This window comes from Strigops habroptila, chromosome 1, assembly GCF_004027225.2.
Source record: "Strigops habroptila isolate Jane chromosome 1, bStrHab1.2.pri, whole genome shotgun sequence".
Classification (NCBI taxonomy): Eukaryota; Metazoa; Chordata; class Aves; order Psittaciformes; family Psittacidae; genus Strigops; species Strigops habroptila.
The window spans coordinates 136800329-137088686 of NC_044277.2; the positions used below are offsets into that span (position 1 = coordinate 136800329).

At 39.1% G+C, this 288358-nt stretch overlaps 1 protein-coding gene across 2 annotated transcripts; it reads left to right on the top strand.

Annotated features, from left to right (window-relative positions):
• The first annotated feature begins 16736 nt into the window (after window positions 1–16736).
• Window positions 16737–227944, top strand: LOC115613821 (ubiquitin-conjugating enzyme E2 E2). Of its 2 annotated transcripts, none has more exons than XM_030499809.1 (6): window positions 16737–17189; window positions 21620–21808; window positions 29832–29882; window positions 188934–189066; window positions 202986–203133; window positions 226584–227944. In XM_030499809.1, exons 2-6 carry the CDS (start codon window positions 21633–21635, stop codon window positions 226679–226681), a joined length of 606 nt encoding a protein of 201 aa, XP_030355669.1. In that variant the 5' UTR covers window positions 16737–17189; window positions 21620–21632; the 3' UTR covers window positions 226682–227944. The 2 variants fall into 2 exon arrangements, with proteins under 2 accessions (XP_030355669.1, XP_030355678.1); XM_030499818.1 differs by having other exon boundaries at window positions 16743–17189; window positions 21625–21808.
• The last annotated feature ends 60414 nt before the right edge of the window (window positions 227945–288358 follow it).

Sequence of the window (288358 nt, forward strand, 5' to 3'; positions counted from 1 at the left end):
GTCTGCCATCAGACATAAAGATTCTGAACACATAGTCACAGTTGCTTTGGTGCATGCTGCTGTCTTTTTGATAGCAAATACAGACTTCAAAATCTGCCCAGCTAAAATTATATAGTATAAGGCCGAAAAGGAAAACTGAGCTCTACAGTGGGGAATTGCAAATCTGTTATGGTTTAGCAGGTGCTCAAATAAATCTTTATCTCTTCTATATTAGACATCTTTATCCTGGGCTAAAAATTTCTATATCCCATACCAGTGGCAAAGAAAATCACAAGCCTCCAAACTACAGCCGAGGTAACCTGACTTGAGCACAGCAGGCCAGGGTGGAAGGGTTTCTTTAAGATGCTGATATGTCTGTGGGGGAGTTGAAAGCTCCTGCAGAAACAGAGAAGCAGCCCCAGATGATGAGTCCCTTCATCACCTCATTTGTTTTGCCTGTGAGTGAGCTCCTTTTCCACTACTTGGTTTTTAGACTCTGTATCCTCAAGTCAATTTGGGATGTGCATTCTTCCAACATTTCTTGCTTTCATGGTAATTTATCCTTTGAGATGAGGAGCTGTATATATAGGAAGACTTATGCTAGCCAAGACTGGAAATCAGTGGGGAGACTATAGAGAGCCTCACCTTAAAAATACACATGCCTAATCATCATAAAAAGCGTAACAACAAAAGCGTGGTGTGCCAGATTTTGTAACCCATGATGTTGTCATAGAGCTAGAGAAACATGGCTGAATTCTATAGGGTTTTTACTTTATTTTTAGAAAAAGAAAAGTGAAGAGATGGCGTTTCAATGGGGATGGGATTCTGGACTTACACAGTGACTGTCAAACTGGGCTGCTCTGCACTGCCTGCAGGAATTTAGCAGGAGCTGAAGCCACTGCCTTGTTGGGAGCAGCTGATCAGCTGCATCCTGCCTCCGGGCTGAGCTCCTGCAGGCACTCTTTCAGCAGCCAGACGCCTGCCTTTAAAAATGGCACTTCAGTATTATTCAAAATAAAGGAATGAAGGCAATGCATATCACTCTCTCCAAGCACTGGGTATCTGCATATACACAGTGCCCACACTCTTACCCTAGTCCCGTGAGTTTTATGCCAGAATTCAGCCACTGCTCCCCAGGTCCTGAGAGATATCTAGGTGCATAGACTGCCACATGCAAATGATTACTGCTTGAAAGAGCAGTAGCTTCCTGTACCTTCCCATGGAGAGCTGGGCAGCTTTTCAGGGGCATTATGCTGACATTGGGTCCTTGCATTTCAGTACTGACCATGGAGACCTCCTTCCCTGCCTGTGATCCCCATGTACAAGGAGCCGTTGTTATCACACGATATCGCATCACAGCCCTCTCTCCCGTCGCATGGCATCTGCGGGCACTCTTTATATGAAGCCACTTAGGGTTCGGCTCCGCAGTCCTCAGCACACAAGCCAAGGCAACCAGGGGCTCCCAGTTGTTCTTGTTTACTTCTGAAGATGAAGTGGAAAACACGTGTAAACACTAGTGTTTTGTTAACATTAAGTCTGTCTGCTAAAGCTAATGTGCTAGAGGAGGGGAGGAGGAAAAAGTAGAACAAAGGCTGGTTGCTGTGGCTGTGCTGGCTGTTTGTCCTCAGGAGACTGATTTCCTGACGTCACTGACACCAGCACGGGCAGAGCCGAGCACTCCTCCTTTGGTTCTTTTGCTGCCATTCAGATCCGTAGTGCACTGCTCAACATGCTGCTGTAACAAATGGGAGGCAGAGCACTTGGGTTTGTTTGGTTTTTTTACCTCTGTAAATTCAGAGTAAATTAGATTTGGTGCTCTGCCAAGAACAAAATACTGTCTACTATTGTAAGGATTGTTATGGGCCAGATCTTCAAATCTTTACTACTGTCAAAGTATGTTTGTCCAACTGTTGAGTTAGTAAAGATATCTGATTTGGCCCAGTATGTTTTACATCTATGCCTTTAACTCTCTTTCCTCCCAGAACACATAAGTGAATACAGTCTTTATAACAGAAAAAAAATGGATCTGCTTAAATGAGCAGTTCAGGATTCCCTGCTGTAACTATACCTGGCCTGGTTGGTTAGAAATCTTTGTTTTAAACAGTGCAATTAATTTCTATAGTACACAAATATGAGGTCTGATGATCCCAACATTATTTGTATGGGTGGAATAAAACAAATCCAATGTGAACATCCAAGATGAGAATGGAGGTGTAAATAACGTAATATCTAGCGGCCACAATAATAATTGCCTTGTGGAAAGCTGGAAATTACTTCTGTTTTCCTTGCTGCTTTTTCTAATGCTTGTAATTCTTTGGCTCCAAAGCATCTTAGACTATGAATAAAAGAATGGTTATGACATTTGTTAAAATTTCAAAGTGGATCTGTCCACAACTCTTTCATGTTGGCTCTCTGTAAACACTGCACACTTCTAGCCAAAATCTCCCCTTTCGCACTTCACAAAGGGGACAGAGAAGACAGCTTAATCTAATCCCAGAAGTACAAATTTCATACTAATTTATTTTCTTATGGGTCTCACAAATAATTTTAAATAATTCCAAAATAGCTTATACATGTGTGATATATGGCCAGACATTAAAATCCAACAAGAAGAATTCAGTAAACAAAAGTTTCATTATAATTGATTTGCCTATCTGTCTTACAAAAGTTTCCCAGCGCTGCCTGGATGCATTGATGGCTGCTCTCATGAATGCAAACTACATGGTTTAATATCTTCTCTTTGCTGTGAAAAAGTTATTAAAATAGAATTTTAAATGGAATCAGTTTATAAAAAGGTTACAAGTTAATAAAGAAAATGTATTTTTACTGTAGATTTTTTTAAATGACAGGATATGGGATGGAGAGGCTTTCCAGAAGGACCAGAGAGTGGTGGAGGTATTCCATTCTTTTCATGTGAAAAACCTGGTGCTTTAGTAATAGTCTTCTTTGATAATGGGATTTGCTTTAATTAATAGTCCGTTTAACATGTGCATTCCATTATCAGGAATTATTGTGCTTCAGAGACCTCTCAGTGGAAGTAAAGACACAGTGAAGGGTGGTGTAAAGATGTTTAAGGTAGAGGAAACCACACTGGTTCCACAGCTGGAAGGAACAGATTCTTATTATGGTGCTGTGAATGACAACTTCTGCCAAGAAGTGGTTTAGCTTGGAGATAGAGTCTCACAGCAGTGGGATCACCCACACCAGGAAAACATTACATGCTACAAGATATGGACAAACCCATTTTCCACCAGAGTAGAAAATAATTTGGAATCATTTTGCACTGTGATATAGCTGACCAAATCTACAACAGCCAGGTAGAACTGAGTAGCAGTGAAGAGTAAAAAGTTGAGACAAGAAAGGTGTAAAAAAGCTAAGGCTTAACCTACATGAAGGAATAAATATTGGTAACTGTTGCCCACTGGAAGCAAAGCTGAGTGCTTTACTTTAGCAGAGGAGATGACAAAATCACTGCTATTTTCTTTGCTGAGAATACTATCCTGGTATTAACTATGACGATGTGTATCTCTTGGAGTCAGCTAAATTAATCTGAATCTACACTGGAGTAATCGATCATTATATTCTGATAGCCTTACTGATGCTGCGATGTATATTAGTTTCCTATGTCCAGATCCCTCCAGCAAAGGTGTTTAAGAATGTGTCCTTGTACCCATTTTGTACGACCATTAATTACATAGATATGAACTGTCCCTGAGTGATCATGCTAATTTCCTTCAGTAAGTAGATGTAGAAGAATGCTCAGCCTACTGAAGGTAATGTCAATCCCATCTGAGTTTACTTAGTTTATGTGTTAAATCACTTTGTAACTGCAGAGTATTGACTATAAAAAGATTGAGACTCTTCTGGGTGATCACCATCTGCGGTTGCTGATCTGAGACAAGGGTGTGAAAGCGTGTAGTCTATGTGAATTGTCTGTATCCTCCCAGTTGCTGCTGCTCTGCGTCATTCTTTGAAGTATTCCCCAAGGAATGGCATACTATCCAGATGAATCAAGCATGGCTAAGGCTTGCCACAATACCACATTTCCAAAACTGGTCTATTTCAACTTGAAATGAGTTATTTGGCCTTTGTTTGTATATCTTGTTTCTAAACCTAAAAATATTTCTTTTACAGAACAGAATACCCTCCCTGAAAGTGTGTCGAAGGAGATGTGATAAACCAATTAGCAATAAGATACTTAGGGATAGCTTGTTCAAACAATTCTCTTCTTGACCTCTACTTGCTCTGTGAGTCTTGCTGAAATGTAATTAAAGAACATTCCAAAACATTGATTCTGTAAATATGGTTGGTGTTTTGTGTTTCATCAAACAGATTGGTTTTGTTCTGCATATAAACCAACTTTTAGAAATCACTGTATTATGGCTTAAAGAAAACTATTCCTCAGTATTTCATGACATCTCTCTCCTTAATAAGACTGATTAGTCAAAGAATTCCAGCTCAGTGCTTAAACAGTACTTTGCGCCAAAGCACTTGTCATAAACTGTGAAAATACAGCTTGTCATGGCAGAACATACAGGTATGGTTTAGAGACCAGTAGAGGAAAAGACCCAAAGAGACAAGCATCTCCATTATTTTCATTGCTTTAATACTGCTGACATGTTCAGTTTGCTGACCAAGGAGTGGTCTGTACATTGAAGGGAGCAGAGAATCTCCTAAGAGTTGAGGCTCTTCTTGCCTTGGGCAGTGCCAAAGAAAGTAATGAAAAGGTAAGGCAGTTGCCTTTTCTTTGGCTTTTCAGATCCACACAGCTCAGATCAAACGTACAGTTTATATCAGGACCATTACCCATATAACACCATAATATTATAATTAGTTACAAAAGTACTCTTCTGACAGTACTATTCCTATTTTAATGAAACTCTCGTCCTCCCCACCCCCCCTTTACAGTACAGTATAATATCTTTGGGAGTTGTTGCTAATCTACAAACGTTTTCCACTTCTCAAATCAGTCATGAATGAGACTGCGTCTACTGTACGTTAGAATCCCATCCAGAGGTTTCCAGATACGTTAAAAGTATGAACCAAGGCCACCATGAGGTCTTCAGACTAAAAAGGAAGGCCGCCTAGTCATAAATGCCATATTTTGAGGTTGGGGAACTATATCACTAGATTATTGTATGCCTCAATACAGAGGGGGCTGCAATTTCAACTACTGCCTCAGATTTTTAGCAACTCTGACTTTCAGTGCAGATGGTATCTTAGCAGAGTTCATGCAGGGTGCATAAATATCTGCTTTTACTCACAGCTGCATAGACCTGTACCCTCATGATGTTATAACAACACCTACAGTTATGCAGGAAGTAGTACTAGATAGGTATCTGATGTACGTTGTCTTTGAAGGTAGTTTAGATACTCAGTATCAGGAAGAGAACAGTTCTCTCTGATTAACAGCCTCCCAGCCAACGGTCCGTGAGTTACAGTTTATGAAGTGAGGGACTAAGGCATGCATTTTACATATCTGGGAGGAAAAAAATGCACAATGGATTGGATTGGAGGAAAAAAATGCACAACGGATTAGATTGAGGAAGATCATCCAGGGATAGTCAAGAAAAAGAACGTGTGCAAAGACACAATGGGGGAAAACAGAATGGCTGGAAAAGGAAAGGGAAGCAGGGAGGGAGGAAAATAACAGGCAGTTTGGCTACAACAGCCTTATTTTCAAAGAAAAACAGGGAAAAAGTGGAAGGTAAAAGTATGTGACAAAAAAGGTGAAACAAAACCAAAGACAAAGATACAGAAATGTGTGAAAATACAGTGGGAGGCTTACTCAAACAGAATTAAACTAGTACAAGCCCTTATTATTCAGCACAGCTTTTTTTCTCCCTAGTACAACTCCACTTGCTGTAGGGGTCTATTTTTTTGCTTTAGTTTTATGGGTTTTTAAAGCTTAAAATACTCAGCTCCATCAGTTTTCCCAAGGTAGTTAATGAAAGAGAACTTCATTCCAGATGCCAAAATCTGTTTGCCACTAAATAAATAAATGAATAAGGCCAAGAGCTGACAGAGAAGTCAAATTTATCATACATTATCATCTGTTCACTGGAGGGATAAAAGGGATAAAATAGTTTATCCGTGCAAAGACACATTTTGCCTTGGCTCACAACCTTTTAAAGTGACATCATGTGGAAAGCAAGCATTATACAGAGTTGCTGTAACAGTCACATTGGCTGCAGAAGACCAGCTACGAAAGCAATTCGCATCTTCAAGCAACGAAGTGTGAAGCATTGCAAGAAAACATGGGACTGAGATGGGGCTGTGGCTTTGCTACTGGGGTAACTCTGTGGAGAGTCCTCTGAAGCAGACAGCGGGCTCCCTGGTGCCTTGTGAACCTGAAAAATCTGAAAGACTGTGAGCAAAAGAAGAGCAAGGCTTTGCTGAGGCACATACCCTCCCAGGCTGCTCTTGGTACTATGAGGCTGTACAATAGTATGTGGCTTTAGAACATAAACTGTGGCAGAAGTGAAGTTTTGACACAGAGAGATATCAAAAACTATTGTATTGAACCTATTGGATTGATATGAAAGACTGGCAGTAAAAAGAAAACAGAAATAGGCTTCATCTGGAACACTGAGATCTCCATTATGGACAAAGGTCCCAGACCTGGGCATGGGACCTGCCAGGCATTCATGCAGAAGGGCAATATCTAGCAAGTGATTTGTTTGTTTGTGGACTGGTTATTGTTTTGAAATACATCTTTTCCATAACAATTTTTCCTATCGGTAAATATTAAAGTTGGTTGGTTGTGATTAACTGTATCTTTGTCCATGAGATTCAAGGCTAGATGCTGGTCTAAACTGAAACCCCCTGGGATAGCACATCAGGTCATGCAGCCATAAATCCTTGCTATGAGCAGCGGGAAACACAGGTCCTAATCTTGATCCCACCTAAAAGAATATGGTAGCTAAAGATCTACAGCTTGTGGTAAATGGTGGCAAACTAAAATGAAGGGGTTGAAGTGTCAGTTGCTCTTCGCTCAGGAATCCTTACGAAGGTTACCAGACTTCTCCCAGAGGTTGCCACCTCCTAAGAAGGGGGAGCTGAACCACTCATGAATCAGCTCTAAACCACCACAGTTTACAGCTTGGCCTATTAAGGTAAACCAACATTGATTTTGGTTTGTGCTAAACTGTAAGTTTCAGGAGCTGATTCACGAGCCATTCAGCCACGCTTGCCACAGGGCAGATGCCTCTGGAAGACAGCAGGATTGGTGGCATTAATTGCTTCAGCCACTGAATCTTAATCTGCCATTAGCTGTGTGCCAATATATTTAGGGGGATTTCCCTGTGGAGAAGACCACAAAAAAACCTCAACAACCAAACAGAAAGTTACAGCTTAGTCTGAAACTGTGATAATAATCATTTGCAGCTTAGTGAGGATCCCTGTCTTCCCATATAATTTTTAAAACCGTACATTATTGTTGCTACCAAGAATACAACTGCAATCTGAGATCTCGGATGTATGTTTCCTTCTATTCCTGGAGCGAAAAAATGGTAGTACAGTTCACCTTTACAGCTATGCTGCGGAAAATGAAAGCTCTTGTAGTATTCACTGAAGCTTTCAAGAGTTATATTTTGCATCTCGGCCTGAAGGACTCATAAACCTACAAAACTATCAGGGCGTCTGGGCTTTTGATGTCTGTGTGACTATTTTGTGTATTTTGTGAAAGGGAAACTGAGGTGAAGTTGCTTAGTTTGTGTAGTTACACAAGTCATCTTAGCTCTCTTTGCTTTATATTCTAAGTTTTACCAGAAAAGACCATTCTTGCTCCAAGACACTCATAACAAACTCTGAAATCACATGAAACTAGGCTGGTTTAGAGTTTCAATGCAAGTTTAAAGCTTAGTCCTGTTTTAGAAAAAGCCTTACTAAGACATTCTTGAACTTTTGAATTGATCTAGATATTATTTTGAGCAAACATGCCTATAGATCTGGTTTGTTGGCCAAACTATGTAAAGTACATGAAACCAGATCACCCCAGCTTTGATGCTTCTTAGTTTTGGTTTGCATTCTGAGTTTCAGACCGTAGTTGAGATAATGAACTGTTTTGAATTAGAATAAAGAAAATGCTTATGTGAGGTTCTCCCTAAAGAAACCCACAGACTTTTGCACAGTTTGCACAGTTTGCACAAAGCTCTCTATTTTCCCTCAAAATCGAATAGTGCTTTAAGCCTTCCTTCGGATATAAAGTAAAACCATTTTTTCTTGTCAGAGGACTTACCCTTGTTAGTGTTTCAAACAAGGTATCCATTTTAAGGAGCACATTCCCTATGGTACATTCAGGACCGCTTTATTAAAATACATACATAGCAAATAATGCATGGCATCAATAAAAAGGTTTTATAGTGGCAATTAGGATTTGATCCAAAGTCCATTAATGTCAATGGGACCGTTTCCATTGATTTCAAAGGAGTTTGAAGTAGGTCCACTTGAAAAAGAGATGACTAAGCCTACCCTAGTCCACCCAGGTGAGAGGAAACCTGTGTATGTTTCACATGCCTCCCTTACCTTCTGGGCTCTCGCCAATGGGTTTTTAATTACCAGTAATGGCCAGCCCATTATATTTAAATTGTCAGCCAATTTCTGGCCCATTGTTTCAGATCTGTGGGCCGTGGGAGCAGATGCCGAGGCAGCTGTGCCACTCACAGCTTCTGTGGCATTTCACCTCACAGGAGATGTAGCATAGCAAACCATTTAGCTGGCATATCCCGCAACCGGGAACTCAGGTCTGGTAACACAGTGCAATCCAAGCTGCTGGCGCACAGGAGTGAAAAGCTATTGTTGAAAATCTTCCAAAACCAAATTATATCTTCCATTGTCTCAAAGGAATAATAAACCCTGGCTGGCTGATTGTGGAATATAATAATCATCTAGCTGAGTTAGTGGGCATTCCTGAGAGTAACTGATTTCTGCTTTTCCCAGCTTTTTTTTTTTTTTCCAAGATAATAGTTCTTATCTGAAAAAAAGGACTTCTCTGTACATAACTACATGAAAACTAAAATTAAGAACTTTAGAAATGGTGATATTCAGAATTACGCTCCTTGTGTGTTCATAGTCAAAATAAAATGCTCTTTAGCAATGGTTGTTGAAAGCAGTTTCCACTGACACTGTGTCAGGGCCCTTAAGGCACTCACTAGTCAAACACTCCTTGTCTGGCCTTCCCTGGGGATTCCCCCGCCCTGCAAAGGGTCCAGGGCGCCATGTCAGCCCCTGCCCCAGCCATGCCACAGCAGGGCCAGACTCCAGCTCCGCATCCCCAGGGAGGTGCCTGATGCCCAGAGCAGCACAGTACAGAGTACTGCATTAATTTTTGAGCAAAGATGTCTTCATTGATACTGACCATTCACCTGCCAGGTCAGGTCTGTTTAGATCCACTCAGTCTGAAGTGGATGCTTGAGAATCTTGCTGCTGCATCAGCACAGTTGCACAGCATGTTTGAATCAGTAGCACGCATTTTGTGACTTTAATGGATTTTTCCAGGTAGTGGTGGATTGTGGTTTCTGTTTTTAAGTAAGTCATGTCTTTGATCTTGAAAGAGGAAACCCAAAGTCTTTATGTCACTGAGCAATTTAACACCTATTTGTGACCCTGAGAATTATGATGTGCAAGCGAAGGATCCTGCTGTCTTTCCTGCAGATGTTGGCCTAGCAGAGCAAGTGCTCCCACCTTCACCAAAGCACAGGCAGAAGTACTCCATCAGAATGAGAGGCAGTTAGACCTTTCACCAAGGATGTCAGAGGCTCGGGCACAAACCACCTGTTTTCCTGAAGGGACACATTATCTCAGGTTGCTGCCTTGAAAACAGGCAATGGCATGGGAAGGGGACAGGGGACTTCTTAATCTCTCTTGCTAATGCTGTTCCATTTTGAATGGGATCATTAAATATTAAAAGAGTGAAAGATCAAAAGATAGAGGATGACTTTTAGCCTGTTTGTTAGTCCTTTCACGTTTGCAGTTCCAATCCAGTATAGACATAGGTATTTTTTAGAGAGAAGAAGACATGCAATGAGAGAGAACAAATAAGCCAAGCACCAAAATGCTGTAGTGGTTAGGACACACTTCTGGGAGTTAGACACTGTGTGGTTTTATCCTTTCAGCCAGCAGACAGAATTAAATTTCCATTTCCCACATTATCAGCGATGCCTCCATCACCAGATTGAAGGGGCAAGAGTCTTCTGCTAGATCTAGGTGATGGATCTAGGAACCCTGTAGCTAGAAGCCCCAGCCAGAGATAGGTACTTATACTTGTAGAAGACACTGTGCTGTGTCATGTCTCTCCTTGACATTTCCTAATGACTAGGTTAAGTGGCTTATTAGTCAGACAAATATTTGTGGACCTCCGCTGTCTAAATATATAACTCTATTAATGTACTTCACTTGAAATACAAGGCCTTCCCCAAGAATTGTGAGCTTCACTAGCCAATACAGCATCAATAGCTAGAAACTGCAACAGAGATACCAAATTGCTTTTGCAGGCCAGTCCTCAGCTATGCCTATGCTGGGGGTTCCTCCAGTTCAAAGAATTCTGCTGAACACAGGAAATTGAGACAAAGAAACATTTCAAAGAGAAACTGTGTGCTGGATTCTCTAATTATTTTCCACTTTTCCGAATTAACTGTAAAATGCAAGAAGTATCCACTTTGCAGAGGTAGAAATGGCTATGTAAAATTCAAAACTGGTCAGAATAAGGGTCTCTCTGGATTAAAACACCGTAATAAATATAGCTAGGTAGGCTCTGAACTTAGTCATAAGGTTAAGCAAAATCCCTTAAAACACTCATTATGATAAGATTAAAAGCCAAGAGCCCACTTGTGCTGCTCAGGACTCTGAACTGTGGTTTGGATACTTGGAAAAAAGTCTGGTTACATAGGAAGCTTTGCCTTGCAGCTTTATTAAATGAAGTGTGTGCCTCACCTGTGCCCTCCCCATGACTTTGTAGCCTCAGGAACAGTTTCAGTGGGATTGAGTGTGACCCTTCCCTGAAGTTGCTGCTTCCACTGCTTGCCTGCTTCATTTCTGGTAGGTGAGGAAGATGAGCACTAGCTGTTCTGTTCCCTGTGCACTGAGGTTCTGCAGAAGGAGCCTAGAGAGAAGGAGCAGACAGGAATCTGTCAGGTTCTGCCTAGACCTATAAGCAAAAGATGCCATTTATTCCCTGCAACAGTTACCACCAAGGACAAGACAAAAGATGTTTGGGTTTTTTTCTTCCTCTGTTTGTCCTTGGATTTAGCCACTGGTAGCTGCTGTACTGGCACTAGTTGGGTAAAAGGTTGCAGAAAGCAGAAGGGATTTATCAAACTGCAGACATTCCCCTTTACCCGCTCCAAGAACAGCCCAGATCAGGCTCTTTGGCCAGGATCTTTAGGAAAGGAGTGCAAAACATGACTGCTCTTACTGCTGCAGGGGACTTCCATTTCACTGGGGTAATCCCCTGTGGAGAACATGTGGGTAATTCTTGCTCAGTAAAAGGCAGACAATCTGCTTCAGACTGACTGGTGGCCCCTTAGGTTCCTGAAATATATTTGGTCATTCACATTGAAAGGACCGAAGAAGCCTGATGTATGGGGTTTTGTTTGCTGTGGTGGGTACACTAGCCTACTCCTTAAGCATGCATTAATCATGCATTAACCATAGAGGACATGAGCCCACATTCTTCTGGAACTTTAACTTTATTAAAAGGGAACATGAGTGCCCATGGCTTCTCCTTCTGTGTAAAGATGTAACTTTCCCCACAGAACCACAAGAGATACTCAGAATTTTACCCATCTTTAATCAGAAAATTCTGATCCTGTGAATTAAGAAGTTATGAAACCAACAGAAAATAATAGGAACGCGGAGGTGCTGAAGAGCATGTGGAAATAACACCTAAAAACCCCCACTTTTCTTTTCTAACCTATCTTCCCTTTTCAACATTCTCTCCCATATATGGTGATGAAATAAGACAGGCAATGCAGGGAATTCTTCCAGTTACAGGTCATTGCATTACAATGGCTTTGGAAATAAAGATTTTTCCCTTCAGTAGATACAAGATGAGATTTTTAAAGCAGTGGCTTAGTCTAGGATTCAGTTGTCGATGATTTCTGTCTAGAAACTATCAGAGAATTATCCTGTGCAATTATCTTAAGTTGGGCTCTAAACCAGCACATAGAAACAAACCTCTATTCCGGACACTAAGCAGTGACTTATTCACCAAGTTAAATAAAAAGCCAAGCTTTCCTTAAGGATGCGGAAGCAAGTTATTACATCCCTCCTATCCATCCCTAATATGTTTTATCTTTATTCTTTACAAACCTGGATAGCAAAGAGGCTGAGAGTCATCGGGATCTCTGATGCCACATGCTTATTGTCCCAGTTGTTTCTCCTGGTTCCAGCTGAACCACAGTGGGAGCTGTTCTGCTTCTGAGCAAAGGGGAAGAGGGGGAGCTGCAAATTCTTAGGGTTTCAGGTTAGAGTAAAAGAGATCTTAAATGCTGTTTGCCTCAAAACTTCCAACTCTTTTCATATTTAATGGCTTGGAAAGACTATTAGCATAAATTCTAATGATTTGGGGGTTTACACTATTGTAGAGCAAATAAAGACATCAGGCTAGTAATAACTTGTCTCTGTGCCCACACAATCATTTTACTCCAGAATGCCATGAAAATACTTTAAACAGATTCCTGTCAAGGCACTGTCTGAGTAATAGGCTGACCTGGTGCTCAGGATTCAATCGTGTTTTCCTTGATCTAGGAAGTAATTTCTAAGGGATGAGGACATACGTGATTAGCCGAAAATTCTCATGGAATTTCTGCTGCAGATACCTTCCTTGGTACTCCACTTCTTTCTAAATGCTGATAGTGGGAACACAGAAATGAAGAATCCTGAACTATGAATCATTCAAATGGTGTATTTTCAGACACAGCTGGTGCTTCAGAAATCAGGATACCTGTGAATTTCAGTTTACATTTGCCAATGTACAAAGCGGGATTCATCCAAGTGGCAACAAAAGCAAAGCAATATTGTAGGAAAAAACAATAATAAATTGGAGGCTGTGTGAGAATGAACTATCTACAAATGGGAAAAAGAGAATTAACAGAGAGGGTAACAGAATAGAGAACAGGCCAGAGCCACTGAACTATCCTGGTGACTTTGTGCCATCACAGAAGTGTAAGGAAAGCCATCAATGGGAGAAGAATCCCATAACAGCATAAAGCTACAGCAGAGACTCGTGCCGTATTGTGTCCCCGCCTCGGGTCAGGATGGAAGACAAGATTGGGAAAACGAGGGCCTGCCGCTGAGAGCTGCCTGCCGTCTGCTCTCTGAACAGCCCCATGGGGCCCAACGCTCAGCAGGGAAGAAATGGGCGGAATGGCACAAGCTGGGGCAGCTCCTGCAGAGCTGAGAAGTGGAGTCAGGTAAAGAATGAATAAAGGAACCTTTGTCCCCATTCCTCCAGTCCTCTGTTGGTGATAGTTCAGGTGGATGAAACGATCTGGTTCATTAGGGTTTGTTTGAAAGAGATTGATAGAACAACAGGGCATGCCATGGTCAACTGAATAGTTCCATCTCACTTTTTAATATAAAATATTAAAGTTCTGAAAGTGAGATATGCTATCACAAGAGAGATACTGTTATGTTTTCAGCTGTATCACAGTTGAGGTAATTTTCCGCCTCAGAAAACCAATCCCTTTTTATCAGTTATAGCTTGATGACAATGCTCATTTAACAACTTAAATATCAATATTAAAATGACATGTCCTTTTAAATGGGAATGAAAAATAATTCATAAATAGAGAGGCAGAAGAAATCTCAAAGTTGTGTTTTCATATTTCTTATTTTGACGTGTAACAGTAACTTGTAATTTAATTTCCCTGTTTTTTAACCGAACAGAAATGGATGAAACTTGTCATAAATGAGATCTCAGTACAGCTAAATAAGTCTAAAAATCTAAATTGATCCAATACTTCTTTAAATTAAGCACTCCTAAATGGAAACTTGGCTCAGGCTCCTCCAACTTCATAGATTTTGATTGACATATCTGTCCTTGTAACAGACACTCTAAATCAAGAGTCTTTAACAGAAGTGTCCTTAACTGTAACAGCCTTAAAGCGTGACTGTCTTTGCCAGGTGAGCCGAACTCTGCTATGTCTCTCTGAGGAAGGTTCTGTAAGACTGAAGAACTCAGGGTTTTTTTGGATGTGTCCAGTGTTGTAAACAGCATCAGCTTTTAGAAACCATATAAAACTAAGCAAAAAAGGTGTAATATGTCTGCCTTAGCACTCCAGTATAGGCGAAATCTAACATTTTAGTATTGCAAATCTCTTCAAAAGGGCCAGGATTTCACCGTGTATGATCCCAACTTACAAAAGTCTTCCAAAGGATTTTGAATAACACACTATTATGCAACCTTTAACATGCGAGGGCCAAACATGTTATTTTGAAAGGTCAAAAGGATAAAAGTGGGAGCAGATCACTATCCTGCCCTACTCTCTTTACACTGCACAGGTAGGGCTCATTCAAAACCTCCACTTTTAAAATCACAGGGCACACCTCAGTGTGCATGTTCGATTCATAAGGCAGTACAAACCTTCTCCCTACTTTAGTTGTCCTTAATTTAAGCCCAACCATTTAGGGCTTTGGGCCAGAGGTTACACACCAGAAGAAAAATCAGGGCCTGACTCCTGATGACTCAAACCCTTCACTTGGTGCTGGAACACTTCAGCACTCCCTTGATTTTTTTTGGCAGCAGGAATTTATGACCTAGATTCTGGGACACTCTAAGGCCTAACTCCTGTCTGAATTAGGCTTTTCGCTGAGCTTCTTTCTATGTTTCCTGTGGATCCTAGCAGAAAAGAAGATCTGTAATGAAGCACACCTAACTGTTGCTGAAGTGACATCCTGACACGGGCTGAAGAGTTTCAATAGATGGGGTATTCGAAAAGGAAAATTTATGCCTCCGTTAAGGCACCTTTAAGTAATCAGAGCAACATTAAGGAAATATAGGAGAAGACTGATTTAGAAAGTGAATTTCCTTGCTTCCTAGATGGCATTCACGAGGTCTGCTTTGGAATGACTGAAAGGAGAAGGCACGATTTAAGTAATTTTAGAAAAGGGGACCATGATGTCAAGAGCACACAGTGAAGTCAGCAGCCTTTCACTGCAATGAGAAGCATTACTTGTAGGAGATTTGCATTCTTTGAAGGATTTTTATGCATCATATTCTGTTAATCACTTAGTCCTTGTGAGAAGTCAACGCATGGTAGCTGATAGAAACACACACCTAGCTGACATCAGGAGCTCTTCTCCATGGGTTAATCTGAAGCTGGAAAATACCTTGTAAATGCACACTTAATAGGACAAACTAGCTGACTGCCGTAGTTTTAAGTTTAGGTGAAAACCTCACTGGGATTATTTAACAAAGAAATAGGAAGAGACAATATGTAAATTATTTTAAAACAATTACTCAAAGATTAATTTTATGTACAGGAAAACTGCAAAAATCCCTTCTGTCGTCTGGGTATAACATGCGAGCAGGTGCCAGTAATGTCTCCAATCCTGAAGTATCTCAGCAGAGCTTCAAGTTCTCAATTTCTGCATGTTTGGTAGCACGGACTCCACCTACACTGTAACCATGAGTCAGAAAAAGTACAATACTTCACAGCTCAGGCAGGGAGAAACTTTTCCTCGTACATGAGGAATGGCAAGAACACATTTTATTGTTTAACTCTTTTTAGTTGTTAACAGGGGGAAAGCATTTTGACCTGCCATTACCCCTTTACCCTTACCTAGTATATTTCTGTGTCAAATGAAGAAACCTTTGAGGTGATAACAGTTTACATAATGAAGCTAAGCATATTACGTAAAGATTAAAGCAGCAGGGTCAGCACAGGGACAGAAGTATCTCAGTTAGGCCAGCGCAGCCAGCTCTATTACGGGTTTGTTTTGTGCCAGGTTAATGTTATTCATACTAAACACGTAACACTTAAGTGTGGCTCTGCCTTGGCCTCTCCCATTCCTTATTGCGATGCTTGCCACGGAGGTAATGCCTACCTGTGTGGGAGGCGAGATTCATTCACCGACTACAATCACGCTAGGGCACCCATCTCCAACCGGGATGGGGCACGTCACCCAGCCGTCGTTAGCTGCCAGGACCTGTTTGTGCCATCACGACGCAGCAGCCCTGCGGCCGAAACTACCGCGATGAGCACCAAAGTACGACCGCAAAGCACCGGCCTCCGTCCTGCAGGACCCGCGGCAGTTCCCCGGACCCCTCGCTGCCCCCGGGGCACCCGGGCCGTCCCCGGCAGCCCCGCCAGGCCGAGGGACGAGGTGGCTTCGCGGAGACAAAGACGGCGGAGAGGTGCGGGCAGGACCCGGCCGAGGGAACAAAGAACCAGAACAAGACCAGAAGAGCAAAGAAAGTTGATACCGGCCCCCGCTGCTCTCCCCATCCAAGCCCGGCCACCCCCTGCACTTCCAGGGGCGGCGCGGTGTGACGCGGCGGTGACAGGCCGCGGGGGTGGGGGGGGAAGCGAGTCAGACACCCTGACCTGCCGCCCCCCCGGCTGGGGGTGCCCCCATCCCCTCAAGCCTCCTTCCTCCTCGACTCCGCCCCCCACCCCCCGTGTGCTTCCCTTTAACGCGCGCTCCCGCCGCTCGCTCCTCCTCCGTCCCCCGCGGGCGCGCACCCGAGACCCATTTCCATCCCCCCCCCCACCCCCCGCTTCACTCCTCCTCCGCCCCCTCGCGAAGGAGCGCGCGCGCGCGCGCACCCGCCCCGCCCCTCCCCTGCCTCGGCGGACCGCGGGCGCCCGGGATAATTGGTTGGCGGGGGGGCGGGCGCGCGCGCAGCGCCGGGCGGGCGGGGGCGCGCGCGCGCGCGCGGAGGCGGCGGCGGCGGCGACGACGGCGGGGACGCGCGCGTCAGCGGCTTCACTTCTGTCCGGGCAGCGGGGGCTGGAGGCAGGCAGCGGCCGCCGCTGCTGCTGCTCCTGCGAGGGAGGCAGGCAGGGAGGGAGGCAGGCAGGCAGGGAGGGAGGAAGAAAAGGGCGAGGAGCGCGGGGGAGCGGGCTCATGACTCAGTGAGCGGCTGCAGCCCCTTTTCCAGCCCCGCGCCCGGCCAGAGTCGGGGCGACCCCCGTCGGATCGTCCCGCAGCCTGTGCCTGGTACCAGCGAGAGAGACGGAGAGACAGAGACCTGCGCTCCCCTGCAGGTAGCGGCGGACACCCCCTCATCCCCCCGCTTTCCCTTCCCAGTCCCTCCCGAGGCACACCTCTACCCGGTTGAGGTCCCCTCCCCCCGCCAGGATCCTTGGATCCTTCCCCCCCTCCGCCCCGTCCATCGCCATCCCTCCGGCACAGCAGCTCGCTCCTGTTTAACTGCGACCCTCGATCTCTACCTTCATCCTTCCTCTCCCCTCCCCCCTCCGCACCCCCCCGGCGCTTCCTGGTCCCCCTCTCCCCCTTGTCACCCCGGGCCGAGCCCCTTCTCAGCAACGGTCCCGCCCGCCCCCCGCCACCCCGGCATCTCTGCCACGCTCCCCCCGGCTCCATCCATCTATCCATCCATCCATCTATCCTCCGGTCATCGCTTCAGCCTCCATTGCTCCTCAGCACCCCCCCACTCCTTCAACAACTCTTCCGTGTCCATTTGTCCTGCTTGCCCCGCTGCGGGCGGGACCAGCTGCCACCTCCGCTCCCTCCGGCCCCTCTCCGCGGACACTCGCTGCGCCCCGGCGTCGCTCCGGTGCTGGGTACCCCCTGCACACCCCCCCCCCAATGACCGAGCATCTCGGCATACACCACATCCCACAACCCTCCCCTCCCCGAGCCGCCGCGGTGGGCGACCCGGGCTGCAGCCCCTCGGGAGGGACACTACCTCCCTCCTCACCCCCTAGCTCCCCGGGGAGCCCTGCAGCCCAACCTCCCCCCTTCCCTCATGTGCCCCCAACGTCTTCCTATCGCAGTCTCCTCCTCCGCTTCACGGCTGGCTCCTACTTCTTACCCCGGCGCGGCTGCCGCAAGCCCGGCATTTGGGGGTGCCCATGCCCTCGCACCCTACCCCGGGTACTGCCCGATGCCTCACGCTGGGTCTCCCCGACGGACGGGGGGACATGGTGGGGCCGTGGGTGCCTGGGGCTGCCGTTCCGTCCGTCCGGGTGCCCCTCTCATAAACCGAGTTCCTCCTGCGTCCCCTCCCGTGATGTTCTGGTCCTTTTGCCCTTTACGGTTTTTAATGAAGATGAAGTAAGGCGGCTGCTGCTGTTGCTGCTCTTCGTGGACCCTGCAGAAACATTCAATTTATCTTGGCTTATAGGAAATTCAGACTGCTTTAGAAAGACATCATCACTAGCTCTGCCGCCCTTGGGACCCATCTGCACATTACCAGGATCTCTCTGTCCCTGACTGCTGGATTTCTTTTTTTCAGGAGAGGGGAGTAGTTGTGGTTGGATTTTTTGCTTTGGTTTGGTTTGTTTTTTGTCTTGAGGAGGGAGGGAAATGTGACAGTAGATATGTAGGGCCAAAGAAGGATCTTTTGGACACTCTTCACTTAGAACTGATACTTGTAGTTAGGCTTGTAATCTGTGTCTCTGCTGAATCATCTCACATTAAGGGAGAGACTTTTAAGTCTCCTTTCACTTCTTCCTCTGTCCCCTCTGCTCATTTTTCTCGCCGCAACAGCAGGGAGGTTAGCAACCCCCGTCTGAATGTAGAATAGCCTGGCAGCCGGGGACCTGGACATTGTGTGTCTTTCCTTTCACTCCGTGTGACAGTTGCAAACACACTCATGGCTGTCCAGATTCAAGAAGTATCTTGTATTTCTCTCTATGTTCCTGGCAGCGAAATGTTTTCCTCACATTGTCATCCCCTCGGGTGATTCGTCTTTCCACTCCCCCCTCGCCATCCCTTTATTTGTTTGTGCGTTTGTCCTTTAAGTTTGACCACGTTTGAAAAGTGTCTAACTCCAGGCCCTTTTAAACACACTTTTACTGTGACATTGAGAACCCCTTGAACTATGCAAAATTCCTGAAATCGCAGATATTGTGAGGAGAGGGTGTGGGAAGAACTGCGTGGATGTCAGAAAGGGGAGCAGGGAGAGAGGGGGGGAAAAAACCCCAAGAAACTGGCCAGACATCAAATGACAGATTTAAGCATTTTCCTGTTGTAAATGCTGGCATTACATGTTACAGTAATTATATGCTCTGGGCTACTGTTACAGTGTTTGTCTGATGGATAGTAACCTGAACTTATGAAGTGAATACAGTTGGTTTTGGATAATAGTAATATTTATAGACAAGATTATTCACGGCAGATGTCCTGTGCATGTAAGCTTTATTAAATATGTTTTTAACTTTCTGGCCTGCAGTGTTAAAGCCTATGTACAATTGTGAAGAGAATTTTTCTCTTTAGAGATAGATGTATTAGGCAAAGATCAGAACGAAAATCTAGAGTAAATAAAGGCCATCAAAAGTGTTATTAAAAAAAAAAGAGATTGTATTTTAGCTGTATGTAGAAGCACAGAAAACGGGTGCTTGCTATCAAAATTGCATTATAGTTATTAAATGCATATTTTGACTTGTCAGAATGCGATACTTTTGTGTTTATTACCTCTAAATCTTCTGTGCTGTTATCTTAAAATCTGACAACCAGGATGTTAATATCTGGACATTAACCTTTGTAAACACAGGAATTATAATAATGTTGTAGAGTACCATAGGAAAAATCATTCTTTAAGAATGAACAATTTCTTACTTTAATATTAGGATGCAAGCTAGGCATTATTTCAGTTACTTCAATGAGCAGACTAGGTGTTGTGTTTATATATGTACACATATATAATTTAAATATGAAAATACGTTTATAAAGTATTATTTTTAATAATAGAATCCAAAATGTAGCTTAAGCTGATTAAGGGAAACCATCACTTGATATTGTTTGCTATTTCTCTTAGCATTTGTACATTTTGAAGGGGTGCCATACATCCAGATCTCCTTTTCAGTTCAGCCTCATAAATTCGACAAAAAAGATCTAATTCCTCCTGAATTTAGTTGGATTGTAATAATAATGCCTGAAAAGATTACTTCTTCCACTCCATGGTGTGTACTATTTGATAGAATTAGATCCTGGAAAGGCTTTTGCAGAGTAGGAGTAAATTTATTTTCTTACATGCAGCTTTAACTAGAACACTTATGGCCTTTTTATAAAGTGTCTTTTTCGACATAACCATGCTGGCATTGATGTTACTTTACTTTTCTTTTGCTGTCTCTTCCCATAAGTATGTGCAGGGAGATGAACTTTGTTTAATCCACTGAAAGAGCACGATTAAATCTGAGCCTGCAATCTCATTACTCTCCCTTGAGAGAGTATTAAAACGTGTAATAGTCAGGGAGAATAGTTTTGTTGTTAATTGTGATGGTATCTGTACATAGGTGAGAGGAAAAGCAAGTCAAAGTTCACAGCAATTTAAAACTCTTTGTGTACGAAAAAGCAAATTCTTGATTCAGACAGATTCGATCAGAAAACCACCCGGATATGTGGGGATTGTGTGGGAGTAAACAAGTAACATTTGGGCCTCTCTGCTTTGAAGGTGGTTCTTTTACTAAAATCTCTAGGGAGGATATATAAAATGCATATATAAACTATAGGTTTAGAGTTAAAGACCACCTGGTTTCATTTGGGTTTTTTGTTTGTTTGTTGGGATTTTTGTTTTTGTAGTTTTCTAACAGTCATTGCCACCACATATGCTAATTCAGTAAGAGTTTTTCGTGGGCATCTGCCCTTCATTAGAACAGTTTGAGAAGTCATGACAGCTGTAACAGTGGGCTTGTAATTTCTCATCTGTTGGCATATTATTATACTATTTAAAATAAAGGAACAAATGAAAGTAGCTAACTAGTATCAGAAGAATGCAAATAAAGCATTAACTTGACTTCTGAAATAGACTAAGATATCTTGTCAGTGATGTTCTCTGACAGCCGTGTTGCCTCATATTACCTGAACAGAATTTGTCAGGCAAAAACTTTGTTACATCCTCTCCAGTGTGCATACCGCTCTAGAAGCATACAATTTTAGTAAATACAGTCCTGTGTTAGTGCCTTTTGGTTCTGTGAATGTTTCCATCGAGCATGCCAAGATGTGGATTTTGTAATGTGGAAACCCACATTATAGGCTTGGAATGAGCCCACAGATTTATTTCATATGGGATAACAGAGTGTCTTAAGACAGTAATAGCTCTCAATTTTTAACAAACTATGCTAGATTTGAACCAGCAGCACAGTGATGAGGTAGCTCACTCATGATATTGCTGAGCAGTTGAAAAATAGCATTCACAGTGAATGGTATTATACTTGCAGAATTGTTTCCTGCTTAACTACAATAACTCATTATTTTGATATATATATATATATAAGGGTTTAATATTCATTTGGTATGGAGTTTAAAATGACCAACTCCTGAATTATTGTTAAGATGCTTATGGTAAAACTATTCAGTATTAAGATTACTGAAGTGCTGTAACAGAATAATAATGTTATGTATTAAGACAAAACCATAAATCTTGTGTTATTTCTCTAAGTCATGTGAGAAATACTATTGCACAGTTCCTTCTGAAAAAGCCAACTTTTGTTGTTTGTTTTTTGTTCAGTGCAGCATCTGCCATGTCTACAGAGGGGCAGAGAGTTGATGATAGTCCAAGCACTAGTGGAGGCAGCTCTGATGGAGATCAGCGTGAAGGTGTTCAGCAGGAACAAGAACGGGAGCAAGTTCAACCCAAGAAAAAAGAGGGAAAAATATCAAGCAAAACAGCTGCTAAACTGTCAACTAGTGCTAAAAGGTACAGTGTTCTTTCTGTGTCTTTATTTTCCTTTCTTTTTCTTCAGCTATCAGATGTATGTATTGATGCAGTATATTAATTTTCTTATTGTTTCATTATAACACTGTGTGTCAGTGTAATAGCCTTTTAAGACTGGTCACAATAATGAGACCTGTATACTTTTTTCCTTTCTTTGACAGATTGGCTCTTTCACATGGTTTTAATAGTAGCTTGCATGATAAAAGCTGACATTTTTTTATTGCTAGTAAAACTCAGACAGTTTTGTAGCCTTATAAAATATATCTCTGTATGTGTATGTATGACTGATGTTGAAACTTGTCAGTGTAACTTACAGTTAATTAACCATAAACATTTCAGACAGTTCAGTAACTCAGCATGTTAGGACTACCGTAATACCTATTGCTATAAAGTACTGTGTTTCCTTTTCCCAGATGGTCAGGTCAGAAATATTTGAGTGAACAACAAATTCATGTTGGTTTCATTACTTTAAACTGTGGTCTGTTTTAATAGCCATTTCTTTTCCTTCTCTTTTCTGCTTGAGAGGAAAGGTGGGTTAGTAGAATAGCTATTTAAATTACTCTATGCTATCATGTCAATCTTCAGATAATTGCTGTCTTGCTTGGACCAGACAGAAGGAATTTACAGCTTAGTATTGCTCCATTAGTACACGTAGGGGTGTTAGTCTAGGCAACAGGATTCAAATGGAATTATAGTGATTGAAGTTAAAAAACACTTTTAAAATAATCCGACAAGAGACCAATTCTGCAGGTGATCCTGATGCAGAATTCCCAGATCCTGCTTCTTTGCTAATTCAAGGTTGTGTAAACTACAAGAAAAAACACTGGTGTTGTGACACTATGGTGCTGTAGTAAAGGAGAAGCATCAAGGCCCTATTGCCATAATTTGTAACATATGTTGTAACATAGTAGGAGTTCATTAATATCAGTATATGAACATGTGTGTACATCTCTTCAGGATTCAAGTCTTTGTCTTCAAGTTTTTAATCTGCCCGTTACCATTTACATACTTTTCTGAATTGAAGTCTCTTCTGTCTTTCCAGTGACTTATTGTCATACTTCTGCCACAGACACCTTCCTTAGAGCTAGCCTTTCTTCTTTTTTTATTTCCCCATTGAAATGCTCTCTGAAGACCCATTCCTACTATGACACTATTAGGAGATTGCGTAGTCATATCACTTACAGGATGGCCTGCGAAGCTTGCCTGTGTTTTCTTTTATGACTAAAGAAAAAAAACAACCAACCCAAACCATAACAGCTTTCACTTATGATGTAGTTAATCCTCACAGCCATTAGTTTCTGGCCGCCTTCTCTTTTGTCTGTGTCCTCCTATTGTTGCTTTTTAAATATTAGGAATATTGGACTAGTCATGACTTTAAAGGTCATAAAATCTAGTTTTTAACATCTTTAGAAAAGAGTCTATGCATTCTGAATTTTGTACAATGCCTAATGTAATGATGCCACAATTCTGACAAGGGCCTATGGATGCTATCCTATTAAAAAATTAATAATGATATGTCAGAAATTGGTCTATTAATCTTAGCTTTGTATCTTCAAAGCTAAGAGCTTTTTTCAACATGCATTTCACAGCGATAAAATTACTTAAACCTTTTAAAGTTTAATCATATCTGCTTATGGGTCTGCTGAAACTAATTATGCCAGTTGCTGACATCAGTATGTTTGCCAGTTAGACTCTAAAGCCAGTTTCACATGTGTACTAGTACTGAAGGAAAGCCTTTGATTATGCATTTTAAAAACTGAGATGATTTATAGGAGTTCTGTAGATATGTGCACAATAAATAGTATTTTTTGGGGAAAAAAGGTATCTTTCTGGAAAGGACACAGCAACATAGTTTTTGTAGTAACAGGGTTTTTTAATAGTATCATAGGTTGTTTTTTGGGGGAGATGTTTTGGTTTTGGGGTGTGGGTTTTTTTTGGTTTTGGTGGGTTTTGGTTTTTTTTCTTAGCATTCAATAGTTTGTGACCTTGTTAGAATTTGGATTATATTTCTGTAAACATTCTTAACCTGGCCAGGTTTTCATACTGGAGGTTTTGTTTCTTTGCTTTTTAATTAAAACCAGTAATGTCTCAAGAAAGGAAAATCAGAAGTTAAAGTAGAAGATGAAAAGGAGAGTAACATAAAGGAAGGAAAAATGGCACAGAATGCTCAATTTGTGAGAAGTATTACAGAAATCATATATAAAATATCTTCATAGTAATACTATTATTTTTGTTCATTAGAAGTGAAAAATAGTGCAGGAATTAGGCTACACCTCTTCCATGGGAATGTTGTTCTTGACCAGGTTAAAAAAGCTATCTTTAAAAAATTTAAATAAATTGAAGTAATTCAGCTGCGCTGATGAAGAAAGACTGAATATATGCTTAGCAACTTTTTCTAGCTTTTGAATTCAGTGGGTTTGTATGGAATTACTGTAAAGTCACAATAATCTTCAATTTTCACTGTGCAATTGGCTTTAATAACTTCATTATAGTTGAAGGAGTCGACTCTGCTAAAATCAGTCAAAACACCACACATCAGAGTGTACTGTAGTTGTGGCTTTGGTCAAGATTCCTTAATTTCTGTTTAGAGCAGAGAACACCAGCAAGTTAACATAGCACAGTCACAGGCTACAGACTAACCTGAGTTTGGAAGTCATATTTGCTCACTTGGAAAGCTTTTTCATGCATATGGAATTGTAGTCACAGTATTTTTGTATTACATTATGATACCTCCTGTATATCTTGGATTAGAAGGAAGATTTGTGCATCTGTATTTGGAATACCTCTGTTCTGCGTTTTATTTGTACATTTATATAGTCAGATTTAAATAATTTTCAGTAGCATTAGATTTTATATAAAACAAGATTTAGCAGCATGATGGCTTTTGCTTGTGTAAAAATAAACTGTTACCATGTCTTATGTATGAATATACCTCTCCCACAGCTTATTGCTTTCTAAAATGAGCTGGTTATGGAGGCTACCTGAAACCACTTGAACTGATATTTGACTAAGATTTTTGTTTTGAAGATACAGAGTTTGTTCTGTTAGCATTGCTAACAGGTATCAAGCATTGCTAACAGATGGTATCAAGAAGGCAGAATGCCATCACACCCTGTCAGTCTCTGTTAATACTTTTAGGACTAGCTGCTATACAGGTGTAATATCTTACAGCATATGTCATACACTGTACTGGTCCTTCAATTTTCCTCACCCAGAGGGCATCACCTTAAATAGCAACCTTTCTTACCTAACATGTCAAGATTGAGAAACTCGCTGCATATCACAATTACAGTTCAGACATGGAATTGAATTGCTGTCCTTGAAAACAGCAGGCATCTTGTTACCTCTTAAGTAGCAAATCTTAGCATGACCTTTGGATTGAGAGAAGTGTAACCATTCTAGGCTGACATAGTAGCTCAACAAATAAATGTATTGTTTTCCTTGGCTTCTGAAGCTGATAGCTGAAAATCTCTAAACTTTTGTGTCCAGTTGGTGAATTTTTTTATAACAATCTGTGCCTACAATGAATTGTGAACTTTTAAACTTTGGTTGTAATCTTTTCTTCATTGAAAGAAGGAGTAACAAACAGGTAATGGATTAAATCTGTTCAAAATTCAACAAAATAAAAATGAGTGCTTTTTTCCCCCCTCTTTTTTTTTTTTTTTTTTCCTCAGAGAAGTTTATCACAGCACTATTTTCAAGGAATCTGGGAATGATATTTAGCATGTTGAATATGACAGCAAAATATGGAGTGCTTTTTCTTAAAAGAAATATCCTTGTCATTTACTGTGCATCTAGGATGGAGGCGAGAATAATTCTTTTCTTCCAGCATGAATCTAACCATCTTTAGCCAAATGTTCTGCTCAGTCACAGTTTATATAATATTGAAATACATACCAATAATTTCATTTCTTAGTATTTTCTCAATAGCATAGTCTTTGGCATGGCTTTAATGCATAGGGGCATGTATTTTAGAAAAGCAGACATGGTAAAAACAACTTATTGTCATGTAGTCCTTTATTTTGCTGCTTTTCGTATTAATCATATGGGGAAATCCTCTGTCATATTCAGTTTTTTCTTACCTTTTGAGAACTTTAACTGTTTCCTCCATGAAACAACGCATATTCCCCATAGGCTTGGAACAGTAGTAAATATGTGTCTGTGAGAATTAATAATGTTTGAAATCCACAATGTACTTTGATGCTTCTGAATTTAGGGGTAGATTAACCTTTGCACTATTACTGGAAGGCAACTATGTTTGTTCTTTTCTGCTAGTAAAATGGAGGGGGAAAGATATTTTCATACATGTATATCTATGAGAAAGATATGGGTCAAATGGCTTCTTTAAGACCAAGCAAAGAGAATCAGATCTGACATTGCAAATTAAATGTCGTATGTGTGCAGCCCGGGGCTTTGATTACTGGCAAAGGCTTCTACCCCACTCTCCAATATATAGTAAACCAGTATGTCACCAGTTTAAATATAAACTGGATATATAAAATGATTTTGGTTTAGAGCCCTTTATCCTCTCTGATATAGCTAAATGTAACTGTACTGAGGCAGAAAATCCAAAGAAAATGATGCCAGAAAGGATGCTACAAAAAATGTTTTGTTGCCAGAGGCCACATATTCTTGCGGTGAACCCTCTGTGGTCAGCGAAGGAAATGAGGCACATCCCCTCTTGTGCCAGATTTGGAGGGCAACTCAATGAAACAAGTGCCAGAGCAGTGGAGTAACTCGTGCAGATAAAGGCCAGCTTGCACGCTGGAGGTCTCTTATCAGTGCAAGCCTCTCTGGGATGCTGCCTGACGATTTAATTGTAACTTTGAATGCTGTGACATGTGAACAAGCTACTGCGTGTCAGCTGCTCTACAGGAACTGTTTATGAGTGTGCTCTCAGCATGAATGCAAGGTAAATTAAGGTTGCAACAAAAGAGGTGTAAGGTGTATGTATTAATTTTAGCTCAGGATGCCACAGAGTAACATGCTCAACTTGCTGAGGAGCAATTGATGGACAGTATCGTGTTAATATCTTGTTTGTACAAAAATAATCATGAATGAAACATCTCTACCTCCCAATTGCAAAAGCAATTGGGACTTTTGAACGTAAATAGAAAGTACCATTTTATCAATTTTTATGGCTTGAAGTAGAAAGGGTTTGGGTCTTTTAGATGGTCTTTAAGGTCCCTTCCAACCCAAACCATTCTATGATTGTTTGCTCAATCACAGGAAAAGCTTGATAAAGGGCCATTTTAGTGCTCTTAGCATTAGAAGTTAGAAATTTGGGTTGAACTGAACAGAAGAAGAAAAGGAAAGGCTCTGTCCCCTTTTGTCTTCAGAATAGAAGGGACATGGGCTAGGATTTAGGAGGAAGAATTTAAGATTTTTGATCTAGGACTTAAGTTGCACTGGTCAATCCATTCTTGATGTGTCTCAGACTCACTGTAATGCAATGAAATATTAACTGTTCTTACTACTGTATGTAAAGCAAAGGAGTAATCCCTGACTCCATAGGAGTTCAATGCCATCATTCTGTAACTTCCCAGAAGGCAGAAAAAGAAAAACAACCCATAAAACACAAAAATCAAAGATTCCATGCTACCTAGGCTTTCCATTATTTGAATTTGTGATAGTAAATTTCTAAATCACAGTAGAAATTTGTCATATAGAGAATAAATATTTTATGCATCTCCCACACTTGTAAAATCTCTTTTCTATTAGGTGTGAACTGTTAGGGTTATTTGAGTGGAGCAACTTTTTAAAAGCAACATGTTGGTGTGCTTAGAAGTCACTAATCAGATTTTCCCTTTTGAAAAAGGTGGTGGATTTTCAGTGTTACTACAATGACCCATTGCAAATATCGATTAAGCAGCCTGTGCCTGTATTTTTGCAAGAAAGGAATTATATTTATTGGGAAAATTATATTTGCACTGTAGGTGTAAATATTTAAATCAGTAGAAAAAGAAATAAACATCAAATTTTTCCCCCTTTACAGGGGTGACTAATGTGTGCATATATAAGGTTGGGTGTACAGAGGTTAGAAGAAAAGCTAAGCATCTGAAAGAGTGTTTTTATCTTTTCAATGGTATCAGCTGGTCTGTTAAATTATTATTACCTCTAGCTACAAATCTTGCCCACGTATGTCCTAATTATTTAAGAATGTGAATGATGAAGGATTGGAGTTTCTGGTTCAGGCCAGTTCTTCCACTGCCTTTGGTTCATTTATTCATTGTAGCCATAAAATCAACTCATAGTGGCACAGGGGGAATTTTGATAGCGGCTGTGAGACCCCTTAGCATATAAGATCGTGTTTGGATCTTAACATTATATAGAGAATTAAACTGCTCATTTTTATGTTATGTGCCAATATACCTTGGCTGTTTGTTTTGATAAAACATTTTCTTTGCCTGTATTTATACGTAAAATGGGTGTCAGTCATTTTTAACAGGCCTGGACTTTTTGTAATCTTTCTTAGTGTAGGGAATAACAGGAATAGCAATGTGCTCCTGTATGTGAAATCTTGTGCAGAAGGCAAGAAGAAAATCCTGAGGGTGCGTTGAATTGCTTTTCTTCCTCCTTCTAAATGTTCATAGTTTTCCACTGAAGTAGCCTATAAAAAAGCCTTGGGCATAGTGTATAGGGAAGGTGGCCATCGCAGTCCTGCTTATGGCATCATACTCTTGCAAGTCCTTGGGAACTGTGAGCTACAAGTTCTTTTGGGAACTCTGTAAACTTCTACTCTGCATGTTTAAATTTCCTTAGGCAGCGAGATACTGTCTCTCATGCAGATGCTGTTATAAGGGAAAAGAACCCATATTTCCAGATGTGGCAGAGATCAGGATTTCAAGGACTTGGCATGTCAGCATCAGCCTAGGAATATTCAGAAATCCTTAAGAAAGAAGTTGCTCTGCCTGAAGGAAGAGCTGCAGCAGGATGCCTCTAATGAGTGCAGTACCTCCAGGATCTGTACTGGACCTGCTCAGCTTCATGTCTTTATCAGTGATCTGGAGGGTATGGCTGAGCATATTTTACAGATGACAACAGGTTGGGGGGAGTAGTTGGTACATGCAGGCCTACTACTCAGAGAGACCTCATCAGGCTGCAAGAGAGGGTTGACAAGCAACTCATGAAAATCAACAAGGACAAATGTAACATCACGCAGGTGGGATGTGGGAAGGACTAACCCCTTGTAACAGGCTGGGGAGCACTTCTGCTGAGAAGGACGTGGGGTCCCTGGCAAGCCCAACGTGAGGCAGCAACAAAGGCTAACTGCCTCCTGGGATGTGTTAACAGGAGCATTGTCAGTAGAGAGAGGGAAGTGATTTATCTCCCTTTACTCAGCTCTCATTAGACTGCATCTGGAATAACATCTACTCAGTTTTGGGCACCCCAGTTCAAAGGCGGCACACATCGGAGCAAGTCCAGCAGCATGTCTGCAATCTGGCCAGGGAGCTGGAGCATTTCCCTTCAAGAATTGGCTTTGGAGAGACCTGATAGCAGCCCTCCTATACCTAGGAGGAAGTTATGGAGGAGGCCCAGATGGGCGCTTTTTGTGAGGGTGAGAGACAACTGTACTAAGAAGTTGGGCTTTTTTTGCCCTGCCAGTATGAGATGTGTTAAGAAGCTGAATATTCTGGAGAGCAAGAGCTAGGAGACACACAGGCAGAGGGGAAATAGAGAAGGAGAGTAACTAGAGATTAATTGTTGTGTAAGTGAGCAAAGGAGCTGAGAACCTTGACCCATAGAAAAAGTGGGATTTTGTAGGTAGCTACTCATGGCATAACTTGTCCCAGATTGGAGGATCGTTTTTCAGCAAATTTTTGATTTTTACTTCCACATTTACTTGAACAGTTTCATGAAAACTTATAGCATCAGCTTTCCGTCAGAAACTGCAAAAATTCTATTTTGTTATTATTGATTGCTGTAGAAATGTTCATAAAGATGAAAGAATTACATCACAAAAAGTCCTGATTTTTTTTCTTTTTTTCCACCCCCCCCCCTTCAGAATTCAGAAGGAACTTGCAGAAATTACATTAGACCCTCCTCCGAACTGTAGGTAAGTTCATGTGGATTTTATTAATTTGGAATATGGAAATTGAATGTATGGAATTATGAAAATTGCATAAGTTGCTGGAATAATTTTTAGCTATTTCTTTGTGCTGATTACTTAGTAATTGTGGAAGAAAAGCTGATAGATAACATGTTTGCCTACATACAAGGAATTGATATGACATACCTCCTGGTAACAGAAGTGATGGTAAAAACTGATGAATCCTATGATGCGTTAATAGATACAGGGTAAAAATCAAATCGCCCTCCATTTAAGGTATTAAATCAATAGCATTTTGTCTGATACTGTAAAATTTAATCTTGGTGGCAGTTGCTGGTATGTTTGATTCCTTTTTCTTGCAAATTGTTAACACACTGTGAATATAATGGAGAAGGAAAATAGTTACAGGCACAAACTATTATTAATCTTCTGATGATCAATTACGATATTCAGTGGAAACTTCCTAAAATAGAGTTCATAATCACATAGCCTTTCTAATAATGACTTTGTGCTTGTTTTGGTTTCGGTTTGTTTTGTGGTTTGGTGGGTTTTTTTTTTTGGTCAGGAGTGTTTACTTTTGGTGTGTTTAAAATTGGCTTTGAAATGAGTAATGAGGTAGGCCTAGAAACCCTCGCTGCCTGGTGGCCAGGGCAGTATACAGTTGTTTTCAGATGGCTGTCTCGTGCTTCTTATCTGTCAGCTTGACATATGGTCAGTGTTGGAGCTGGGCCAGGGCTGCACAGCGCTGCTTAAAGGAGCCCTTGCAACCACATCTCTTGTGGTGAGAGGTTGGGCTTGGTGCAGAAAAGCAGCTTCCATCCAGACCTGCCAACCTATTTCAACTGATGTGGTTAGTAGGATTCATTCTATTAGTGCAGTAAAAAGAAAGATTGATAGAAATGGCTGATTGCATGCAGCTTTTATAATTAATCCCAGTACATTTCAGTATCGAATTAACTAAGCAACTGGTAGTAAAAATGACAGTCAGCTTTATTGTTTTGGTCTTGGCAAAAGTATGTGTGAGAAGATATTCTAACAAGATTTGATGTGGTTGTGCTGGATCTCAAGGTATAAGTCAAGTGGCTACGTACTAAAGTGCTGCGTAGTGAAGTAGCCTTGCAGTAATAGTGTTCAAAGAGTATTTCAGTCAATTAGGATGAACAGTTCTTTTCTAGATAAAACATTTTAATAGTTAAGCTGTTCTGTCATACTTAGACTATGTGTGAGTCTTCAATCACATCAAAGCTGTTTCAAATGGCAGATTTTACTTCAGTGTTGATGACTGATGCCTATTAGTGGATTGATTTGCTGAGATGAATATAAAACTTCAGTCTACTGTAGAAGAATGCATAAGTCTTTGAACTGAGTCTAAAAGGCTTTTCAGAGCAGTGTCATTTGTTCTAGTTTTTTGAATCCTTCCCTTTGTAACAAAGCAGTTGTTTCAGTATACAAGATACATTAGTTTGATTTCCTTTTGCTAGCAAGTGTAAAGCGAGAGTTGGCTGTCTTAGTGGAAAGCCCTATGGTGACTTGCAATTTAGAAAATAAAAAGTGAGCTGGAGACTTCCTCTGCTGTTTTTATTTGTTTGTTTGGTTTTGGTTTTTTTTTTAATTCATTATGCTAATGATAAAACAACTATAAAGTGCACTGTGTGATGCTGTTCTGCAAAATCAAAAAATTACATCCAACTTTGTGTGTCTGCTGCTTTAACACAGTTCTTAAGATGCACAATTATTTAATGTTGTGATCTTGATAGATAACCATTAGTAACTTTACTATTAGCAAATGTTTTTATAGTAAATATGGAATCACTTCATTTAGCTTTACGCTCTGTTGACATAGTCTAAACAGTGTTTTCATTTGAACTTCATCTATTTTTCTATTATAGCTAAACATTACAAAATAAATACATCAGCCAGACATGATTCTTCAGCATAATAAAGAAAGCCAAGCTTTCATAGTACAGTATATCTTACCCTAAAGTATTGATACGTTCTTTCCTGGGTTTAGTGAAATTCAGATCATTTTTATGAGTTGTTAGATTTTCTATTAACAACACCTCCATCATATTTCAGAAAGATTTCCTTACAGATGTAGCTACTTGAAATGGTTGTGCTTCCAGCTTACCTTCACTATGTGTCATCTTTTACATATAAAATAAATCATGATCAGACAATAGGAATGTGATAAATCTCAAAATTCTCACAGAAGATGCGAAGGAAAGCTGTATTATTCAAGAATACCCTCTAAGCAGTTATTTAGAAAGTTCTGATAAGCAGGATATTGAGCTGAATTGGAACTTGGGTGGAATTTTGCAAGATGTGTTGCAAGATTTTTTGTTAACTACAGCAGGCCGGAGCTTTAAGTTTGTCTCATTCAGGAAAAAACCCAAAATGGAACAGTAACTGTAGTACAGTAGCATCCTATAATGGCATGATAGGCTACACAGTCCGTACAATCTCCAAGGGAGTTGCAGCTTCCACTTCTGCAGCAGCTGCAATCTTAACGCTTCCCCCGTCTCATCCCCACTAAGAGAATAGGCTGTATAATCTTCTTGGTTGTCTGGAAGACAAAAAAAGTCTTGCTCACACATGCCTTGTAATTGGCAGATTATCACTGCTGCGACTTGCAGCATCTTTCCAAAACTGTGGAAAGCTGTGGATTTCAGAGTTCCTAAAAAAAAAAACTGTCATGTTTGGCTTTAAAAGAAGATTTAATGTTATAAGATATTGGAGTTCCCTGCCTCCATAGATATTCATATTCTGTAGTTCGAGTTCTGGGCAATTGCAAGAGTTCTCTTGACTCCACAAACTTTGGATCATTCCTCAGGACTGAGAATGTATAATGTTATAAGTCACAAAAAGTCAAGCTGGGGGGTGTGTGGTAGTTGAGCAGTGTAATCATTGCTATTTTTGGAGGAAGGCATGTCATAAAAAAGCCTGCTATACTTCACGTTTAACAGGAAGAACTAGATGTTTTTTGATATGTGTTGTGTCCCATCCCTCTGTTTCCCTCCCCGTTACTTTTTGATAGAGCTGAATTTACAGTCAAGGAGAGTCCTGAATGCTAAGTGGGTACATTTTTATTGTCACATATCACTGCAGCATTGTGAAATTTTGTCAGGAGACAGTATACTTAAATTGTAGGCATTTACCACTCTTCTCTTTTTATCCTCATTGAAATACCAAAGCTTGATTGCTAGAAATGTTACACTACCTCTGAGTAGTGCACAGTATACCTTTTCTCACAGGTGATAAACCCCTCATATTTAAGAGTCATTTTCATATATTGACTTGCTGGAAGAGGAGAATAGTCAGGAGTTCTTGTAGCTAAAATAATGCCTTTTCAAACTTTCCCATTGGGACTGTATCTCGTCCAAGACTATAGATATCGTAGAATACTACTTCTGTTGTCAGCGCTGTTTACTATTTCCCTTCTCACTGGCAAGAGAGGAACATCTCTGTGGCAACTTATACCAATTGCTTACATGGGAAAATAATATTTGGAAAGTATTTAATGTATTTTTAGCTTTCAATGTGAACTTAGCAGCTGGAAACAAGGACAGCCAGCACAAAATGAATAGCAGCTCTCTGTGGACACCACTTGGAGTAGCTGCTCAAAATTTTCCGATTAAGTCACTATTGTTACCTATCTGTCTTCTTCATGTTTTCTTTTGATGTTCTCTGACATATTTGTCACCATTCTTCTCTTTTCTGTGTGTTTACTGCAATTCCTTTGTGTTGTACATTTTTTTCCCCTGTAGGAATATGGGTGATGCTTGAGGCTCAGAAATGTACTTAAAGGACTGTGCAGCTTAGTGGGCAAATTGACTGGTTCTTGTTCCAGAACAATCAATTGAAAACCCTGCATGTAGTCTTTTCTATTAGTTTGGAATCATTACATTAATTCCTTGCTTCTTATACTATCTGCAGAACTGATAAACAACCAACATATCTGATCTTAGTATTTTGTTTGTGAAAACTAATCAAACTGAAAAGACTTAAAATGCAGTTGTTATTGAAGTGATGTAGAGAAGAGCCAAGTGGAATGGCAAGTTATTCAACTTGGCTTAGGGAGAGAGGTCAGCATGCCTGATGGATGCTTCTTGTGCTACTGACTATATGGACTCCAACATTCCTGTTCAATATCACTCTGACTGTTTTTGCTGAAATGTTGAATCTGGGATCTTCACAACTCTAAGGGATTATGTGAATTCCATCAATTTAAGTTACTGTTCTTGGGACCGTTTCTTTAAACTCTTGCTTAGTACTACTTTAAAGCTAAGGAGATGGCGCAAGTGTCAGGAGCAGAAAACAAATGTTAGCACAATTTCATGGGAAGACCAGGAGGGAGAAGTTTGCCAGCCTTGCTCTACGATGTAGAGAGATAGAAGTGTGGGAACCTAGAGCAGCAAGTATCTAACATGCTGGCCTGGCCTACTCGAGTCTCCTTCCTTCCCTTTCACTTTAGGAACTTCTTAAGGAGGTCTTCCCTAGGCACATGGAAACTCACATAGCTTTCCAACATGAGCAAAGAGATGCCTTACAGTTTTTTAGATCATATGCTCACAACATCAGCTTGACTTGGGGGGCTGAATAATTTTGGCCATATATGTTTGCTTAAAATATTTAAATAAATGAAAATATTTGAAGAAAGCAGAGCAATGCCTTTTCCAAATGCAAAAACAATTCTTCTTGGGTGCTGGAAGGATTCTGTTTTTAAAGCAATTTGCTCAACCACAATTTGCTTCTCTTTTAGTTAGTCTCCTTGAGTTTGCACAGAGAGTTTAACATGATGATTTTAGTAACAATAAATCCTCAGTAACACTGCATCTGCTTAGGTAGTGTCCACCACCTATTTCACTGCCTTTAGGTGGCTGTTGAGTTCCGTTTATTCTTGTATGGAATGCACAAGCTCCTCTGGCTAAAGAAAGGCTTAGTCCTATTTCTTCTGATAGGAATTTCATCTTAGGAGGACATCGGCACAAAATTCAAGTGGAAAAAAACTCTCCAAGATCTAGCAGCTTATATTTTTATTTTAAAAGGAACTGTGGTTTTGATCAGTGGTTTTGATTGTTTCAGTTAGGGATGCATCAGTCTGTTGCCATAGGCACACGACTGTGATGCATGTGATGCTAATGTGTGAGCGGGATGAAAACCGGAATAAGGAATGGTTCTTTCAACGTTTTTCCTCACAAACATTTCCAGCCTTCTTGATATGAATCTGGGCTCTCTTCCCGTTACATTATGTTACCCATAGAGTTTACCTTCTGCCTGTATAGGCTTACTTTGATCTGCTACTTGTTTTCTGTAACTTTCTAAAGAAAATGTGGCACAGAAAAATGTATATAGCTTTGCCCAGCTAGGCCGTTTAAGAATTTACAGCAAATAGCAAAACTTAATCAAAAGACACACGTAGAAGTGGTTGACATCAATGTGCAGAATCCTGTTGTTTTAAAATCTATGATGTATCAACATTCGAGGATAAGAATGAATGTAAAATGTATGAGCGCTCATTGCAACTGCTTCATTTTCTAATTTTGATTCCCTTTCTGCTTCAAAGGCAAGAAACATGTCCCAAAAACATGCACCTTAGCAATCACACTGTGATTATATTCTATAATAGCAACTATACTATATTTTATCACTCGAGTTAGATTGCATGTTGTTTTTATAACTGGTGGGGTTTTTAGATTTACTACCTTGATACCTTGAAGTACTTGGACAAAAAGCTCTGAATACCTGCTTGATTCCATTTCTGCTTGCAGTGGTGGATGCTTTTAGGATTGATTACATGCAGCACTCCAAAGCTTCAGGATGTACTGCATGTGTTGGTGCCTAGAAACCTTAGCAACTTCCACGAAGACCAGGAGGGGAGAAAAAAAAGGCAGTAAAAGGAGCCTGCCACTGGCTGTTTGCCAGGACTGGCAACTTCACTCACTGATGGTGAAAGTAAGGAACTGGCTGACAACACCCATTAATACTTCCCAGCATTACAATACCTCCACATGATTTCTGCCAGTTATCCCAGTTTTCAAATGGTGACAACTTCTCTCCCAGGAGAAGAACAAAAGAGAAAATAGTATTAGAACTAGGAGTAGTTCAGCAAGCACTGTGTGAGCACAGATCTGGGAGGTCAGGGGCATGCCAGAGCACATCCCCTGGGACAGCTGAAGCAGGGAAATGAGTGGAGATTGGGGCATAAGGATGGGTAGTGACAATCACACATTCCCTGAAGCAGGAAAGGGCAGAAAAGTGCCTGAAAAGACATGGAAAGGATCCTTGATATTTGCGATGTATTTAGTGTAGGAGACGATTACTAAAGCTATAGTTCAAGTTGCAAGTATGGGGAAGGTGGAGTGGGGGACTGTAACAAGGGTGAAAAGAAACACTTTGATGCTTTTAGCATGGGGAATTATGAAATTTTCTTCCAGTGGTTTCATACTGAGTTGCAGCTGGTCTTTGTAAGTCAGTCTCCTAGGAAGCACAAGGGCAATCCTCGATGCTTTCAGCATCGGATTTTTTTAGACTACTTTCCATAGATGTTTCTTTTGCCCTCTCTTACATAGCTAAACAAAGTTGGGGTTTTTGTTTGGTTTTTTTTTATCCCCTGTGAGCCTGAATTTGGTTTATAACGTAAAACTGATAAAATATATGCTTGTTTTTGTAATCTCTTTAATACAGCCCTCACAAAATGCCAGAAAAAACCTCTCCCCCTAACAAACCCTAAAGCAAGTGTGTTAAATAAACAGTCATCCCTTGCCAGCAAGGGAGACAAAACCATGCTGGCGGAGACTTTGCGTCATTGTTGAGAGACTTCGCAAAGAAGTACCTAAATGTGTAGCTCTTGAATTTAGTTATCTATTTCTGTGGTTTTTTTTTTTTTTCCTATCCTTTTTCTAAATGTAGACTACCGCCTTGTATAAAAACTACATAAGGATCAATTTCTTTACAGAAATTTGATAGAGCACAGTTATTTGAAAGTATGACTATAGTAGGTACTATTGCACTGAACAAGCAGTCACTGCCATTTTATGGTAATCATCTAAGAAACATGCTTTTATTAGCAACTTATTGCCTATTAGTAAGTTACTAATTATTGAATAACTGGGGAAAATAGTAGATACTTTGTTGGTTGGGACTGACAGCATTACTGATAATGAAGTGGTTTGTTTCCTTAAATAAATGGCACAATCTCAGAAGCGTCTAATGCTGTTATCTTCAGTACACCCATATTTGATCAGAATGTGAACTCTGATCTTCTATGTAATACTTAAAAATTGTTTCCTTTTTAAGAAAACTTTAAAAAAGCATCTGACAAATTCATGATATTTCCTGAATGCCATTGTGTACCTCATGTTTCTTCCAAATTAAAAATAGTGGTTTTCTCTCTCTTTGGAAATTTATTAAAACCCCCCAATCTTTCTCAGTTCCACTACCACAATTCTGCAGCTTTTTAAGAGCTGTTAACTTTATTCTTTTGGATTTCTTTTTTTTTCCCCCTTGTTGTTGCTGCTTTTATTTTGTTTTTACATAGACACGACAGTCTAAGGCAACGCCGTAATTTATCTTTTATTCTTGGTATAGACAGAATGTGCACAGATTTACAGTTAATAGTCTGAATTTAATGAAATTGTTTTCCAAAATCTCCTGGCAGAAAAGCTGCAGTTTAAGACTAAGAAGTCATGAACTAGTTAGTAACAGAGCATGCCTTACAGTGTTTCAGAAGAAAAGTATGAAACTGATCTGGGTGCTGCTTTCTTGGTGTGCAATAAAACTTATTTATGCCGTAGTTACACATTTGCAGCTTTGTTATAAGCTTTTGGGGTTATCTAATTGGCTGCAGCTTTGAATCATATCATAAACATGGCAAATGTTGCTAATTACAATTAAGATATCTACTTGAAATAATCTTTGTTTTCATTTTTCTCTGACAATTTTTTTTTTTTCACTTATTTACATGCCTTTAATTTTTCATTTTAACAGTTCTTGCAGCACTTTAATTTATTTTTGTTTCAAAGCTGTGGAATTGGATTAAACAGGGTTTTTTAAATACTTCCATGTTGCTTGGAAAGAAGCCAGTCACTGTGTATCAGCTTAATAGAAACCATGCCTAGCAGTGCCTCACATATGGCAGCTCATGTTTGTGTGGTAAGACATTATGTATTTTAAATATTAACTTTTATATGATAGTCAAATTTATGCCAGAATCTGAAGTTTCCTCTGATTAATGTTAACAAAAATAGAGAGCCAACTGTTTCTGGGTTTTAGGAGAAATATGTAATTAAATACATAATTTACTGTCTGCTCCACACAAAGGCCATATTTCTGTGGCCTTTATTAACTTGAGATGCATACTGTGCCTAGAGAAGGCTATAGGTGAGTGATAATATTCTTTCTTGACACTTTTAGCCTTTTAATGTTGTAAATATTGTGGAGGCCAAGATGGTGACTCTGTAGCTAAGACTGAAATATAAGGGTTTGCGCTAAATTTAGGAGATTGAATTATATTTGAAAAGTAAACAGTACACAGTTACATCAATTATTCTTTGAGTAACACTTGACACAACTAACAACTTAAAGCTTAAATTTCTCAAGGTTTTTTCTGTTTTTTTCTGTTATACTAAGTTTTAAATACTAATTAAAATAATATTAAATTATTTTAATTAGTATTTAAAACTTAGTATAACTTTTATGAAATGTGGAGATTTTAAAAGCATTTTTTTCTGGAATGTCGGGCTATAGACAGTCTTGTATAAAATTCAGCAGTGACTTATAATGGAATTTCTTTCCCAGAAAATAATATTGCCGTTCAGTGGGGAAATTACAAATAATTTAATTCTTTCAGAAACTTTCAAAAAGATTGCCTCCGTTTAGGTTATTGGTGGAGGAAGGCTTTTTATTTCTGCAAGATTAGCTGATGTTTGATTTAACTTTTTTGTTTGGGAGGTGTTGACAGTAATGACCACTGAAAATATGCATCATAAATCTAATAGATATTATTATCCTTCTTATAACTTTAGAATTGCTGAAGAAAATTCTTTTCTCTCTATGACACTAGTGAAGTATCTTCTGCATCAATCATAATTATATGGGTAATGCATATAAACCCCTTGTAACAAATTGGATTTATTTTACATTTTAAGGTGTTCTAATACTCAAATGGCAAATAAATGCTTTATTACCCTAGTTTATGATTAGTCTGTTTATACATACGAAGGTAGTGTTTAAGACTTCATATGTCAGAGCTAAATAGGTTTATTTTATTTATATTTTTGTAGATAATTGCAGTACACTTAGTGTGATGTCAATTGTAAGGTCATTTTACCATAGATGTGATCCAGACAATTTAAAAATGCTATACGGTCTTACTATGTGGTGTTGTAGGTAGCCTAAAGAGGATAAATGTATGTATTGCCTATAAATTTAAGTATGTTATAACCCTTCATAAGAGGATGGATGGAATGTAATGCATTTCATTTCAGACAAGTTTATGATTGAAAAATTAGATGTCTGCCTCACATGCAATTTCAGATTTGTTGATATAAATAATTGATTGCTAAGCTCATAGCTGTAGCATTTAGCTTTGCAAACTAGGGATAAAAAGAAGTTTCAAATTTGGGGCTTGCAGCCAGGATGGGTTCAAAGGAAAACTAGTAGCAGAACCACCACGGTACTAGCTTTTGCAGTAATGTAAAGTAACCATGGACAGCATTTGTTAAATATTCTGGGTTAAACTGGTGGAGTTAACTGTGCTCGAAGGTTGCACATGCATTTTGGCTGAGTATTTAGCATGAGAATGGATGATTCCTGTTATTTCAGATTTTGTTGGATAGCTTGAAAAGAAGGACATTCTTGTCTGGACTTTGTGTGGAAGAGTGTCTCGCTTTTGATTCCTGAGTGTTAGCCTTGGTCTATGTTATATTGGAGTAAGTGGTTTTTTTCCTGCAGTGGGCATCATAGCAGACACTTGGGTTTGCTCGTTCAAAACACTTTGCGGGAGTGTACCTTTTGGCACTGCATCTCTTCCATCCTGGAAGACTGCTTTTGCTGGCTGGGTCAGAAACCCAAGCATGGCTTCTTCCATCTCCTGCATACAATCTGCCATGTTGCCTGCCAAAAACAATCCTCTGGAGTCACTTTGTGGCTAGGGTACAAAGAGCAGGTTCTTTGTCTTGACTCTCCTGAGGTACCTGTATAAGATCTGCCGTAGTTTGGCTCAGAGAAAACAGCTAGCTCTACTGAGGGGAAAAACACAACACCCAACGTGCCTCCTCATAATTAACTGTTTGCATATTTGTGTCCTGTTACGGATAAAATGAGACCTGTCAGTCTATTAAAATATTTATAAAAGAAGGCTTGCTTCACTGCCATGTCTTATTCACAGCTATGTCCTGTTGGTAACAGCAAGAACAGTAAAACACTTTGACACACAGTGTGCACATTACAAAAATGAAGTGTCATATCAAAAATGGCTGTAAACATTTTCAGTCACTTGTCATTGCACATTTGAAGGCTGGAAATTTGTAGAGAATATGACTCAAGTTTCTTCCTTCCCTCTGTGTCTGGGCTGCCTAGAAGGGAAGAAGCACTACTTAATATGGCATTTCAGTGGGCCATTGTGGGCACAGCTACTATAATCCTGGTTGTCTGAGTACATTCCTCAACAGTCTGTCAACACAGCGATTAGGCATCAATGCAAGAGGACTATTTGGTATTTAGGTCCAGCATTAACTGAATTATAGCTTGAGCTTTTTTTGTTGTTTGGGTTTTTGTTGGGTTTTGTTTGTTTGTTTTTAGTTTGTAAACTGTAGTTTTTGAAGAGTAAGATCAGGTGATCACAAGTATCATTGGGATGGGAAACTGTCTAGCTGATAGGCATCACATAACTCAAATCTCCTTTGAGTCTGGAATTACTGTAGCGTAAATCAGATTTAAATTCATGATTCAAGTATAATGACCTCCTGCACTGCAAACCTCCCTGAGAGATATTTAATTAATAATGTATATTAACTGTGAGTGTTTTGGCATATATGTGTGACATACATTTTCAGGTAGCCACAAATACAGCTTCAAAAGCCCACAACGTGATGGCTGTAGGATGACGCATTTTTAAGATGTTCTGCAACAACCTGCTTTGCTCCTTACTGAATACAAATAGCTGGGGGATGACAGCTATCTCAGTTTCAGTAGAATCTTTATGATTTATATGATAATGATAATTTTATTCTGCTGCCAGTGCAGAGCACTTTGCAGACTGATATCAAGGTTAATTGTCACTTTGAGAAGTGAAGCACAGTCTGCCAACCTGATGCTCTGCTCAGCCGAGAAAGATAATTGTTATTCAAGTAGTATTTAAATGAGCTCAAATGCTGATAAATACACAACCAAAATATTTTATTTTTTTTCTGTCATGTTTATTCATTGTGCTAGAGAATGAGGTCATCACTGTGTATAAATTTCACTAATGGACGCTGTAGTAAATACATGCTGAGTTATTTACAGAACTTACAAGGAGTGGGTTTCCCCCCGTGTGGGCTGTGGGGAAACACTTAAAGCTTGAGTTCCTCTTGTCAACACATCCTAATTCTTTTATGTCTATGGTTGCTTTTAGCAGTTGTACTGTTACCTTATATATGAATCCTTATGTACTATGACCTGACTTTACTGATGCATCTGAGAGGTTTAAAATTTCATAGAATCATAGAATCAAGTAGGTTGGAAAAGACCTTTAGGATCATGAAGTCCAACCTTTACCCCAAAATTTGTACTAATTTGTACTATGCCTTCTAAGTTCTTAGGTTTACTCCATGCATCTCACATTGATTCTAAAGATAGATAGCTTTCATTTTTTTCCCTCTAGATTTGGGGAATTGTAAGCAGCTCAGAGAAATAATGTAGAAACATGCAAATATTACTTCAAATTAGCTGGTTGGGGTTTTTTTGTATCCTTGATAGCTGCACAACTTTTTAAGGGAGCTGATCAGCTGTATGCAACAGTGTAGCCCTATATCACAGAGAGCTGCAAGGCTGTCCCAAAATCTGGGACTGGCTTTGTTCAATTTACATAACCCCTTTTACCTTAGGGGCTTCAAAATTAAGATTTTATGATGTAGTTTTCCCTCTTTATGAAATACTTTAATTGAGGAGAATGCATGCACTTTATTCCATCTGCTACCCCACCCCCCAAAGGATTTCTTTTGGTTTTCCTCACTGTGCTGTTTAAAAACTATTAGCTGCAGTGGTCTCTTAGCCTTGAGAATTTTTAATTTGTTTTTGAGCAGCAGTAGCTGTATGTTGATGCTCATACTGCTGTTCTTATCTGCACTGCCAAATGGATTTCTTCCTTATTCACGTGAAAACTTCTGGTTTATATTTAGTGATTTGTTTGTTGCTAATATTTCAGTGAAGTGGGTTCTATTTGTCTGGGGCTTTTTATTATTAGAATGTTAATTTGATGCAATTTGGGGGCTAAATTAATAACTGATGTAACTATACTAGACAGACTACATTGTAAATAGGTCAAAAATTTGCACAAAGCACAGTAAAATGATAGAATAGTTACTTTTAAGCCTTCAAGAAGTAGAGATAAAATAAACTTGCCTTAGTGGTTTATGGCAGGGGAATGATTTTTGCCCTTGACCATCCATAAATTCCTGGCTAAGGTGTTTGCATATTATTACTTTGTAGGAGGACAGTTCATTACTTACTGGTAAGAGACCACTTACTCGTTAATTCTGTTATTTAATACGCATTATAGTCCTGTGGCTGAGAAACAGAAATTCTTAAATGGACTGTTTTCACTCCTAAAAGCTTCCATACGTTTTTGTAACATTTTTAGATTCTGTATGGCTTAGTAGCTTTCCACGTGACTAATGAAGATTTTAACAAACAAAATGGAAAAGGGCCAACTTGTAATTGTTGGTGCAGAAGCGTAATCAGACATACATGGTTTGTTTGTAATAGCTCAACAATTGAAGAATGTTTCAAAGAGAAGACACACAGAGATGATTAGTAAGTACCACAGTGATGTGAGACTGTCCAGCTACAGAAGCAGTCTAGCTGGGTTATGCATATGAAGACTTTGGTATATACTTTCATTTTTCTTATCATAAGGGGCACTGATATTGTCTTATTTTAGTTGCCATTTATACTGAGTTACAAAGAAGAAATAAATGAAAGGGGTTTTTGCTTGGATAAATGGATGTGTTGTAGAAGTGTAGTGAATGCTACATGTTGTACAGACTACCAAACTGACTAGAGCTTACTTTATGCAAATATGAAAAGGTGAAAAATATCTGGCAGGAAGACAGTTACTTTTAAACAATAAGATGTTTGTTAGATGTATGTCAAAGATATAAGTAACTTTAAGATTTATATTGTAGCAATTACAAAGGCTACAAAATTAACATAATTTCTGACTGTGTATTGATTGAAATGAAGAAATGGAATCAGAAATAGCAATGCCTTGTGATAAGTAATGGAGAGAAGACTCGATTTCATAATAGTAGTTGTTACTGCTTTTACATTTATTTTCCTGAATTTGTTGGGACCGAGCTTTCAACCAACGAACTAACCAAATAAAAACACAAATGAAACAACAAAATAAAACCCACAACCAGAAAGGAAAAAAACCAACAAACCCACAACCCAAAACAAAACCCTATGATACTGAATATATTTGATTCATAAAACTGTGCTGTTGCTTGGTCAGTTGAATAAATATAAAACTTCTTTTATGTCACTTTCAGAATTTTCATGGTCCTTAGCTATTTCAGTATCATTCTGTGTCCTTCCGTGGCAAGTTTGAAGATAGCATGCCACTGTGAATTCTTCCGACTTTCGTCTCAGTCCTAGAAACCGGTCATTCTCTTGAGAATTCATTATCATATACAGAATAATAGGATAGTGAATAGAGGAAGGTAGACTTGCTGCCTATCTGTGGAGAGACAATATATTAGTGTCTGTTTTTTAAAAGTAAATGACATTCAGTCCTAAAATTTCCATTGAGTTTACAGATTAGTTTGCTCACCATTTCACTTGCCCTTTAGCAAAACAATTTGCTTGCAAGCCTTGTGCTGTTTTCTTCCAGCTTCTGCTATGTGTTCTTTCATCCCCTTGATAGAGTGACTTGAATCATCAGCTTTATCTAAATATGCAGGCCCTGAAAGCTGATGAATTGGTTGAATTAGTTTTAAACTGATTTTAATTAAAAAGTGTCCAGATAGATTTTTGAATTCTTTCATTTCTGTCTTATTTAGTGTTATATTAAGTCCATTGATTTTAAACCGAATCAATGTAAACCTTGTTTCTGAATGTTCCTTTAGCTTTTTGACTGGTGTAGCTAAAGTTTTAAATCATGTGTTTTTCTTGAACACTGCAAGTTTATGCATAGGCAAGCCTTCAGCTAGGGGTCCATTTTGGTTCTTTATTCCTTAGTTCTTCCTGAAGAAAAAACAGAAAGTCCAGGAACTAAGTAGTGTGTTGGAGAAATGTGAGCTAAGTGTAGTTAACCACTTCACCTTTACAAACTGTATTGGTTTCAATGATTTTATTTGACAGGAGCCTTATTTTAACACAAAAGATATTTTTTGGAGGTAAGGTCAGTGTATGTAGTACAATGTCATTTTGATGGCATCTGCTGTACAGTTTCTGTTAAAATGAAATTCTGTAAAGAGGAAAAGGTTCAGGGGGATCTCAGCAAAGTGTATAAATACCCAGAAGGTGTAAAGATGGAGCCAGTGGTGCTCACTGGGAGGACCAGAAACCATGGGCACAAACTGAAACACAGGAGGCTTCATATGTGAACAATAGGAAATGCTTTTTTGCTGTGACGGTGACCAAGCACTACACAGGTTTCCCAGAGAGGTTGTGGCGTCTCCATACTTGAGTTATTCAAAAGCCATCTGGACATGATCCTTGGCAACTGGCTGTAAGCAGCCCTGTTTGAACAGGGGGGTTGGACCAGATGACTTCCAGAGGTCCCTTCCAACCTCAGCCATTCTGGGATTCTGTGATAATTACAATGTAATTTGTTTGGTTTTTTCCTTGTTGAAAAGCATGAATATTGCAGCATTTTTGAGTTGACAGGTCATTAAAAACCTTAAGGGTCAGTTTATATACTTCGGTTTTGACACAGTATATAAACTGTATATCATTTGAAACAATAAGGGTGAGGTGCTGTTTAAAAATAGACTGTGTGTGGTGCTTGGCTCTCATTCTGGGAGTTTAGCTTTATTTCATATATAAGCATGTTCCTTGTAAATCTTTCTTTTGTTTTACCTTAAGCAATCATGTGCAGTGTTTCTTGTTAAGAGTTGAGTATAGCTTGTGTTTGCAGATAACTGATTGAAACTGAAGGATGAACTTAGAAAAGCCACGGGATGGATGTGCAAAATCTTTGCCCTTTTTGAATTAACTGTTAATTTTTGGTCTGACATTTAAATTCACTGATTAAATCTTTGACTGCAAATTTTGCAACTATTTTGTTTGAGCAACATGCAGCTACTTCACTCACATGGATTGTAAGATTTTATATTTAGACTTCTAACAAATGTAATTGTCCATCTTTTAATAGCGAAGTTTAATGTTAAGTGCTTTCTCATACTTGTTTCAGTGAAGTATACATATGGTATAATACTGTTCTTTATCTCGAACAGTTGGGTTTTTTCCCACACTTGAAAGGTACTGGACTCCATTGCATTTATTGCATTTCCTTTTGAATCAAAACCAAGAACCAGCCAGTTCCTTAAGGTTTTCTAAAGCCGAAACCCCTCTTAAAAATGTAACCCGTTTTGTATACTCAGACACATCTAAACTCAAATACAGGAAGATATAGATCAATTACTAACCTCAGAGACATCCTGCGGAATTGCCAACCCTGTTACCAGCAGTGGTGTGGCTCCTGGTCTGCATGACAGAGGATCCCTGCGCTCTCTCACTGCTATGCCAGAATGGCAGTAAATGGTTTAAACCCCCCACACATATTACTCAAAATGTTCTTTTATATCAGAACAGTAAACATTCTAGTTCTTTTATTTGCTTCTAAAAGCAGTAACTAAATAGCTCAGCAAAAAAGGAGTAAATGATATGCTTAAACATTAATTGCCTTACAACAGCATTCAATCAGCAAAAAAGGCCTTGCTGATGAGACATTGAGCATCTTGTAGGTTAGATGAAGAATTGGCATTGAATAAGTCTAGACCTGTACCAGCTCTGTAGAGAGTCATGTCATGTGCTGCTGTACTAAGTTTCTGAAGATGATTCCAAAAAGGCAGGACTGGCATTTCTCAGATGGAAAATGTAAGCATTTTTCACCAAAGATGAGGAAAAAGAAATGGTATGAGGGATGTGTGAAAGAATTCACTTTCTGAAAGGCTGGGAGACACTAATTTAGCATACATTAGACATTAAAAAAATACAGTCATGCAATAATTTTTTTTTTGTTTGACAAATAATGCACATTCATTTGAAAGGCTGTTTCAGATTAATACATATGTAATTTTTGATTGAAATTTATTTAAAAGTTTACAAAGTTTAAGACTAGACTTTTAAAACAATGTTCTTTCTGTTTCAGCACTTTTGGATTGCTTTTGAAATAGAAAAAAACAGCAAAACAAAACTCAAACCCCAAAACAAAACCCCAAATCTTTTAGAGTCCCTTTGAATGGCTGCACGTTGATCGAGGCTGTATATTGATCAATCCGGAATGCAGTTTTGGTTTGTTTTTCTTCCTTTTATAATTTAATTTAACCAAATAAGAACCAAAAGATCAGTTGTTCCTTGCAGTCCATTAACCACTTGGACTGGATTTGTGGACAGTTTAGTCTATTCTTGCTACTGCGAAGCTTTGGTTCTCAAGTTTTCAAGGCTTAATAGTAAATGCTTTGACTTCCACTTGATTGTCATGTTCCCAGTAATTTTATTATTAAAGTTGAGATTTTATTATTTAATTACAGTGTAATTGAGAACAGAGTAACTTCAACATTATTTTAGACACTGGGAGAGGGATATCCTGTTGCCAACAGTCCAAGTAATGCTAAACGAGAAATTTTCCTGAGTTAACCCTGTCTAAAAAGACTCATGATTCCTCATGTAAGAAGCAAAGGTTCCTGAAAAGGCTTTTTAAAATAGCTTTTAAATTGCTACTCAATCTGAAGTAATCGATCCAGAGAATAAATTTAACAAGAATACCTTTGCTGCCAATTTGTTCTTGTATAAACATTCATATTGTAAATAGTCACATGTTTAAGCAAGAACTCTGTTTAGACCTTGTGGTTAGTGAACCTGTTCATCATTAAAAATGCCAGTAATAGCACAGGTGACATAGCAGTGGCCTTTTCATACCACAGGAACTAAAAGAAACTGTATTAACCAAGTAATCCAGATAAATGTTGAAATTAGGGGGAAAACTGAGTGTATTCATTGGGACTTCGCTGGGTTCTATGAAAATAGCAAGAATTTATATCTAGATTGACCACTGAATTGTAGTTGCATTTAGAATGTAGAATGCAGCAGAATACTCCTTGTAATGGCAATTCCCTAAAATACCAGTGACATTAAGACAAATAAAAAAATCTCTTGGGTACTTGAAGCATATTTCTTACTCTGATAGCTTCCATTCTTTCTTCCTAAGTACTTGGAAAACCAGCTATTTAAAGTTTTTGGTAACAAGATGCCCATCCTTTTGCAGTGTTTCATGGGTTACCCTGGCCACTTCAGTTACCTTCCTTTGCTTATTTATTTATGTTCTGCTGCTTCTTGTTTCAGAGGAGAGGTGACCCCTCTGGACTTGTTACTTTGGGTCTATATGGGTAAAATGAGCAATACCAGAGTGTGTTCTTGGACTATAAAACTCAGTTGTCGATATTACTTAGTTATGAGAACAATCTGGCAAGACTTTGGACAGCATCAGCCAGTATTCTCCTAAACAAATTCTGAGCATGGCAAGGGAGAAAGAAGGCTGAAAGACATTCCTATCTGGCATTTGCATACTTTGAAGGGTAAGGGAGTACGGAGACAGGCTGTTCTGTGCCAGCTAGCCTTAGTGCCAACAGAGAGTCCTGGCCTATTTAATTACTGTTACAGGCACAGTCTTATACACCACCATGAACAGAAACTGCAAATCTGGGCACCTTTCCATGCTGAGGGCATATATATGAGGGGTTATATATCATTTGTCTATTAGATTGCTTTCAGGTTTCCCCCTTGCTGCTGGGTGCTGTTGAAAGAGCAACTTTCACAGCTGTGATTGGGCTGTATTTACTCAGAGTGAGAGACACCAGGTGATGGTGGGAAATACCTCGGTGTGCCATGGTTTTGCATAATTGTCTAGACAGGATGTTTTGGGAATGGAACCCACTCTTCTGAATGCAATGTTGTGTTAGTATTTTGGTATTGCTACGCAGCAATAATGTAGTTATTCTTGTCTCTTAAAACATGAACTTATAACACTGATGTTAAAAGGTGATAGAAATTTCATTAAAATCATGTGTGAATTAAAAAGGACCTCATGCTGAAAAGGAACAAGGCAGCTGCGTGCCTGGCTTGTACCAAGAGATCAGAAGTTTGGCATGTGAGTCCAGCTGGCTGCCAAGAAATATCACCCATACCCCATTTCATTACTGGGGGCTGTTGGCATTGATGATGGTCACTGTTGCTGGCCTTGCAATGTGAAAAGACTATTCCAAGGCTGCCACTTTAGGTATGTATGTCTCTGTGACTTTTCAGATTGTGTCAAAAGGTGATATGAGGGACAGAAAAAAAATTACACCTTCAGCTTTTGTTGGCCAGAAATACAGGACTTTGCAGTGGCAGAAAATGATACTTTTGCAAGTTTAACTTCTTGTATGTAAAATGTCCAAGAAGAGCTTCTATCCTTTGCCAAAGCAGTGCGGTTGTTAATGCGGTCAAAAGTTATCAAAATGTGCATTCTAGCTCTTTAAATGGCTGCTTGGTGACTTTTTACATAGGAGCATAATTGATGGTGTCAGTTTTAATAAATAATTCAGTAGTTCTTTTTTTTTGATTGTATAGCAGGATTTGTGGATAATAGAGGTCTGAGGACTAAGTGTGACTGATGAGAATGGATGGTGTATTGCCATCAATCTTGTCACTTTTTACCACATGTAAAAATTGAATTTGAGTTATTGACCATCCCACAGCATATTTGTCCTCTCAATGTGTGTGGATGAAAACCATGCTTAGAAAGTGATTATTAAACTTTGTGTGCCTGAAATAACCAATGCTACTTGTGTAGCTCCAGTGTTGGCTTTACTGATTCCTTTAAAATTTTATTTATTTATTTACTGCATGAAGAGTATGAAACTGGCTTGTTTAATTCTGAGTTTCACTGAGTTTAATTTTCTTGCAATTTAGCTTTAAAGGAAATTTACACTTGTATTTACCATTCCAAAGTCAAACTGTATTTAATCATTTCAGGTGGTGAAAAAAAAATTGCTTATTTGACTCTGACAATTATGATGAATGATTTGTAGTAAATGACATGGTCAATAAATTAAGATGTTATAATAGCATTATTCTTTTGTGTGCCTTTGCTTGACATAAGGATAACTGTGTGGCTAACTTTGGCTGATTCTGCCTAGCTACCTCTTTTTTTTTTTTTTTTTTTTTTCCTTCTTTCTTTCTCTCTTTTTTTGCCTCAGTTGTAGTTTATGATTCATCAGCTTGGAGTCTTTTCCCCTCTCTGTTCATCTTCAGTCTTAATAGAAATTCTGATTGACAGTGCTTGATTCTTAGACATACCTTGTGTACGGTGATGTCTAGCGATCAGGATATTGTTGGATGTTTCTTTATTTGGGTATGTGCAAGAGATTTTTTAATAGTATCACTTTCCTTTCAGGGTTCACTCAGCCCTGAATATTATTGGAGCACAGTAAATGTTATCTCTGCCCTACCAGCCTTTCCCCTGTCATGGTTTAACCTAAAATAGATCAGTCAATGATAATATCATGTAATCGCAAGTTGAACAAACCTTTTCTCCTTTGAGGGAGAATACATTATTACTACTTTTGGGAACCAATTTGATCAGGGAGTGTAACAGAAGCTTAACATCCTTTTAGGTATTTTCCCATTAAAGAAAACAGCAGCTCTGCCTGAAGGTGTGAAGTGGAAAGCTTGACTTCTGCCACATTCCAAAAGACTCCTCTTCCTATATCAGCTCTGTTCAATCCAAAAGTTCTCCCCCTCAAAATAAATCTGAACCCTTCCCTATACCAGATATTCCACTGTGATGTCTGCCTGTAGCCCAGGGGATAGTGCTAGGAAGATTGCAGAGCATACAGCTCTGCACTTTGAGCCCCAAGCTTCAGCCTAACTCAAATCTTGCTTCCAGATCTCTCCCAGCCCTTCCTCCATTGCCAGTACTCTCAAGAGCCGTGGGGACTAGTTCTCCCCAGTTTCTGGAATTCTACACAGGTGACAAGTGTGGTCTGCTGCTTTGGTGCTTAGGAGGTTGGTTTATCACATGGTCGTCCCTGACATCATTAAATTAGCTGTGTGTTTGATAATTAGACCTCTGTCCCCTTTCCTTCCCACTGCTGGACATTTTTCCTCTGAGCATCAGAAATAGGGAATAATATCCTGGATGTTGATTGCTCTATACTGTCCCTCCAACCCTCTTGTTGATACATCTCACTTCCTTGTGTGTTTGGTTTTGGGGTGGGTTTGATTTTTTTTTTTTTTTTTTTTTTAAATTTGTTTTGTTCATATTTGCTTTTTTTTTGTTCATTTAATTTTTCCATTTGGCCAAACTGTCTTCAAAGGAGAGTATTTTTATCCCTGGTATCTATAAGCTTCTGCAACTGTTGCATACTTGCTATTACATGTTACACATTATACATTAACTGAGAAATCTTCAGTTGCTAAGTTGGTCTTAAATGATTATCTAATGCCACAGCATGCTCCAGAAATTATTCCTGTTCGTAGCTTTAAACTTGTTATGAATATACATTCCAGTAGAGCCCAGAAGGTTAGTGCACAGGTAGTACATAATTTTTTGTAGTCTGAATGGTTTGATGGCTTGATTAGCTCCCTTCACCATGAGAGATGCAAAGTACTAGGGCATATTGCAAAACTTCTTTTAAAGCCAGAACAAGCTTGACTTTAGGGTTAAGTTTTGGATTTTTTTAATGAGAAATCTGTGGCGTTGAACTTCACGTTTTGATGAGGGACAGGATGGGAAGGCATTTTGGTGGACAATTGAAAGCCCGTTAAAATAAATTAGAATACTGGCACAGATGAATAGACAATATTGCTGATTGCTACATGATGAAAGTTTTTCAACTAAAATAAAATGCCAAGCATGTGCTGTTTTGATCAGTGGATAAGGAATTGTGTCCTGTTTAAAACAAACAACCTCCCCCTGCCTGTCTACACTTATTCAACTTTGTCTACAATCCCAATTTACAGTTTATATCCTCTCCAGACTGAGTATCACTAAAGCATAAATATCTTGAATAGATGTAGTCATAGTACATTTAAAATAAATTCATTTCTGACATGACTATCTGGAGGCTAGAAGCATTTCATCAGGTATAGACCTCAGTACTGTATTATTTTACTTGATGTATTGTTTCATTCACAAAACAGCATTTGTATTACCTGAAGACATCCTAGCATAATATTGCATTTCTAGAAATAGCTAAATAGCAAATGAGATTATGTTTTTGTATGTCAGTCATATATACTCTTTGCTATTCTCTGGAAGGATAATGGAATACTACTCTGTGGCTTAAACTGGCTTAGCTTCTGAACTCTATTTTAAACCTTCATAGCAGTAAGCTTGTATGCTCTAATATATGCTGATTTCTATAATGCTAAGCTTACATTTATTAAAGCTAGCTTCCATGAATATCCCTGTTTGTGAAAACATTTCCTATAACAACTTCTTGCCTTTCTGAAGAACAGGAATACAGTTTCTATGTTATTTTTGTTTACCTTTTAATCTGGTTTTCAATGGCAAAAAGATTATACAATCACGGTGTTGTTTCCAAAGTTTTTAGAGAGGAAGCTCGGTGGCTAATTTCAACCAATTTGACAAGAAAGTAGGAGTCTAAAAAATGCTAAATTCCTACAATAAGCCTACACACCATATGGTCCAGAGCCCACATGTAATCCTTGCAGCTATTGCTTTCATGTGCCAGTGGCCAGGGGGCAACATGCTCCCTCTCATTGTACATTCAACAGTTCATCCGGAAAACAAGAGAGCTGGTATCTTTCAGCAACTTCTCTAGCGGGATAAGTTCAGTAACAACACAAAGGGTCAAAACATTCGACTTTATTTGGATAGGCAGAAGTTCCTCTTTTGGGACATGCCTAATATTAAAAGGGAACTGGGTTTTGGAAGTACTTCCATCTGTGCACACCACCCATAATATTAAGAGGGATCTGCTGTTTTGGAGAAACCTGGAGTAGACAATTCATTTCAGAATATGCTTCGTAGTTAGTCTGTCTATTACAAGGGGAACAGTTTTACTGGTGTTAAACCAAGGAAGTCCTCAGTTCTGGTTTTATTTTCTTACCTTTGGACTGTGTAGAGGTGTGAATTTTTAATGTCTTGCTCAGATTGTGTGATTTTGGGTAAGTATTCTTGTGAAATACAATTTATGCATGAAGGTTGCCTACATATCCCTGACAATCCTGTCAGCTGCTCCTTTCTTCTCAGTACTGTCCCCACCCACAATCACTGGACAAATTTCAACCCAAACTGACAGAGGCAAAGAGGTTTCAGATATATCAAATTCATATAAGTTTCCTGAAAATAAGATGACTGATAAAGAAGAGACTTTTGTCCTGTGGGAATATTAATATGCAAATACAATCCATATTAGACATTAGAGAATCCACATCCCAGGGGGAATCAGCCCTAAGTCACCAACACATAATAAACTGTTGCTTACAGGCACTATTTTGCTTGTTTCCTATTTTTACCAGTTGATCTACAGGGGAGGAAAATGAGGAAAAGGGAATGCTCTGTAAAAATAAAGAACTTTTACATCTGTTTGTTTTAAAATTGTAGCAAGTTCTGAAAATGTTGCTGTTCTTTAAAGAACTAACATTAGGTAAATCTGCCTTTTCTTCTAAAAGGCTGTATGATAAGGATCAGATGTGCCTGATTAAACATAGGTTGCAGTCTTTTCTTTGAAGAACCTTATGCTTTAGCCTTTCTCTTGACAGTTATAACTGGAAATGCCTGTTGTATCTCAGTTCTTGAACTAGAGTTGATCCAGCAGTTAAGCAGCATTGTGATTTATTTCTCCTTAATTCTCAAATAGGGGGGAAAAAAAATAAAAAATAATGCAATTAAAGTGTAGCTGAATATTAGGAAACAAACATGGTGCAAAAAAAGCTTCTAAAAGCAAAAATGGTGGGGAAAAAAAATTATGCTGCTAAATTCTGTGTTTGGGATTTATGGAAAGTGCCAGTTTATACCCATATAAACATACGGATAATTTTCAGACTGGTCTGTAATGAGTATCTTGCCTTGCACCAAAGCCGAGAGCTTCTGCCTAGTCAAGGTATTGACTTTAACATGCAGGGATCTTGAATCTACCAAAGGCACATACCACTGTGTGTACACTATGTAACACTATTTAAATCATTTCTACTTCTGGAGGAGCATAGGAAGATGCTGTATAGGATTTTAACCGAACTATATATACTCAATCTTCCAGTTTCTGATGTAATAGTCTGTTCCATTCCCCACCAAAATAACAATTTAAGCAGTCTCTTTCTTGACTAGAAGATCTCGATCTGGCCTACATTTCTGATTTTGGGGTGTAGGTGCCCTGCAAGCTACTAATTATCTAATTCTGGACTGAACATTAATTTGATAGGGAATACTAATAAAATAGATAGCCATGTAGAGGGGATAATTGATACTTACAGTGCTGAACCAAGTCAGGAACAGTTGAGTAGATTTCATTACAGGTATTTATCTGAGGCTCTAACACTTCAGTTGGCTACCCATGAAACCCTCTGTAGGTAGAATAGGGATCAGCCTCCAATTTCACTTGGATTGTAAGCCCCTACAGGAAATGCCTTTCCACCAGGTCCAGGAGAGGAGTTTGTCTCAACCTCTCTTTTATGCTGGATTTAATTACTGAATCCTTAGAGTTGCAACTTGTGTTTCATTGGCCACCTTTCTTTTGCCCTTATTTCCACTCCCATCCCCCCTTGCATGCATGCTGTCTGTTGTTCTGAAATAACATGGTATGTTCTCCTCTCCCCTGCAATTTTTCACACATTTTGCAAAGTAACTGTACTGGATCAGGTGTTACAAAGTCTTCATCTGTTGAGGAGATGATTAGCATTAGAGCTAATGATAGATATTTTTGCTGATAGTGCTGAAATCCAAAGACTAAATGCAATTCAATGTAAATAGACATGAGTTTGCTTTTTAATATAAGTAAACAGAAAAGGAGCAGCTCCCTTTGAAACGCAAATGATTTCAGCATTAGGATGTATTAGTGAAATAGTAGCATACAAGCAATATCTGCTGACTTCTGAGTAGGTCTGGTAGTATATAAGTGTTTTGAAGATCTGTGGGGTTTTGTGCATTAGTATAGCTTAAACTGAGACATAGCTTCTCTAAACTGAATTTATTCTAAAACAAAAAGACCTTATTTAGAAACAAGTTTGCATGGATCAGAATGATGTAAAATACTCTTAAACTGCATCTTGTTGCTCTAAAATTTTAAATGTCTTTTGTTATTCCCCAAGCCCCTAAAATAAATGAAGGTATCTTGTATTAAATAGCTGTATTTTAGCAGGAATTAGCATACAAATGTTTGAGACTGAAAGTTTATAATGCCTTTTGTCCTTTTTATGCTTATCTATTTTAAGTAGCTTCAGTGCTCTGTGAAGACAAAGGCACTGGTGTACATGCCACTGATAATAGACAGTGTGACCGTATCATGTATGCTTCCTTAATAATGTCTGACATTATCAGATTGATTAACTCGGCAGGGGGCTTTAATCAGATTTAACTACTGTTGGCAGCTGTACACTGGCAGAATAGTAATACATCAGGGAGTAATATTGAACTTCTTTTATAAGCTGTATTAAACATGAAACTCAAAAATGTACCATAAAAATCATCATTATTTCTAGTAGTCATGCACTGAGGAAGGAAACCTGCACACTGCTCATATAATCTCAGATCTCGTTTGGATCATGTTTTCCCAAATTTTCTGTTTCATCAGTTCCAAATACTGATCTTCCTCAGATTTTCCTTTGGCGGTTAACGGGTGTGTATTTTAAATATAACTATTTCTTTTAAGATTCAAAGACACATAAATCTTTTAGGACTCAATGACTTAAGCAGAAAAATAGTAAAAATGCTCTGTAGCTACAGATTTAAGCACACGTGCATGTGACAAAGTAATGATAGGTGTGTTTTCTGCTTTGTCCTTTTCAAATCAAATGCCATATTATGGCATGTTACTTCAGTTTCATTTGATATAGAATGCTCACAGTATTAATAAATAAAAAGCAGGCTTCGAAGATGTTAATGTAACAGTCATTCATGGATCAATAGGTCAGGAGGGACAACTATGATCATCAAGTGTGACCTTCTGCGTATCACATGACTTTAAGACTTTTCTGAGTTCATTCCTGTTTGAACAAAAGCATGGCTTCTTGAAAAGATCGGCTTTTGGTTGAAACAAATTAATGAAGGGGACAACGACAGTCCTTGGCTGTTTGTCTCAGCAATTAGTTATCCTTCAGGAAAATTGCAGTTTGGACTTGTTTAACTTCCAGATACTACATTTCATTCTATCTTCCTACCATAGTTAAAATACAGTTGAAATATGCTACTATTATTTCTTAGTTAATTTAATTTTTTTAAGTGTAGTTAAATGCTGATTCTGCTGTTGGTACTTGTGTTTTCCATTAACTTCCCATGCTTTGTGTTTCACCATTAACTTTCTCTTTGAAAGCAAAATAATTAAGATCCTGGAATGTTCTTGTTCTAAAGTAAGCTTTTTAGGTTTTCATTATTATGTGGAGTGCTTATGTTCAGCTGGTTGCTGTGGCACATTTGAGTCTTCCTTCCTTCCTTCTCAAATCAGGTTTTCTTGTTATTCCTAAAGCACAGCCTGCATTTTTGTATCTTCCATGTAAGACTGTGTTTTTTCATATTCCAAGTCCTGCTATGTGCTTTTACTTATTGGGAAGTTCAGGTTGCTTTACCTAGGCAGTGCAAGGTTTTCCATTTCCTCCATCTCTGTTGAAACTGTAATTGTTATCAGTGATGATTTAGTTTACTTTAGGTCATGAATATAAATGTGAAACCGCAGAACACCAAGACCTGATCATACCGGTTGCTTCCAGACTGTTTCAGTTCCTGCTTTTCCAACTGTGCAAAAAGCCCTGCCATCTTATTTTCTGCATTTCTTATATGACAAGGGGATTGGAAGAGTACGGCCTTCTGTCTCTTACTCTCCTCAAAACATCTTTCAGATTGAGCATCTTAGATGACTGACATCCCTTAGCTGATACACTGGACTGAGCTGTGCTTAAAGAATCGTTCCTCATTAGAATCTTGTTTTTTTTCAATTTTGGTGGAAAATTATTTGCAAATAGCATTAAGAGTGCTAAATATATAATTGGAAGAGTGAGTCTCTAATTTGTGGAGTCTTGAAGTGTCCTGTCTTTTTTGGTTTCTGTCTGAGATGCTAGGTAATAGGTGCTACATGTGAGTGAGCTTTAAGGAATAGGGAATGAGGCAATTAAGTCTTGCTTGGACAAATTCTTATTTATGTTCTGATGATCTGGTGAATCCTCAAATTCAGAGAGGTTCATGTCTACCTGAGCTATCACTGCTGAAACAGAACAAAATCATTGGGTTTAAATTAGGTGAGGAAATTATTAAAAGTGCTTATAAATAATAAAATTGTAATGAAATATGCAAATTGCCTTATAGAAATATAACTTATCTTTTTTTCCAGAATACCAAACTGCTCACTCCAAATGGTAGTGCTGATTGCTAAAGTGATATTACAACTACTGCAGTGATGCTGCTGCTGCTTTGCTGAGCTTGTAATAAAAGCATCTCAGGCAATGACAACTGTGTGTTCTTCATTATATATCACAGAGAAATTCCATTTATATAGTGTAAGCAAGAAAAGAGAAATTGTTTTGAATATATTTGTAATTACACAGGAAAGTGCTGTCAGAGACCTGTAAAATAGATGAGCATTGATCACTATAGCAGAGGTGAAAGAGAATCAATATAAACATACATTCAGACAAATGAAACTAGCATTTGAGCTGTTAAAAAATATTATGATTTCAGTAAGATGCAATAAGAACCTTCAGAATTGCTGATAGTTCTCCAGTATTTCTGTGTACTTGAGGGGGAGGGAGGTGGGAAAGATAGTAATTTGATGAATATGTCAGGTACAAAGAGGAAATGCTTCTGAGAACAAGCAAATGTTTAGGCAGGGTGTTACTAACATTGCAGTTGATGTTGGCATCTGGCAGTCATGTAATTTATGACAATATATCTTTAAATAGCAATTGCCTAGGAAAGCAGCAGATTATAAAAATGTGAATAAAAATGGGGGGGTTTGGGGTTTTTTTGGTTTTGGTTTTTTTTGTTTTTTGGTGGTTTTTTTTTTTTTGGGTGTTTTTTTTTTTTTTTTTTTAAATTTCACATCCATCCTTGTTTGCCAATTTAGTACCTCTGGGACTGCCTCGCAGATCATGAGCATGTTTTGAAACTGCTTTTGGATGACATCGTTTTACAGATTACTTTCATTGCATGTGACAGAAAAATATAGTTCCATGGCACTCTGATGATAGATAAAATTGCTACCAATCTGATGCTCTAGGATTCCTATAGGGAGTGCTTATATGTATTTACTGAGAGAAAGTGAATTATTTACTTCAGTTATACACCTGAACTAGAGAAAGTGTATTATTTACAATTCTCATTTGCTGTTACATGTCTTAATTCCCCTTTTTACGTAAGGCTTAATTCAGTTACTTTGTGGATCAGATGGAGTCCCAAGATCAAAACAAAAATAATACAAATAACAGTGGCAATTCAAACAAGCCTTTTACAGACATATATTTCTCATAATGTTATGTGATTTCTACACCTAAATCAGTATTATCAGAGTTTCCAGATTTTGTAGTTACTATTTTGACTTGTTCAAGATAGACTTGAATAGCCCTGGCTGTTTAGGGTCTTCTCACTAGTATCTGTGTGGTATTTTTATCAGGTCAAACTGATTTAATTTAATACAGGAAGCTACATTGAAGGGGTTCAGATAATCCAGTGTGGTATAACGTGGATTCAGTTGTTGTCAGTAAGGCAGACAAAAAAACAGATTCTCTGAAAGGATGGAGAAGATTCACTCACTGCTTCATAACGTGTCATATGGGACGCAAAGATTGATTAGTCACTTTCTCTACTTGCTGGTAGATGTTTTGCATCATGTGCCCATGAATATCACCTGCTCTGGAGGGAATAAAACAAATTGCATTACCAGGACAAATTAAAAAAAGAAGTCAGTAATAAAACAGTGAATTCATTATTGCAAAAAGAACTTCATGTGTGCGTCAGACCAGCCAAATAACTAACCAGCTACTTGAAATTACTGAAAGGTACTATATAATCTGTACTATTAAGAGATTTTAGGGAAATGCCTGGTTAGAGACTTTCTTGCCACCACTTAGATTTTTGTAAAGGATTTTTGCCTTTCATATCAGTCTCTGAATCCAAAGTATCTTACGAATTTGAAGCTCCACTTGCCTCTGGAAGCTGGAAGGAATAGGCTATCCAAAGTATTTTGGAGCCTGTGAGGCTGAATGCTAGGGTTAGATAGCTCTCTTCTTTTGCAGCCTGCCTGACGTTGCTTTAAAAGGGGATTTTTAAAGTCTTTCCCACAGTTCCCCAGGGTTATCTGGGTTATCCTGAGTTATCTCTCTTTCCAATGAGCTGTTGCTACTACTCAAGATAAGTTTTTTCTTTTCACTGGTAGAGTGGGATTCACATACTTATTGCTAGTTTGGTTTTGGCATATGACCGAAGAAAAAAAAATCACTGGAAAAAGAAAAAAGCTAATTTTCATTCTGCTCCTATGTGTAGCCAGACAGAATTTTCTTTAGGCTTGGGAATACAGCCTTACTGGTTTACAGTTGGTTATTAAGTCCATAATTGGAAAATTACATTTTTACCCTAGAAAGAGAGGAAGCTATTTTTGCTGCAAAGTGTAATTATTTTTCATAAAAACAATTATTGAGTTAGATGACAAAGTGGTTATAAGCCATTTTCCACTTGTCACTACTATTCAGAAGAGTGGATTTTTTACAGCCTTATTGCCATGGACCATCAAATTTTGTTCTAGGCAGTTGAGCTGGAATTCAAAGACAGGGCAAATAAATCCTGGAAATGTAATCCAAAATAAAAGATCATACACTTTCTAGTAGGATAGTGGGCTCAATTTATTTAGTGTCTTAAAAATAGCAGAACTTTATATCTGATGACAAAGCTTGTAATTGTTGGAGAAAGCAACAGTAGTCTCTTGTGTAATATCCAGGGAAAAAAATAACTGAATAAGAAAGGACAAAGAATGAGAGCAAACAGCTCTCATCAATAGATGTGTTATAGTGAACTCAGCATGCTGGTAGATGTGTAGAATAGATCATTTCTCTAAAGAAAGTGGCATTTTCAGTCCCATATTGAAACAAATACAGTAAAAGATACATTGATAACCTACTTCTTATTGGCGTAGGTCTTCCATCAAAAGAAAAGGGTTTCCTTTTGCTATGAATAACTAGAAATAATTTCTAATAATTTGTGTCAAAGTTATTAATTTTAATATTCTTTTAGAAATACTTTAATCCACATTAAAGTAGTAAAACAATGAAGCAATCATTACTGTGTCAAACATTGTTCCTGAAGTTTGAGCATTGAACAAAGGTGAAAAAGTTTCTGCTGTTTGGAGAGGAAGGAGATTACTTCTATTTTAATAGTGTAGCAGTCCTGAAGCTAAAATGCTAATTTTTATTTGGAATAAAACAGCTGTTAGTTGTTTTGTAGAATACTATTGAAAATCCATTAATGAACGGGAGAGCAAAATCAATTATGCATCTGTTCACGTGTTTACCGATCCTTGGGAAGAATGTCACTACAGATTAGAAGAGTTCTGTCATGGGATCTAAAAAAATCTGTCATCTTTAAGCTTTATTAAAAAAGGACAGAGAAAATGGCTTGCAGTGTCAGTCAAGGCATGTTATATCCATTAACTTTGCAAGAAGGACATTGGAATTATGTTGTATTATCACAAAAAGTGCTAAATTGTACCTCTCTTGGGAAAATGTATCAAGAATTTGGTGGCATTTTACCTCAACTAAATAATTGATTCCTCCCTGCAGTGGCTAGGAAGCTTACTTGTATAGCTGGCTCTAAGCGAGAGTAACCTGATCTGATCTCAGCATTGTACAGAATTTGTTTGAGAGATTGCAACTGTGGCAAAATAAATAGCTAATGGGAGAACTGTGCGGGCAAGAAGATGATTGCAAATGTTTAGGGAGATGGTAGACATTGAGGGCTTCTCTTTACGTGTTTTTATTAACAATCTTGGACTTTCTGAGACTTCTTATACAGCTAAAATGTGGGATCTTTCAGGAAGCAATATTTGTGGAAAATGATGGATCTATACAAGGATTCAGGAAGAGATAGGCATGGTTGGCTGATTACCACATTGATACCAGCTGTTCCAAATTTGCACCAATAAAAGTGCTTGAAGAGAATGAAAACCATAGTAGAAAATGAAAATTCTGGTAGCATGTCTAATGTATGCACCACTTCTGGGGTTTTTCTGTATATCCCTTTTAAATTCAAATCTCAGCAGGCTTCTCTGCAGCTCTGTGAAGTTCCAGGTCAGAGTTCTAGAATTCTTGATTGGGAGATCATATCTTAATCAACCATTTATCTTAAATGAGCATGTTCAATCATGGACAATTCGAAGTAGCTTACTATATGTACCATAGTTATTATGTAATTTTATATTGCAGCTATTTATTTAACTTTCAAAACTACAGTGCTTGGCTTCTATGTGCTGTTATTTTAAATCCTGAACAAAATAAACAAAAATTTAAATAATGATCTAAAGATGTTAATGTGTAGATTTTTTTTTTTTTTTCCCCACACAATAATAAACCCAAAAGGTAACATCTACAGATGCATATCTAAACAGTTTTTCAAATAGTTAAAGTTTCCAAAAATATATTTTAGCCGGATTCTAAGTACCAATAGCTACTTTCCCCTTCCTCTCCCCCAAAAATCATTGGCAGCATTTGGGGTTGCCCAGATGCCTTTTCGGAAAAATTCATGTTTCTTTGACACCACTTTATTCACAAATCTTGTTTCCTCAACAATGGGGAAAACAGTTTCAATAATTATGAGTTTCTCTCTATTCTTTTCCACAAAACTGTTCTCCTTTGACTTTCTTAGGATGTGGCAGTCCTAAGAATTGTTATTCTGCTCAGTACTGAGGATTGCCCAGGTCTCCCTGGGTCAGCATGCAAATTTCGGTAACAGATTCATTAAGAGGGAAGGTTGCATCCTCTGCTGCATTTTGCCTCTCTGGTCAAAGAAAAACTGTAAAACAATGTCAGGATAATTTTTTTTGATAGATACTGTTAGTAAGCTTTGGGAAGGGGTAGAGTTGCTTTAGTTTAGTTTTTGAACTTTGATCCTGTTTCAGACAGAGTATCAGTGGACAAAAGGATGTCAATTATCTTGTACAAATCGACTTTTCAAGTTTCATCCTTAGGGAGAAGTAATAAAAGCAAGTATTGATTTCTCAGTTAGGCTAGTCAGGGCACTCAGCTACAAAAATAGATCTTGAGAGAAACAGGACTCAGAAAAAGCATGGACAAAAGAAAGGAACAGATAGGAATGTTTTCTTTGCAGATGAGTGCTTGTAATTGCATAACAAATGACAAGAAAAACTGACAGCTGATAAGAGAGGAGAGAAAAAAACAATGTGTGTAGACTGGAATCCTGTTTTCTGAACCTTAAAATCATTCAGTTAGGAAACAGTGAAACCTGAAAGGGAAGTGGCAAAGTGGGTGTTTCACTGCTTTGTCTAGAGCTGTACATATCCTGTACTGCTTAAAATACAGGAAGAATGATTTCCAGAGGACTCCATATAGAGCCCATAATGTCCATTTTCTTAACTTCCATATGAGCTTGTCTTGAGCAATGAGCTATAAATGCAGCGTCCACAAGGATGAAACTCTGGAAAGTGTGATTAGACTGATGAAGCATCTGTGAGCCAGCACCTAAGCTTGTCTTTTCTTGAAGGATTTTCAGATAGAGATGGTGTCTCCAGGCAGCATGCCAGAGAGGATGAATCAATACTGTAGGTCAGAGCAGTCCCAGCTGCAAGCAGAAGTGTTTTATCAGGACTATGGGAAGCACACCATTCATGCTTTTCTCCGAGTATCTTTAGCACCCCAGCATTTTTCTCTGCCGATGACCGCAGTATCAGATGAATATCAAACCATGCCTGGATCCTTAAAGGTGTCATTCAACCTCCAGTAAAAGCCCATACAGCTCCACCTCTAGTCAGCTTTTTACGGGCTGTGGTTGAGGCAGTGGTTCATATGGTGCTTGAATTGCTCATTTCGAGAACATTAATTATCTCTTACATTTATTCCAGATGAAGAAAGTGTGCTTTGCCCACCAGCTCATACAAGATTTTACTGAATTTTCATCATATCAGGATGTCTTGGGAGTATAATAATTGACATCAGCAATGTAGTTGAAGGCAACAAAGTAATCTATTTGTCTAGTGTTGCAGCAAAAGTTCCTTCTTACTGCATTAACTTCTTTTCTTACATACACCAAGTACACTAAAAGCAGTTGTTTCAAAAATGAAATGTTAAGTTTCATCTTTGTGCAAGTCATACTGCTGATGATTCAATTGGATTTCAAGATAAAAAAACAGTAATGGTACCTTAGTCAATGCATTAAACGTGCCACTTTAAAAAGCTGTGTTCTTACAGTCAATAATTGGAGTTATTTTATGGAGTCTATCATTATTTCTCTAGCTTCTTGTTAAGCTTACACTCAGGTAGTGGTTTAAGTTCCCTTGTTTGTAAAGTAGCATTCATTTTATGACTCCATCTTTAATTAAGTGTATCACAAAAATGAAACAATGTATAGGAGACAAATGTGGATGTTAAAATTACAGTGCCAATTTTGCAAAGGATCGGTCAAACTCTGAATACAGTTATGTGGTGTCAAAGGTAATGTTTATGCATTTAGTTTCTAAATGTGATGCAGCAATTGCATGTTTTATTTTGCAATCTTTATGCCTGAACTCAACCTATACATATGTATATATTAGTTAAATGAAAGGATTGAGAAATGACTGCCTGAAGAAATAGGGTTTATAGAATTAGTGCTTTTGAGAGAAGTGGTCTAAGCAAAGGACTAAAGCCCCTACTCCCATACTTAGGTAATTGTGATTAAATTCAGTCATACTTTCTGAGGCAATATTAGATTTCTTTAGTAAGAACTGATACAAACCATCCAGAATGTCATTTTAAAATACAAAGTAGTATTATGTAACATAGTAGTACTATGTAACAAAAATGGAAACATGTATATAGATATAGGCTGCAACAAAAGAAGCCTGGTCAGCAGGTCGAGGGGAGTGATCGTCCCCCTCTACTCTGCTCTCATGAGACCCCACCTGCAGTACTGCATTCAGCTCTGGGGCTTCCGACACGGGAAAGACATGGACCTGTTGGAGCAGGTCCAGAGGAGGGCCATATAAATGATCAGAGGGATGGGGCACCCCTCCTGTGAGGAAAGGCTGAGGGAGTGGGGTTGTTCAGCCTGGAGAAGTTGGTTATTAAGCTCTCCAGGGAGAACTTATTGCAACCTTTCAGTACTTAAAGGTGGATTATAAGAAAGATGGGGAAAGACTTTTTAGTAGGGGCCTGTTGTGCTAGAACAAGGGGTAATGGTTTTAAACTAAAAGAGTGTGGATTTAAACTATATAAAGGAAGAAATTTTTACGATGAGGGTGGTGAAACACTGGAACAGGTTGCCCAGAGCGGTGGTAAATGTGCCATCCCTGAAAATATTCAAAGACAGCTTGAACTGGGCTCTGAACAACTTGGTCTAGTTGAAGATGTCCCTGCTTATTGCAGGGCGGTCAGACTATATGACCTCTAAGGGTCCCTTCCAACCCAAACTAGTATGTGAATCTATCCTGCTTAGTATCTCCAGGAAAGTAATGCAGAAAAGAAATAATATTTTTTCAAAAATTACTCCTGCAAATTCTCTGTAAAGATTTTTTGGTTTTACACATTCAAATATTCAGTACAATATGATTTGACTAATCACTAGTACTCACACTAGTGATTACTAATCATAGTAAAGCTTTGCTAAGCAATATTATTTCTGCATCATTCTTGCTGTTTGTCTACTGATTCAGACATCTCTTGGGTCAGTCTTGCTAGAGTTAATTATCTGTGATGCCAGATGACACTGGGAGGTTTTCAAAGGTGTGCTAGAGAGGCCAGGATGGTGGCGTTATCTAGGTTGTCCAGCAGTATCCTTTATCCTTCATGGACAATTCTAAGCTTCCAAGAAGCAAAGTCCTTATTTTTGGGGCCGGGCTGTTCTTTAGTTTGTTTCACTTTAGCATGAACAATCCCAAGGTCTCCAGTAAAATTTCACTACATTACATGACAGTGCATGATGTGAACTAATATATGTATTGACAAAGTTAACACACTTTCATTCTATAAAGACTGGTTAATATAATAGTTAGGGAAGGTAATCTTCATAACGCTGGTGTGAAATAGTTCTCCTTTGTTACCTGAAAGAAGATGGCATAAGGGCATTCTCAGCGCAGGGGTAGTGGTAACTTGTGTCATCCCTTCTCACAGACCCCACAGCTTTCACAAAACCAGGCTGAAATGTGGAAGCAGTTGATCTAAATGAAGGCTAGCAAGCAGAGGAGTAACACGGATCTGGAGAGCCTCCAACAGTGAACCTAGCCTGCTGTTGTGGTTGTCTGTGCTCTCTCCCTCCTTCCCTTGTGAAACTACGTAGCTCTTTGGAGTGACTATTTGGATAGTTATCTCTCTTCTGAATTTGTTGCAAGTTTTTGACTTGCTGCGCCTCTCAGGAGGATTAAGCAGGCCTGTCTAACTTCACCTGCATTTCACAAGCAAAATTGGAATTGGATTGGACTGTAAATATAAAAGAGATGGCTCAGCTGATAAAACCTGTGTTCCCTCAGTCTCTGTGTGACACTGGTTGCTACTCCAGGCTGCTGGCTTTTTGCTTGACTAATTCATGAAGATTTTACTTTTTTTAATACCAATCACAAATGTTAGATAATGCATTGAATTTTAACTCTGATTTGAATCAACCCTCAAGTAATGAGCAGAAAATGACTGCCCATGAAGTGCTGTATGTTTGTGTAATTTCTCAGTACAGGCAGAGGCAGTATAGCTATTTCTACTATAGTAATATATACGCGTAGTTCTGTGGTAGTGTGTCTGTATAAATGTGGGTTTGTATCCATTTGTCAATCCCAAAAGTAATGAATTTATTTTTAAAAAATTAGTGACCTTTTCCTTTAAGCCTTCAAATACACTTTACAAATTCTACAGTGAAGGTTCTTTTATTTTATCATTTTCTAATCCAACTTTTTTTTTTATCTGTTAACTTTTTTACTAATTTAAGGCTAGATTATTGCCCCTTATACACAAGATCTGGCCTATTTCAGCTGGCTGCAAATTCTGCTTACCTGTTAGAGGATGGAAACTTCATCTTGACTATAAAGCTGCTCCCTCACCACATGTTCCCTGTGGTCGAAATGCATCTACAGTGCTTTTGACCTCTGATTGTAGCTGCCTGTTACAAAAAGAAGGGCAGGAAGAAAAGGGCAGGGGCTCGTCATCTGTTGTAGGTCAGAATAGTTTCCAGTCATGGGTTTTAGGGGCTGGAGAGCTGTAAAATAAAGAAGGTACTGTTCCAATCTGTGTGCTACCACTCTGCTACTCTGAACAGGTGCATTAGAGAGCCTGTACACTGGTGAATGCCAGGAGTCCCTGGGTGTTATTAAAGGCGTTCATTGGAGTAGGGAACCAAGAGAGCTAAGCTCCCTTACAATGGTCCCTTCTGTTGATAATTGCGTATATGTGTATATATATACACATATATACACGTGTATCTCAGCAGCTCATTTGCATGACGTATTTATTGCACAGAGAGAATAAATGCATCAGCTATAATAAATATATTAGTTAACTCTACCTATTAGCTAGAGTTTGTTACAAAACCTGCTTTGCTAATTCACCTCCATATTCTCTCTGTTGCAAATTTTAGACTTACTTTGTTTGGCTTTGTATTACAAAACTGTAGTTGGCAGCTCTATTAAATGAAACAGCCTAAATTCTTATCAGCTGTTAAGTATTTGTTCAGTCACCTCCTCTGTACCATCATCTGAAGATGCTATTTGTGCAGTAGGTGCCCTTTGTCAAATAAAAGTACATCAAATGAAGTGGTGCAATTTACAGATGATGTATTTTTGCCAGACCTGCAACCAGTCTCTTCCTCCTGTTTGTCATGAATGTGTTATGCTAACAAAACCAGGGATCCTTTTTGTATATGTATCTTGTAGTGCTAGTGAAACAGACTTTTAAACATCTAGTACTTCCTAAATCTCTAATGTGTAAATTCAAGTGACTTAAGGATATGGATTTACAGCGTAAATAGTTTCAAAAAGGGACAGCTAGGGTGGAAGTACTTTATCTTCTCTTTTAATGTTTGCTTACATAACTTCAGAATAGAGCTTGCAAATGGTCCATATAATTTAAAGTGTGCTTTACAAAATTCTCATTTTAAATGCCATAATATTAATTTACTGTTCTATTTATAATAAGAAAACAAATCTATCTTACTGCACGGTAGCATGATAGACAGTTTTTCTGAATCTGAAGTGGACATTCTCTGATTTCTGACAATAAATCCATTATAATTCCTCTGTTTTCTTGGAGAATTCTTACAGGTGTCAATTAAACAAACAACCAACCAACAAAAAAACCCACCACAAACAAACAAAAAAAACCCAAACCAACAACAAAACAACCCATGCAATCAATCAAAAGAAGAGACAGTTTATGAAGATTTTGACTTTAGCTCCTCTGAAATATTCACACCTTTCCACTATTTTAATAGTTCTGTGTTTGGGTACTTTAAGATGCTGTTTTTGACAGTTTGATGGGCTGTTACAAGGTGGTGGTAGGTGTTTTCTGGCTGCTTCCAGTCACCCCCTGCTCCTTAAGCAGCTCTGGTGGGCCTGCTGGCCTGCTGCCTGCCCCGGGGCTCCAACTGGGCTGCAGGGCTTGGTCTCCTTCCCTGGTTGCTTCCACTGCTGCTTCCAAGCGCAGGGCTGGCTATGGGGAGGAGGTGCCCTGCTGCCTGGCTGCACTCTGCTTCCAGCTGGTCCCCTAAAACCAGCTCTGCCTCATGAAAATAAAATAGCTCTGAGAGAAGAGATGAGTGACCTATTATGGACTGCATTAGATTTCCTTTTCTATTTGAGTGGTGGAGGTGGGAATCTGGCTGAGAAAAACCCTTTTACTGGGACTTTAACTTTTGTTTTTACTTAAAACTGACATTGAAAGTCAAGAGGTTGAGGGGGAAAAACAGCCTTGAAAAGGACGCACCATCCCTCAGGCCCATGGAATTGTACACATCTTGTCTGAACCGCATCTGGAGAGACGATGGCAGCTTCCCACTGTGTCTGGACTCTGACAAATGAGTTCTGGCAGATTGTAGCGCAACAGCTTAAGGTTTTCCCATCCCCAGATGCTTCTGATCGCTCTGCTGGCACTTACTATCTGGGAAAGGATTGCACTTTGATAAAAATGGTATTTTTCACCATGATGCTCTGCTGTAAAGTGCAGGAGTCAGTATGTAGAAACATGCCCTGTTTTCCTGTGGCACTGATAGGTGGTCAGAGAGCCGGAGAAGAGATTGTCTCAAACCTTTTCTACTAAATATACCTAAACTCATTTATTAACAGGTATGCAGCTAGACTTTCATTAGGAATTTACTTCTGGTTTTCTGTTAGAAGTAACCACTTACTTGACAACAATTACTCACACAAAATGACTTATCTAATTTTCTGGCATTTAGCCATTTTGTATTGTTAGTCCTAAGTTCAGACTTTGTATTTGCAGAAAAATGAATTCAGGTTAAGAAATGTATGCACCTTTGCTGTAATACTTTTTCCAAGAACAGAAAAGAAATTAAAGACAATATCTGTACCCCTTAAAGGTGATGGAAGTGTTCTGGTTCACAATACACATGGCTGCACCATAGCACTGTTCCTTCATCTATAATGATAAGCAAACAAACAAATTTGGAGAACTACTAGCACAAGGGTAATGTGGTTCAGAAAGTCTACTACTGTCTTATGGATAACTGACTTTCTCATTTTGCCCCTGACGTGAAAGTGCATCATTTCTCTACCATGTTCGGTTCTTGTTCCCTTGCTACACTTGATAGCGTGCCTGCAGCCAAGCCAACATGATCATCAGATGATCATCAGGTCATCCGCTGTCATAAAATGTTATTAGATGGCTGGGTATTTTTTAATTAATTCATGATTTATTTTTTTAATACATAAGATACCCTTGCTAATATTTTTTCCATTATGCATACTCTTCTGCATATGCGTGACATTATAGAAGAGAGATGCTGTTGTGCAGAGTGTACAGCAAGAAAATACATGTGCATTTCAAAGCATGTTTCAAGAAAGGCAGTTTTGAGTTGGAATAGGGACCACTGCTTATCATGTTAAGTTTTAAATGGTATTATTAAAAGAAGTTCAGAACATTGTATTTAACTTTCTAGTGGTTTACCCCCAACACAGACAGGACGAAAGGATAAATTGAAGTTATTAATGCTTCATCTGTAGCCTCTTCCGTTTTTCTGTCATGTAATTGCCAAGAAGGTTACTGTTGCTCACCTTTGCAGCAATGGCACATTAAGGTCTACTGATTCAGCTAATTAAGCAATTTAGATTTGTGTAAAGAATGCAACTGGATACATGAAATATAATCAACTGATGTTGTGTGCTGCTTGTCTCTTTGCTTTCTTAACAATTAGGCAGCATCCATGCTTTCAGTGCAAAATGAATAAATAATTGAAGGTAAATAGTGAAGGCGTTATGCAATTACTCACAGTTTGGGTATGTTCTCAGTTTTTTACAAGACTATTCACCTACTAGCTACTGTCTACACCAATATTAACCCTATATATAATTCTTTTTATGTCAGTCTCCAGATTTAAAACTTTGCTTCATGGTTTTCATATTCATTAGACAGAGAAATATATCTGGTTTACTGTGTATTTTGAGAAGTTTTCAAAATTTCAATTTGGCTGGGGTTATAGCTTGCATAAAAAAATGTTCATAAAAGTACTACTCATTTTTAACAGATCCACATCAGAGATCATGACCCAAGAGAAGTGAAATAATATGTTTATATTAATACTTGGATTTGTAAGGCCTTTTGAAATGGGTTTCATAATCAGAACTGTTGACAAAGATGAAAAAAACTTGTTCTCCTCTGTCCTCCAGAATTAAATGAATTTAAAGAGACAGGCTGTCATACTGACTTGTGAAATAGCATTAAGAACTGTTTTATTTAATCTTATTATTGGTGCAGGAATAATGAAACTGAAAAAAATAACTAGAGGATCATTCAGCTTCAGTTCTGTTTCATACACCAAGAAAATTTAACATCCCCCTACTTACCACTTTTTGTGATAAGTACAGAGTTCCATTTTAATCATGTTAAGAGATTTCTGTGATGCCACACCCAATAACTTGCATTGCTATGAATAATCCTCACCCATTTTGAAGTTCAGTTTGATTTCTTTGGCACTAATATAAAATTTGACTTGATTCTTTGGAGGATTTAAGAGATTCAAAACTTTAAACGTATCAATGTTAAAACATAACTTATAACTATTATCTTAAACTTCACATTTCTAGCTCTGCAGATGCTCAAGTGACTATGTGCTGTGAGGTTTGTGATTTTTAAGTTCTCCTAATGTATTCTGGAAAAGTATGGAACAGTTTCCCCCAATTAAACAAAACTGATTAAGGTTCTTCAGTGTGAAATAAGGACTACCAAAGAGCTGATATGACAGGGTTGTGTAAAATCACATTTTATAAGGAGGCAGTAGTTCTCCCAATTTTCAAATACAGGAATTAACAAGCATCAAATGAAATTAACAGCTGACTCATTTATGGAGGTTTTCACAGAATACCTGTTTAAACTCATGAAGTCCTTTCTGACAGTTGCTAAAACTTCACATGGAATCAAGGAGAGACTGGAGAAGTGCCCAGAAGATACCTTCTTGCTACATCTATGATGCCTGTAGAAACCACTTTGCCTTAGCTGCAGAAGCTCCCTCAATTGCAGAATGCGAAGTGCTGGAAAATGTATTTTATATAGTGACCCTGCTGTGATCTCTTCTGTGCATCTCTCTTTTGGCCGCTGTCAGAAACAAGATCCTGACCAAGGCTGGCTGCCTTTATGCATATAGGTAGAGAGGAGAGTACATTTAATATTGCTCTGCTCACATTAACACCAGTGGAAATTCTGCGGATTAATTGGGAAAAAAGGACACTACTGACCATAGTAGTCTTTATAACTTGAGAGCCATGTTCCCTTTTGTAATGCATTTGGTAGATTGCTTTTTGCTAGAAAATACTAACTTTGGTGGATGAAATCAAACCCATAGTTCTGGTTTGTTTGAGGTATTTTTAATTCAAGTTTTGGGAGCAGAAACTTTTCTGAATTTATCCTATGAGGTTCCTGATATATCAAACCTTTATTTGTGTTGTCTTGCACAGTAGCATTTAGTCTGTCGTTTAACGTGGAACAAATTGTTAGCATAGGAGATGTAGTTAAAATAGAAGTTGTAGAAGGTATTTGCTTAATTGAGGCCTGAGTCTTGCCTTTTTTTGGCATGAGTGGGAGCAGAGCAAAATCCTGACAGTCCTCATGAAGTATCCTATTTAAATCCAAGTGACACAACAAATGCTAAAATTGACCAAGAGGCATTATGTGCATATGAATACAAGAATATGTTTAGGCTGTCTCGTACAGCACTTAACGTTTGAGGTTTCCTTCTCTTTGCCATATTTCTGGAGGCTTGCAAGCTCCCTTCTTAACCACCTGCAGACAGCCACAGCAGCTGAAAGGGGTTTGCATCATTCAAGTGGAATGACCCGGCGCTGTGCAGAGCTCTTCACAACTGCCTATGTAAATGGGGCTCCTGTGGTTACCAATAGTGCTAGCTTCCAGACATTTTTATGAAAGAGGGATATCTTTCTGGTTTTGCTTTTCATTATTTTTGAGAAGCGAGCTTAGTTTAACTGCCAAAAGAAAGAAAAATCTAAGGAAGTTGGCGTAGAAAAATTGGCAAAAGAGAAGCTAAGTAAAACACAGAAAGTAGCTCATAGCTTAAGCTTACTGTGACCATTGGAATTTCTTTTCTATTGTAATTTATTGCCATCAATTTTGCAAGTTTGACTGTAACATTTTGGATTAGTGGCACAAGCATGGTTTGCAAAATCTTGAAAAGCCTGGTGGCAATGTTAATGTCAGGTTGATAGCAGTTGTAAAATTTAACATCAAGCACACTCACAAGGATTAGTTTAAAATCTGCTGTCATGAAATATCAGAATACACTGAGGTACTTGATAGCTCGCATGAGATACTGATAGGGTACGCAAACATTTTCCCTTAACCACAAAAAATAACCATGGAGAATGTTCAACTCCACCGCCTCAGTACCAGCAACCGCTATTATTTGATGCATTCTAGGAAGGCCAAGTTTATTGTGGTGATAAATCATCCTGAGTTGTTCCACAGTGTTATCATTCACAAAGCATATCCCATTACTTTATATGAATTCATTGTTCAGCTTCACTTTTGTGGTATCTTGCCTGGTTTGTAGTATCTATTTTTACTTGTTCTGTTTTTAGCTAAGCACAGAATTTGGCTAGATTTACAGAATCTGTTGCAAAAATGAAAAATAGATGATTTTGCAATTTTTTTAAGTTAAAGTCTTCTTTTGTTGTGTTGCTTTGCCTTCCTTTTCCTCCCTACACCCACCTCAAAATAAAAGGCAACAGTAATCAGAAGAGAGAAAAACTTCTCAGAGTTTGGGATTTTCATCTTTCCCCCTGCTTTCTGCTTCTCAGTTACATTAGATTACATTAACACCAGAACATCACCTTCTACATACACAGTAGGTTTTTATCTCCTCCTCTGCTCTGTGAGGCTGCATTTCTTTTACACATAAGGTATCTTTCTACTTGCCGCTTTAGATTTATTTGAGGTGGAATTTTGTATTTAAAGAACACCAAGTATTTACAACCAAATAGAGTTTTAACAGTGCATCTTCCCAAATAAATGGATCTTCTGGTAGTATGATATTTTCAGTCAGAGGAAAAATATTTGCATGGATGGAGATGGTATGGTTTGGCGGAGAAAAGGCCACCAAACATAATGAGAATGCATGAAGAGCAGGGGTTGCTGTCTGATTTCAGATATTCCATATAATTTTTGTTTTTCAGAATGACCAAAAAAGATAATTCAGCAATCACATGGGAGTAATTGTAGACTTGTTTGGTGGTTTAACCCCAGCTGGTAACTCAGCACCACACAGCCGTTCGATCACCCCCCCCTCTGGTTGGGGTGGGGAGGAGAATCAAACGAATGTAAACCCCATGGGTTGAGAGAAGAACAATCCAATAACTAAAGCATTATATTAAACTACTACTAGTAATAATAATGATGATAAGGGAAATAACAAGGAGAGAGAATATAAAACTAAAAAGGGAAAGGAAAAAAAAGCCAATAAACAGCAGCGATGCGCAGTGCAATTGCTCACCACCTGCTGACCGATACCCAGCCCAACCAGTGCAGCGATCTACCCTTCCAGGTAGCTCCTCCCAGTTTATATACTGGGCATGACGTGCTGTGGTATGGAATACCCCTTTGGCTAGTTTGGGTCAGGTGTCCTGTCTGTGCTTCCTTCCCTCCTCACTGGCAGAGCATGAGAGACTGGAAAGTCCTTGATCAGGGTAAGTGCTACTGAGCAACAACTAAAACATCAGTGTGTTATCAGCATTGTTCTCAGACTAAAGTCAAAAACACAGCACTGCACCAGCTACTAAGAAGGAGAAAAATAACTGCTACAGCTGAACCCAGGACAGCTTGCCACAGTGACAACATTATAAGCTGTTTTGTATCATTTAAAAAAAACAGAACTGTCAGCAAATAATCATCACCAGAGTCTCTCTCATTCCATCTTGTGAAATAAGTTGCTTTGGCCCAGACATTTCTTTTGAGGGCTTCAGCTCTTCTTCCAGCCAAGCTGTGTCTACTCATGCTTCCATAGGATGCAGAGGGCCTCCTTTGCATTGCCATGTGACACAGCAGCCCAGAAAAATTGTGTTTTCTTCTGCCATATTTATTCTATATTCTCTCTGTGGATAGCTTAATTACTCAATTTTCTCTTTACTGATATTTATAACTATCGGATGCTTTTTCCAAGGTGTATGTTGCCTTGTTAAGTAAAGCAAAACCCTCTTTTCCAAGGAGATTCCAAATCTTTCCTACTTTTCTCTGTCTCTCTTATCTGATCAGTTTACTCCCTTAGTTCTTTATTATGTGTGGGAGCATGTTTTCTACCTCCATTGCCAAAAGAAGATGCGCAGGGCTATGGTGGTTTTTTATAGCCATTCTGCTTTGTGGCAGAACAAATGTCTATCACTAGTCTTCAGCAAAGAATATTTTTATTTTAAAATTTAAGATCATGGCAGTGTAGTTAACCAACATGATTATATTATTTATGTTATAAATCAGGGAAAGAGGGAATCAAAAAGGTCAAATAGATTCAATCAGACACAAAATTATTTGGTGAGGCTTCAAATTACTGACACAGGGAATCTTCAGTGAACAATATATAGAAAATATTTATGCAATCTCTAATCTAGTGCAACTTCTATACTGTGATAGTGTTCATAGTGACAAATACAAAGGGAATATTGCATTAACTACAGATGAGTTTTCTTCACCTCACTGAAGAAAAGCATTATAGGTCCTGCTATTATTTCACATTTTTCATAGAAGAGAATAGAGATTAAGTACTATATTAAAAGGCACACATAGCTGAAAAGGACTATAATTATGCGTAATTTCATAAGAAAATATTTTTACTAATCCTGTATTTCATACTTTATGTTCATCCTAATTAGTTCAATGGAGAAATATTAAATACTAATTTTGCCATGCCTGCCAAGATACCTGAAGGGTTATTTTAAAAGATATTATTAATAGGACTGGATACAATGTGTGTGGTTCCTTAATGATAATTAATTCACCCGAGAGAGAGTCCTAATAAGCAGAGGCGAAAACAGAATTTGAGACAAAACCACTCTGTTTGGTTGGGAAGTTCATCTGTTTTCTGGTGTAAGCTTACTTGTTTGTTAGATAAATAATTCCAATCAAACTGTTTTGTGTACCTATCAAAAAGTGTTTTATTGGTATTCCTTGAACCATAGGTGAAATTTTATCATGAAAAATTACACATATACTTCATAAATATTCCTAAGATTAAAGCCAATTTTGCTAGGCCTGCTGGTATGATCACAGTTCGTTTACTTTGATTGCACTTATTTTTTTTGCTTTGCACCCAACTATTTCACTGTTATGTCAGGTAGGTAATATTGATTTCTCGCTGCAAGAGTACTTAAAAGCTTTTGTGAAAATTAAATGAGTTTTTATGCACAGCTGCCAATTTCATTTAGACTATTTTTAAGTGTCTACTAGAGTAATAGGAGATAACTTTTATTTCACTGAAAATACTAATTTGGTTTTATTAAAGTTTAGCAGTTCAATAAAAAAGAAGCCTGGAGAATATTGCATTAAATATTAATAGGTTTTCCTGTCCGGGTATGGGAGGTTCTGTTTTGTTTTAAGAAATATCACATCCTTTTAGACTGCTAAATCATTCTTATGGACACTGCTATTTTGTCCTAAATTGAGCTATAAATTCACAGTATCTGTTCTCATTGGTTTATTATGTTGCATGATTTCAATGATTTCTGTTGTATTTCTGATTTAACTCTAGAGAAAAATATAGGCATACAAATAACTGTGTTTGAAAACAGGCCTATTAAATAACAATAGCGTTAGTTATCTATTTACTGAAAAATATTTATAGTAATTTTTTAAGGCTTAGTAAAAAGGGAATAAAAGCTCAGTCATACTTGCTGCACTTGTTATGCCCCAAATTCTAATGCTGAAAAATATCATTCTGTAGATAGCTGCCAGCTTCTCCTACCTAAGACAAAGCAGGAAATTACCAATGTTGTTTATTGTAGCGCTGTTAAATCAGCTAGATGGATCCAAGTCTTAGTTTGAAATAAGGTCATACATGAGTTGTCTTTTAAAGCATCTCTTAGAGCATCTCAACTCTCATGTGCTCACTGTTTATGCCCAAATATGCTATTAATTCTCCTGCCGCAGACAATACTAACAAAAGCACGTGAACAGAAATGATTAACCCACATAGTATTCTTTGGCTGTGGGATTGAAGTTTCTCGATTAAAATTTTTGCACTCAATTTTTAATGCTGTAATTGAAAACAAACCTGGATTTCTGAGTCAGACAAAATCTGCCCTGGTGAAGAAGATAAAATCTCACAGTGTTAATTTCAGAGCTGGCAGCTCTGCAGCATATACCAGCTTCTGTTCCACCATGATAGCTGTTTGCCAGCAGGCAGCATCAAATCCCTTCTGGGCTGCTTTCATACTGCAGTTTAAATAGTTTTGGAATACCAGCAGGTTTTCTCATGGAATGGTGCTTTTCCCAGTTCTGAATATCTTTTTGATGTATTTTTTGTAAGTAAAAGTTAAATAGGATTCTCTTTTGTATAATTTTGTCACACTGTTAGAAAAGCTGAAGCCTGAGGAGCAACTTTCTGTTATGTTTTAAAACTAACGAGACATTTTTATTCTGGTTCGATTTGCAAGTTTGTTCCATACTCCCTCCACTGCGAATGTTTTCACTTGCTGTCCCATGTCTTGTCCTAGTTTTCTTACCTGTGTTTGCTGAAAAAAACCCACATGCTTTGTTCTGGTAGAAATACATACCTGTGTAGCTACTGTCAGGTCCACTGAGGGCTTTGAAAGTAAGCACACTTAGCCTAAGATTTGGCAAATGAAGACCAGTAGTGTCTAATGGAAGATACAGAGTTCTGGATTATTATATAGAAAGATGGTCTGTAAAAATGTGAATATTTCACAGAATCACAGGCTGCCTGGTTTGGAAGGCACTTCTGAAGACCATCTAGTCCAACTTCTCTGCTCAAAGCAGGATCAGCTAGAGCAAGTAGCACAGGACTAGCCCACTTAGATGAGTATCTCCCAAGATGGAGACTCTACAACATCTCTCTGCAACCTGTTGTAGTGTTCGACCACCCTCATAGTAGAAAAAGTGTTCTCTTGTGTTCAGATGGAATCAAGGTGAGGCTTCTTATAGTTTTCTAGCACATTGTTCCTGCCCTTCTTGAAGATGGAGTGTGGTTTGCTTTCTACCAGACACCAGGAACCTTTCCCAGTTGCCATGACTTTTTAAAAACAGCTAAAAGAGTGGCCTTGCACTGACATCACCCAGCTCCCTCAGCGCTCTTTGTTGCATTCCAGCTGGTCCCATGGACCTGTGGGTGTCCCGTTTAAGTGTTCCTTAACCCAATCATTCTCCACACTTTCCCCCTGGTTGCAGAATCTTCAGATTCCTGAAGGCAAATCTTAACCTTCTTTTTCAAGGCAGAAAAGACATTGAGTACCTCAGTCTTTTCCATATCCTTTGTATCCAGGGCCCATATTCATTCAGCAGCTGGCCCACATTTTCCCTTATCTTCCTTTTGCTACTCATGTAGAAGACCTTTTCACCTTTCATATTCAATTCTGGGTTGCTTTGGCTTTTCTAACCCCATCCCTGCAAGCTTAGAGTGTCCCTGTATTTCTCCTGGGTCATCTTGACCCTGCTTCCACATCTTGTACACTTCCTTTCTGTGCTTGAGTTTTGGCAGGAGCTAGTTGTTTACCCATGCAGACCTCCTTCTGCCTTTGCTTGTATGAATTGCAATAGTCCAGGCTGGAGGTAACAAATGAAAAGATCACTGCAAGCATTTCCTTATGCAAAGATGTAAGTTTGAGTGGGGATTATAATGGAGAAAGAAAGTTAAGGTTGAAAGAAGGAATATTTTGAGATACTGCTGCAGGCACTGCAGTAGAATATGTTATGAAAATCTTTTAAAATATGCCAAAATAATTGACTACAGATACAGTAATAATTTATTGTAAACATAACCCTTTAGAAGGTTATAGGGTGTTATATATGAGATTTAAAATGGTTTTAAAATATTTGCTGTCATTTACAACATGACTTTCAAAACCTTAAGTGCAAATAGCTTATTTCAGTTAAAAAGGCTTCATAATAAAAGCAACCAGTGTTGAGGCAGGTGAATGAGTAAGATTAATGAACCCATCCTCAGGTAAGCAGAAGCTGTCACCTAACCAAATACAGCATACCTGCCTATGATAGAAAAGAAAATGGGAAGATTTAAATGATCCATGATGATTGCCAGCAGTGGTTGGAATGCCAGATTCAAAAAAGAAGAGTAGGACATATTGGCCAGGAAATGGGGAAAGAACAGTCATTTTGACCTGTTTTTTTACTATGTTGAGATCTGTTCTACTACATGCACATGGCAGTCCTCAATGGATGCCATAGAATTAACATTATTAATCTTACTGCAGTACTAAGAGTAACCAAGGACCAGGACCCTAGCCAAGAGCACTTAGGAATCTTACAAGTGAATGATGGAGGAGCATAATATTGGAGATAAGAGCTGATAAAAACGAGAAATGGTCAAGTGGAAGTAGGACATGAAGTGAAGACAAATAGTTTGTATTTAATAAGATGGAGGAGCAGGGGTTAGTGGGAGTGACTTCTAAACAGGGTTACATGGTGATTCAAAGAGCTTGGGAAACTTATCCTTGCAGATGCACTTTGAGCAGTTGTGAATGTAGTGAACACTACTAGCTAAAGAAATGAGAAAGAAAAAGGCCAGAGAAATAGGAGGTGCAATAAAGAAATTTGACATGATCAGATCTGAACTTTTCTTTTCACCATAAATTGGGCTGATTGATAGAGAAAATGGTGAGGTACCAAGAAGATGTAAGTGCATAATTGTCCACGTGTATAAAATGTATGAGAAGGCTGTAGAAGAATGAGATTATATTTGCGAGTATATTTTACATAAAAAGAACAGGACCGTGAAGTATTTCATTAGTAATTGTCAGAAAAATCAGCAGCTAAAAGAAATATGCAATTTTTTAAAAAGGATTTCTTTAGCTTCCTCTTCTTCCCTTCCCTTGCTACAAGAAAAAATATTGCATAGGGAGAATGTTATCACATATATCATATATATGTGATAGCATATATTACAGTGATGCTCATGGTTTGCAGCCTGAGGGTTGAATGCACTCCTCTTACTGAAAGGTTAAGAGACCATGAAATGTATTTTGATCTATTCTATGATTCTATGACATACTTTCTCTGCCATGTTTTGTCTTACTTTTTGAACAAAATACAAAAGGAATGCAAGTTAAACTGAAGACTCCAAAAAGGATAGCTAGCCCAGCAGTGCAAAGCCAACACTGCTGAAACCCAGAAGCAGACAGAACCCAGGGTGCCATGGGAGAAGGGCATCTCCAGTTTTATCCACAGCTCTCTGGGGACCTAAGGTAGAATAATTTCATGTATGGCCTGCCTAGGAAGGAAGAGGGGGCAAAGCTTTCTGGTTCACGCATTCGCTGTCCTTCTGTGCTGGCTATGTGGGTGAAGTAAGAATCAACTCATTGCAGGGAAGCATGTGCCATAAGCAAGCAGTGGTTTCCAGTGGGAGTTACGGTGCTCTGCGAGGCACTGGAGCAGCTGGGCTCCCTCTCATCATTCCTCTGTGGCCAGCAGAGCCTCTTGAGCAGCTGCGTTCCGGACAAGGCAGCAGTTGCTCAGATGGGTCATCCCAGACCCACTGCATTGTGTATGACATAAGATGTCTTTCATGCAAGTAATTCTACTTTGGTTAGTGAATTTATATTGCCTCCAGCTGTAGAGTTGATTTTGAATTATGAGAAATATTCCAGTGTGTTTGAAACTTGTAATTTCTTCCTAAATATTTAGGCATAGCAACTAATTTTGAATAATAAAGTTTGTATTCTTTGGGCTTACTGTAGATAAACTACTCAGAAGTTGTGACATAGGATACTAAGTTTAACAATGTCGGCAAACAAAATTGACAGTGTACTGAGTCATCAGATTCTCAGCTGATGGTATCACTAGCTCAGCCACTCGGAAAACGTATCATTGTTTAGGAGTTTGTTGTTCTAACAAACCAAGACATAGTTACTATTTTTGTACTGATTCAAAACTTTGTCATCTGTTGTAATCAACAAAAGCTTAAAACTGAAATATTTCTCTGATTTTTTCTTCCCCTATATTGCCTATATAAGGGTTTGTTGCATCTGGGTTGTGCGTGAGAGTTTGGCTCGTGATGTATTGGTATTTTTTTCGGAGAAAACAGTTGAAGTATTTTACATTACGAAACAAGGAAAAATCCATCAATATGGTCTTTTTTGGATGGATGCACTCCGACAAAGGAAAGTAACAAAATGGTGGTGAATTTATCTTATTTTTCTTCAGTGTTATAAAACATAAATTGCCAGCATGCACAGCCCTTAAAACTTAAGGACAACTTAAATCCATTAAGTTGCTAAAGATCTGGAAATTTGGAAACTTTTAGAAAGAATTAAAATGATCTAAATCATCTAAGGTTTCTTTTGAACTTACAGTGGGGAAGATTACTAGGTGACAGAGCTCTGTAAATGACAGAATTTCCAAAAGCAGATGATTTAATGAGGAAAATCTGCAGGTTAATCCCTGCTACCCAGCACTGCCACAGCCTAAGAACCTCTCCAGAATGTAAGAGACTTCTAGTACTTTCTCTAAATTACTCCATTTTCTTTGGAACACCAAGACTGTGGTTTGGACTTACTCTGTTAGGTGCAGATTAAACATTTGATGCGGTCAAATAACCCTAAGTGTTTGAAGTTTTATATAAATTCTACTTCACTGAATTACAATGAGACACTCTTGCTCTTTTCAGAATCAAAGGCAGGAGAAATGAGGTGTAGGATTTTTAGGTCCTTCTTTTTTCTTATTGTTCCCGGGTAATAACTTGGACTAATAGTAGAGAAAAGCCATAGAAAACATAATAGAAAGGGAGGACAGAGAGTGAATGAGAGTATGGTTCTTAGACTGAATCCTCTCCCAGCTTTCATGAGCAGGCCCTGGCCCACTTCCATCGTTACATGCATGTTAGGTGTATTTCCCTATGGAATGAGTGTATGCATGTTAGATTCAAGGTATATGGTGAGCTACTCTGCTGCTTCACAGCACAGTGAAGGATGTTCAACATCATCTTTTGTATAAAGGTTGTCCCATCACATTTTGTAAGAGTAATAAATACACAACAAAAGATTTCTTCTTTTCTTCAGAATTTTAGTGCTTTTAGCTGAATAAGATAATCATAGAGAGACATTTAAAAAAAATCTTTGTGAGGACAGTTAGATGTGAAATTCTCTTTTCATTTTTGGAGTATTTGAGATACCTAGTGACATTCCTGGGCAGGACATCTCACAGACGTCTGCTTCCTTGGTTGTCTGAATTCTAAAGGACTTTGTGCCACCAGCTGCTGCATAAGAAACAGGGTTTTGACTACAGTACCACCACTTGGACATTAAATACTAATTGAAAATCACCATTAGTATAATACAGAATTCAAAATATTTTGTAACCAAACAAACCAAAGAGCAGCATAGGGAAAGCTTTGTTTTGTCTTCAGTGTAGACAAAAAGATAAATAGACACAGCCATCTCCATGGTCTCTGTTGAGCTCCCTGAGATTTGTAGAAAGGGTTGATTATTTTTCTGTCATTCAGTCCTGATCAGCAGTGACACTAGTATCTGTTAGTGCACATCTTGTGACACCTCTGCTGCTCATGGCCGTTGTTTCCTTTTGAAGAAACATCATTGTTTTCCTGATGCAGCAACTTAGAGGATCCCATCTTGTGCTGATGTTTTTGCTGTGCCTTTTCTGTGGTATGTATATTTGCAACCTTTCAGTGACAGGAACATCCGTTTCTAATTTAGAATTAATTGTTGTTTCCAGTTTTTGAGAATAAAACAGCAGCAGGTGACAACCTGTACTTCGTTACTGACACTCCATAATTTAACAGCATTGGATTTGCACCAGAGCTGGCCTTTTTTTCAGATATTGACACTTCTTTCCATTTACTATTTTAGGAAGAATAGGGAATAGCAGGGACAGTTTTGAACCCATATTTCATGGCAAACTGGCTAGAAGTCATGCACACTGGAACTGTGGTTATTTCTTTTCCTTAGTCTTCTTTTGTGGATTTAGACAAATAAACAAGTGGATCTGTCCACATATGTGCTGTTAACCAGTGGCAAAAGTCTTTAAAGATAATGAAATATGAGTAAACTGATTAGAATTATCTCACTTTTTCTAAAAGTACCTGACTGGAGAGAAGAAAAGGATTTAAAATTTTGGTTGGGATACAAGTTTGTTTGTTTGTTTTCAAAATTAGTTGTTTTCTTTAAAGACTGTAATTATAAATATTTAGATTATTTTTTTACAAGGAGAAGATATGGTTCCTTCTTAAATCATCCCAATTTATATTAGTTTCAGCTTTGAAGCTAAAGGTATGAAATACTGCTGATATAGAAATACAATCTTAGTCAATTAAAATAGTAATACTTCCTTTTAAATAGGTAGTGGAAGTGCTGTGTGAATGATAAATACTTTACCTGGGACCATCTGGATTCTTTCCAGGAATGCAAGACTGTTACCAAGAGCTTTCTTCCAATTATTTGGAATAAAAATTGATTTAGGATTAAACTGTCTCTTCTAGCAGCACCTGACTATGATATTGGGAGAATGGTTCAGCTGTTCACACTATTAGATTTTGTAATTTTGCCCACTTGACATTAAGCCTCTTTGTATGTTTCCTACTCTTTAGCAGCTGTTAAACTGGGTATATTCAGAGTTTCAAAGGTCATCATTTTAATTTGTGTTTTCTTGAGAGCTCAGTTACTGATAACTTATTTATGATTTAATGAGCAAATCCTTCTTCCTTTTGCTTGACGGGATATGCATGTAGGGAACCTTCACGGTCTACTCAGTCCCCAGTTGACTTGATGAGACAGGTTTTCTCTGACAATGATTCAGGAGAGTTCTCAGGTTCTGTTTCCACAATGTGCCACAAGTATATCTTTATATATTTTTTCCTTAATCTCTTTAGCCTGGATCAATTTTATTTTACATTTTTGTATTTTTACATTTTTCTATTTTTACATTTTGCTACTCATAGCTTGTTGTCAGAACATTGGGATGGGAGGTACCACATGTTGGGGCAGTTATATATATATTCATATATATATATATGAATATATATATGAGCCTTGAGTCTTTACCAAGCAGGTAAAAAAGGAGCTCTGGGACTGTAGGAATCAAGTAGAGATAGGTGGTAGAATGAGAAATTCTCCAGATGTTAAAAAAAACCACCCTATTATAGTTGTGCTAATGACCATGAAGGTGCCATAAATTTAACGCAGTTGCAGTGCAATAAATTGAATTTGGTTACTGTTCTTGTGTATTCACATATAAAACTGGTATAACTAGGACTGCTAATGCCAGTGTGCCAGGAATAAAGATTTTTTGTTAATAGTTGTGGAAGAAGTTCCATGAAAGGGGTTTCAAATTGCAGTAAACATATCTGAGCCTGACTGCTTGCTGTTGACAAGAAGTATTCCCAGTCTACAGGGCAACTTTATGCTAAGGTCTAGTAGACGTTCCCATTTTATGAATTTGAAATGCTTTCCCAAGTATGAATAAATTAATTCTTACAGTATCTGGAAAAGTAAACAAATACTAGCCCATTTAAATTGTGGGAAAAACAATTTAGGCTGACGAAGTTATTTGTCACATAAAGAAAAGCTGTATCAGAGCCAGAAATTGAAGCCAGATTTCCTTATGGCATGTCCTGCTTTATTAAACTTCACTCCCATGGTTGACATATGTCATCACATGCTGTTGTCTGTCAGTATTTCCACTTCGGATATTATGAACCTGGAAATAAATTATTGGAATACAACATCTCCCTGAAAGTGAACCTTTAATCCACCCACTGTAATACTTAAGCTATACGGGTGAAACCACAAAGTACAGAAGTGAATTATCAACTACTAGATTAGCCACAGAAGTAGGACAAAACACACTTTGCCAGTGTCTTATTTACTTTTCAAAACAGTTGTTTTCATAAACAGTTTGCGATGCTTGTGTATACAGAATAAAAGAGTTCTTTTCAAAGAGTGAATGTGTTAAAAATTCATTTATTCAGAATTCATATTTATGTACTTTAATGTATTTGTGCAGCAGGGAACCCTTTGTACCTTTTCAATTGTTATTTTCTTTAGATGTTTAAGTCAATTACAGCTGAGCAGTTACACTCTGGTAGCTTTTGTTAAGTTTGGAAAGGAAGAATTATGGAACGCAAAGTAAAGCAAGCAGCTTGAGCTCTCAGAGTTAAACTCCCTTTTCTTATGATGACAGAAGAATGTTCTGATGTCAAGGCTGATCACTTTAAAAATAACCGTTTAAAAATAAACCCTTAAATGATTTTTCTTTTTAAAGCTTTTTTTGGTTGTTGTTTCTGAATAGATGAGCTTTTATTTTTGGATGCTGATGCTTAACATTTAAAGCTTGTTTACGAAGCTCTCACTACTTCTCCATAAAAGCAAGGAGCTGTAAAAGTGGAGGTTTTAGCTGATGTAATGTTGGATTCTGTTAGACACCATCTTATCTCCTGATGTCAGAATTCAGAGAATGGTGCTTTCATGAGACAGACTGTCAAAGATTACAACATAGTTACAATATTTCAAGCCAAGTGTATAAAAATGAAATTCAAGTATAAAAATTAAGAATCTTACTTTATTCCTGGATTCATGGCTACTACTGCTATTAAGTTTTCTTTGAAACAATAATAATGGTCAGACTATTCCATTGAGATTTATAGCCATTATAACATTGACTATGGTAGTTGTAGAATCAGCGATATCTGCCCTTTAAAAGTGAACTGATAGATATAGATTTCTTTTTTTCTTTTCTAATTTCAGACTGGGGTCAAGTCCAAGTTAAGTACTTCTGAAAATTGAATAAATAATATTTCATGTTTAAAATAAAAGGAAAACACATGGTGTGAAAATATCTTTTCTGTTCAAACATATAAATTCCGTTCTTCTGGCTGTTACAAGTTGCATCAGCAGCAGCTTGACTCCTTACTCAATTTGGACTGGAATTACTCCACTTTGAGTTGGCGCCTGACCGATTTTGTTATAGAAATTATAGCTCTTTTGCAGCATGATGCTGAAGGACTTCTCCAACTTTAAATTTTCCTGAGTAACTTCCAAACCCACGAGGGCCACCAGAGTAGTTGCAGATACCAACGATTCTAAGTTATTCTCTGTGCGTTACATGAATCATACTACCATGTGCCTATGTGTATTTATTTGCCCCAAAACAGTGTTGTTATTTGTTAGTTATAAAGCAACAATAAGACGTTAAGTTGTTACAGCAAATACTTTGACTAGTTGAAAAAAAACCTAAACACGTAAAACATTTGGAATGCAAAACCTAAAAAGGCACATTTCCTGAATACCAAACTACAACCACCTACAATATTTGCACACAGTGAATCTGTTTCTCTCCTGAAATCTGCGTCTACTCAATTATAACTTGTTCTTGCTTTTTATCATCAGTTTCCCTGTGGGTGTTTTTAAAACTAAACTACACTAAATATTTCCTGAACAGATTATATTTTCACCTTCTTACATTCGTCTGAACATAAGAAGGGCTGAATTATCTGCTTTTGCTCTTGATTTATACTACTACGCTGAATTTCTAAAGCAGATTCTACCTTCCTTTTTATATATGATGTTTTAGATGCAGGTTTTCAAAATACCACTATGTTGTGACAAATACATTAATAGTATACTTGGACCTGCCTATTTTGGGATTCAGTTTGCATGTTTGTAGGCAGCGAAGCCAGGGCTATTTGTTGTGGGCTTAGGACTTTCTCCAGCATGTGCCGGTGCAGTCTCAATGGGCGCTAGATTTTACAGGTGCAAACTGCCTGCTCCTCTTTCCCAAACCTTATCATGTAGTGTTTGCAGCTAGTGAATATTGAAGCAGACATGGCTGAAGTTCAAATTATTAATTAAGCTCTGAGAGTATAACTACAAATTACCTAGTCGTTGTCACCAATGCTTTTTAAGTATACTTCTCTAATTATAATTCATTACCTGTGCTGATCAAGCAGTAGGTTCTGCAAATTCTCACTTTTAATTATTGCTATCTGAGCATAGAATTACTAATATAGTCTGGGATTTCATATGCTCTTGTGACAGATTTTCATACTTGGATCTACTTTTGCTTCCACATGAAAAAGGTAATATATCAATAATCCACTCTGATAGCTTCTGGTAGCCTTTGCAAAGGAAACTTGTGTATAGCCTCACTGTTAGACAGGAGTGTTCATGCTGGAGAAAATATACTATGCCCAGAATTGTAGGAATATTTTTCAGTAATTGTTAGAATATCTTTCATATTCAAGAATTTGAATAATATTTTAATCAAATTTTTGCATAAACATTCTCTTAGTCTTTTTTTTACTTAAGCTGTTTTCAAAAGCATTTGTTTGTCTGTCTTTCCTTAATTGTTAAGAATGTTTATTGGAATTCAGTGCTACCTTTAGTTTTTTAATATACAAGACTAAGTGCAGGTTTAGCAAGGTACAACAAGAAATGCTATTGCAGATTTTTATAAACTGTTAAAATATTCGACAGAATTTCCTAAATATTCCATATTATTTAGGTGGTATTTTTAGTGTACTATACTGTATTTTTAGACAGTGCATTGAGAGAAAATTGCTTAAAAGCATTCCCAGTTAAATTTAAGTATATGGCAAAAATATTTGGCACAGAATATTTTTAGAAGGCTAACAAAAAACCTCCCTCTGGCATGTTTCTTTACAAACACATTTAACTGTGCTCTGTCTAACTTTAAAAGACTGGTGTGAATTTGCAGAAAGAAGCTGTTGGTAAGGTCTCTTTAATTAGATATAATAGTTGCATCCCTAAACATTATGCGTATCTTTTATTAATTAATTTCTTTTAAATAGATTACTTATACATTGGAACAGCATAATACTTAATGAGTATACATTTCAGTTATTTAAAGACATTTAGTAGTATATTCTGGAATAATTTCATTTTCAGGCTTAATACACCCATCTAAGGATAATCCTAAACTTAGCAACTGTAAGTAGATTTAATGTCTCATATATAGGCAACAAAACAATAAATGTGTTTTACTGTAATAATTAGGATAAACTGACAAATGGATCTCCATAGAATTTGTTATTTTTCATAGCACAACTAAGGTACAGTCTGCTTTACAAAAAACCCCCACAAACCAAACATTTTATTTTTGCAAATGAAAATTAAAGCAATGAATGCTAGCAATTGTGCTCCTTTCCAAACAGCTGAAGAAAAAGGTATTTAATATTAAACCTGTACTACTTTGCTTCTAAATAAATCCTGATCTTTTAGATTTGCATGTTTGCAAGTCATAGACATGCTGTGCAGGCTTCTCAACAAGTACGCCTGCTGCACATCCCAGTGACTAGGAGACGTGTTGTGTTTAACGCTGGGGTATTTGGGACTGGTAGCTTTTATTGCTCTTTTGTTGATTTTAATCAAATAATACTCAGTGTTTCATCTTAATCACAAAGTGTCAACTGGCATTTTATGTCTGGGTAATAAAAAACTGTTGAAATTCAAATTTCACACCAATTATTAATTGTAACACATCCTCAGGGCTTCTACAAACATGGTATCTGAGGGTTAATAAAAACGATTTTCTAAGAATGCTGTGCAGAAGCTTGCCTCTATAAATAGCCTTTGTGAGTTACAGTACATACATTAGCAGCTCTGGAAAGTGTTAAGAAACTATGAACTTAATTCTCTTGTTTCTTTTTTGTTAAAGTATTTAGAAAATAGGTTATAGGCACATTGATCTTACACTCTTGCTTGTGATGGTGAATGTAGAATAATTGACTTTCTGTCCCATTTATAAAGTATTCAGTCATTATCCAAGTGAATAATGTAATACTGATGTTTAAAGGGCTTTCACGGGAGGAAAAAGTGGCGTGGCTCAGTTTACTGCATTGCCTGTCAGCATTTTATTTGTCTACAGAAGCATATGCCACAGCATTTCAGTTTCACTGAAGAAGCACTGTGTTCCTCAGCTATGAGGAAAGCTATAATAGGAAGTAGGTCAGTGTTTTTGCATGCATGTCTCTCTCATTGTTCCTGGATCTTTGCTGATATTTTGAGTCTGTGAACAGTTTTCCTCCTGAAAATGTTGTTTTATTTAAAAGAAAAGAGAAACCAAGCATGTTCTTCACCGTGTCTGTTAAGCTTTTAGGGAGTAAAAGTGAAAACTCCAAAATTTCACACTTAAAATTTGGTCAGCTATGGAATGTAAGTGAAATGTGGATCCTATTCTACATCTTCACTAAATTGCAACCTATTTATTCCAATAGACCAAACAGTCTATTAAGCTGACTCTATATATATGAAAAGAGATGTCCTGTATCATTGTTAGAGCAAGTCCAGAGAAGGGCCATGAGGATGATCAGGGGGATGGAGCACCTCCAATACAAAGACAGGCTGAGAAAATTGGGGCTGTTCAGCCTGGAGAAGAGAAGGCTGCGTGGAGACCTCATAGCAGCCTTCCAGTATCTGAAGGGGGCCTACAAGGATGCTGGAGAGGGACTCTTCATCAGGGACTGTAGTGATAGGACAAGAGGTAATAGATTCAAACTTAATCAGGGGAAGTTCAGGTTAGATATAAGGAAGTTCTTTACAGTGAGGGTGGTGAGGCACTGGCACAGGTTGCCCAAAGAAGTGGTAAATGCTCCATCCCTGGGAGTGTTCAAGGCCAGGTTGGACAGAGCCTTGGGCAACATGGTCTAGTGTAAGGTGTCCCTGCCCATGGCAGGGGGTTGGAACTAGATGATCTTAAGGTCCTTTCCAACCCAAACCGTTCTATGATTCTGTTGGAGGAGGGGTGGTCCTACATCCTTTGTTGCATTCACTTGCTGTGGTCTGAAGCTCCATTTCTCATATGTAACTTCAAACCATTTTTTCCTAGTCTTCAACTGAGTATGTTTACACTATGTTTCTACCTGACAAGTGCGGCAAGAGGCAGTGTATGCTAAGATTTACTGCCTGCTGCCCCTCTTCTAGCAGAGACGAGCTGCACCTCTCTAAGGAACAAATTACGGAATCCAAGAATTCCTTGATCCATCTCTGATGCAAAAATACCTTTTGCAATGTTTTTTAAGTTACGCATAAGGAGTTTTACAGATAAGCACAACTGCCCTGCATGTGTTATGAAAATAAATGTTCTTAGAAGTAAGTGTGACGATTATGTTTTTGTTTGGCTTGTGCACTGTTTTCCCTTCAATAGATCTGCTTTCTGTTGCACTTTACCATGATGCAAAGTAAGCCTTCAAATATGTAATGCTTATAATCCTGCTCATGCAGAGCTTCTTAAAAAGTCTTCTTTATTCATTTGCTCTTCAGCAAAATGCCAGCTTTGTTCTTTTGCCTTTTGTCTTTAGTGAAGCAGTAGCTTCATATTCATAAACCACAAATAAAGTTTCCTACAGGATTACTAAAAGTTATCCGTAGAAGACCTTCTGTAGTATTGGAAATGCAAGGCATGATACTTGGTCTTGGAAGTAACTAATGGGAATGGATACCTTCTTGTGTGACACGTATCCATGGGGGAATAGCAGGGTAGTTACCGCCATTGCTGATGTGCTTGGCCTTGGCCAGTGATGGGTCTGTCTTGGAGCTGGCTGTCATTGGCTCTATCAGACAGGAGGGAAGCTTCTAGCAGCTTCTCACAGAAGCCACCCCTGTAGCCCCCCCGCCTCCCCTAGTTTCTGCATGGGTGACAGGGGAAAATTGTAGTCAACATTTATGAAGAATCCTGAAAGGCTTTGTCCATAACTCCTCTTTTCCATCAGTCTGCATGTGTCTTTCTCCAGGCAAATTGCAGAACTGGATTCTTGCTTTTATAATGTCAGTGAAAGTTTTTTTTCAAGTAAGACATTAAATACAAAAAAAGAAGGTATACAAATTGTGTCTTGCAGAGTACCTGTGTCACGCTGGTACAGCTCTTTATCCTGCTTTTCTTTAAATTGCCAGCACTCTTGGTCAGAAAATCAGATGATAACCCAGTAATTTTAGTCTCAAAGGGTGGTTTTGAAAAAGCTTTCATAATAACTCAGAAACTCTTAGGATGAAGTATGAAATGCTGTTTTTGTTCTCTAACTTGCTGCATTCATACTTGATTTCTAATTGCAAAACCTTGTGGAAACTACATTTCAGACAGGGCCTCTTGCCCAACTCTTAAGAAAAACAGGCAAACTACAGTTTCCATGGTTTCAGACACTGCTGCTCATCTTCTCAAGGCTGTTCTACTCTTGGTAGGAGAAATTCGAGCACTGAGAATGTGTGAAAGGCTAAAAGTGAGATTGTTTGTTTCAGGGTTATTTTTCTGTTTTCATCTTGTGCTTACTATGACGGCTAAAGTTTTCCCAGATTGCCGAAACTGAAGAAATATCTTTCCCAGACCAAGAAAGATTTCTCAATGATGTTATCAGTACTGTTTCTCAAACAAGGCTTTCTTGCAAAGTTTTTTCTAAAAAATAAAAAATATATATATTAGTATTCACATTAGGAGTGTTCTCTTTGTTTCAGGGATGGAACATTGGTAGCAGTTGTTCCTTATTGATCTGTTAAATATGGCTATTTCAGACAAAATGACTTGGGTTTGTTAGCCACAGGCTTCTGTTTCTAAAGGAGCTTTGTCTGGTTTTGATAGATTATCTCATTTCTTTGAAGGAAATTTTATGTCCTGGGAGAGAGGGGAGGGGAGGGGAGGGAATGGGAGGGAAGGAGTGAGGTGGGGAGGGGAAGTAAGAGTCTTGTCTCTCTTTTTTCCCTGCCATTCTTTGCCTTTTTCTAACACAAACCAATTAAATGGTTTTCAGAATGTTTACTCACTTCTGAAATGGCTGAATGCAATTCTTGAGGAATGACCATTTCTTGCAACCTAACCTCGCACTCTTTTCCTGCCCCCTCCCCCTTTTCTTCTTTATTATTTTTATAGCTCCTTGGTAAGAATCCGGGGGAGAGAGGATTTCTGAGTTTCAAAACCTTTGATGTAGTATGAAACCCACTTGTCCTTTGCTTCGGCTCCCATGTGTGAAATGAGATCATAGGGGGTTGAACAGTTCCACTTGGTGCCTGGGCCCTCCCCATGGTTCTAGGAGCAATGAACTTAAGGTATCAGCAGTCCTAGCCCTCCTTGAGAGCTATTGCACATGTAGCTGGATTACAGAGGTCTACACATGGCTGGAGTTGACAGGTCAGCTAGAGAAGACCTGGGCCAAACTTCACCATCTAGAGTGAGCTTTGCTGACTCAGCTATCTACATCAGATTTGTTTGGTTAATATAATTGAAAATCTTTATGCTACTTAGGTTATATCCTTGATATTTTTGAGAAGATAATAAATAAAAATAATCACAATAGCATAAAAGTTATATATCTATTTTTTTCCCCAGTCCTTCTGGGGCTAGAGGGATGTGAGAGAACCTGCTCAAAAGAGAGATCCATAAACACTAGGCAGTAAGACAAGTTGTGAAAGTAGCCAATTCTAGTAAAAAATCTTATTCTCAAACCATTGTTTCTGATTAATTAATAATTAAAATAATAAATAATGTAACATTTGGTGCATCACTTAATTTGGTGTTCTGGTGTGTTACTTGCCTTCTATAAGACTAGAAGTTCTTCAGCTTTTCAAGGCAGGAAATTACAATAGCGCTCATCAGAAAAAGGGACTCCTCCCTGCAGACTCTTATGGGTTAGCATGCTAAACATTACTTTTTTAAAAGTAATAAAGCTGAGGAATACATACCCATTTTTTTCCCCCAATTAGTTTGCATGTGATTTTATTACCTAAAATCTAATAACTATGTGAAAAAACAGTGGTTTTCCAAAATCTCTTTCCTTTTTATTAAATATTAGATTGGGTTTTGGATGAGAAAACTGCATCACCCACACATAAATTATGTCAAAATGAACTCTCACTTACAAGAAAAATGTTTGGTGGCCCACAAGTTTGAAAACATTTCCTTTGCTCTAGCAGAACCTTAGTGTTATTGGAATGCTACTTTGATCCAGTTCCCTATTATTTATGCAAAAGCAAATTAATTCCTTAAAGTATCTTATTGTACTACTTCCTTCTTGGCTTGTCACCAAATGTCATCTCCCCACAATCTCTATTTAACTGCCACTTCCCAGCATCATCCCATGAGCTGTTAGAAGGAGTGAACAGCTGCTTTCCCCACTGCCAAGTGCCACTACTTGGATAGTTAGCAAAAGATGCTGATTTATGGAGTGATCGGTTTCCTCTGTCCCAGAGGCTGGGTGAGTCACTCTGGAGGGAGCCTTGTGCTCATTGTCTCTGCATCTGAGCTCATACTTCCCCTGCCTTCATGTTTCCCACTGATAGTACAATGAACCGTTCCCCAGGGAACTCCTTTGCAAGGGGCAACCGTAGCCTTTCCAGCATGGCTTAAAAGCCTAAAGTAAGTATTTTCTCCTATGCTGCTGAATTGTCTGTTCCAATTGCTTCTCTGCTTTCAGCACCACTCACCTTTTCAGAGTTCCCCAACCACCATTCATTCCCCGTCCACTGCTAACTCTTTGAAGGGTCTTTTTGGTTTACAGATGCAAATAGTGTCTTCTGGGGCATATCAGCTCTATGGCAAGGAAAGCGAAAAAGCCCACTTTGGAGGCTCGGGGATGCTTGGACTAGAAAGGACTGAAAAGAAAGCAAATTGAGGAAAGATTGTGGCATAGGGGAGCGAGACACAGAACAAGCGGAAGGGTGGCGATTCTGGCTATTTTAATTTATTTCAGGAGGCAGTTGCAGCTTTGAATTGATAACTGAGCAGTTTTCTGGGTTTGGTTTTGACTTATTTATTGTTGTCAGAGGGGGTGGCAGTCTGCATTGGAAGCAGTTGGGGCGGGAGAGCATGCATGCATTAGAAAGTGTGTCAGTGCTCAGACTCAAAGTGGAAAAGTGTTTCCATTCGCTTTGCTGAAAAGTAATAGTCATCATCTCTGTTCCTCTTTTACCAGTCTTTCTGTGTCCTGATGTAGGGTTAGGGACTTTCCCCTTGTTAGTGCATCTCATGTGGCAGGTACTCCTGTGAAAAAGGACTTGAAGCTGAACAGCAAAAGTAGTGAAGTGGATACAAAGTGAGGAAGTTTTCTTTCGTGCTTTCTCTACCACAGCCACTTTCACTAGGCTTTTTAACACTGATGTTCCTCTTCTGAACATTCCCATCTTCAAATAAATGGTATTTTGTCTGTGTAAGAAGTATGTGTCACTGCTCTGCTTATTTACCCTGTAGAGTCTGAATAGCATTCGTAGATACTTTTCTGCACAGCAACGGGATCAGAATTCACTGTTACTCATTCACCGGCCTCAAATTCACCAAAGGGTGTTGCTTAGTGCTTTCGTCTTCAGTGGGTGAATGTCACAGAAGGCAACAGTCCTTCTGCACTGTTTTTTGACTCTTGAGAGACTACTGCCTCATTTTCTGTACCATCATGTAAAAAGCAGAAAATGAGAATGGAAGTCTGAAAAATAGTATTATGGAACAACAAGGATGCAGTCAGGTTATTACACCAATCTGCAGCCGTGCAATGAAACAAATACTTACACAGGACAACTGATGAAAATGAGCCCCCTGTATTATCTCCAAATGTTGACTGTGCAGAAGTTTAGTCATAATTTGATTTGAGAACTCCCTGTTTGGGGAGGTATGAGAAATGCAGTGCCTCCTCCAGGAACAGCAGAGCTACCAGCTTTATCCTCAACCTGAACTTTGAGTGAGTTTTCATTCTTCCTTTGGAAACTGCACTTGAGTTTGAGCTCAAAGTGCTTGGGAAATGTTATCTGTAGTGTCTTTATGCCTTTAGTTACTATATACCAGCATATATTTTACGTCTGTTAGATAAATGCTGCTACTACCATATGTTCTGAAAACATCCATTGCTCCCCCCCTCAGAAAAAAACTTTTATTTTCTGCAGAGCTTTCCAAGACTAAACACTTTAAAACAATAGTAATTTGGGATTTTAACAACTCTTTATTTAGAACTGTTTAGAATATGTTGAAAGCTGATTTAGTGGACAACAAGAAATACAAGTAATTTATTACTGCTTTTCTGCTACTAATTAGCCGAGATAAATTGTGATCTGATTTGTGATGAGATTATAATTTTCCAGTATTTTGACTGTCTCATTAGCTTAATGCTTAAGTAATAACTTCCTTCAGATAATGTATTTAATGTTTCAGTGTTTTGTCAGTTCATATATATGAAGAAAATCTTTTTTGTGTATGTTTGTTGTGATGATATGTTGAAAATTATCACTATAAGTAGCAACATATGAACAGTCTGTAGTAGGTTGACCCTGGCTGGAAGCCAGGTGCCTTCTAAGCCGCTTTATCACTCCCCTCCTCAACTGGACAGGAGAGAGAAAATGTAACAAAAGGCTCATGAGTCCAGATAAGGACAGAGAGATCACTCACCAGTTACTATCACAGGCAAAACAGACTTGACTTCGAGAAACAATTAGTTTAATTTTTTACCAATCAAATCAGAGAAGACTACTTAGTACAAAAAGAGGTTGAAAGATTTACAATATCAAATTAAAGCTGCAATGTTTGATTTTCCTCCAAATACTGAAAACTCCAAGACTGCTTGGGTATCTCAGATTCTGCCCAGGCAAACCAGAGGTGCATAAAACCGCATCTGGATTAGCCTTTCTCTTTATATTTGCCAGTAAAATACTGATTTCAGATTTGTACTAATTTTGGTATGGCTCATTTTTTATGACTTTTTATTTTAATGAATAGGTAGAACAATTTATGCAAAAATGAATCATTTTCTTTATAGTAGAAATAGGCGAGGTTTTGGTGCAACTGTGTAAAGCAAATTTCAGAGTTACTTGGCTCAGTCTTTTTTTTTTTTCCCCCTAGACTTGGAGTGTTTGGGGTTGGACAGGGGTGGATGCATCTATGATACAGATGGGGAAATGTCCTAGAGCACACAGGCTGTACTATACTCCCCTCTGCCTCCCCATCGGATCTGTCCTTGTTTGGAGGACAACTCTTGATGTTTAATTCTGAAGCAAAGCATTAATTTGTGAACAGATAGGCTTTATCATCCTGCACACAATGGCGTTTTCTTAATAGAATTCTTCACTTCAAAATATTAAAAGGTTGCTGTTGATTAGTTATAAATTGAACAAAGGAGACTATTGCTGTTATCAAACAGGAACTTACAGTATTATTACAAGAATATTGAATGATTGTCAGTTTTTCTCTATAAAGCAATCAATTACGCTCTTAATGGTAGATAGCCTGGGAATTTCCAATTTTATTAGCTAATGGTAATAATTAGCTGAAATAATACTAAATTCTTTCTCAAAAAGAAAAGTTCTCATGTTTATGAAATAATTAAGAGGAACATCATGGACATCACATTATAGCGAATCTAATCTGGAGAAAGCCAAAACTGAGCTTGTAGTAACCCTCTATTCCTTAGAAATAGGCAAACCACATTAATGTAGTAATAAGGTTGTAATCCTACAAAAACTTAGTCACCTGCTTAACTTTACCCACTCTTCTTAGTCCTCTTCACTTTCATAGTGCATATGTAGAAGTGTTCAAAACCAAGGTCCAATATTAGCTTGTAGTGCAAAGTGTATCTTCTGTCAGTCCTTACACCATTTGCAATAAAGTGTATATTAAGCTCTACTATGGAGGTATTCTGGCTTTTTATACCTATTTTAACATCACTATAAATAAATTCTGAACAAACGGCAGAAGGATGTAGTGAAATTGAGTAACAGGAACTCAAGGTATTACAGGATAGAAGGCGTAACATGGGAGAGAGAATTTTGCTCAAATTTGACTTTTGTTTTTCCCTGTTTTGAACTCTGCTCCCTCAAATTGATCTCTGATCCCTCAAATTAAAACACAAGCAGTCTTTTTTAATTGTATAAGGTTAAATTCAATGCTATTATTATTTTTATTAGAACATAAAATTTTAAATAGTGTTTCCAGAATTTTTGCTCTTTGGTTAATAATTAGGACTTGCTGTATGGAGTAAAGAGATGCTCACAAAGCAAATAAATGGTAACCAGGAGGGAAGGGAGAGGAGCAGGGAGAATTTATTTTTAATTGAAACCTTTCCTTCCCGTTACTCTGAAGTAGTTTTTTCAGATACATGTGGTTGAAAACATCAGGCAGTGGTAAGCTGGTTCTTTTTATGTCTAGTGTTATTAATGATCTTTTTGCACTCTTAAATCTAAAAAAAAATTGCCATCATTCTTTTTGTTCAGCAAGACATACAATTTAGTATAGTTGTAATACTTTGAAGACATTTTTGAGCGTAACTGTAATAACCAGAAGATCCTTTCAATATTAATAGGTAGCTAAAAGCAGCGTTTTGACCTGCTTTTTAAATTAAACTGAAGTGGTGCTTTAGATTCATTCATCCAGTCTAAATCTAGCCAAATATACCTTTACATCCAGTATACTGTCTTTTCCGTGGTAAGACTCTGAATGAAAGAGAACAGTCTGCTCACCTTCCCTTATAAGCATATCCTTGTATTTTCTTTATCTTGTGTTTAACTGATTAGGCCTAATTATTTTTCTTGTGTAGAGGAGTTTCTAGATAATATGTGTTTCGCATGCATGGTTGGTTTGACGGGAATCTAAAGTTTCTTCGAAGTGTTACTTTATTATTCTGCAGAGTTGTTCAAGAACCTCCAACTGTGTCCTCTCTTCCATGTCCTGGGTGCAACCAAGGCGTGACTGAGAATTGTACATATCAGAATGTGGAGAATTAAAATACAGCGTAGTGTGCTTGCCTTGGGTTGCTTCCTACACAAATCTTGGTTTAGAAACCATGTTCATAAAAGCAGGGAAATAATATTCAGGAATGAGCATCAACAAGGTTGAAAAAGAAAATGCATTGTATTCACTTAAAATGAGTAACTGCGCATACGAGTTTTGGTCATTTGAAGTTGCTTCATTAAGTTTTAACGTTAATGCCATGGGAAGGTTCTGCAAGTTCACGGTTAGGGGGACCAGTCAGACTAGCGACACTCCTGGAGCCTGACCTTAGAGGTGTTTCTGCTTCCACAGGATGAGGGCACTTAAAAGTTGTTCTCCCACTTTCCCTTGTACTCCACCTCTTTCTTCTTTCTTTCTCCCTCTTCAGACAATTCCCTGCACCATTTTGGCAAATGCAGCATAAGAAATGACCGATAACAATGACCAAAATCTTGCCTTCTGTGAGGTGTGTCATAAGTTCCTGGAGAAATGGGGAAACTAGAATTAGAAGCTGACATTCAGAAGTCATAGTTCAAGAAGCTGTTATTTAGGTCTTTTCACCCCTCTTTTTAATTAACTGAAATTCTAAATCTTACTCTTGTCTGTAAGCAAGTATTTAACATTAAGAAAAATTATTGACATGATTATACTCTGTCCTTGACATCATTCCTAGTTGAAGTAATGGAAAGGCTGACGCAGGTCTCCACTGATACAGAAGTAAAGGAGAGAGGTGTAACATATGCCAATCAATATTCATTTAACTGTACATCCATCTTTATTATATTAAAGCTTTGGCTGATGAAAGCTAATATTGTTACTGTAAGATATACAGAATTGTCTAAAGCTTGACATAGTACTGTCTATCATTTTTATTTAAAAATAATGATCCAAGATCAATCTGGCATTCTAACTGGATTAGATAATTGGCAAATGAAGGGATGTCAATGCACCTGTAAACAAGGCACATTTTCTATTGGGATGTTGTTGGAATCAGTTTTTCACTCTGTATTGTGTAACATTTTAATCAATAAGCTGGTAGAAATAAAATTACTTGCACTGTTTGATTCACACAAGTGATTGGGGGAGTGGTAATGAACAACATGGGTTATTCTTACAGAAAAACAGATAGCTGCTAAACTGGATGTAAGCAAGTCAAATATTTACATACAGTGCATAATTTTTCAGGCAACAAGCAAAGGACATCTTCTGAACTTGAACTTCCAATGCAATCATTTAGAAAGATGAACATCCTCATTCTGAGTTATTTTGTGGTCAGTTTGTAACTTTGATTCATAGTTGAGATAGTTTTGGCTGGCCTTATTTGTAGGTTTGGGTAATTGCTGGGAATGGGTTGACTTGGTGGGGAAAGATAGTTAAAGAATTGTAAAATCTCAAAAAACATTCTGTGTGAGAACAGTTGAACCTTCTAATATATTCCTTTGGTTAGGCTGGTTGCTATTTATCTCTAGAAAAAGAAGCAATTGGGCTTGCATGATGTGAGTGCTAGTGTGTGATTTGGAAGACAGCATTTCAGTTCCACATTCTTTTATAACATGACATGTTGTTTAATCTTGGTGTGTTTTAATTGCCTATGTGTAAAATGGGAATAGTGAGTTTTCCTGTCTTGCAGGGTAGTTGTAAAGATAAATGTCCTGAAATTTTTCATATGCAGTGACGCTAGAACAGTGTAAGCCATATTATCTTCCAAAAATGTTTCATATGAAAAACATTTTCAAATACTTCCCTGGTTGCTTTTTGAAGCCTAGATGACAATTAGACCCTCACAGATTTGGTTGGGTTTTTTTTATTTGACATCTTTAAGAAGAAAGTTGGCAAGCAAATAAAACAGCAACTGAAATATTCTACAAGAATAACAGCAGATTCAATGGTCACCAGTACATGGAAATGTACAGAAAAATTCCACTACAGTGAAAATATGCACTCAATATAATTAAATTTCAATTAAAATAACTTAATAGGCTGGTGTCATGCAAAATACAGAAAAAAGGATTTGGAATCTTGAAGGTAATGGGGCTGAAAAATCAAATACAATAGTAGAACTTAAAATGACTGAGAAAGCTTTTTTCCCCGCGTTTCCTCACTTTTCTCCCTGTGCATCTGTTTTGCTATGATCTTATGTGTAGGACACATCTGAAAAGGAACATTCATATTACGTAACTGAATCACAAAAGTGGCTTGAACATGAGAGCCTAATTAGTACAAGCAACTCCTCACTATAAAAAGCTGTGTTCCCTATTCAAACCATATGTACTTAATAACCATATCTGAGCTAGCGTAGACTTTGTGAAGAGAGCAGGACTGCAATTGTGTGCTGTGTGCCCACATACGTTACAGAACTAAACACACTCAACTGAAAGGTTAAACCATACTTGTTACCTGGCCCACCTTGTGATCTTAGTGCACATAAAAATCTATAAATATCTAGGTTTATTGTGAAACTAAATTGAAGTAACTATAGCCTTTTCATTAAAGGGGTTTTGGCTTGGTTATTTAACCCTTTTTGTAGCCCAGTGAGGAACTCGCAAAACATTTTAACGGAGTTCCTGGCGGATACATTTGGTGGAATAGTGCAAGATGGAACAAATCTAAAGCACTGAAACAGCTTTTATTTCTCATAGCATTTTAAAACTTAAAGGAAAAGGTAAGAAACCAAAACTAGAATTAAGAACCGCCAATTATCTAATGTTTGCTGAAGTAATATGTTTTAAATATATGCCTCAAGAAGGAAGGTATACTAGCTGATGCAAAACATCCTCATTACTAACACAGTGGTAAATGCTGTAGACTTGCGCTTCTAAGCACATGAGGCTTGACTCACTAAGGCCTGAAGCTACTCCAGGAAAGACATAAGCAAACCCAGTGCTCTTTTCCCTCAAGATTCATCAAAGGATGAGTCATCTGTTAAAAACAGAGTAATCATCAGGCTATTCTGCTTTTCTGCTGACTATTACTATTAGAACAAAGCCTTTGAGAAAAAAAAAAAAAAGGAGGGAAAAAAAAAGATGTGCCTTTGATCTCATTCATGGGACTCAGGGTGGTTTATGCTTTCAAGTTCTGCCACTGTGATTGTTTCAGTCATAAGGTGGAAAATACTGTGCCACCACCAGGCATAGCTCCAATGGCAAAACCTCTTGGTTGAGATGCAGTTAAGACTGTGAAAGCAGCTCCCTCGCAGATGAAGTGCTGTATCCCATCCAAGATTCTGGTGTAACCTCCAGGGCAAGGAAACGTTTTCCTTTCCCTCCTTACAGCTTTCTCTCCTTAAAGCTGTAGTCTCTCAAGCATGGATATACTTTATTTTAGATGGCAGCTTTAATAAAGTCGTCAACACTAAAATGATTAGTTTTTACTGAGACAATACCTAAGACAAAGCATGTGAGAAATGGGGTGAAGACCATCCACCAACACACTCTCCATGCAAAATAAACATCCCTGAGTAATTACATGAAGCCAGAGTGTAAACAGCCTTAGAAAACGTCTGCAAAACCATTCTTTTCAAAAAAGCTTCATCTCACAGAAAAGCCAGTGTTCATAACAGGGGTCCCCCTTCCTCCCCAGACCATTATACGCAAGAAATCCTCTAACAGGCAAAGGCGGGAATTCATAAGAACACTCTTGGGATAGTATTTATTTTACGGAAGGAGAGAAATGCTAAGAAACACTATGGATTTTTACCACAATGTACTTCATGAAGTCAGATACTAAAACTAAGTAATACCAGAAAGTTTTCAAATAAAAATTGCATTGTTATGAATGAAGATATTTCACAAGACTGTCATAGAACAGGGCTTAGAAAATCTTCTACGATTGCAGATGAATTTTCAAATCCTATAAACAGATCGATAACCAAGATTAGTATTTCTTTTTGATATACATTTAGGAGGGCTTTGGCATTGTGCTTAAAACATTTGCATTTAATTTTGCAGTATAGATTTAAAAAATAGAAGTAGGTGAAGGTAACAAGGTGAATGTACTTCTGAAAATGGTATTTATTCAGGTTCTATACTTTAACTGTTGTTTAATGCCTTATTCCTGGTATCTGTATCTAGTATTGTAGACATTGAGATAATCCTCAGTTTTACAAAAATAAACCCTGCAAAAAATGATAATATACCAGAACACTTTCCAGTCTGGTTTCTGACTGACAGCCGTGGGCTGTTTCTTTGTTAAGTTGTAATTTTTCTCTTCCTCAACAAGATTGTCTCTTTTTGCTTTCATATTACAATCTTTTGGGTAGAAGGAGAGAGATCCAAAATTGTGCTGATCCTTTGCTCTGCTCTTCTAGATAGGATAGCAAGACTACCATCACCACAGAGTGATATATTTGAGTACCACCTCCCCAAGTTTGTGTGCTCCCTTTCATCAAATGAACTAATTGTCCCTTCCTCATGGTTTGCACAGTTGATTCTACTGCTGTCTTAATATGTTCTTAGCTATCGGAATGTAGAATTTGACATGTCATTCAGATTCAAAACTGCCTGCTTTGGGGGAAGGTATAAGATTTTCAAAGTGGCAAACATAATTTTTCCTTAATGACATCACATACACATTTTTAACAGAAATTATTGGTTACATTGGCAGTTAACAAAGACCTTACTGTAATTTCTTTCTTTTACACACAGTACAGGTTATCGTCAAATCCTGTACCAATAATGTAAACTAAATATACAGTGATATGAAACTTTGCATACATGTAAGGCAACATTGTAGTGGCCTGAAGCTTAGATTTCTCCCCAAACAGTAACTTTCATTGAAGCTTAATTATGAACTGAAAATGAACTTCATGTGCAAAATACTTTCTTGGTTTTCAGTCTACACCATTGTTATCTTGGCAGCACAATTTATTTCAGCCCTTGACATGCTATAAGCAGAAGGATGCCAACTCTGCAAGTTCCAAAGCAGTTCTCATTTTAATCTAACCTAGTGATCATAGAAAATAGCTGATTAAGTTGTATAGTTTACCAGGTTAGTCAGTCAGCGGATGTTCTTAGAGGCAGGAAGGATGGTAAAACAGTAACTTTCGTGGAAGCATTGTAGTATCTCTTGCTTTGTACTGAGAGCAATCGAGAGTCACCACCACTCTCTAACTTGGGCAGGATTTGTCTGTGAGCTGCCAGGGAAATTTGAACACTTTCTCCTGAGAAAATGTACTTGTTTGCACCAGCTTTCTTTCTTCCTTGCACTTTGCTTTAGAGACAAGTTGCTTTCAAAATGTAAGAATTTGACTTAAGAAGTATTTTGCTAGACATAGTGCAAATCTTAAAATAGCTTTCAGCAAATTTAATTCTTCCTTTTATTCTATTCCTAGTAACAGTAAGGAAGAAAGAGAGAGGTCTCTTCTTACAGGATTGGCCTGTGCACTAAGGACAAGTTGTGAGAGAGAAATCTTGAAAGCTTCGAAAGTACTCTCTGTTTTTTATAAAAAATCCACATCCATGCAGAAAACCAAAATGAAACATAGCTGGCACTCCTGGCTGGCTCTTGTAAATGTATGCTTTGCTAATTGACACAACTATACATGTGAGGTGAAAACAAAATGTGGTATTTAACTGATCCTTAGATAGGTGGTTGCATTATTTTGTGTTTCCACCTTGTCTTCTCTGCACCCCTTGCCTCAGCTGCACAAGGACTTTCCCTAATTGTTTTCCTTTATAAGACACAGGCAAACAGTAAATGGCATTTAAGTGTGAAGCTATAGTATTGTAAGGTTGAATGTAAGTTAGGATAACTAAAGAAATGTGGGTTGACTGCTATATAATTTATCATGAAATACTGCAATTTTTCTTTTATTATTTATCTGTCATTATTTACGCACAAAAAAGTAGCATGGAATCTTTCGCTACTTATTTCCTCTTTCTGTTTACGGGTGGCTCTTGGCAACATGATTTTGTATCATTTGATACAATTTCTGCTGATTATAGGTACTCAAATATTTTGATGATGCCAAGCAACCAAATGATGTAGTGGAGGAGACGCATATTATTCCTTTAAATACATATGTATTAAGGGCTTGAAAGCACACCTCAAATGTTTGTACTTCTCAGTCCTATCCTGACCACAGAGAGAGCTCTGTCTAGGCACAAGGGTAGGGTGAAGAGAATGTCTATGAAGACAATAAAGAAAACAGCTTTTTATTGCCTCTCTAGTCAGAGGGGTCATAATGTAATTGTGCCTGGGACAGAGACAGCAGTCTTAAGCATATCCTTTCTTCAGGGTCTGTCATCCAAGGACACCTATGTTGGGCACCAGAGGTCTGTACAAACTGCTGATGACTTACTCAAAAATGGCAGGCAGTGTAGGTACCTAAACTGAGGAGTCCTGAAAGACACAGTCTACTATCTTCAGTGTGGCACCACGCTAACATAAGCTGTGCTGCCTCTTCAGCAAAGTTGGGGTCTGTTGTACTTCGCAGACCCTGACTAGGTCAGCGCAGTATCTAAATGTCCTGTGCAAACATTTCTTGTTGGTTTAGTACTATCCTGTGGATCTCTTCACCACACGTCATTGTCTGAAGCAGACAAGCTTATCTCTCAGTCGAAGCCTTTGAACATAAATTAGTGTTGGCATTTCATTTCCTCTACCCCCTGCTACCAAAAAAACCCCAACACTTACTTACATGGCTCCTCATATGGGAGGCATTAATTTAGCCCAGGGTAAGCAGCGGTGTTCCTGATATTTCCCACCCAACAATTTGAAAGCCTGTAAAAGCAGCCACAGAGATGATGAAGAAACGGAGTAGCACTGAACTGAGAAAACAGACTTGACAAGTTATAGCAATAATGCTGCCTGAGGTTGAGCCATTAATGAGCAAAAGAAAACAAACCTCATCTAGAAGACGACCGCCTGTCACTTCGAATGTTATGCTATGAATATTTAAATGAAAACATGAAAAAAGACATACTATTTTTCTCTTTTTGAAAACTAGAAACTAATAAATCATGCTGTAGATAAACTATGTTAAAAGATGACATGGTTTTAGGGAAGGTGTTGTGTTGTGACTTTGAAAGAGAAAACAACCAAGCGCAGCTGGGACAGACCTTTAGGGACAGCAAAGGAACCCCAGGACAATGAGAAGAGCAGCAGTCTCATGAACTTAATTTTGATTATTTTCCATAAAGTGGGAGAAGAAAGAAGACATGCTGTTGCTGGCTGCTCTAGGGAAGCTTTTCTTGCCCCAATTCCTCCTTTCCCTTTTATATGTCTGGCTAGAAATTAATTAAAATGACTAACATTAGCGACCGTCTCTGCCTCTCTTAAAATAAAAAATGAAAACATAAACCAAAGACATCTCTGACACTGTACTGAACAATTTTGGCAGCTGAAGCTGTGTTTAATCTATAAACAGGTTAGTAATATTTAATACTTCAATTTGTATGCTGGGAGATTTTCTTTTGTTCCTAACAATTCTATATTTAAGATTACCAAGGCTTCAGGCAGAACCGTTTGGGTAGTAAAGTGATAAACTGACACCAGAATACTGAGCAGAAAAAAACCCATTACGCTAACAGCAGCCAACAGCAGTTAATGGTTTTCAGCTGTTGCAGATCTAATTGATCTTGTTGCTATAACAGAAAGCAGTTCTCTGTGATTCATATGCTTTCTTACTGGAACATATTCTACTCTCTTAGTGTTTTTAAGCCTCACTAACTCTGGTTTTTCCCTTTTCTTAAATGCCATTGCTAACAACACATTCTATTTAAAGCTAATATTAGTCAAATAAAAATTCTGTTAGTTTGCTGAGCCTTAAATTTTCTCTCTTCATTAAAAAGAAAGGCCAAACTACTTAAACTCCATTGTGAATTTCTTACGCTTACTAATCCCTTCTTTAAAGTGTCACATCCAGCGCTCATTATTCTTAATTTATACGTAACTTGAAATCCATATCTGCCGTGAGTGTATCAGATGTGACTAAAATGATGTAAACATTTGCCATCAACTGCAGTCTGATGCCAAAACGTCTTCTCAGTTCTGCATGTGGAGATTCCATTGATGTCAACAGGATCCATTGTGTTTTCTGCAGGACATGGTTTGACTAATACAACTGATATAGCTGCCTGTACCATTTGGATTCTTCGAACAAGTGCTTTTCTCTTTTTTGATTTTATTTTGTGACAAAAAGAAACTAGAAAAAATAGGAATTTTGAGGAAATCAATAGAAACTTACATTCATAGTTGTAATTCTAACTCATCAAAGAAGAGAGTTTGTTTTCTTATTATAAATATGACGGCATATGAAAGGGTAATTTCCAGTAAAAACCTTTGGAATCTCAATGGAAATGCACACTCTATTTGGTATTGTTCAGATTTCTTCTTAACTTTGAGAGTTGCCTGTATTCCTAAGCAGGCAAACTGCTCTACAGAATGACTTTGCCTACCAGTTTTATGTGAAAAGAATCTTGGCTCTCAGCCTATGCTGTAGCTGCATTGCTCCCTATATTATTTAATTTAAATAATATTAAATAATATTAAGAAACTTGAATCATCTTTCTCCAGGGAAAAAAAAATAGGTTTGTAACTGTTTAAGTATTGGAAAGTTTAATTATACCTCCTGTTCATTCCCTTTTATTGTTGTAAAGGCATCCATTGCTGCAATGGGAGGCAAAGTACCATTTTTAGACAGGAAAGAAAAGGGGAATTTTTACTTTCTTCCTTTCTTGTTTTTATTGCTGCACTGTTCTGATTTGGTTTTTTAAAAAAAACAGAGCCCCCTGAGAATTTTTAACATATGAGAGTAGATAACCTTGTTCTTTTGTTCACTCATCCCTGCCCTGTTCTGATTGCCTGAGGCTGTTTTCTAAATATTCCATTTCATATCCGTTTAACACTTTCTCCATTCTTCTTTCTGCCTTCATTCATCAGTTCAGAATAATGTTACATCCAGTGTATAAGCAGAAGTCATAACAAAGGCCTTCAGACATAATCTCATCAGTGCCTCATTGAAGGAGTCACTAAGAACAAACTGAGGTTGTATAAACGCAGAGGAGAACCTCATTGAAGGAAAATGGGCGGGTTCAAATTCAGCATTTCCGTTAGTCCTTTTACTTATCCGAGACTTGACACTTAAAAGATTCTGCTGCTTTCACCTAGGATGAGAAGCTCTTCACTTGTTGCCATCTATGCAGTCCAATACATTTCTCATCAAATCAGACATCGTCCTATAGGGAAGTATGGCACCATACACCTCAGAGTAAATGTTGGGCTATAAAAAGACTAAGAAACTCCAATACAAACAGTTCAACATCACAAAAAGTTTTCCACTTACTTAAAGAGCCATCTCCCTTTTTAACCAAAAGAACAGCAGCATCTGTTGGCATTCTGGTTAAAGAAAAGGACTTTTAATGAAAAGTTTATAAACGAGCATCTTGGCTTATGCGAAGAATGAGGAAAGCCTCAGAAAATTAATTGACTTGAAACACAAATGATTTCTGAAGGCAATCCTAACTGTGGAATAAGTACAGGTTTAAAAAACACTTTTTTTTCTGAAGAGAGTATTTATTTTTTCCATTTGAACACTTTCACAAAGAGGTGTAAATTCAACAATTACAGTGTGAGGCAAGGTAGAGAAAAGAGTACCTAGGAAAATCAGTGCAAATGTGCAAATGAAAATGCCCCATTTTCAAAAACAGTACACATGAATAATTAGGAAAAGCATGTGTGCTTTAAAAATCAGGCTACTTTTAGAGTCACATTTTATAGATGAGTTTAGGAAAGTAATATATTACACTACATTACATGAGGGTGGTGAGGCACTGGCACAGGTTGCCCAGAGAAGCTGTGGCTGCCCCATCCCTGACACTGTTCAAGGCCAGGTTGGACAGGGCTTGGAGCAACCTGGTCTAGTGGAAGGTGTCCCTGCCTGTGGCACGGAGGTTGGAACTAGATGAGCTTTAAGGTCCCTTCCAACCCAAACCATTGTATGATTCTGTGATTTTAACTTTCAATATTAAAACTTTATTGATAGTGTAAAAGTCTTCTGTTTCTGAGAGGGAAAACTGAAGTATGTACTAGAAATCAACAATAAAATAATCAAATCCACAAACTCATCTTTAGGTTTTGGAAAGAGGTCAGAAGACAGTAAAAAATAACACTTTCAAGGGACATAAAACTTTAACCAAAAATAAGTAAAACTTACGCTGCAAATGACACAGCAGCAAATAAAGTGTACACTAGAAACCAAAGCCATCTGGCAAATTAAGTGAAAATTAATGATTAAAGAAAATCTCACTGTGTTTGTAGTGTGTTTTCATCCATCTGTGCCCAATTATAAAAGAGTTGTCAAAGAAAGCAAGCCACCGGTGGTTAATTCCAAACTAATCCAGAAAGCCTGAAAACGTCCATCAGTGTTTCTCTTACAGTTTCTAATCTCTGCAGGTTTCTGATAAGAGCAGCATTAAACTATGGTGTCATGAATCTTGGCTCTCATGTTTGAAACTAACAGAGATGTACTACCTGTGATCATTTTAGATTAAGGAAATACTATCTTTCAAAAGCACACTACAGATAGAATTTATAAAAGGAAAAAAACTATGTTCAGATCCATTTCTGTCATATGCAGCCAACATACCAATTGCAGTTAACAATATCTAGACTCTAAAACTGTCAGCTGTGACCCAAGTAGATAGTGCTGAAGTGCTGTATTGTGCTGCCTGAGCAGGCAGTGTTGGAGAGGCGATATGCCTTGCACTGATTCTGTGTCATGTTGGGTTCACAGGGCTCTGGGGCCCAGGCACTGTAGTTGAGGTTGTGAATTTGCAAATTTCCTGTCACTTCACATTATACATGTGCTGCAATTTCACACCCTTAGCTCACTGCTCAACCACCTGCATGGGCTTGCTTGGTGTCCTGTGATTCACAGAGCAGCCGTACATTGTTCTCTGTTTCAAGGGGAAGGAGCCTGTGATTCCTTTCCTGTTTGTTTGGGCTCTAAGATTATTTTAAGGGGCTAACTGTGGCTGCTAAGCTGTTGGGACTTCTGACTACACTTGCTCCATAACAGAGCGCATGGTGACATGGTGATGAGTAGAACTAGTGGATAGCGTTCCTTGGGTTAGTTATCCTTTGATCCTTCTCCAGAAAAGGCAAAAACAGATACATCCAAAAAGCAATTTCAGAGGGCAGGTGTCTAAATTTATTGTTCTCTTGAGGTTCTTAACCACTAATTGAAAAGGAAAACTAGTCTTCATGCACTAAAGTTAACTTTATGAAACTCCTCCATAATGCAATTTAAACTCAACAGTAGTTGCACACCGGAAGAATTACTGAGGAACAAGCATGGAGAAAAGGAAGCAATTCCCTTTGTGTTCTTTATTTCCAGATGAGGATTTGATGTCAGAGAAGTGAGGGACAGAAGGACAGTAGGTAGCAACATTAACTAACTCTCTTCTTTGTGTGATTCTTAGTACCTGGTAGTAAGGCATGAGCTTGCTTTTGAGGGGTTTTTTAGTTAGTTTAGTAAAGGGTCACTCTTCTACCCTGGCATCTTGCTCACGAAAGGTTTAGGACAGAAGTTTGGAACTATGATCAGGGGAAAAAAGGTAAAAAGTATTGGGAGAGGTGTCATTCTTCTCCAACATTATACTGTTCACTGTCCGCCTCCTAGTATTGCCTCTGAGGGCTGGGCATTTTATTCATTCTCAAAGTCTTTGTACAAGTCCTTGCTGCTGGTCTATATTAGAACTCAGCCAGACTTGAAAAGCTGATATATATGAAACATTTACAGTTGTAAAACTTAAAACTCAGTGACATCTGCTTTCTCAAAGGGGCCCGTATGTAGCTGTTGTGCCCACCCTCTTTAAATAATGCACTTGAATTAACCCCTTACACTCTTCTGACAGCAGACAACATAAATCAATATCATCAGCTAGCTGTGTAATCATAACATTTACAGACCTCTCAACATCCTTTACATCAAGTACATTAAAATTGTCTGCTAAAACGTAGACCATAGTTTGACATATAATTGGTTTTGGCTGCAGTTCAGGTTTATACAGCCCTTGTAGGTCCTTGGTTGTGTTGGTAGAAGTATTTGTGCAGCCATGCAGTGAACCAGATCAGGGACCTGAGCCAAGTTACAGGGGGAAAAAAAGAAAAAGTTATTTTTGAGCTAGATCAGTGCCCTGTACTGGCAAACTTGAAGCAGCAACAAAAAGCAAGGAAAACTAGTGCCAGCATAATATTGAAATGGAGGAATGTCAAGCCAGGTTTTCAGTATATACTTCCAGTGCAGCATTTAAATACCAGTATTAAATGGTAATTCAGCAAAGTTATTTATTATTGTCAAAGTAGAAATTACCATCTTGACAAATTGATCTAGAATATAAAACTCATTTTTTGAACTTGGACTGTAACTCTTTTGTAAACATTATTATTGGGTTGGGAGGTGGTAAATTGATTGCTATGTTTCATAAATGACTGATAACACTATTTTAATATTGCAAATTAGATTCTGCTTCAAATGAAAACTCAAACATAGCTACAAGGGCTTGATTATACCAGTGTATTCTCATTTACTTCAGTGATGCTGATTAGAGTGTAATTTAGGGCAAAATTTTGTCTGAAAAGTTTCAGTTTACTCCTCACGTATGAAGCCTTCATTATTCCATATCTTTTAATATAATCTGTGCCGTCTATGACTCCATATAAGTATTTTATTTCCAAGCCCTGTAGGGATTTGTGTTGAGCATCACATCTATTATTTCTGTAGATATATGCAGCAGGAAAAGAGGAAATTCTGGTGTGGTGGCTTAGAAGTTCCAATACCTGATTTCCCTTCCACTTTTTCCCTTCTGTAGAGAAGCCCTGTTTTGAATGTTGTAGCTACGTGTCCCACAGGTGCACACAAAAATTAACGGGAACATGTCACATGTACCATCATCACCATGAACTGAATTTTGATTTCACATAACCACACTTAAAAAATTAGAAATTACTAATATTAAACTTACCCACTGTACCATAATATCTTGCTCGTATCTTGTCTGAAAGTTCAACAAGCATCATATGACATGATGTTGGGATGAAGCATTCATGGTGCTGGGGAAATATTGTGGGATTCTAATAATCAACTTCTATTAAGCTCTGCTCTGCCAAATGCTGCAGCTCTAAACTAATTTAAAGTTGAGGCTGGTTTAGATTGGAGGTGCTGGAGTCAGGGAGGTGTCTTCTACAACTTTTTCTTGTTGAGAATCTTAACAGTGTTAAAGCTCCTAAGAAAAACTTTCATTTGCCAAACAGGGAAACGATTTCTACGATGACTTAAGTATTCCTTGAAGACAAGTTTTTATAGAAGACAAGGTTTTTGCCAAGGTGAGCAGCTCCACAGAGGACGATTCAGCCCCAGAGCGAGGGGAAACACCATGTCCAGAAGCCTCGGTTCTGAGCGGCAAGAGCCACCGAGGGAGCCTCAAGCCCTCAGCAGGCCTTGCCCAGGAGCCGGCAGCTCCGCTGACAAACAGGGTCTGTCTTGTCAGTCAGGGCGGTTGGTGCAGGTAGGGTGAGCAGGATGGGGAGCACTCACCTCGGGGCCGGGGCCTGCTCTGTGAGCCCTGCTCTGGCTGCCCCGGCGGTGGCAGCGTCAGCACCAGGCAGAGCTGATGAGAGGGGAGGCTGCAGAGCAGAGCTCGGGGTGTAGAAAGTGCCTTGACCCCTCTCCTGAGGCAAGGGTGCGCAACAGGCAGGGCTGTGCTCAGTGCGCCCTGGTAGAGGTCCTCCTGCAGCAGGGGCTGAGCTGCAGGAAACTATCAGTAGCTAAAAGATGTCAGGGAAACTGAGAGGGAGCTGGGCTGCTTGCTCCAGGCCCAAACTGTGCAGGGACCACAAGCGCCCATCATAGCACACACAGGAGAGAAGGAGGGCATTAATCCAGGAAGCTGGGAGCTAGTAACAACAGCAAGAAAAAAATAAAAAACAAAAAAAAAAAAAAAAAAACCCAAAAAAAAACCACCCCAAAAAAAAAAAAAAAAAAAAAAAAAAAACAAACCCCAAAAAAACCAAAAACAAAAAAAGGAGGAAGAGGACAATTAAAAGCAAGGGGCTTCCTCCAAAACCCAACATCCCCACCCAGAACGACATCTTTGTCTCTAAACTGGAGAGACATCTTTTTGAATGGGGACATCAACTTGATGAAGGGACCACTCAGTGGATAAAGAATTGGCTGGATGGCCACATGCAACGAGTTGTGGCCAATGGCTCAATGTCCAATTAGAGACCAGTAGCAAGTGGTGTCCCTCAGGGGTCGGTGTTGGGACCGATCTTGTTCAGCATCTTTGTCAGTGACATGGACAGTGGGATTGAGTGCGCCCTCAGTAAGTTTGCTGACGACACCAAGCTGTGTGATGCAGTTGACATGCTGGAGGGAAGGGATGCCATCCAGAGGGACATTGACAGGCTCGTGAGGTGGCCAATTCCAACCTCATGAAGTTCAACCAAGCCAAGTGCAAGGTCCTACACCTGGGTCGGGGCAATCCCAGGCACAGCTACAGGTTGGGTGGAGAAGAGATTCAGAGAGCCCTGCAGAAAAGGACTTGGGGGAGTTGGTCGATCAGAAATTGAGCATGAGCCAGATTCGGTGTGCGCTCGCAGCCCAGAAACCAACCATATTCTGGGCTGCATCAAAAGGAGTGTGACCAGCAGGTCGAAGGAGATGATCCTGCCCCTCTACTCTGCTCTCGTGAGACCTCACTTGGAGTATTGTGTACAGTTCTGGTGTCCTCAACATAAAAAGGACATGGAGCTGTTGGAGCAAGTCCAGAGGAGGGCCATGAGGATGATAAGGGGGCTGGAGCACCTCCCGTATGAAGACAGACTGAGAGAGTTGAGACTGTTCAGGCTGGAGAAGAGAAGGCTGCGTGGTGACCTCATAGCAGCCTTCCAGTATCTGAAGGGGGCCTACAAGGATGCTGGGAAGGGACTCTTCCTTAGGGACTATAGTGATAGGACGAGGGGGAATGGCTTCAAACTTAAACAGAGGAAGTTTAGGTTAGATATAAGGAAGTTCTTTACAGTGAGGGTGGTGAAGCACTGGAATGGGTTGCTTAAGTAAGTTGTGAATGCTCCATCCCTGACACTGATCAAGGCCAGGTTGGATGGAGTCTTGGGTGACATGGTTTAGTGTATGATGTCCCTGCCCATGGAAGGGGGGGTTGCAACTAGATGATCTTAAGATCCTTTCCAACCCTAACTATTCTATGATTCTATATACATAACATATCATAGCTGTTCTGTTGTATTCCATTCCATTCCCTGCACTCACGATGAGTTGTACAATGATGAGACCGTTATTTACCTGAAATGCCAAGGGGTTTTCAGCACCAAAAACACTTTCAAAGACACAAATCAGAAACAAATCAGGTTATAGGTGGAAAGAGTATTTTATTTCTTTCTAAATAAAGTTGGGTTAGTTTAGTTTAGTTTACTTAATGTTAGTCTAGTTTAGATGATATTTTCTTTTTCTAAATCTTTCAGAGCTGATGCCCACAAGCACAAACACAACGCACATGCGTAGCCAGCAGCAGGCTGACGCATGCTTCAGTTTAGCTTGAAAAAACCTCCCTTGCAGCCTGACAAAGGAAAGCCGGGGCAGGAGCGGTGCCATGGTGGTACGAGAGCAGTGCAAGACCCCAGCCAGAATGGGCCAGGGAAGACCTGACAAGAGGTGGTGCTCAATGCAACAGAGGAGAAGCAGCAAGTCCCAGGGCCACACTGGGGCCACCCTGGGAGTCCAGAAGGCTTCCTCCCCCCGCGTGCGGGGCACGAGGGCCAGCTGCGTGGAGCACGAGCAGCTGCCTTTGGGCCACAATGACCCAAAGGAGCCCCGTGGAGGGGCTGTGCTCGGCTGCGGAGGAGGCAAAAAACCCCGGGGACACTTGCCAGTCCACTCTGGGGGCAAAAATGCCTTCTCCCCCCAGCTGCAGGGCACGAGGGGCCACCTTCGTGGTGCATGAGCACCAGGCGATAACACAGCCAGAATGGACCGAGGAGCCCTGACAAGTGGTCATGCTCAGTGCTCAGAGGAAGGCAAAAAACCCCCGGGGACCAGGGCCAATCTGCCCCGGGGGAAAATTCCTTCCTGACCCCAGCGCTGGCGATCGGCTACTCCCTGAGCATGTGAGCAAGACCTGCTCCTGGTCCACACGCTGGTTATGCCTCTAAGGGGACACTGGCACTGCCTTTTCTGCCTCCTCAGATATCTCTGAGATATCTGGAGATATCTCAGGGGCCTCCACCAACAGCAAAGTGCCGCTGGGCTGATCCATGCTGGGAGCAAGAGTCCTTCCTGTGCCTGGCACTGGAGCTCCAAAGCACTGGGGGAGGGCACTGGACTTATAGTGCCCCAGAGCATTGTGATGCTGCGTTGGCACATGGTGGCACTATGACACGGGGGTGAGGGGGCCCCTGCCCAGCGCAGTCCTGCTGCTGCCCCTTCGCCCAGCATGCCTTGGAGAAAGGCCTTTGGGGTGCTGGCCCTGAGGCAGTGCCTGTGCCCAGGGGGATGTCCCTGCCCATGGTGGCCACACCCTGTAAATGAATCTGTATGTTCAGACTGTATCAGTAAAGGCTTTTCTACCACGTACAGTCATTTGAGTGTGGCGATCCCAGAGGTGGAAGAAAGGGGTTTTGGTTCCCTCTGCATGAACTTTGCCGAAAGTATGTAGAGAGCATACAGGATTTCCTCACCATTCCTTATCAGTACACTGAGTGGCATTTGCTTCTATGCTGCTTATGGTGAGGTCTTCTTCTTGGAAAGAAGAAGAATTGAAGAAATGTCTTCTGCATTTGTTACACAGGGTGTTTAGATATTTGCTTGTGTTTCTTAACATTCACGTGTCTAATTTGGGGGTTTACCTCTTGTATTACTATTTGAATGCAACACTTCAGTGGCTGCTGCCTAATTCCATGTTCTCGATAGCTCAATAAAGTGTTTTGATCCCAATTCAGTATAAAGCGCGTGGATCGGGCAGGTTTTCCCTGCAACACTCAGGAAAAACAAGTAACTGACTCGGTCGCATAGAACAGTTTTAAAACTCTCAGCTAAGCATCACGTCAGGGTCTGTATCGAGGGCAGAAATTTAGGTATGGCAACGAATCTCACCAGCACATTTGTTCAGATCCTTGAAATGCAGAATGACTGCAGGTCTCTCTCCCATAGGCACATTTCTTGAGTGGTCTGTCGGGTGGGAAAAGGGAAAGTCATCGAGTTTGTTAGTGGAGATGTTGGTGTAGGCTGCAGAAGACAGCCGCAGCCGGGTTCCTATCTGAAATGAGGAAATTTTTGTGTCTGTTTGAACAAACTGTTCTTTTAGGCAAAACACCATTTTTCACATAGAGTACTGGAAAATGCTACTGCCTCTGACCAGTTCTGGTAGAAAGTGAACATAATCACCCCTTGGAAACAACAAGGGAAAAACAATATACGCAAACAGAAACACACACTCCTCTATCTATCTTTAGCTATAGCTATATCATTTATATCTCTATCATCTCTATATCTACATCTCTATCCCTTTCTACCTCTCTTCTGGGTTAGCGCAAATAAATCCTCACATCACAGCGGTTCTGGTAAGTGCAATGGAGGGCGTGTGCTGAGGACACCAGTTTGAAACAGCAGAGCTGCAGCCAAGGCAAAGAGAGACAAGCTGGAGGGAACCGCAGCTTCAGTGCTGTTGCAAAAGCTTTCATAAGTGAGGGCAGGAAACAGGAGAGCTGTGAAGGGACAGGTTGATGCTCTATGTATTTTATGATTCTATGATTCTTCGATTCTAAAATAAAGTAATTCCGTCAGGTTTGGCATGGTCGTTTCCCATTAGCCCAGAAACAGCTGTTGTATTTCCAAAATAACTCTCACCTATATGGTGTTACCAAGAGTACTGCCTGCTGTCAAGTCATTCCTTCTCCAAGCTGTTTCCTTTACAAACTTGTATGGTGGGAAGAACTACTGAACACTTACTGTGGTGTAATGAAATCCTCATCCATTTTGAAAATCAAGAAATCTACTAAAAATCTCAGTTTTCCTTAAAATTATTACACATATGAAAAAGCTAATGTTCTGTGAACAAAGTCAACACCTGGAAACAGCAGCAACACTTGGCATGGATTCTATGAATCATCTGATTAGCTTAATCACATAGAAATGTAAGTGCGTGTATATATTCTATTGATTCTAGGATTATATAGTTTATATATGTTTATATACGTGAAGAGTTTTGTCATTCATTTCTTTTTCTTTTCAGAGGGAGGGAAGCTAGAACAGATTAGTGGTTCCTGAAAAATAAATAGGAAATTGCTGAAGCAGTCACGGTAAAATCAAGCCATGGGCAAACTTTTATCTTGTGCAGTAACATGATATTCTGGTTGTATGCCTGTTTAATATCTTTTAAGCCACCCTTGGGCAGGACCCCACTGTAAACAAGCTGTCAAGTTTGACTTGGAACATCCTTTTAAAAATAACACTAATAAATAAACATTCTGTCTTCACACATTTTTCTGCCAGGGATTCTCCATTTCTAAACTTAAGTGGGTAATGGTTTGTAAAGATTTTGTGTATTAACTGGAATCTCTTTCTTTTTACATAAATATGAATTCTTCATTTTCCAATTGCATAATATTTTAAAATTAAAGCTTCAATTTTATTTTGTAATTATATACTGTCATGTTAATAAAAGCTTTTTTTGAAATCAGCTCTGTCTTTTGAATTGTTTGGCAGAGCTAAATAAATCAATAATAGTAATATTAGGTAATAACAGAAGAGGAATATGAGTCTCAGATTATTAAAAGCTGAATTAAAAAGCTGCAAAAAGGAAATAATTTGGTGTATACAGCAAGATTTATAGATTCAACAAAAGCCAATGAGATGTGTAGCCTCGAATTCTTTCTGTGATACTCTATCTGCAAACTGTTTGTCTAAATGTATCCTTTAGTTCTTCTCTTTGCTACTCTGATCTCCTTGTAGCTGCTCACTCTTCCCTGCTGGGTTTGATTTGCTGCAGCATTTGTTGCCCTGTGGCTGTGCAGGGTGTTTGGGATCTCTCCAGATTCCTTGCAGTGTTGCATGGAAGATCCTGTGAAGAAGAATCTGTAGTAAAGAGGTCAAAAATAAAGGGCTTTTAAAGCTGAATAGTAGCATTACCTTGTTTCCCTGAAAAGACAAATGAAGTATCTCACGTTCTATTTTCGTGAGTGGCAAATCTTGCCTCCACTCACAGGTTCTTCCAAGCAAACATAGGTCTACCTGGCCTCTTTCCATTTTTGTGAGCTCCAGGCATAGAGATGAAACAGGAATTCTGAATGTGGCAATTAACCAGAGCTGCCTCTGAATTAAAAACATATTTTCTGAACAGCAAGCCCAAAGAATGTATTCAATTACATGAATTTGTGAACAACCTGAGACTGTTGCTGCAGCATTCGAGGGGAAGCACATTTGCTGGACTTCAGAAGTGACATTATTTCACTCCACATTATTCGATGCTTGGTTTGTTATTGATTTGGTCTTGCTACAACTCCTGACCTTATTTCTTAAACTCTGCTACTCTTTAGCTTTATTATACATTTCCCCTTTGGAGAAGATGTATGCATGTATACACAATGTTGACAAATCAAGTTTTATTGGAGCTCTTTTACTTCTTGTGTGTGTGCATGCATGTGCAGTGCTTTAGGAGATATGCACACACATTAAAAACTCAGCGTTTGTTTAAGAAGAATTCCTATGAGTTTGGAGAAACTCAAAAGAACATGTTCCTAAAAGTTAGTCATGAAGTTAAATAAATGGAATTCTGAATATATGTTTTTATTTTATCATTTTTATTTGAGTAGTAGGAGTTGGCAATGCTGGGTTGAACATTGTTTGTGTGCTTAAGACTTCTACAAAGTGAGAATAAAAGTGCATTTTAAAAACCATGGAAAAACTAGAGATGTCTCTCTCAGTAGCATAGATGACACTGCTGTCAAAATCAATGAAAACTGCAGAAGAATTCAGTGAGTTCTGTGTGCTGTCACTTCACATAAGTATTACTGGTCCCATAATGCTGTTATTTCTTACCAGGTCACAAAAGACCATGGTAGCATGTAAGATACTCTGCGTATGAATGGTACAATGACTACAGAGTAGTTTCATTGAAAGACCTTTCAATCCTGCTGCTGGAAGTTCGAAAGAATTTCTTTAGTAGTAGCTGGGAGTTCTTTAATGAACAGTTTCCAAGCTTTTACTGGTTGATTTTAGAACATACATAAATATGTTTTTAGAATTAATTTTCTCTGTTGTGTTTCTCTGCATGCTGGATGTAAATGCCATATCGATGCTGAGTATTGCAGCGTTTCTGAAAGATACTCAGCACATGGACTATGCTTTTGTGCATGCATTGTATGTCTGACAGTGGGATTTTTGTGACAGACTGTAGAACCATGAGAAAAATTTCATTTACAATGCATGTTTAACTGCCTCACTTTCATTCTCATGACTATTCATTTTGGTTTGGACTCGGTGTTATGTGGAAGTATCACCCTGTAGAATGGAAACATTTATTTTTCCCTGCACCAGATGCATTTTGAAAAAAAAACCAAAACTAAAACGCTGTTGTCTTATTTTGCCTTACTCAGTGATGTAAGAGCCAATGTATTATGAGCCATTGAAAGCTTAATCAACAGAGCTGAAAAGTCTGTTTTCTGGTATTGCAAGACATTCTTTTCAATTCATGGTAGGTTCTGAGTTACTGGATGTTAAAACTGTAGTACCATGACTTACAGGGAATATATTTTAATAATTTTCACAGGTTATTGAAATATATTCATTATCATTTTATTCTCCCTTTAAGGCCTATAAAGTTGAACTCATGATAATAAAATCAAGTGCCTTTACATGTAGATATATAAGAAATATAATCAATAAAAAAGTAAATCTCTCTAACACAGATCTAAAATAGATTGTCTGCAAAATATGTGTTGTAAATATGATAAATGGTGGTACAAAACAGAGGTATTATGAGCACTCCCTTGGGATGATCTACCTTAAAGGCAATATCGCTGAGCTCATATACAGTAAAACCTTAGCTGTGCAATTCATGAGGGTGAGTGCATCAGTTTATAGCCACGAGGCTATGTTACAGTCACATGTGTCTATATCCAACTTTTGTTATATAGCTGACAAACTTCATTTTCATTCAAGATTTATTCTATCTTTAGCCTTCACCACAGCTGCATCAAGCATATTAAGCATTTGTTTTACTTTGGTTTTGGTGAAAATCACAGGTGTTGGAACAACTCCATGTTTTGGATAAAAACGTGATTTCCAGTTTGAAATGAGTTCTTGTTTTTTGAAGAATACTTTGTTTAGTTACTTGTTTAATCTTCAGTTAATCTTTGTTCACTTGGTTAATGGCACCCCATTGGAATTTGACATTAACAACTGTAGGGTTCCAGTGATGTCATAAGAAACTTGTGGGGACCACATTTGACTTCTAGGTAATTGCTTCAAGATTTTGATTTTTGTATTCTGAAGTGCTGTTTCCACAACCTTACCTCTGGCTTCTGCATTTGACATGAAGCCTGACTTCAGTACTTATGAGATTAAGAGTGTGTATTAATAAACCATATGCCTTCGAAAAGAGTTATGCAATATATTCCCTGAGGGACAGTGATAACCTTTGGTTCATAGTCCGCAGAAATTTCAATCCTTCAAGCTTTAATAGGTACTTTCATTCAAAGAGTTAGGTATAGACACTTCTGAATTCATATATATCTGCCTAAACAAGTGGTTACGCCTCCATATTTCTCTTCTATGACTTAATTTATGTATGTTCCTGGATCCACTAGTGAGAATAGGTAGCTTTGCAGGAACTTTATGGCTGCTTCACTCTGTAGATTCATGGACCATTATTGTGGTGTATTTTATAGAGAGGAAGGGAATTCATATATGTCCATCCCGATGAAAGATGTTAGAAAAAGTTAAAAGGTAGGAGAAGAAGGTAACAGAGAATGAATCGCTAGGTTTTGAAGAAGGTTATTTCAGATGGAGGCTGAATGTGGAAAATCCTCGGTAACGTAGAAGGTACAAGTGTTGATCAGAACTAAGCTTGAGCAGGATGAGAAAGACTTCACAAATGAAGACAAGCCTCAGAAAAACTAAGTTTCCTGAAGCACTTGATAGCTTACACTTTGTAAGTAGGAATGGAAATAGGAGAAGCTGATGGCTGAGCTCAAGCCGAAGAGGCAGACATAGATGTAGAAAAAGGAACCTTAGCACTCTGTGTAAAGAGAAAGAACAAGTTGTCAGGATAGACTGCAGAAAAGACAAAAATGCGTAGGTAGCAGCAGAAAGGCAAGCAGAATGAAAGCTTTAATTTGGAGACAGCAGTCACGGGAGACTCAGAATAAGAGATGATACAGAGTTTTGCAAGACTGAGGAGATAGAGCTGCATTAGGTAAAGTGAATTGAAAGGAGAAGGAGGCAGAGGTGGACAAAAAGACATATGGTGGAGTGCCCTTCTAAAGAAGACAGGAAAATTCAAAGCCTGCCTCTTTCCTCAAGTATAAAGACATGGAAAAGAAATTATGAAAAAAGAGAAAACACCACTTTCTTTTGTTAGTTCAAGTGATGCTGAAACATCATCAAAGTTTGGTTTTGTTGCTTTAAGGAGGTGCAGGGTTAGTCTGTACATGACATAATTTCTTACAGGGGTAAGAATGGTGCACCCAGGTAGTTCTGCTTCACCAAGGGAGAATGGGAAGGCGGGGTTATGGACCTTGCTGACTTAACAATGAATACTTTTACTAACGCTATTTGATTCAAACCAGTTTCTCTCTGTACTCATTGTTCAATCTACATATGCTTTAATATTAAGGGGGAGCAAATAACTTATTTGAGTAAAAAATAAAGTAGTCAAGTCATCACAATGAATTAAGTAGGTGGTTTATTTGTGGGTTTTGCTCATTTGCCCAGTGGTTTAAATGGGCATCCTTAGTTTGGTGTGCCTGCTAGGTATACAGGTACAGAGTAGAATAAGTGAAAAAAAGCTTTAGTAATCAAACAAAATTTATTTTATGATTTAACACTAATCAACCATTGCTAATGTGCTATAAAATACTACTTAAGGTAGATACTGATTTCCATTATTAAAGCTAATGGTCTTAGTTGCCTCATCTGCCTTATTCCAATATATTAAGCATGCAGACCCCATAATTTAATTATCACCTGTTAATATTAGTTCTAAATTCATTTTTGTGCTTTTGGGCTGAAGCTGCAATGATGAGCCAATTAAAAACCATTATCTTTCTGCTTAAAGCATCACATTTGTAGTTATGCTCAATAGTACATGATTCTACAGGGACTTTCAAGATGGAACATGCTGCCCTAATGCCTTAGGGATTAGCTAAACAAAAGAAAAAATGTAAAGGAAATTTTAAATATTTTCTCTCCTGCAGGATTTTAATTTTCAGATCTCTTCCTTTGCTGTACATCACGGTTTTCCTCGAAGCTAATTTGCATAGCTGTAAAAGTGTAGTGTGTAGCTGAATTACAAGAGAGACTCAAATGAGACCCTGGGTTTTCTTTAAATCCCAGAGGAGGAATTTGGTTCAAGAACGTACATAAGGTACTAATTGCAAGGATCATGTTAGATAGCTACTATTTGAATGAGACTGCTGAACTAATAAAATACAGCACATCATAACCTCAGAGATTTGGTAATGAAAAAAAAGGAGTATTTAATTTATGTAGATGTTCTCAAAGCAACTTGAAAGGACGATAGCCACACATTGTATCAGTTCCATTACATTGTTTATTAATACGAAAGACTCCTTTTCTCTTATGTTATCAGCTTACTGCTGACAAGGAATTTCAAGTGCAGGTGTTTCAAGTTGATCTAAATTTGTGCTTTTACAATGCCTAACTGAGAAATGGCTGATGTAGAGGATGCACCATAAAATTTGTTGCTGGAATAGATGCTTTTCACATAGAAACATATATTTGTGTTTTGTGCATCAGTCTGTAATACTGTAGTGTAGGTATATAGTAATTTAGTGGCAGAACATAGAAAGTAGACTATTTGATATACTGTAGCTATATTGTATTGCATAAACACAATGGCAGGACTCTATTTCTATTTTCCCCGATAGAAAAATCCTTTCTTCTAGAGTGCAGTTGACCTAAAAGCTCTTTTAGGGGCCTTGTTTGCCTCTAGTATAATGAGGCACTATTCTTTTCCTTCTCTTAATGTTTCGGGCACTGTCTTAGGGACTCGAACTTGACTCTTCCAGCACCAGTTCCTCGAGTGAATCAAACATCATGCCTTGGGCCACTGAAGAGTTTCCAGGCATCTGTATGGAAACATCCTGTTATTAGCCATTTAAAATTAACAGAAAGTGGAATTACTGTTGAACGTACTCAGCCAGGTTTTAAATGAAGTTGGAGCTTTTTCAGTGGAACGGAAAGCTGCCAAAGAAAAAACTAGCAGCAGCTGAAGTCAGCAAGAATTCCCCAGCTGATAACGTATGCGTGTTTGGGTGATAGTTTCCTTTGGTTTGGTTGCTTTCTGCTTATAATTTTTTCACTATTGTATTACGGGCATGTGTTCTTTTGTCAGTGAGAGCTATTAGGAACAGAGCAGGAACCCTGCTGTGCCTTAAAATTAAAACCAGGAAAAAAAGCTGAGGCGTGAGAAGAAAAAAAATGAGCACAGATAAGAAATAAATGTAAATTAAGTTATCAGGATTAACTAATTTTGACCACAAAAGGCAAATAAATACAGCATACTGTTCTCAAAAATTTTTCTGCTTCTTTGAGTTGTTCTGGCCAATTGTAAACCATGTAGTCTATTTTTCTCATTAAATGAGATGTACACTATTTTGCTGCCTCTCCATACATTCGTTAGTCTGTTTTACAAGTTTCATAGAAAGCAAGAGTTCAGCAGAGCTGCTGATGAGCTTTTCTCATCTCTTCTCCCCTACTTTTCTGCTTGTGAAGGAGGTCACCAGCATAAAATTGAGACATTCAAATTAATTTGGCCCACATTCAATATCTGGCCAATCTGTGCACACAGAGATACCCCTGCCCCAAATTATTTGGAAGAAAATGGATAAAAGCTGAAAGGTGTAAGCTAGGTGGGTTGAGGAGTAGTCGGGAGATGCTGACAGTATTGGGTTGAAGCAGAGAACAGCTGTGGAGGATGTCTGACAGGGCATTACATTATTGTGGCAACAGTTCTGGAGGACATAAGGCATAACGGGAAGGGGCAAGTTTTCTTTATATACACTTTTCACATAGTAACTTGGTTTTTTGGTAGTCTTTAAGTGTAAAAGGATCATTTAATGTAAATTGTAAACTGTAAAATAACATTTTGATAACTTAGTTTCATGAAATTCAACTTTCCTGAAGAGCCAGAGGAATTTTTTTATATAAGCAAACAGAATACCATTAGCATTTTCATCAATCACTGTGTCAAGTGAATGTATTTTATGTCTTTATTAATAAGTAGCCAAGACAGTTTGGCAAAACTGTGATGATTGTAGGGGTAGCACTCGACCCTTGCAGTTGCAAAGTAATTTGCAGTTTAGGGTGAGCCTCTGCTGCTGTCTGTTCATGGTTTAATTCTTTATAAACAGGCATGTGTTTGACATGATCCTGTAATTTCCTTAGTTGAGCAAAGCTAGTGAAGTCGATCGTATTTTTTCCAATGGAAAAATTTGATCTCATTTTGCTGAGTATTTACATTTGGATTAATATTAAGAACTCTAGCTTTTGTGTCATTATTTACTTTATTCTTAATAATGGGATGACAGGCTCTTTCCATAAAGTTAAAGTCCGAGTGTTTCCAGCAAACTATTTTAGAAGGAATTATATTGTTGTTGAACTAAATTATTGACTGCTTATCTTCTCCTGTTGTGTTTGTATAAGTGTGTACAGACAGCACAACACTTTGAACAACTCTTTCATAGGGCCATGTGTCTTGAGAAATTGCTTAGGCTGCCTTGAATCTTCGTCTACATGAGGAGGCAATTCTCTAATGGTCTCTGAATTTGAACATTGACTAACTGATGATTTTTAAACATGTGATATTAACTCTTCACATCTTTAAATACTTAGTAGTTTCAATTGACATTATGGAAATGCTCATTTATTAAATCTTTAGTTAATCTTAATATTACAGGAGGTTGCGAAGCTTCTTTCTCCCTTCCATATTGTAACTCATAACTGAGCAAATTAGTCCCTTTAACAATTGTGTGAAACTATTTCTATTTTGAGATATCGTGTTTATCTGGAAGAACTTTTATATAGCAGAAACATAGAAAATCACAAAAAGCTATGTTAGTGAGACAAAAAGGAATAGTAGTGGAAATCAGCATTCATCAAGTTTTAGTTGGATATAGATTGCTTAGCTTGGATTATGAAAGCCAGTAAGCAGACATGCTGTAGCTGGTTAGGCAAGAGAAGTTGGAGGATAATGATTTAATATGGAATTACCATTTATCATATATCATGTTGGGAAAGTTTCTTTTTTCTCTCACTTTTGTTTTGTTTTGGAGGCTTTATTTAGTAAGCAATTAATTAAATAGAGAATAAATACCCAGAGGTCATTGTCCTAGCTATTAGCACCCTCCCATTTACAGGTTAAGATGATTTCTCTTTTATGATGCTCTGAGATGGGCTGGCTGCTTCAAAGAAGATAACAAATTTAAAAGCCAAATGTGCCCAGTAGATGCAGAGCACTTCCAACTTGTATGCATTAGACGTAGACAGCTTGTGACACCAAATGTGATCTTGAACTGCATGACTGTAATTCTGTTGTGGGTACTGAAAGTATGATTGAGCAATTGTGCCTCATTAAGGTTTTACAAATGGCTATTTTGAAGTACAAATATAGTTCACAATGAAAAAAGCTGTTTAAAATAAATTTAATCTCTGTACGTGCTGAGGTGCCTGTGGTGCTTTTATCTGCAAACAGCTCTTTAAAAACATGAGGGCTTTCAGCTAAGCCAATAGAAACACTGGATTTTAAGGAACTTCAGAGATTTTGGATTTGTCAGTGCTGGGATAATGGTTGTACTTGATGATCTAAAAGGTCTTTTCCAAGCTGGTTGATTCTGTGATTCTATCACCAAATCCAGTTCTCTGCCGTGGCATGCAACATTATACAGTCTTTTTCACAGACTGGTTAGGTTTTACCTATTAGATTTTCCTTCCCCAGTCTCTGCTTTGGAAGGTTGTTGTAGGACAACACTCCTGTAATAATGATTACAAACCTTCTTTAAGTTTCCATCCTTAATTTATGACCAGTTTTTACCCATTTGTTCTAAAACCAATATTCTCTCACAGATTTGACAAATCTTTTGTCCCTTCTGTATTTGGTGCAAGCAGTCATCTTTCCTCTCAGGCTTAATTTTTCAGCGTAAAAAAACTTAAGTCCCCTTGGTTTCCTCCATTAAGATAGGTTTATGTTTGATCTCTGTGATAGCCCAAATTTTATTTTTTTCTTTTTCTTGGTATAGGCTATACTATACCATGGTATGGATATGCCCTCTTCTTTATGAAAATACCTTGCCTTGGCCTTTTCATGGTCAGATTCAATTAAGTGGCTCATAGTCATCCTGTGACTGACTAAAATAGGCTGCTATTTCCAACTAATGAGCTCCTAGTATATATCAGGAATTCTTGTTAATAGTCCCACGTGCCCTTTGGACTATTACTTTCAAACCAGTTCTGTTTCTGGGGTCTTCGAGATCATGCATTTCACCCCACAGGACATTCAGGTCTTCCTCTAGGAAGGCTCTACCTCCTGACTTTGTATCCTCAACAAACTGCATTAGTGCATCTTTATTTTCATCCCAAGGTCATAAATGCTAAATTAAAATATGAAATAAAATGGGTCCTAAACTATAAGACTGTTATATTGGAAGATATCTTCATGAGGTAGTGCTAATAATGGCTCCTAGATGGCCAGTGAGATTATTTTTTTAATATAATATTCATCAATTTTTCATGTTACCTTAGAGCTCAGTATTTTATACCCAAATATTCAGTACTTGAAACTTAAACCTGGTGTTTCAGAACTTGCAAGGTCACATCTGATACAAAAGCGGTCTTCTCTAAGGGTGTAGCAATCTGTCCAGAATTTCACCAAACACCATGCAGGTTAGATAAATGGGCCTCTGTGGATGCAGCATTTGGCAGATTAGATGCCTGTTATCTGTTCTCTCCACCCGCTAACATATTGCTAATTAGGTTTGAGAGTGAGGTGAAATGATTCATCATAGCAGAACAGTGAGTGTCTTTAGTAAATCCTTACTCTGCTTTGGTTCAAATCCACTTGAGAGAGAAAAGAAAATATAAAGTGATAAATGCTTCTGGGATTATGAACATATTTTTTACGTTTGTTTTTTTCCTGTCCTTATCTCTAAAAGTCCTTAGATTATCACTGAGTTGGTGAATATGAGACATTCATATCTATTAGTAGTAAATGCAGAATAAATTCAGATAACCATATACTGAAAATGTGAACAAAGAAGTACTTGAGATAATTCTTCTGTGTGTGTAAATAAAGTGGCAAGACAGGTAGGTTATCTTCATGTAGTACAGAAGACAACTGCACAATGAATAGAAAATACAAGTGTACCCATAAATGTGACATTCCTGAACTTTCAAGCACTTGATTTTTTAACTTAAATTGGATTCTGTGAACACTGGATGGTCCTTTTTTGTTTACTTTTGCCTATATGTGATACTGTAGTACTGAGTTCTTTCTGTAGCATATCCTGTGACACTTCCTCTTGCCTCATTTCTACACAGTCATAATGGTGATGAGTATGTCATATCTAATGATCTGCAGTACTCCAGCTCCTTTCTCCCTGGAATAATCTGGCAGGTGATCTTCCCATACATGTCTTGCAGTTTGTGTTAAGAATGGTTCCTCAAACCATCCTATATGCACATATTCCAAGGTTGGTGTTTATGAATGCTTATACCATGCCATTTGTTGCAAGCGATACCATCCTGCGATAAGATATTTCAGAGCAACATAGACAAAGTAAGTAATTACAATATTTGTCTGAGATATAAATGGTTGGATTATACAGATCCTACATTTATATTCAACTAGGAGAATAGTGAGATTGATATAATGTTCCTCACTTGTGTAATACAGTATGTGCTATAACATTTAAAAACACTCAGTAATTGCTTTAGTCCTTTGTTGATATATAAATGGCATATTTGTATGCATCTGTGTAAGTGCCTCATAGAATTTAACAAGTTGAAGAAATGTGTGACTAAATGAGTATCATGAATCTTTTCATGGAAAAAATAATCTGTCTGTTCGAGGATGTGTAGCCTCTGATATTTATTGATGCAGAGGATAAGTAGTTAGGTAAGTGCTCTTGGTCTTATAGCTTCACTACTTAAGTATTGCCTGCATATTAATCTGCCAGGTTGTAGTTATGTCATGTTGAGAAAAACAGCAATATTCTTGCTGTCAACAGTGGCTTTGAGCTGATGCTTTTTCTCCATTCAGCTATATGCAAGGAGCAAAAAGTATATCCTGCACTCTGCTGCTTTGATTAAGATTAGGGGGAAGATATCTGTGAGCTTTTTCCTCTTTGAGCAACTATCACAGAGACTGGGAAGGGAGAAGGTGACTCTCTCCGTCTTGTGCAGCTTTGTGTCCTTGTAACAGAGAGAGATGCTTCAGAGATTGAGAGTGGTTCCTCCTAAAATTGCACTTTGCTGTGGAAATTTCAGTCCTGCAGTAATGAGACCATTGGCGTCACAATGCCGAGCAACGGATATCCCCGTGAAGCTACTTAGATTAATTTGAGGAGAGTGACACTACCAGCTGCCACCTTTTAAAGAGACTTCTAAAGGTATGGAAGGAGATTGGAAGTGCTTTCTCAGATCTGTGGATCACTACGGTAAAAGAAGCAGTGAGGGGAATCAGGGTTAATTAAGGCAGTCTTAAGACCAGCCAGTGCCTCAGAGCTTTGTTAATCATGCAAGAGCTGCTGTGAGATTCTTGCTGTTGAAAGCAGGGGCTGTGGCAAGGGATGTCTTTGCAACTGCTAGAGCAATAGTCTACTCTCTTTGGAGAAAGCAGATTTCCTTAAGGTACATCTGGAAAGGAAACCTTCTGAATTCTTAGTAGTTGAAATGTATCTCCAGCTATAGGTAGTAAGGGGTTTTGTACTTAATCTCCTGGCGTGTGTATGGCCCTCTGCTTGGGCTCTAGTGGGATTCCTTGAATTAATGTCCAGAAAGCTGTCATCTTGGACTTTGTATAGATTTGTGTAAATGTAAATGAATGAAACGCAGCTTGCTTTTAAATGAGGGAGGAAAACGTATTTGGCAACTTAAAGGAAATATAAAGTCCTAAACTTGAACTCTAGGGCTATGAGCCTTTGGATGAGGCTTATAGTGTTTGTGTTCTAGTGTGACATTCAGGGAAAGGAACCACTCAAAAATATTTGATGCAGAAGTTAATACAGTGGGAAATCTCATTGGGAATCTGTAATTTCACACCCAAACCAAACTGTGAATAGGACAAGAGAGTTTGGGAAGGCAGAGATCTTTAAATGAAAGTTTTCAGATTCTTTCTGTTTTCTAACGATTTTCTTTCATTTTTTTCTTAAAAAAATAAAAAAATAAAAAAAGAAAATCAAAATTGCCCTCATCAAATTGTAAGAAAAAAAACCAATAAAACAAACAACAATAACAAAAAAGATGGAGTATATGTTTAAGTGGGACAAGGAGAACTGGTGTTATTTTCATCCCTTAAGAGAGAGAAATGCATCCATACGCAGGAGAGCCTCACACAGTTCCCTTTATGGCCTGAGCAGGCTTGAATCTACACTTTCCTTTTCCTGTGAAGATGTCTGGGGAAATCCTGTACTGTGGCATACTCCAGGGAGGTATGCGCTTGCTCTGTGTGTCCCCAGGGTGCTGCTTGGATTTGTAGAAATAATCACTCCTTGACTGGAGCAGGAAGTGGAGCTTGAACATTTCAGGACTGCCTATCTTTGGTTTTGTGTGTGTGTGTGAATTGACTTGGTGGGGGGAGAAGAACAGTTCCTTTTCTCCTCCTCTCTCCTCTATCAGACACCAGAAACTTTATAACCTGAGAGGAATTTCTATTTCGTCATCCTTATTTCCATACAGGGAGCTCAAGAAGATTCTGTGGAGTTAGATTATAACCTGAATACAGATCTCGGTTAATGTTTCATCCAAACTTAGGACAATTCATAGAATCCAAATCTTTGTCACAGCACTGTGTTGATAAAGAGAAAAGGTAAAGATTCTCAAATAATAAATACAAAACATATAAAGATTTTATTAGCCATTTAGCACATTATGTTAATCTCCTGTTAGCTAATATTATGTGCAAGGCTAGGTCTGGAGAGAGTAATAGCAATGATCTTAGGAATAGAAATAATGCCTTTTAACATCCAAATAAGGATTCAGAGAGCTGATTTATTATTATGAAAACTACTACTCTTAGCAAGCATAGTAAATTGGCAAAGCATTAATCTGATGAAATGTAAGATTTGTCCCTTAAGAATGTAATTTACAATATAGAAAGCTCAATTAAATTTATAAAATAAAGCCATGAAAATGGACAGCATTTTTACAAATTAATTACTTTTGTGCATTTGATAGTAAAACTTAATATCTATAGATAGATCATAATATGCAGTGAATCAGTGGAGTATTAAAGCAACATTGAAATTATAAAACTCAGCACATCTGTATTTATTAGCTTGAAGGTATCGGATATTAAGAATGATTCTATACTATTTTTCAAATATTTTAAATAATGCCTTATCTCATCATGTTAAAAAAAGTAGAAATTCTGCAGAATGTAATCCTGGTTAACAACAGGACTCCAAAGCCTGAGTGCTGTAAAGCTAAAAAAACAACCTTAAATACTTTTAAAAGCTTCAGATTTATTAGTCGATATGATTTTGTCTTCCTTCCTGTACAGTTATGTGCAACATTTCCTATTTTTTCCTTCCTGAAAAAGGTCTATTTTCATGTGCCTTCTCCCATCTGCTTCTTGGTGTCCACAATGTTGGTTAATGGACTAGAAATTTTGAAAATCTCTCTGTTATTAAAGGAATGACCAAGTCAGCAGTGGGAGGGTAGAAAATGGAAGTGCAAGTCTTAGGGGTTACTTGCTGCTTTGTTCCCCTTCTACAAATTTTCTTCAAGGTCAAGCTTAGTTTTGTCTAATATTTGTGTGAAGAGGGTAAGAAATTTGTCAAGACATCTGCGTTTAAACAGATAGAGATGCCTAAAACCGAAGAAGTTAGATGGAAATGTAATCCTGGCGTAACAATACTGATTTCCCTTGGCTTAATCAGAGTCTTAGTTGGCCTTGTGGTTTTACAGACTGCTGTTTGTTAACCACATTGTGTGTATTACATGCACTGCAGCTTGTTGGCAGTTTGCTTCATCTGTTCGTGTAGTAGGGGGTGCTTAAAACAGCACTTGAAGGACGACATGCTTAAAAAGGAGTATTCAGCAGTTTTGCAAAGAGACACCGTGGGTTTAGCAAGGTCAGGTGCATAAGCAAAACAGGATTAGCAGTTGCCATTTCATAAATTAAAACACCAAATTCACCCTTGGTTCTTTTGCTTATATAATGTTGCACAACTAAAAATATCAATGTGTTCACACGAAGATTAGTTTTAAATACCATTAGTGACCTGTTTCATAGTGATAGATGCCCCCAAATTCAAAGTATAGCCTGGAACCATCTTTTAATTCCCCGAAATTCATGTGGTTTTAAGGGATTTTCTGATAGTTCCAAGCCTCAACCCCATAATTTTGTGTTTTCTGTTATTTGAACCAAGCCCTTATGGGTATTTTGCAGTATTTTACTGGTGCTTTGTGGTTGTTATTTAAGTTTTACTGAAATACTTAACCATATTTTATACTGCATGTGTTTTAAGTAACTTATCGGTTGTAAAACGTATCTGTCACACAGCATATGTTTATCCAACTCATGGAGATTTGAGTCCTAATTTAGCAAAAATTGCCCATGTAACATTTCAGAGGTCAGAGATCCTTCTGATTTTGAACCAGAATAAATCAAATTACAACTCTCCAGCTTGGAATGAAATTAGAATTAAATAGTCATGTTGGGTCCTGCTTTGTGGGCATTTTCCTTAGTCTCCAACTGTGCCCTCTGAAAGAAAATTCTAGGATCCTATGGTAGGCAGATGTGGATAATAAATCAATGTAGCAGGAGCTAGTAATGGGGTTATACTTGGAATCATCAAGTTTACAAACCAATACATTAGGTACCTTGTTTGCTACTGTCTTGAAAATACTTGTGTACACCTGGAGCTTCTGATTTGTCTGTGTTGGCTGCTGCACAAGTAACTGTTGCAGATGGTCTCCTGCTACAACCACACTTCCCGACATCTTCAACAGCAGCCCGAGCCTTTATCTACTAAGTTTGCCTTTAATGGTGTCATTGCCATTATTATTGCTTATTGTCTTTAGCTGTATCAGTTGATCATACAGCCGTATCAAGCAGTTAGACCAGTGTAGATAAGGAGAGTACAGAAACAGGGGCCACAGGGGACAAGGAATGCTCTCTCTGAAGGTGTAACCAAGGCTTGATTTTTCCCTAATCTGCAGAGAAGGATGTTTACGGTTTGGATAGTAACTTTCCGATTAAAATATTCTGGATTGTCTACATGAAGAATGGAAAAGAGAGTGCAGAGTGTGTTTAGTTGCTGTTAAGGAGCTTGGAACAGTCATAGGATTGGTATTAGATTTGGGAATATTTTACTTTAAATGGCTTTGTATTTAATACTTAGCATATGCTTTACTCCTGCATTTTATCTGCATTTCATTATGGAAATGGTTTCTTTCCAAGTATATGCCAGGCTGAAAGAAGCATGTGGGAGATTGTGTCCAAGCACAGGAGAGTGGCAGATCCTGTGTAAGTGACACGAGGGTTTGGCTGTGTTAGACCACACTGCCTTTTCAGAAAGCATCAACTCTCCTCTCAGCTAGTGTTTGCAATAGGCTGGGTGCCATAAAACACTGCTAATGACCTATATATCAGTATATCAGAGATTTTTACATATGTGTAAAATAGAAATGCACATGCTTAATGTGGTCATTTTTGAAAAAAATTAGAACGTTTTCATGCAAAAGTTGCATAATGGAAGAGGAGACTGAAAATCCCCAAAAGTATGTAAAAATCTTAAGTACTGCAACTTTTCTCTGCATTTCTCAGGCATTACTGCCCTTTTCTTCCAGACTCCCCACAAAATATCCTAATTTACGTTGTGAAATACCAGCTGACTTGAAGCAACCAGTAAGATACCTCTTTAGATCATTCTATAACTCAGTAACAAATTCTTGCCACATTTGGCAAGAATCAATGACTATGCAGCTGCCTGTTGAAGGAGTAGGAAGGTACTCAGTGAGAAGTCAGAGGAGGTGGCGGACTGCCCAAAGGTGGACAAGGGTTACATGATGGTATGCATCCTCCAGTCAGCCAGACAGTACTGATCAAAGAAACACCCAAGCAGAGCCAACAATAAACATGCAATTATATTAATTACCATGTGGAGGTCACCGTGCTCTGTGGAAGCATATGAGAAATCTCACTATATAGCTTCTGTCTGATGGTCAGTGTAAGGCATCGTTACACGTGAGGAGATATAGATTCAAAACTGTAGCTGCAATTATAACTGGAGTTTGTGGCTCCCAAGGGCATCCTGCACAGAATTAACTAAAAATAACAAAAGCAAAAGAGTTCATAGTAGAAGATCAGTTACCAAGATGTATTTGCACAGGCAGCATAAAGTGATGCAAATTTTCCCACATAGCTACAGTCACTTATTGCAGAAGTTTTACCAAGGTTGTTGATAGTTAGTATTTACATACTCCAAAGGTATCCACCCACCTTTGCCTCTCTCTAATAGTATTTATGCACATAAAAAGAACAAAGTAAAGAGGATCATTCCCAGAGAGGTATAGAATTTTAAAAGGAATTCACAGAAACGAGCTTGGTGTGTTTTGATGCAACATGTACCAGGGGGCTTTCAGGTTCTGCTGTATATTGACTGCAGAAATCATTTAGTTGTGTGTAATGTTTTCTGTGGACTTGTACAACATTCATTTCAAAGGAGTTGTAATTATAGATATGTCTTTTGAGAGAATCTCTTTTCATCAAAGCCAAGCATTTGTTCAGGTAGTAAATGTAATCGTGACATTACTGCTCAGGTCATACTTTTATGCATGTGTTAACCAATTATTTTCTGTTATCATTTTTCATATTTCATCTTGAAAGATTTTTCCTATGATTTGTAGCTACACAAATGAGCCTCCGAGGATAAGGGAGGCCAAGTTGTCATGTCATTTACAGTCCAAGGAATTTGAGCTCCAAATTTCCAGTTTCATCTGATGACAGTTTATTCTTGTTTGTGAAGCTTTCCATTTCTTGTATTCAGACTGTGCAAAAAGGACTGTAGGAGTCATTTGAAAGTTAGAAGAAAGGAGACAAATAAATCAAATGCAGAGATCTTAATTACAAAATAGAAAGCCCTCTTATCACAGTCATCTGTAATAAAAAATTCTTTCATTAAGAAAACCTCTCTTTGAATGAGATCTTCACTTTCTTAACAAAACCAAACCAAATTAAAGCACACACACACAAAAACACCATTTCTTTCTGCTGCTGTGCCTTTCTCTGCATTTCGTCACATCTCAGATGAAATCATCCCTTTGATCCCCAGTTTGAACCTCTCTCCTTTCAGCCTGAGTAAGCCTGAGAAGGCTAGGGCCAATCCTCGTGCATTTGATACACAATTTGAATGCTGCAGTCTTAAAAAGTATACAGTTTTCTTCTCATCACTGTGTTTTCCCTGACTTTGGTAAGCATGGAAAAGTAATGCAGAATTTGGTAGAATTCCATCTGAAACAGCCAGTGAGGAAAGAGTCCAACGAGGCACAAAATTCCAGCAACAGAACCTAATCTAGCTCATTATTTAGGATTTATTTTGTTGTTTTCACTTTTCTGTGTTACTTAAACACCGTCTTTAATTTCTTGAGTGTGCTTGTGGCTATGAAGCTCACTTTCTGTAGCAGTGTAGTCAGAAGAGTTCATTCTAGCTGTCCTGACATGAGTTTAAGCAAACTGAAATGTGTGTTGAAAGGTGGGTAGAGCAGCACACAACCTGATAGCACAGGAGTAGGCAAGAAGAGTTATGGCATGGATTTGTCTTTTCTTAAACTGGTTGGTTATGTGACCCTAGAGAAGTCGGAGGACCTTGGATTGCTCTGTCTGTCCTCGCATAATGGTACAGCACCTTTCAAAAAAGTATGGGATCCGTGGCTGAAAAAGCATGGAAAGCATTACTTCATGAAGAATGGCAGACACCCTGATCTTTGTTGTCCTTGCTGTGCTCTTAGTGATTAGTCTAGCACTCAGATTTTATTTGTATGCCAACTTGATTCTATTCTTAATTCTTAGGACATCTTTAAAGATTTTTAAATACTTGGGTTTTCCTATCCCATTTTAGCCATCATCCACAGCATAGGATACTTTATTATTTCATGCAGTTCTTGTTTGCTTTGTTCGAAGGAAAATTATATATTATTTTGGTTCAGGCAGTGACTATTTTGATACCTCTGTCTTGCATTCAGTACTCAAATCACACAGTTACAATTCCTATATATGCACACGAGCATATTATAAAAGAAAAGATGAAAGACTATGGTTACTTCATTGCTATTGTATTTTTTCATTGTAAGTGTTTCTTGCTCACCTACTGTTACATTTACTCACAGCAAAATTGATAAAAAGATGGTGTGAAATTGCCCTAATGTACATTCAGTTTGAGTTTTCTTTATGCAATTTACAAACGCTAAACAAAACTATTTTAGCATGCAAAAATACTACATGCTATTCTTGAATGTTTTTGAAGCAAAATATAGCAATTGAATTTACCTCAGATGTTTAAATAAAAAACTTTATGCAGTCAACTTCATAGGAAGGTTCATTTTCAAGTGGAACTTTGTTAGACACAAAAGATTTGTAAGCTTTCAGAATTCCAAACTTTAAAAATTATTCTCTTTATATATATATATATATATATATATATATGGGAGTTAGCTGCTTTTTTTTTTTTTTTTCCCTCTTGAAATCTGGATCACTTAATTTTAATCAAGAGATCAATTACTGTGCTGAAAATGCATCTTGACATATTAGCCAGCTTGAAGAGAATGGAAACTTAAACTATCTTCTCTCCCACCATCAGCCAGATGTTCAGATCTTCCCCTTTTGATCCCCTGAGCCAGAGTTCAGGAATTCTGAGCTCTCTGCCAAACTACAACTCAGTGTGCTGACTCTGTAGTAGTAATTTATATGTACTCTTAGTATGGCTATACTATAGATGTCTTTACACCCTTCTGTTGATAGCCTCATCTCTACTTTTTAGATTTTTAATAAAAATTAATCTTTTCAGGATATTACCTTTTATTTATATGGAAAGATACTTCTCCAAAACACCATTATTTCAAAACATAAAAATACTAAAATACCAGAAAGATTATTTCAAGTTCTTTCTTTACTGTGTAGTACCTCTCCATCCCTTTGCATACTTCAGTGCCCATCCTCACACTCACTGCAGGTGCTTACTGCTCCACAAATTTTAACAATGCTCTTTCATCTCTTCAGTGAAAAAAGTAATATGTGAATTATTTGGGTCTGTGATTCCAGCATAGCTTGTCTAGATCTTATGTCAAGCCTGACTTACACTAGCAGTGTTCTTAGTATGTCCATAACATATATATATAGTGACAACCAAAAGAACCCATGTAAAAAAAGCTGTTCCTGGTTTTATGGGTAAGAAACTGTAACTTGCACATGGTTGCAACATATATGTAAAATAGGAGACAGAAAGAGCCTTGCTGAAGGTACAGGATGCAACTAGAACACACCACCACCACCACTAGACATGCTACACCAGTTGGTAGCACTGGAGCTTTTGATGTATCCTTAGCTCCCCTGTTATCCATGTCCACTGATCTCTTTCATCCCATTGAAATTGCACTGTTGTTAGAAAAACTTTTGGTTTTAATGTGTGCAAGTTACATGGTTTGGAATAAGGCCTCCTGCAGTCCTGCCTCCTCTGCCAGGCTAGTTGTCTGGAATACCTGGTCTCAGGTGTGCATGTAAGGCCAAGCTGAAGAGCATGTAGCTCAGGAGTTGTATGAAATTGAGAGCTCAGGAGTAAAGGTAGAGAGGAAGGGATGGTGTTCCAAGTTATACTAAACTCTTGCTCTTATTCTTGAAAAAGGATTTGTGCATAGCAAAGAGGTATGATTTGCCATGTGTTAATGTTGCTGCACTTTGCTTTGTTTGATACCTGTCAAAATTCTTGATTTTTATAGTTTTTGTCTGCTCTTTCCTTAAGAGACCAGATCTCTTTGAAAGTGTGAGAAATACTTTTATGTTAAGTATGTCATGAAAGAACTAAAGGGAAATACTAAAGCAGTTATGTTTCATCGAAAAGCTTTCACATATTATTTCTATAAAAGCCATTGAATCAGTGCTGTTTCAAGTACTGAAATTGACTTCTAGAAATATAACTCTCATGGGTACAATATTTTGGTAAACATTAATATATAATAGAAGGAGAAATGGGATTAAATTTGTCTCTCTAAGTAGAAATATGCAATATTGAAGAGGTTGGTGAAGTCACTGAAACCAATATATTTCATGGTATGTGATATAAAATAAGAACATTCCTGAATGAACATGTTTGTCACTTATAAAACAACATTATTTATAGTTGTAGATTTTTAATCTTATTGCTTGAATGTTTTGCCTTCTAAGTGGTCCATTGCATCGGTGTTATGCTACGGACACTGTTTAAATTCTTCTTTCCCTTTTTGTTAAAAATTTAAACTATAAAGAAGTTTATTATTTTCAGAGTAAATATTTACATAGCATATTATAACATCCAGAAATACAGTGTTCTTTTACTTTATTAAATCTTCTTGGCTGGTATTTGACTTGAGAATCGTATTCTTTATTACTACACAGTGGAACAATTTTAATTGCTCCCTTGAATATTACAATACTTCCAAGCATGAAAAAATACCATAACAGATAGATACAAGAGTAAGTCTGCGCTATTTCAGTCACTTTTCCCATTTGACAGTGAAAATCGTATATTTAAAAAAAGAGAAGCTGCACTAATGTAAAAATAATTTTTAAAAGCTACTGCTGACGTATTATGGAAAGAAAGTAAAGGAATTCCTGTGTGGATATGATCTACTTTGTTCTGCAGAAAAAGAAAAATACGAGGCAATTAGGAAATCATCCAATAAACTTTTAAAAACTATTCATTAAATGTCATGGACCACGTACCAGAGTATATTCAATAGAAATGGTAGAGTGTTATCATCAAAATAATCTAAATGACAATTAAACAATGTTTTGTGTTCTGATTAAGAATATTTTAGGACAAAAATATGCAAGAAAGATAATAAAAAGGAATAATCAAATCCTAATTCTAATACTAATCCCAGTTTAGTTGATCTAGTTTAGGATTAAGATTAGGATAATTTAGGATTTAGGTCCATAACTTTCAGGATTTAAATAGTTTTCTTACATTGTCTATTACTCCTTCTGGGAGTAAGATAATTAAAGAAAGGCCTATCTTATTTTAATATCGATCCTTACTAAAAAAAAGGCACAGCTTTTCTATTCCTCTATATTGTAGTGATACATTTCTCAATAAAAGTAGTGTTCTTTCAATGCCTGGGTGCAGGAGCTAAATGATGAGTGTCCTTTAAGGTACAAATACTGACTTCAAAGCCTGAAACTTGCAGCATTTCTCCAGTAGCATTGTGTCCCAGAGAAGTTATCTAGGAAAGTGAGGCACAGTTTCTTAATGCCCAAAGATTCCTACTGCATTCTTTTTCAAGACTGAAAGAAAAAGCTAAAATTAAATTAACTTTATGTTGCTTAGCAATATACGGAGCACTGCAGCTGTAGCAGATTCAAGTTCAGATTTGTTGCTTGTGTTCATTATGTTATGTGGCTCTCCAAGCGGTTATAAACTATTAATCCTTGAAGTCCTTTGTGCGTGTGTAGACATCGAGAAGCCATATGTTACTAAAAAGTAGTCCTAATATCTCTTAGTCAAGGTCTTGACTTTCAGGTGAGGGCCTGAAAGTCCAGTTTAAGGCCGCTTTACCTAAAAATAATGCAAGTTCCTGCTTTTACTTTGTCACTCAGAAAATTGTTGTGGCTGAAAGTGCATGAGTGTACCTGCACCTGTCAAAGATATCTGCTGTATTTTGGCCATCAGTGGTGAATAGTGGACTTATCATGAAACAAAGAATCAGCAATTTCAGTATTCTTTCTGCATATTTTCTTAGGAATTTCTTAGGAGTTGTTTGAGCAGTGAGGAGTGCCGGGCTTTTGGGGTTCAACCGCTCTTCATAGTCTAATGGTTCTGCTTCTCATCTGGACAAAGTTGACTCTTTCTGGAGTGGGAAAGTGAAACATCAGTCTTTCCTCTCAGACATGCGTGTGAGCACGTGGATTAATCCATTGGCTAGATTCAAATTTCATTATACTCAGAAGGAAAGAATCTGATGAACTTTAGATCAACCTGTTAGGAAAACCACTTGAAAGTGTGGATGTACTGTGTGGCGAAAGATCTGGCCCAAAATCTGTTCAAGTCAGTACTTTTTTTTCCTTTACTAACATGCTTTAATGGAAGAACTTATTCAGTGTTATGCTAGTAAGAAAACAGTGCACAGAAATTTCATAAATGTATTGCGGGATTTTTTCTTTTAAAAAAATGAAATTTATTTTTAAGCCCTGAAATTAGTATGGAAATCCATCCCCTTTTTGATAAAAAAGGCTGCCCCATGGTGTCAGAATGGTAGCAGCTTCAATACCCTCCACGGTCTTGGTCGGAAAGGCACTCTGCATGTGAAAAATACTGTGCTGGGATTTCCCTCCTGCTAATCTGTATGGAAGAACAGTGGTAAAATTAATGGTCAAAAAAAAACCCATGCATGAGGTGATGAGTTTACAAAACTTATTAACGTGACCAGATTTCTAATGATCGCATACTCAGTGCAGGCGTATGGAACACTAGTCATTAAATACGAATCAGAAAAATATTTTTTCTAAAAAAATCTTTCTATAATGTGATAACCTCAACAACTTTATGAGGTGGCAAACAGACAGGCCTTTCACACAGCATGCCTAAATAGGATTCTTAATCATATTTCATTGCCTCTCTCACCTCCTGTGTGACATTGCTTACAGATTTTCCATGTAATTACTGACCTCTGGCTACCAATGGAAAAAATATCTCACTGCTGTATTTGCCCATTCTTCCTTTCTCTCATTTTGAGTACTTGTTTACCAATTCTTAGGCAACCTTCACAATGTTATGCACCACTGTCGCATAACAGTGGTGGTTTAGAGTGGTTTAGATCACTTAAAGAATCACCGTCAAAAGTATTAGCAAAAATGATTTTAATATGATGCTGTAAAAGTGTGACTTAACAAAGCTCAGTGACAAGGTTCACTCTATTACTTACTACATGGATGAAACATACAAAGGTAAATAGAGTTAGAATACAGCTAGAGTGGTTTGCACAGAGACCAGAGATGCAAAAGCATAAGAGAGATCCTCCCATTTAGTCACAAGGTTCAGAGTAGACCCCCTTGCTTTCTAAATTCCTGATGGAGCTTAGATGCAGCTAGATCCAGTCTTAGTCTCAGACTTGGACAATGGCTTATGTCTAATGGAATTAGCTACATGTATTTCATTAGTATTAATTCAGCATGCTATCAGTCACTTACCAAGGATCTATTGTGAATAAGGGGTCCCTCCATGTTGTGTAAGGACAGATCTCTTAGTCTCAGGTAAGGAATCTAAAACCTTGAGAGGTCTCCCATCTCAAGGGGAGAGTCACCTGGCATGCAGACAAATTGCAATTTAGGGAGAACTCAAGTTGGGTCATCCAAAGATCTGTCATTGATGAAAGGTCTCTCTACCTCGAGGAGCAATCTTGAGAGGCATCCCAGCTCAAGGGATCACCGCCATACAGCCATGCTGCCTTGCAAGGAGAGCTCAGAGAAGGCTCACTTACACTGTTATGGAATAAAGTGGTTGGCTTGTAGCCAAATTACATGCAATGAGAAAGGTATGCATGACACTCCTTGTACCCACAACATTCTTTGTTCCTTGATAAATGAGTCTTGGAAAAGCCACCACTATTTGTGTGCTGATCACGATTGATGTTCCAGACTCATATGCTGCATCAGTGCTTAATGTATCACTTTGCTCCTTCATGGGTTTCCTAGAGGAGTTCTTGGCCCAGCTACAGCTGAGGTCTATATTCTTTGGAGCCTGTACCAAATTACTGTTGGTTTAGTTAAAGGGTTGAGTGCATCTGTCACAACCACTCTGAAATTATTCCCTGGCTCAATGACCAGTTTGAATTCTGTTATTTTTCCTGATAATATCAGGCCTAAGTTTCATATCTCTTCCTGTTTTATCAAAGATTATAATTGTTCGTAGAATGTGTTCTCAGTCAGAACACAGAAGCAAGCTTGTTACTTTTAGAAGATGTAGTTACCAATTTTAGAGCCAAACTTCATTTTCTTTTTGTGAGCCTGTTCTATTGAACTGTTTATCTCCAGAGGAAAATGGATCAATACCTTAAACTATAACTATTAAATGGAAGCGTACGGGAGAACCTTATGCTGTTGTTACCTGCTTTTCACTTTTTTAGATTCTAGGGTTTATGACAGAGGACACAGAGAGCCAGGGTACACTCTTATTTATCACAGAGTCTCATTTCCTCTACTTACCTTTACTGCAGGATTAATCTCATGCTCGGTCCTCCAAAAAGAGAGGAAGACATCTAAAGAATCTGCCACTTCCCGTGGAATTTTATTCGAGTGAATTATCACTTTCACTACTAAAAATGTATGGTTTATTTCCAATTTGAATTAATCTGGCTTCAGCTTTCACATACTTATTGCACTTTGTTTTGCTAAATAGGTTTTTCAGCAGTTTATACCTTTCACAGTAAGGCAATTTTTTCCAGACCTTGACTCCAGGTTTTTCAGTATCTCTTGAAAATATGAGCACCAGAATGCTATGTAGTATTCCAACACTATCCATACAAGTAAAGTTATTTCTTTATTGACTGTATGTTCTTTTTGCCACTGCAGAACACTGAATATTAATGTGACATTGCTTATCCAGTGTAATTTCTTAGAACCACAACTTTACAGTCCCCTGTTTTGAAGAGCTGGCATGCATGATTTGTCCCTAAATATTTTCAGTGTGTTAAAATACTTTGCCTAATTGGACTCAGTTTATGATACAATCCAGATTGCTCTGCAGTCATCTCTACACCTGAGGTCCAGATACTCTTAAGTTATGCGTGCATTAGACAACCCCAAGATGAAGCCCTGCGATCCACCTCAATCTAAAAGTAGCATTGCTGAGTCAGCATCAGCATTGCTGAGTCAGCGTCAGTATTGCTACTCCGAGATCTGAGCTGTTCAGTCCTCACCGCACTGCAATGTGGTGGGAATACTTAACCAATTCCTACTAGGTTTTCATGAGCTTTGGGTTCCTCTCTCACTGTCACTGCTCCTTGTGGACAAGCCCTGTGTGACTGCAATGTCCTCTTAGTGTTTCACTTTTCACCAACCTGTGTGACATTCTGTGGTTTTATCAGAAATGGCCTTTCAGATCACTAATGAAAATGTTCGTATAGTGTTGATTCTAGAACTGATTCCTGGAAAAGAGTATTAGAAACACCTATTTAATCATGAGCTATTCCTCATTCGTGTTCATTATATTAATGCAAAACCTTTAGTGGATATTTTGAGTGTAGTTAAATTAACAGCTGAACCTGAAGTTTAGAGGTGTAGGACTCTAATTTAGTTAATTTATTCAATGTTCTGTTTCAGTGCACTTTCTGTCATTTCCATCCCAAGCTTGTCTACTGATGATCTAGAAACTGTCTAATGCCTTTTGGGGGAGTAAATCTCTTTTTCTCATAAAGGTGTATGAATTCATTATTTATTGGTTTTGCAAACTGCTCTCCTGGAATTTCTCTACAGAATTTGAAAAAATTCTTAAAGCATGCTACTATATCCAATAGTGATTTGAGCATATACATTTTGAATTGGTTCTTACAGGTATTAACTACTTAAACCAATAATAAGTCATAGTATTTCAACAGGTCATTAAAGTTTGGAACAAGTTTCTGCTACATGCAGAGCATTTTCATTAGCAGTTCTATGGTGCAGTGCTTTGGACTTGTAAATTGTTTATAGTAGATCACAGAGGGAGAAGTAAACTGAAGATGTAAAAACACTAATGGCATGTGGATGTTGTGGCCAGCAGATGATATGAAAAATTCTAAAATAATCTTTATTGATAAGTAGAGCAAGTACTGGATTCTTGATTGCAGATGATTGTGTGGTGTATACTGCAACTTCTCTGATGGAAGAGGCAGTTTATAATGAAATATTAATGCTTGTGACATTTTGCCATGCTGAGGGGAAGAGGGTGTCATTTGAAAGCAGCCTGCATTGTCACAGATACCAGTATTTTCTTAAAATACTGACTTTGACAATCTTGCAATAAATTAAGATTCAGTGCCAGGATTATGAGTTTCTTCCTTCTTATGGTTTCTGCTATATGACACCCATTTATCAAAGCTAAGTGGCCAAATCAATAGAGCGTTTCCGTAGCAGGTAGACTATTTAGACTTATTACCTGTACTAACAGACTTTGAGTTTTTACCATCATTCTTCACTGGGTATCTCAAGTTGCCATTTGCTAAAAGGCTGGGATACCACTATTTTTTCCTTAATACTTGTTAAGTGTGTAAGAAAGAAAGATTACTCTAGAAGAACTGATAAACTGTTAGGTTATTTAAACTGACTGTTCCCTATGTGCTTATGCAGTAGCCGCAGTCTCCAGTTGTCTATATTCAGTTGTCTATATTCAGTCAATAGCTTGAGCTCTCTGGCAGTTAATTTTACATTTTTGCTCGTTAGAAGAAAAATTGTCCTAGATAATACTTTCATTGTGCTCACCTGTAACAAGCACTGTGCATTTTCAGCTTAACTGAAAGGTTTATTCGTGATGGTATTATTAGAAAAATTTAGCTTTTATGGCCAGTGAAATGTGTCTTTTTCTCTCTAGAGATAATGACTTGTACACCTGGCACTTTTATGGCATCCGGTGGATTTTATATTTAAATAGCTTTAATAAGCTTCTGGTATCACATGGCACAAGCAAGCAATGTGTGGGGTTTTTCTCTTCTCTCACAAATCAAGATATTAAAATGGATTAATTAATAAATAACTATGACCTTGAGATCTTATTAGTAGACTAAATATTGCATAGATTAGGACATGGATTATAGGATGCTGTAAACTGCAGATAGTACAGCATCTTTAAGTACACTGAGTTACCTGATGCTTTTATAGGTATTTGGCTAACTTTTTTTTACAACTATATACATAAATTGCCCTTTTGATATATAGGCAGATGCCTCATATACTTGTTTTTGATTAGTGCTGCTGCAGAAAAGCAAAGAGAAAGATCCATCCTGCCAGGGTAAACAGTTCTTCTAAAAAAATCTAAAAGCTGGACAGCTGCTTTACTGACATTTTCCTTATGCCTGTCATTTCCTTATTGCTGTCATTTTCCAGAGGGAGATATCCCAGGGTGACCTTGTCTGAATTGCACTATACAGCAACAGGAGCAAAAAATTGGGAAAATCACATGTGGATATTTAATATTCATATGGACTAGTGGAACATAATGCTTTGTGCCCAAACTGTTGGGAGAAAATGCATGTAGTTGTTAACCCTGAGGAGAAAAGGTAGAGTCTTAAAAGTCTAATCAAGTAATAAACAAAATATTTAACTAATATAGCAATGACAGTAACTATTATATAGGAATGTTTTCATTTTCAGAGCCGTTGAAATTTTAATGCCCATTTCGTTTGAGCTGCTACTTTTTTCATAAGGACCAGAAAGACCATCCATTAATTTTGAAATGCAACCATAAACTCCCTCAAAGAGGAAGCAATTCATCCCGTCTGTGTGCATAGCATCTGCCACAGTGGGTTTCCAACTCAATCTGCAGATATTATCACATAGTAAAAAACTGAGTGAAAATAATTCTGATTGGCAAACTTGATGAGTTCCTCACTATCACAGTAGTATTTCACATCTTTAAGGGCACTTATTCTGAATATCTAATCCTGCGGCATATTTAGAAAGCAGCCATACTGGGAGGCCAGTGCTTTGCATTGAAAGATGCTTGAAAAAAGGTGCAAGAAGGCTATCAGACAAATCACATTTCCCTTCATCTCCATGCAATCAACTTTTTTAAGCTTGTGAAGCATTTGACTTCCTTGATCTCTGAAAAACTGAGATCTGCAAGTTTATTCTTCTGTAAAAGTAAATGTGTCATCTATCTACTATTTTTTATGTTGTCATTTCTCATTAAATTGTATGTTCCTATGTTATTTATAGAACTTCAGCTTTAAAAGCTTACCCATGCAGCCTGAACATTTGCCAGGTTTATACTACCAGTCTGCCTCAGTGATGGCCAAAAGAGAGAGAAAAACAGCTGAAGATAGCCTAAGAATATGAAGTTGAAAAGGCGAGAAAGGGGAGGTGTGTGTGTATTGTAGTGCATTTAAAAGCAGATCACTGACCTGTCAACAAATTAGACTGGGAGTCCAAGGAGGAGAAAAACTGATGAAAAGTGTTACAAATTAAATTTAAGATACCTTTAGAAAATGAATAAACATGAATGGAAGTAGCTTAGCATTTTTTACTCTGCTCTAAATTACTTGTGGTCAATTTAATAGAAGTGGCGTATTTTGAAAAGTGCTACCAAAAAGCTGAGCAATCTCTTTCCACGAAACATGTCATATTGTGAAAACACCACCAAAAAAAGCTGTGACATTCTATGAGTATGTCAGTTTTGCAGTGGTGGTTGCGAATGTAAAGAAAAAGTATTCTAAAAATTCAGAATGGCCAACTTTTACTTATTTAGGAAATAGTGTAGTCAGTTGTTAAACAAAAAGGCTATTCTTATATTTACAACACCCTTCCCGTGGAGATTCTCATTTCGTCTTAAGTGTTTCTGTGGGATGCAGCAGAAAAAATAGTAACACTTAAAAGCACTCTCCTCACCTTCATGTTTCTTAGTTCAAAGACATATTGGGGGATGGTTGACACCTACTTGTCAAAATGTGAGGTGATAATAGCTACTGCTCAGTCTCTCATGCCTGTGCTGATGCTGCAGTACCACTGAATAAAGTGCGGTTAAAAAGACTAGTTTTGCTGCAAAACTCAACAGGTTGCAAACTCATTCAGAGAGTAAAACTGCTGAGAAAAAAAGTTTTGGTTTTTTTACCTACTCATTTTTCCAACTACATTTGTGATGTAACAGCTATCTTCTTTTGCTGGTGAACAGTTGTTTCATTAAGCAGGTTGAGAAATGCTTTCATAGCTTCATAGACTCATAAAAATATGACTTGTGGTAAGTATTTGCTTTTAATCAGATTCTACCAATGAGGTCAAAGGAAACCACAAAAAGTCCAGTTTCTTTAAAATCTGGGAAAGAAAAAGGCCTGTGCCTATGATCCCGAATTTCAGTTATATATTGAGGGATCATAATGATATCAGATGTGATAGTTTCAATTAAAGTAGCAAACAAATTTCCCAAGATCTGTTGCCTCTTTACCAAAGGAAAGAAATTACCACAATGAAAGCCTTAGAAGCACTGGAGTAACTATTGTTTGTGAGGAATACAATATGGTCAGAGAAATAGTCCCTTTGATAAGTATATCATTGTGTTTCCTCTATGGATGTTGTATGTAGTGGATAAGACCTTTTAAAGATTGTCAGAGCAATCCTGTAACCTGTTAAGGTGCTACCTTTATCAGTTTAATGGGCAAATGTAAAATAGTGCTTAAAATACATTGGAAATAGTTTCTGTAGTCAAAAAACAACTTCATTGGCCTGCAATGAAGGCCAATGTTTTTGGACTTCATTGGTTTGCTGTGAGCCACTGAATGGCAACCCTGTGCAGAAGGAGGATTCTCATGGTTACCCACTTTCTCCATCAGCTGACTTCCTATAGAGCCCTGCTCTATCTATCTGCCCTAGGTCTGCCCTGATGACTTACAGTTACCTTATCCTGTGGTGTGTGTGTGCATAGGTAAAAGAATCACAGAATTGTAGAATCATTTAGGTTAGTAAAGACCTGTAAGATCATCGAGTCCAACCATAAACCTAACTCTGTTTAGTCCACTGCTGTCTCTAAGCAGCACATACATTTACATGTCTTTTAAATACCTCCGGGGATGGTGACTTAACCACTTCCCTGGGCAATCTGTCCCAAGGCTTGACAACCCTTTCAGTGAATAAATTTTCCTAATATCCCATCTAAGCCTCCTCTGGCACAACTTGGGGCCAAGCATGTGTATCTAAAAGTATGCCTTTTCTCTCCACCTGCATCAGTTGATCTAATGAAAGAAATTTTTCTTCCTTGAAATTGTATTTGCCTATGCGTACGCTGGTGTCTTTGAATTAGTTTACATTAAGATTTATTCAGATTAGTATGATTCACTACTCCTTTGTTTAGAAAAATACTGTATTATCTTTTTGGACTGGGACCATGTTTTCATTAAGGCAATGACTGTATTACCTAAAGGGATCTCGACCTTTGATTTGAACCTCTTGTCATTGCTATATGAAAAATAATAAGCAGCTCTCATGGATTTGGTGAGATCAGTGTGTTTAGCCCTAGCTACTGGACAGATGAGGTGCTAAACCTATTTGACTACCCTGTGATAAGTCGTGTTAGCAAAAGGATATATGTCATATAAATATTTAGAGTTAGAATTGCAAAGATGTCAGTCAGGTCTACTTAGTAGGCTGCGTGAGAAAAAAAGCGTCATTCTCAGCAGCACAGATTTTGGAAGCTGAGGGGTACTAAGCTTCTGAGTAGCCAATGGCTATAGAGACATTACCCGTCCCTGTAGCTTTGTGTACTTGCCTACAGTGAGCAGGTACATAACCGAATAGCAAACATTACTTCCATAACAGCTGTGTTTATTAAGAAGTATTGAAAAAAACAAGTTTGTCAGGGGGACGAGGAAGTATAGGCACTATATCTAGGCATCTTAATTATTTTCTTCAATATTTATACACGGAGGAGTTCCCTTTTATGCAGTTCATTGTCTTGTTCCTTGTTGTGAATACATAATTTCTTAAGCCATACATCTGAACTGTGTTGTTCAGATATTGTAATCTGAAATTCTTCTCTGAAATAAGCTGTCGTGTTTTAAAAATATTTAGTCCTGCTTTTTTTTAGACTTCCTAACTTTTTATACAGTATTTTAGCAGTGAAGGTTTGTAAGGTTCAGTGAGTTTAGGCTTGTGTCATTTTTTACATCTTTTCATTTCTACATGTGTCATTTTTGAAAACACAACTTTGTTACTGAAATTATCTTGGCCATCAATGCCTGAATATCTTTAAAAATCCAAAGAGCCTTATTGTTTTTGTAGCCTGAAAATTGAGATCTGTGAGCTCTGCTTCAATTGCAACTACTATTAAAAGCTTTAGGAAGCTATTGGCTTCATCAGTAGGATGTAAAGTATCTAAATTTCACAAAAGAGAGTTTAAGTTCCTGGCAAACTGGTATTTAGAAGCAATTTCATTTAATAAAGCTCCTTTTTGCAGGAAAATCCTTAGAATAACTGTTTAAGCTCACTCATGAGGATCGCTATGTAAAGAAGTTTCTGAGTATCAAGAAAGTAAAGATGATGCATTTACAGGAGCAAGAAAGAAATACATAGAGAATGTCTGAAATAAATATAAATTGGTATTGAGCTCTGCATTTCTGATCCATTTAATCAAACACATTTACCTGTAAGCGCTAAAAGGAATAAGAAACGTGTACCTAAAATTTTGTTCTTTGGACAGTCACTCCTTTGATTTCTCACTCCAGAAGTATTTCAGCTGTTGCAGTCAGATATATTACAGAAAAAATTGTAAGTAAGTTTCTAAAAAGTATTTATTTGCTATGCTTGATGTTTCTCATCATTACAGAGAAAGATAAAGACCATTTCCCAAGATATTTAATAAAATCCAATCTTCAAAATTATTGCCAATCAAGTGCAAACAAAATAAAAGTTAATATGGCTTCAATTTTAGCTGTCAGTAATTTTGACATCTTTCAATCTTTATGCTGATTTAATGTTTTCAAGAGCATAACTGCCATTTGAGGAAACACTCAGACTATATTTAGCATAATATCATGTGGGTTAAATTACATTCGTTGTTATTTATGTTTTGAGTTCTTTGGCCATGTCTGATAGCGGCCTAGTCAAGGACCCACCCAAGGATCATACACACTTAGTTACTGAATGATGCACAAAGAAAGGCTTTTTGAGTGCTGGATCACTTGATGCCCACTATAGTGAAAAGCAAGCTTATGCTAATGTAGAGTTTCTATAAATTTTTAAAGCAAGTGTGAGGTTGTACAATATTATAACAGCTGTGTTAATGTCCCCAAATGCTAAATTTGGTCGTATGCAAATCAATACTCGGTATTGCTTTTTCAAATGCTACTTTAATTGTTAAAATATGCTTAGCAATATACAAGTGAGATTAAAAAGTTAGCACCTGTCTAAACAAAGATCTTCATTTTACAATACGTGTATTATTCAGGCCTTGATACCATGAGTTAACAAACCATATACTTGCAAAAATTGGGTTTCATTTAACCTAACATTTTGTTAAGAAAATCTTCTTTCAATGGCATATTTCATTTTTCAGATTACACTACATTTTTATTATTTATGATCATGAAGGAAATTAAGGTACTTCTCCTCATGCTTACTGTATAGGTGGATGTAAAACTGAGTAGTGTACCTAATAGAGAGACCTTTTATTGAGGAAAATGACTGTATTTTCTGAAATAACGGTAAAATTCTGTTCCCCTAGATGATAAACATGCTGTATTTGAATATCACCATCACTATTTCTTAATGTCTTGGGAAAAATAAGAAAATTAAAATATATGAGTTTACTTGAAAATCCAGTTCAGTACATACATATGGAAGATACCATGATCAATTTAATTACAGTTGTTACCTTTTCAATTATATAAATGAAGGAGAAAAGGAGAAAAAATACAAACATTTCATTAAAAATTCTAGTACAGACTCAACAGAAGCAAGCTGTGTCAATAGTTCTGACTAACCACAACCTATTTGGTAACTCAACGTTACAAGAAAAGACAAAAAGTGCGATTGCAGTAATACAGAAGTCAGGTGGTTTTTATTTTTATAATACCACTGAAATAACCACAAAGGAAATTTAAATAGCTACCTCTAAAAGAGTTGTAAGTTTGTGCCACAAATGAAAAGGAGCACAAGATGTGCTCCTTTTTTAATCATTTTCTAAGTGACCTTAAATTATTTAGGACGAAAAGTGCAGGATACCATAGAAGGTACAAATAAATAATTTAAACTTTTAAGGATAGATAATTATCAGGCAGCAGAATATTTCATTTAGTCTGATATCCATGGTACTACATGAAAAACATCTTCATGCACCAAGAAGTGGGGTTTTTTTATGATAAACTAGTTGAAGAAAGAAACCAAAGATGATTCATTCAAGAAAGTGCCACTGTGTAACTTAAATCTTTAGTACAATTTGTTTTGTGCAGAAATCATTTCATTCCTGAAAAGCTTGTTTATTCAGACAAGAAATGATAAAAGGAAGAGGTATAGATCAAGTGGTTGATTGCAAAGAGCAGTCCTCAGCTAAATGTGAGTAATGGGCCTCTTGCTTCATACTCTGTTGAGTGCTTGAAATTCCCCAGAACTTAGCTGAAGATGAATCAAAAATTTAAAAGATGTGTTTCTTTTTGGCCATGAAGTTTTCTTTTGTTTGTTTGTTTATTCTTGGACCATTTTAAAATATTTTGGAGAGAAAGAAAGGATGTAAGCTAGGGGAAAAAAAAAAATAAACTGAAAGATGTAGAGAAAAAATGAGAAGTAAATAAGACACCTTTTAATCTCCTTGTTTCCTGTACTAAAATATCATCCTATATTAATACAGTCATAACAAACAGTAAACCAGTACATAAAATCTTACATAAAAGTTATATAAAAACATAAACAATTTGATATAAATCAGTGGTTTGGGCTTAGGAATGTTAAATTAATTTCACACGCTTTTCAGTTGCAAGACTCTAGAGCCTTCCTTTTGAAATTCTATTTCACAAATAAACAAGCTAAAGCTTGTTCTTCAGATCAGCGGTTTTGTTTTCTGGTTGCTGAATCCAGATATGTGACTCCAGATGTGTTTGAGCCTCATATGATCCAAACAGAATAAAATTATTCATATTCATGACTGTAATGTCCTGTAGTAAGAAAATAGTAAGCAACTAATTCCACCCATCACTCCCAATGCTCTCAGGTACATCACTTTTAGGTCTTATTTCCAGTTTTGTACGTCGATATATGTAATGTTACAGGACTCTATTAAAAATATTGTCATTCTGAACGAACACCAAGAAAAACTGAGGTGATAAAAAAACATAGTAATTTGTTTTCATTGAGATAAATACATTTAAAAATGTGCAGTGGTGGAAGTATGGGTTCTGGCATTTAGATTAACAGCCTTAATCTGGTTTCTACTACCTGGACTAATCTTTGTAACCTTATGTTATTAACAGAAGTTCCTTAGCCCAAGGCAGTGTTTCATTTAAAACTACAGGTGCAAAGTAAATGAACTAAAGCACTGTAGGTTTTTCTAAACTGAAAAACCAGAAACAAGACATCATAGTCCTCCGTGGAGGAAAGACACTGTAGCGACGGTCACATGTAACTAGCTGGGAGGATTTGAGGAGATTTCTAAAGATAATCAGTTTAATTGTAAATATTGTGATAAAATCCATGTTGCCTTTGGCAAATCCTAAGAAATGGGCTTTGTTCAGGTGACCTACTTGGAGCTGGTGGGTGTAGACTTACATATGACCAGTCCCTCCACAGTTTGAGCTGTCAGTGAAGCCATGGCTTGGATGGGAGGAAATAAGTCATGTTTACCTGACTTCAGTGCAGTTGGGATGTCACATAAATGTAATTATTATCAAATTAGCAGTTTGTATTATAATTGCATTGGATCTAGTATAATTAATTATTCTTAAATTCACAGACAAATCATATAGAGAAATAGACTTATAGCGTATGGTATGCTAAAGCCATATATGTATGTGAAATACTAAAGCCATAATAATACTTAATTCACGTATGTGAAATAATTAAATCAAATGTTGTACAATAATAAAGATTCCAAACTGTGATAGCTAGCAGCAAGTTCTTACTCAGATAGTTGATGATTATCATAGTTTTGCAAGAGATATAAAAGCAGATTGTTGATAATTTTTAATAAGGACAACAATACATAATAATGCCACCTTACTCTAATGTTTTTGTCATTATAAGGTATAAAAACATTAATGTCCGAAACTGATCTGCGCTGAGACAAATTGTTCTCCCACTTGATAGAGCTGTCTGGGCCATTTAAAAAAAATACTGTATTGTGTTCAGGAGGGCTCAGTTTTGTTTGTTAATTTTTTTCACAGAACAAATGTAATCCATGGAGTTAATAGTTTAAGTGGGTTGGAAATCTGCCTGTGATTTGTCCAGGGTAAATCTTACCGAAATAATCTCATGCCTCATAATGTGGGGACAGGGAAACGAAACTGAATGCAGGGTGCTGCATTCCTAGATTGCTAAATCTAGGAATAAAAGATAATGATTTTTTTTCCATTTTTTTTTTTTTTAACAAAACAGGTTTGTCATTATTTATTCCTTCACTTAATTGGAGTGTGTTTGTTGTTTCATTTTAATGCTTAATTTGATATGAATCATTTTATTTTACTGAATCACTTTAGATGGCAAGAATCCCTATTTCAATTTCTGAAGGCTTGAATAAAACATGTTAGTAGCATTTTTATTTTTTATTTAACTGTATTGAACTACATCACTCTTCTCAAGTTTTAGCTTATTATTCTTTTGGAAATGCAGCACTAAGTTCTGTAACATAACTTGTCTAACTGTTATTTCCCTTGTCTAGACCCAGGAATATCATTACCAGATGTGTGCAAATAAAGTAGTGTTTTCTTCTTTTGAAGATAGCTAACAATAATCTATCACCAAATAAACTGGTAGACAGTCAGCATGGAAAGGAGTCTAATTTCATTTGTTGGAAAGGGGAGGGTGAAGAAATCTTGGCAACATGAAACCATCTTTGGGAGTGTTGAAAATAGTTCATGAATAGCCTGAAAATTGGCAATGTTAAATAGAAATGAGGAACTTTTTATAGAGACATTTTAATTAATTTTGCTAGTTCGTGTTGGTTTCTGTGTACCAGTTTTTAAATACCTGTTTCAGATTAGTACACCCTTTCAAATTTGTATTAGCCTTACATTATAGTGTCAAAGTTTTAGAGTCCAAATGCCTAAAAACCCTCACAAAATGGTAATGCTTTTTTCCTTCAATGAGGATACTTTAGGCCATCTTTTTAAATTGCAATTTTCAATGGGACTACTCTACATTTAATCCAGAGCTAGCTAAAATAAGAATCTGGTTTATTACTTATAGTCGTAAAGGAAGGAGAATTAATAACATATTGGAATTAAAAAAAAACAAGATCTGTGCGCAGTTCAGATTGTCTGTATCCTTGAAGACATTTTGGCAAGATATTCTGATTCACCATTTCAATTGTATGTTTAAGTAATTCAGAATATTTTATGAAAAGCCCACAATTGATTTAATAACAAGCAGAAGCTTCACTGAGTTGATTGCTGAATGTTACTAAAATCTTTGTTGTTTTTTCCTTTGTGTATCTTACTGGCATTAACTAGCAGAAATTTTGACCTGTACAATGAATATTCACAGACTCCATCCAGAGAATCTTTTGAATGTGGAGAGAGAGCCTTTTTATATCCCTTTCTCTTTTTAGACTTTATTTTCCACAGTTTATAAATGTGTATTTCACATTATTGGAACCTGTAACATCAGAAGTATTACGTAGTTCTGATTGCCTTCATATCTGAACATGCAATTTTTTCTTAATAACAATGTGATTGAAGGATGAGCTAATATAACCAATGGCAAGACAGTCCTACAGCCTAGAGAAAACTCAGTAGGATGAAAGGAAGGGACCCAATTATCATCTATAAATAGTTTCAGAGTAACTGTGTAGATGAGGGAAGGAATTTTTCCCAATCTGGGAAGATACCAAGACAAAGAATAATGATCTGTATCTATTAAAGGCAGTTTTTAACAACAGGCTGTAATTGTCAACTGATCCTGACGGTAAATCCCTGCTGACGTCAAACTGAGGACCTCTTGGTCGGTGCAGTCACAGGAACCAGTCATTCCCAGTTTGCTGATTCTGTCAATTTTGCAGAGTAGTTTTAGCTTGCTTATTTGAGTGAAGTTTTGCCTGATTTAAATTGAATTGGCTAGGTGGATATCTGATGTCCTTCTCTCACACGTCTTATGGCCTGCTGCCTTCCCTCTGCAGATCCTGGTGGTCTCTATTTTTTTCTTAATCTTCCTATATTCACTCTTACACACCAAGCTACTTTGTCAGCGGAGCTTTCATCAGCAAGGTGGGAATCATCCTCACTCAGGGAAATGAGAAAATCAGGTCAGAGTGAAGCAAATTAAACTTCACCTCAGATCTACAGACCATTCACAGTTTTCTTATAAAGTATTGACATTTTTACAAATAAAAGACCTACTCGAGGAGAACTCCACAGGGGACAGCGTGCCTAGCCCACATGCCAGGACCGAGCTTGAAAGCAGCAGCCACAGGGATGCTGGCCACAGCAGAGTTATCCTAAATAAATGACTGCATATTAGAGTGCATCACTGACAGCTTTGACACATGTCCTCTTCTCTCTTCACTCCCAAAAGCTATTGTCTTACTGTCATGTGCTGTGGTACTGTGGGTGGCTGAGGGGGGAATTGTGGAGCACTGCCATGCCTTGCAGTAGGGCAGGCAGCACCAAGCCCGCCATGGGCAGATGGTGCTGCATTAGCCATGGAGGTGAGCTGGAGGAAATAGGAGGGATGAAGGCTAGCATTTGGAAGAGAAGGGGAAGAGGAATGAATGTGTTGGGTATTTGGAGGAGAAAGCAAAAAGCCATTGTGTAAGTATGTCTAAGGTGCATGGAGAGCCGATCTGCTGTTCACCTGGCTGGTCCCTGTGGTAATCAGATCAGTCAAAATAGAAGAAACTCACTCTCAAACGAAAGAGACAGTGGCATTCTTCCCTCACTGTCTGGTGCTACGGACTTTTGCCAAGAAAGAGTGTTGCCACCTGTTGAATTACCAAGCCCTTCTGAAGTGCCCCAATCCTTTCTACAGGTCCTCTTCTAGAATCAGATGTGTTTACTCAGCCAGAAAGGAAGATCACATCTTTAACTCTTTGGAGTATGTGTTATTTTGCAGGGATGCAGAAACATAAATCAAGTTCATTCTAGGAGGGGAAACCTGGACAAAAACACATGACATTTGCAGATGGATTACCAGAACACCAAAAAAATTAGTGGCATGATGTACACTGAAGAGCTATAGTGATGTGTGTTGGTTTATATTATTTTTTGCTACATAAATACAATTTAATTAGTCAAATGGCATATGGTGAATAAAGGTAAGAGACAGAGTTACTCCTGCCATCTGCTGCTCCAGAGATCATTGCCAATGTATTACAACTCCCTTTCTGCAAGACTTTCATGCAATTTCAGATCTCAGCCTTTCAATTTCTTAAAGAATTATGTTCTGATTTATAAGCCTGTAGGTTGGTTTTTATTTAAATAATGGATTTAAAAGTTTATGGAGTGATTGGATGAAAAAGCTACAAGTTGTTTTATCTTTTTATCATTTTATTAAATCCTTCAATGCATTCAGCTATTTTGTCTCATATGAATTTCACCTCTAAAACATTATCCATAGTTTTGTATTCCAAAATGTGAAAATGGTAGGAGGAACAGAACCACTGTCATCTGTTCAACGACTCTTCTCAGAAACTAAATGAGTAAACCAAAATACTAAATTTGACCACAATTTCAGAGAAGTTGCTTTCATTGTAAAAGTCAGATACTCATTATAGTGTGTGCTTCTGGTAGAATTAATCGACTATATTACTTGTAAATCCTTTTGATCCCTATCAATCTACTTTAAGGCTATTAGATGAAGAAAGGGAAAAATAAGAATTTTAAAAATAAGATTTGAGGTTTACAAAGACTGTTTGCATTTTCACATTATGCTAGTCAGGGTCTGTGATTTCAAACACTTAATACATGAGTTTTTAAAAAAATGTCTTAAACTTGTCATCCCAGCTTTACTTGAATTTTCTACACTCCTGCAGTGTCCTAAACATTGCTTGAGCTTTAGTTCTTGTGCTGTTCTTCCTCAGACCGTATGCTGTTTACAGGAGGAATATTTCATGTTGGTAAAACAGGTGGAGGACTGCGTAGCTTTTTTCCCTTTGGTAAACAACCTATGCAAGGGAAGCCTGTGCATTTCCATCAGGATGAACAGATACTTAGATCACAATCAGAGATTTGAAACCAGTTGTTTTGCTGGCTCTATTTAACCTGTTCTTTTACTTATTGTAAGGGGATGAGACTTAAATGGCAGCTTTTTTAAGACACAAATAATTCTTCCCTAATTTTTGAAAGTCAGAAGAATAGCGCTTGCAGGGCAGAATTAATTACCTATCTATGATGTTAAAGTGAGGAAAAAGGTAACTAGCAGTATTTTCTGTATTTTAATCCCGCAGTGTGTGAGGGATTTTCTGAAAAAGAAATAAGAGCCCCATAACAAAAAGAGCTGTAAAAGAAAGCATTTCTTCTAATAGTTATTCCAAGGGACACACATGCTGGCTTTCTACCAAGGTACGCTTCCCAAAAAGAGCAGAAAATCTTCAGTAGCTTCCCTAGAAGATGCATTTTTCAAGAGTTTTCCTGTTGTTGAAAAGTTGTTATTTGAAATTGTGACGGTTTGACACCAGAAAGGGGATGTGGCAGGGTTTACACCTGCTACGTGACAGCATGCCCGATTGCGTGACAGCAGCTCAGGCCAAACCCAAAACCACAGCCACATGTGAAGCAGAGCCTGCTGGGTGCCAGATGACAGTCATCATCTGAGAACGTGTAAAATTAAGACATAGCTTGACAGTTTTTAACATTTTAGTCAGATTTTGACTTTTGTCACATAGCAGTACCTCAGGACAAAACATAGTCGGTCATCTTTAATATTACTGCTAACAGAAAATGCTGTAAAAACACAGCATTTTCCCTATGTCCGGTAGGTAGAGCCTAGTACAGCACCTAGTAAAATAAGAGGGGTTTGTTCTCTCACTTTTTCCCTTTCCCTGTCTCCCTACCCCACTCCTTCTTTCTCTCCCTCCCTCTCTCCTGTCCCTTAATTTTATTCTCCCTCTACCCCCCTTAACTTCATGTGGTTTTCAATAGCCACGTAAAGAGAAGAAATATGCTTTGAGGAGAGATGCACGTAGGTCTCCAGAGCACAATAGTAACATGAAATCTGTCTCAGAGGCTTAATTAGGTTTGCAATTAATTAATATTTGCAAAGCACTTTGAGAATCTGGGTGAAAATTATTATTATTATTTTCAATATGTCACTGCTGCTGCAGATGAACAGGAAGTAGAAACAAAAGGATAATCAGTAAATTCATGAAGAGCTTCCCCTGCCACATTAGGATCATTAATAATTGCTTCTTCTTGTGTATCATTTTTATCCAATATTAGTTTTCCCACTCCAGTGAAGGGAAAAGTACAAGAGAAAAAAAATGATGAAGTCTCACCAGCTAATGAGACATGAAATACAATAAAAAGTGAAAGGTGGCGAAAAAAAGATTTTTTTCCAATGATTTTGAATATCAGGTGGGGAACAGGGAAGAGTCATTTGTACAACTGGTATGTAATTTCATAATTTTTTATTATTATTATTATTATTTGTTTACACCTAGTAAAATCTTAAGTGCTATCCCCACACAATTTCCTAATTTTGTGAAACAATTTTGTTTTAATACATATGGGCATAAAGGCTTTAGATAGTCCCCAACTGATTTTCACTGTCTGATAATAATATATTGGACAAAATAGCATTGCTATTTGTGTGGGAGTTAATGCTTCTGAAAACAGCTAATACACTTAACTACAGCGTATTAACAGTGGGCGTTCTGCTTATTTTTATTGCAAGCTTTAGCACTGTGCAATTTTCCTGCAACATGGTAACAATAATCCACTTCATGCTGGCACTTAAGTATTTACTGAGCATTACAGTAAAAAAGTTATGGGAAAAAATGGATATATATATAAAAAAAAAATAGCATCTTAGTATGGCGTGGTGTCCATACAATAAAACGGGGATAAGGAAGTTCGGTGCATTTGTTTTTAAGATTAGTAAAGACTGTGCCAAAATGTATTACATACATATGGCATGGTTTTTGCACTACCTTTACGAAAGAAAGAATGCTCTGGCTAAGAAATGAAGTCCACATTCACACCAAATGTTTCGCTGCAATCTCTGGTTAGTGCCAGCTGAACATCATGGAGAAAGCCATAAAACACGCTAGGGAAGCAGAAGAAACCATAGCAAGCACTAATGCACCAGCCCACACTAACTCACTCGCACTGTACAGTGCCACCCCGGGGTCGCATGGATCAAGGGCACCTGCTTGGCAATACAGAGGGTGAAGGGGCATGATGCATGCACACCTTCCCCAACCCAGGTCCTCTGAGGGTGATGGCTGTACTTGGCACCACGGGGAGGGAGAGATCTTCATGGACTACTAAGATCGTAGGTGTCTTTTTGTAGTAAAGCATTTGTGCCTGCATGTACCAGTGGGATGGTCCTGATACGCTGTGGGATGAAGCTGGCTGCCAGCACCTTCATGCAAAGAGATGATAATGGCCATAGCAATATCTAAAATGGCCTTCTGAAATAATTGCTTTGAAAAATTTATTTTTAGGAAGCTAATGCTCTTACAAGTTCCAGGAATCCTTACAGTTAGAAAAGCTCTGCATGCTGCTTCTGAATACAAAATTACATAGCTTGACTGTAATTTTGGAAGTGTGCACAGAAAGAAGTGGGAAACAGTATCACAAAGGGTGTCCTCCATAAAGAGCCTCCCAATCTGCATAACAGCCGTTCATACTACCCTATAAAAGATGCTTTACAAGCAGGCTGCAATGCAAATGAGCAAGTCTGCATAAAACCATACAAGCATGGTAAGACAACGGGGAAGCAATGCTGAGAAGGCAAATGTCATACAGAACAGCAAGACCTGAGGAAGCTTAGGAACTGCTAGCTTCATTTTGAATAATACCAGATACGTGGGGCAGCATGTTGGATAATAAGACCCTGTGTCACTACCTCTGGATGTTCAAGGGAAATACAACACACACTCTCCTACACCTAAATGAAGAGTGTAGAATGAGTAGGTTATATTTCAACTGCTCATTTGTTAGCACAGGTCTGTAAAAGAGAACATCCTACAGCCATCTGCCATAATTTGAGCTTTCAAAACAACTGAATATTCTCTAGAAAAGCCAGACTAATTTATCTGTAAACTTGACTGATATCAGTGTGTTTGTTTGTGCAGTTATTCCAATCATCAGGCACTCTTTCTAGAGTCATTGTTGGGTCGTAAAACAGGACTGCAAAACATGTCAGCTTCTTCCTTGTCTTCTGCAAGATTCGTAGACAGTGATTTTTTTTCTCTTTTGGTAGTTTGGAATTGTCTATGCAGCATCCTCAGGCATTATTACTCAGTAGGGCTGTTTTCTGTTAATTTTTACAGGGAGTTCCAAAAGTCTATATGTTCGCCTAGACTGCGTTATCCTTCTGTGTAGGGTAGAGGAATTTGGAGCCGTCATACAGAATTTCCTTTGGAAAGTGATTAAGTAACGGTGCAATTTTTTGTTTTCATTTGAGTAAAGCAGGAAACCTGGCTTACACTTGTCACTCATTTTTTGTGTGATAGAAATAATTCCTCCCTGTAATAATAAGACAGGGTTTTTGTATCACAAATCTTTCCTTTATGCTGCACTTCATTTTATTTAAAAGAAGATGCCTCCACAAGTAAGACCCCGATAAATCTCTGTGCCCCCTACTTTCAAGGGTTCCTTGAAAGATTTATAGCTGGTATTTACAGTTAAACACCTACGCTGTCCTTCATTAAGTTTTGTTTAATGATTTATATGCCTCAGTAGTCCTTTTGATACATGGTAGAAATTATAAACATCAGAGAACGGAAAAACTAAAGGCCTATTTACCAATGCAGATGCTCCTAAAGAAAACCTCATAAAAGATCCTTTAGATCCTTAGAGAGATAACTGCACAAACATGGAGAGAAATCATTATCAAACACGGTACTACATTGCTTCCTGATTCATTTTGTGGTCTCTTTCCGTGTGATAAAGAACTTTTGGAAAAAATTATACTTTCACTTGAAAATGTATCAAAATGGTTGTGCTGAAGTCCCAGGTCCCTAGTCCCCATATTCGCATGTGTGGAGTGATTTGTGCAACCTGGAGTCCAGCCTCCCAGTGTAACCCACTTTGAAATAAGGGCCCAAGCCTGCAGTCCCATGAGCCCATCCCTTAAGTTGTCTCAGTGTACAATAGCTGTTTAAAATATTCCTTGAACATGTTTGACATATTTAAACATACATTTCATCTCATCTGCCTTCAAAGGCTTAGGTAACTTAAGTAACACAATACATATAATCAAACATTTTTTCGGGATGACTGATTATCGTATGCTTGAAGTGCAAGTTTCTTTTAATCTCATCTTTTTCCTGGTCCAAATTAAGGCTTACATTTGAAAGGTATGGCAATGTATAGTTTTTATATGGTAATCATCTTTTACTGTCACCTTCCAGACAAAAGAAATATTAGCTGCTGAACGATCTGCTGACTCCATAATTAACACAGGATTGATCACTCTTCCCCCATCCCCTACGCTAATAGGCTGCAATGCCCAGCCTGGTTATGTCTCACACACATCTAGTACCACAGTTTCTGTCGTCCCACCAGATATTATTCAGATTTCCATGTAATTGGGTATACCCCTGTAACACTTGCCAAAAGCAAGCCAGCTTCTCTTTCTGCACCTTCTGCAGCTTCTCAAAAGAGCAAACAAATCCAGTTTGTGTAGCAGACTTGGTCCACAAATTCTGACTGTCTTGAAAGTGTAAGAAGGACTACCTTAAGAGACTGCAGGATTAAACTTTGTCCCAATCCTGGCTTCATCAGAATTGAGTGAAGGCTTTTTGCATGGGGGAGAATGGCTGGGAAATACAATCCAGGAATCTTACTACCTGTAACAGGAATAGAGAGATCATCTGTATCTTATTCTTATAATTGCCACAGATCATGCCCTGTACTTTTTCATTATGGCTTTTAAAAGAATTACAATTTTATCTTTTATGAAATGTTATATTGGTGAAGTGAAAGTGTAAATTTATGCAAAAATGGTTAGTAATGGTTCAATCACAATTCATATTATTCGTACTCATGCCATTATTGATGCTGGTAAGAAAGCGGAAGCCTTTTGTTCAGTCCCTCAGTGCTTAGAACAATGCAATCATGCATTTTATTTTAAACTTTGTAAATTATCTATTTTCTGAAATTGCAAATGATCCATTTCTAAACATAAGCATTCTGTGTTGCAATCCCTTGATTTTATTTTAATGTGAACAATGCTATTCACTGGCTCCAAGCGCATCACTAAAGATTTTAAATTTTAACAATGAACATATTCTATGTTTAATACTTACAAAGATATTCAATTACAACTGTTATTTATCAAGTGCAGAACTAATTGGATGTCACTGCTAAGCAATGTGTCCCTGGAATTTAAATAGAAGTGTGAAGGAGCCGAAGAGACTGTCACACAGCAAGGGAATAAGAGTATCAGAGTAATGAGTAGTAACATTTAAAAAGCAATAGACTTTGGACTTTTGTCCAAAAAGCAAACGACTGCTGTAAACTACCTTTTGCTTTAACTAAGTTAATTGCCTCTGTTGTAGTACTAGCACAATTTAAGCAGAAGGGGGCTGGTGACCCCGTCCTCTCTCTCCCACCCCTTTTTTTTCCCTAGCATGATGGGGTTGTAAGATTCTTCTGGGAAGTGAGGAGCATAGGTTTGAACCATAGCAGGATAGAGAAGGAATTAAACCAGGAATTAGTCCCACATCCTCTGTACTCTGACCTTACAAAACTATTTAAAGAGTAGGCACCTACTGTGTTTTGGTTGGAGGTGCCAAAGGAGGAAGCAAGGATGTGGGGCTTTGAAACCCTATCTGACATAGACACTGCCTTGCAGGCCATAAAAAAGATACCTAAGCTGCAAAAGGAGAAGAATTTGAGGCACACCCTTCCTTTACTGTTTCTCTTGGCTAGTTTCAACAGCTCCCAGCTCTGCCTTACTGTCTGCTCCGAATTCCTTCCAAGGCATCTGATTCTCCCATGGGCAGGGATCTCATGCACTTAGCCCAGTCCTGAGCAGCTTGGTTTGGATGCCAAGCATTTAAGATGAGAAGAAATGACCCAAAGTATTGCTGAGGGCACTGTGTATATTGTAAGAAGAAAAACAGGCAAGAGAGAGCATCCCATCCATTAAGAATGGATATGGTGTTCAGTTAGATAATAATGTAGACTTTGAAGATGTATAGTGCAGTGTTAAGATTAAACAAAGTCACAGTAGTCATGCCTTTTAAGGGATGTGATCTATAGATTGCAAACCATGGGCTCTGATTGACATGAAACAGTGTTAGAGAATACTGCTTTCACAAAGAGACTTCATGGGAGAGAAAAAAGAGGGAAGAATAAAATCAGATTGCTGTATGGTCTTGATTCCTCTTGTAGACTTTAACACTAAGCACTGAAAGCACAATATTTGAATGAAATGCTTCACCGTCAGGAAAAACAGAAGCAGCTGTAACTGAAATAGCACATGGTTTTACTGCCTGTTTTTATTATTTTTCTTACAGTGCAAATTATGGCTGGTTATCATTAATTGGTTTTGTGCTATTTACATTATGAAATGTTCCCACTTTAATTAAATCCATGCATGTATTTAAAGCAGTTGCCATTACATAGTCACTTATACTGATACAGAGGTTCCTTATGTTTGTGGGTTGGGGTGGTTTTTTTGCTTTAGCAAAGCAAATAATTACTTTGTTACAGGTATCAATAAAACCCTATAGTTATATGCTCACCAAGCCATTGTTTTGGTACCAAGTAGAAATGTCTTGGTACCAAAACAATGCACATGTAGGTAAATTTGCTGCAAGGGAAAAACCAGGCTAGACTTGAGGCTTACAAATGATGCCAGCAAACTTAGTGAAAAATACCGAGCTCACATCCTGAGTTTTGAATACCAGTAACAGACCTATGTGGGCTCCCTGTGGTACAGAAGATGTAGCCAGGTACCCCAGAGCTACTCATCCCGGTATTTCACATGGTCCCATTCTTCCCTCAAGGTTGTGATCTGTCAGGCAGAGTGCACTGGAGCACAAGCGAGATCAGCCTTTGGGCTGCTACCCCTTGTTTCGGCAGCTGCACTGAAATAACCCTCAGCCATTCCCTTCATGTGGGTGTTCCAGCTCAAAATGCTCTTTCGCACCTGGCTCTGTACCTGTGATGTTTCAGAAATACAGTTGGTTTTGGCGCTCAGTGTTTTAATTCTTGCATAAACCTCTTTTATATCTCTATCACTGCCGAGAAAACCAAACGTATTTGTCTCTTCCAGCTTAACAGTGTACTTGAGAACAAAATAAATATACAGGCTGGGTCTCCTTAGATTCCTATCTTCGAGTTATTATTGTGTTCAGTGAGTTTGTGGTTTGATATACTGATAGTTAAATGAAAATATTACTGTCATTACTGGTAATTTACAGCTTCTGTATTTGATCTGTCAAATGTTCTGTCAAAGATTAAACATGGTCTGTTAGTTGTACAATTACCTAAATTTTTAGGCTACAAATTCAGAAAGAGGAGCTGCTATTTTGCTTTAAACTCCCGTCTTTCCCTTCCAGCCTCTAATACTGTGAGATGTTACCTTCTACCTTTGTAAAGGTGTTACTCCAAATTCAGCTAGCTGGAGGCATTTCAGAAGGTAATCTTACAGCTATGCTTTCTGTCTTTTATGGAAAGTAATAATTATCATATTTCTTGGATGTGTGTCTCAATCATCTCTCAGGCTGCATAATGTGAATGGGAGCTCTACAGGCAAAATTAAAAAAGATTTTGTTAGCAGGCCACGATCTTTAGACATCTATTCTTGCAGAGAGCTCAATTGGCAGTGTGCTGTTTTGTTCACATGGACTAGGACTTCCTTTGAAAATATTCTGTGTACCCAATTTTTTGGGTTTTAATGAAAAGGTTTTTCATCGTACTATAAACTTAATAGCAAATAGTACAGGAAGTAATAAAAGGTGACCAAAGTCTTATTCTGGTTTTTTTTTAGTAACCCATTCAAGTATTTACAGTGGTAACATTAAAAAAAAAAGGGGGGGGGGGAATTTTTAATAATTTTTATTTTTACATTAAGAGAATGAATTAGACTCTCAGACGTGTTTACAAACTCTACTAGCTGAAACAATACTGTTTTAAAAGCTCCATTTATTGATAGTTCAAATGGCAATACTGGGCTTTGTGGCAAGGCTTGTTTGGGTTTTTTACAGCTAAGAAAGTTAACCAGCTGAATTCATATAAGAAATATGGGAAAAGTGTAGGTAGTATGTTAATTCAACCATGTTCAACTTAGACCTATTCTGAGACTCATGATGCAGAGATATTGCAGGGGGTCTTTTTTTAATATCCTTTAGTTTTCTATGGTTTAGAGCACAGTCTAGTCAGTCCTCCAGTTACCCTTAATTCCAGGAAAGTTGCTCGTGGTCTGCCAGGTTACCAGGCCTATTTATCAGAATGACTGCCTGATAAGAGCCATTCAAAGGCTCCTAAAACCTGGCTGCTGCATTAGAGATGCAAAGAGAGGAGGAGGCAAGCTGAGCTGGCTGCCTGGTCACCAGCCACCAGCCCCAGGGCTGCCGGGGTGGGAGGCCAACCTCCCTGCTGCCATCTGACCCCATGTTGTGTCAGGGGAAAAGTCATAAGCACCAGATGTAAACTAACATCCATCCGCAGTTGCCAGGCAGCCGAGCTGGCTGTCACAGAGCTATCACTGCTGGAAGACCATGGATTTAGGGGCCACAGGAGCTGCAAGGGAGCTGCAAGGGAAGTGTGCCGTATGGAGGATTTGCTGTCTGTCCATACCAGCATCTGTAACTTGCCCTGAGTCCCTGAGCTATAGGACAAGTTGCTGTGTGAGGTCTAAGAAGAGCACATGTGTTGTGGAGGGAGTCAGCTAATTTCCTTCCAATTACTGAATGGCCCATGTGATTGCTCAGCAATAGCACAAAATGTTGTCTATTTCATTTTGAGGAAGTGGTCATTCATTAAAGTGTTAGAACAATAAGCTGACCTTCATGCAAAGACTTCATGCCTTTATGTTTCGCTTGAGCTGATATTTTTAAGAACTCTTAAAATAGTAAAAATAAAATTAATATAGGGACAGTGCTTAAAACAAGACCCTCAACTCACTCAAGAGCACTTATTTATAAGGGAATAGGGAGGGATGGGGATAGAAAACATTGTTCAGATTCATGTTTAATCAGACCAAGTGCTTTTAATTAGCTGGAGAAGAAGATTGTGAATATTTCTATTTAAGTAAGTGTTACTGCTCAGAGAAATACTTTCATCATAAGAAAATGATCAGCTCACTTGGCATAAATGAAGAACTCATTATTGGTGTCTTTTAACATACGATGTCTTTTAACACTGCATATTTAAAATAATAACAAGGAAGATGAGGCACCTGATAACTTTAAGCTTTTTTCTTTCTCTTTCTGTATTTTTTTTAAGCTTGGGTAATAATTGAAGTATAATTAGAGAACTTACCTAAGATCTGGATCTATTTAATTGATTTAAACATGACTACACGGAAGATTCATTTCAGTTGTTGGTGTTTTTAAATCACTTGTAGACATTGTTTTTACTCTGTTATTTTTAAAAGAGTATTAGAAATGGAATAAACACAAGACTGAAGTATCAATGTGGTATTGACATCATTAAAAATTAAAGTGGAGGATATTACTGAATTATATTCTGACTTTCAATGAAATTATGCTCTACTTTCTGCAACAGTTCTGTTGCAAAATATTTTATTATTCTGCAAAGAATATGCAGCTAATGTCACTAGAGACCCTTTTTTTAAGTTCTCACCAGAGTCTGAAAAATAAAAGTTTTATCTAGGACAAACATTTATTATCAAAATTGGATTTTAGGTAAAGTAAGTCTTTTCAAAATTAAGTGAGGTTATCCTAAAGATGTTAGTATTTGTATTGAAATCAGTACTCTGTTAAAGACGTGCAGAAGGGAAAGATGTTAGGAGTGCTGGAATTGTAATACTGGGGATCCCTTGTAGGATTATTTAGAGTGTTACTTTTAGAATGTTCCTGTATTTCTCTGGACAAATTATTTTGAATGGACCCAAAACATTTATTTTTTCTAATTAAATCAGTTTTATGATTTTTTTTACTGCATTAATATGAGCCAAATAAATCTTTTCCTAACATTATTTGAGGACCTAAAATATTGGGTTGTCATATATTTTCTGCTACATAAAAATGCGTATTGCCCAAAGGGACATAAGCCAAGCACATTCAATATTGTGGTGGTGACTAGCCATAGCCCGTCCCGTGGTAAATGCAATGTCGCTTACCTCTGTTTTATTCCAGGCCCAATTGTCTTGAATAGCTTTGCATTTCCTATGTATGCACAGATAGCATCTCTGGGAAGTAACTTGTTAGCCTTCTGACTGTGCAAAGATGCTCTCCCCCATCAAAGATATAAAAGGATCCTCTGGCCAGTGGGGATAAGGCTGAGGAAGTGGTTTCATGGTGGATTTAAGCCTATTTAAATCCCTGGGGTCACTGAAAGAGGTTGTCCCTCCCTCTGCTTTATCCTTCAGCCATTCATTGCTGCCCCTCTCTGTGTCAGCACAGGGCTTGTCAGTTCAGGGAGCTGCTTCAGCTATAAAAAACCCCTTTTCTTTCTGTGGTCAGATTAATTTTCAGTCCAGCTGCACAGCTGCCCGAGCACTGATGCCAGCACAAACAAGGGAGCTGGAGCACGCAATCACAGACAACGGAGAGGGCAGGGCTGCTGCTCTCAGTAGCAGTAAATAAGGTGAAGTTACTTGTCAAACTGCAGCCTGTGTGTGAGACAAAGTCTAAATCAATATTACAGATTTCGAGCAAAACTGGATAAAATTTGCCATTTGGTCCCCTTTTTTTTAACTGAAAATATATTTTCCATAAACCAGATCATTTTGCTGGAAAATACATACATGTATTTACTGGTTTCTTTTGTTTCTCTTAATGAATTAACAGATTATTATTATTATTATTATCTGAAAGCTTATTAACTTGATGTTAGGGAAGGATTTCAGTTACTCATTCTTAAATATTTTCGTAAGTGATTGTTCTCCTTCTCCTCTCCCCCCCCATAAAGGAGCTTTTTATCTTCAATTGGAAATTAACACAGTGAAATTAATTGACTCTTCTGCCCTCTTTTATGACTGAGGAGCCTGTGACAGTCAGGAACTGAACCCCGATCTCTCAGATTTCAATCCAGACTAGTATGAATACACCCAGGGACCCTAAAGCCGGAACACGTCCTTTGAACAGATTACTCCCAGGTTTTTCCGGAAACCATCATGTAAACCCTTTGCAGCAAACTGATCACAGTTCTCCCCAGTGCTTTACTTACAGCAGAGATAGATGTTCCTCCATTCAGTGTTGACCCTAGGATTTTGTTAGGCAGCAGCACTCCTGGGCTCCGAACATGCTTCTCTCAGGTTTCCCTCACTTGGGAGAATTACGGTCTGTATTAGAAAAATTAATTAACTATTTGAGAGGAAATTTCAAATGTAGATGTTACCCACAGTGAGGAGAACAAAATTAACTCATTTAATGTCAGACTTTCCATTAATTACGTAATTAGCCTCCTGGCACTTGAGAAGTATTTAATATGGATATGCATTTTAGGTCCAGAAAATCGTGTGACCTTTTGCAGGGGAAAGTGGGGCCTTCTGCCTTTGTTTTTCACCCCTTCCTTCTGGGTAGCATGTGAGCTGCAAGGTGCAGTTTACTTAGAGGGAAGAGGGCTCTCTGAGAATATTGCAATTATGAAAGATTAAAGGGAAAATGGAGCAACTGGGGAGATTGAGAGTCACTCAGGCAGGACTTGTGTCTGTTCAGCCTAGTACGAGAAAATACGTGATTCTGATCTTTACTGCAGCATTGTCTCCAGTTTCTTTCTCTTTTCTTTCTTTCTTTCTTCCTCTGGTTTCTCTGAGGATAAAGTTGACTCGAGTTTTATAAGGCTTTAGCTGGGTAATGGCTGTGCAGTGTACACTAGACAAAAACTCCCTCCTATGGACAAAATTATTTCTAAGTATTTTTGGATTATTGTGTTTGACAATCAACCTGTGTGTGTCTGGCCTCTTGTGATGAACATCACCTCTTGTGATGAACACCATTAACAGAGATGATGTTCAAGATAAAAGGGTTTTTATCTTAAACTATACTACAGTTGAGGTCTGAGAATACATGGGTATTTCTCTGAATTGTTACAAAGCTTCTGCAGATTCAAAACTGAACAGGCAGCCTTCTGGATGTGCTCTGCAAGGCATGCTTCTCTTACTGGGCTGGAGTGAACTCAGAAAGGGTTTCATGCGTTAGGTGCTGCCATTTCCCGAGTCTGACTTTAAAAGTCAGAATAACACATATGCATTTGGGTTAATTAATTAAGCAGTTATTACATAGCTTTCTTGAATCATGACCTAATAGTCTAATTTGGGAAGTGCTGGGCAACCACACCTGGGCCTCAAAGGTATTTGTGAGGTCTTCACATGAAAATGTCTAATATAGTTACTCAAAACCCCAGGCCTCTTAAATGAGAGATTGGTTTGGTAGTTTGAGCCTGAACTTGCTTGCTAATGACAGCTCATATATTTGTTCCAAAAATATGCTTTCTTCAAGCATATTTTTGGAAATCTGAAAAATTTCCTTTTGCTAGTTGCTGTTGGATCGTTGGCAGCCAGGAATTCTGTAACATAAAAATGCATCTTCTGTCTTGTCTTTGAGGTGTAATCCATGTCTGAGGAGGGAATTTTCCCCACCAGAATTTGCTGTTAGCAATGTGGACATCACAAAGTATCATACAACTATTCCAGTTCAACTAGTTTGGACTCACATAATGGTATTAAGTTTTTACCCATCATTTCTCAAGGAGAATACATCAACATCTTATTTTGCTGTAATGCAGAAACTCATTGAAATACATGATGCTTGGTTTTATTCCTGGCATTTTTAACATGCAGATTTCTGTATTCAAAATAAGTAAGATATGTACACTGTTGAACTAAAATACTTAACAGAAGAGGTTTCAGTCTGAAATCAAGGGAAGGTACTTGTGATTTTTTTCTGTCCTTTGGTTGGCTTATATTAAACTGCTAGGAGCTTGAAATTAATATTTATTTTCCTACTGCTTTTTTTCTTTTGCATTCCAGAAGCCCTTATCCCCTTGTAGATCCTCTTTCTGAAGGCATGTAAAATTGTACAGCTTTCCTGTTTACCTCTTCTTCCTATTGTCCTCAGTTGTGACAGCCCCTTCTAGAAAGAGAAATGGTTGAGGTGTATACCCTCTAGTGGCAAGCACACTTTTGCATTTAACTAAACAAAATACAAAACTGTATTTGTGAAGAGCTTAATTTTTACTGAAATCAGTGCAAAGTTCTTTCCATTCTTGTTAAAGCAGGATTGGGACAAATGTTGAAATTTTTTTAACCTCTAGGAGGAAAACCTGAATTCCAGAATATATTCCAAACATCAGACAGTTTACCAGGGGCCTGTACTGCCGACTTGCCTGTATTCAACAGGAATAATATTTGCCTTATCACTGACATGGTAGGCTTTGTAAGAGAAGTTTTACCGCTATTTCACCATAGCCCTGTGTTTTATGTTACAGCCTGTAAGAACAACAAGAAGAGTTGGATAACTTTTGCATATGTGAACTCTTTACCCTTTCCCTCACCTTTATTTTTCACCCCAGATCCAGGACAAAAGTCCTGGATAGAGCTAACAGGTGCAGTAATCACTGACGTGTAATTTCTGAATAAGTCTTCCTCCGTATGGTCAGAATTCGAGTCCACACACAGAATGAGAAAATCAGTTGAATTCATAACAGAAGGTTTCTCTTATTCAGAGTTTCAGGATTTGTGCTTCTTACTGTTAGACACCAGATAGACAGTGTCTGAGTACACAAATCAGTTTGTATCAGCATGGGAAAGGAATTTCAAGCTCTTTCTAGAACTTGTATTCCTGGGGATGAGTTTCCGAATAGTATGAAGGAAGTTCAGTCTGATGACTTTTGACACAGCAATTGTCAAGAGCATGAAACTGGTAAGATTTAGAGTGTATTTCAATGCTCTAAGATGTTTTCTTCGATACACTTTGTCTGTTTGAAGGTAAAATCTGAGCTCTTAGTTAAACATAATATAATTGGAATATATATAACATAATTTCACAAGAGGATAGTGGTTTAAAAGTGGAACATATTTGGGAAGTCAAGGACTTGGCAGTGTTCCTTTCACAGAGTTAGAACTATGACACATACATACAAAAATCATGAAAATGCAAAGTCAGCATTAATCAGCTCTAACAACTGCATTTCCTGATTTGATACAGCTTTGTGGATATGTGACAAACTTACTACATTTCAAATGCAAGTTTTTTGTGTTTTAAAGGTCAAACATTTCAGCTATATTGCATTCCTAATCAACGTTGCATTTCATTTGCCAGCTGGAAATTTACTTTGACTTTGTGTGTTAGAGAAGGGAAATGTCTGTGAGCTGTTTTTTGGCGCACTACCATAGTTAGGAACAAGTAAAGTAAAGAAGAAGAATGAACTGAGTCATTTCTTGCTTCATGAAATTATTAAGTAAGGACAAGAAGATTGTATTTGTCAACTCCTCTGTGTATGTGACAAATGCTAAACACATTAAGTTAGCAAATATACACTTTCAGCAAATAGGTAATTCTAGCTGCTGATGCCTAGGTCATGTGTTTGCTTGTCAGCAAGCAGAAACCATTGGAAGAGGTAACGTGAAATCTTAAATAAAAACAGGTGCATCTTTTCTTACAGCCTTTTATTTTTGCTTAAAAGGGTAGTTATCACAGCATCTGCGTAGAGACCAGTGCCACTCACTCTAGAGGTTGCACTAATGTAGTGGAGCCAGTTGGCCATGCAGATATTTATTTAATGAAAACCATCAGGATACAGGAAAACAAGTTACGTGAAAAGGAGTCTGAGGTTACGTGTGTGCTGAAGAAGTAATGCATATAGAAGCTACAAAATAGTTGTACTGATTTTAGAAGCAATACATGGAAGAAGCTCTCCCTCCATAGCCACAAGTCTGACATGTTTGCCTGCTATCAGTGAATGTGTGTGACGGTCTGATGTAGAACAGGAGACGGTACAGACGTATTTCTCAAATGCCCACTTCAAATATGAGAGAGGCTCCAGAGTTTAAACTTTAGAATGAAAATTCTAAATGAGTTTTCTTCAAGATTATTATTTTTAAGAAAGTTAACATAATTTAACAAATAGTAAATTCTTAATTGAGGCGTTTTCCTCTTGACTTAGAGAAACACTGTAGCGATCACCTCATGGTATGTGTATTTGGTTCTGTGAGAGCTGGGATAAATGGTGCCAAGTGTCTGCTAAGATGAATAGATCAGTACACAAGCCATTTCTGGCCTATTTATGAGGTCAGACAAATCTTTTGCTTTCTGCAGACTGACAAAATAGAGACCCGAGGTGTTTGCTGAGATAATAAATAAGCGAGTCGACTGACTTTGATCAGCTACATCTTTTTCCTCATCTTGTAATGAAACTTTTTCATTTTCTAACTTCAAATAATTTTTGGAGATGCAGAGGTTTTGCCTACTGCTTTTCATTCCCTTCCATTCTCTGAAGAAAGGAAGCCTTTTATAAGCTTTTCTCTAAGGGGAAAGTGTCTTTTGTGCTGAACCTGTGAGGTATTATTTTCTGTTTGGTTTTCTGGTAATGTATATGTTTTTCTTTACATCAGATCACATTCTGACAATAATGGTCTTGGTACCCATACAGAATTTTGTGTAATTATCTTTATCCTGCTGTTTACATTTGTACTCCATTGTGGTCTTACACAATCCACTTCCATGATTTAAAAAAGTTATATCTGTAGTCTTTTATTTTCCTAATGATCTTACTGAGACAAGTTTAATCCTTAAGTAAGCAAGTACAACACCACTGAAGTCAGTGAAATTGTACCATGACAACATTTGGCCCATTATTTTAATTTATGAGAGGCTTTTTACATATGCATATATTAGAAGCAGGATTTTTTCATTCTGCTACAAGCAGCTCTAGTTGGTACTGGTAAACTCTTGAAAGACTATATATTCTGTAAGAACACACTGGGGAACATAAGGAAAAGTAGGTGTTTATTCTAGGGAAAATGAAATCATGGGAATGTGTCTGTCCTCATAGAGTATGATGTATTATGATTGTCTGGTTTCTTCTTTAATATAGAGCAACATGATAGAGTTCTAGAATCATAGTATGGTTTAGGTTGGAAGGGACCTTCAAAGATGATCTAATCCAGCCGTTGGACATGGGGACATGGGCAGGAACATCTTTTCACCAGACCAGATTGCTCTAAGCCCCGTCCAACCAGGCCTTGAACACTTCCAGGGATGGGGCAGCCACAGCTTTTTTGGGCAGCCTGTGCCAGTGTCTCACCACCTTCATAAAAAAAATTCTTCCTTATATCCAGTCTAGATCTACCCTCATACAGTTTAAAACCTTTGTCCCTTGTCCTGGCACCAGAGGCCCTAGCAAAAAATCTCTCTCCATCTTTTTTTAAGCCCCCTTTAAGCACAGAAATGCCACAGTAAGGTCTCCCTGGAGTGTTCTCTGCTCCAGCCTGAGCAACCCCAACTCTTCCAGCCTTTCTTCATAGGAGAGGTATTCCATCCCTCTGATCATTTTTGTGGCCCTCCTCTGGATCCGCTCCAACAGGTCCATGTCCCTCTTGTGGTGGGGGCCCCAGAGCTGAATGCAGTACTGCAGGGGGGTCTCCCCAGAGCAGAGCTGAACAGAGGGGGAGAATCACTCCAGATCAACTGTTGGCCATACTTCTTTTTGTGCAGCTCAGGATACGGTTGGCTTTCTGGGCTGCAAGTGCACACTGCTGGCTCATGTCCAGTTTTGCATTCACCAATATCCTCAAGTTCTTCTCTGCAGGGCCGTTATCAATCCTACCTCAATCTGTATTACTATTAGGCACTGTCACAAGCTAGGTGCAGGACCTCATACTTGACCTTGTTAAACCTCATGAGGTTCACACGGGCCCACTCCTCAAGCCTCTCAAGATGCCTCTGGATGGCATCCCTTCCCTCAGACATATCAACTGCACCACTCAGCTTGGTGCCATCCACAGACTTGCAGAGGGTGCACTCAATCCCATTGTCTATGTCATTGGCGAAGATACTCCTCCCAGTACAGACTGTAGAGGGATAGGTACTACCCAATTTGTGAGAAAAAAAGAAGAGTATATAAAAGCCACTTCAAAAGATTCTTCATTTAAGACTTTCCAGTTACTTTAACCTGTATAGTATAGCTACCAATAAAACTCACCTTATCAGCACCCAGCGGTTTTCTGCGAGAGTATGTTCCACCTCCTGGATGCACCCAGTCACTTGGGCTTCATCATTTCAAGTTCCTTTTCCCTGGAGCAGATTAAATTTGTGCAGAACTACTTCAGCTGTCCCTTGAAAAGACAGCCTTGGTGACATTTCAGTGTTGTCAATCTGTCTGGTTTGTAAACCAGTGGCCTACAAAAACATATGTAATCTCTTCTTTGTTGACTGAACTACATGGCCATACCAGAAGAAACGTAAGTGTAAACACAGTTCCCAAACAGTCAGGTATCTTCTGCTATTCAAAAGAAGTTGTTTCCTTAATTTATATGAAATTTCTCTTAATTCATATTTTATATTGCCATCTGTTCTGAAGCAAAGATGTCGATTTTAAGTATGTGGGTGTTTTACATTACTTTGTTGCTCTGGTTGCATTCATGCGGTTACAGAAGACAAGTGTGATCCTTGTGATAATGGGTGTATTATTCTAAGCTCTGTTATTAAGAGAATTTATTCTGTGCATCAGTTTTCCTATCTCTTAATACAGGAACAAAAAATCACAGAGCAGCTGAATCCTTGTATGAAAGATGTTATATTATTCATTAAGGGAAAATTGCCAGTTAAAGCACATTACAAATGGTTCCACTCTAAATAGTGTTTATTCTACCCATCGACAGAGATTTTGCTCACCCAGTTTAGAGTAAATAGATTCTTATAATCAGTGAATCTGACTGAATATGTGCTGAAGTATTCTACTCATTAGAGGTACCACAGTCTGTTTTCTCATTTTCTTCTCCCTTCAGGATATGCTGCAGTGAGGCTGAACCTGCTTCTATAGTTAAAAGAATCAATTACAACAGGCAGCCCCTAGCATACTAAGGTGTTGTGGTAAGGAGGTTAGATCCCTTCACCTCAAGCTCTAGAACCTGTTTCCCACTGTTGTGAGGTGCAGCAGATACAGATGTTCGACACAGGACATCCAGGCTTTGACCTGGTACTGAACAGAAGAAAACCTGATTGTAATGTTCCCCTGAGCTGATAACAAGCTTTGTATTCTGTGCCTGTTGTGGGTACCGATCTCATGCTTTGTACCAACAAAAAGCAACAACACCCCCTGAAAATCCAACACAAAACTCTTAGGACTTGTTCTGAAATATTCCATCCTTGGATAATAGACTTTACTCATTGCTGAACAGAACTCAATAGGCCTTGCTTATTAGTGCCTTCTGGTAGTGTACTGGCTGAATAATAGTGCTATAAAAGAAATGTATTTCAATTCCCAGAATGCAACTTTTCACTTTGTTGTCAAAACCAGCAGGCTGCAGCTTGAAGCATGGGTCTGAGAAGCTTGTGTCCTTAAGTAGTTTTATGCGCACAAAACATTGTTGTTCACATCTATATGTATTTTTAGTACTATGTCCTAACATTTTGTAAAACCTGAAGATAACTAATGACTCCTCTTTATAGTACTGTGAATATTTTCATTGGCGTCACCAAGCAGAATTATTTGCAGCAACATGTTATTAAGTTTTAAATATTGTAGAGCAATGAGTGCAAGCTGTGCTATGTGTGACTGCAGAGAAGTAGCTTTATTCCGTAACACCTAGAGTCCAAGACTTCTCCTTGGTGGCAGTGGGAAGCCCACAGCAAAGCACTGGGCATTGCTCCGAACCTTTCTCATTTTTCTTCTGTGTGCCTGTATAGGTAATGTTATTGAATGAATGAAGAAGATCTCAAGCATAGGTTGTCAAAGGGTGTGAAAATCTGTTCAGCAAGGGAACAGCTGCCTGTCCCCACTCCTCAGTCGGCAGTTGCTGGCTCAGTCTCTGATAAGGAGGTCTAGTGTGAAGTATTTTAACAAAGCAAAGTCTTTTGTTTAAAATGCTAAAAAAAATAGTTTTGGATGCATATTTGCATATGATTTTTGGGCTGTTTATTTTTGGGCAGCATTGGTGGCTAGCATAACAGAACCTTCCCCAAAAAAACAATACCAGTAGGCATGTAAATACATTTTCTGAAATTTGGAAGTAATTATAAACAACAGAGCAAGAATATTCTGGTGAGTTTCACAGCAACCACCTGAACATGGAGTAAGAGGTACAAGACCACTTCTGCTCATGATATGATTATGGGGGTAATAAGTTAAAGTATCAGTTGAAGCCCCAAAGTACTTGAATTTTTATTTGATTCATTAGTAGCATGTTAAACTGAGAAATGTATTTTGGTATTGAAATGTATGCTCAGTAGCTATAACAAGTATGCCAATGCCATATGTAATGGATAACTGTAATGTTTTATAGCCCACAGATGAAAAATACTTGTGGCTATTATAGTGAAACAGATGAAAAAGGATGAAAAATGTGTCTGATTTTTTGGACAAGAGAGATATCAATACAAAACTTCTAATTCACAATGTTGGGAAATCCTAATTTGCCTATACTGGTAACCATAAATTGAAATTCTATTTGTGGCTGTGCCACCTAAATTGCACTAAATCTCTCCTGTCATTTTGTGGAAATACATGAAAGTTCAGGCACAATTATTATATACAATAAGATGTATGGGCTTCTGAGTATTGCAGTTTTTTAGATAAATTCTCCAAAGCTTGCAAAGTGAGAAAAAGTTGTTTTTTGAAGGCTTTCCTCTGTTTATGAAGTAAAATAGATTTATTGGATTTATGAAGTTAAAGTCAGAGGAATAAAAGAAGACAGCAGTGTCAATACAAGAGTAGTAGCTCTTGATGTTGCTAATAATACTTCTTCATTTGCAGAAAATAAGATTGTTTTTAAACCATTTTTACTTCCCACTGTTTATGGTGGTTTGTTTGCCACAAAAACCTCTGGACAATGGCAAACGTTTTAAAAGACTCACTGTGTGTAATTTCTATTTGTAAATATTATGATTCTGTATTTAAACACAGTATTTACAGTCACATCTGAGGAGGCAGCTGGCCACTCACATTTGTGAACACCTCTTATTCACACAATCATGTTTATGAGGAAGATAAATTTACTTTACCTGTCAGTGGGCCAGAGCCTCAGTTTCCTGATTTTCAACAAAAAGGTATTTCTTTGCTCTGGATTTTTTAGGAGAGACTCGCTGCAGGGCAGGGTGGGTTTCTGAAAGGGGGTATGAATGTTAGACATTGGTTTTATTTAGGTAGATTCTGCTGGGGTAGCACAGCAAGGAACACTGGATGGGCACACTGTCAGAGAGTTAAAAAAACAAACCCAAAAAACCCTACGATAACTAACAGAAAGTTAACCTTGAAGCCAGGCTGATTATCTTTCCTTCAGTTTACTGATTCATTTTCTTGTGTCTAGTGCTACTCTGTTTGACCTTTTACCTCTGCAGAGAAAATATTAATGTATGTGTTCCAATTATTTTAAATTGTAGTAAGATTTGAGTCCTGAACCCAACAATAATCCCTGCTAGTGATAAAATTACTTGAAAAGAAATGTAAAAATGCAAATGAAAATAGCACTATTCTTTAAATAGGGAATATTAGCTCATGAAGGAATGTGTACCAAAAATGTAATAAATCTAGTTTTGTCAAACAAGTTAATAGACTTCCCAAATTACTGCGTTCTCTTATTTCACACAGGAACTGACATTTCAGTTCTGAATGTCAGGGAATTGTACTGAAATTGTTCTGCACAATCTCAGACCCCCGCAGAAGTGATAGGAATAGAAGTCAACTGACAAGTTCAGTTCGTATTTTTGTGTGATTCTAAAATATTTCTGTAATGGAAAAACGCTGATCAAAGGGACCACACCACCATCCACTGCTTTTTGATTTTGAAGGTTTGGGGTGGGGTGTTTTTTGATCATCTAAAGGTACACTTTTAGAATATGTTTTGTGACACAATAAACTGAAAACAATTTAAAGTAGGTCAACATAAATTTGAATGTACAATTGCACATGCAAGATTTGGGTTTTTAACAAGACTCACTAAAAATGGGAGATTTCAAAATTGCAAGCACAACTGCATGCACGTTTTATGTGCTTAAAAGTGGCTTGTAAGTACTCTTTTTTTGTGCATTTCAGTGTATTGAAGTCAGTGGTATTTTATCTCTGGTATCACTGAACACCAGATCAACTCTTGAGTGCACAGGATTGAAACTTTGCTTCCCAGGAAAGTTGGGAAAGTTCCCAGTCACTCACAGCTTTTCTGCATTGGGGTTGAATACACCTAGTTTGGTAAAGAAACATGTAAATCCCTTCTGTATCTTTAGGAAAAGCTAAGTAATGTATCCCATAAGGGAAACAGTGCTTATATATTTAACACTACTGAGTTGACTACTTCCTTGTGTACATCGTGTCTTGAGGTAATTCAAGATCAGTTGTGGACTCTGTCATATCTTTATTACACAAGAGTGTCTCTTGACATGAGTTAAAATCTACAGGAAATTTCTGTATTCTGGCATTTTCCCTGTCATATTTGCCACATTTTGTAGGGATGTTTGTTGGCATGCCTGAGTGCCTTCGGGTGGGTGAGGGGGTGCTCTCCCAAGCACAGCTCCAGTCCTCCATACGCTATACATTTAGCTTTAAATACAGCATTTATGTATTTCGAGGGAACTGCACTAACTAGATAGTGTTGCCTGGGGGAGAAAGCAATGCTTTCATGGAAAGACTGTCACAGGCGTTGGAGTGATAGCTGAAAGTAGTTGGCCTTATTAAGCGGAGTTCCTGGAGGTGTTTACATGTCTATGTAGCTGTAAAATAGCCTTTCTTCAGTCCTGGGTTTTTTTCCCCTTTCTCCCACTTCTGCATTTCAACATATATTGTTATATGTGAGCCTCTGTGTAGAAAAAGATTAGGAGCAAAGACTAAACCCCATTTGTGTTACTCATGTGGTTAGCTCGGTTGCTTTTAGTGTGTCTACTTGAACAAGTAAAATAAAAGCAGATTTAATTCCAAATCCTTTTACTAACCATCAGGGAAGAGAACTCATTGACCATAATAGTATCTTAGCAGAGTACAAGATGTCATCTATAAATGATACACATTTTTTAGTCATTAAGTCACATTAAGCAGTACTAAGTTTTGCCCTCAGCATAAGTAGTCTCTTGCAATTGCATCTGTCTCTTCAGTATGCAGAGAATATGAAAGGAAAATTGTGGTTTACCCTATTAGCTAAGAAATTGTGAAGCTATGAAAAACAGATTACTATTAATAAACAACATTTTCTTCAAAAGGCTATGCATACAGTTGTGAGGAAACAGATGCTCTCCCTTCCAGAATATACAATTGGCAAGTGCATTAATTTTCAAAAAGGTTATTTTGAAGGCATAAAAAACAGTAAAAGTACAGAAACTGTGACAAGAATACATACGCACACTGTTGTGATTCAATATGATCTGAGGGAGGAACACTTTCTTTCTCTTAATAAATTAACTGGTATATTTAAATCTTTCTCAGGTGAATAGATCTCTGCTAAATTATCACAAGCAGTACAGGTGAGCCATTGCTCAGTTTGATCATACCCAAGTTATTAAACAGTAATATGGCTTGAAATATCTCCACCATGCCTTTTATCTGCATAAGAAAAAAACAGGACATTTTTTCTGTTGAAACTATTACACCAAATATGGTGTTTGTGAAGAAGTACCTAACTGGTCATTACAGCGGTTAGCAGATACATTCCTAATTAACCTGTGAATAAGACAGGCAGCTGCCTGGCATGTGTTCCCACAGCATTCTCAGACTCAACCAAGAGCTAACACATGCAGCCGAAGAGTATTTCCTCCTCCATCCAGTCAGCGTTGCCAGCAAGGCTGCAATCAGCAATGCTATTCTGATGACTTAGGACATTTGTCCGCTAAGAAATGGATTTGTAAAAAACCCTATTCATTAGATGCAGACCACCAAAGAGCCTCCAAGTATGAGCAATTTGGATAGAAGCCATCTAGGCGAGCGCTGAACCTAGACACCACAAGATGAATATTTCTGTAGCTCATAGCCATTTGCTCCAGCTGTTTGCTTTGAATACACAAGACTTAAACAAGCGTGATTAGGATAATAAAGATAAGCAGTAACGCATGATAAAGATAAGTAATATAACTCAAGTGTTCATAGGTTAAGCTACATGTTATTTTTGCGTTGTATCAGCATGACTAGTGTAATGTCCTGTGGTTCTCCTCTTGGTGATAGCTCTGACTCAAACACTGACCATTTGTCACTTAATGCACACAATCAGTAATATTACAAGTGAATAAACAATGATGAGAGAAGGTATCACTGGCAGCTGAACCGAGGAGATGAGCTGGAACTGAAAATGAGAAAGAAAATAGCACAAATGTAATTTTGATCATGCAAAAAACATCTGTGTGAGTAAGGATTCCAAGTGTTGTTGCCAAGGAAATTGTAATGGCAATTTCAACTGTTGCTGGTATTATATCTTGATATAGGGAACATACACTGTGATTATAACAAAAAAAAAAACAAACCAAAACAAAAAAAACCCCAACAAAAAAATCCAAACAAAACAGGTCTTACATATATATGTGAAGTTTCATTCTTGTACGACAGGGACATTGATTATGACTTAAAGATTAGAATGATGGCTCTCCCTTGCTAATCAGAAATGTCAATTCTAATTAGATAAGGCATCATTTCTAGAGTAGGTCATGTGTGAGGCTTACAGCAGTGGAAGTGTCACTTGAAACCTTGAGAGGGATTTTACGGAGCTCCAAGTTCTCCAGCTCAATCTCTAAAGTGATGACTGCTTTCACAAGCAGCTGCCTGCACATCAGTTGTCTGCCTTCCCAACCTGAGAAACAGGTTGAGGGCTTCTTCTTCCAGCCATACTCTTTCATTATGGCTTTCAGTTGACAAGTGAGCGTCCTTCTTTTCTTGAACCAATTTTGCCATCATCCTTCCCAGGACTACTTTCATCTTCTCAGCCTAATGCTCTTGAATAAAGCAAGGGATGAAACTAAGTCATTTATAGGGAAGGATTCTCTAATCAGCAGTCCTGATCCTGGGAGCACAGGGATCACAGGAAGCACAGGGATCCTGGGAGCACAGGAAGGTTTGTGTACTGAGAAGAATGTAGCCTCAGTTGTCTTAAATAAAATTACCTTTACTGGAAAATACATTAGAACAACCCTGTTCTTATAGTGAAGTCTGTGGTATAATCAGTTTCTGGGACTGTTTTAGCAAGTTGACTTGGTAATTTCAGGTCTAGCTTTGAGATGATTTTCTGCAACCTTGGAACAGAAAGCTTGGTTCTAGGTAAGCCTCTTCCTAACCTTAGCCCCAGAAGCTCTCCCGGAAGATCCTAGGAGAAGATCATGAAGGTAGAAAAATGAGAAACGTAAGTGTATTTTATTTTCTATTTACTCAGAGGAGTACGTTAAAAAATCTTAATAATATTCTACTGCAGTAGAAGAAGCCACATTTCTTAGAGCCAGTCTCACATAAACACTCCTCAAGAACTTGCCAGATCCCCGTTTATTTCAGCTAGTCAGTCAAGTGGTATGAATTGTTCAGTCCTCACAGACACTGCAAAGAAAATTGCCTATAAACGGTGTTTTCTTTGGATAAGTCAGAATGTAGCCTGCAATGAGGGCAATCAGTCTCAATCACAAGTTGAAACATTTTAAGGTTTCTTTCACCTCAGACCTATAGCTGGTCTCCATGTTTGAAGCAAGAGAATGATTTCAAGTGAAGTAAAAAGGCTGTGAAAATGTGTCCGTTTGCCGGTAATTTCCACGTGTTTTCTTCTGTTTACCAGAGATATGGAGAAATAAGGCAGCCTCTTAACTAAATTGACTAAATAAAAGGAATCTGCTTTTGAAGTATATGCATTTCAGAATCAAATTTCCTTTTTCTGTGCCTGTTGGCTTTATAGGCTTGTTTACTCAGGAGGAAATTACTTGTTTTATAATGTGTTTAACATCATGTTAGTTAATCTGTGCCATAATACAGAGTTGTTTCCTTCTGTAGGCAGGCATTTCACATGTAAGCATGTGTGAATGTCACGCCAAAATGAGGAGAGTCTATATTCAAGCCGGTTCCTCTGGTTACAGGATGGAGAGAAGAACAGGCTTGCTGGTTACACAGCTGTATTGTATGTTTGAGATAGCTCGCTCTGTAAATACTAGCTTCTTTAAAATTTCCTCACATTGATTGCCCTCAATATTTGGGGACAGCTTTACAAGCACTTTATGTGTAGAAATTAAAGACTCTAAAACATCACAAAGGGAAATCTCAGAATTAAGCCCCTTCAGGAAAAAAAAAAAAAAAAATATACAGAATTATTCTTGTTCCCTAAGATTTCAAAATTTCCAGGCTCTGGTTTAGACAAGTGCCTGGAGACAGGATTATTGAAGAGGACAGTCTTGAGCAAGTCAAACATTTTTATAGGCAGTTGGATAAATCATTTCCAAATAGGAGAAAGATAAAATGACTAGTGGTTATGCAGAAAACCAGCTTTCTGAGGAACAGAGAATATGCAGTCATTGAAAAATATTACTGCCTTATAGTATTCATAATGATCAGAAAATGTGTGTGTACGTATATTAGAAATAATCCTAAGTCATTCTCAATTACTGAAATGGCCTACTACTGCAGAATATCTTTACACTAAAGTAAGGTACTGTAGAGGTCTTTTTTGGTTAAGACTTTGAAAAAATTCTTACATGAAATCATCAGTCCATCATCAGAAAGTGAAGGAGACATTAGCTGAAGTTCAGCTGATCCATTCACTGCTAATACATTGTGCATGGGGTTGTGGGGGTTTTTTTGTTTGGGTTTGGTGGGGTTTTTTTCATTTTTCATCATTTCTGATGAAAAGCAGGAGTTTGGAATAATTTTTTATAAGTGATCAAATTAACATATCAAATGAATTTCAAATCCAAAGCTTACAGCATATTGCACATCCTCATGGCAAGTCTTCTAGTCTGTTTGAGCTGGTTTGCTTTAGCCCTGTCTACCTCTCTCTCCTGCATTGCCTCTTGAGGTTTCCACAGAAACTAAAAAGTCAATGCTATTTTAAAGAATAGTTTCTTTCCTACTACACCTCTTAAATCTTCCAGCTGCTATGGGGTTTCTGTACTATCTGTCTGCACTCAGTCATCTCAGCCTTTTAAATTAGATTTAGGATTTAAAAATATAGTGCCTGATGGTGCCACCCCACTGTTGTGTGTCTGCTTCACTTAAAAAGATAGAAGAGTAAATTACAGCTGGTTTGGGGAAGGGGAAATGTTGTGAAATCAAAAAGTACTTATGTTCTGAAAAATAAATGGTAATCCCGGGAAAGAAAAAGAATCAAGGAAAAGCAAATTAGGATTAACATGGAAATAATATCACTTGGCAAGTTGTAAGGTTGGAGGTCATATTAGAAGGTCCCAGGACAGTCTATTCAGTTTTTTTGTAGTGTTTTTCATTCCTAGTTACTTGTGTTTTCCTCCTTTGCTAAAATATGGCTACAAATCATGCTTGATATGATTTGCCATAGAGGCAAATCAGGCTGATAAATATTTTATCTTATTTAAACTATACAGTCCATTTCTGGTGGTATAAAAAAGCTGGAACTAAAGTTAGTGGTATTACTTTAAAAGAAAAAGAAACAAAAGATGTGTCAAGAGGGATCGAGCCTATAGATGTGTGATAGGAGGCAAATGATTGTTTCCGGCACTGAAAAGGAAAGTCTTCTTGTGAAGGGTTTTATGTAATTTTGTTCAGCTGAACAAAGTGGAGAATACTTAACAAAATTGCCATTTTTAAAATCTCATTGTGAATACTCAGCATGCTGTGATCATACACTGTGTAATGGTGTTTGCAATGAATAAATTGCTGTAGATACTATAATATAAATAACTATTTTGTGCATTAAGAAGCAGTTCTCTCCGTGATGGCTTCTATCTCAGACACGCTCTGAAGACAGGACCTTAAAGAATAAAAGCATCAAAGTACTCTTTGAATAATACCAGTCTGCTAAAGTGCTAGGATACTTTTAATAATTTTAGTGGTATTGTTTAGAGGTGAATAATAAAATCAACTAAGTGATATTCGCTTTGATCTTAATCTATTTATTATTTTTACTGTGGCCAAACTTACTCATTTTTAACACAACAAAGCTTCAGCAGCTTCAGCCAATAATTTTTAATGGCTCCAGTGACAGGAAGGCAGAGAAAGTCAATCAGAAGAAAAAAAAGATATTCCTCATACAGACTTTTGGCATACTGGCCTGGTGTGCTGCAGGTTTGTTGCAAGAAATAAAGTGGCAGGAAGCCCCGAAGTTAAACTGCATATTGCTTTGGGTGATAAATGGACCTCTATAACACCTTGCTAAAACTAGAGAAGATTGACAGTAAAAAAATGCAGTACCATACTGAATTCTAGTGCTCCCAATAAGCATAAAAAGCAGTATCTAGTGTTAACCTGTAATCCGTTACTGCTCCTTTGACAGCTCATTGGGATCAGTTTTCCTAAATATTCTTCCAGTCATGTTTACCACAAACATATTGGTTCCATAGCGTAGACGAAAATGGTAACTGGCTTCAATAAAAAGCACTCGATAAAAGCAGGATATACCAACATTGAAGGAATTGTAGCATGAGTTCGAAAAATGTCTTAATATCCTCCTCCTTTTACTGCTTGCCTAAAAGTACTCTTTTTTTTCTTTCTTTTTTTTCCTTATGAAAACATGGTCTCAATCAGAAAACTGGAAGAACTGGAGGAAAGTCTGATCCAAATTTATCAGCTGGATTCTCTCGCTGTAATGGAAACTAAGGGGTGTATGGGATTTATCTGAAGTTTGTCTTTTTGCCAAAGCTTTTCTGAGTGACAAGTGGTCCAGTCACTTCACTCTTAGTTTCCATGACGAATAATTAAGCCTAATGAAAGACACCTACTCAAAAACATTTCTTACATCATCTAATTATATTGATATTCCGACACACTTAAGACATAAGTTCCCAGTAATATTGCAGGTTCACCAAAAATACTGGATCTAGCATAGACCCAAATTTGAGTGTTAGATTGTTAAAGCATAGAAAGCCAAGCTTTTTCACTACATATAGCATCTATTTAAAGTAAAATGAACATCTCTTTAAAAATGTATATATATTGTTAATTTTCTTAGAGTAATTCCGATCTCTTGGGCCTCAAATTTAATGCTGAACAATTTCTAGCTTTGGTCTAGGTTATAACTAGTAAGAACTATGAGCATGTTCCAGCACTTTAATAAAGGCACTTTTTGCACCATCAAAAAGAAGGAATTGAGATGAGGATAACTTATATATATATATAAAGGAAGATTTTAGGAGCGTTCAGCAGATTTTTGGGGAAAACAGAAATTAAGAAAAGGTTATGCATTCCAAAGGTACAAATTTGGGAAGGGTTCATTCTTTGATGAGAGTTTAAGTCACCAATATTATAGCCGAAGTAGGTACTTATCTCTAATTCTGAAGAGGTTTATTTCTTTAATTGTACTTTGATTTTACTGCTTGGAGACTAGCCTGCTAATTTTATTCATAGCAGAGGTGTTATTAACCATACAACTGTGCCCATTGCCAGAGGCAGTCTCAGTGCTCACTGCTCTCTTTGTTTTTGTTTTGTAGAAATGTATTCCTTTGGCTGCTGTGGCAACTGTTTATTACATACATTTATAAAAGTAGCTACTGATATCACTGTAGCATCTGGGCAGGCAGCTGTGACTCGCTTTCCCTTCCCTACACCACTGTTGCTGCAGCACCCCCTCTGCTTGCTCTTCATTTTCTATGTCCCATAAGAAGGGCAACAGGGTAGGAAAGAAACAAAATGAGTAGCTGCTGTACTGTAATAAAATTCCCCTGCACCATTTTCCACCCCCTCCTTTCTGGAGAAAGATGAAAAATAGGAGGATGTGTTGGTGGCTGTTGATGAGAGAAAAAGAAAGGGCATGTTAGGGGGAGGAGGATCTGCGTGTACCTGAAAGGAGGAAGGCTCCACCATGATGAAGGAGCAATGAATTATCACCATACAGAGAAGGGGTGGGAGAGAAACCACCCTCAAGCAGAAAATAGAAAATACAGGTTCTGTGAAGAAGAATTTTCAGTAAAAAGGGAAGAGAAAGGGTGAAGGCTCAAGAGGTGGTGGATCAGGTGTGCTTCCAGAATGGAGAGGAGAAAGAAGTGGGAGAAGAGCAGAAGAAATTCAACAGATAACCAGTGCTGCTGGCACTGTGTATCCATTCCAAAGCCAAAGACACAGAGCAGTGGCTCACAGGGCTGCAATGCCAAAGCTTCCCAATGGCGCTATTTTGCATTTTGTTGAATGGGGTGGGTGGGTCTGAGTCACCTGGTGATGTTAGCATCCACACAGCACCTGGTGACTTCTTCTCAAATTGAGGTTATCCATCCATTTTGCTAGTATAGCCCCACTGCTGGTCTTACGCTGTTCCCAAGCATGGGGACAGCCACAAGATGTGGTACATTCCAAAGCAACACTTTTGCTTAGGACCAGTTTCAGTATTGGCACAAAGTTCAAAGCAGAGAGCAGAGGTATATACTGGGTTTATTTTAGTGAGGCTTCACATGAGCTTCTCAAGAGATGTATCTGTCTGAAAGCTGAATCTGCAATCTTTTGTGTTGTCACATCCATCCTCTTCCCTCACCAGCTGTGCTCTTAAATTATTTTACCAATATTCCAATACTTTTGTATCCACTGTGTCCTCTGGGCAAGTGGCTTCCCAGAGGCATTCACAGAGGACAGCTAGAGGCAGGATCTGCTCCAGCAAAACTGTTAGATGTGTGAGAAGTGGGATTGCAAGAAACTATCTTGTAATACTTATAAACAGAGATAATTCTGTGGTGAGCTGCTCTCCTCAGAGAAGTCTCTTAAACGGTAAAGGCTCTATGTAATAAAAGGAAAGGAAGAAGAAGCAGTTTGAGTGTACCCCTCTTCTTTCACTGTCATATGTTACCAAAGGTAGTTGAGAGAGACTGCATCCTCCATGACTGTATGTAGGCCAGGGGAACCCCAGTTCTGTCTGCTGAGGCAATTCAGATTAGACAATGAAGTATTAAGAATGAATTGCCGTAGACAATGCCATGGAAAGTGTAGTATATTAGTATAATATCCTGGTCCTACTTTATTCTACCACGTTACAAAGGATGAGGATAAAAATGAACTTAAACTCACCCAGTCCAGAAGAATCTTTCCATTTCTTTCTGAGTCCTGAGGAATGGGAAGGCCTCCTGACCATCTTGCTTTCCTTTTTTGTTTGGCCTGATCACTTCCCCCAACACATCGTTCATGCGTTGGTTCAAGAAGGAAATTTAAGTTACAATTCCTTTTCTTACTTCTTTGGTTTGTGCTACAGGATTGCCTTTCCCTTGTGTTAAATAGTACAGTTACACTTTTAAAGGTGGATACTGGCAAGACTCAGAGACCAAGAATGGAAAGGGAGGCGTAGAACTAGTTTTCATTTTCCACATCACCAGAAGCACAGTATGAGGTTAAGCTGCCTCCAGTTATAGACACTGGGGAAGCATGTGACCTGTCATCAAGATGTATAAGTTAGATTAGAAAAGAATAACATTATTTTGACTAATTTATTCCATATGTCTACTTGATAGACAAGGGAGATATTATTTTTTTGACCTTCTGTGTTTACCCTTTTTTGAGTTATCTCTGGAAATTAAGTAAATTTGTGTACAAATCACAGCTCTGACAAAACTAAAGATCGGCTGTACTTTCATAACTTCTCCGGAGAAGTTTTCATGTGGTATGTCTCACAGACGCTGTTGTTTTCATACAACTCTCCTAATACATTATTTTAATAGAATGTTTTAGGATATTCTAACTGCAGGGAAACCTTGGTGTTTGTGATGCATTGTACTGGACAAGCACTTTTTGGCAGCAGGTCTGCCTGCCTAAAACTTGTTGAGGGAATAGAAAATACTTAGTTCATTAAGCATATTTAAAGCAAAATTAATTCAGTTATAGCAGCATTTTAAGTATTTCGGTACTAACTGATTTCACCTGCAAGTAGCTATGAGGGAAGCAGTGGCAGAACTAAAATATATCAGGAGAGGCAAAAGAGAGTGAAATAAAAAGGAGACCACTTTATATATTTTTGACTCCTTTGTCCTGAATTTCATATGCCCATACTGATGTCATTCTGGAAGAGGAAGAAGGCTGGCTCTGTATCCACTCAGCTTTTCCAGCAAGCAAAGCCTCCCCAGTGGGTAAAATAGAGTATTCTGTGGAGTGTCTTGAGAGCTATGGGGAATAATGACAGCAGAAAGCTAGCTCTTGACAAGCCATTGATAACTTCAAGTCTGCGGGGCCTTTATGCTCAGCTGCACCTCCTTGGTCCTATGTTACAAATTCCACCTGGGAGATAATGCTGGAAACATGGGGAGTACCGTGTGCTTCTCATTGGGCTCCTTGATTGCTTCATCCTGCAGTTGCCAAGGTTTCACATCAGGGGTAAAACTGGGAGGCTGTGCTGCTGGTCTGACAGCAGACCTGTCCTCCTAACCACCTTATCCTTACAGTTCAGCCACTTCTGCCTAGAGCTGCCACAGCCACCGTCATTTTCCCCCTGAAGCTGATGGATTTAGCAGTAGGTTAGTAGCCCGCAGCATGAGTATGCTCTGGCTCTGGGTCAGTTGAGTTCAAGACAGATTTAGTCTGCCCTTTGCCGAGTGGGTGCACATCTCAATCTGTCCTTCCAAAGATAACAGAACTGCAGGCACTGAGATGTTTGGTTTGCTTTCTTTGAGATCTGTCATTTGGTTGCCAGTAACATGAATAGAGCTGGAATATAAACCATACTGAACGTAAAACATTTGGGCTTCAGTGTGCCAGGCAGATATCCATCTAAGAGAAGGTCAATTAAATTCTCTTGCATTACAAACCTTATAGAATAAGGCTCTGGCTGAGGTCTTGCACATATGGGAATTTTCTCTAGTGAAGCCTTGTGAGTCGTTGTTCTGGTTGCCAATAATATGGATAAATAAAAGGCTTAACAATTAGGAAAGAAGGAAAACAAAGATATACACCTGTCAAACCGTTTATATTATTAATGTACAAGTGAAAAAACATTACGCTTGTGTACGCTGTTGCCCTTAATACCAGCTGTTGCCTGTGCACGTGGATCAGCATTTTACATCGGCTGAACAGCCTTGCTGCCAGCAAGCACACTAACTGGCAACGTTGATAACAGCAGTCTTCCCACACTCCATACAATTTGAGCTATTCTTCAAATTAATAATAATACTTAATAAAGCTTCATCTCTCATTTGCAAAGAAAACCTTCAATTAATGTTAATCAGCATCCTCAGAATGTGATCAGGCTGGGCTTGTAGCTGGACGTGCCGAAACAGTTCAACTGGCAGATGGAGCATTTTCCAACTATTCTAATTAATGACTGCTCATTTCAAATGTTAATGCAATTAAATAAATAGACAAAACAAATGAAAATAGTATATGTTATGAAAATGACACTATCAGAGAATGTTCCAATCAAAAAAGTGAGCCTCGCTCAAACCCAAAAAGGGCCCAACCATTGCCTTCTGGTTAAATAAGGTTTAAAAAGACAGGGCTTGCTTTTGTTACTTGATGTTTCCAGCTGTTTCTCTGGGATCAACATTTATATCACTTCCATTCTAACCTGCTGGCATCAGCTGTGCCATTGCTTCTCCAAGTATTAGAACATTTTTCTGCAGAAAATGGGAAAGGATTTCCTTCATGTATTATAGGTTCTTTTTTATGCAAGATTTAGACTGCCAGTGCTTCTTGTCTTTTCTATTTGAACTAATTGCCTGATTTTTTTGTAAGGGTTTTATTTTCTGTGAACCTTGTATACCATAGCACTGATGCAGGACCACATTTGTTTGGGCTTATAACGAGTTCAATTAGACCCTTAATACCTAGTTCAGTCACAATTAAACCTTCCCTGTTGACTCAGGATTGGTCTTTCTAAAGGCAGTGGAGGTGTTTTTAATTATTCATTCTCTGGTTTGTTTCTTACAGCAGTCTCAGCTGTGCTTTATTATTCAAAGGTTAATGCAAACTGAGAACTGGGTAAATTAAATTTGTTTGGCAGCTAGCAACCTGATGTATTATAGACACTGAAATATGGATGGCAACACTTCTGCTATTGTGACACTTAAAAAGCCAGATTTTATCTTTAAAACAATTGCTAGTTTTGTTACTATGGCTGATAGAAAATGAAAGTTCCATAATGTTATAGTCTTTGTAACTCATTTTTGTTAAGAAACCATGGAGTTTAGAAAGCCAAGCATTAGCAGCTATTATAGAAAATTGATGTAGGTGCCATAACTAATGAAGTACACCGAACAGCACTAAGTCATGCGGTTGTATGCAGGGAATCATGCAGTCAGAAGTTTTAATGAAGGGAGCCCAAGGAATTTCAGGTGAAAGGGGGTTTTATTAACTTTCAGTGAAAAAAATGGATAGTTAAGCAGTGAACATGACATGATGTCGTATAGTAATTGTATGCCTTGGGTACATTGTGAGGCATGGAGCATAGCCAAGAGCTTTCATCTGTTCTACGCATACGGTTATTTCACAAACCCCTGCCTACTGTGGAAATCTTTATTGCAAACATAGTAAGAATTGTTTCACAAGAAATGCCTTAAGACAATACCACATCACTTATTTGAAATATATACCAGCACCAACTTCATCTCAAAAATATTAATCAGGTATCTAGAAGTTACCATCCTGATTGATCCTAATTAAAATTCAGATCCTCTATCAGTGACTGATATCAGCAGGCTGTGTACTGAAAAAAAACCTTCATGCTCCTTAAGAGGCCACCCTGAGTAACATACGTACTTCTATAGACAGGCATTATGTTGAATGAAAGGAGGCTGTGTTGGCTTTTGGACGAATCATGCCCAAGAGCATTTATTAGGTTTTAATTTTATTTTTCTCAGGAATTGACCATGTGGGTGAGAGATTTTTCTTGTTTCACATACAGGATTACATTTTGTAATATCTTGTAATATTGTTTCGGTACTGTGTTTTTAAACAAGGACTTTGAATTTGAGGGTTGGACTAGATGATCTCCAGAGGTCCCTTCCAACCCTAACAATTCTGTGAATCTGTAACATAATCCAGCAGTTTAACCTGCTTCCTGTTTATAATACTTTTAAGATAGGGTAACAATTGCAGAGAAAAGCAGCCTTCGAGAGTAGAGACTGGATTAGTAACTTAGAAAGTACATCTGCAAGGTTGTTTGTACCCTGCTCAGTCTTTAGTACAGTCTGTGCTGTATAATAATGTGTGTAATTACACTGCTACTGACTGATGAAGTAGGTGGATGAAGAGGTAGGTGAAAATAGGATGGCTTCTGAGGCAAGACAGTCACAAGACATCTCAGCAAAGTCTCTGTTATCCTTGCACTGTAAATACTTCACATCTGCCCACTAAAATATTTGAGATGAGACAGTTGGGAATTTTTCTGTGCTTATTTGAATAATTTATAATGTGATTTTAATACTTCTTCCTGGCTGAATATATCACTTCACTGACAGAGCTTAGGACACCAGTTACATGTTTTATCCAGGACTAACTTAATAAATGTGATGCACAATTTTATCGTGTAGTAATGAAAGGTACACAATTTTAACTTGCAAAACCAGCGGTACTACCAATAAAGTATAATTGATGCAGTATATTCTTGATTGTATGTAGTTATTATGTTATATTTTTGTTTTCTATTTTAGTGCTGGACCTAAAGGAGACAACATTTATGAATGGAGGTCAACTATACTGGGGCCTCCAGGGTCTGTATATGAAGGTGGAGTTTTCTTCCTTGACATTACCTTTTCACCGGACTATCCTTTTAAACCACCGAAGGTTAGTAGGAAGATACTAGAAGTCTGATAGGAGTCCTCTCCTTGTGATATTTTTTTGTGTGTGTATGTTGGTGTATCATTGTAGGAAGAAACATAGAACTTTCAAGGCAATAATGAATATTTAAACTGAGAATTTTGATGGAAAGAATTTAAATAACTGCCTGAAATTTGCCTGCATGTTGCCAGTTTAGCTGGATGGGTATGGATTTATTTAGCAAATGGTTGTATAATTTCCAGCAGTTATTTATTTGATCTGGATTCATTTCTAATGAGAAAGCATTTATATTTGAGTTGCACCCTTTCTAAGCAGCTGAAGATACTTAATCTTTCCTGTTGACCCATATCATTCACCAGGGGTCTATGTCAGTCTGACAAGAATATGCGCCTTTTGCACTACCCCGTATAAATTACTTCTGCAGATGCAAGATACACTATATTGTTCATGAACATTGCCTTACCTCAGTTTACTGCAAGAATGTGGAAATACAGCAGCATAGGCAAGAAACCAGAGTGAAAGACATGAGATTTACAGAATTCCTTACAGATTGCTTTTTAAAGCTGTCAATGACACTAATCACAAACATAGAACTGTATCAATAACATGAAGGTGGCATAGTCATGATTGAGTAGGCTTGGAATATCAAACAGGAAAAATCTAGTGATTATGAAGACTGGATAACCAGAAACGGGATTACGTGTGGTTGTGCAGAGCGTCACTGATAACCAGTAGTAATAATTACTGAGGGAGGGTGTCAAAATGGGGCTTTATTGGGTGGTCACAAGATTATTTCAAACTAACCATCTAATGCATCTATAAAGAAGGCACGTTCCCAAGATGCATCCTCTGGCACTGCCCATAATGATAAGGAATTACCAATGTCTTATACGTGACACTTGTAAGACCTTATCTGGAAGACTGAGTGCAATTCTTAACACACATATTCACTAACAGGAACAGAAACTGGGAAAATTTAACCTGCAGGGCTGTTAATAGAATCAAATAAATTGATGGGCCTGTCTTTTATGAAACAAAGTGAAAAGCAGTGGATTGTTAACCTTGCCAGCATGGAGAGTGAGGGCCTGGAACGGCTCCCCGAGAGGAGCTATGGAAGCAAAAATATTTACCTTCTTTTTTTTTTTGAAAGGGTTGGTATGCCATACTGATCTATAATAGAAGGGTATTGGATCAAAAGAGAGAATAGCTGATTCTTATTTGATTACCAAGAGTACACTGTTGAAAGAGAAGTGTTTATAAACAGAACTGTAATGCCACAGTAGTAATATTTGCAGTAGTTAACATTGATATTATCAGGAAAAGTTTTTAAAAAAAGAGATGTGAATTCAAAGTAAGTAGTTGTTATTCTATTAATTGGACTTTCCCAGCCAGTGACCTAAACATGGGTCAGTATAGCAGTATTAGAGATGGTCTAACTTTGTTTACTTTTAGTGTTTGAGTTTAGGGAAGCTTTGAGTCTTACAGGAGTTGTACACCTTGCTGACTGCACATTTTCTGATTTAGATGACTGTGATTACACAGTGAAGAAAGACGTTGAAACTATTTGACTTTTCCTTCAGTTATTTAAAGCTTTGGGCACACTGAGCTGGGGCAATGTGCTGTTCTTCCTTCCTCCCTCCCAGCCCAAGCCAGTCCAGGCTTCTTACTGTATAAGGTCTGCCTCAACAAGCCCCTTTTGTTTGCTTCTTTGCTGGGCTTACTTTGTTTGTAGTAGCTGTAATGCACGGTTTGCAAATTAAAATTATATTGTTTAGGGGATATTTGTATATCCACTAAATTGATTATTGAGTACAAAATAGAGCTTTTGAAGTTCTCTCAGAGATCCAAACCTAATATGTAAAGAGCTAGATCTGAAAGACAAGTTGGAGGGATGCATTTTGTCATTCTCTCTGTTGAATCTGTTGACTGTTGAAGCAATACACACAATAGGCATCCTTTGAAAATAGAAGGTGAAAGTCCAGTTTGCTGTTTCACTGTGGGGTGAAGATTTTTTCAATCCACACTCAGTTGTGTTTGGCAACTGTGTTATTCTGTGACATGAGTAATGCAGCTGTGCATTACTTACTAATGAAATATCAAGCAAAGAGGTGGTTCTTCTGCTTTATAATAGAGTTTGTTTGTCTGCCTTTGTCTTGATGCCAATTGTCATTGTAAGAAATGTGTGCATATAAATCATATGAAAATGTACTGCTTCATAAAGGATGAGAGAGTTGATGATGGCATATTGTATTACTAAAAGGCCAGTATTTATGATGAAGGAAATTGTTATCTGTAAGAAAGTAATGAGTACATGAGCACAGGGGACTAATGGCAGATATAACTGACTATGCTGCTAGCATATTTTGTACACATGGATTCTTATTCTGTTCACTTCAGCCACTGCTGTAAATGACCCCTATTTTCAGTCCTGCTGTAGGATCTCTCAAACTGTTGCTATTTCATTACACCTATTTTTCAGACCCTATGATACTGATTCATAGGTGAAATAGTTTGAGAAATCCGTTGAATAAAGCAGCATAGAAAGATGAGTGTTTTTCATAAGGTGACTGGTGCCAGTCAGTATTGTTGAGATATAGTGGTTCAATATGTTCTCCACACGCTTATTTCTAGCAAAAAAATGCAGTGAGTATGTGGAATGTAATATATGGCCTCATTGTACAGTGCTATCTGTGTCACTGGATACTGACATCTCTTCCCCACAAAAATTGTGATATTCAGTGCTGTTCTCAAAATACGTTCATGAGTCCTAGGGTTATGGGAATAGATCATCTTAGATTTTTTTCTAAGAATAGTCCCACTCCTTATGGCTCTATCATCTTATAAAATCTAGAGATAAAGTACAAGACTGTGGAATGTACTGAGAAAGACATAAAATGTATTCCTGAGTGTTAGCAAGATTACCTCCCTGTAAGTACATAGTAGAAAGGGTCCAATTCAGATTTCTCTCTATGATTGAATTCATACATTACTCCTGAGACTTCTGTGGGCCATTTTCATCCCACTTTTACTATGAAGTAAGGAAACATTTAAATGAGTACTGTCAAAATTGATCTTCCAAAAATGTGACCACAAAAGACCTGGGAAGAAACAGAAACTGTATTTCCCAGATGCAATTACTTGACCCAGTCTGACGTTCCAAAGGCAAATGCCCCTGTCACATAACATAGTTACTGTTAAAGGGCCTAATCCGAAGTGTATTAAAATCTGCAGAAAGCTTTCCACAATCCCTTTTCCTTATCCATTGTCAGCTGTTGTGCACTCTGTCATCGTGCATGCGTGCATGGATGTTAGGAAAGGTAAAATAATTTTTAAAATAAGTAAAATATATTGAAAGTAGGTTCTGGAAAAATGTCTTTTATTTTTATTATTATAATTAAAATACATTTGTGGTGTAACCATTGTTTAGTTTGTGTTATATAAAGTTCTCAGTATTTTCTAAACAGTCCAGGTTCCTTCTATAGACACTGTTCATCCTATTCTGATCATTGGGCACCTTCTGCATATTGGAAAACATGAATTAAAATAAAATTAAACATCTAAGAACACATTTGCAGATGGAGAAAAGATGTTTGACTTATATTTTGGGGGTTTTTTTAACAAATGTATAAGGTAATTTTCATTGTTCTTCTAGATAGTTAGCCTGCTTCCCACCTTGTCTTTATGATGTAGGAGAAACACATTTGTTCAGGTTTTGTTTAAACAAAGAAAAAATATCCATCCAAAACTTTAAATTTTATGTATTCGGTTTTTACACCTTTGTAGCCTTCAGCATCACATCCTCTTAAGATTTTCAAGTTTTATTTCTATTCTTTACATCCTCTAGTTATACTATGTGGTCCAGTTCATGTTCCTAGTTTTGTATAGCCAAACATCACTGCCATCAGGTTGCATCAATTAGTCTTTCCCCTATAGGTCCATCATTTTCTTTTTGTCTATTCTTACCTGTCAGTCTCTCTCTGAAGTTAAGCGTAATACCAAATTAAGCTATTCTTCACCAAAAGAGAATATACCATGTGGTAAAGAGTATAATTTGCTCTCATGATATTCATTGTTTTCCCCTTTGAAGTCAGTCTATTTCAGTCTTTCAACTTTGTTTCATGCCTTGAAACTGGACTCCAGATATTCCAAGCCAGAGGTCACTGACCCTTTCAGCTCTGCTTTCCTTTTAAATCAATGGCATTTGGCTTCACTTGCAACTGCTGCACACTCATGCAGAGGACGGAGTTGTTCTTCCCCAAAAACAGTATATATGTGTGTGACTGATGCAGTAGGAGTGATGGAAGGCCCATCCCAGCCTAACACCGATTTATTTGTACCACCAGAAACCACAATCTTTAGAAAAGCTCATCTGAGAAATGACAAATTAGCTTTGGCTTTCTGGGAGGCTCTAATCAATTAAAAGTATTTCCTCAGCTCCATTGCGAGGAAGCTTCTATGGCACTGCAGAAATTAGCTGAGCACCCAGTTCGCTGAGTAAGCAAGAAAGCGGGCAGCCTGCAGAATCGCTGTTCTCTTTTCAGCTGCATCCTAAGTATCATGCTGGTTTTACGAGATGTCAGACGGGAGGAAGGTATGGAACAAAGTGAGGCATAGATGTGGGCATGATCTCACCTTCTGCTAAAGGCCAGTTGCTGCTGAAGCTTCGGTCTTAGTCACAAGCTGAGGTTTCACTTCAGCCCAAAAATACAGCGTCTCCGTTACGGTGAAGCGGGCTGAAGAATGGAGAAAGCTCTGCCCTGTTCAGAGCAGCCACTTAAAGAAATGAATAAAAATACTTAGATGGCCTGCCAAGGAAATAACCTTACATTCTCCAGTGCCTTACCCTCAGCCTTTTTCAGAAATCCCTTCTAGATCTTTTTTTTTCCTGCTGTCTTCCTTTCATCCTTAATGGATTCACACAGTTCACCCCTTGGCTTTAAAAAAGGAAAGTTCTCTCTCCTGCATTGACCCTTTCTTTGGTATACTGAATGGGATATATAACTACACATAGATAGATGTCTCTTGTGGTGTGTGGGTGTTTATATCTGTGGGTGTAGTTGTGTGTATATATATGTATATACAGACATGTATATGAATAGGGGGTATCACATGTTTTAGTCAGCCTGATCTGACAGAAAGAATTTCAATTCAATTCCTGTCCTCAGTCTGCATAAGAAATCAGTGAATTCCCCACGTATTTGATCTGAGATCCTTTAAAGTTTAGCTATCACAACAAATGAACACTGTATCTTTATGTACACTATAGTTATTGAAGGAAGGGCAATAATTTCATTGTCCTGCATAATGTCCCTCCGGAGCGGGAAGCCTAGGCAAATCAGGAAGCCATACCATGGTCTTTCATACAGGTGTTTGCAGAAAAATGAATGCTCTTCAAGAGAACTTTCCCCCCAGGAATTGTCACTGCAGTGGTGTCTGCATTTTCATTAAGAATAATCTTTATTAATAACTTCTCATATTTGACTGCATTCAGTCTATTACAGTGTCGATTCAATTTAGCTGTAGCTGATACAATATGGATGTATCTATCATTATCCTAGTACTCTGCTAGCTTTATTTTTGAATTTGAGTGATTTATAAAATCTCTTAATCCCAACTCTACAATTAATCTTGCTAGGGACTTTAATCTCAGATGACTGAAAAATGGTTTGAAAGACTTGAAAGCTGCAATATGCTATATCACCTTTAAATCAAAATTAAAATAACAGAAAACTCCATTTCCTCTTTATAAATCTCCTAGATCTATCAACTGACTGAAAAATTGTTCTCAGTATTTGAAAGCTTAGCTGTTTTAAATCAATGGTTGGACTGCAAGGAGGTCTTTTTCCTTTGTAAATATAATGCAGGGTCTATAGAATATTAAATATGTCTTCATTTTTTTACGTGTAGTTGTCATGCACTGATCTCTAGGCACTAAATATCATTATGTGGCATCCTCTCCTGCGATAGAAAGTTTCTACCTGTTTTGTCAGTTCAGCCTCACGTACAAGAGGCAGTTCTTTTTGTTCCTGGCTTCTACTCTACTTTTCCATACATCTTTTATATGTGATTAGCTGTTCAGGACACTTTTATTTGCAATGTAATAGAAAAACACTGCTTACAAGAATAGATGAGGAAAAATAAGCATTCCTTGTTATTTCTAACCCAAATTGTTAAAATGAACCTTACAAGGCAGACCCACAGTTTAACTTGCGTATATCACTATTAATACAATTTACATTTGAAGCTCTCAAAATAACCTTAAGTACAGCCTATTTTAACATCGCTATTTACCATCTTTGCAACCCTAGTGCAGGCAGGGCTTCAATCTCTCTTCCCTTCTCCACCCCCCGATACCGCCATCGTATGACCAGGCTTCAAATTCAATGGTCTTCTGTCATTATTAGCCCTTATGTTCACTTGCCTCATCATACTTCTCTCATAGACCCTGTCACATCATGTTAGCTCTCACTGCTGTGCTGTGCTGCTCTCAGCTTTTCTCAGCTGCCTCCTGCCCTCCCCATCCTTCTCCTCCTGATCCTCTGCTGGTCCCTCACCTGGCACATTCCCACACCGCTGCCTCCCCCGGCCCCCTTGCTGTGCCTCCTCACTCCCTTGTCCTTCAGCCAGCCGTGCTATTTACATCTTCTCGCTGAGAGCAGCCTGTGTGGATCCTTCATCTATGACAATGAATGGAATTGGCAGGCTCTCCCAGCAAGCAGAGCCTTTGGGTGGCTGTGGGCAGAAATCAGGTGAACAGGAGTATTTGAGAGGGAGAAATAGACAACCTACCACCAGCACACCGTCGCCAGCGCTAGCAGTAACAGCCCCAGTCCTGCTCTTTTTAGAGCAGCTCTTCCCAGGCATGAGAACTATAGCATGCAGCACCTGCAGTGAAACTTGGTCTGTTCCATAGGTCCCGTATTTTCAGGTAACACTGAACCTATAGGGCAGCATGCAGCGGTACAGGGCTCAGGACAGGTCAAACCAGGTTTCCTTAAGAAACTTCAATGTATCTCAAAATGAGAGAATCACAGAGATGTAAAGTGGTTGACAGAGATGCCAGTAGAAATATGTTAGGCTGAAGAAAGGATCAGTAACTACATTTTATTGTGAATAAATTGAAAAGTCACATTTGATAGGGCAAACCATGTAAATCTCTGAGATTTCCTTCAAATTCAGCTATCTGATAATTCTTCTAGTAATTGCCAAATTGAATTTCCATTTCTTCTAATGAATAGCCTTCTTTTTCTGTTTTTAATATACTAATTTATAGCAGTCGTTTGTATTGATTTATTTAGTCTTGATGCAATTGGCTCTGTCCAGCTAAACTCTTCCTGGTTTCTCTCTCCAAAACTTAGGTGGTTCATAATATCTTCCTATTTCCTATGAATACCCAGTACACAAAGCTCCTCAAAAGGGACTGTAAAGACATCTTACGGGGAATATCTTCTGCCTCACAGCAGTGGTTTGCATACTGCTTGTCAAATATATTTTCAAAAGAGGACTTGTGATGTCTATTGGAAGTTTCAGAAACAACATAATTCTGCCATATCATACATGTTTTACTACTGCATAAAATCCACATGATCTAAAAATACATCATAGGTCAACGTTCTTTCTTGTGCACTTTTACACACAGATATATACGCAGATGTGAGAGAAAGAATTTTATGTACATTATTACTATAGAATAAGAGCGGATGAACTGATTAGGACAGAAAACTACAGGTTTGAGGTCAGTCTGCCTAGAACTTCTCATGTAGAGAGCACCTAAATACCCAAAGGCTATCAAAATTAGGTGAGGAAAAAAAGACCCAGGTTACTTACAGTAAAGTTTAGGTCTTGAAGTGCCTGCCACAGCCTGCCCGCACGGCCCACTGACCGGCGGCCCTGTGCCCAGAGCCCAGTGCCTGCCACATCTGCCTCTGCCTCCACTGCTTGAGGACACTCCTTCTTACAGAAGCATAGCGAAATTAGGAACAACAGTAAAACACCAGATATTGCCTGTCACCTGGTGATACAAGATCTTTTTCATGTAGAATAGAAGAAGTGTTGCTATGTGCTAGGCTTTCTCACATTTAGATGAGAAGAGTTGGATTGTGTTAAAGCAAACACGAAGGAGCACTCTGGCGAACTTGGAGAGACATGCACATAGGACAATACAGCCTGTGTGCCTTAAACTATGAAAACAAAGACTTTAACTTTATTAAATGGCCAGTAAATCTTAAATGAATAATTTAATCTCTATAAAAGGACTTTGTTGCTAACTTTCCATATGGAATTACTAGTTGTAAGAAAGGTTATGCTGATTAAATCAAAATCATTTTATAAAAACTGATATGGACTGTCAGAGAAAGCTTTTGATGCTTTGCACCTTACAATATTGTTTCTATTGTGAGCGTCCCTAACCCGATCAGTAATCCCTTTCTTGCTTTTCCTTTATTTTCAGAAAAAATTGTACAATTTAGGATAATTTTCTATTTGCCCTGTCAGGTACATCAAAGATTATCAAGGTCCCTTTTAATATTGCTGTGCTTATTCAAACTTTTTTTTACCTGCAACAATCTGTTCAATATGAGAGTGTGAGTAGTTATTTAGCTTTGTAATTACCATGAATATAATGAATAATTACTCATGTTGCATACTGTTTCATTTTCACTAATACTAAAGGCTAACTCATGTGGATGCTATTATATCCCATTTAAATTGTTGTCACTTCTGACTACCTCTCTCTCCCATGGCGCATTTTGCCACAGAAACCTAAAGTAGTTTGCATATCAGACTTTTCTGTAGGTCAAGCAAAATTAATTACAATTTCTTATTTCCTGCTAATGCAGATGACATTTTCCTCGATAAACTATAGCTATTCCTTGCCAGTTAAAATTAGGTGTGAGCAAGTTTTTTTAAGAACTGGCTGAAGTTCATTTCTTTGCATGTATTTAAATAATACTCTTTAATAATGAACATCATGTAGTCAGTCATTTGTTATGAACTTTCTGTGATAATCTACCAAGTATCTCAATTTACATATACTACAAATCTGTAGTTAAAAACCGGAGTTGGAGCACCTTGTGTCCAGTCACCAGTGTCTGAGAAAGGCAGCCTCAGTGCTGTGTATAGATAAAATGAAGTGCACTCTGCAAGAAATTTGAGGATGCTAATTAATGTAATTGGTTATTGCGTGAACATTGTGTCACTCAGAGCTATAGATATATTTCATTTACATTGGTTTAGAGTATTTTTCTAATATGACTAAAAGCCTGATCTTGTTTTTATTATTCTCTCTATTGGTGCAGACAAATCTATGGCTCACAAAGTCTGACAAACTGAGGTGGAAACTACTTACCCCATCCTGAGCTCCATGAACATCATCATAAATGGCATCGTATTTTTTAATATATATATAACCTTTTCTGTATGCAGTACAACTTCTTCCACTTCAAGTAGTGTCACTACAGTTTTATTAAAACAAAACTCCTGGGGAATATTTGAGGAAGACAGAAGTTTCATCTCAGGCCAGCATGCAGGATTGTACCCTTAAAAGAAATTAAAAGAGTTTGAAAGAGGCTTTCCAAAACTGCAGGAATGAGAGCCCTGGGATTTCAGCTCTGCTTCCAGTGTTGGCCAAGCAAAAGGGGGTTGGTTTTGTTTATTCTTCTGTTGACTCTGGGAATCTTTCATCTCTCCCTGCACGGACACTAGGCTTCAGTGGGAGGAATGAGGAACAGGAGGCGAGGGTTTGAACCCAAACAGGCTGAAGAAAGCAATTCCTGAGTGCACGCTGTAACCCCTTGAATGCTAATATGCAAAACTGGAGAATAATTTCTTCCTCCCTATACAACCGTGAAGAGAATTATGGATGAATTCAGTGGAGTATGAAACTGCATGAGATGTGTTCATGGGGCCAGCCCTTTCAGAGCTGTGGTACCTTTGTGTGCCTGTCTCTGAATCTCGCAGCAAAGGTTAAGCAAGTCATACATGTGAATGCCAATGCTCCAATGTTTGGGTTTAGAACTCTTAAAGGAAGAGTTCTAAATTTGTGTTCTCATTTGGTTCAAAAGAGAGTGAGTGATTTTAGGACTACATCATGCTGGAAAACTGGTGTTCGAAATCACTCTGGGATCCAAGAGTGATTTATCTTGCCTACAACCGGTTGCCTCCACTCACTCAACTGAAATCCACCTTCATTCACTCTACCCAGGTTTTATAAACAGTGGGGTTTGGGTCCTAAAACTTATTCAATGAAGTATCAGCCATAGTTTTACATGTATTTCTTTTCTCTCTAATAATTTTTTCAGATAACATCATTTTCTTCTTAGAGACTGTATAAAAGGGGCAGTTTATTTGTTTAATTCTGGTTTACAGTATTCAGAAGGTTTAGCATTCAGCAGTAAACAAGTGAGTTTATTATTGTTTACTTCAAAAACTTATTGAGTATAAATTCCTTGTCATTACCATTCAAAAGCTTGTTTACAGTCCTCTTACAGCTTTCAGAAGATAGTCCCATTTCTCCCTATTTCCTGTAATTCACATTTTCCTGCCCTGCACTTTTATTCAACAAAAATGAGATACCCTCTTAAAATGGCAGAATCAAAGAAAGTAAAATCCATAGGGGACACTTATCTTTCAAAAAAGAAGATAAATTACTCCTCTACCATTCAGTTGTCTGAGAATAACTTCTCCTATACACCCACAAAGTCCCTTAAGCCCCTGCACGTGATTGTTTGGGTGTTTTCATTAGGGGATAAATAGAATTAGAGTGCACCATTTATAGGAACCATTTAAGTGTCATCAAAGGTAAAATTATGATTTTACCTTTGATGACAATAAAGAAAATGTAACTAACTCCCCTGGAGTGGTATTACCAATTGGTTTCTCTCCACACATATCATAGGAATGACCCTGCGTAACTTCAGAATGTGGGTATGGTAAACACAACATCCAGGAAGTTACACGTCAGCATTTGCCACATTAGCTGCAATTTGAGGCAATACCTGGATGAGGAAAGCAGTATGTCATCCCTGTTGTACTCTGTGCTGCTTTGGGATAAGAACACCGTTACCTGCCACCATCAGTCCACAGTTCTCAGTGTATTAAGGCTGTCATTAATATAGCTTCTTTTGAAATTCTGAAAACTTCAATATTTTGCCATTAGAAGGTCTCTGTATTTAAGCAGGCATTTTAAAGGGCGCTGGCATGTTTGGCGAGTCGGTAACATACTTGTCTGTGACAAGCAGCAAGCCTCATCTCGTGAGTGGGTGCCTTCCTCAGCATCATGGGTTTCAGATGTGCTCATAGTGAAAAAATGCTGCATTTCAGGTCGAAGTATTTGCTAACACTTGCTTTCCACCTGCATTTATCCACCAGATAACCTAAGATGGCAATGGATTGTTGAACAGTTTATAAAAGACATGAACTACCTCCATTCATCGCAGTGGCTCTCTGGATCCTGCTGAATTCCCAGTGTCCTTGCTTCAATGCTTCAAAAGCAGCCAAGGCAGGGGAATGTGTGACACTGCGTCTGTTTTCTTAGGCGACAGCAAAATACATTAAAATACAGGCTCAAATTGATGGCCTTCTTTTAAGCAGGTTACAAGCTTAGACTGACCTTTCCGTAAATAATTTAGAGGATATAATTTAACCTGTGCAATGGATTCAGTATGTTTCCCCCCCATTCAGTGAGACCACATATATCTTACTACTCGGTATATTCAGATACCACTGAATAAGTCTAGAGATTTTTCACCATGGAAGCATAGGAAAGCACCTTTGTTCAGGAAAAATAATTAAGCAAAAACCTTATTCCAAAAATGTTCTGTGAAGTAAGTATGCAATACTGGAAATTAAGCAGGTGCTAAAGTGTTTTCCTAAGTCATGGGACATGCTGCTTGGAGGCATTCACTGATTTGCTTGTATCTCAAGTATAAGAATACCTGGAGTTAATCTGGGGGCTTAATGACTGCTGACCTACAATTCACAGGATGTTCCTCCACACCAGCTCCCTTTGTGGACACTTTCAACATGCAGGTTATGTGAGATAGTTTACCACTTTCTTGTATTTGTAGCACTCTTTATTCAAAATAGCTTCCCTTTGTAGATGAACATGTAGTTTAATCACTAAATACTATTTTCCTGATCCTGCAGAAGACTTCCTTCACTCCAAATGCCTAACGTGCTTGGACTCCTAAGGGGAGGCGGGGAACAGATCGTCTGGCCATAGTGTTTGGATGAATTGAGCTCATTTTGCCAGAAATATTTTAAATTCTCAAAAAAGTCCTGGAAGTGAAGCACTTAGGCTGGAAAACAATAAGTGAACCACAACTGTAGGGGAAAAAAAGGAAAGAACCTACAAATATGTAGGGTATGGAGTGGCAAAGTATTAAATTATCCTATTAATTGACAATGCCTTTAGACATAGATGCATTTAAAAATCAGTTAACTTGCTTTGTTGGGGTCTTTGTTACAGAACTCACTGGTGCATGACAGTGAGCTCCAAAAGTGCTTTCCCAGATTTATGTGGGAAAGTACTTATAAGAAAAAGTATTTCTTGTTGAATGTAGTGGTTTGATACCAGAAATCTACTACCTTTTCTTTCCATTATTTTGTCAAAGCTGCTTGATTTAATCTAAAGGGGCAGAATTTTTCGGTGTGTTAGAGAATGGAGGGGGGTTTAATAGAACTAAACCACGTACTGTCTTATTTCACTTGTATCCTCTCTTCTGCTTACTTATAAGTGGCCTGATCTCAATCCCACTGAAATCACTGAGATTTCTGATATTCAATAAAATCAGAACAGGATTATGCCTATCATCAGTTTCCATTACTCTTCAGACACAGATTTGTCTGTCTGGTAGAGCAGGGATAGGTGTATAAGCACTCCCAGTTATTAGCATTGTCCAGCTGTAGTGAAGAGCACATCTTTCTTAAAATGGAAGGTGCTTTGCCTACTGTTGTCTTCTGAATCAGCCTCTCTATTGGCAGGGTTGTCGCTGATGAGTTAGACCTCTGAAATTGTACATCTTCATTTTAGATGTTATGAAGATGTCATTAAAACTATCTGTTCTGACTCGTCATTTGATTAGAACTGGTGGAGAAATTAGTCCTTGTTGATTCCTAAGAGGTGTTTCTTTAATATTGTCCCTTCCTATGCAGTAGCCCTAGTATTCATTCTGAACTGCAAAGTTCAGAGGACTAGGACTTTCATAGTTGAACTTCTTTTAAAATAAAAGGCCTGTATCTTCAACTTGAAGCAGAAGCACATCATTTTAGGCTAAAACAAGTGATCTCCTCCTTGTTTTGTTCCATATAGGATCACCTACGAAACAATATAAAATAGATACAGAAAACCTCGAAATCAACTACAAAAGTAACCAAAATGTGTTTGTAAGCAATTCTACTGATTCAACTGTGATTTAAAATTTGGAAATAAAAGCATTTAATTTGAGCAGCCTTTCTAAAAGATACTTCACTTTACTTTTTCCAGAGGTCACTGATGTGATGCCTCCACATTTTTTTTCTAGCTTAATCTATTGGGTCAAACAACAAACATCTGAAGACAGTGGAAGAATTTGTCTTCTTCTGCCTCCCTTCAAAGCAAGAAGTAGCTTTGGGCCTGAGTTATGAACATTGTCCACATCAGGGGCTGGAATACAAAAATAATGAGATCGATGAGAGCAAGTCAAGAAGGAGCTCAGGAAACATGTCCCATTTTCACCATGCACAAACCAGTTCCACTGCTGGCCGCAGGTGGAAAAGGCAGATTTTATTTTCTTACGAATATCCATATCTCGCCCAGTCTTTAACTAACACTAGCAGAGTGCTATCATTTCGACCAGGAAAGCAGAATGTTAGTTCATATAATTCCTTAATAATTGTGTAATTATTGTCTTGAACACTGTTGTACTTAGACACCCTGTCTTTTCTAGGTAACGTTTCGGACAAGAATCTACCACTGTAACATTAACAGCCAAGGCGTCATCTGCCTGGACATTTTAAAAGACAACTGGAGTCCAGCATTAACCATTTCTAAAGTCCTCCTCTCCATCTGCTCCCTCCTCACAGACTGCAACCCTGGTAAGAGGAATTAATGGTCACATACACATTCATTCACAGTTCATATTCAGTAAGCTACTAGGACACGGTCAGCGCACTGTTTTACTACTACCTACCAAAAAAAAAAAAAAAAGACAAAAATCTAAATTTCAAATGCCGTTCACTGAAATAAAGACATAGTATAGAAAGAAAGAACAATTTCAGGAGCTCAAGTGCGTTTTTAGTACTTGGGAAGAAAAATCTTTTAATTCAGAAAGTTTAATCAGTAGAAAATACCCTGTAGTAGTCACTAATTTGGACATTCCAACCAGGATATTAGTACCAAGAAATATTAATGAGTTAATAAATATTGAAAAGGAAAGCTTTCATTTAAATATGCTGATAATATGGTCTCTGAAAAGAATATTAATAGTACTGACAATGATAGATGTCTAACACAGACTCTACAAATAATGAAAATTAATTTAAATGAGGTTTATTCAATATCCTGGACAGCCAGTGAGAGTATTCAAAGCAAGCTGTCATTCTTATTAACTAGCATAGCACTTAACCTCTCCCCTCAGCTCGTTTACATTTGTTTTCTGCCATTGACCACTAGATCTGTAATTTCCACTTTCTCTTACCCTATTTACCAGTGGATGATTCTGACTGTAGCATTGGAAAATTGTAGCATATAGAAATTATTAATGAACATTAAAGAAAAAGTGATCTGTTTGCATGTTGTGAGGGTTGTTGCTGGTTTGTTTTTTGTGTACATGTCAGTATTTTTCTTTTTATTTGTCATCTAGTTTTTAAACCTGTAAGTTTCCTGTTTCTGAAGTTTTCTCCATGTTCAAAGGGCTAAAAATTCCTTTGCAAAGGGCAGAATGTGAGATCCTTGTGTAATTAGGGGCTGAATCAAAAGCTGTAAGAGAAGATTTAAATATTTCAAAACTCAAAATAAGGTGAAAGTGGGCAAAAATGCAGTTGTCTGTTTTTATTTTCATGTGGCTTTGTTACTCTATATAGCATTAAAACCCATGGTGTTCCTTACAGCTAAGAGCTGGAGCGGTAGAGGAGCCCTGTGTTACCATTTCAGGCACATTTATTTCAGGTGTATTAGGTGCTCTCTGCTTACTTCTCTGAAAGATTGATTTCTGGTAGTGTCTACCCCAAAATATGCAGAGGTATCTGTAGGAAGTCAGGTGGATTGATAATAGAAGTGTAAAGAAAAGCAAATGAATATTTGCTCATGTGTCTTAGAGACCAAGTAAAGAGCTAGAGACACTGCAAAGCTGTGTTGGGATTGAGAAACTGGCGATAAGTATGTGCTCACTTGTGGACACCTCTCTTTAGAGGGATGCAGTCAACTTGAAAGCCACTTTCCAGCAGTGATTTGAAATCTAGAAATCAACTACGTCTGCCATCTCAATCTTTTTCTTTGCCTTAGACTATTTTACAGAAGCTGTCAATAGCAGTTTTAGCAGACCAAGTGTGCAATAGGAACACTGAAAAAGAGTTACCCATACTATATTATAATATGCACTCACTGAGAGCATACTGAGTTAACATACTAAAAATGGGAAGTTATTCTCTTTATTTTTTTTAGTTAGCAGCCAAAAAGCTAACCTTTGTCCTAACCATAGTAAATAAAAAAATTATGATGTTTCATTTTCAAATGTTCTCTTTATTTACAAACTAGTTTGGGATTTTGTTACTGCTTCATGTTAAAATTTTGCTATGATTTTTTGAGGAATGAATGCAATTTCTTAATTTATATTGTGAATTTCCCTCTCATGAGGTACTGCTGGCAGGTAGCTGTGAACTGCTGAGTAATTTTTGCCTTCCTTTGAAATTGCCTGTTCCGTGTTAGATACTTTTTTAATTAAAAAGTGAACCTTGAATGTTAGCTACATCCAACAGAAGGCTTGAGAAAACTTACAAGTTCTTACTTTTCAGCATATTACCTAATATGCTACGTCTTGTTCTGGTTGTGCTGACTCTCCCATTAATTTTTAATGACATTTTATCATTAACAAATGATTGGTTCCTTGCCATCCAGATTGGACATGATGGATGGATGGATGGATGGATGGATGGATGGATGGATGGATGGATGGATGGATGGATGGATAAATAGAGAGATAGATACATATATGTACCACTGAGATGACTATCACTTAAATATATCACATATATATGTACATATATAGATATAGAAACATGCATACGTGTATTTTCCTCTCTGTCAGCTGGGAGTAATTTTCTAATCCCTCAGTCATCTCTTCATCTAACTAGCCTCCCCCTTTATAAAGACAGAAACCCAACAGGGATCTTGATTTGATAAGCAACTTTGAACTCTTTGTTCACCATTCGTCAGCCAAAAGGAGATCAGGTCAAATGGAAAGGCAACACTGAATCTCCCACAAACATAAACACTTGGGATGGGCTAATTTTCCACCCCCAGCCACTCTGAAGGGAAAAATCAAGTATCAGTTACCCCTAGTCTTACATTTATGCAAATCTTCAGTGGAACAACAAATAGCAGTAAGAATGGCAGCTAATTAACCCTCAGTCATACACAGTGATTAAACGGAGCTGGAGCACAGCTGCAGCTTCATTGGCAAGCGCTACTATTCTTCTCCAACAGGCTGAGCAAATGAAAAGAGGTATTTGCTCCTGCCGCTCCTGTCATTCACACAGTAATCTACAAAAGCCACGGAGAGAGTCTCTTTCCTCCCCAGTTATACATCACCGCTCTTTGTTCCCTATCACTCCAGGCAGGAGCGAGTTTGTCCGTTATTAAACAACCAATACAATCCTTTACTCATAAGCTGTCTCAGGCCCTTCAGTCCTGATTATTATTAATTGTCTCTATTTTGCTTGGCAGTATCAGCCAGTAAACTGTGTTAATGAAATGTCTGAATTTTGTAACAGCTGGCTGACTTTTTCATGGGGGGAAGGGGTGCCATAGGGTTTGTGTTTGAGTGAACATGTGCGAATTAGCTGGGAGTGTGAGGGAGCCAACTGGAATAGTATCAGAGAGATGGGAGAGATGATGGGATACACTAGCATTCAGCCCAGGGATTCGTGTTTTTCTTTAAGGTGCCACTCCGGGGCACAGCATGCATCTCTTTCTACAAAGCAGGGCCCCAATCCTGTAAATATTTTGGCATGTGCATTAGCAACCCTACAAAATGGGATAGATACATTCATCTGCGTGAAACCGAGTATGTGAGTAAGTCCTCATAGGCTCTGTGCTTGAGTGCTGAAAATATTTACTTCCAGTGCTATCTGCTAGGACTTGCCTACGTGCCTAGTTAGTTATTTCAGAGTAACTCCATTTGTGGACACTCCCCTCTTTGAAAATGTATTAAGTCAAGTCATGAAAAGCTCTTACTTGGAGTAAAAGTCAACTGTACTTTAAATATGCAAGCAGAGCCCAGGGAGTGTGAATTCCCACACTGCCTTAATCCAAATGAGCTTTCAAGTGTGGATAGCCCCTGAGGTTTTGTGGCTTTACTGAGCTTGAAGTACAAAAACAAATTAATTATTTTTATACTTAGAAAGCTGGTGATGCTGATCTGGGTTAAAATGCTTGCTGTTCTCAGTTGGTCATTGCCACTCCTGCCTTTGCCAAAGGTTCTTGAGTCCCAGGAAAATTCTCATTTGCTAATGCTTCAGAGAAAATAAATTGAAATGCCAACAAGACTGCACTGCAACTTTTTTCTTCATGTGGCCTCCTTCTTCACACATTCAAAGTCCAAACTTGGCTGGCCTGATTATCCCCATCGCCAGTGCCTGAACAGTTTGACGTTGAATCATGGCTGCTTAATAACACATAGCTAAGCCTTGACTGGGACATCAGAACAAAGCCTGCTACATCTCTCTCACACCAACCTCCTCTTTTTGATGTCATCCTCTGCCTCTAGCACCTTACTGTTTTTCTCACACACAAGTTCCACAGTCAGTGAGGATTTTATCCCTCAGCTGACATTCCCAAACTGAATGCTTCAGCACTGCTCCTGGCCCGCTCTCCGTGTGGCAGGCTGTGCCTGGCTGCGAGCTCCTGCGGTGGGGATGCACATGGTGGTGCAGGCAGAGAATAAGAGGCGCAGCCTGGAATGGGGAGCAGCCACAGCATTGCTTTCCCACAAATGTGCCTGGTTGGGCTGAACACTTGGCTGCAGCTGTAACCAAAGTAACTGCTAAGGGCCTCTACAGGGCCTCGCTGCTTTGCTTTTTAGAAACCTCTGCCTGATTTCTAATCTGAACTGACACACGGGAATTTTATACCCCCTTGTTTTAAGCAGCTCTTATCCTATAGCGTGACTGTTTTCCTCTTTTTCATTCCTGATGTGTTAATGCAGAATTATCCTCTTTCCTCCTGTTCTTTACTTGCTGCACAGTGAGACCAGTGTCTATTAGCCTCCTTCCATAAGAAAAGCTTTCTGTTCCCTGTCTCATCCTCAGCCCTCTCATGCCCCCGCATCACACTGCAGTTATCCTTCCTGAACATGCCCAACTCATTCAGAGTTCATGGGGGCATGAAGCACAGACAGACAGACTAACCGGCTCATCATCATCATCATCTGGGTGGAAATATTTACGGCTCCCCGTTGGATGTCCCTATCTCATTGGCAGCCTCATCAAAGGTTATTTCTTTCTTAGCCCTGTCATTTTCACTGACTGTCTGCTTTCTAACCCAATTTAGTGAAATGATGGAGAAAGGAAAAGGGAAAGGGAAAGGAAAAGGAAAAGGAAAAAAGGGAAAAAAAGGAAGAGAGAGTAAAAGAAAGAAAAAGCTTTTGCTAGAAAAGGGCATTAACCTCTGGCAAAGGAAATGCACAAACAACTACCAGCAGCATCCACTTAACCTGGTTCAGCACTAGCCAGGTTAGTTGGTCTGACTGCTCTCAGATACTTCAGTGGCATATTATATTAGCAGTGTAAAGCTGCTCGTCTCTTGTTATCCTTTAAACCCACCAGAAAGTGTGAGTTTGCTCAGTGTTCACTTTGCTGTGAACATAGTTTGAGATTGAAGTGTACAAGTCCTCACAGTAAATGTACTTATAGGAGTAAATGGGTTGGACAGACCCCGCTACATTACTTTGGTGTGAGCCCCATCAATTTTTATAGGAGTTGCAGTTGCTCAGCACATCTGAAAAGTAGACTGCTTATGTTAAAAATATTTGAACACATATTGTGGTTTTCAGATACAATGTGTCTCAGTCAGAAGTACATGTGCTGTTTTTTGCAAGTACTGCCATGAATCATGAGTTTACTGGATGGTTTCATACTTTGTTAACCCACATTAAGTAACGTGGCTGTGCATTTTAATTACTTACATTTATCTAAGCATAGATAAACAAAGTCAAACAAGATCCTAAGATTATGGGGATCTTTATTTGCCTCACTAAGGGACATGAGACATGCTTTCAAGCTTTCTTTATATGAGTCATCCTTATGTTTTGCCTTTATCTTCTCCAGAAATTTCTTTGTTTTCATTGCAGAGTAGGTATAACTGGCAATTTTGGATAACATACTATTGTTGGTTTTTTATTGCAATTACAAGTTATCCATGTGGTTTGTCATAATTTAGGTTCGCCTATATTTTCTGCCAAAAAAATATTAACACCCTTACCTGCACCTGCATGAGGGTGCTGGTATTTAGGAAACTATATAAATGGGATTCAGTTGTTATGATTACTTCTTCTTTTTTCTTTTTTCTTTTTTTTTTTTTTTTTTGGTTGTTACTATCCTAAAGGTTTGCAAGGCTCCATACCCTTGCTGCTGATGGTATAAAACCCCAGTTCTGTCATCCTTTGGAGAAGAGGATTCAATAGCATAATTTAATGCATATCTTTGATCCTCAGTGGGATCTGAAACAATACTTTGGAGAGTGATTTTTCAATGTAAGCATAAAAGCCCTAAAAGCCCGAACAGTATTTGCCCTGCTACAAATTACTGTTGTCTGTTTCTAGGACCTTTGCAAAACAGGAGTAGGTGGGGAGACTTCAGTACTGGCAACATACGAGGGAAAGAATTGAATTAGTGCACTGTCTGGATTTCTCATTCCATTTTCCTTTCAACAGGATACATTCTCGGAGGGAAGTTGCTGTCCTGCAAAGCCACTGTCCCATCCCTTGGCACGTTTGCCTTTAGTGGCCTTCCCCAAAGCTCGCTGTTGGAATCACTCAGTTCGTGGTGCATAACAAGGCCCTAGGTACAAGCACAACTGCAACATGGATAAATCTAGTGTTTAGAAAGTTTTGGGCACCTCCACATTTTGAATTGGTGTTAGTATTTGGGAAATTTAAGCTTCATCCAAATGCTCATTTGTAGCAATTATTTAATCGCTACCAATTTGCATAAGGTGTTGACAGGTAAATTTAGATAGGCCAGTTAAGGAAGTCCCTTGCCATGCTGGCAGGAGTTTCTGCCCCATGCACCACCCATCGGATTGTCTTCTGCACAGGGAAAGACAAAGGGATGTAGGTTCGCTTGAACCCTATCAGGAAAACCCGTCTCACGCTGGCAGTCCACACGAGGCTGCCAGCGTTTGTTTGACTTGATGCCCATCGACACACTCCATTCTCCTGACTCTGCTTTGGGCTGATCATCTCGTGTACAGGGGCATTAACATCCAAAATTGCCACGGCCCCTTACAGAGTGAGCATGTGTCAACGCATTAGGTTCCACCAGAATAGCTCTATTTTCCAGCTAATAAGCTTCAGCCATACCAGCATGCGTGTTAATACACTAATAGATGTCCACTATATCAATAAAAAAGATCTATTTTCAGAATAATTGAGAGATTTGAAAGTGCTAGCCTGTCCAATTTAAAAAAAAAAAAAAAGAAAAGAAAAGAAAAGAAAAAGTTAAAAAAATAAATCTAATGCAGCTTAATAAAGGAAAATGTAACATAGCTGTAAAAATAAAATCTGTTCCATGCTGGAGCATTTGGCTCCAAGTGAGGATTTGGCTGACTTGTGGTCACAGCTCTGCTGTTTGGCTTCCATGCTCAGACTTTAAAAAGCTGCCCAGCCCCAGGTAATGAAGAACAGGTCCATGCCCCTCACCACTCAACAGACTGGATGTATCTTTTTTCTCTCTGTTCTTCCATATATCTCAATCTAACAGGAAGCGTGTATGTTGTTTCTCCTCATCTGGTGCTTCTTCATAGGAGAGGCTGCTTTCTGTCAGTGCCTGTTCATGTCAGATGTTCCGTCTGCAATTTTTTAGACTTCCCAATTAGCATTCCTTCTTTTCCCCTCACCCCCAGTTGTGAAGTGAATTTAGAAACTGGATGACAGTAAATTCAAGGGATAAGCCACTTCTCATTTTCCTCATTCCTGTAATTTTTTTCCTTAAAGCCATAATCTCCACATTTTACTACTATCAGAAACTTTGTTTCAGAATCCAATCTGATTTTTTTCCTTCCTGTATAGCAGCTTAACAGCTTTGTTCAGTTTATCAAAAAAGACTCCTAGTCTTTCCTGTGCCCAAACATATTCTGCTCTAGTTGTAATGAAATTTTGTCTCCTTTTAGAACATTTTTGTCAAGACATATAGAAGACAGGAAAATCAGAAATACTCCTTCTGTAACAATCCAGAGCATATTTGGGTAGGTTTGTCAAATGTGATGAATATTCTGGAAAATGACTGAAAGAAATTGGCAAAACAATATTTAATTTGTTGAATTTTATGAGGTTGGCTAACCCATGCTACTTTGGTTCATCCCTGGCACCCACAGGCTGCCAGGTGCAACGTCACAGCACAGTACTCTCAGACATACAACAAAATAATCTCGCTTTGCCATATATCCTTTTTGTAAGCAGCAGAGGGTCATGTAAACAAAGAAATTGCTCTGTTGTCTGAGATATTATTTATAGTCCTTAGCTCGGAGCTGGTTTTCCCTTTTCTTCAGAGTTTGTATACTGTGCTCTGTCAGGAAACGGGCAAGTTTCTGGGCTGTTTCAGCACAATGGAAAATGCTCTCTTTGTATGTGGGGCAGGAAAATACTCCATGCCATGTCACTCAAGCATGGAAACAAGTAAGAGACAGTAAATAAAAGTTAAGAGTGCTGAGGAGTCAATTCATGTAGTAATGTTTTTTGGTTTGTTCTAAGTTGCAACATAACCTTTCTGTCCCTTTATAAATCTCTGCCTTGGGTTGTTCCCAAAAGAAATGAGCTCGCTCTGGAGGCTTTTGCTTAGCAAATACAAAATGTAGTGCGTGGTTGCTTTGCTGTCTTGGTGCTGCTGGACTGGGAAAAGAGTGAATGGGTGTTTTACAATAAAGGCATCATAAAAAGTTGTCCTAAAGAAGCACGAAAAGAAAATGCAGCATAAAACTGATGGGGTTTGTTCTGCTCTCAGTGAGTGCTAAATGACAACATCAAATGTGGGATTTCTTGGGAAAAACCCATCAGCGTAAACTTCATTTACATGAGCAAAACGATCTTATCAATTGCAACAAAGTTCTATTTGCCAGAAATAACCTGTTTATCTTTAAATACTGTATGTTCTCCTGCCTGTTCTGCAGAACCCGCTATGTATTTATTGAAGTAATACATACATATTCAGACTGATCATATCATATATTTTAGAGGTGATATTTACAAATTCTTGATAGTCTATCAGTGGCTTCTTTTTCCATTCCTTTTAAAAGATACTGTACTATACTATCTTTATTATAGTATGTATACAATACTAATTGCTATTCTACAGTTTGAATCACTTTCTCATATGCTGAGCTGGACACAGAGTACCAATATGTTAAAGGCATTTAGGCACCTAAAGATGCCAGCAGACAGCTGGCAGGGTTTTCAGTACTTCCATGGGATTTAGGCATCTGAAGTCCCACAAGGAGCCTTTCTGCACTGCCAGGAAGAGACCTTCTGTGTAGCTGGTCTTTTAAGTATTTGTAGACATATATGCCTATATGTCTTAAACTCTGTGAAATTAAACACATGTAAATGCAAGTAGTGCAGCAGCACATTGTGAAAATTATGCATAGATAAGCATTGAAAGAGAATTAATTTGCTTTGCCATAAAGAGCTGATGAAACTGTTACAAGATCTTGTTCTTATCAGTTGACTAAGTCCCCTCAACATGAACTCGTGACTGTGGGGATTATTATAACAGCAGGAAAAACATTTGTGAACTGTCATCCCTTTAGTAGTTCTCAGGAAAATATGCCTTGGAATATCTCCTAATGATGTGTGCAGGGGGAGGAGGCTTGGATCAGGATTACTGTTTATGTTGGCCTAGATCTTTGCTCTTTTTAGTTGCACATTGATAACACCTTATGGATAGAAGAGTGTTATTCGTGAGCATAGAGGCTTTTCATGTGTTTAGATTTTGGCTATTCAAGGCTCACAAGACATCATCAAAAAGATTAACACAACTATAGAAGTAAGATTGTTTATAAATACTTAGTTTTAAACCCTCCATTATGGTTTCAGAAGTCTACGGTCTGTTTAAATATTTTTTTCTCTGGAAAGTGTCTGGAGCTATTTACATAAGAAAATTGGTGGGTTTACATCATTTAGAAAGTGAACGAGAGAGATTACTTTTTAAAAATAAAACATGCAATCTGGGTTTTGTTGTATCTGAGGCAGAAAGCAGTCATTAAGTGTAGGTCCAGATACTAGTCACACACTCTATCCTTTTTTCTATCTGATGTATCTGTAACACTACAAAGAATAATCACTAGAAGGAGGAGTATAGTCATTCCCTAGAAGAAAAACAGTACTACTCAGTTCAGTCAGGTATGTTGCCTGTAACTTCTCATTGCTCAGTGGTTCAGTGAAAAGTGTAACATTTCCTCAAATTACTCATACAGCTGTATACTGGAGAGGAAATTCCCTCCTAACCACAGCTAACAATCAGATTATGTGTTGAAGCATGAGCAGTAATAGCATTTGCAATGGTAACTTAGGTGGTGCCATGACTAGTGTGTTTTCTAATTCTTTTTTAATTTTCCTAAATTACCTTCTAATATTCCTACATTATATTCTTGGATGTATTTAACTATTTCATGTACCTGCTTCCTTTTAACTTTCGTTAAATGCTGGGGTTTTGTTTGTGTTCTTTTCTTACTATGAAAAAGATAAGCAAGACCACTTTTTTATAATCTTCTTTACAAAATTACCCATCACATCTTATTTTGTCTTTTTTTGTTTTTCTAGAAGAAATAAGGTTAGATTTCAACTATTCCTGAAATGGGAAGGTTTGACCATGCTGCTAATGATTTCTTGTCCTTTTTAATAAGTTATCTACTCCTGTTTTGTTTTTATTTAAGATGAGGTGAGAAAAAATTAACTTCAGACATATAAATACCCAACCATCAGTTTATTAAATTGCATTTTATTAAATCAAAGACTGACTAAAATCCAAATCAGTAAAGAGGCTTTGTGCATTTGTGTCAAGAAATAAATGTAAATGAGTGTAATTGGCACTCACAAGAGAAGAGTCTTGTCACTGACTTTAGCTGTTCCTCGTCATTATTATTCTTCAAAAGGGGCTTCTAGAACATACAACATTCAGTCTTATCACAAAATGGAAGTAAAGCTAGAAAAAATACGCCTGGAATTTTGACATTTTTTTTTTACATGAAGCTTATAGAAGCTGTAGGATAAATATACATACAGGGGAGTTAAACTTTTGTGCATTTCTGCTCAAGAAACATAGGGTTTCTATGAGTTTTACCTTAGCCATCTTTAAAGTACTTGAGAAAATGCATGAGTGATGGATGCTACAAATAGAAAAAGTTATAATTCATTTTCCTTCCAGTAAACATGTAATTTAAAATTGTACCAGTGGAGATTTCTTATGCCTATTACCTCAGAGAGAAGACAGGTAATTTAGTGCATACACATAATACATCTTTGTGTGAACTCAGGCCAAAATAAGTCATCAATGTTAAATGCTTAACAATGTCAAGTACTGAAATACAGCTATTAGTTATTTCTCATATATAAAATAGAGTCCTACCTTAGTTTGAATGAATTCCAAGATACAAGGTAAACTGCCTTCTACTTTCAAAATACACTCCAATCATTTACAGTCATTACACGTATTTTCTTTGTTTTATGCAGTTTTTGTCTAGCCAATATAGACATGTCCTTAATTACATGAATCTTTTGGATGAAGTGGATACAGCACTTCTGGGCTTAACTGTATATATTATTGCTGATATATTAACTGTATATGTTTAAGGAAAAATAATTACAACTAGAAAATCAATGAATTTAGACATCATGTTTTACCTGTATTTCTACACTTCATTATCTAATCTTATAGTAATTCAATCTAATATTCATTTTTCCCAGTTAGTACTAATAGCTCAAATCTCAGCTGGAATGAACTGGCATCACTCCTGCTGAATTTTTGTGCCTCAGATTCTTCCATTTTACTAAGTGGGGGTTTGGGTGTTTTGATTCTTTTCTGTGTACCTTTTTTAACATGAAGGCAAGGACAGATTTTCAAATTTCTTGCCATATGTTTCTAACTGCCTACAAACCACCTTCAGGACCCCCATTAGCACAACTATTTTTAAGGCTGCTTCTTCCTGTGCTTAAAATATAATTAATCTCGTTTCACTGTAGAAATCACACTGCTCCACATTCTTTAAGCTTCTGAAAAGAAGCCTGCTACGTTTGGCTTTCTAACAGACTCACAACAAGAATGTAGAGTCAGTCCCGAAAAGCAGAATTTATAATCCTGGATATAAGTATGTTAGCTATTAAATCATTTAGTCTCTCCCTTTCATGAGTAAGATTCCAGATATTAGTATTCCTGAGTCATTCAGATTCTACCTTCAGAGATGATTTACACTACTGCAAGACATGTCTCTATTATTTTGCATGGATAATTTTCTACATTATTCAGCAGGAGAGGAGGAAACGGTTGTTTGTTTTTTACAGTTTTGCAGATTATCAAAGGCAACAAATAAAACAAATTATATGCAGTGCGTGTTTCAGAATCCCTATTTTCACAGCAAATTAAGTTCAGGTGCATTAACTGGAGTAGCAGTCAGTCACTTAAATAGCAGATTGTATGGTGTAATTGTCCCAAATTTAAGGATGGGCTGTACTGTAAGATTTCACATTCAGACGGGATACAGAAATAGAGCTCTGGTTAGTAAATTGTAGATTTTTCCATCTGCACAAGGCTTAGAAAAAGGTCCTTCTATGCAGTGGAGCATTTGCAACTTTAAGATTAATTAGATTTCAGAAAATTCTCAAAGGCTGGAATCCTCATTGCTTGGGTCTTTATAATGCTGATCAGATAAAGTGGCATGAAAGTGGAATTTACTGTAAGACACAATATTATACTAGCAGAAGGAACACCTTCATGACCTTCCATGTCTTTTCCATTCCTGCCTTGTATAGTTTTTCCCTATGGCTCAATCTTAGGACTTTTTATGCCAATGCCTGAAATTTTTTGGCAAAGGGATTATCATTTAGTCAGGCATGACAATGGAGTCAATGTGACCCCTCACACAGGAATGATAGGATTTCCAAATAAACTTATTTTACCTGTTACTAAATATGAAATTATTGCTGTAAATATCATAAATGCAATCTTTATTCAGCATTACCATGTAACTTCATTGCAACTAATCTAAGGGCTAAACTTGCGTACATGATGAATGTTAATTATTTTGTTTAACCTGTTTTTCCTTCTAGTCCTATTAGAACCTGTTTGTAATTAAGCCTAATTATATTCATGTTCTGAAGTTAATTTGGAAGTGGATAGTCCACTTGGTTACTAAAATGAGGTTATTTTCCCACTCACTTGCTGGTTCCTGTCACTGCCAGAGCTCACACCACCTTGCTTCCTTCATATGATATCACCTCAGTGACCAGCCTCCAGACATACTGTCATAACTGGCCTGTACCACTCTTCAGGGCAGGGTAACTTTCTTGAACCACTGTGTGTTGGTACAAGCACCTTCCTTGGATGCCTCTGTTGGTAGGGCAGTATTGCTGCAAACTTTGCAGCACTCAATGGATCATACTTCACCACTCTGGACTGTCAGAAACCTTTCAAGTGTACACATTAGCAGTGACACTGACTCAAGAGGTCCCTGTCCCATACTCTACTGAGATGGCACCCTATTTCTGACATTTATAGTACAGTAACATTTTGGGACACTTCCTTCAGAATAGTATGGACCACAGATGAAGATGGCAACATGCGTCATAGTCCTGACATGCAGCCACACAACTGAGCTCAAATGACCCATGCCTGCAGTCCAGAAAAGCCCCAAGAAGCTAGCCCCATCAAAGAGGCCATCCGGGCCATACCAACAAAAATCCCAAACAAATTAGTTTCCAAGCGTTTTCCTTCCACTGTCTCTTGATGCAGATATAAACTTAGACACATCTGAGCCAGATACAGCCTGCAACTTCCTTCCACATGTTTCCTGGGAGAAAGGGAACTATATAGAAGGAATGGAGAGGTCTGATTGATAGTTTTTTTGAGTTGTTATTAAGTAACACTAACAGGTGTGTTAATGCAAGGCACACCTAAGTTCCTATTCCTGTTCCAAGGGGTGTTCAACTTGCCAAGGGATTTCAATCCCTGGGTATGAAAAAGAGTTCTATTGGCCGTTAGTAGGGATAAAATTCTTTACCTTTGGTAAGAATTTTTATTTGGTAAAAAAAAGCATCTTGTATTCTTTTGACATTTTGTATGGGATTCCTAATAACAGTTTTGGATTTAAATGTGTCAAATTAATAATGAGATTTAATAGAGTGACAAGGAGAAAATCAGATTAAACCAAAATTAGCAGCATTCATAACATTGGCTTTTCTAGTTAATCCAAGTATTAATTGCAATAAAGGAACAAAGGTATAGATTCAAAAGCAGAATTCACATGCCTCCTAAAATGATCGTAATGTGTTTAAGTTGAATATTTTGGTATTGCTCACATTCAATTCCTTCTCCTAAAAGTGAAGATGCCTTTAGGACTCATTTTCCTCTCAGTGTATAAATGCCACCAAAGACCAGGCCATGCAGTAACAGTTCCTCCCCTCCCTGTCTCCTGGGAATCCACATGGTAAGTGGATCCTATTGGAGCTCTTGGGTTTCTTGCCCAGTAATCTACCTTAGTACATGTGACTGTAGTCTATATATGAGACGAGACAAATCCAGAAGAAAACTGGTTCTTTTTTCTGTAAATAAAAACGCTAAATACGCCAGAATTCCTATAAAATATCCCTCCTTTAGTAAATATTCAGACAAAAAAAAAAAAAATCCAGTGTTTTTTCTGAAAATATAGTTAGACCCTCTGGATACACACCAGTTACATTATGGACCTTAGCATTTTGGTTGCTTAATAGCATTTTGAGATCCGAGTGCTGCAATTTCCTATTACCTACTCACAGTCATCTTCCATAAGGTAAATGCATATTGCTGTAACTTTTTCTGCAAATTTTATCAAGCCATGTGGCACATAATGTCTTTCATGTCAATTTCTTACTTACTAACACCTTTTTATTATTTTTTTCTGATAACCATGAGTGTTTCTCAATTGAGTTCATTATTATGAACAGATACGTTGCTAATGCATCTATGCTTTTAATTTTGAGACGCATCCAAGCATCAAAGTGAAGTGTGTTATTTCAGAACTTTAATTGTTCCAGCATGCTGGCACTTCTAATAGATGCATGTTCTTCCTTAATTAAAGACAACTCTTCAAGATCAGTACTCTGTGCCTCGTCGATCCATGATTGCCTCAGCTAACTCCCAGTCAGCCAGTGAAGTTTATAGAAACCCTGCTAAAAACCGAAGACTGAAAAAAAGCTTACTCTTTAAACAAGAATGATTTCCCTTGGCAAGATACAGAGACGAATCACTGCCAATGCTTTCTTTTAAAAGCCATGTTAATAATACTCCTTATTTCTGAAACATCTTTTTCTTAGGCAGCCTCATCTTTCACACTGATCTGTGGTAGGTAGCCTGACAGCAATCAAATGCAGGTCTAGAGAAAGGAATTAATTTCTCCTTCCATCTATACAAAATGTGTATTTTAGGAAATGGATGTTTTTTAAACTGGATTTGCAGAGCTCTTTTATTTTTGAAGATAGGTGACATTTTTCTCCAGACAATAGTTTGGACGCTGGAATGAAGTTACACATGCCTTAATATTTGTGTAACTTCAATCACTGTATGAGCAGAAGTCAAACGTGTTTCTGACAATTCTACAGACTTTCATCTCTTACAAGCAGTATGATGTGGCCACTTCCTTCTTACCTGCCCAGATGTGTGTCCTGGCTACACCTTGGCTGTACAACAGAACAAAACCTCAGGGTCTTCCATGCTTCATCTCACATCCCCCTTTCTCCTTGCTCTGATTTCTCCCAGGAAAAAGACACAACTTCATAGGAAGCCGGGTGCAAAACTGTTAAGCCTCCTTTAGCCCTGCATTAGCACAGTGACCCTAAGTCAGCTTTCCTATATAGGGACAAAAACTTTTGGCAAACTTGGGCTTTAAAGTTACACAGTAAAAGCTACGGCCTATAGCACAATTTTCACTTAGTTCTCTAGATGGCAGAGGTGATTAGGATAAACATTCAGATAGATTGATTTTCAAAGATTGTGTCTCAAATTCTTATGCATCTGCCCTGTATTTACTTATTTCCCATATTATACCTTGAAAGACAATCCTGGGTTTTATCTGAAACTGAGAACTGTCATAACAAAGTCAGCCTTTGTCTCTTCTAGCTTGAACACATTGAATCACCTTGTATGTAAGAATGCTACGTCAAAGGATATCTTAACTGCCTCTCTTCTTATTTTCCTTTGGTGGGAACAACACTTAAAGGTCAGATGGTTGTCCACTTTGCCAAAGCACTGTCAACCATAGTAGCCAGCCTAATGAGGTACATGGGCTCTAAGGCAATTTCAGCAGGCATATTTTGAGGTTTTAGCACACTGACGTGTGCTATATGTGTGACAGAGCCTATGTGTATTAGAATATTTCTACTGAGTGTCGAGATGTGACCAGCCAAATCTGCAAAAATAGTTCCTGAAATGAGAAGCAGATTTCATTCTACTCCATATGATATGACTTCTGCAATCTGTAATTGCTGAAATTTATATTAGCTTCACTAACTTTTTTCCTAGACGATATTATACCTTTCTAGAATTTGTTCCTTTCTGCTCTAATGATTACCTTTTTTCTTTACTAAAACAATTCATTTTATTTGTTCCCTGTTTCTCTACAGTGTTTATTGATTACATTGTCATTCTTCCATAGAGTTCTCAAAGAAAGAGCCTCGTAGATGGCTAAATACATTCTGTACGGATAGCTGGAACTGTGATTTTGTGAAAGTCAGAAATAAATTGTAGTTCAGCTTGTAGGGTGTGTAAAGCAATTCATAGCCTTGCTACAACCCTTTGTTCTGACTCAAATCACTCTGTTGTTCCAGTTCATATATGTATGTTGATGAGACTTCCAACTGCGAGGCTAGTTTTATTGCTGCACAAACAGGAATTAGTGCTGTGCTGCACTTGTTTTCACTTGTGCCCTGATTTTGAGTACTCTTTTCAAAGGTGAAAGTTTAGTGGAGTAATTCAGTGTGCCACTTCACCTGGGTCTGCCTCCAAAGAATTACTTAATCTATGCATTATTATTAATGATAGCGAAAAGAGAGAGCCACACTGCTGCTGCAAGATCACTGAAGGATACTATGATACATTTCATATACCTCATTTTCCACATCAAGACTCACAGTAACCTTGACATGGTCTTCTAGGAGTTCATTAAGTTTAAAAAAGGTGACATGTGGCTAACAATGGAAAGTTCCTGATGCAAAGTGACACTATAAATAAAATTACTCACAAACAAGTCATTCTCTCTTAATCCCTTCCTCTTGGAGTATTAAATTGTTCTGTGACATACTTGGTATCGCTTGTCTCAGACTGCTTTCATCTGCAGTTTTCTCTGACTGATCTTCTTGTAACACTAGCCTGGATGGCACTGAAAACAACATAATAAAATATAATTAGTTTTGGGAGGGTTTTTTAAATGAAGTTTAAGGGAGGTTTTGGTGTGCATTGAGCTATCAGCAATTGCTGTGAAGAAAACTGGTGTTTCAGTGAATTATTAGTTTCTGCTTTTTTCCCAATCTTAATATATATTTTTTAAATTTAATTTTTTAGTTTGCCTTTTGGGACCTATTTCTTAAAGGTTGGTACAATATTAAAAACCACAAAAATTGGCTTCAGAAAAATTGGCTTTCACTGCAAGCCAATATGGGAATATATCATGTCCTGCACTGATATTTGCACTGAAATCACCAAACAAAATGTAGTTACTTAAAATATGAACTTTTAGTTTGGGAAGGTTTAATTTTGGGGTAACCAGTCCTGCCTGAGCTGCTCCATAAACATGACTCCAAGGCAGCTATCCTATAGATGACACACAGAGCACCTGGACTTTTCCTAAAAACCCTCGAAAACCCCAAGCACTCCTCATTTTTTAATTCAAAAAGAAATACAGCAGAATATTTGGAAACAGAGTCAGCCCTAAAAAAAAACACAATTAGGATTCAATAAACCAAAAACTCTTCTATGTATGTAGCAGAAGTCCAAATAATAAAAAATTACTTGTTTGTTTTCTTCTACACCTCACACAGCCTGTCCAAAGAAAAGGAGGCAGATTTAGTTTTCGGTGACTGATATTTCAGTATGGGTAGTTCCATGGAGCCTCTCAATGGGATGCTTCTCACAGTTATGAAAACAGAGTCATTTATAGCTCAGGAGACGGAATAAGACCTTTTAAGTTGCATCTAACCTTTGGAAATTCTTCCAGTTTAATTCTGCTTCTTCAGCTGGAGACCAGCTCTTCCCAGTTCCCCCTGATACAAAGCTGAATCTAAACCCAAAGAAAACAAAGAAGTGTATTGTAAATATTTGGCTGAAGAAACTCTGAGATTTTTATAGGGTTGTGGGGGGTTTAGTTTTTAAGGTGCTCCAGAAATCTTTCTGAGAACCCACTTTTTATGGTTTAATAACTGGTTCCATCAGCCGTTCTCTATTAAAACTGTAAAATACTGCAATAGAAATATAATTCTACTTTAGAAATGCTCATAAAAAATATATATATAATACATACAAACACCCGTAATGTACATTTTAAGTCTAAATGTGTATCTCTGACCATGTTGGCACTACCAAGTGGAATTTCATTGCATATCATGTGGCTGATGGAGAAGGCACATTGAAATCAAGCTGTTAAACACACCATCTCCATTTTTTATTTCACTAGAGTGTGTTTGCTGTATGTTTAAAAGAGCATTGAAAAGCCCAGGAGATGAATTCTGCTCTGAAATTGCTATTTGCTGACATAGAAATAGCTGTAAAAATACAAGTGAAGAAAAATACAGTATAGCAATATATTTTCATTTATTTGGGGGAAAAGTAGTTTTAAAGAAGAATTACAGTCTGTCTTCTGAATGATAAAGCAGTACAACTAGCATTAAACACAGCTGAAATTTTGTAATGACCAAACCTCAGCTCATCCAAATCCCCAATAGCATTAACTCCCTAGAATTGGGCTGTAAATTTGATTAGCCTTACAACAGACATGAGACACAAATGTTCTTCTTTATACAGTCATATTAAGTGACTGCAAAAGAAGATGACAAGGCATTGTAGAGCAGCCCATCCAACATTTTTAAGCTGGGAACAAGTTCCAGCTCACCCAGCTTTCAAAACTACATTTAAATACAGGGTAATTTCATGAATTCTGATACAACATGAGGATTACATATGGTGAGTGAGGGAAGATTTAGCAGCTGCAGCCTTCCTATAAATCATCCAGAAGCTTTCTTCATACTTTACTTCTCTTGATTGACATTTCCATGAAAGTTACATCACTGAACCTTAGCTTCTGTCCATTCTTGTTTAATTTTATGCTTTTAAGATATATTTTCATAAATCTTGTGCTTTCCTTTAACATGAAGTTTGGTGCTGTAACTCTCAGTGTGGTCCAATTTTACATGGAACTAATCAGAGTATTGGATAAAAAAATAATCTTCAAACAAGCTAAAGATTATAGAGACATCCTAGGACAGATTTCTAGAAGTAGGAGTCAGGGACTAGAAGAAATTATGAGACCTCAAAGATTTTGAGGTCCAAAGAGTGGCACCAGCTTCTCTGGTGAGGTGACACTGTGCATCACGGTGTGACTCCCAGAGCTCCCTACACGTGGTTGTCGCAGCCAGCACCACCCACAACACTTCTCTTGGGTTTCGGTTCTGCAGAATCATAGAATCACAGAATGGTTTGGGTTGGAAAGGACCTTAAGATCATCTAGTTCCAACCCCCATTCCATGGGCCGGGACACCACACACTAGACCATGTTACCCAAGACTCTGTCCAACCTGGCCTTGAACACTCCCAGGGATGGAGCATTCACAACTTCCTTGGACAACCCATTCCAGCACCTCACCACCCTCACTGTAAAGAACTTCTTCCTTATATCTAACCTAAACTTCCCCTGTGTAAGTTTAAACTCATTACCCCTTGTGCTGTTGTTACAGTCCCTAATGAAGAATGCCACACACAATTGCTCTGCCTCATCCAGGTTCTCCAGCTACTGGCACCTCGAGGGCTGGGGTGCCCATGCCTGCCCCCATAGCATGGAAGGAGCTGTGTGCAGGTGGGGCCACCCCAGCTCTCAAACCAGGCAGCATGCATCTGGTGATCCAAGAGGTTCCAAAGTACATTATACCTTCGGGCTAGGAGTTGCATTGTTTTGCTGTTATTGGTATTAATTTGATGGGGGTTTATTTTCATTTCTTTCACTAGGTTGTTCTAATAACACATTTCTGGCATAGCTTTATATTCCAGTCCCCTGGTTTCGTTGTCATTTAGACATAATCCTGTTTGGAGTCAATCTAAAATGAACCCTGATTCGCTGATGAATCACACTTCTTTTGAAAAAAATAAATAAATTAAAGAAAAAACCTAGAGCACTTTCCTAGTTATGGAAACAGATTTCTAATATCAAGACTAAACCCACAGATATATACAAATGGAAAATAAGAAACAGTTTCATGGTAACGAGAAATGGAAAAAGGGAAATGTACCATTACGAATTTGAGAGCCAGTTTTCCTTTTTAACTCTTAATTAGATAGCTTACACAGTGCTTGTTTTATAAATATATATTTGGCTCTTCCAGTGGAGATTTCACAATACTCCTTGAACAATGCAGCCCATCTGAGAACCATGTAGTGCTAGGATATGTGCTGCTTAGTTTAGAGGGTTAATGGGAACCATCATTTCTTCCTCATACTTGTTATTTTGTAGGACTTGGATGCTATAACCAAGGGTCGTGGGGAATTAAATCTTTTAATTTAGATGCTTCAATTTATCTTATAATCTCCATTTCTCTCCTCACCAGCTGTGCTGACTTCCCAAACAAAGCAGTTGTGCCTCCTGATGGTTTTATGGCTTCACAGGAACTGCTAAAATAAGCCAGATCTTCAAACACCTGTTGAAAAGTCCTTTTTGAAGTTGTCATAAATAACTACATATAATGACAACACACCTCAAGACCCTCTGATGGGCATGTGAAATATCTGGGCCTCTCTGGCAATAGCTATTTTTCCATTCTTTCAGTTTAGGGTCTCAAACGAGCAAGTGGCTTTGCCAAACTGTGGGTTTGTTCTTTTATTCAATACTATTATAACCAATAAAAGGTATAGCCAAATTGCAAAGAACAACTTATTACTGTTACTACCTAGAGCTCCTTTTAGTAGCGTCCGCTCAGCAGCTGGCTGTGGATGCAGCTGGTCCTCCTCATGCTACAGCGGGCAAGGACCCCTCTTTGCTTCAGCAGTCCTGTTTCACACAGGCAGACACTGATGGAGGGAGGCACTGACTTGAGGGAAGCACCCAAGATGATAGTTGATTCACAGGTTGCTCTCTCGGTGGGAATTTAAATACCTACAACAAAAGCGATGTAGACCTCAGGCATCTTGCAAGCTGTCACCTCCACTCTTTCCCCAACTGCCAAACAAAACTCTGCAAAGACAAAGGCTTGAACATATGGATAAATAAACAGCCTAGTTCCCTATATTACTGGGCTTCAACAGATTTCCACACATTCTTACAAAAAACTCCTCTCACTGATTCTCCCACCCCAAAAATATGTAGACACCCTCCCATGCTGGGAGGAGGTGAGAGGAAGAGCCTGTACCTTCCAAATCCTTCCAAAGATATATGTTGTTAAAATACTTCTTTGCTCCTAAATGGAGATATAGATGGAAACCCAGGCTAGAAAACCAAACATTGTCATCTATCATCCAGGATTGGGGATGATGATATGATCCTCAGTACCCTTTCAGTATATCAAGGAAATTGATTTACAGCTCTCAATGTGAAAGACGCTTTCACAGAAACATTCATCCCACACATAAAAGACTTGAAGATTTGAACTGGGTAAACCTTTACTACAGCATATCGCATTTCACTGACTCATATAAGGTCTTAGAATGTTCTTCGTGGCAGGACTTTAAATACACACTAAACCTCATTAAGAACTTGCCACCTTCTAGATAAGGCCATGATATCCTTGCAAACCATCACAGCCAGATGCCAAACCCGACATTCCGCAACAGCATGAAAATCGGCACTTTCATCAAATTTTGCTCCAAGGATTCCTTTCAAGTTCAACCCTTAATCTCCGTATCTCCATGGGTCTGTAAAAGTGTTTCTTCACACAGTGGTGTCACGTCCCAGGAGGATGTGGGAATTCACAGCAGTGCTGTCAGGCTCATCCCCAAGCTACCCTTACATTATGACAAGGTTTCCCTGTGGCTACTCCCAAAGTTTTTTGCCAAGAGAAATGTCCTTTCCCGTTGCCCAAGTTCCCCATTTACCCTGCAGTGTTTCTCAAACCTCATCCCAGCAGACTGTTAGCCTCCTATTTGCACAGAACAAAATCCTTCTGGTAATCCCCTATACAGTTCTTCTCCAGTGAGAATGTTGATGAGGAGTTAAAAGGTGATGTGATATACTTTCTAGTCTAAAATTTTTTAATGTATCTTAGATCAGATATGCTTCTTTGATGCTCATGCATGTAAATATAGCAAAGTCCAGGCCTTGGTGACCTCCTCTGAACACAGTAAGATACTAAAGGTAAGCATATGCAGTAAGTGTTTGCAGGACTGAGACTACCAGGACTTAACAGTTACAGTGATAACCTGACTTACTAATTTAGAAGGTGCAAACTTAAGATTCAAATCACAGGCTCTTCCTGAAAGTGCAGAGTATACGTTCAAAGCAAAAGATATTTTTTTATTAGATATTATTCACTAATGCTCACTAAAGTTGGCAGTAAGACACTCAATTGATTTTTGGCTAAGCCAGTGTATTTCTCTTATGATAAACTCTTATCATCAACAAACAAACAAAAAAGCTCAGATTTACTCTGCTTTGTGGAAGGCCTGACATCTAGTCCCAGGAATTTCAGTGGTTAATAACACAGAAGCCACACTCAGATTATGATTGTACTGGAGAAGCCAGATTCAATATTATTCAATGGCACCATCTTCAGTCAACTACAAAGCTGATTATTAACTGGCTTTCAGAAGAAGCTATGTTCACCTGTCATAAGTCAGGGACAAACATGGCATCAGTGCTTCTGAACTTGCATGCTACAATCTCAGGAAATCTACTGTTTCAGCAGAAATATCAAGAGTATGAGTTCCCCCCAAAAAGGGAAAATGGTGAAGCATTTTGTCTGCTTTAAATTGAGAGAGAAAAATACTGTCTGAAAAATGTTGATTACAGACAATCACTTCTGGGAAAGCCTTGTCTTGGTTTGTTTTTCTTAGAGGGCTGATTGGTTTTGATTAATTATTTCTAAAGTAATTTGTAGATCCAGACCAAATCATGCAGCCTTCTGGCCATATAAATGTTAAGAAAGATTCTATAAATCAAATACCAATTCTCAAAGTTTGGAATTAACTTTTGTTGCTTTGAGAATAGTACTTACTGCCCTAATTCCTTATCTTTCTTTATGCTGTAAAACTATAAGTATTTTTTAAAGTAAATAAATAAATAAAATAATTGAATTTGATCCTTTGAATCTTAAAGAATTTGATCCTATCTTCTTAGGTGATAGTACACATATTTGTGGGAGTCTAATTATCATAAATGACATCACCTGAAAGCAACTTTTAGCTCAGAATAGAATTGCTGGACCATCTGTTTCTGAGGCAGAATTTTGTAAAATGGTTTTAGTTATGTTTACCAGAAATGTATACCTAATTGCCAGCCAAGTCCTCCCCATCTTCTTCTTCCTTTCTTCCTGTATGCATGCGTGCTTTCAGAATGGGACTGGTATATGTAGCCATCTTGTTCTTACAGCTAAACCTGAGACCTGAATCAATGTGGATCTAAGAATAGCTTTTTCATCCTTCCAAGGCTGAGTATTTCACAGTTTGTGTTTCCTTTTCAGCTGACCCCCTGGTTGGAAGTATTGCCACTCAGTATATGACTAACAGAGCAGAGCACGACAGAATGGCCAGACAGTGGACCAAGCGATATGCCACATAGGAACCTACTCTAGGATTTGCTGGACCTGTGCAAGCACATTCACTAAGTGCATCAATAGCCCTTCCCTTCATTCTTATTTTTTATTAAATTTTGAACCATTTTGTGACAAAAGGTTGTCCTTACTTTCTTTTTTGTTTTGTTTTTATTTTTATTTGTTTGGGGGTTTTTTGTTCTGTTAACTTGAAAGTTGTTTCCCTCAAATGTAGACAGGGAATTTTGGTTATCAGTGCAAAGAATGTTGGATCTGTAATAGTATAGAGCTTTGTCACAAAGCTTTGTATTAATGTGTGGGTTTTGGTTGCTTTTTTTTTTTTCTTTCATGTGGTTTTGGGGAAAACAAATGAATTCAGAATTATATCTCATTTCTACTTAAATGTAGTGTTTAGGGTTATTTTTTTGTACTGAAGTCTAATGGTGGGTGCATGCTACTGGGAACAAGTTTTGTATAAAAGCTTAAAATCAAGAATCACTGTGCATTACTAAGACTGTGTTTATCACTAGCCTTCTGTTTCCCACGCAAAAGGCTACTGCGTTGAACAAATTAATATGTATTTTGATTTACTTAAAAAAAAGAAAAAAAGTGCTTGTAAATTTCTTAGGGACCTGCCACTTTTGACTGTGGATCAGTTGATGTACACTTGTATTATTAAAACACTCAATAAAACACTGTGGCTGATAAATGCAGTTCTTGCAAGACAGTGCTTTTGCATTTGTGCAGTATAGGCTGCATAGTCCTCTCAAAAGACAACTGCAGGTTAAGCAGTTTTAGACCTAAATTATTAATTTCTTCTCAACAATGCATTTCTGAACTTAGAATTCTTCATAGTGTATATATTTCATTTACAAGCATCTCCCAGATTTTAAGGCCTTTCTTTCACATGCTGGTGCTCAGCCTAGCTATTCGGAAGCCTCTTGCTGCATCTTTTATACTATGGTTTCACTATATCCATCTCGTTACATTTGAAATAGTTGGCTATAAAAATAGCCTTGCATGGAAAGCAGAATATTGATGATGATTTTATACAGGAGGCCTCATTTTGCCTTTCTCCAAGCTCTTTAATTGTAAAACCAACTGTTATTTAAAAAAATAAATTAAGGTTTTCGATGGGAAAATGGAGCCCATTACACCAATCATTCCCAGCACGTTCAATGGTAAGGGTATTTCTATTCAGAGTTGACCTTCAGGATAATTTTAGATATGCAGCCATAGAAGGAAAACTTATACTTGGCTAAGGAAATGTGTGGGTGTTGTGATTTAGAAAATATACGGTGTGATGCTGATATCTATAATGTTCGTTCTTTGTGTTGCAAGTCATATTGGAAAATCCCTGTCTCTCATAATTAAACGTTACAGATGCTATACACAGTGCTTGCCTGCCCTCTCCCCTCTCTCCTTGCCTGTTACGTTTAAAGAAGATCTTATCTTACAGAAGATATATTACAATAGGGATAGTATAGACATATGGGGAGACCCAGTCCCGTTACAATTCCACCCAGTCCAACCATCCTGAAAACTAAAGCAGTCAAGGTGACACCATAGAGCCTCTACGCCAACCACTGTGCTGCTCAACATTTCCAGGCTGGTTTGTTTTTCTCTCAGCCATTTGCTAATAACTAAACAGACACAGCATTTGAATCTACTGGCGAGCTGGCCTCTGTGTGAACAGAAGCTGAATGCTGACTTTGTTGTAGGTGGTATATAACTACAGCCCCACAGACCACAGGGATCTCAAAGAAATAATCAGTCTCTTGTGATCAAAGCAAATGGAGAGTCTGCTGGTGTCTGCAAAAGCCAACTGTTTACAAGCCCTGCCATACAACATTTTGAGGCCAACAGATCCTAGATACTGACATGAAAGAACAAGTGCAGTTCAAAAATAAAACAAATCAAAACCCCAAAACCAGACTTTTCTGAGCTAGAACATCTTTTCAGGACGACAACTGTTATGCATGCTTAAGGAAGTTGTTTCCATCATACATCTTGCCACAAAGTACCTCCACATCTGAAGGGAACCTTCCTGCTGTGAAAATACAAAAAAGGGGTAAAGGGATTAGAAAGAACAAGTGCATCTTTCCCAGTACAGTAACTGCATTACTTCTTCTCTTATCCAGTCTGCTGAAGAGATTCCTGCCATAAAAGACCTGTATCCCCTGAGACAGCAATTAATGGGCAATTTCATATTTCTTATGAAGTACTTGAAGTGTCTGCCATTCTGCAGCCTTTATTTACACTCAGCTGGACATAACGCAGTAATTTCCCAGGTACATTTTAAATCTGCTTGAAAAATAAGTCTTTAATTCCTACTGTCATCTTTTTCCCCCTCTCCCAAATACAAAGAAGACATTATAAACAGAAGAGCTTATGGTATCTCTCATGAAGATCTAACTGAAAGACAGCTGAGATACCTTGGAGGGGGGAAATCACAGAATTCTTAATAAATGTCTGTTTTCAGTTCATCAGCTCTCACTTGCCTTTCTTACCGATCAAAAGCTGCGCAGTTTGAATTTGCAGGTAAGTTGCCCTTTCTGTGAAGCTGAACAGAAGCTTTGTCCTAGATAATATAAAACTACTACCTTAAGAACTACAGGGATCTCAAAGAAATAATCAGAAAGGATCAACCCACGTTGATTAAAGCAGATGCAGAGTCTTCTGGCATCTGCAGGAGCCAAATGTTTGCAAGTCTGGCCATAAAACACTCTTTTCTATTTGCAAATCTGCTCTATTTGCCTCCCAAGTAATTCTTTTTCTTCATCTGCTAAACCTGGGAAATATGAAACAATATTTGAAACCTGCTGTTGTCGCTGAGGAGAAATGAGCCATCCCCAACAGAATTCAGTCTGCCAGCAGAGCCCCACTGAACAATAACGTATTGGCATAGTCCCAATTGTATTGGAGTCTTTTTCTCCTTTTTCCTACATCTAGAAGATATTGCACATTGTTCTCTCACCTTTGCTCTCCACATCCTCTGCAAATTTAGCTGATTCCTGCTTCAGTTTTTATGACAAATCATCTTTCTAACTTCTTCTAGATCATGAAGTCCACATGCTGCCCTCCTACAAGTGGATATGAAGATGATTCAAATGGCTCGCACGCAGTAAAACTTTCAGCAGCATACAGTTGTCCTAAAACAACATATAAAGGCCATCGCTTCAGAAAATCTCAGTATTTTCTCAAGGACACACAAATGCTAAAACTGGGTTTAGTTCTTTAAAGACATCTTACAGCTTTTCTGAATTCAATTGCAATATCAAGTAAACAATATTTAATTTCCAGTAACCCCAGCCGCATGTCACTGTCCCATACCCTTTGAGTCTAATTCATATGAAGCAGAAATCGGGGAACTCTCCAAACTGTATTTACGCATGTGGTCTTCATATCCCCTTGTCCAACTGGCCAGCTGATTTCCCTCTCTAGAAAACTGCAGAACAACATAGTTTAAATTCGGGTACCCAAAAGCATCCTATGTTGCTAGAGACAGCATTTCCAGACTGCCCCAGGAATGAGCAGGGTCATAACCCTTTTGATTACACACATTGTGGGCGATTGCAGCCAAACAGTTAAAATCTATTAAAACCAGCTGCTGTGCCATGAATAAGGCAGGAATTCCTCTTGAAAGATCTTTCTTCAAGTTTTCACATTGTGAGTTACAGATGCCCAAACAGTGGATGGCAGCTCACAGCCCTTCTGCCCTGCTACACTGTGCAAAGAGACCATGTAAGAATAAAACACCAAGGATGTTGGGTCCCATAAACCCCAAAATTGGGGCTCTCTTCAAGGTCCTCTCAACCCAATGCACACTCTGGGTGCAGTGCATGCTCTGAGCTGCTCTTTCAGCATGCTGTTAAGCATGCTGCTTCTCGATGGCTGTCTGATTTCTGGCATTAATCCTTCTGATTTACTCCTTATTCACCCTTCCCTTCTCTCTGGCTGCTTTCTTCTGTTTGACTGATTCATTACTCGAAGCTGAGAGGCCACCCAAGACACTGATCCCAGTTCAAATAGATCTTCCTGAAGTTGCCTGAGCATAGTAATATTTTGGCCCCCAAGTACCTGCCCAGAGTGTGCCTCCAGGCGCCTCTCTGCTCCCTCTTGCCTGAGGCAGTGCCTAATGCAGCAGGAAAAGCAGAGGCAGCTCTGCTGGAGTGCAAAGATGCCAAGTGATGATTCAGACAGTGCAGCAACTCCCACTTACTCCAGCCACAGCATTATCCTGGGATCCCTTTTCTCCTTTCCAGTTCTCAGAAACTTCTCTCTCTGAAGTTGGACACCTTGCCCCAGACCACATGCACTTGCCTGCATTTCGAGCCGGGCAGATTCAGCAAGGATTTGGAGTAAAAACTCTGGCACCTTCAAAGTCCAACCATGCAGCCTTGGCAGACATGATTCCTGCAGAGCCAGCTCTGCCTGCTGGTTTTCCATCTTCAGTTGCTCTTTCTTCTCTTCTTCTTTTCATTCCCTGTCATTTCTTGTCCTGTCCTTTCCCCCAAGACATCAATACTAAATCTTGAAGCTTCCTATTCCCTCGCCTCAGTTACAGCTCTGTTCTTCCTGCAATACTAATGAGACAATGTCACTAAACACTGGGCCTCCTGGAGCTGATTGAAATCCCCAGATTTTTAGGTCTTAGAAGCAAGGAAGAGGTTTGTATGTATTAAGTACTTCCTCATTGTGCCACGCCTGGCACTGGCTATAAAATATATCACTTCTCCCACACACATCATTAGCAGTAATGAAATCCGGGCTGGCCTGCCTCCTTAGCATGACATCCATATGCAAATGCAATTCCTCCGCTCAAACGATCTGCAGATCCAACGCATGGCTGCTTGAGACACCTCCGGCAGCCTCTTTCAGGTCACAACTGGAATATATTTAGGGACTACTATTTACCAGGAAGACTTTTATGACACCTTTAAATCCATCGTTCTGCACCCGTATTCCATCATGTGCTTTAATAGGGACCTGCAGCACTTTGGAATAATGAAAAGGGCACAGCAAAACATCGCTTTCATGTGTACTTTGATTGTAGAAAGAAAGTAGTCATGGGCTGATGGAAGGTTGAAATAAAGCCAAGGCTACTAAGCCATCCTAATCCCTCGCCAGTTCTAAATTAGAAAAATCTCACTTCACATAACAGCTAAATAAAAGCTGTATTTACTTCTATAGATTCAACAGAACTGAATCCAAGAAAACCACTATCCAGGCGTCTCAATAGTAAACATGGATGGTCAGATCATGCATTTCTGGAGAGGTTTTCTAGGGAACACTTCCACAGGGAAGAGCTTCCCAGCACACTCATCTCCTCCATCCCTTTCTGGCTGCATGCAGGACTTCCCCCTTGGCAGTCTCTTGGGAAATAAGGGCTGGAAACAAGCACCTCGGGTCATTCCTTATTGACACTGGTCCTCAAACACACTCATTCACAACAGGCATTTGTTGCTGCAGAATCAGTGCTGGGGTCCCCTTTTGTGTCACTGAGGACCTTGGGGTCAGGAAAAACAAAGGGTCACACTTCAGTTTCTGTGAAATGCCTCCTTTCTTTGCAGTTGACTCATACCCTTTGTAAGGCCCTGAATGGGGTCTCTTCACATGAATGGAGCTCCTACCACACAGATTTCAATACAGCCCTGCTCCTTTCTCCACTTGTCATAAACAGGGCAAAGAAAGTGCTTTTGCACTTTGGAAATACCTTGCTCATAGCAAAGCTTATCTATGCTCTTGCCCATCTTCAACCTCTACCCATTTAAATTTCCTGAACTCTCTCAATTATAAGGGCCTTTCTCTAACAATCACACCTTAACACCAAGACCCTGTAAAAATCCTGCTTCCTTCATCCTTTGGGCCACATGCGACCTTCATTCATCCCTGCTTCTTTTCTGAGGCTCCCCAGTTCCTAAATCTGCTTCTGCACTCAGGCTTAAGGGACCTAAAACCCATGCTAAGCCCATCAACCCACCAAAGTCACCTCTTCTCCAGGCTCCTCGCAGCTCATTGCTGTCTCACCAGTGTGTCGACATCTCACTGAGGAAGGGAAAGCCTACCCAGCGCCTGAGATTTCTACCATCTTTGCAAAAAGAGGGGTAAAAACCTCCTTTATTCTCCTTTATGTGGAAAAGCAAGTAATGCTCCCAGTGCTCAGCACTTACACTGAGGCACAAATAGTCTCTGCAGACCTCCTGGGCTCAAAGTTCAAAACAGCACTCTCTGTAGATCTTCTAGGAGGAGTACTGTAAGTAGCAGAAGAATGGTTTGTATTAAATGTCCTGAATGTTACATATCTAATAAATAGAATGAAACTTTCAAAAAAAGAATCTGTGTGCAGTGGCAACTTTGTAATCTTTTACACAGGGAAATAATTGTGTGAATTAAAAAGTCTCTCCTGTTTCCTGTTCTGCTTCATTATATGTTGTCCACCCACTACCTCTTGCTGCAGTTTTGAAAGAAAATCTTCCTGGAATCTACTTAGAATTTAAATCCTTACTGCAAAGCATCAAAGAATAATCAAAATGTGCTCTGTCATATCAAGGTAATCTAATCAGAAATACTTATGGCATTATTTATATACATACATTTTAATGATAATTTAATAATTGATAGGCTTAAAGAAATAATCTCATTGTCTTCTATTTCATAATATACATCATGAAATAATGTATTTCATTACTGCGTACATTTGCCATTTTATCTATTTAAAACAAATACAGACTCGAATAACTTCAATCAATAGTTTTCTGGGGGAAGAAGACGACTATTACTTGTGTAGAGTCATAGTCAGAGGAGTTGCTTGTCTTAAAAAACATAATCCTATTTGTAACTTTTTTCTTTCAATTTGTATACAAAATTGAGCAAAGTCTGCAAATGAAAAATGGCAGCAGTCACTCAAGCCCTGCAGATGTGCTGGCTGGAGCTGTTAGGCATAATAACCCTGTCTGATTTTCAGAAAGGCACTGGAACTCTGGAGGCAGAAGGACAAGAGATGAAGTCAAACCCTGAGAAGAAATGGAAAGTAATTACAGAAATAAACACTGGACTCCTGTGCTACAAATTTCGTCCAGTGATATACATATGTTGCAGCATCCCCCCTAGGTCAAAACAAGCTCTGCTAGCTGCAGGATGCGGAACCATTTGAGCAAACCTACTGTCACACCTCATTCAGATCTGACAGCTTCACATGGGGCTCGCTGGTTTTCCTTCTCCTCCTCCTAATCCCACTCATCAATGCCCTTGGTGCCTGGTGATATTTGGCAGCAGTTCTGCTGACACTGCCATAATCCAAAACTAGCGGGAAGAGGACACGGGGTTGTGCCTTGCTGGGTGATGCCATTCTCCCTCCTCACCTCTTCAAATACAGCTTGCAGCTCATTCAGGGCTGAGCCCCGACCTTATCCGCCCTGCAGAAACCCCTCTCTCAGAGGCTGAGACTGGGAGCCTACATCTGGATCTAGAAGTGATTTTTTTCTGAGAGGTGGGGAAAGGTGTAATCAGTAGCAAGAAAAATATTGAGCAGCATGAAGGTTTCTCCTTGTGGAGCCTGCCAAATGTGTGCAGAGGTGAGGCAACACATCGTTTACCCGGATGGCTGGATCTTATTTACAGAGGATGTACCCTGCTTTTTCTTAGGTTGCATCAAGCCTATGGATGTACTTTGAAGTGTAATGCTGCATGCGTTCTTATTTCTAAATCCTTCTCCTATATTATTCTAAGCCAGGTTCGAATGGCAGGAGAGGGGACGACTGCTGGCCACAACCCTATGACGCTCAGACTAGCACCTTCTTCATTCCACCACTGCCTCCAGGACATGTAGGACAGAAACCCAGGGCTGGAGGAGAGGCAATACAGAGGGCCAGGGCAGAGGTGCCAGGAGAAAAAACTCACCTGAAATCAGGCTTAAAATCAGACACCAGAGAGGTGCTTCTCTAGTCCACCTGAGAGTATAAATATATGTATATATATATGACATATGTGTATTGAAGCATGTTTTATATACATATACCATGCTGCTTTGATCACACACTGGCACCTCCAGGACCAAAGAGGATTTGGTTCAACCTCCAGCTGCCCCCAATGATGTGGCGGGTGGAAATGCAACTGCCCATGGTGCTGCCCGTGAGAGTGGTTCCAGCACTGCAGAAGTTAAAAATATAATACTAACAGGAAGTGATGGCAAGGCACTTAGTAATTTAAAAAAGAGGGGGTAAATGTCAATGGAAACCTCCTGCAGGACTAGCAGAAGTAAATGGGTGCATTAAGGATCAATATGTCACCTTCCAGTCATAAACGAATATCCCAAAGTACAGAGCAGCTTTTCCCTGTTGCGTTGCACTACACCTTGGCAAAACAGGCATGAGCCACATAGTACACAGCCCTGAAATTTATAGACTTGCCTTGTTCTAGTCACCTATGGACAATTAATTCATACATGTTATTACATAGATATTATTAGAATTATTAATATTATTAGAAATATTTCAAGCTGCTAAAGTAAAATTACCCCCCAAGATGAACTCCTTAACACTACATACTTGTCTTTTAAAGACCTTTTCTTCCAAATCTTTTCTTCCCAGAAAGCAGCAAAGCTGCTTTTCATCAAGGGAGAAAAAATATCTCCAGATCTTTATGAAATCCTTTGGGAAAAGTAAAACATACAAAAGTCAATAGTTCTCCAGGGAAGTGGTAAGGTGCTAGCTCGTGGTGAACATCTTCCTTTACTCCCTACAGCAGCTCTCACACTGCTGCACCCTGCCTGAGAGGAGGGACAGTCCATGAGACCCGTGCAGAGTCTCAACCAACCCATCGCATGGCCAAATCCATGCACTGTGATCTATATACAGTTTGTAGATTTGCATGACTGCTCTTGATCCACAAAGCTGAGCATGTGAAAGCTTTTTTCAGAATCAAGACCTTTTTACATGGTAGGAAGTTTTGGCCAAGGGAAAGATTTCAACAGTGTTGAATATCAATTCTAATGTAAAACTCAACAGAAAAAAAAGATATTCAATAACTATTTATCTGTGTCACCAGTTCTCCAAATATTTATACGTGTAACTGTATTTCTTCCATGTATATAAGATCTCTCTGATGAATCTGCTTCAGTTGTCCAAGTAACTTTTCTCCAGGATATTGTTTTCCCCATACTTAGTTGGTTTTAAAGTTCTTTGCTCATTAAAGTGCCAGCCCTGGGTATGGGTCTGCTTTAATTTCATAGATGTGCATAAAAAGTAGTCCTCCATGGATTTGCCACTCAAATGTTGCAGCATTGAAAATCTGGATGTAAAACACCGTATAAACCTAACTGAAATTGCCCTGCAGGAATTGATTTTTGTTGTCTCAGCTGATAGAAAAACAAAACGTAAAAAGCATACTGAAAAGTAAATTCAATTAAGTGCTAGATGCTAGAAGGCATCGTGCTGAAGGAAAGGTGCCTTCTGCCACTTAGGAGGTGCTGCAGCTGCCCAGCTCCTGCAGGATGTCTTCTAGCTGTGAGATGGCTGCAGGAGGGGCACCAGGTTTGCCCCACTCTTGGCTTCCTCCAGCACTTGTCTGTGAGGTGACCTACTGTGGGTACCAACACTTCCGACATCTCGTGTGATGGAAGGGACAAAAAGAGAAAAGGTTACAAATACTTCTGTGTATGAGCCTTTGTGCAAAATAAGAGCTGTTTTGTTCCAGCAACTGAAACTGCAAGAGATGCCTAGGTTCTTAGATGACAGTTGGTAAAACCATAGGTGTGTTTTCTGTTGCAGGTGAAAGCTGATGGTAAACTAGAGGGATTCACTGCAGCTTAAAGGACACACTTACAAAGTGTGAGAGACCCATAAAGCACGGTATCTTTTAAATATGAATTAAAAAGAGAGATGACCATTGGGAGATACTGGTGGCCTTGAATCAACTTCAGTTCTTGTGTAAATGATCCTCTGCCTGGACGCTTCTCACTCACTTCTGGTGAACTCGTTAACAGAGAGGCTACACTGCCACTCCTGTAACAACTTCAGGTTCCTCATCTTTTTCATACAGGTTATACTTGATTGTTTTATTGGACTTCGAAAATAAAGTATATCATCACAGCTGTGAGGGTATATATATTCTTATATACATTGTTATTGTTAAAGATATTTTTCTGGGTTTTTTTCTTTTTTTGGGGGGTAGGGGTTTGGTTGGTTTGTTGGGTTTTGGTTGGTTATTTGGGGTATTTTTCTGACATAGCTAAAAAGAAAAAAAAAAAAGAAACACCTTGGATAAAAACAGAAAAAGCTTTCAGACCACGCCGTAAAAGCTGACAAAGTGAAGCAAGTGATGATATAGCATTAAAATGAAAGTCCTGAACAACTTTAATAGGAGATGCTGCCTACCCAGCCTTGAAATGCCTACTTGTGGTATTTCTATCCTGAAGGAACTGATTCATTACCATTCTTTCTCTCTCCATATGCTGCTTCCACAATGACAAAGGCATTGCTCAAAACTATACTACTTTCAAAACTGATGAGAATTAACTGAGGTTGATTAAAACAGAAAACTTGGAGGCTTTACTTTTGGTAAAGTCAACTCAAGTTTTGCTATTTGTTTGAGCCTTAATGGGTGAGAGAGGGAACCGGGTTTTATAAATCCTGTGGTTTTCAGTGTAAGCCTGGCTAGCTCAGATCTATCTTGGCCTTTTTTCATGACTGACCTCTGAGTTTTACTATTTAATGAAGTTACGGGGAGAACAAGGAAGTGGCCCTGATAATAAGCAGTACAGAGCCTCCTACAGACTCTGCTTCATCCTCCCTAGTGAAAATAGCCAGGAAGCTCCCGGGAGGCTGAGACTGGACTGTCTATGTTTTCCAAAAGGCAAATCAAAACATGCTCTTGGCCCAAAGTAATAGACTCTATTGGAAATCTGCTAGACACAAGAATTAAACCTCAATTTCCCCATCCCTTAGACACTGCACCAATTTTTCCTATCAAAAGGATTACTTTTTATCAGTGTGGGCTCCTGACTTAGTCTGTGATAAACAACAATTTTCTTCCAGTTTAATTAAAACACTTTTGTCTGCTAGGATGCCATCGAATCTATCTTTAATTGTTTTGCCAGTCACAGCTCACTAGCCCCGTAGGCACAGTGGCCAGACTGAAATACTAAGTAAGAAAAAAATGAAGAAAACAAGTCATGGAGATATTTCATCAGTTCATAAAATGTGTGAGAATGAAGAAGAATTTTCTTCTTTTCTGAAATAAAAAAAGGGAAAAAAGAAAACCAACAATTCAAAGGTGATACATTCTGAAAAAGGAAAGCAATCAGCAGTTCTAGCCCTGACCTCTCATCTCATGCAGAGTCAGGGCTTGACTCTGGCTTCAGCCTCAGCATTGCAGGAATCCTCTATCATCCTCCTCCCAGCACTGCCCAGCAGATCTGCTCTGGCTTGTTTATTCTGCTTCTACCTAATAATCCAGTCGCCTTGTGCAATACTCTGGTTTTAAGCATGCAAGGATTTTTTTTTTTTTTTTTTGTATTTTAGCCTCTCCGCAAGATTACTTGGTCTTTTGTTCTGTTATGCAACAAACCCATCAGTTTTCTGTCTCTTCGATCATCATTTTGCTTTTACACATGTTTTGGGACTGTTTCACAGCACTGGTTTGCCCAAAGCTGGCTTACCAAGGCCCTGCAAAGTTTATATGCTCTGGTAGAGCACACCACTTCCTTTGCTCGTTTCCTCTCCTTTACCACATCGTCAGAAGTTGTAATATATGATAATGCTCATCAGGCATCATTTCTATTTATAGGTACAGACAGCTATACATGAAGTGTGGAAGAGACAGTGCTACATAACGTATGCAGAAAACTTCATTACAGATGAGCACTTACCCTCACATGTAAGAGTCTGTCTATGCCACAAAACATTGGTAAATCGACAGTGAGTGAAGGGTATCCTGTCAGAAATCTCAGCTGTCTTCCTGCTGTAGGGCTTTGCTTCTTTCCTTCCGTCCACCCTCTTTCCCCTCCCCTTTCCATTTATTTTTATTAGGTTCTGGTTACTTTAGTGTCTGAGTTTCCTTTAAATTGACTGACAACTCTTCCTGAAAGATCTGACTTAATCCTTGGTATCCTTGTCTCAAACCAGGGCTATTAGAAGCACCAGGTAGAACAGCTGCTGCAAGGAGGAGTAGCCAAGGTTGCTGGAGCCTGTGCAGGGAAGCGTGGTTATAGCTCAGCTCCTTACTGCAGCCGGTGCCATGCTCTCTGCAGTGCGAAGCTTTGTAATTCTGTAGCCCGGGCCTGAAGGTAACAGGGACTCAAATGCATGCAGAAGCCTGAGGGTGTAGCTTGACAACACCGCTTAGCTGATCTAATGGCTCCCCGGTGTTGAAAAGGAGCAGCTCTTCTCACTTCCAGTCATGCATTTCCATGCTGCTAAGAACTCACGCTGAGCTGATTCAATTTACTAACCTCGCCGAAACCAAGTGTGTGTGTGTGTATGTGCGTGGAGAGAGGAGGGTGAGGTTAAGCTTCGGAGAACTCGGCAAGGTATGGGATTAAATGGCACAGGTGGAGGTGGAGGGAGCAGAATCATAGCCATGAGCTGCCAGATTTCTGAACTCATGTCTGAACCTCATGGTCCCACCCCGCCTCAACTGAGCAGTTTCATCCCTTTCTTTACATTGGCTCTAGTATGCATCTAACCTGGTGATGAGTCACTCCAGCAGGTTAAATTGGTAGAAAAAGGATGGGGTTTGGAGGGTCAAGGGTGTGTGTCTGGCTTGCATTCCCAATGGCTCAGAGCAGGGTTAGACAAGTACTAATGCTGGTGTAAGGAAGAAGACAGGGAATGTGCAAACAGGAGTGGAAAGGCAGGTGGGATTGAAGCAGACAGCAATTAAATTGGTTTAAACTGTTGTTTTGTGGCAACCTGAGCCAGTTGTAGGGCAGCTTAAACCCAAGTGTAAGGATACAGTTAAGTACCAAATGAAAGCATTTTCTTCTGCAAGTCTAAATATGAGCATTGTATAGCTGTTTTTCTTGATTTCACAAATATTCACACAAAACATTCTTAAATGGTGTATGTATTTACACAAGGAGGAAGCTTTTAAAGAACTGTATCCCCTTATCTGCTAGTCACTCCTGTGGCTGCGGGAGCAGTGCCTTTTGCTATGAGGTTTATGCTAAAAGCCGTTTGATTGCCTCCCTGTTTAGAGCAGGGTAATGCCAGAAAGGAGACTGAGTCTTCTGGAGAACTCTCAATGGAAGCAGAATTTTCACTTAAAAATGGGTATTGCTAGTATTTTTTTGGTGCTAGCCTTGCTCTGTGTTATTTTATCTGCTCTCAGTTGCAATAGAAAGGTGGAGCCACTCTCTAGACCGCATCTGAGTCCTGGTGTCCATCAGCTCTCCGCTTGCCTGGCTCCAGTAATCTCTGAAGCCCAGCTTCAGGGTCTGCTCTTATCTCTCATGCCAGTGTGGATTGATCTCTGGGCAGATCTGCAAATGAATAGCTGCAGATGGGAAAAGCAACTGGGGATAAGTGCTTCCTTTGTGCCTCTAACTACCACAAGTGCCGTTAAGGAACGTGCCAAGACCTTAATGAAATAGTGTGTGTACTTTCTCCCTGTCGCTGGGGCAAGCCAAAGAGGATGGGAGCATGATGCCTTGTCTTGTTTCATCCAGGGTCTCCATCCAAATAACAGCCATTCTTTCTCTACACAGTGTTCCAAAAGTGGAAATGGCCTCAGCAGCCTGCCAGGTCATTTTGCCTAGGAATCTGCTTGCCTGCTAAACCTGCTAAACATAATCATGAAGTCCCCAAACTAAACATTAATAAAGGAGGCAGCAGTATCTGAGGTACTTCATTTAGGGGCTGATTAAAAAACAAAATCCAAATATGTCAGTGGGAAAAATTTGCTGCTTTCAGTATGCTTTACATCAGGCCATGGGCCCCGGTGTTGGCATGTGTTGTGGAAACGATGCGCATGACTTCAGGGCTTCATGCAGCAGCAGTGCACAGGGAAGCGAGCAGTATTTGAGGCTTTTGTTACAGCAGTGTTGCAGGAATAAAGCGATTCTTTTTCTAACTACTCACAAATATACACCATACATTTCTCCGTTTGGTACCCTGCAACTGATCACGTCAAGCTATAATGAGGAACTGAATGGACAGTCAGGTAAGTAGTGCAGTCACAGGAGATCTCGCCCTGCAGCTCATTATATCGAGCTTGTGCAGAATGTGATGTGTTGGCACCACAGGGATACTTGGGTCTGGATTCACTCTTCACCCTGTCTTCCCCATGGCAGCTGCAGATAGGCTATTGATCTTTCTCCTCATTAATCAGCATAATTTTGAAGAAAAAAAAATAAGGGGCTCATTTCCTACCCATTCTTCCCCTTAGTTCTTTAATTTACAAACAGCTTTATTTTGAGCTTTTCCTGTTTCCTGCCTCCTTTATGAGGCACCATTCAATGACTGCTACTTATTTGGTGGTGATATGTGACTCACAAAGTGTCTGGAGTTTTGCTTTGTAACACGTTAAGATTGGAGTAAAGAGGGAGAGAAGAAAGCCTTGTTTTTAAACAGGATTTGTTGTGCTTTAACTTGATCAAACTCCAGGTAAATGGATTCAGTTGTCTGGGGTGGAGGAGGGAAACGTGCTGTTACAGTAATGTTTGTACTTCACATTTTTAAATGAAAATAAATGCATTTATCTAGGGAACATATACATCTCCCTTTACTCCAACCTCAGAATCTTTCATTACCTTCACAACCGTGCTGTGCAGCAATAAAATGCTATTATCCTGACTTCGTTTCTTATCCTCAGATAAGGAACGAAGGCAACGGAGGCAAAGGACTAGCAGAACCCAGACTCTAGGCAAGAGGTTTACAACTGACAGAGCAGATGGAGGGTTGGTGTCTAAGCAAACTACAGCACATGTGTGTGCTGAGTGGAGAATTTTCTATTTTGCCAGCAAAAATGTGAAACAGAGAGGCCTGCATTCTCGTTAGGATTTCACTGCCTGAATCAAAGACACATGGAAGAGCCCTTGTCCTCATTGGATCCAGAGTTTGTATTTATTTTGTAAGGAGGGGAATCATATACAGTTCAATGAAATGATCCGGGCTCAGGGCAGCGACCTTGAAAAGGATCTCTGTGTAGGTGGAAGAATGTCTTAAGCACAGGAAGGGGTTTGGGTGTAAGGAAGACACTGAGCATCCTGACATAGTGAGCACTGAGTGGCATTTAGAGGTCTGTTAAACTCTAACATCTAAATAACTGTTCAAACCAATTGAAATAGCAGTTAAATCCAAAAACGATAAAGCTTCTTTTCATTTTAAACTCCCCTAGAGCTGACAGCTGAACACATGTGCCATGGCTTAAGTGCCGAGACTCTGGTTCTGAATGTGGATTTGCATTTTAAGTCTATCACCCGAGGCTGGTAACTTCCCACCATGACTCATTATTTGGTTTGATTTCATTTTTTTTTCCTTATCTTTTCTTTCCCCTCACCCTTTTAATGAACCTTTATGAAATAACAATTAAAAAAGAAGTTTCCTTTTAATGCAAATTAAGTAAGAGATTTGAATGGATTGCTGCTTCTGATGGTCGGCTAGGAATGTACAAGGACCAGTTACTAACTTTAGAATGTGATAAAGTGAGGTGTATATATATACACACACACTATGAAGGGAAGAGGAACTGTACCCATTTCAGGTTTGTTTGGAGCCTTCTCTGAGTTGTTTCCCTATTAAGCAGTGACTCAAAAAGTTCTAGGAGTAACCAATGTGCACTTGGACTCTTGATGGGCAAAACATTTATCTTATTACTACTACTACCTGCTTTCAACTAGATTCCCAATGTTTCTAAAATATCCAGTGTGATATTAAACACAGAGCACAAAGCAAAGGGGGAGTGTGTTATTTAGAAGGAACTTGTTGAGCTGTTTGCTGCCGTAATATTGATGAGGCTTCTGGGACAGGTCACATTAGGATAGCATGTTAGAAAATGAGAACTCTCTTATGGCTTTGAACCCAGCACTTGGGGAACTTGATTTGAAATTGCTGAGCACCTGTCCAAAGAAAAACTAAAGGCTGCTGCCAGGAAGCGGGTGTTGCATCTAGTTTTCAAACTATGTAGCGTATTTGTAAGGCACCATTGAGGTCACAGGCATTATTAGGAGGTAGCGGGGAGCTGTGTGTGCTTTTGATTCCCCTTATCAAAAGGGATTTGGGTTTATTGCAAAAGTTCTGACAGCTCAGCAGTGTTCGCTGCCTTATTGTGCCTACTGCAAAAGGTCAGTCTGCCCTGGCTCAGGCAAAGGCTTTTCAGTCAGAGTCCTCCTGACAATAAACTATGAATGTTTTGTCTATCAGAAGGTGATGATAGCTTGGTAATGCACAGTTTTCCTGTACTACTGGAAATCTTTTTGTTTATATAGACTCCCCTGTCTCCAGGCTTTATCAGCCTGGCAGCAATTATAAACAAAACCCCATGGATTTGGGACTTTCTCCTAAAGTTTTCAGGGAAATGTTAAAATGTGTCGGTTTTCTCTCTGAAGAATCACATCTCGTGATACTGAGCTTGTGAGGAAAAAGTGTCCAGGGAATTAAAACTGAAATCTCCCTCTACCATTATAAGCCAAGGGTGTTCCCTGGGGGGTGATCCTGTGAGATGGATGCCAGTCTCCACAGGGCTGCTGTGTTAAGCTTTCAAGCAGAGAGCCCAGGGCACCAGAGAGGGGACCATCATACCCAGCACTCCTACCCAACCAACTTCTCCACTGATTTTCCTTTGTCAGTGACAGGGAGGGGGAAATCATCTGTTCTTAGCCTATTTATATATCCAAGACTGAAGATTGTACGTAGGGGGTTAACTGAACTAGCAACTGGCATTTGTTAGACACCATCAACCAGCATATCCAGTAGCTCTAGTATCTAATAAAAGGATATTTGCATTGTGTGGGAATAAGAAAATCCAGCTGTTAGTACCCTGGTGCTTGTGCAAAATACTTAAACTGAACTATTCAAAAAGTGATCTCCAAGAGGTTTGAGTGGAAAGTGTGCAGAGTTGCCACCTGAGGGGGTGGTGTCATGGAAGCAGAGTACCGTAATGTCCAACAGGCTTAAATTACTCTAACAAAGTCATTACTAGGTAAAATCATGCCAGTGTAAACTGCTTTGCTAGCACCAAAGTGCCAAATGCATGAAGTCTGGGTTATTCTGAAGGGGCAAGCAAACCCAGAGAAGCATTGAGACTGGTTGTGGAGAAGAGCTGAAGGGCAGAGTTATGTACATACTTACTGCCCTAACCAGTGACCTAGGAGAGGAGAGGGGGATTAATGCTCCCTTCTGCGTAGTTGCAACCCTGTGAGTATGCATCCATTGCCACACATCGCTAGACTATAAAGAGGAGGATTCCTTGTCCTCTCTCCCACCTTTTCCTTAAATTTCTAAGAGGCATGGGTCTAATTAATTTCTGAGTTAGAAGGGAGTTGAGCCCAAGTCTTCACATGTCTTGAATTGATGTCTTAAATGGAAGACTACCATGTTAAAGGCTGCATGAGAGTTCCTATGTCCTTCAGGAGTTGGCCTGAGGCTGTGAAGCTCAAGCAAGCAGAAAAGAACCTTCCTGCAGCCTTTGTCCACTGCTAAAGTTTGGGAGTGGGGAAGGATTTTGGAGACCACCTCTCTTGTTTGTATTTTCTGTGGGGTCATTCTGGCAGCTCCATGGTGTACTGGCAGGAGGCCTGGATTTCTTGAGGAGTATTTTGGATCATGTTTTAGACATGTGGCCTCATGTTACACCTACGTAAGCTGCTGCTGGAAGAGGTGATCTAGCCTTTCCTTCTGCCTCAGCCACAGATTCCAATTCATCTCTTTTTGCCTCAAATCTCCCTCTTGTACAACCGTAGGCACACTTGCACAGCTTGCTAACCTGGTGTCAAGAGGTTTCTGAGGCATGTTTGGAAAGCGCACTTTTCTGAGAAATTAACCTGGGCAGACTTGAAATGGAGCAGCGCTGGTTGCAGGGTCACAAATGCAAAATAAAGTGGTGGGGCACCTCACTGCAGACACAGAGAGTTAGAGAGGAATTCAGGGCTGACCCTTCTGGCAGTGGCCTACAGTGCTGCTGGAGAGGAAAGGCCACAAACACAAGCCTCAGCAGTGCTCCTTACCCACTAGTTTCAGTAAGTTGCAAAGATGGAGCACTGAGCATGTACTTGCAAGTACAGTCTGATCATACATAGCCCTGTAGTTCCTGACCCCCTAAAGCACAAATTATCCCATGTGTGATGGAAAGTGCCCCCAATTCATCTTGCAGGCTGTGAAATATTTTCAAGATCCAGTCCTGATATACTGGAGAGGTTTTGCTGCATCTTAAGTGCATGAGTTCAATAAACTGGGTGTTGGTGAGTGCATTTTATGTATTTCTAACAATTCCTTCTGTGTGCTTGTGAAGAATGATTATTCTTCTCCGTCTAGTTAAATTCAATTTCTCTTTCCATCTGCTTCTAGTTTAGACAAAATGATACAATTTTTTTCTCTTTAACACTTTTCTCAAAAGGTAGAAAATAAAATGCCCCAGTCCTTCATAAATGTTTTTCTTCTGATCTCCTTCCCCCAGCTCATTCAGTTGCCAGTGGAATGGCATATGTTGTCAGATACCCAGCAAAGGAGAAGTACATAACCCAGAACCTAATAAAACAACAAATCTAATGTGCCCTCCTGGTCTGCAGTCCTTCAACAGGCTCCCTCCATTAAATATAAAGCCATGTGTTTCTTAAAGCAGATCACATCCCTGGTGCGGTATGTGTTGCTCTCACTGTGTTTTATGAGGGGGTTTTAATTTATAGCAATACAGTTTTTATTCTTACAAGGATTCTTGGAAAAGTACAAAAATACCCCAAATAACAACAACAAAAGGGCAATACTGGTATCTGTGAGTGCTGTAAATTACTTAGAGCTGATCTGAGCAGCAGTACTTGCAACTAACTTTGACAGCTCAGCTTTATTCTTGGCAGCATCTGCCGCTATGCCGTACTTCTCCAGGCATTTTGGTTGCCCAGGTGAAAACCTCAATTAAGTCTGGTGGCTCCAGTGGTGGTGTTCTGGATTTACACCGGGGTACCCATGAGCAGAATCCAACTGTGGGCTTCCTGCATGCTCCTGCTGCCTTGGCTGGGTTTTCATGGCACAAGCAATGATGGAGCATCCAGGAGGACTGGCAAGTCGCAGATATATTCTTTTTATATTCTGCCAGCTCACCCCGGCTCTGGTGTTTCTATTTCACCACTGTTTTAGAGCAAAGGCTAACATGGTTATGGCCATAAGCCTATAGGTGATTCAGGCTGTTTTGGGTAACTAACAGCACTGGCAAGTAGAAGACACCAATGGAATTTCTTGATATTTGATTAAAGAGTGAATTGTTGCAAGTAGGGGGAGAAAACTGAACTCTCTTGTAGAACAGGTTTGTACCTTGACATTTTTTATACTCTTAACAATAAAAACAGCTCTTTAGAAACAAGTATGGTGGATTTTACCTGCTAAAATTGCTTTATTTATGTATTTATGTATGTATGTATGTATTTATTTATTTATTTATTTTAAGGTAAAAACACCAAATAAAACTACACATGCAATTTGGAGGGGGGTGGGAGGTAAAACGCTTTGGACTTTATTTGAAATGTTGCTTTTCATTTACAAGCACATGAGAACAGCTTTTCATCAGCTGAACTCTGCCTGGTTTTCTATGCCCAGTTCTCCTAATAGTCTCAGTAGGCCAAAATTTCAGCTGAATTCAATGATCTCAGTCAGATTGACTCAAATGGTGGCTTGGTCTTTTACACAAATGGAATATTTGCCCCGCTGTTATAAAAATATTTGCAGTGTTTATTAATCTAATAAATTTTTGAATAAAAAAAGAGCCATAAACTGAAAGTGCTGCTAATTAACCACAGAGCTGAAAAGTTAAAGTAGTTACTACAGACCGAGTCTCAGTTACACTGACATGAGCGTGAAGTAATTTCGCTGAAGTCCATGCTGTTACCTCAGACTTTCCTCTCTATCCACAACCAGAATTTGGTTCAGTCTGCCTAATTATCTTTTGTCTGGGCTTAGTTTCACCTCAGTGACACATCCCCACCTTGCACCCAATCCTTCGGCTTTTGTGAAAGTCTTTTTTGTTGAGAACTGTGCCATTTTGGTTTCCATTTAAAAAGAATTAAAGATCCAATTATGCAAACTATTTTAAAAAGCTTTATCACCAATCTTCTGGGAGAAAGGTTATTGCACAAAGCTTGTGACAGGCTTAAAACAAGGGTTCTTTGGCTTTGAAATGCATCCTGGCATAACACCCGCTTCTGCCTCCTGTCATGTGGCTGGCAGCTGATGGGGAGATTTTGAGTAGTTCAGGGACCTGACCCAGAGGATCTCTGCATGGCTGCCAGCCCCAAGCAGGGAACCCTATTCTCTAGGAAAAGAGCTGGGCTTGACTAATGATAGTGGAAAGGAACAGAGGAAGGATGAGCGATGGTTTGGAGGGTGATACAGGAGCCCCCAGACACGTGGGGGTGACCACTGGGCTTTGTGGTTTGGCTGCGAGACTCGAAGGTTTAACGTCTGTTCTGTTCTCCTGAGGATTTAACAAGGGGCACTGAAAGGAAGCAATTACTTTGGAACAAGGTGGAGTTTAGCTCAGGAAAAGCATGTTCAATCACGAGCTTATGTTATTTAGGCTTTAGAAATTATCCACTGCAAATATTAGGCCAAGACAGGGAAGAGCAGGGACATGTTAAAATAATATTTGTAAGTAATGTGTTCTCTCTGTGATGAGCAGGACTAGCTACCCTTCCACTCACTTCTGTCTGACAGAGAACAATGTTCGCAGGGTGATGCAAAGGTCAGAAACTGGCTATAAGAAAGCTCAGCGGCTGTGAAAGCAGCTCTCACCTTTCCTTGTCTCCGCCTGCCTCATATCCAACCTCTTCCTAGCAGTAGATTTGCTTCTCACTCATTCTAGCAGGGTGTGGAAAATCATAATGCACGGAAGACAAACAGATGTCGGCATGAAGCATCTTTATTATGGACATTACAGAAGTACCTTCGTGTTGCTGCTGAAGCAAGGAAAGCAGGCCCAGCTGTGGGTTGCAAGAGCTGCCCTTCAGAACTGGGAATGAAAATTCTGGGAGTTCAAGTGTCTTCTATACTTAGCCCAGGAGAGACAGGGGCAAGGGGAGCAATGCCTCTGTGGTACCAGGAACAGGGGAGGCTTCAAGCAAATCCTGCTCTTGGTATCTGTGGAAAACCTTCACTGCACTCTGGCTCTCTGCGATCTCAGCAGTCATAAAAGGGCTCACTTTCTTGCGTGGCATTTGGTGTCCCCACCACACACTCATCAGGAAACTATTCATCAGCTCTTGGACATGAGCCTGAGCTGCTTAGGTCAATGGCTATCTGCAGCAGCTTGATAAAGGACCAGCGTGTTGAGCTACATGAGAGCGGAGAGGGCGATCCTGGCTGGAGTGGTGAGGAACACGCTGACAGAGCCTTTGCTGACTCTCTATGCCTGCACATTAACCAGCCAGTGGTCAGTGAGCGCTGAAGGAAAATGAACTTACAGAGAGGACTGGAAAAAATTACTTGTGGGCTTGTTCTGTTCATAGAAATCATCCCTTGTAGCTATATATACTAAAGACTGAAAAAAGAACAAAGATTTGGCAAATGCACTCCCTCTGAGAACACTGCACTGGAAATGCTTCTCAAAAATGGACTGGCTCTTACCCTTCTCTCTCTTGAATGTTGAATGGGTTAAACTTATGGAGTTGCTCTGGTTATTTTATATAGATGTGAGTGAGAAGATTCTGAGGTCACTACACCACTGTCTTTGTTTAAAGTAAGCTGAGGATTTTGGAATGAAAAGTTCCTTCCCTTGAGTTTTACCTTTTTAATTCTGTCATTTGCCATAAAGGGACTGCAAAGAAAAGAAGAAAAAGATGCATTTTCATGGACCTGTAACACTCAGGCAGAAAAGATTTAGCAGAATTTTCAGAAAGAATTACTCTGAACATCCTTCAGTATGTTGCTTTACTAGCATGTTCTGTAGGCCACTGTTGAAATAGACAGCTACAACTGTTATTGTAATAGCCCTCAAGACCCTACAGCATAAGACAATGTCATAGTATTTGAACAAGAGGGCTCTCAGGATCACCTTCTGCTGGCATCACTGAATGCATTATTCCAAGGGAAAATCCAGCCAGCCATGGTGGTGCATTATAAATGTTTTGGAATTGACTCCCCTCCTTTTGGAAAGGAAAAAAGGAGTTTGCAGTTGTGGAGAGAATGGGAAGCTTTACATGGTAAATTTTACTTCATCAATCTAGTAGCAATGCCACAGAGACTTGCCTCTGAGCATCCCCACTGGGTCCCTGACAAAGCTGCTTAATACACCCAGTATTAAGCTTAGCTGACTGAAGGCTGGGGATAGGGTATCTGATGGGCTGCACTGTCTGCAATGGGCAGCAGCTCTACCTGGGTCTGGACGTGGCACATTTGCGCCCTCAGGGATCTACATGCGATGGCAGCATTACTTGGACTCCTTTATGACTTGTGCCATTTATGATCCTGAAGATGTTGTTAAATGTCTTTCCTGTTGTTCATTCAGAGAACCCCAAAATTGCCCAGATTATAATTAAATATATTGCAGCAAGAATTAAGAATCAAGACTTAAGAATTTAAGGTTATAAGGTACACAAGAAAGTCTCTTTTTCGCAAATGCCTGCTCCTATTGGTCAACTTCATGCAGAATCCCCATTACAGCCAGTGACAGATAGCTCCCAATGCAACCATGAAACAACCAAAATGCCTAAAAAAGGAAGACGGACATAAACACTTTGTAAATATTGGCCTGTGCAAAGCTGAAACTTAAGGCAATGGAGAAGAGAGAGTATCCAAGACACCACATTGGCTTTCTCAGAGTTGGTGGAGACCAGAGATTGAAGTTGAAGAATTAGGAAGAAGCCATGTGATTCACCTGAAAGATCTGATGCTCCTTGCTCTTGTCCTTGTTCTGATGTTGATGCTACATTGTAATAGCCAGAGTATCAGTGTGAGTCAGGATCCACTTTGCTCAACACAAAAACAATGAGCAGAGAGGAGGTTGTCTGGGCAGGCCTAAGTGGGACACCAGAAGTCCAGAAAATGCAGAGCAGATCCAGCACAGAGGGAGTCAGGTTTCCTCCTAACACTGGTGGCTCAGGACAGTAAGGGCTTCAAAAAGGTAGAAACTTTTGTTGATTTTTTGGTTGTTGGGTTTTTCTTTTTTCTTTTTTCCATTTGTGCCCAAACAACCCAACCACTAAAACAAACTCCAGCACAGCATGTTCGGAAGTGGTTTGAATATGCTGAAGATCAAAGGGACATGCTACCCAGTGTTTGATGTACACTTGTTTTTAATTCAAGGTTAAAGAAATAGCAAAAGCAAGGATGTACAGAATGGTCCCTATTGAGAATGCATCTGGGAGGTGAAGGGACAGACATTCCTCCCTAGAACCCCATAAAACTATGTACATATGCTTCTCCCTATTGTTAATTCCTTTTGCTGATGTGATGTGGAGGAGATTTTATACAGTGGTGCAAAATGGAAATCTATCGCAGGAGGAGAGAGTGCTGCAATCCCAAAGGGACTCTTATGTTCAAAACAAAATACAACAATGGAGTTAATTAGCATTGCATGGTTCACAAAATCCCCTCGAGGGGATCTTTCTCTGTTCTAAATCATCACTTGTATGTGAGATGGAAAAGCTCCCACTGAGCAGGCCCCTTCCACAAACTTTTAATAGATACTACCACGGTTTTTCATCATTTGCCATTGGCTTTGAGAAAGGTAACAGCTGAGCCAGGGCTATTCAGCTGCATTAACCAGCTGCATGTTAATACAGAAATACTCTCCTGCTCCTCCCTTCTGACTGCAAACCTCCTCCTGCCACCACCCTCCCAGCAAATTAACCCTTTCCTGACACACTTTTCTCTGCCACTGTGACACAGATCCACAGGCAGAGTTTAGTAAAGTAAATTAAGCAAGGGAGGAGCTCACTGTGATTATTTGAACTTCACTTGTGTGGAGATGAAGGTACCCAGACCAGATCCTCCACCCATTGTGTCTGCACCCATTTGAAGGGACAGCCCCTGCTCCAAAGGACTCACCACTTCCCAGTGCCAGGGAGGAGGACAAAAGGAGGACCAAGAGGAAGGACCTTGCCCCAGGAACCCCACAGAAATTAAACCCATGCCTTCCAACTCCTACACCTGCTATTACTCTCAGAGCCTGTTGGCAAAAGACTGCCAGAAAGCCCAGCTATATTCTCATTGAAACACCCTGCACCCACACAACACAATTTCCAATGGGTATTAATGCTGGAGACAATCTGTGCCCTGCTTGCTAGAGCGAGGATTAATGCTTCTCTGCTGGTTTGACCGGCCTCCAGTAGCTCTCTCACTCTGTTTCGTGGCATGCCAAAACTCACCAGTACCTGCATGTCCTCCACTCATTTGCAATCATGTTGGCCAGATGGCCAAGCCTCTGTTTCAGTGCAGGTTTGCTCTCAAGAGCAGCTCGCTCACGACTGCAAACTGCTGGAATCAGCAGCAAAGCTCCACTGTGGACATGACTGCACTGCCTGATGCACACACACCCCGCTGCTTCTGCATCTCCTTGTCTCCTGGGGAGAGCCAGGAAACCCTGAAGAAATACTGCAACACACAGTCATTGCAAAAAGCCACAGCTAATGAATTGTTGGAGCAGGAACATGTCAGGGCACCTTGTAGCTCTCAGTTCAAGAGCTTGGAGCTGGAGTGCTTTGTGAGGAAAGAAGTCAGACTCTGGCAGCGGCTGTGCTACCTGCCAAATTATGGTGAGTGAGAGGAGGGGTTGTCATGGGTCATTCCTACTAAACTATGTTTTATTATGATTGCCTCAGGTTAGTCAGGACTGCTCAATATTTTAGGACTGGTGGGGTATCTGCTAAGGAAGACCTAACTATAGTATTCTAGCATGCCAGGGGCAAGCTAGGAGGTAAGTACCTTTCTTCTTCCATTTCAGCATTGGATGTATTTACTGCTTTCTTAGCTAAGCCTTAGCCCTGAAAAGGGCTTTCTTAAGCCCTTCTCCCCTCGCCTGGCCAGGGTCCCAGGGATTTGCCACATTGACCAGGCCCCAAGAGCATCTCTGCTTGTAGGCAAGGATGCCTCTGTAACACAGGAGGGAAAGATGCATGGAGAGAGCAGACTGAGCATGAGCACAGGTGCACAGACTGCCAGTCCAGGGCAAGGGACCTCAGTAGAAAGTGTCTGTCCTTCTTTACATTTTATCAGCATTTTAATTTGAATGGTGGCAAGACTGATGTGAAAGGGATGGTGAAAGATGGTAATCAATTCAAACAGGACATAGGCTAACACAAACCATCTTTCTCCAACTGTAGCTAAATTAATCACCCACCCCAGCCCTCTCTCCTCCCTCCTTCCTGACTGTCACCTTGCACACCACTTTCTTCCCCTTTCACACACCAAAAGTGAGAGCAAGAGGAAATGGTTAAGCACATCACTGCCTTGGGAGCCTTCTGTTAGCCTCCCTCCACCCTGCCACCACTTTCACCTGCTTTTCACCCTTTCCTTACTTTGTGCCCATTATGTTACTCTACCACTTCTCCCACTGAGCTAACCTGCACATTTTGGTCAACCACCTCCTTATTGCCCTTGAATTATTACCAGGTTGAAAAGTACCACCATCTAATAGTGACACAGCCCTTGAATGCGGGGTGCCATTTAGATTTGTTACTCTCCTACTTTGCCTGCTCTGAGTTTACAACCTTGCAGTGCTCGTAGCACTGATGACATAACATGACTTTGCGGACTTACTCGTAGCTCTATATATTATGTCCCCAAGCATTTTATCACGGCATGTGAGGAGATGTTTCACAGTATTCTATCTAGGCACTGCTCCTGGCCCAAAGCCTAGGCATTTGAACACTAAACTCCTTTTAGGACTCATATGAATGTGCACAGAGATAGCAAGGCAAGAAACAGGATATAATTAACCACTAAAGTTCCTTGCAATCATTGCAAAATGCCAACAGATTCTGTTCATCTCTACAGAGAATATAAAGTGGAATTTAAGCACAAACAGGTCTCTGTTCTTGCTCTAGCAAGATGTTAGGGGCAGAGGTGGTTTCCTCAATCTTTCTGTGTGCCCTTTCTTCCTTACATCTTCTTTGGGAATCTGTTGTGGAGCAGCTGCTAATGCACAGACTGCCCTAGTGCAAACCAGCAAAGCCATTTGAAGATGTAATCTGTGTTGCTGAAACTCAGCCTTTTTTCTAGGAGCAATTTGTGGAAGCGACTCAAATCTTAGGGGACTGTGCAGAGGACAGTCTGCTGTATGGTAGAGTGTAACTGTGACACCCTGCATCTATCCCACACCAGTGCTTCATGCAGGCTTCCATGTTTCGTGATTTTCGTGCATTTTCCCAGTTCACTGTAACCCAAACCCAGATTGTCCACCCAGGGAGCTTTTCACAGCTACTCTTCCTTCCTGTTGACTCAGTTTTCCCTGGAAGGAAGTCTGGGGAAACCTACAGTGTGGGCAAGCCTGAAATGACTACTTCCACTTCTGGATTTGCTTCATTATAGAGGAAGCCTGGAATAAACAGGAAAAGGAAATATGAATGCAATGACCTGCAGCAAGAGCTGCCAGGGCCAGTCCCATGAAATGCACCAAGATGCTGAAAGGTTCAGATAGGTGCCTAACCACCTTGAGTTTCTTCCAGAGGAAAGTTAAAGCCCTACTGTTTGAAATTTCTTAAACTGTCAACTGGGAAATTCCCTGCAGAAACCAGGCCTGCAATGACTAGTCCTCCAGTGGCCTTTCCCATCTTCAGTTCCTAAGATTTACGTGCTCATAAATTCTTTTGTGTTCTCTGCTTATCTGGACGACTTGCCCTGTGGATGGCATCCAAGAACACCATAGTGGAGTTGAGTTAGGCTGTTCTTTCTGGTTTCCCATTGTCTCTTCCCTGCTTGAATTTGGATCCAAGAGCAGATGCGGACCAAAGGCAACATATCCTCTTAAGATGGGAAGGCCACCTTTTCCCATAAGGTTGCATTCTGCCAGGTCAAGAGGTGAAATGCCCTGTCCACCAGCTGCTACCAGAGTGTCTTCGCTTGCTGCACCTTTCTCAGGATCCTTGGCTTCTGCCCTGCTCTATTTTGTTTAAAGGTGACTGTAGTGGGAGAAACAGAACTAGCCTGGGTCATAACTGGTCTGAATTCAGAACCAGTCCCCTACCAGCGCAGGCTTTTTGGAAGATTTACTTCACACCATTTTTCAGAACAAAGTTCTACTTCAAAACAGCATATAAGGGAATTGTTTGTTAACGCAACCCTGTTTCATGTAAGTGTGCCCAAAGCTCTTTGCCATGCATACAGTAGGATATTTGCATATCAGAAGATTTCACATAGCTTCTCAAGTTACCGTACATGCCTAACTGCTTCCAATTGCCACAGTAACACTAGGGGGAAAAAGCTTTTACAAATGCTTCGCCAGACAAATCACATTTTTAGCAGAAGCAGAACAATTCCTTTCTCTTAGAAAGATGTTTTCAATGAGAGCAGAATCAGTACAGTACTTAGTTACAATACTGGAGTGTCAGATGTTTATTGAGTCAGCAAAGGAGATATAAAAAGAACTGGCAGGGCTCTGCAAATCACTTTGATTTTTAGTAGTGACTCTACTACGGTAAACAGTAAATAATGTAAATAGCAAAGGTGTTTTCATTCACAGAGAAATGAAATGGGAAATCAAAATCCTTTTTTTCCTTGTGATAAGAAATCTTTTGAAACCCTCTGATACCATTTCTTATTCCATCAGTATTACATTAACTTGATATGTTGCTGTTAAACAGCCACACTTAAATACGTCAAATGGATTAATGCTGGCACTTTATCAGGTATAGTTTCTGTTTCTGTAAGACAACTCCAGACATATAGAGACTACTTAAAAAGAGAAAGGAAGTTTCTTCTCTTCACTGATTCAGAGGATTGTGTGTAACTGGCTGATATTTCTTGAACATCCTGATTAGTGCCAGGCTGGTCACAGCTATGACAGGGCAGATAAGTTAAGTGGGCTTTGAAAATCACTCTAAGTGACACGAGTTAGCACAGCTTCGAAGTGCTCTCAGCTGTGCAGGAAAGCAAGCAGAGGCGCAGTGAAGAAGAGCCTACAGGCACATTCAAGCTAGCTGCAGTTTTGCCAGGCATAACTCAACTGAAGCTGAGGAATGAACTCAGTGAGCCATCTTGCACTGTCTTTGCTTATCTGGTATTGCTGTATGTAAATCCTCAGGCTGAGGGAACAAGAAAGAAGCTGCTCATGAGAGGGTAATTTCATCACTGAAAAGAGTGAGTCACTGTGCATCCTTTACAGAGTGGTAAATAAATACAGTGCAGTCACTTGCTACCTAATTTTGGTATCAAAAGTAAGAATTACAGCTCTTCGCTGTCCCAGTCTCATTGCTGGTTTCTCCCTTGGGCATCCATCAGTTCACCTCTGCAGCACCAGCTACCTCGCAGGCAGGCAGGCAGGCAGGCAGGCTCCCCTTCCCTTCCTACCAATCTGGGACTTGCATGACTGCTGCCTTAAATATATGACTCTGCACAAATAACCTTCAACTTGTAGGCCAGGGCCTGCCTCCCCCTGCTCTCTAGGAACGTCACTAAATCACTGCCAGCCCTGGCACGAAGCCTGGCTCCGATTGTGTCATCTTGGTCTTGTGTCACGAGCCGCTGGGGCCGTGGCGAGGTTGGGGACTTTGGAAATGGAACAGGAAATGTTTTTCCAAAAGAAAAGCCGAACCCAAGAAAAGGAGATCCTTCCTTCTCCAGCCGGATTTTCAGCGCTCTGCCTCCTCGCGCAGGACAGTTAGCAATTTCCTCCCCTTTCAGCTGCTGCTGACACATGGCTGGGTAGTTTCCAGCCTCCTCTGTGCACATTGTTCTGCAAGTGTTTGTCTTAGCAAAGTGCAGAGCCAGCCGCACCTTGCAATTAATAAATATGTGTCAACACTCGGTGCAAGCCTGATTATTATCATTACCCCAGAATTAGAGGGTTGGCACAGCCGTTGAGCTGCCTGAGGGCCTGATCCTGCCAGGTGCTCAGTGCTCTTCATTTCCATTGGCAGCAAGGAGAGTGGAGGCCAGGAGGGAATTACAGGATTCAGCCATCCAAGGCGTGATTTTTTATTTAGTCTCAAATTCTAAAAGAGATTATTCCTGTCAAGAGAGAGGAGCAAAGCAAAATTAATAGCTACGGGCCATCCCTTCCACTGCTATAAAATAATGCCACTCATTTAACTGCAATGGATCACTGCTGACTTACTTCAGCTGGGAATGTGCCGCTGTGTTGGTAAACATGAAACAGAGATTATAAAAGGAAATTAATAATAGTGAAAGCTAACCTAAAAGATGAACACACACGCAGGGATTCCTCTGTTGGTTACAGTGCAGCTGTGCGGGGTTTGAGTTGAATTTCTAATCCATCTGGGCCCTGACAGGTCAGAGAACTCCCTGTTTTATGTTTGAAGTAGTGCCTCCCTGGAGCCAGGGTCACACCCATGTACCTGGAGGGAGGATTTGAATCCTCAGGCCTGGTTATGATTTGCGCCAATGCCTCTTTTCACTGGAAACACTTCGACATTTACCTAACAACTTAGGAACTGCTAGAACAATAAGGAAACCATGGAGGCAGATCGTGAAAGGCAGTTATTTTCCTGAAAATGCAGACAGGAGATATTTTTAAGATATCTCCACTCCAAAAATATCTCTTCAGGCTAAGTCCTCAGCTCGCCTTGATTTCATCAGCATTGCTCCTGCACCAATACTTTGCAGAATGTGTGCAAGTGCCTAACTGGTCTGCAGGTACTTTTGTAACTTAATGCACTGGTTTTGGCTGGGATAGATTTAATTTTCTTCACAGTAGCTAGTATGGGGCTCTGCTTTGGATTTGTGCTGAACACAGAGCTGATAACACAGGGATGCTTTAGTTATTGAGCAGAGATTGCACAGAGCCAAGGCCTTTCTCCTCACACCACCCACCAGTGAGTGGGCTTGGGGGTGCACAAGAAGCTGGGAGGGGTCACAGCCGGGACACCTGACCCCAACTGACCTCAGGGGTATTCCATATCATATGGTGCCATGCTCAGAATATAAAGCTGGGGGAAGAGGAAGGAAGGGGGGAATGTTGGGAGTGATGGAGTACTGGTTCTGCTGTCATTGAAAACATCTTTCTAAGAGAAAGGAATTGTTCTGCCTCTGCTAAAAATGTGATTTGTCTGGCGAAGCATTTGTAAAAGCTCTTTTCCCCTAGTGTTACTGTGGCATTTGTCTTCCCAAGTAACTGTTAGGTATGATAAAGCCCTGCTTTCCTGGAGGTGGCTGAGCACCTGCCTGCCCATGGGAAGTGGTGAATGAATTCCTTGGTTTGCTTTGCTTGTGTGTGCAGCTTTTGCTTTACCCATTAAACTGTTTTTATACCAACCCACAAGTTTTCTCACTTTTACTCTTCCGAATCTCTCCCCTATATCACTGGGGGGAAGGGAGCGAGTGGCTGTGGGGGCTTAGTTGCTGGCTGGGGTTACACCATGACACTCGAGAAATCCTGCCTCCCAAGCAGGGGATTGGGCTGTCTAGCAGAATTTGGTTGCATCCTAAGGAATAGGTGGTTCTTATCAAAGCTGCTGCACAGGAGGTTGGGGATTGAGCTAGAAGGATGGGAATGAGCATGTCCTTGATAGAGAGTGGTAGCCTGGAGTACTGTCAGATGTAGTGTGCTTCCACAAGAGTGCAGGAAAGCATGCTCACTGCCATTTACTCTTTTCCACCTCTGTTAGTCTGAGCATCTTTGCATTATTTAGAGCAAGAGAAGAGCTGTAGTGAGTACTGGTATGCTGATTTAAGTGGAGAGCAATCTAAAAAATCTGCACAGCCCTAGGCCTGGGGACTGCTACTTGAATAAAACAGAAATGGCAGCTCCTCTGAGAACTACCATCAATAGAGCAGTGTCCTGGGTTCAGCAGTCTTTGCCACAACTACCTCTGCCCCTTTCTAATCTATACTGCAGACACTGCTACCATATCAAGGCCAATTGCTATGAGATAAACATAAAAACAGACGAACTGTGCCCCATAGTGAGCTAAAGTGAAGTGTGTTCAGGTGCAGCAGGCAATGCTGAAAGGTCATGTTGTGGTTAGAAGCAGGAATCTTTTTTGCATCATGTAATGCTGCAGTCCTTATCCAAACAGTTTCTACAGTTCAGACCTGTCTGAGGAGCATGGAGAAGCACCAGACCTCTCTGCCAGCTGTGGACCTTACTCTTTGCATCCATTCATATCTTCAGCCTGTTTACTCACCATGGCTAACTATTACCATCATCTAGGTCCTCTGTGACTACTGTCTTGATTATTGTGGAAATCAGCTCCTGCATTAGACATTGTTAATCTGTCTCTTCATTTTCCATGCTCGCGCACTTAGTATCAGTGGTCCCTTCTATGTAATAATATCAAGAAATGGCTTTTCCCAGCTAAGCTAAGGTAAACGGCTTGATGTCCAGTTGGAAAACAGTAACGAGTGGTGTCCCTCAGGGATCAGTGTTGAGACCTGTCCTGTTCAACATCTTTGTCAGTGACATGGACAGTGGGATTGAGTGCGCCCTCAGCAAGTTTGCCGATGACACCAAGCTGTGTGGTTCGGTTGATACGCTGGAGGGAAGGGATGCCATCCAGAGGGACCTTGACACGCTTGTGAGGTGGGCCAATGCCAACCTTATGAAGTTTAACCAAGCCAAGTGCAAGGTCCTACACCTGGGTCGGGGCAATCCCAGGCACAGCTACAGGTTGGGTGGAGAAGAGATTCAGAGAAGCCTGCGGAGAAGGACTTGGGGGTGTTGGTTGATGAGAAGCTTAACATGGGCCGGCAGTGTGCACTTGCAGCCCAGAAACCAACCATATCCTGGGCTGCATCAAAAGAAGCGTGACCAGCAGGTCAAAGGAGGTGATCCTGCCCCTCTACTCTGCTCTCGTGAGACCTCACTTGGAGTACTGTGTACAGTTCTGGTGTCCTCAACATAAAAAGGACATGGAGCTGCTGGAGCAAGTCCAGAGGAGGGCCACGAAGATGATAAGGGGGCTGGAGCACCTCCCGTGTGAAGACAGGCTGAGAGAGTTGGGGCTGTTCAGCCTGGAGAAGAGAAGGCTGAGTGGAGACCTCATAGCAGCCTTCCAGTATCTGAAGGGGGGGGCCTGTAAGGATGCTGGGGAGGGACTCTTCAATAGGGACTGTAGTGGTAGGACAAGGGATAATGGCTTCAAACTTAGACAGAGGAAGTTTAGATTAGATATAAGGAAGAAGTTCTTTACAGTGAGGGTGGTGAGGCACTGGAACAGGCTGCCCAAGGAAGTTGTGGATGCTCCATCCCTGGCGGTGTTCAAGGCCAGGTTGGACAGAGCCTTGGGTGACATGGTTTAGTGCGATGTGTTCCTGCCCATGGAATGGGGGTTGGAACTACATGATCTTAAGGTCCTTTCCAACTCTTACTATTCTATGATTCTATGATTCTAAGTTTAGAGTGAAAATTTTCATGATGGTCCAGAACTAGTAGGCATGGACCCATAGTTTCCCAGAGCCCTACACCACTGTTATTAAAGCTTCCTGAGATCCATCAAACAATCCAGAGGTAATGAAATATTCTAAATGGTGTAAAATTTCCATTTCTTATATGATCAAAGCCCACGTTCTCTGTGAAAGACATTGAGGACTACCTCATATTTTTATAATACCTATTTGCATTTAAACATAGCAACCGAAGCACAGATCATGTGTGTATGATTGTGTCAGACATCCTGAGCGAGGTAGCAGCGAAGTGACTTCCTGGAGAGGCTGGGTGCTGCTGTGCATGGCTGTGTCCTTGTGTTCAGCTGCCATTTTCTCAGGACAGCAGAATCCTCACATAGCCCTGGGGCTGGCAATGCCACTATACATAGCATGGCACTGTTTAGCCTTCATCATCTGTGTGTTCTTACCTGCAGACTACTGAAAAAGCAATCTTGCTATTTTCCTCATAAAAATTCTCCCAGAAAGGTCTGTTCTTACGACACTTTCCCAAAAACCACAGTCCAAACTCATTTATGGTTGAGCTGCTACACCACCGATACTGCTCCTTGCTGCTTATGGCAACACATATTCTTCTTTTAAGCTTCTCTACCCTGAATTGCAGGCACCTTTTTCTCCTTTTTTGTTTTGTTTTCTGCTCATACATTAAGTAGCACAGTCATATTCTGAAGTAGAGTAGGATTGCAAGCTTTATGGTAATGAGAATAGCATTATTTTTTAGAGGGAGCTGCTTCTTCGTTCTGTGGTAAGGCAGCAAAAGCAGCTACAGCTATAAGTTCCTTCGTGTCTCTATGTTAAATTGCTTGTGACTGAAGTTAGTTGATTTGTAACTTGTGCCCTTTAAAGGAAAGGGGTGTTCTCCTCAAAAACTGCATTGGCATAGCTGAAGTTTTCCATGGTGCCTTCTTGCTTTTGGATCACCTGGCCTTCAGCGAGAAATCAGGTTCCTTCAGAAAATGGGGGAAGGAGGGACTGCCTTACAGGGAATGCAGAAAGCAGGTCTTCTGCAAGATACTGCATGGATCTTTTTTGATCACTGCTACATCACCTGAGCAGACACGGCATTGCTGCTAGGGAGCATACCTCTCTCCATCTCAACACCGCTTTCTGGGTCTTAGCCTGACCCTTTGCTTTGGTGCCTGCATTTGGAGGGCCTGTTCTGCACTGGATTTCAGAGCCACTGGCTTTAAGATCTTGTTTGTTCACTTTACTATAGGAGCTCAGTAAATGAGCTGATTAAAGCCTAGATCCTCAAAGGTACTTAGGCACCTAAATCTGGTTAAGCCTATTGGAATCCAACGGGGCTAGGTACCCCTGTGCTTTTAAGGGCTGGGTGTAGTGTCCTGGTTTTGGGAAGGGGAGGAAGAGGGGGAAAGAAACAAGAGGCATTTTTCAGCAAATGGGCTGAATACTGGAAATGAAGGATGTTGGACCCTGAATTACAAATCTGAAGGTTATAGAACTAATAAAGAATAGTGGAAAGAAAATTAATGTGTCCCACATTTCTTCCAGCTTCTCAAAATATACTGGGGCAAACTACTCACCTTCCAATGCTCACATGCCTTTGTTTTCTGTCTAATTTGTTCCTTTTCCTCACTGCTAGTCTGCCACTGACCATCGGCCCTTTCAGGAAAGGACTGTGCTCTCCTTCATGTCCAGAGAGTGCTTGGCAGACCCTGGGCAGTAAGAACATGCCTTTCAAAACTGGCCAGATGGTGCAAGGATTTACACTGCCCTGAAGCCCCACACAATAGGAAGGGCATAGTGTGTTGATTCTGGTTCTTGTTGATCTTACGTGCTGGTAAACTGGTCTTGGCTCCTTTTCCTGATGACTGCTGTGGAATAATGCAGCTTTAGTTGTGATAGGCCCTGACAAGTGTTTGAATTTCAGGGATACTGCTGTGGTTGTGCATGGGCATGATTTCTACCCCAGAGTTAATGACTTCATGTGTGAACCAGGCTATTTCCAGGCACAATCACATGTTAGAAAACTGCTTCTCTTGTCAGGAAGGAGCTGAGCCACTAACAGTGATGGTTTGTCTTGGGGACCACTTTGCTGCAGCTCAGGGGGCTGCTGGTGCTGGCCCCTCTTGAAGGATGCAGCAGGGTGTGGGACTGTGCTGGGAGCCCTCTCCCACCTTCATGGCTGGGCACCTACACAGTCTCCCCATGCAACCACTCTGACAAAGCTCAGCAATTAAAAGGGGGAATATTATACCTCTGGCAGACATCACTATGTGCTGGTGCTTATGTTTCATGAAAATAAATGAACAGATATCTGTTGTTGCAGCCTCTGAGAGTGTCTGCAGGCAGAAACAACAGCTCCCAGCTTCCTGTTTGCTCCTTTTGCCAGGCCATGTCCAACCAAAAACAGCCTCTCCCCTCCACTACAAGTAAGCAAGGCAGTGCCCATGGAGTCCATTGAAGAGGAGCTGAAGGAAGGACTGATTAAGACGTAAGTGAGGAAGTTCTGCTTGAGGCATTCCCAACAGGAGTGCCGGCAGGACACCTGCCCATGAGCTCCATGTCAGCAGCCGCCTTCCCCGGGCCTCTGGAGACACTGGGAGAATTTCCTCCTCAGCTATTTTCGGGTGGCATCTGCATCTCTCACCAGCCATGGATGCCACGGGGCATGGTGCCAAAGAATCAGCAGCTTGGCAGGTTCTCTACATGGACTCAAGAAATATATTCTGGATTATCTGTACCATCTGCCTCTCACAGGTGTTCATCTGGGAGGAGGATGGAGGAGAAGGGCACCTGAGGGCACCAGAATCGATCGGAATGTGTTTTATAGGGCAATACGCACTGTAGCAGCTGGTGCTGATGAAGAAGGAAGAAGAAGGAAGAATGGATACTAATTCCTACATTGGAAAGATTAATAAAGTTTACTGCACAGTTTCACCGAAACTGAGCAAATCTGGGTCCTTACCCCATGGTCTGCAGTGGACAAGAATCCCCAGGGTTATGTACTGTTGGGAAGACATTTTTCTGGCTAAGTTTGGAGAGGAACTATGTGGTGTGTGCCTCGTTTATAGGTAAATGGAAGTTTGGATTAAGCATCCACAAGCCATGGGCTTGGGTTTTTGTCAGCTCTGGAAGAATACTGCTGTCTCTCAGCAGACACCACAAAGGTGTCCTGCTCCCCTACTTATTCATGGTTAATCATTAATATTTTCCTGAAAGTGGAACTCTACCGGTTCTCACAGAACTACAAAGCCACATTCATAAACAAAGATCTCATTTGTGAGGAGATGGAACCCTGACAGCAGTGAATGGTTTGCTTTCCACCACGCTACAGAAACACCGTTTCCTGCCCCTCCCATGAAAAGAATTTGCTGCGGCAGTGCTGGCACAGACTGCACACCTACAGAAACCATGGGCTGCCCGTGCCAGCAGTACAGGCACCAGCTGCCTGCCTCACCGCTGGGGACAGCAGAAGCTGGGGCTGCTATATCTGTGAGGCTGCAGGTACTGCCTGCTGAAGGAGGGCAACTGGCCTGCATTATGTCTTTGTTTTAATCACAAGGAGCTGATTTGTCTCCACACTGAAGCAGGGAAACTGAGGCAGGAGGGTATTATTTCTGCTGTTTGGAGACAACTTGGTTTGGAGTAACCTAGGTAGGTCTGGCCCACATCTTGCCTGCTAAGTGCTGCTGCTGTCATCCTTGCTGTGGGTCTTGGAGAAGTTATGAGAGAACTGGGGAAAGCCATCATCATTCCTTTCTCTGTCCCCTATGTAATCGTTGGTCCAACATCTCCTTTAAAGCCTGCATAACTTGCAGGGATGGCTGAGCTTCCCACACCAGTGTCTCCACTCCCGTTGCCTTCAGAACTGTTCATGGGAATGGACCAACTTTACAGCTACTTTTCAAGTCACAGGGCTTTGCAAGTCATGAAAGATTTGCACGGATGGAAAGAAAAATAAAACCACTCTCGCCTCCTCATCTACAAGCTGTTGCTACAAAAGAAGGCAGTGCAGAGCTGGTGCAAGGAAAAAGATTGTTGTTTCATGTGGTTTCCAGATAACCGCCGATAACATATATGATTGCAGCTGACCTTGTGATACCATATTGCTACTTGTATTTTCTTTAAAAGTATAAAAAGCTGTGTTGCTTAATGCAAATCAGACTGGTAGTGGAAAAACAAGCTCACAGCACCTCCAGTAGCAAGGCTGATGACTAGAGTATCACCATTCAGCCACGGCTTTCCTGTTGTGTCTATCATGGCCGGAGCACAAACTGTCTATGACCTTGAACAGTAAAATATGGCCCTTCATCATTAGCCACACAGTTTTCTAATCCCCAGGCCTGAAGCACTGGGCTTTCTTTTGCTTCATCTGTGGAGCTACATACAGTATTTTTCAACACTCCTGCTACCACACAGGCTCTCAGGAGGTCTATGATGCTCACCTTTTTGATGGTTTCCTATGACCATGCTTCAGGTCTAATTGCAAGTTAGAGCTTCTCCACTAGTAGCAGTTTTAATTGGATACTCATGGGAATAAAGATAATAAGAAAAAAAAGAAGCTTTGCATTTTCCAGCTAGACCAGGAAAATCCTGATAGAGCTCAAGGAGGCTCATAATATATTCTTGGTACATCAGCTATCCATATTGTATAGGGCTCCAATGAGTTCTAGTTTTATTCAGTATATTAAACAACATCAGTGTTTATTTCCTAGTGTGGTTTTTCTATTTTTAGCACTACATTTTTGTTCTCAAGCACAGAAGAAAAATACTCCAGATTCTAATGGCTGTTTATCAGAAATGTAGAAAGTGGGGAAACTGAGACTCAGAAATAAAATTGCAACCACTTATAGATAGGACAAGGTAAAACAAATTGTCATATGAGTACTGTTCATATGTCTTATGATGTGAATAAAGTTTTATAAAGGCATTAATTTCTTTAGGCACTTTGTAATTTTTAATGCTAACTTCTTGTGTCACTTGTTTTGGGGATAAAGGAGAAAAAGCAAATACCATACTAATCCTTCTGAAAAGTGCCAGACTGACAGCATTGAAAAAATGTAATACATCTCTCTGTCAAGCAGTACAGAGACAGAAAAACCTACCCCGGGTGTACTGAGAGGAGCTGCACATGACTTCTTGCCTATGGGAGGAGAAAGCTGCTTGAATGCTCCCCTGGTCTTGCCTGCTTCTGGTGCTGGAGGGGGTCCTAGCTTAACATGGGAGAGTCTATCTGTCTCAGTAGTAGTGTGGGTCTGTGTCAGCTACCACAAGCATTCCAAGACCATGTAAGCCACAGTCCTGTCTGACTCTCCAAATGTTTGCATCCATACTTTGTGTCTTCAAGCTGTGCCTGATCTTCAGGAGCACCTGTAAGTTCAATTGCTACAGAGCTGAATTTTACAGAAGTTTAATGAACACGTTTTATAAATGAGATTTGCTCTGTATTACGTTTGCGTATCAGAAAATAAATTGCATAGCTGCGGTGCTGGTCATTAGCAAATGTCTCCCCAAGGTTCCAGGGTCACCAGATGATGTACAGGCTGGTTGGGCTGATTTCAATCCCAGGGGAAAAAAGAAAAGATAAAAAGAAAATGATGACACAAGGCTCAATTAATAATGAATTGGAGGACTAAAATGTAATTATTGTCAGTCAATAGTTGTGGAAAATGGATCAAACAAACTGAATGAATATATATATACATATATATCTATGTAGCTATTTTTACCAGTTGATATGTTTGACATAATACTTCATGCAATTTTGTTTAAATTTAGCACTATACAATTTCCACAGACTACGCCTACAGTGGACTGGGAAACACACTACTAAGCTTTCAAAAAGTAGTAGTAACTGTATGACACAGTATTGGGGAGCTTCTATTGGGTTTCTGTAAGCATCAACATAGCATTGGGGGCATTCAACATCTCAAATGCCCTGGCAATGAATATAAATTCATTGCTAATAAAATTTGCAGATGAGATAAAGACAATGATGAGGACAGAGCACTCATACAAATTGACCAGGAGTTTAGAGATCCTTGACCATTCTAACAAAATATGTGTTTATGCACTGAAATGTAAAGTAATTCATTTAGCAGCATGGAATAAAGCCAAAGTTGCAGACTTCATCCTGTTGATGATGGATGTGAAAAAGATTATAGCAGAAAAGCGATTCAACATGAACTCCAAAGGTGATCCTGTGATAAAGCATGAGCCATTTTACCCTGGGACTTCTAAACTGATGATTAGTGAGCAGGACTAAAGAAGTGGTTTTACTGGGTAGAACACTGAGGCAAGTTATATTAGAATACAACATCTGGTTTTGGTGTCCACATATTTAAAGGATATTTGAAACAGGACAGAGACTCCAAAAGGAGAGAAATCTTTGAAGCAAGAGATGCAAGAGCTTAGTGCTTTAGCTTACTGAAAAGCATATTGAAAGGACTGAATTATAGCACAGAAGTATCTTTGTTTCAGGCAGAAAATAGAAGGGTGCTTCCCCAGCGTAGTGGAGAAAACTGTAATAAGAAATAGAAAATTGGCTTGAAACTAAGGCCAGGCAAATTCAAATTAGAAAATTGGTGATTTTTTCTTTTTTTCATTGTGATCAACCACTGGAACATATGACCAAAGGAAAAAGTCATTCACCATCTCATGACATCTTCAAATCAGGCTGTGCCTTAACCAAATGCAAATTATTGGCTTCATACAATACAAACATAACTACAAGAAATTTAATGGCCTGTGATGAATGGGAGGCTATATCAGATATCTAATGATCCTTTTTCACCTTAATCTCTATGCATCAGTGAATAACAGGAATGAATTCTGTTACTGTAGAGAGACATTGTCCTATGCTAAAGGATGAACCTGGTACTTTGGGAACCAGAGAGGAGTGGAAGGTGCTTCTAACAACCAGGAGCTTGTTACTCCAGTTATAACTTTACTCTTTAGTAATAATGTTAGAGGGCAAGAAATGAATTTATTTTTGTGGAGATTCCTATTGCTATATTCTTTCTTACCAGCAGGCTTGGAAAACAAAATTTCTTTATTTCCTTCCTTCTAAATTTATGCTTTCAATATATTCATTTAAGCAAACGAATGTCTTCATTTACTAAGCAAATGAAGCAAATCATCTGGAGGTTCCTATTATTATCCGTGATAAGTAGTTAATACTAAACCCAATCCAAAGACCACTGAAATTAAAGGGAGTCTCTACAGAGCTCTTCCAGTGGAAGTTTTGTCAGGTTCACTGACATTCAGACAGTTATTATGCAGTTTTCTGGTGTCCACATCCAGTTAGTAGAATAGGCTTCAGCTACATCATCCTAGATCCCAATGCACACCTTGAGAGCCTGTCTGCATCACTAGTTCAAACTCTGTGCTCTGTGGGCTTTTTTTTTTGGGGGGGGGGGGAGGTGTTATTTGTTTGGTTGGTTGGTTTTCACAAACCACCCAAAAGCTTTTTAAAATTACACAAAAAATTCCGTTACCCATTTCTGCAGCAAATTATATTTTGCCGATAGTCAGGTTATTCTGTAGATACAGTATCTCTTCCACAACGAGGAGAGTGCTGACTTGCATCATAAGGTTCAGTTTCATGATATCTGTACCAAATAATTTGGGTTTGATCTTCACAGTTTCCGCCAAAAGCAAGGGACAATATTGTAGAAGACCTGAAGGGAATTCATCCTAATAGTGTTCATTTAGCTCCCACAATAAAAATGTCCTCTTCTGAAATGTTCATTTTTGTCTGTCATATTTGCCTTTGCTTCACCAAACCTCCTTGAAAACTCAGCCTTTAGAGGTACTTGGAAAAAATATGTTTAAACGAAGTAAAGATCTTGGATGTGGAATGTTAAAGCCAGCTCTACTTCTGCTGATTTCACTGACAACTGTAAGTCAAATTTTTTCATTATTAATAGCAGCAAGGGTTTTTTATCTAAGTAGAAGTAATACTGAATATTGTACATTAAATGCGTTAGAAAACATATAATAAGGCCCCTATTCTTCAGCAGTTGTTTTCTATTACCTGGTTGTTTTTATTATAATGTTATTGCCTATAGCTGATATGTAAAAAGATATATCTACTGTTCTATGTACATTACTCCAGCATACATCCCATAGCCAGCACAGCATCAATAATCAGAACAATAACAATATTAACAACAGTAATATTAGTATCACAGTAATCATAATACTTTGTATACTCCGCAGGCAGAAGAGTATGCACCAGTATTATGATGAAGAAGGGATTTAGGAGATTAACTGGGTGACGAGAGAATAAGATGGGAACAGGTGGATCCAGGACACTTGGAGACTCTGTATTATAATAAAGTCTCTAGATAAAAATGTTTTATGTATTTAACTGGTTTATGAAATTATGTATAGCTATATATATATTTAATACACATGGAATCTTTGCCCATTCAGAAAGCCTGACAGTACTTTTTTTCTTCTGTGATTAAGTAAACCATGTAATATTGGTATGTTCAGGTCCATTCCAAGTAGACCAGCCATGGCTTTGTTCTATCAAAGGAAAAAAAAAACCAAAACTAATACCCCAGACCTATAGAAATGCATCGCTGATGCACTAACTCCTACTGGGAATATTTTCTCTGCTGGGAATGACAAACTGTCAGTAGAGAGTAGATACTTTTGGAGGGGGAAGGGAGGGAGGAAAGAGGTATAGCAGAAAGGAAGGAGAATTCACAAAGTGGGAAGATTGTAATGAATTAGAAAACCTGTGCCGAGTTCCCTGTCCTGTACTGATACCTCTGTGCCTTGAGGCCACACAGAGAATGTCTCTTTAGTGTTTCTGGTCCCTCTCCAATAGTTCTTCACCACACAGCCATGTTGTGAGTCTCTCAGATGTGATTGTAATGAGGAACCATATCGAGAGCGAGCTGAGTTAGATGTGAGAGACAGCAGGAAAATATCTGCCTTTATTAGGGGACAGATACTGCCTTGAAAAGCCAGGACATGGATCCCTGCCGTTAGGATACGAACAGAAGGATTATTAAATGAGTGGGTGTCATAACAGAAATAATAATACTGACCTCTAGTTTTCATCAGTCTTAACATTGTTCCCTCATTATAATAAACTATTTACCCTTTGGCCTCATTTTATGCACATGGGAATCAGATTATTGCCTCATAAAACAAAGGAGCAGTGAGATTATTACTTAAGTAATGGCCCCAAACATACTGTTAGCACAGTGTCATGGACTGTTGCTATACAGCAGAGTAGTATCACTCCTTTCATTAGGGCACAGTCCCAGTAACATGGGCAGTGGAGCAGGTAGACATGTCACAGTGCGAGTGAGCACAGCTGCTCATTCACCCTCGGAGCAGTCAATCCCTGGAATTTTATCCCTGCAACTTGTTAAACCCCAGAAAGCTCATATCCATTTAGAAGTGATAGCTGCTGCATCCGTGCCAAATTGCTTTATCAGTTTTAGATAGCTGATCTTCCTCCCCCCCTTCTTGTATTTGCTGATAAAATGTTTGCACACTGTTACATGGTGAAATACAGAGTACTTGGGGAAAGAAAAGAAAAAAAAAGAGGCCTTGATAGTTTAACAGTTGGCATTTCAGAGCAAGAATGTCAAGTAGTTTAGATCTTGTTTATGTTGAACCTTTGGGCTCTTCCACCCTCCTTTTTCTTCATGTTTAAAGTAGGCAGAGTGATCCCATGTTAAGGACGCATAGTCAGATACATCAGTTGGGGATTATCCTGACCGGCTTCAAGCACACAGCAGTTACTGAAGTCCATGGAGACTAGGATCTGTGGATATAATTCCGGCATTGTCTGCACTTTCATTTCTGCCATATGCTGGCTCCTCTCCTCCTCTGCATTCATTGTTCCTACTACATTTATCTTGGAGAAAGGCCATTGTAGGCTGCATATTTATTAATCATTCTTACCTGCTTCTCTTTTTGTTCTTTGCTCTCATTCCTTTCAGTATAGGGAGACAGAAAGGCAGCAGCATAACATAGCAGAAGTACTTGCACAGCACTTTTTTTACCCACAGATCTCAAAGTGTGCTCTACAAAGTGGGACTTACAAATTTTGCTCTACAAAGTGATAATACAACAATTATCATCCCTGTTTGTCAAATCAGAGAAGCGAGATTAAGAAAGAAACCCAAGGGCACACAGCGTGCCAGTGATGCAGAGTGGGAGAGACCTTACAGCTTCCATACAGCATGTTGCATCTTATACTATGTGCTGCTTAAGCCAAGTAGCCTGATAGAAAGGCCGCTCTTGCCCTTAATCAGAGACATTTGGACCAGCAGCCACGATCCCTTTAAATGGCAGTTCTGAGAGCTGCAACACTGCATGTTTTAGTGGTGCAAGTGTAATATTATCTGCAATGTAAAAACAGGGTTACTTTCTTCTCAGGACTCTGCAAAACTCCTTCCCAACCATGGCTTCCCATAGAGATTACTAGGCTGGCTGGGTAAGCAGGCTGCAAAGGGATCAGGAAATGCAAAAAGGAATCAGGAAATGAATGCACATGCATTAGGAGATTTAGAAGAGGTGACTAACCCCCTGATTATTAGCAACTACCTCTAAACACCCCTGCCTCCCAAAGCTGGGGTCCGACCACCCTGGGTAGGCAGAGCTTTTCCTGGTTACACAGACACAGCAGCAAAATTCCAATTTCCCTGGAAGTGGTGGCGTCTGCATAATATCTCACTGCTGATTTTCAAATCTCCATTTTAGCTTTGTTTATCTTCTGAGAACAGTTATAAAAATAAAATCCAGATTATTTTTTTTTTTTTATATTAAGTGCTGATGAAGATGGGAGTCTGGATTTCTCAGGGATTATGTAATGGGAGAGACAGTCTTTGGCTTGAAGTCACTCATTCAGCTGTGGTCAGGTCAGCTGTGTGTTAGCATTTATGTTGTCCAATATCCCAAGTACTGAGGAGTTGGTGGTCTTATTCTGACGTGGAGCTCAAAAGGAACATTTTACTTTCAATGTGAAGAGGATTTACCTGCAACAAGTCTGAGGAGTACATGAGCATGAAAAATTAAACAGACCTGAAACTTTTGGGCTGTGCCAGGATTTCAGTACGCTGGAAGATGCTGTGGATAATGCTGACCGTGCTCTACATTTCTTGCAGGTAATGGATCTAGGGAAAAGCCTTCAGTGCAATCAATTCAGCACCTCCTTAAAGGTGGTATCATCACTTTAGAAGAGGCCGAACATTAGTATTGTTTTCCTTTGATAATTGAAAGTTTCAGTCAAGATTTAACCAACCCCTTTTTGGCTCATACCAGCATATGAACTCCATGTAATTCGGTATATTATTATCTCCACTGAAAATATTCCATGATTTCTTTTCCCTCCTGGTATAAGTACAATATCTATAACACAGTATTTGCAGCCACTGCCAGGCCCTTGGACAGTTGTGGGAGGAAATGTGAATTAGAAGTGAATTTAAAAAAAAAATAAATCCTTTCCTTAATGGTACCTTTGTAACTGATTAGATTTGGTAATGGACTTGCAAATGAAGTTTAAACATTAATCTAAAAGCTCAATTAGGTAAGGTATTATGGCACAGCAGAGATTTCCTCCATTCCCCAAGCAAGTGAAAAACACCTTGGAAATGAAGACAAAATCAACCTCTTTTCTTTCTTGTCTTTTGAGAGGTTTAGTAGAGATTGTTACTGAATTAATGAAATACTACTGATTCATATATCCTTTCTAATAAGTGAAATGGAAAGGGAAATGCATTTCCTGGAGCAGTTTCATACTGCAACTGGCAACACCATTGGCTCCCCTTAGGCCTGAAAATCCCCAAGCAAATCAGACCTCTCTGGAGCTCACCTGCGGACTGAAGATACAGTAGCAAGACATCTGACTTTTTGGAATTAATTCTTAATATTTCACTTTGCACTGGGAGTCATAAAGTACACTTTTCAGTATGACCAAGTTACTGGACTCCACAGTGTTTGCTCACAAAGGTGCAAACTCAAAGTTGCACTTAACCGCATGTTTAAATGGGAATTAAGCATATTATTAAAGTTAAGTGCGTGCTTAAGTACTGCTCAAAATAGAAATGTTTTCCTGAATCTGGAATAGCAATGAAGAGTAATTCCTTCCACTGCAGGCCTTGCAGGGTGGAATGCCATAACCTACATTATGCAGGAGGTCAGACGGGATGGTTGGCTGCAGTCATCCTGTTTGGACCTCCAGCCTGTGAACAGGACACATCATTGATCAAGTACTAACTTTCCAACTGGACTATGTCCAGCACAACTGAACAGCGTTTAGAATTATAAGAAGGAAATAAAGACAGGCTGGTGTAATTAAACACAGGGGAGATTTTTTTTCCATTTACAAGCTCCAGCCATCAGTGTTTTGGATAAGTTGTTCTATTAAAAAGCTATCTTGCTACAATGTATTTGAACAATCCTTTATTCTGCTTGTTCTATTAAGGTTGCTCTAAAATTATTCCACTGAGTATTGCCAGCAGCTTTGAGACCTTTAGCACAGAGTATTAAGTAGAAATGAATAAAGACTTCGCTAAAATAACACATGGCGACTCACTTAAAAGGCACTGTCAAGACATTTTATACACCTTTCCTTTTACTCTGCTTTGCTTATAATATTCCTCTGAGAAGCCTGAAAATACTCAATTCTTCCCACTGGCATTTGGTCCCTTACACTGTGCAAATAGAAGTTGTCTTTAACGGCAGTGTGAGTGAGCCTGGCTCTTTCTTTTTAAAGAGTCTTGGCTTGCATAGTCCATGGCTCTGCTGGACCACCTTATGTGTGGATCAGCAGTAGAGATGTCCCAGTAATTGCTCCTATGCAGCCATGTGATGGAAGGAGCATCTGAAATGCAGAATTGGTAGTCCATATCAACCAATGACTGTGAGACTTTTAAATACAGGCTTTTGGGATGTAATTCCTAATAATTTTATTCAGGCATACAAATGTCCTCAGAGCACACAAACCCAGTAGATGTTTGCTAAAGAACTCAAATGTCCACGTCAGTTTCCCACACAAGAGCCATGTTCAGTGAGAGACACTCACCCCACATGCACCTAGTGATGCCTTAAAACAAAAGGCATCCTTTAGGTACCACAGGTAGGTACCTGAGCAGAAGGACCGTTCTGCTGGCTGGGACTGTTCATCAGTGGAATGACAGCACTGACAATACCTCAGGTATACAAGTGTCATAGCATCAACTAGGGTCATGTAATGGGGTGAGCACTGAAAAACTCAGTATTAGCCATCCAAACCATATCCTTCAGATGTGGGCTGACAGCCTCAGCTGCACCACTTGGTGTGAGCTAGAGGTCTTCTCTGGGTAGTGCTTTGGAGCAGGGAATTGCTTGCCTCTTTCCCCATCTCTTTGCACTCTGGTGCTTTTGCAACACATTCATCACAGCTCCTCCCTCCCCCTCTCACTGTCATTTAGCTGCCTCCAGAGCAGCAGGAATGCAGAGCCAAGGAATTACATACTGATTCAGTTCTCTCTGAGGTAGCACCAACACTCTGCCAGCTTTAATTACACACACACACACACAAAAAAGAAGTTTAGAAATGTGGGGGCTTTTTGTAAGCCCTAAAGTCAGATTCTCTTCTCATTTATGCTGGCATCAATCAGGAGGATGTCAAAAAAAGCCAGTGAGATCTGGTTTAACATGCAGTCTTTATTCCTTTCCAGGTCTCCTAACAGTGTGTAGATGCCACTACAGAACTATTGCCTGTCAGCAGCCAAACAAAACCATGCTGGAAGTAGTTGTCAGGACCAGCTTCCACCAGCCTAAGGGCTATCTCCTCTCTCACTGTCCTCTTTCCTGTTTCTCCACTTTCGCCTCACGCAGACCATCTTTGGAACCATCCAAAGTGACAATTGTTGGCAGCACCCATCTTTGCAAGAAAAATGTTAAAATCTATTCCAGGAACATCCCTGGGAACAACACTGGAATTTCTTGAATTCAGGAAGAAAAACCATCCAGGGCAACTAACATTCCACAGTATTGTGAGGTGGGGGTTAGAGGGATTTCCATCACACTTCACAGATCTACTGAGAACAAGGCTCTCTACCAGCATTACTTCAATCAGCTTTAAGGAGAAAGGCAACAGCTGTTTAATAGCATTGTGTAACAGTTCCTGACAGTTTCTGACAAAATGGGAAGTGGAAATTGGACGTTTTCTCAAAGATTGTTGCCACTACTTTACCCACCAATTCTCTCTAATGAATTGTGTGATACAGCCCCAAGAGACCTTGCTTGAAGAACAGTTCTTCCGAAGAAAGCGTCTGTGAAAGCACTTTTTGACAGTTTTTTTTTGGATTTGACAATTTCCTTGGCATGAGACACCCTCCTCCACCCTCTCACAAACCCATGCATGAGTACTGTTCACTCTCTACTTTCCTTTCACCATCTTTCTGTGAGAAGAATTAAAATCTCTCTGGAAGTTTTGTACCTCAAACACAATCCTACCAAGATGAATATTTGGGGGAAGCCTGAAGTACTTTTGCAATCTTTGCCCCTCAGTTTCATGGTGAATCTGACTTGTAACAGGTGACAGATATTTAAAGAGAAAAAAAACCCTGTTTCACTAAGGCTCTGGGTTCTCAAAATACATCAGCCCTCATCTTGAGCTGATGCAAATGTCCACTTTGATACACTTACAGCGATTTGGTCCCACCAGGGTCTTGTCCTTTATGTTTCCTTTGAATTAGCCTTGTGTCAGCTCTTTCCCTCAGAAACAGAGCTCAGACTCCTCCCTGCATTATGCGGCCCAACAAATAGCCACCCATGAGATGGGAGATTGTGCCCATCCCTTCGCCCATTGTAAAAGGAAGGTAGCAAGACTGACAAGTCAGATACTTCAAGTGAAGTATTACAGACTAACTGATGCATGGTACCTTGCTATCAGGGTCAAATGTCTCTGAGAACTTTTCTATTTACGGAGCACTTTAGAGACAATGTAGTTGAGAATTATTTTAGCATACTTGTTGCAGGGCATACTTAAGGAGTTGAATTTTGTCTCCATACTGTACTATTTATGTGTGTGTGCCTGTGTGTATTTTTATACGTGTATATATACCGCAGGCACATTGCTTTGGTTGGCTGCTCTTCAGATTCAGGACACAAAAAATTAACAGTTTCATAATTCACTACCAGCATTCACAGACCTTTCCACCCTCCTAAACGATAACTGCGTTCTATGTTTTGCAAGATCACACAACAAGGACCACTGCCTAGTAATGGTACCTCATAACTGTGAGTACTGAAGTTGGACATCGCATTAGACGGCAAAATTGCAGCCAATAATCACGGCTCAAAGCATATCTCCGACATAAGCATAAATATTTCTCATTAAGTATTATGAGAGAGGAATATAAAAATCTTACTTGGTCTCCCATCAAAGCGGTAAACAGCACAGCCAAAGCACCTGCTACAAACAGCTCTGTAAATCTTTCTATAAGGTATGGCATCCAGCACTGAAGAATTAGTTTGTCATCATGTTAATATATGTTTTGAAGAAAGAAATAGGTTCCTGAGGAACCAAGTCTAAACCTTTCTGGAGGTGCTCAGCCATGGGAGCCTCAGCACTCTGTCTGAGACCTCGATTATTCTGCATATGACTGGAAAGCAGAGCTCCTTCCGGTACCCAATGCAGTGATATAAAACAGGACACCTCCATCCTTTCCAAGGCAGATTCCCTTCAATAAGAATTTGGCATCTGTATCAGCAGCCAGTTTGGCCCTTCAAAGTAAGGTATCGGTATGCAATTTTCAAGTCAGTTTCCAGTAGGGATTTGATTCTGTGGGAGATTACAGGTCATTAATCCAGATGTCCCTGGATTACAAAAAAACCAATAAAAATCATGCTAGCACTTTTGTTAGATACATCAGTACAGAATCTGTGTATAGACCACGCCAAAGAGTTAGGATTTAAAATGTTCCTATTGGATGGTGTTAGTTCACTGGAAGCAAATTAATGCATTCAAAACTCTAGTCCAGGCAAAATAAACTATACTTTAGCACTCACTAAGCTGGGCTTCAGTTCAGTGGTTGCCACCATGAAAGAGGGCAGAAAGTCATGTGCAGCTCTGCCTGCATTCCAGGCCAGCCAGATGTGAGGCAGCCAAGAAGTCCAAGTGAAGCGTGTGTATTGGATCCAATGTGTTGTATGCACTCTTGATGAGTTTTCCATTTCCAGTCTTGGAAGACATCCTTATCCATATGTGAATTAATTATGCATCACATGCTTCTTTTGTGATCAAGTAGTGATATCAGCATTTTCCTGCAGCTACGGAAACACTGATAGTCTTGTAGGTTGACATCTTTTCCTGCAGCTAAGTTGGAGAGGTAAGGGGAAGGGAGAGGAGACATAAACTTGATAGAAATATTTCTTAGATTAAATTTTCTTAATGCAAGCTATGGACTTGCATTTAAAATAATTAAGCAAAAAAATATCACATAGGTAGCTCACACTGGACTCTTAAATTTATACTGACCACATAAAAATGACCAGTTGATTAAGGATGTTAACTATCTACTATAGGCTTAGTACTCAGCACTTTTGAAAATCAGGCCACTTGATTTAGGCAGCTAAACAGGCACATTGGAAATTGTTTCCCTTAATTAGTTCCCCAAAGTTATATAGATTATTAGAAAAATAACTAAAGAAGCATTTTTATTCAGGAAGCAAAACATAATGCAGTGTTAAACTATTAAGAATAATTTGCATGAAACACAGCGTGCACACACAACTCCCTCTGAACTTTACAGCCTTCCTACATAATATGCTAGTAATAATTTTCCCCTTGTAATACTCTGTAGGTTTCTCTTGCTTTGGTGGATATTAGGTGAACTCTTTTGTAGGTAAAATGACAACTGCAAATGAATGGTAAGGTTGTGTAGCTGAGTAGATAAAATACTTTAAATTATGACACTATGATAAAGACACCACTGCAAAGGTTGCAAATCATTTTTCATTTTAAGGTCAGTGTTCATGATTCCACTAACATTTTTAGATAGGTTTAAGAATGAGGTTCATTCTGTTTAAATGTATCAGAGGGCTGTATCTGTAAAGCTTTCTGTGCCTGCAGAGAACTGTGCTCCTGTGCTATAGCAAGGGAAGATACAATCCACTATCGGGGAGAACTCCTCGGGAAATTTTTTAATTTGGCACTAAAGATTTTTAATCCAATCTAGATTCTTTCTCCTCCAGCTCAAGTGGGAGGCTCTTTTTTTCTAATCGAAGGCCCGGCTTGCACTTATAATGAAGGTCATGAGCTTACACATAAGGAGGAGTATATTTTACCTTAGAAAGATACGTTGTGAGAGATCGCTGGATTTCAAATTTGGGAATTTTCATGGAATTTACACAGGAGAATTATGCCAGCACTTAGGGGGCTATAACATAAATCTCTCTCAAATGTATCACCACAATATTAGGAGATTAGAGTCCTACAGGGCTGTCTGCATTGGGAAAAACAACTTCCATTTTAAAGACTAGCTTGGCTTCAGTACTGCACTGGTAGGCTGTGCGCAAGGGTAGACAGGACTTGACAGGGTATCTGTCTGTCAGAAAAACCTGCTTGCATTACTGCTGTGAAACCAATGCAAGGTTTCCCTGTGGCTTAGCTCCAAAATAGCTGATGTTACTTTGGTCTTGACGAATGCAACCTGAAAGCTGCAATTTCCTCTGCATCCTTAGCAAGGAATGACTTTAGAAAGGTGCTTTGGCAGGTTGGGAACTTTTCCTAGATTCTGCCCTCAGCTGATTTCTCAGAGAAAAGAGTGAAAAAAACAAAAGGGGGGAAAAGGGAGAAAGGGGTGGTGCCTCCAAGTCCAAGAGGAATTCTTCAGGAAAGCATTCTAACTCTATGTAGCTTAATGTTAACTTGGGCTGAGCCTTGCATCAGGCCTAAAGGTGTGGCAGAAAGTTTGCACGAGGCCAAACTGTGTCCCTAATGCTCCGTGTAATAGCACACACTTGAATATCCTTCTCCTGAATCTACACTGAAGAAAAGAGCTCAATCCTTTGATCTTGTGATTTTATGGTGAGATTGGTAGTTGATGCTTTTCTGTCTCACTTTTGGAAACAAAGGCTTTCCCTCCGGCATGGCCTTGCTCCCGGGATGCCTAGCAGATATACAGCTAAATTCAGTGCCAGTGTAAGCAGGCACAGCCCTTTAACCTCAGCAGAATTGAGAAGCCTACACCAGCAGTGAACCTGCCCCCGTCTATCAGAGCGAAGGTGTTATTTACCTTCAGTGCAAGCATCTTATTCATCGCTGCTATTCATCTATTCATCAAGGCTGTAAATACGTATTAAGATCCACCCGCTCCATCACTTTCTGGCAGCCTCATCGCCTCTCAGCTCCGCTTTAATTTAGATTGATTCTTCATCCAAACCTCAACCCCAAAATACCGCCTCCCCCTTTTCCCTTTGGGAGGGACTCGAGAAGGGCCTTACGGGCACCTCAGCCGCAGTGGTGATTTTGCGGCGTTGCTAAATTAAGTCCCTGATTAAAGCCGGCGCGCTGCGAGCTCCCCCTCCTGTCGCCGTACGGCTCGGCTTGGCTCGGCTCGGCTCGGCTCGGCACCGGTGGTACCTTGCAGGAGAGCAGAAGGATGCTGGGGGGGATGGCGGGGCTCATTTTGAACGAAGAAAACTCTGGAAAGGAACGGGTCACTGCCAAGGGAGGTCTGGCATTGAAAAACTGGCATGTCAGAAAGCAAAGCAGCTTTATGTTGCGCACTAGAGCCTTCATGGGCTGGGATGATAAAATTGTCTGGCACTGTGTAACTCTAGCCTTTGCCAGAACATCACTTGTTTTAAACAATTGCATCTTTAAGAAGGAAATAAATGCTAAAATTACAAGAAAATCCCTTGTCCCTCTGCTATCTCTGCATCTTCCCTTGTAATGGTTTAACTCAAAGAGCTTGGGATCTAAGAAGGAGAGAACAGAATTTTTCGGAGACTGTAAGCTTGTCCCTGAGGCACAGAGGAAGAGAGTACAGAGTAGTGTTGAGAGAAGGCCCCAAATGCATTGTAGTCAGAACAATTTTGTTCAGGCTCTCCCCATCTATGTTATATAGCTGTAGCGTGTATTTATACAGCAGGAGGATGGACAGAACCCTGCATATTGTACACCAGGCATGAGGGATGGGAGACCCACATCCAGAAGCACATTTGCTGTTGGTGCTACTGAAGCTTATCTTCAAGCACAGCGTCTTGAGAGCATTTTAAGAAGGAATGAGGTTTTCCAAGTGAAAACCCTCCTGAGAAATCATCACCAGCCAGTGTTGCCAGACAACAGGCAATCACTGAAGGTCTACCCTTGGGTCTGACATGGTTTAGAGCCCAATCACATGGCGAAGCTGAGCAGAACAAGTCCAAGAGTTTCCTCTCACTCTTTCTCAGAGGCAGGGTGTACTCTGGAGCAACTGTGAACCAGCTGCTCAAGATGTGTAGCTGTTTCCTTGTTTACAAACCAGAGGCAACACTCATTTGGAGGGAGGAGGAAAGGGAGAAATTGAATTCAGGCCTCTCTTGAATGTGAGCTGAGAGCTGTAGCTAAAACGGGGCAAGAGAAGGGAGCATCATTTGGGGTGAAAGTGAACCTAGGCACAGGACAATTTCACCTGTGTCCTTCTGCTACTTCCCACTCCTGGAAGTGCCTGGAGGATGGTCTAAGCCATTGTGCTAGGGTGAGGAGGAGGCAGGGGTGTTGACACACAGGGGAGGAGGCTCACCCCTGGAGCTAAAGTCATTCATTAAAGCTATGCATAGGGTACAATGAGTCAAGAAGCTATTCATTTAAGACTGGAGGTGGGAGTAAAGAATTTAGTACATTACTTGTGGGCTTTCACCAAAGCCTAAGCCAAAGTCTGAGAGAGAGCAATGTGTGTTTGCAGAGTTTGCAGCCCAGCCAGGGAAATCTGGCACAGCTCAGGTACCACAGGGTAGAAGTTCTCAAAAAATTCCTTCTTCTGTCCTCCCCTCTCCCGTCTCTAAAATCTATCGAGGCTATTCATAGGGCCCTATAGACTGTGAAGCACGTTTCCTGTAGGACAAAACAGTTGTTCTTCTGAGCAGAGACTCTGTGTGCGTGTCTGAATGTAAAGAATTGTGGGCTGGAGTTGTGAGCTGAGAGATGCATATATGAAGCAGGGCAGAAGGAGACTACCATATAGGCAGAGAGGAATAGAACTTTACACCTGGTGTAAAAGCTTCAACCCTTCCAGACCAGGGGTCTGAGTGGTGCAGTTTAGAACAGCCATGACCTCCATTGGAGAGTTGTTCTGGGTACCCCATACAACTTCTTCCACTCCCCAGTATTTCCACGCATGCTGCAAGCATGTCCCATACGCCAGGGTCCAGGAGGGACTTAGAGGTTAAAATCTCCCCCCTGTGAGCTGCTTCTAAAGACCCTTGAAGGTGTGAGCACCTTCAAAAACAAGTCTATCAAGAAGCATTCACAGTGAGAGCCAGACCCTTCCTCTTAGTCAGAACTCTATATGAGGTTTGTTGGTTTCAGTTGGACACTCATGTTACTTATTACGGTTTCTAAAAGTAAATCAGAGTTTTCATCTTAGAAATAAGTGGTGGGGAAACCTTCCAGCCAACAAAGTGAGGTTTGACTCATAAAGGAAGAAAGAACCCTGTTGTTCATAGGCAGCCTCGGAAATCAAAGCAGCCAGAATCCCCACTTCCCCAGCCACCACCTTCGCCAGCACTGCCTTGGCACCAGGCTCCAGTCCTGAGAATGTGAGTGGGTGGAGTCGTATTTGCAGGCTGGAAGGAGTTCCTGAGCTGACATGCTGCCAGATCCAGGCTTTGTTAACTGTTGCTTGCGCTGTCAGCTGCTGGGATTGTAACGGCAGCGGTTTTAATGCAAAAATTAAGAAGAGGCCATTAGAAGAAGCAGGAACCCTGGGACAGTTTGTAAGTCACAGTTAAGAGAGAGATATCTGGAGGATTCGCCAAGTTCAAAGGTCTTCATTATTAATGTTCCAGTAGCTGACTTGATGGATTATCTCTAGTCTATGTCCCCTTATTCCTTCCACCTTCTCTCCTAAGACAAATGCTTAAGACTAATCTCTAGATTGAGGGATAGACTCTGTAATAGATTATTTCTTATTACTTAGAAATTGGTTAATAATTTACTAATTCAATTTCAGTGTTTCATCCCCCACTTCAATTAATCTTTAGAATATAAAGTAAATGCTGTTCTTTGTTCTTCCAATGCTAATGAAGAAGGAAACTAATGAGGAAACCTGGCCTTGATACCTTCCTAAAGATGATTTAGTGGCATATGAGTTAATATTCATTTTTTAGTCTCTTATTTACTTCTTAAACACAAAATCCACCCATAAAACTGAGAGCTGTACAAGCTGGTTATGAGCCCAATTTCAAGCATGTTAATCAAGCCTTACTCTAGTAAAATTCTATTTCTTGGCAGAGTGTTGCAAAAATCATGCATACCTATAACTCTTCCATTCTGCAGATAAATATTTTATATAGATATTTTTTACACATTCAAGTGAAACAAGATATAGGAACTTTCGTATAGCGATTCAAACCACTGTCTACCACTCTGGAATGGCGCTTTAAGATTTAACAGATTTGGAGAATGATTTGTTTCTAACGAATTGTATCTGTGGCTCTGCGGCCGTAATGCATTTCAAAGAGATTTTTTTTAATCACATCTGTCAGGAATTACACAAGTATAGTCAATCCAGCCTCCTGACATCCCTTCCAGCCCTGTTTCCTGTAATTCTATTACCTTTTGTTTCTTACTTGTCTTCTGTTGTTTTTTCCTTACCCTATTCCTCCCATCAGCACTCTGAGAACTGCTTCCAGCCCTGCCTATAGTGCTGTTCCCAGTCACAGACTGGAGCCTGTGACTGATGGCTGCTTGTCTGCCAATGCACAGGTGCAAATTAGGAAACCAGTTCAGATTTCAGCCAACAGACTTTTGTTCATGCAGCGTGTTGTGTCATCAGTGGCAGGGGTTTGGACATAAACACTTAGGGCACTAAATGACACGTTCTAGTGTTTAGATACTTCTTGCCAAGTGTGATTTCACACCTTGGGAAAGACAAAAAAATCTGTCAACAAAACTCCAAACAGCAACATTTCTCTATTTTCACTTACCACAAAGTCCTTTTTCTTAGAAGAAAAATTATCATAGTAGCATGTGGTCAAACTTGATAAGCTTACTTCATGTAATTGCCACTGATATGGGAAGAAAACAGTCTTTTCGCCCATACATACATGCTTGCTTAAGCCTGTTTTATTACAGAACAAGGGTAGTACTTTAAGCCATTTAATAGCAGGACCAAGATCCTTTCCATGCAATGAAGGAGAGCAAAAGTGCTGTTCAGCATGGGCTCTGCTATGAGAAATCCTATCAGTCAGGACAGGACTCTTCACAGCACGCTATTGGCATCCTTTTCCCCATGAACAAGAAGAGCACTCAGGTTTGTGCCTAGCTACAGTTTGCTTCTGAGGGCTGTGTAAGGCATTGCTGGCTGGAAGGCTACATCCAGCTCTGCTACAGGTCAGCACTCATGAGCTTTTTGTCTTTGTACAGGGGCAGGAAATTCCCTGTGTATCTATCTTATTCTCTACTTTGCCCTCGAGCACAAGGGAAGCCAGGGCTTGCTGTATGAAGTTTACTTTACAGATTCCCAATTCTATTAAGCAAACACATGTACACAACACAGAGCAGACCCCCAAATATATTAGAATTGTGAATTGTCCCAGATCTTTGGCAGTAGGGGAGAAAAATTTTCCAAGTGACTGAGTAAATTGATGCCTCCAAAAGCATTGTAAACTGATCCATTGGGCTTGACTTTGAACTCCCTTTATTCCAGCACAAATCTGGAGTAAGCCTGCTGAACTCCTCAATAGAGTTATGCCAAGGCAAAATCAGAATCCCTCTCTTCACTTTTTTTCTTTTACTGTGCTAGCTAATCCCATAGCTGTAACGAAACCAAAAAATCTATATATACAAACTCCATCAGCCAGGCTATCTTATTGTGAAACCTACAATATATCCCAACCTTATAAAAAATCACTGAAGTGTGACACTGTCCTCTCTCTTGCTTTTCTGATAAGCAGAGAGGAAGGGCTGCCAGTAGCACAAAAACTAGAAGATGGGAAAATAATATTTCACAGCAGGGGAAAAAACATAACTGAATGGAGATGAAGGCAGCTAAATTAAAGAAACCCACAATACACAGGTAACATGGCCACAACACAAGGCTGCAGCAGAGACATTAAGACAACTATAAGATTCTCCTGATGACCATCTTGGAGTTGCAGAACGCAGCAGCATCACCACTAATGAGTTCCTTCCAAAAATATGCTCCTATTCAATGGCTTGGTTTGAAATAGATTAAACTAGAATCTTACTGACTTCATCAGTCAGTGTATGGGGCCTGATGAGTTTAAATAAAAGGTAAACTGGTGAAATACTGTCACGATAAATGAACCCACAGTTTCCCAGACTGCAGATGGTTGTTTGTCCTGTGTCACACTGTATATTTAGAAGGGCGTCATCTTTCTATGACATCAACAAAAAATAAATGGGCATCTTTTGAGATTAGCAGATGTTTAAAACAAAAATAATGGCAGAATTTAGAAGTGGCATCAGAAAGGTGTTAGTCCTGTCTCTGCTATTTGAAAAATCTCCAATTTCCTCACCAACAAATTCCTAGGAAAAAAATAGTAATATTCCATTTCGCTATTAGCTCTTTTTAAAAAATCAGATGAATGTGCCTTCCATGTCAGCCTACACTGTAAAGACTGATGGTAGTTTGTAGTTTCAATACATAAATGCCGAGATCTGCAATGCAGATCTCATTTTTGGGGACACAGCAACTTGTGTGCAATTATTCAAACAACAACTGAAAAGATTTTTCTCTGTCCCCCTGACTACACCTAGTAATGTAAGCACTCCTGACATCTGTTGTTCAGTGTCTTTTTTTTCAGCCTCAGTTTGTAAACCAGCCCTTCCAGGATGTGATAAGATTTCCACCCAAAGAGCCACAGAGCCATGCAGTTTTACTGATACCTTGAACATTGTATTCTGTGTGGGAGGCATGTCCTTCTGATTTGCTTTAAGCACATACACATGACTAGGTTCTTACCAGCCATGTCTCTAGGCTGGTAAATGTCTTACTAAATCAGGTTCTATGATTTTTATTTTTTTTATTTGACTTTGGGTATTGTTCAAAAAAAGAACTTAAAACTCTTGAAACACGAATTAAATTTCTGCAGTTATGTTATTGTGTCCTGTTCATATCGTGGTAATGCCTAAAGCCCAGCTATGCTATAAGAAGGAAAAGCTCATGTCCGGAGGGCTCCTGTATTTATCATGCCAACTGATGCAATAGGGAGTGTCTCTCAAAATACAGGCCACTGTGGACCAGTGAGGCTGTAGAGCATTTGCTATGTTAGGGGTCCCTTGAGAGAAAGCTGCTTCCATGGCCATTTGCAAGGCACTTCAAGGAGCAGCCTGTAAGCCTGGAAGAAGCAGGAAATAAGAAGAAGGAACTAACATCGTGACATTTGCTAGAGAAGTAGCCACCATACCACCTGGAAAGAAGGGGAAGAAGGAACTGATTGTCCGTTTTGTATGCCTTCCAATGGGAAGATGGGAGGAAAAAAATTTGGCTGACAGGACGCACTGGCCAAAATTCAGGGAATCACTTGCAGGGAGTTAAGAAAAGCCAGAAACAAGGAAGCACGTAAAGAAGAAGTGGAAAAGGTAAAAAACAAGCAGATGGCCAGGCAAATATGGAGAAAGACAGTGCTTCAGGCTATGGGGAGAGGGAGAGAAAAGGAAAAGCCAAAGGGAGAGAAAAGGTGCAATAAATTCGTCGGGAAAGGATTGCAAACACAGCACCAAAGCAAGGTCCTCCTATTTCAGTCCTAACTCAACAGAAATGTCAAGAGAAAAGATTGTCAGAGCAACTTTGTTACACCATGGATAAAGTTTCCCAAAGCATGTCTGTGCAACAAAAGAAGTGGTTATATTATGTAATGTTATATAATTATACTAGTGTAGCTCCTCATGTGAACGCTCTGGAAGTGAGTCTTTCTCCAATTTTTACTTATATGCTCTGGAAATGGTTTCAGTTGAATTGGAGATGGTATTTTTGTGTTGGGACAGGAGTTCACAGGTAGGGTTATGTTTGTTTAACTATATCTGTATAATCGTATTGATGTGAAATGCGCCTCTGTGGACAAAGCCTGAAATATCTAGCTGCCCTTCAGGCCATGACATTCTTTAGCTTAGCAAGAAGCCACATTTCAAAGACACCTTTTATGTTTGTATGGGAAGAGAGCAGAACAACACAAGGTTATTTAACAACAACCAAAAAAGAAGTCTTTTACAGATATTCAGAATTGTTTAGGATTCCTAAGCTTATACTTCATGCAAGCAATTGCTGAAGATGCTACATGGAAGTCTTGTGATCATGAATATGACAAGAGATAATGAGAAAATATTATGTGTGAAGTTTTAGTCCATGCTGTGAACACTTCTATAACCTTTGGCATTATCTGAGAGTTGCCATGGGCCTATATCAGGAAGAAAAAAACAGACAATGGCATTTTAGAAATCTTGAAATGAAGGGCTTTTTTTTAATGCTGGAGTTTTAATGGCATATGCCTTTTTGTTTTAACTATGGATTTTACATGGCAAATGAAGAATGCTTTATCCCTCAATATATATGAAAGATATATAATGCAAGTGTTAAATGTGAGTAATGGTTAACAATCAGATGCATGTTCTATTCTTTGCTTCCATGTGCTGGTCAGACAAAAAAGAAAAGAAGTGCTATACACTAGTTTCTCAAGAACGCAGCATCAGGGATCTGTAAAAGTCTGAGTGATTCTATTGCTTCCTTTTGAAGGGCTCTAATAATAAGGAGGCCTAGGGAGAAAAATTGCAGTTGAAGACCATTGAAGTCTTGAACTGTAGTCAAGCCACAGAGTGAAATTACTGAGCCCTGAACACCTTTCCTGATCCTTCTCTGTTGAGAAGAACCTTTGTTAGATGAGGAGGCAGAGGTTGAAAGACTCAATTGAAATCCTCACTAAATATATTTTCTGAGAAGTTAGGACATGTGGATTTTTTCCCCACATGGATTTACAAATCCACAGAATTGGAGCAGACAGGGAATCATTCAATTTTTTAGTAGAAAGAATAAACTAGAATATTACCAATTCAGCATATGAGCAAGCAAAGCAGATTTTCTTGTACCAGCTTATCTGAGCCAGAGTGACCCATGCTGTGCCACTGAGAAATATTTGAAAGGGCAGAAAGAAAGGACTGTAGGTGTAAGTATTATTTATATGGTGAGAAACCTTTTTGTCTTGGATACTAGAAAAATTACTTTGTGCAGTTATTGCTGAGTTCTTAAATAGCCCATGCAGTACAATTGACTGACTGACATTTTATGTGTCTTATTGCAGATATGCATCTCCACAATAAGTGATTTTCCAGGTTATATCTTCGGAGTTTATGGTCAACTTGTAACATTCTGGTGACGGTATGAATGGTCCTTTTCATCTGAATTTATCAAAGCACCCTACAAAGGCAGAGGCATAAACTGAGCATACACTATTAATATGCCATACCCAGCAGTTTTCCTCTCTGACTATTCTGTCACAAGTCGGAGACACTCTGAGGTTAAGCTTACACCCAAAAAAGATTTATTGGGGTAGCTGTGCAGGCAAGACGGTTGTACAGGCAAAACACAACATCAGGAGGTGGAGTATGTGCTGGCCAAACAGTATTTTAGACTGGCTTTTCCTGGGCCACACCTGGTATTGTGCCAGTATAGGAATGTCACAACCTAACCATTTATTATTGTAGTTGAAAGCTTCAACTAGGGATTTGGTCCTGACGTGGCAATTACCGTTAGCCATTTAGTGGTGACAAATAAAAAGCAAACACAAGTTTAAATCATAGAATCATAGAATGGTTTGGGTTGAAAAGGACCTTGAGATTATCTAGTTCCAACCCCCAGCCATGGGCAGGGACACCTCACATTAGACCAGGTTGCTCAAGGCTCTGCCCAAACTGGTCCTGAACACTGCCAGGGATGGGGTATTCACAACTTCCTTGAGCAGCCTGTTCCAGCTCCTCACCACCCTCACAGGAATTAGCATAAGAGTGGCAAAATAGCATATTTGCTCATTGCCATTGCCTCCAGGAGTCCTTTTGTCTGGGTCATGTTGGCCAACACCTTTCACCTCTCCCAGCCTCTTGCAAACAAGGATGCAATTGCCCTGGGCAGGAGTGATTGATGGTAGTCCATCTACTGCTTAATCAAATATAATCATTCCATTTTCTGAGTTTTTTCTGGATCTGAATACTGCTGCCAAGGAAAAGCGGTATGTAGATATGGAAAGCTGATCATGATCAATAAAGCAGCAGTTTCTGTAAACTGAAAAAGAGGCAGAAAGAGGAAAACATTCTGAACTAGGGGAGCATGCAGTGCCAGAAGAGAAAAGTCAAGGGGTCTGGAATACAGTAATCCAGGGAGCCTGTGTGCAGCAGAGAGAGAGAAGAAAAGCAGAGACAGCTACTGCAAGGGACCACTGGGGAGGCAGCATTCCGCAGAAAAGCAGATCCATCAGGCACAAAAAGGAAGGAAGAGAAAGGCCTAATGAGTGGCTAAGGGTGAAGTCTGTGTGTGCACCTCTATTTACACTTTCAGTCTAACTCCTGATTAACATCATTCTCTTCTTTTACAGGAGGGAAAATGAGGATCAGAAATGTGGCGTTACTGCTAGAGACATAGACAGAGAAAGCATCACATATCTCTCAGTCCCAATCACCAGGTACTAGCTATAGATGGGGCAAACTGAGAAAGCAGTGAATCATTGTATCTTCAAGGTAAAGCAATTTTAAGGCTCAATCTCATCACTGGAAGCAAGGCAGAAACCCCTGGAAATATATGTCATGAAATTTCTTACAATGCTGTGAAACTGAATTGATCTAAGCATCTCCAGGTTTTCAGTTACCAAAAGGAACCAGACCATATACCAGGACAGGCATAAAAGAAACATAGTAGAAGATACGTATACTTATACGCAGCTATGCTTCCCTGCTTAAGCTTTCAGAATTGATTGTCAGCCACTCTCCACAACTGTGGGAGTTTGACCAGGACTTTAACAAGGCCAAAATCTGTAACAGGTCTCAAGTCTTTCTGACCCCACAACAGTCTCTCCCCAAGGCCTTCAGAGGGCTCCCAGGACTAGTCTCAAACAAAACTGAAACCAAACAGCAAATAGCAGGGATCTGAAAATGAGGCCTGAACTTTCCTTCCACGACTAAGTCCTCTTTAGCACTGGAATAAAAGGAGAGGAAACAAGTCTTTTTCTGCTTGTAGACCCTTTCATTCTTCTGTGAGGAACTGAAAAATATGTAAGTCTAAGGACTAAGAGCTGTATTGTGTGAGAAAATTATAGCAAGGGAAGCTGGACTGCATCATTAAGTTATGGCAGGATAGCTGTGAGCAGGAAACCGAAGGGTGACCTTGTAAATTCACTACCCTTATGTCACATAAATGAGCCACTTGTGTTTTGTCTGTTACATTTTCTCTCATTTGAATGCAGTTCCTTCCTCTTTTGGCCCAATTAACTTTATTCAAATAGTCGTGTCGTAAGTCCTGAGCTTATCGTAGCTTTTCCTTGCTACCTTACCTTGTATCACAGGGTCACACAAAAAGGACAAAGTGTGTCATCAGAGGACTGTGTGAGATATCACCATGTTTATGGCTTGCAATCGTGACATTATCAGTGAGCTGGCATTAGGAGAGTCAAACAGATGACCACTTCTTTTCTGCTCTCCCACAAAAGGCTTGACGCAAAACTCACTGGAATTTGTGGAAATATAAGGGGCTTTGGCTCAGCCCCAAACAGACCAGCCAGGAATAATGCTGAAAATGTATCTGGAACTGAGATGGTACAAAGGGACTAATCCCAGTCACCTTCCTTTAGCAGGAGGCTCAGAGTGATTTGAAT

Bases quoted from the DNA above. Each gene is read 5' to 3' on its own strand.
- LOC115613821 (XM_030499809.1), top strand. From the start codon at position 21,633: ATGTCTACAGAGGGGCAGAGAGTTGATGATAGTCCAAGCACTAGTGGA. The intron at 189,067-202,985 runs GTTAGTAGGAAG...TGTCTTTTCTAG, and splicing joins ATCCTTTTAAACCACCGAAG to GTAACGTTTCGGACAAGAAT. The intron at 203,134-226,583 runs GTAAGAGGAATT...TTTCCTTTTCAG, and splicing joins CCTCACAGACTGCAACCCTG to CTGACCCCCTGGTTGGAAGT.